This window comes from Macaca mulatta, chromosome 3, assembly GCF_049350105.2.
Source record: "Macaca mulatta isolate MMU2019108-1 chromosome 3, T2T-MMU8v2.0, whole genome shotgun sequence".
Lineage (NCBI taxonomy): Eukaryota > Metazoa > Chordata > Mammalia > Primates > Cercopithecidae > Macaca > Macaca mulatta.
Window position 1 is genome coordinate 2,810,920 of NC_133408.1, and position 264,073 is coordinate 3,074,992.

The following is a 264,073-nucleotide window of genomic DNA, read 5'->3' on the forward strand; positions in this document are numbered from 1 at the left end:
TACCACCTAAAGAGTCCCCAGCTGGAATTGAAATATAGAGTGTATATTAGCTTTTTTTTACGGGATCAGTGATATTTTTCTTAGATATGATAGTCTTATTGTAGAAATTTGGAGTGTCCTTATTTTGAGGTGACAATACAGAAATATCTAAGAGTGAAAATCATGTTAATAATTTACATCCAAATGATTCAACAGCAAAAAAGAGTTTACATGGGCACATGTAGACAGGAGAGAGAAAGCAAATGTGACAAAGTAGTAACTAGCAGTGCATTGGGGTGAAGCGTGTTTGTCAAATTTTCTGTAGGCTGGAAAAGTGTTTTAAATGTTGCAAGCTGAAGAAGGCTCAAAAGTTTTCACAAACGAGTTCCAGTTTATCTTCAGGAAACAAATTTTATGATAGCCAAAATATTCTAGACCATATAAAAGCATGAAAAGCACTCCAGTGAATTTTATAAAGTTAGCATAATCCTAGTATCAGCCCACAGTCAAGATAATGAGTTCATTCACTGATTGGTTACACATTTATTGAATGGCAGGCACTGAAGACACAAGGCTAAACCTAAACATGCATGGTCTGGGCCACCTGGGGCTTCTGTTCTGGGGAAAAACACACACAATGATCACTTAAACAAGGGATGGAAACCACCACCCTGAAGGAGGGGCAACACATCGTGCAGTGAGAGCTCCTAATGGTTGACTTTCCCCAGAGGAGTTAATTGGGACGGGGAAAGAAGAAGGGTGTTCAGGGAGAGGGCTCAGCCTGGGGTCAGCCTTGGTAGGTGGAAGCTCATCATGGATGCGTGCCTGGGAGACACCAGTGGCTGGAGCAGAAAAGGGAGGGCATGTGCAGGGCTGAAATTGCAGCTGACGACTCCAGGGCCCTATAGGTCACATCCTGGAATATTGTCTTTATTCTGGGAGCAACCAGAAGTCACTGAAGGGAGTTCTGGCCTAACCAGTTCTGGGTTTTGCAGAGATTGCTCTGAATAGATCCAGGAGACCTAAAGGGGATGTGGGAGACTATCAGGCAGTGAAGGCCATGGGCAACGGAAGTGGCTGGACCAGGAAGGTGGCGAGGGGGTGGAAGGAGAGCAGGAGTGCTTGAGGTTAAACTCAGTGGGACTTCCTGAGAGAGATGCCAAGGATGACTTTAGGATTTCTAGCCTGAACCCCTGGATGGGGGTCAGTTTTGAGATGGGAAACATTTCCCACCTCAGTGGAGAGGGGTGGGCTGTGTCACCCATTTCTTAATCTCTGCATTTAGGGAAGACCAAAGCCTGAGGGCACTTTCTGGAAAGAGCACTAAGAAGAGAAGAATGTGTACAAATGCAACATCAGACTGAACTCAGAAGTGTATGAAAAGAAAAATGCATCCTCACTCTGTGTAATCTATTCCAGGAATGTAAGGATGTTCAGCATTAGGAAAGCAATACTTGTAATTAATTCTATTAATAACTAAAATTGGAAATGTGAAACCATATCAACTGATGTGCAACAGCATTTAAGAAAATTCAGCAGCCGGCCGGGCGTGGTGGCTTACGCCTGTAATTCCAATACTTTGTGAGGCCGAGGCGCGGGGATCACGATGTCGGGAGATTGAGACCATCCTGGCTAACGTGGTGAAACCCCATCTTTACTAACAAAATACAAAAGATTAGCCAGGTGTGGTAGCGGGCGCCTGTAGTCCCAGCTACTCAAGAGGCTGAGACAGGAGAATGGCGTGAACCTGGGAGGCAGAGCTTGCAGCGAGCCGAGATCGCACCACTGCACTCCAGCCTGGGTGACAGACCGAGACTTCGTCTCAAAAAAAAAAAAAGTAAAGAAAATTCAGCAGCCATTCCTACTCTGAGAGGAAAAGAGGAAAAATTCTTTAATATGATAATGACTACCAAACCCCACAGCCATTACCACTGAAATTAGGAATGAAATAAGAAGTCTACTATTGCCACTATTTTCAACATTTGTTTTGAAGGCTCTAGTTCATGCTATAAAATAAGAAAACAAATCTATTGGTACACATAGTAAAACTGAAGAGGAAAATTATTTATCCTAGAAAAACAAGAGATTCTAAAATCACATAGTAAATTTAAGGTTGCTAGATATAAGATAACTGTACAAAATGAAACAATTTTCTTTATACAAGCAATAACCAATTACAAATAGAAATGGGGGAATATATTTACAATAATGATAAAATCACAAAGAAATGTATAGAAAGAACTTTACAGAGAAAATACAGGACTTCTACTGTCAAAATTATAATTAAAAAATGATTAAAGATTGGAATAAACAGAGAGATATCTTCAGTGTGAAGACTTCATATCATAAAAACGTTCATCATTCTCAAATTAATCTATAGATGTGTTGCCATTCTAATAAGTATTTCTATAGTGTTTTTTCCTTGTTTGTTTGATTTTGATTTGGGAGATGGAAACCAATAATTTTTAAAGTCCATGTGGAAGAGTAAGTATGTTAGAATTTCTAACACATTTTTGAAAAGGGAAACTAATGCATATATTATCAGTATGAACCCTTACTATAAATACTGTTATTAAAATAATATAATGCTGACAAAGGAAATTGACAGAGATAAATAGAGCCAAGATTAATGGAATAGATCCAAGTATATATAGAAGCCTAATTAATCATAAATGTGACATTTCAAGGTGGTGGGAAAGAAGTATGTAATAAATGGAGTGTGCATAATGACCTTCTGGAAACAGTTAGATTCACTGCATTCCATATGCAAAATCACATTCCAGATGGAAGAGCAATCTAAATAGACACATACAATGGCAAAAAAGTCTAAAAATTGTAATTCAAAAATTGTCTGCAAGTTTAGTGAGCATTAGAATAAAAATTGTATTTTAAGACACATAAAGTCTCGCAGAAAATATTGCTGATTAAATGAACATTTAAAATACCTGGCAAAATGACAAGGTAAAACAAAGCATCAAAAACAGGGAAGCAGGCTGGGTGTGGTGGCTCATGCCTGTAATCCCAGCACTTTGGGAGGCCACGGCAGCTGGATTACTTGAGCTCAGGCATTCAAGACCAGCCTGGGTAACATGGCAAAACCCCATCTTTAAACACACACATACACACACACACACACACACACACACACACACACACACACACACAGAAGCAATCAGGATAAAGCAGACAAAGGGTAACACCCTACTATTTAAAGATCTCTTTGAAAGAAAAAAAAATAGACCCTAATGTAATAGGTCAACGGTCAGATTCTAGTGTTAGATTTTAAGAACCAAAATTTCCTCTCTTTGGAGGTCAAGATTAATAATTATGTTGTTCTTAGTAATATAAAAGACCTACAGTATTTTTTGTTTTAAAAAAAGAACTCTTTATGTGAGAAAATAATCTGTTATTTTCTTATTAAATAACTAATGAGATCTAAATGACTTTCAAATTGGAATTCTAGCATGTATTTTCTGGAGACAATGGACCTCACATGTGCCTGGCCAGGTGACTCAATGACTGATGGACCCAGTTGCTCAGTGACAGGAGCCCAGCCTTGGAGGGCCTGGCCCAAGAGCATATAACCCCAGTGTATTAGTTCATTCTCACACTGCTATAAAGAACTCCCTGAGACTGGGTAATCTATGAAGAGGTTTATTTGACTCACAGTTCTGCAGGCTTAACAGGAAGCATGAATGGGAGGCCTCAGGAAACTTACAATCATGGTGGAAGGTGAAGGGGAAGAAAGCACATCTTACCATGGTGGAGCAGGAGAGAGAGAGAGTGAGGGAGGGAAGCACCACACACTTTTAAACCATCAGATCTCCGAGAACTCACTATCACGGGAGAAATCCGCCCTCATGATTCAATCACCTCCCACCAGGTCCTTCCTCCAACACTGGGAATTACAATTCAACATGAGATTTAGGAGGAGACTCAGAGCCAGGCCATATCACCCAGACAGCTGGCTAATGTTCATTATCCAGGCTTGCCAAGTACTCTCCAGTCTATCTAAACTCATTGTCAGACGTCATGTGCATGCCTTCTTTTTTTTTTCCAGATACCTTTTCAAACATCATACAACAGTGGTCATTATATACCAAGTGATGGTGTATCCTGGAAGAATTGTTGTGACTTTAAATTATTAAAAACCAGCCTGGGCAGCATAGTGAGACTCTATTTCTACAAAAAAATTAAAAACTAGCTGGGTATGGTGGTATGTGCCTCTCTGGTCCCAGCGACTTGGGAGGCTAAGGCAAGAGGATCACTTGAGGCCAGGAGTTCCAGGCTGCAGCGAGCCATGATCTTGCCACTACACCCCAGCATGGGTGACAGAGCAAGACATTATCTCTAAAAAGGAAACAACAAAAACCAAAATACAAAGTCCTTCTGGAGTTCATAGATCACAGAAGTGATGGTTTAGTTTAACAGAACCCAAAACTGGAGGAGTGAATGCAAGAGTGTTATTTTTGTAACATACGGTTATCATTTCCAGTTTCTCTTTGAACTCCGTTTCTTGTTTTCTTGGAGAATGCATTGTTCCCTGGTTGGGGTAGGTTGAACATTTAAAGACATGGACACACTTCACAGGCACCTTTGGCCAAACAATGACATGCTCAGGGTTACTTCTTCATCTTGATGAAGCCCATAATGACCTCCTGGGGTTTGCTTACTGATCTGACTTGATTAACAACCTGTGTCCTTAGAGAATAGATGGAGCCCTCCTCCTCTTCTATTGATCGTCTCTATTTCCCTTGAAGCAGACAAATTGAGTGACAGCCTGTACCAGGAAGTGTTTGGGGGAAGTTCTTGGGACATTTTCTCTTTTATTGTTTGGAGGCAGAGTTAGCAGACCTGGGATGGGCTGCTGTTCCTTCCTATGCTGTGAGGGCCTGGTGGGCCATGAATTCCCTCATTAACAATTGCAGTGCTTACCCAACCTGCTTCCCAGGAATGAAGCTCAGCTCTGATGTCTGATGTTATGGCAGGGACATGCTTTCTTCTTTACACATGCGTTTCTCTTAGTGGGTTCTGGGGATTCGTCTCCATGAGACTTTAATACATATCATGTGGGAGATTTCTGTCTTTTCTTTTCCTCTTTCTCGCTTAGTCTGTTTTCACACTGCTATGAAGAACTACCTGAGACTGGGTAATTTATGAAGAAAAGAGGTTTAATTGACTCAGTTCCACAGGCTTAACAGGAAACATGGCTAGGAGACCTCAGGAATCTTACAATCATGGCGGAAGGTGAAAGGGAAGCAAGCACATCTTACCATGGTGGAGCAGGAGACAGAGAGAGCAAAGGGGAATGCCCTATACCTTTAAAGAAAGAGATCTCACGAGAATTCCACCATGAGACAGCACGAAGGGGATAGTGCTAAACCACTAGAAACCACCCCCATGATCCAATCACCTCCCAACAGGCCCCTTCTTCAACATGTGGGAATTACAATTTGACACGAGCTTTGGGTGGGGACTCCTTCCCCTCCCCTCCCCTCCCCTCCCTTCCCTTCCCTTTCCTTCCCTTCTCTCCCCTCCCTTCCCTTCCCTTCCCTTCCCTCCCCTCCCCTCTCCTCTCCCTCTTTCCCTCCCTCCCTCCCTCCCTCCCTCCCTCCCTTCCTTCCTTCCTTCCTTCCTTCCTTCCTTCCTTCCTTCCTTCCTTCCTTCCTTCCTTTCCTTCCTCTCTCCCTCTCTTTCTCTCTCTCTCAACAGAGTCTTCCTCTGTCGCCCAGGCTGGAGTGCAGCGGTATGATCATGGCTCACTGTAACCTCCACCTCCTGGGCTCATGTGATCCTTCAATCTCAGCCTCCTGAGTAGCTGGCACTATAGGTGCACACCACCACATTCAGCTAATTTTTAAAATTTTTTGTAGACATAGGGTCTCACTATATTGCCAATGTTGGTCTTGAACTCAGTTCAAGCAATCCTCCCAGTTCAGCCTCACAAAGTGCTAGGCTTTCAGGTGGGTGCCACCTCGCCCAGCCTAGGCAGGCTTCTGATCACCAGTGTCTCAGAGCTCCGCGTGGGTGACCCAAGCTTGTGTTCCTGAGGAAGGGGCAGTGGAGTCCACCTACAAATGCACCTGCTTTTTCTCATTGAGCATTTTGGAGCTGGTGTTCCCTGGGTCACGGTTCAAGAAATGCTGCTTTAGGTACGTTGTACCTATCACTTAATTTATAGGACAGTCTACCACGCAGGTCCTCCTAGGCACATTTTACAGACGTGGAAGTTAAACCTTGGGGAATTTAAGTACTTGTCCAGGGTCACACAGGGAGCTGTAGAGGAGGGAACTCTGAGCTTTCCTCCTGCACTCAGCACATCTTTGTGAAGTTTTGTATATGAGCAGTATTTCCACTGGCTCACCCTTATTTATCTTTGAGACTATTACTAGTATGACTGCATCAAATGTAACATAAGGAAAATTTCCCAGAAGGGTTCAAGGCAACATAATTGTGATTCTTTAAATGAGCTCTGGAGTGCCACCTGCCCATCCTTTGCAGGGAGTCCCCACCCCCCAGGGGCATGGTTTCAGAGGCCACTGTGACCCGCAGCTGGCCCAGGATGAAGTTCCCATCCATTGGGAAACAAAAGAGGAAGACTCCATTTATTCCAAATTTACACAACGATCAGGCCTTTTGCTCCTTTAGGGAACCACGTCCTCCCTCATCAGGTTAGGGTTGTCATGAATGGTGCTGTGTGGAGCGTTTCCAGCTGCTGAGCCCCAGAAGGGTGGGGAGCCCACTGAGGAAGCCTCTGTCCCTGCACCGTGTGCCCGCCAGAGCTGGCAGAGGGTCCTGGGGCGGAAGGAGGCACACCCCACCCCAGGGCTCACTTGGGTGCTGGAAGAGGAGTCACATACAATGGAAGACCTTCAACCTCCTTTCATATGATGCCAGTTAACTCAAACCTCATAAATAGGATTACGAATTAATATCTGTAAATTAATATTAATTATGAATTAATATCCCTGGGGGTGGGGTCGGGTAAAAGAGGAAGAGGGAGGGAGAGAGCATGAGCCTCTCTGATCACAGGTGCTGTTTATGGGAAGAGCCTCCAGTGCCCCAGGAGCTCTCTGTGTCTCCCCACTTTCTCTTTCTCCCACTCCCTCTAGGTCTTTCCTCACTCTCTGTCCCTCTCTTCGGCCCCTTTCTCCTCCCCTCCCTCTGTCTCTGTCTCTGTCTCTCTCAACAAGCCCTAATGACAGGGTCTGTGCTCTTGGAAAACTCATTGTATCTGAGGTCCTGGAGCTGGGGCTTCCTTCTGAAACCAGCGGGAGTGTGCATTTTGGGGGCCTGTGAACCAGGGAAAGCCGTCGGCCTCAGACCAGTTTGCCAGGGCCTCCGCACCAGACACAGAAACCCATCACCCAGTTGCGTTGGCAATTTCTGCAAGAACGCTGCGTTCGGTGCTGTTTGGAGAGGGTAGGGGGGCAGGGCACTTTTGTAAAAAGAACACTCCTAGTTAATAGCTGCTCCCCTCGAGTGGCATTTCATGCCCATTGCAGTGTCGAGAGGTCAGACGCGAGGGTCCTCGGCACTGGATGAGTGACCATGGCCGCGCCCCTTCCCCGAGGGACACTTGCCTCTGCTCCTTCTCATTAGCTGTTCCCTTTAAGGACCGACTTCCCTCCAGAGGGAAATTCCTGAAACCCAACAGTTGACAAACCCACACACCCTCGGGAGGGCTGGGCACCAGATAAAAAGCCCTCCGAGGGAGCCCAGCCCCTCCTGGGGACGGCCGCTGCCGCTGGGGGACTCAGCAGAGCCTGGGACCTGCCGCCTAGACCCCCAGCAGAGCCTGGGACCTGCCTCCAGGACCACCCCCCCCCCACCAGCAGAGCCCAGGACCTGCCACCTGGACCCCCCACCCCCCGCAGAGCAGAGGACCTACCTCTGGGACCCCACCCCCACCCCCAGCAGAGCCCAGACCTGCCTTTAGGACTCCCTGGCAGAGCCTGGACCTGCCTCTAGGACCCTCCAGCAGACTGTGGGGACCTGCTGCCCAAACCCCAGCCAGAGTGCACCCACCCTGCCCACTCCCGGCCTGCCATGGTCGCCTGTGCCCCTGGTCCTAAAAGGCGGTGAGCCCAGGGAGCCTGCGCCCGAGGGAAACGGGTCTTCTAAGTTTCTCTGGCTTGTTCTCAGCTCTCCGCAGCACGACCTAGTTCTGTCTTTCCTTTTGGAAAGTGTGCTTTGCCAGCGACTAATCCCAGGCCGTGCCAAGATTGTTATCACCTGTCACCTGCACGCAGGACCCAAGCCCATCAGGGAAATGAGATAAACCAGCGGCTGCAGCCCCACTTGCCAGGGCCACTTGCCTCCCGCAGGCAGCAACCAGAAGCTTCCCCACTGCGACCGCCAGGGCCACCTCTGTCCCCACCGCCCGCCGCTGGCATGTGGCCGTCGCAGTGACCCCCGGGGGCCCCACGGCCGCCCCTGGAAAGGCTGACGCAGACGTCTGAGGAGCAGCCACCTCCCTGCCGGCTGAGCCGAGCCCTGGATGGAGCTTGGCACCCAAGCCCCTCATGTCTGCCCTGCTGAGGCTGTGTTTTGTGCTGCCCCTGGTGGCCCCCAGCCATGGCACCCAGCGTTGGGAGCCCTGCACAGGTAAGGCAGGGGCACAGGGACTTGGGCGGGGGGAACTTGCAGGGGAGCTGGGAGGGGTGTCGAGTTGCAAATGCCACTTTCAAACACTGATTCAAGCCGCGGTGCCCGAGGACGCTTTGGCAGGACTGGCAGGTAGCACCCTGGGGAGACGGGCAGAGGCGGGAGGAGCACAGGTGGGAAAGATGAAAGCGCAGGGCGGGCAGTTGCAATAGAAACGCGGCTCTTTAGAACGCACGCAGGGTGGGGACGAGCTTCAAGAGCTAACCAGCAGCCACCGGGGCCTCCACAAGTGCTTACCTGCTGGGCCTCCTGGGGAGAGGGGCGGGGGGGGGGAGAGGCTGACACCTGCTTTGGGAATGAAGAATGAAGTCGCAGCAGCCCAGCAGGCCGCTGTGCATGAGTCCTTTCCTTAGCTGCTGGAGATGCCCCCAGCCTGCACTCAGCAAAGCAAAAGGCCACAGCAGCCCTGCTCCTTCCCCACATGAGCGAAAAACTGGAGACACAGGCACAGCCCCAAACACAACCATCTCCGGAGTGAAGAGCTCGGTTCTTTGGGGCATAACCTGGTCTGAGTGGAGAGCACTGGGCTGGCTCACCCGGGGGATCCTGGCGAAGCCTGGGGGTTTCCTTCCCACCTTTTAGAAAGGCGATTTGGCTTGCTCTTGACCATGGCACACTAATACTTTTCTAGAGTTTCTACTGAGGGATTTTACTTATCAAACCAAAATTTAATAAAGGAATAGGACAACTAGACCTGGTTGCTAGAAACCAGGACAGTAAATTAGTGACTCGAGCACTCAGGCTCGGCAGCGCCTGTCGGGGTAGGTGAGGAGATGGCTTGCACTTCTGGTTTTGTTTGCAAATCATGCATCCTTGGTTCCCTGGAATAGATGAAGTCTACCCCAGGCACCAGGCCACAGCTCTCTGCTTGGATGGCGCTCAGATCCCAATGACATGACCAGGGGATGAGCACGATCACCCGAGTGTGGACCGTGCTGACTCGCGTGGGTGGTGGAGGTGGGGGTCATAAACGTCTCCACCCACCCAGGGACAGCCGACTGTGCCTCCAGGGCGGCCCTGGGGCTGTGCGGTGGGAGGCAGGCAGGTCTTCTGTGCTGGAACCATTGCTGCCTGCGTGTTGGGGACAGGACTGAAGCCCCTGCTCCCTGGGCTCCAGCACAGCTGCACCTGCCTGCAGGGACTGCCTTGGAACCGGGTGATTCTGCAAACAATACGAGAGCCAAGTCAGCTTGTCGCAGAGCAAAATCCCCTGGCTTCACGCGATCTGGGGCCCAGTGCCAGCCTTTCTCCCTCCCCGGCTTGGGGACCCCGGGGCAGCTGAGCGACTCCTCAGCACACCCTGGAGTTGGGGGGTGGGGGGCATGAGTCACAGACATGTATTTTCATGTTCCCTTTAGCTCGGGGAACAGAATCAACCTGCATAATAATAATACAGATTATTTATAAAACCCGCCCCCTCTCCCCTGAAGCTACGTTGCAAATAGTTAAAAGATGACCCAGTTATAAATACCACGAACCAGGGAGGAAAGATAAAAGTCAAGCAAGTAATATTGAGCTAAATTTGGAACACTCCCAAGAGAATTGCATAAGGGCCAGCCAGGGTTTCAGATCGTTTTGTAGAAGTCACCTTGGTTCCATTCCGTTTGGGGAAGCACAGGCGCTTGCTGGCGCTGTAGGGTTCTGTGGGATTCCGCCTTCGCGTGGGCCCCGCTGGCTGGGGCTGTGCCGTGTGTGCGTGAAGGCACCGGGCCCTGGCTGCGCCGTCTCAGCTTTCTAATCCTGCTCCCTGAGTCTGTGCCCGCGGCGTGGAGCCGCGGCTGGTGGTTGACCCGCAGGGTACAGGCGGTCGCGAGGCTGGGGGTTTGGGTCTGCCACGGGGCCCATGCCCCTTCTCTGGAGGAGTTGGGAGGGGAACCTGCTTTGATTTCCGGCACTCGTTCCCCTCTCCTCTCGCTTTGCCTTGTCCGGCAGCTTTCTAGGACTTAGTTTGCTAATCAAGTGACTGGCAGGCTTTGGGGAAGTTATGGGAATTTCAGACGGCCCCAGCCCGGTGGGCAGCAGTGGAGGACAAGCCTGTGCTTTCACACCCGCCGTAGGAAGCCTCAGCGCAAAGCCTCCCTGCCAAGCCTCAGTGGAAGGGCAGGGACCCTTCCGATTCTTCTAAGGAGCCTATGGTCCGGGCTGCGTGGTGCTGCGGAGCCAGGAGAGTGGGCTGCACCCTAGGCTCAGCACCCCTCACTCAGAGCAACCCACATCACCTCCACGTGGACAGGAGGTCAAGGCGGGAGATTCCGTGGGAACCCTCTGAGGAGGGCTGGACCCAGTGGCCGGGGTCACTGGTGGGCTCTGGGGGGCTGGGCAGAGGGAGGGCTGAGAGGCTGGGAGTGGAGGAACTGCAGGATGCGAGGGCTGCCAGGTCTCTTTCCGTTGCCTCTCCCTGTCCTGAGTGTTACCGCAGGAACGGTCAGCGGTACCGGTCTCGCAGGACCCTGCTCAGTGAGGCCTCAGCCCCTGAGCTACCTAGCTCTCCTCATCCACTCCCCTTCCCCCTACATTTGCTCAGCATCTATGCCAGGAAGGGCCGTGCCCCCGCCCGGGATGTGGCAGCCACAGGCCAGGGCCCTGCCCACACGGAGCTGGTAACTTGGCCAAACTGCCGCTCTGCCTGGAGCGAGTGCTGTGAGGTCCTGTGGGCTGTGCCGGCCCTGCAGGTGTCCTGGGGGGCCTCAGGGAGCAGCATTTGGGGAGGTGACTGCAGTTTGGAAGGCTGTCAGCAGGTGGAGAGACCCCAGGGTGGGCTGAGGGAGGAATGAGAGTGGTCAGGTCTCTGGGCCTGGGGACGGGCGGGGTGCATCCCAGGAACTGGAGATGGTACTGAGGAAATGATGGTGCAGATTTGCATCTTAAAAGATCACTGGGGCCTGGAGGCTGCTGGCTGGAGCCCCTTTGCAATAGGAGGTTGGGGGAGGTTTTCCAGCCCAGCCCTCCTACTTCCACTGGTGCTCCCAGGAGCTCTGCCCTCAGCCTCTGTCCTCTGGACTTCAGTGCCTAAAGGAGTGTGAGTGGTGGGAGTCCTGGTCCCTAGCGAGGTCCCCAAGGCCGCTCTGGAAGGCTCTGTGCCAGTGACACCTTCTCTTGGCTGCGTGTGCATGACCAAAGCTCTTTGAGTGTCCTGCAGTTAGGAAGCATACCCATTCCTGACCCGCAAGGGCAGCCCTGTCCTCTGTCCAGTGGGCCCAGCTCCCCACTCAGAGCAGGAGCCTGAAGTCCCCCCTGCTGGGGGCTGGAGGAAGGATCTGAGCTCCAGCCTGTTACCCCCAGTGCATGCATGCACAGGTTACCCCCAGCGCACACTTGCACTCCCTCTCTCTCCCGTCCTTGCTGGCTCTTTCTCTCTCATATCTCTATTGTCTTGTGCTGTGTGTGGTGTGTGTGTGCAGGGGGCGGTGGGAGGGGGGTATCAGGGGCCACAGGCCAGGCAGCCAGGAAGGATGTGTGTGAGCCCCAGGGCTCCGGGACAGGGTGGGGGAACGAGGCTGAGGGACCCACTGGGAACGGACTGTCCAGTCCACTCCAGTGGGCCTAGGGCTTGTGGCATTTTTCTATCATGTTTATTTATTGCATCCATTCATGTTCTGAAATGAATGACATCCACCTATAGAGGCTTAGCCGCCTCACCCATCACCTTTGTCTCTTGGAAAACAAATATCAGTGTTAAGGACCCCCTCATTCCCTGTCCGGAGCCAGTCAGTCACTCTGGGACTCCTGAAGAGCAAACTGTCAGTGGCCACGCCTTTCCTTTTATAAAATTCTAAACTATAAGGCCAGGGCGTTTCCCCCCATCCCCCACTGCGTCCCCACGGTCATCAGGAAACAAAGAATGTTTAGTTTTAGGGCTGAGCCCCATGCACTCTGTTGGACACTAGGGTTCTGCTCCAGACAAGCCAAGGATCTCCAGCCTCCCTGTTTCCAGGATAAGGAGCCGCACACGCAGGGCCCCGACGGGTCTGGACTCGGTTCACAGCTGAATGCCCCTCCTCTGCCCCTCCCTGGGCCCCGCAGCTGCGGAGCCTCGGCCTCCGCCATTACCCCTCACCCTCCCGACCCCCCGTCCTCTCTCCCCTCACCCTCTCCAGCCTGCGTCCTCTCCCCACCCCCATCTTCCTGGTGGAGACCTTGGTGTTGGGGTGGGGGCGGGGGTGGAGCAGCAGGAGTGGGGAGGGCAGGTGCAGTCCTCCTGGATGTTGCCCCTTCCTAATCCAAATCCGCCTCCAGTGAACTTCGCACCCTGATGGCCTGGGCTGGGGCTAGGGGTGCTCCCTGGTCCCACCCAACTGATAAATGGAGGCGACCCCGCCTTACTGTTCCCAGAACCCCCAACTGATGCGGGCACCAATTCCACTAGGAAAGTCGGGTGGGGACGGACGTGAAAGTGGGTGCTTCCCTGCCCGCCTCTGTCCTTGGAGGGGTTGGGGGTGGAGGGACCCCATCTCTTGATGGCTCACTTTTCATCGCCCCCACCAAGATGGGGCTTGGGGGTGGCTTTGGCCCTGGGTGGGATCTGCATAGGGGACTCTGGCGAATCCAATCCCATGGGCACCTTGGGCACTGTCAGGGGCTTGGGGGCGCCGAAGAGAAACAGAAGAGAAACTCGCCTCGCTTCTAGGGTGACCCAGTCGGGTTCAGCCTGGGGAGCCCCTCCCCGGCCCCTGACCCAGCAGCTGGGGCAGGATAGCGGTGGCGGGGCGACCCCTGAGTCCCGGGGCTGCTCAATACCCCCCACCGGCACTTCCGCCTCGGTTGCCTCCTCTGAGAAGTGGGTGAAGCGCAGCGCAGCAAAATGACTGCGTGGGAAGCGTTTAGAGTGTGCTGCATGCGGGTCGGAGCCGGGAACTCCGGGAGGGTCGTACTGCACGGCTGGGGACAGCGGTGTGCGCACGGGTGTGTACATGGGTACATGCGCGTGGGTGTGTGAGCGTGGGTGCGCGCATGGGTGTGTGCTCGTGGGTGTGTGCGCGTGGGTCAGTGCTTGCGGGTACACACACCTGCGCGGAAGAACCCGGGACGCAGCCGCCCTTCCTTGGTTTTGCCGGTGCATGTTTTCTGAGGTTTCTACCAGAGCCTGGTCTTGCAGCAGGGGAGGCGCTGCCAACTCTACCCGGCCTAGGCTGCCGGTGGGCACTGGGAAGGGTCTGGGGGAACCCGTGCTCACACCAGGCCTCGATCTGCAGCTGGGGGTTAGGGGCTGAGCTTGGGGCGCCAGGGAAGGGTCACCAGTCGTTGGGGACAGGCCATCGCCGGCCATGGAGAACAGGTCAGCGTATCTGGGCGGGGGGGGGCATCCAGAGCTCCTTTGTAGTTAAACTGCGCCCCCCGAGGCAGCTGGGCTCCATCCAGGGTCCATGGATGGCGTGCAGGGGCCGTGACTGGGTGGGAGCTGCTGCATCTTTCTCCTGAAAACATCTCCGCAGTGATGGGTGCGGAGGCAGCGCACCGCTGAGTGGGCAGCACCTGCCACTGTCACCCAACAAGGCTCTGCTTCTGGTCCCCATGGTAGATTTGTGGAAACTTCGTGTGGGCCCATCCTGGAGAGACCCCTGCTCCTCTTGTTCATCCAAGCCTTGGTGGAAAGATTCTCAAGCCGCTGCCCTTTGGTTCTGAACGATCTGGGTAACCAGCTCCATCCAGGTGTCCCCCTTGGAAGTCTGGTGTGTTCTGTCTCATGTGTTGAGAAACCTGTTCTGAGAAGGCCGTGGGTTTTACCTGCCGCTGGAGGCCAACAGCTCTGGCGGGTCAGGGCCACCCCCCACTGTTTGGGTTCCCTGGGGGTTGGGGGTGGACTTGGCTAGAGGGAGGCTGATGATGTCACAGACGGGGGAAAATCTGGACTGACAGGCCACAGAAAATTTCAGGCCCCAACAGCCAGGGAAGTGGGGAACTGGCTTCTCTCACCCCATGTTCCATGGTAGGGACCCCTGGAGAGTGGTGGTGGTGGTGGTGGGGTACCCCAGGGAAGCAGGGGGCAGGGTCCCAGCTACCTCCCCACCCCCAGGGGCTAGGAAGACGATGGTAGGACCCAATCCATCTGAACCTATTGTCACCAACCCTGTTCTAATTGCGGGAGGGCCTTCCTCTCACTGAGGGTCTCCTCTCACTGAGGGACCTTGCAGGGAGAGTGGCACTGGAAAAGCGGGCCCAGTCGAGGGCATCTGCCCACACTCTCCAGAGGAGGCAGAGGCCAGGTGATCCTAGACCTGCACTGAGGGTCCTGGGAACGTCTTGCTGGATTTCAGGGCCTCCTGGGATTGCAGCCCTGTGCACCCCTCTCAGTCCCACCCTGTTCCAGCTCCACTGCAGCTGGGGGGTCTCAGGAGCTGGGTGGTGGCATTGGTGTGGTGTGGAGGGGACAGCAGGTGAGGAGGCAGCTCTGGTGGGGAGTGAGCCTGGGTGTGGGACCCTTGGGGATCCTGAAAACACTGGCCCCAAAGGAAACCCCCAAAGAGTGGCCAGCTTGGGCCCCAGATCCCATTGTGGGATCCCTAGGTCATGTACCCTTTGGCCTCTTTCCCTCTGACCTCTGCCGCTCCTGGCTAGACCTGGGGCCAAAGAAGAGGTGTTGCATTACCCTTCACAAGCACAAACAGAAGGCGTTGGCCATTTAAATAAAATGCCAGGGCTCCAGGGGAGAGGGAGGCCCCACCCCACCCCACCCAGGAGCTGGTTGACCACAGTGACACTCAGCTTCAGCTGTGCCTGCTGAGGGCCCTGCACAGAGGCCAACCTGGGCCCTGTCCCCGGGGTTCCTCAAACTCACCAGGGACAGGGAGGCATGGGGGCACCAGGCCCCTCCTGCCAAGGAGTCCTCTGGTCAGATGTGCCACCAGAGACATCACCACCTGAATCCTGGATTTGCAGCAGGGTCACCCTGAGAGTTGCCTGGAGGTGCAGATCCAGGAGGCCTGGGCTGCAGGGATGGGAGCCTGGAACTCAGCACCACTAGAAATGCTCCCACGACATGGCTAGGGTTGCCAAAGCCAGGGCTGTGTTTGCACAGAGGGCCAGAGAAAGAGTGAAATAGAACACTAGGCCGGGAGATGAGCACGCAGAGGCAGGCAAGGCCAGTTTATTCATTGTGTGAGGCACGTGGTGGGCAAGGGCGGCTGATGGCTTGGAGGAGAAGGGCAGGGGGGCCCAGGGACCTCCTGTGGCTGTGGGTGACTATTCTGCCAGGGAACACGTGGGGCCCCTCAATAATAGGAGAGGGCTGTCTCGTGGTCACCTGGGCCTGGCTTGGAGGTAGTGGATGGGTAAGCCGTGGTTGTGGGGTGTGAGGTCAGCCAGCTTGCACACTGCGGTGTGTACCAGTGTGGTGTGTACTAGTGCGGCGTGTATTAGTGCGTGTGCTGAGAGGTCAGCAGTGGGAGAGGTTGGGGGGAACCTGAGCCTGGCTCGTCCTAGGGGACTTGCCTGTCAGTAGCTGGGCTTCTGGCCTGAGCAGAGGCCTCAGCAGGCCAGGCAGAGCACACAGGGCGGCAGAGGCGGGACATGCAGGAGGCCAGGCAGCAGTGGCTGGGCTGGCAGGAGAAGGCGGGCACACAACAGGAGGGGACGGGCACACAGCAGGTGGGCCTGCACACAGGGCGGCAGAGGAGGGACATGGAGGAGGAGGGTCTGCAGCAGGAGGAGGTGCAGCAAACCGGCTGGCAGCTAGACTGCTGGCAGCACAGAGAGGAAGCCCCAGAGCAGACAGGCACACAGCAGACGGGCTTGCAGCAGACAAGCTTGCAGCAGACGGGCACGCAGCAGCCCTGCTGGCAGGGGGAGGAGGTGCAGCAAGCCGGCTGGCAGCTAGACTGCTGGCAGCATGAAGTGGAAGCCCCAGAGCAGACGGGCACACAGCAGAGGGACTTGCAGCACACACGCTTGGAGCAGACGGGCACACAGGAGGACTGCTGACACGGGGAGGAGGTGCAGCAAGCTGTTTGGCAGCTAGACTGCTGGCAGCATGAAGAGGAATCCTCAGAGCAGGTGGGCGCAAAGCAGACGGGCTTGCAGCAGATGGGCATGCAGCAGGCCTGCTGGCAGGGGGAGGAGGTGCAGCAAGCCAACTGGCAGCTAGACTGCTGGCAGCACGAGGACGTGCAGGAGCTGGTGCAGCCTGATTGGCAGGGGCTGGGCTCACAGGCCGCCTGGCAGCGGGGGCTGGACACACAGCTCACTGGGGTGCAGACCAGGGTCAGGCAGGAGGCCGGGGCGCAGCAGCTGGGGGCACAGCAGGGGGGCTCGCAGCAGCTCTCTGGGCAGTCGTCCACCTGCCAGGAGTCAGAGCAAGAGTCACAGGAACCAGGAAGGCAGACGCGGCTGCTGTAGCTCAGGTCACTGGAGCAGATAGACATGGTGGACGTGGCCATGCTGGGAGTTGAGCTGGGGGAGATGGAAGAGAGTGGGTGAGGGTGTGGGGGGGAGTGGGGGAGGGAGTAGGTGAGGGAGTAGGGGGAAGTAGGGGAGGGATGGGGGAGGGAGTGACAGAGGGAGTTGGGGGAAGTGGGGGGAGAAGGGGAGGAAGTGGGGGAGGGGTGGGTGAGGGAGTGGGAGGTGGGGGGAGTGGAGGTAGTGGGTGAGGGAGTGGGGGTAGTGGGTGAGCAAGTGAGGGGGAGAAGGAGAGGGAGTTGGGGGGAGTGGAAGGGGGAGTGAGGGGAGCGGGGGAGGGAATGGGGGAAGTGGGGGGAAGTGGAGAGGGGAGTGGACGAGGGAGTGAGGGGAAGGGGAGGGAGTGAGAGGAAGGGGAGGGAGTGGGGGAGGGGTAAGTGGGGAGTGCAGGGGGGAGTGGGTGAGCGGGGAGCGGGGGAGGGAGTGGGGGAGGGAGTGCGAGGCGCTCGGGGCTGGGAGCTTTTATATCCCTATGTGTTGGGTGTTGTCTTAGTAAGAGGCTTCTCAGTGTTCCTCTTTCCTTGTTGGTGTTTGGAGCCGGCTCTTGGGAACCCCTCATCAGGGCTGGTTTATTTTCCCCGGAGAGGCTCCCCCGTCATAAAAGCCCTGGCTGCGCTGGGTCTGGGCTGGCAGGTCCTGACTGGGTCTTCTCAGTGGGTAGGACCTACTCCTCAGTGGGTAGGGAGGATCACGCTCCGGAGTGTGAACACTTGGGTGCCGGGCTCTCATCTTGGGGGACCCAATGACAGGGTGACTTGGACTCTGAGCTCACAGAATGGCTCATGCTTGAGCCCCGCTCTGGGGCCTGGAGCCCCTTTCCGTTTGTGTTTGTCGCCAGGTCTCTGCAGGTGAAGGGAGGGTGGTGATTCCAGGCCCGGCTCTGCCCGTGACTGCGGCCCACTGTTCCTGCCTCAGGCTGCGCCCTGGATGTCTGTGTCCTGCCTGGGGTGCCAGCAGCCCACGCGATTTTTCTGCCAGTTGAGACACGTGGGCTCCAGGTCGTGGGATTGTGTCTGTGGGCAGGGGACCAGGTGGCTGGCATCCGGCTCAGCAGCGGCCGCCACACGGAGGTGTGAGTCCCTTCCAGCCACACCTGCTCACAGCGCCTGTGGTGCGGGCCCAGCAGGGGCTCAGCCAGGTGTGTGGCCGCGCTGCACTTCGCAGGCTGGGGGCTCCGGAGGCCTCGTGGGCTTGGCTTTAGCCTCTGCTGCCCGCCAAGGAGGTGGTTGGCGCTGCTTCTGCATCTTCTCCTGCCACGTTGTGTGTGAGCACAGACCCTCATGCCCAGTGCACCTTTCCTGGGGGCCAAGCCGAGGCATCTGTCCACGGGCCCGTGGACAACCCCTGGGCTGCTCATTGGTGGTCAGAAGACAGTGACTGATGCTCTGCCAGGGATGAAAGTTGTGGTGTCCACTCTCAAGGAGGCAGTGGGCAGGCACCACTGCACTCAGGCTGCCCAGGCCCTGGGCTAGCAGGACAGAGACAGCCACCTGTGGGCAGGCAGGGAGCGAGGAGACTGCACTGCAGCAGGCAGCAGGTGCCTGTGGGGCACACAGGGGCAGCTGGAACACCACAGCCACTGGAGGGTGGGAGCCCGAGGCAGGGAGGCCCTGCAAGGAGGCGAGGCAGTCAGGTCCTTGAAGACTGAGAGCACCTTCGTCCGCCAGGGATTGAAGGGGCTAGACCTGACCCATTAGAAGGCTGGGGCTCTATTTCGCGATTGCTAGTTCATTATTACTGTCGTCTGAAAGATGTTTTAAACCAGAATACCCGGAAATTGTGCAAGTTACGTCGATCATACAATGCTTCACATACATTTGCAGAGTTTCTTGTGGCTGCTCTAATAAATCATCGCTAACTTGATGGTTTAAAAAACAGACATGTATTCTGTTATTCTGGAGGCCAGATGCCTGGGAGCAGTGTTACTGAGAGCGAGCGAGGAGTCCGCAGAGCTGTGCTCCCTGCCAGAGGCTCAGGGAGGCCCCTTTGTTCCTCTTCCAGCTTTTGCTCAGTGGGGTGGATGGTGGCCTCTGCCCGCATCGCTTCAGTCTCCACCCCTGTGCTCACACGGACGCTGCCTCTCCCGGGTGGTTTCTCTGCCTCCCTCTCATAGGAACATGTGTGACGGCACTAGGGTCTCCTGGCTAAGGCAGGATCATCTCATATCTCAGGGCTCTGAACTTGGCTCAGAGATAGAAGACAGGGAACATGGATCTCGCAGAAGGAAAACAGGGCAAGAGATGCTGGAGGCTGGAAGGGCAGGGCAGGGAGGATAGGCAGAGGCTTGTTGAAGGACACAGGATTGCAGCTGGTCAGGAGGGACATGTTCTAGTATTCTATAGCAGGGGGTCCCAACCCTGGTACTGGGGACCACTATGGCCATGGCCTGTTAGGAATTGGGCTGCACAGCCGGAGGCGAGTGGCAGGCGTGTGAGCGTTACTGCCTGAGCTCCGCCTCCTGCCAGATCGGTGGCAGCACTGGATTCTCAGAGGAGCATGAACCCTGCTGTGAACTGTGCATGTGACGGGTCTATGTCGCTCCTTATGAGAATCTAATGTCTGATGATCTGCCACTGTCTCCCCTCACCCCCTGATGGGACCATCTAATTGCAGGAAAACAAGCTCAGGCTCCCACTGATTCCACATGGTGGTGAGTTGTATAATTATTTCATTATATATTACAATGTGATAATGGAAATAAAGGGCACAATAAATGTAATGCACTTGAATCATCCCCAAACCATCCCTTCCCTGGTCTGTGGAAAAGTCGTCTTCCGCAAAACTGGTCCCTGGTGCCATAAAGGTTGGGGACCGCTCTTCTAGATAGCACTGTAGGATGACTGTAAATCAGCAAGAATATATGGTTTCAAGTCGCTGGAAGGAAGGTATCAAATGTTCCCCACAGAAACAGTCCATGTTTGAGGTGATGGGAGCTCTGGGCCTCCCGACCTGACCACTCCACGCTGTCCCAGTGGAAGCATCTCTGGGAACCACATGGATATGTACAACGATGATGTGTCTGTTTAAAAAATGTTCAAGGATCTTAATCAGCAACCTGTAGTCAATCTGCAAAGTGCTTTTTCTCACTATAAGGGCAGATTCACAGCTTCTAGGGATGAGGCTGGGGACATCGTCTGGGGGAGTGTCATTTCGCCACCACACCTTCTTTCCCGGTGTTCTGTTGGTTTCTGCCTCTGTCCACCTCTCACCCCTCACTTGGCTTGTGTGACCTTGGAAGATCACCCTGTGGGCTGCGGTTTCCTCTTCTGCAAGATGGGGTCATGGTCCGCCCACCCCACAGGGCCACGTGAGGATTATGTGGTTCAAAACAGGTCACGAAGGCTTCCTGAAGGTCAGCCACTGTTTTTATTGGCCACGAGGCAATATCGAGCTGAACAGTGACGCCTGAATTTCCTCTCAAGCCTGGAAAGCCTGGGATGCCCTGAGGTGGAAGGTTTCACTGCTGTAGGTGGGTTTGACCAGACACTGCTGTGGGGCTGAGGCTTCAGGGCCTCCGGGAGTTCCTTAACCATGAAGTTCCCACTGCCCGGCCCCAAGGCAGGTTCAAACCACTGACTTCATGGATATAGTGTAGTTCTAACAAAATAGAAAGCCTGAGGCGGCCCCCCCGGGGCTTCCAGGCCCTGCTCACCGTGTGCTGTTTGGCTGGCAAGGCGGGGCTCTGGGAAGTCCCTGCTCCCTCCGCCCTTCTCGTGTGGACTGGCCTCCTCTCTCTGGTCCTTCAACACTGAGGGACTGCAGGGATGGGCTGAGGGACTGCACGGGGGGGCGGCAGAGGAGGGGCCCCAGCAAGCACAGCGGAATGGCTCTCCCTGCCAAACACACGTGGCACCCAGCACGGCCCCCAGCCTTTCTGCCGCCGGCCCTTTGCTTCCCGCTCTCTAGCCGTCCGTCATGGTGGTGGAAGCCTGGACTGAAAGGCACAGTATCTTCTAAAGTCACCAACTTCTTCCTGTCTTTCTCCAAAATCAGCATCTTCTCCTGGACAAAGAACATGCTTTCTTCCAAAAATAAATTCTGTAGAGGAATCTCGGTTGTCACGGGGCGCTCTCAAAGCATGGGCGTCTCCCAGGATGCTCTCACCTGTGGACATGGCTGTTGACAGCCCTGCTGGCCCAGAGCTGTTGAGCAAATCGGGGCCAAAGTCACCCTAAGCTAAAGAAGTGGTGGTGGGGAGAGGCAGGGCAGACCCTGAAGATATCTGGCAGCTCAGTGAAGATGGCAGGGTTGGGGGTGGGGTGGAGTCCAGCTGCCACAGCTGGTCAGGGGAGAGGGCAGTTTGGAGGAAGATGCTAGCTCAGCTTCACATGTGCCCAGGTGCAGCTTCCCTTCGATCTTGGGGCACATCTGGAGGCTGCCGTAAGCGTGGCTGGGAGCCCAGGGGAGGCACCTGGATGGAGGCCTGGAGGTTGGGGGCAGGGAGAGAACACACATAGAGGAAAGTCAGAGGAATGGGCACAGGAACTGAGACAGACGCAGCCTGGAAGCCCAGGAAGACGGCGTTACAGGGCCAGGTGCAGCAGGGGCCAGCCGGCAGAGTGAGGGACAGAGGGACAGCGACCTCAGCACTGCAGTTCTTGGCCAGATGAAGAGGGAAGGGAAGAACGGTGTGTTGGAGGAGCTGGGAGTGCGATGGGGTCGCCAGGAGCCGCTTCCTCTGGGAGGTGCAAAGCAGCACTGCGATCAGGAGGCTGCAGTCAGAGGCTGCGATCAGGAGGCTGCAGTCAGAGGCTGCGATCAGGAGGCTGCAGTCAGAGGCTGCGATCAGGAGGCTGCAGTCAGAGGCTGCGATCAGGAGGCTGCAGTCAGAGGCTGCGATCAGGAGGGAGGGGCCTTCAGCTGCATCCTTTTGCTTTCTTCATTTTTTTTTTTTTTTTTTTTTTTTTTTTTTTTTTTTGAGACAGGGTCTCACTCTCACCCAGGCTAGAGTGCAGTGGCTCAATCATAGCTCACTGCAGCCTTGATATCCCAGGCTCAAGTGATCCTCCCACCTCAGCCTCCTGAGTAGCTGGGATGACAGGTTCATGCCACCATGCCCAGCTATGTATTTTTTATTTTAACTAATTAATTAATTTTTTGAGACAGGGTCTCACTCTGTGGCCCAGGCTGGAGTGCAGTGGTACAATCTCGGCTCACTGCAGCCTCTGCCTCCTGGCTCAAGTGATTCTTCTGCCTCAGCCTCCCGGGTAGCTGGGACCACAGGCGCGTGCCATGATGCCCTGCTAATTCTTGTATTTTTAGAGACAAGGTCTCACTATGTTGGCCAGGCTGGTCTCGAACTCCTGGGCTCAAGTGATCTTCCCACCTCGGTCTCCCAAAGTGCTGGGACTACAGGCCTGAGCCACATGCCTGGCCTTTTTATTTTTAACGGAGACAAGGTTTCACTCTGTTGCCCAGGCTGGAGCTTTATCTATTTTCTGTTAAAAAAGACTTCAGGATATTCATGATCTGGGCAGCAGGCTTCAGACACAGGAGTTGTAGGGGCAGTAGAAGGAAGCTGGGCTGCTTCAGACACGGGAGTTGTAGGGGCAGTAGAAGGAAGCTGGGCTGCTTCAGACACGGGAGTTGTAGGGGCAGTAGAAGGAAGCTGGGCTGCTTCAGACACGGGAGTTGTAGGGGCAGTAGAAGGAAGCTGGGCTGCTTCAGACACGGGAGTTGTAGGGGCAGTAGAAGGAAGCTGGGCTGCTTCCGGAGCTGGAGAGGCGGGGCAGGCTTGGACAGCTGAGCCTGGGCACTTGTCCCCGGGACTCTGAATCTCCCTGTGAGGACTGAGGGGCTGGGCTGCAGGTGGAGCAAACCGTCCTCTCTGTCTGGGGCCTGGACTCTGTATCCAGTAAGCCCCCACTCGGCAGGGAGTGGCAACTCCACGGGGAAATGCAGGACGGTGGGGGCGGCTGTGCCTGCGAGTGACCCCGCTGCTGCCACCTCTGACACTCACCCATCAGGGCCCTGAGAGATGGACTTGCCTGCTGGGCTGGGGTGGGGATGGCTGCTCCGTTGATCCTCCCTGGGACTGGTACATTCCTCTGGGGACGGCACCAGTGCCAGACTAATGCGTGTTGGGGCCTGGAGAAGGGCTGAAGCTGGGCATGAGGGCCCCAGGAGGCTGCACCTGTGTCCTGGCCTCTTGTTGGGCTGGCCAGCAGTTCAACCAGAAATGACCCAAAGAAGAGAGCAAAGCGAAGCCAGACCACGTGGAGGGCGTTTATTAGGACTTCCAAGCATGGTCCTAGAATGGCAGAGGAGGCACAGCAGCTTCCAAGGAAGCGAGACCACAGAGGCCTGGAATGTGGGAAGTGGTCCAGAAGAGCAGGGGCAGTGGGTGGAGGCAAGTTCACCTGGAGCTTAGCAGGAGCCCCCAGGGCTTAGGGGAGGAGAGGCTGTGCACACATATCCAAGGAAGATACACAACAGAGCAGCTGAGGGACCAGTAGTGGGAGAGGTGGGGACTCACAGTGGTCCCGGGGGACATGCCTGGCAGCAGCTGGACTTCTGGCCTGAGCAGAGGGAGGGAGGGAGTGTCTGGGTGCTGGATGGGAAGGAGGGAGGGAGTGAGTGAGTATCTGGGTGCTGGATGGGAAGGAGGGAGTGAATGTCTGGGTGCTGGATGGGAAGGAGGGAGGGAGGGAGTGAGTATCTGGGTGCTGGATGGGAAGGAGGGAGTGAATGTCTGGGTGCTGGATGGGAAGGAGGGAGGGAGTGAGTGAGTATCTGGGTGCTGGATGGGAAGGAGGGAGGGAGGGAGTGTCTGGGTGCTAGATGGGAAGGAGGGAGGGAGTGAGTGTCTGGGTGCTGGATGGGAAGGACGGAGGGAGTGAGTATCTGGGTGCTGGATGGGAAGGAGGGAGGGAGGGAGTGTCTGGGTGCTAGATGGGAAGGAGGGAGGGAGGGAGTGTCTGGGTGCTGGATGGGAAGGAGGGAGGGAGGGAGGGAGTGTCTGGGTGCTGGATGGGAAGGAGGGAGGGAGGGAGTGTCTGGGTGCTAGATGGGAAGGAGGGAGGGAGTGAGTGTCTGGGTGCTGGATGGGAAGGAGGGAGGGAGTGAGTGAGTGTCTGGGTGCTGGATGGGAAGGAGGGAGGGAGTGAGTGTCTGGGTGCTAGATGGGAAGGAGGGAGGGAGAGAGTGAGTATCTGGGTGCTGGATGGGAAGGATGGAGGGAGTGAGTATCTGGGTGCTGGATGGGAAGGAGGGAGGGAGTGAGTGAGTGTCTGGGTGCTGGATGGGAAGGAGGGACGGAGTGAGTGTCTGGGTGGGAAGTGAGTGCTGGATGGGAAGGAGAGAGGGAAGTCAACAAGCTGCAGCCTTGTGTGCGTTCTTTTCATTATAGGCAAGCAATAATTGTTGTATATTATTACTTTATCAATACATGTGTGCCAAAACTGCATATTCTTCCATTTGACTGCCTTTAAAAATGTTTTATCATGATAAAATATATATAACATAAAATAGTCATTTTAACTATTTTTATCTTTTAAACATTGTGGTAAAATATGCACAGCATAAAATTTACCATTTTAACCATTTTTAAGTGAACAATTCTGTGGGTTAAGTACATTCACAGTGCTGTGCAACCACCACCACCGTTCACCTCCAGGACTGTTTCTTCTTGCCGAACTGAAACTCTGTCCCCATTAAACACTCACTTCCCATTTCCTTCTCCCCACTGTCACTGGTCACTTCTATTCTACCTTCTGTTTCTGTGAAGTTGCCTGTTCTAGATATTTCATGTAAGAGAAATCAAACAATATTTGTTTTTTTGTGACTGACTTATTTCACTTGGCACAATGTTTCCAATGTTTATCTGTATTGTAGTATGTGTCAGGACTTCTTTCATTTTTATGGATAATTAATATTCCTTCATATGGATATACCACATGTTTCTTTTCATGTGGAAATCTAGTTTTCCCAGCACCATTTGGGGAAGAGATGATTCCTTCTCCATTGATTGGTCTTGGCACTCTTGTTGAAAATTGGTTGACCATGAATGAATAGCTTTATTTCTGGACTCTTAGATTCCATTGCTCTTTGTGTCTATCCTTATGCTACTACTGCACTGTTTTGATTAATGTAGCTTTGCAGTAGGTTTTAAAATTGGGAAGTGTGAATCCATTCATCCATTCATCTGTTGGTAGATACTTGGGTTATTCATACCTTTTGGCTATTATGAATAATGCTGCAAAGAATGTTGACATACAAGGATCTATTTGAGCCTCTCTCTTTTTATTTATTTACTCATTTTTAGTTCTTTTGGGTACTCCTTATTTCCTGAGCCATGTGGTAATTCTATGTTTAACTTTTGAGGAACCGTCAAAATGTTTCCATAGTGGTTGCATTATTCTACATTCCCACTGGTAATGTATGAGGGTTCCAGTTTCTCCACATCTTTGTCAACACTTGTTATTTTCCTTTTTTTAAAAAAGAATTACAGCCATCCTGGTAGGTGTGAAGTAGCATCTCATTGTGGTTTTGATTTCCATTTTCCTAATGAGTAATACTGTTGCTCATCTTTTCATGTACTTATTGGCCATTTGCATACCTTCACTGGAGAAGTGTCTACTCAGTCCTTTGCCTATTTTTTAGTTGGGTTGTCTTTTTGTTGTTGAGTCACAGTCAGATGTATGATTTGCAAATATTTTCTTTCATTCTGTAGATTGTCTTTTCACTTTCTTGGCAGTGTTCTCTGATTCAAAAAAGTTTCAAATTTCGGTGAAGTTCAGTTTATTTTTTATTTTGTTGCTGGTGCTTCTTGTGTAATATCTAAGAACCCAGTGTCAAATCCAAGGTCATAAAGCATTTCTCCCATCTTTTCTTCTAAGATTTTGATGGTCTCAGCTACTATATTTAGGGCATTGATCCATTTTGAGTTAATTTTTGTATATGATATTAGGTAAGGGCCCAACTTCATTCTTTCCCATCTGGAAATCTAGTTTTCCTAGCACCATTTGTTGAAGAGATTATTCTTTTCTCGTTGAATTATCTTGACACTGGTGTTGAAAATCGATTGACCATAAATGTGTGAGTTTATTTCTGAACTTTGAGTTCTATTCTATTGGTCTATATGTCTATTCTTAGGCCAGTACCACACTGTTTTGATTACTGTAGCTTTGTAGTAAGTTTTGAAATTAGGAAGTGTGAATCCTCCAACTTTGTCCCTCTTTTTCAAGATTGTTTTGGCTATTCTGAGCTCCTATAATCTGTATATGCTTGAGGATCAGCTTTTTCATTTCTGGAAAAAAAAAAAAGACTTGGAATTTTTATAAGGACTGCATTGAATCTGTAGATTTCTTTGGGTAGTAATGCCATTTTAACAACATGAAGTCTTCTAATCCATGAACATGGATATCTTTCCATTTATTTAGATCTTCTTTAATTCTTTCAGCAATATTTTATAGTTATTGTACAGGTCTCTTATCTCCTTGGTGTTATTTGTTATTAGGTATTTTATTCTTTAGGATGCCATTGAAATGGAATTGTTTTTCTTCATTTCCTTTTCAGATTGTTCATTGCTGGTGTATAGAAACATGTATGATTTTTGTATATTGATCTTGTACCCTGAAACTTTGGTGAATTCTTTAATAAAGCTCTAGTAGCTATCTTGTGGATTCTTTGGGATTTTCTATAGATAAAATCATGTCACCTGTGAAAAGAAATAATTTTACTTCTTCCTTTCCAATTTTGATGACATTTATTTATTTATTTTTCTTGTTTAATAGCTCTGGCTAGAACTTCCAGTACAATGTTGAATATTGGTGGTGAAAAGGGACATCCTGTCTTGTTCCTAATCTTAGGGGGAAAGCTTTCAGTCTTTCACTGTTGAGCATGTTGCAAGCTGTGGGTTTTTCATAAATGCTGTTTAGTATGTTGAGGAAATTCCCTTCTATTCCTAGTTTTCTGAGTGTTTTAAAATCATGAAATGGTGTTGGACTTTCTCAAAGCCTTTTCTTTGTTAATTGAGATCATGTGTTTTTTTTTTCCACTTTATTCTGTTCGTGTGGTATACTACATTGATTATTTTTAATCTGGAACTATCTTTGCATTCCTGGGATAAATCCAACTTGGTCATGGTATATAATCCTTTTAATATGCTGTTGGAATCACTTTGCTAGTATTTTGTTGAGAATTTTTGCATCTGTATTTAAAAGGCATGTTCGTCTGTGATTTTCTTTTCTTTTGATGTTTTATGTGGGTTTGGTATCAGCATAATGTTGGCTTCATAGGTGAGTTAGAAAGTGGTCCTTCTATTTTTTCTTTCACAAATTGAGGAGGTTTTTGTTAAATTTTTAAAAAATGTGTGGTGATATTCACCAGTAAAGCTGTTGTAGGGTGGAGTGTCCTATACATGTCTTTTGTGAGTAACTGGTTGATAGTGGGTTCAGTTCTCTATTTCCTATTGACCTTCTGACTAGATGTTCTGTTCATTATTGAAAATGAAATATTGAAGTCTCCAACTATTGTAGAACTGTCTATTTCTCACTTGAATTCTGTCAATGTTTGCTTCATGTATGTTGGGGACTCTTTGTATGGTGCATATATGTTTCTAATTCTCATACCTTTGATGAGTTGAGTCTTTTATCCATACATAATGTCCTCATGCATTTTTGCAGTTAGCACAATATGGAAAAATAGGTCCTTGATGTTCTGTCTCTCAGTTTTTAGGGTCTTTGTGTATAGATGGGGACATAAGGATTCTTGAAAAAATAAGCTTATTATAGAGAAAGTCAGACGTAAGTAATGGCTGATACATGGTACGGTGTTAACAGTTTTACTTGAGAGACATAGGGGTGAGTGCCATTGTTTGCTGTCAGCTCTGTTCCCTGGCACCTAATGAGGCACATGCTAATTCCATAATCTCTTGAAGCTTGGAGAGAGAGAGGGACTCAAAGCAACAACGTTGTAAAATCATGTTCTTAAGAGACATCTCAGATGCTACCTAGGTAAGGGGGTGAGCGGGGGAGAGAGAGAGAAGTGGGGAGAGAGGAGAGAAGGGGAGAGGAGGCGAGGGGAGATGAAGGGAAGGGAGGGGAGGAGGAAAAACTGGCAGGTGTCAGGATTCTCCATCCCACTTTAAATTAGAGAAGCTGTGTTTTAATCTGTTTGACAGACTTGACATCTAAGTCAAATATTGAAAAAATATTTCCACTACTTTAAAATATTTTGAAAAGAGCCTGGCGGCCGGGCGCGGTGGCTCAAGCCTGTAATCCCAGCACTTTGGGAGGCCGAGGCGGGCGGATCACAAGGTCAGGAGATCGAGACCACTGTGAAACCCCGTCTCTACTAAAAATACAAAAAATTAGCCGGGCGCGGTGGCGGGCGCCTGTAGTCCCAGCTACTCAGGAGGCTGAGGCAGGAGAGTGGCGGGAACCCGGGAGGCGGAGCTTGCAGTGAGCCGAGATCGCGCCACTGCACTCCAGCCTGGGCAACAGCGTGAGACTCCGTCTCAAAAAAAAAAAAAAAAAAGAAAGAAAAGAGCCTGGCATGGTGGTACATACCTGTAGGCCCAGCTCCTTGAGAGGCTGAGGTGGAAGGATCGCTTGAGCCCAGAAGCTTGATGCTAGACTGGCAACATGGCAAGACCACCCATCACTATAAACAAACAGACAAACAAAAATGTAGAAAGGCAAATGACCACACACCCAGAGGATAAAATACATGCTACTGAGTCTTAGAAAAACACATATGCCAAATTTCACATGAAAAATCTTCAAATTTATAAAAGGAAAGTAGGAAAATAGAAATTGGAGCTGCTTTGGCTGACACGGGTTCCAGGGGACCGTGCCTGTTTAGTCTTCTGCACCTTCCGTCCATGGCCCCTGAGACAGTTCCACAGACCCTCTAGGAACCTTCCAAACTCAGCGTGAAAACTGGAGTAATGAGCTCAAATCTGTATTTCCATGCTGCACCAGCCTAGACAAAAAGAATAAGGTCACAAATATTTTTCTCAAAGAGTACATTTCTTTGACTTAGAAAAGAAAATCATTTAAAAGTTATAATACTAGAACATTGGCAAGAAAATGGAGAAGAAATTTTTTAGGTTGTGGAAAATAAGATAAATTATACCCAGCAAGAGGACAGTCAAAAATTTTGAGCCCTAGAAGAATATCTTAAGATTATTTTGTGCTCAATAATATATAACTTATGACAAGAAAGAGAAAAGCATTATGTTCAGATAGGATAAGGAGAAACATTTATATGAATATATTTTTAAACTTCTAGTATGTAATTTCAGCGCCAAGTTAGAAGCTGTGCCTAGAATTTTGTTTTTGAGTATGGAATGAAATGGGAAGGTAGAAATTGGAAAAGACTAAATCTAAGAATCATTCCTGGAGAGGTATGGCGGAATAAGTTGGCAATATGCCATGAGTACATGGATTTGTGTATACCGCTCTGTATCCTGCCACTATGCTAAACTATCAATAAATCTGCTGTCCTTATCTGTAAAAAAAAAAAAAAAAAAAAAAAAAAAAGAAAAACACATATGCTTACTTAATAGTTTTATGGTTAATAAGTAGATGTCATGTTTATTGCTTATCTTAAGAACTGTTTATCTTCTGCTTAACCTGTTTCTTTAGAGCATGCTCATCTTTGGAAGTGTGGGCTGAATGTTGACCTCCTGGACATTGTGAGTGTTGTTCTGTGAGTCTATAGCATTCGGTGTTGCTGATGAGATGTCTGATGCTAATCTGATTTTTATTGCTTGTGGGTGACTTTGTTTGTTTGATTTTCTGGAAGCTCATGGGAACCACTTGTTATCTTTGATGTTATATAATTTCAACAGGACGTATCTAGGATTTTTCCATTCATTTTCTTGGCATCACTTGGTTCTTTTCGGCCTGAAGACTGTGTCTTTAACCTTGGGAAATGCTCCTCTTTAGGGGTTTATGTGCATCCTCTCCTCAATCTCACTGTCCCGCTTTTTGGGACTCCCACACATCAGGGATTGCATTCACTAGATCAGTCATTTATGGTATTTTTTCCTCATATTTTTTATCTCTTTGATGTTTTGTTCCAAATCGGAGAGATTTCTCAACCTCATGGTGATGGTTAATACTGAGTGTCAACTTGATTGGACTGAAGGATACAAAGCATTGATCCTGGGTGTGTCTGTGAGGGTGTTGCCAAAGGAGATTAGCATTTGAGTCAGTGGACTGGGGAAGGCGGACTCACCCTTAATGGGGTGGGCACCATCTAATCAGCTGCCAGCAAATATAAAGCAGACAGAAAAAAACGTGAAAAGGCGAGACTGGCCCAGCCTCCCAGCCTCCATCTTTCTCCCGTGCTGGATGCTTCCTGCCCTCGAACGCTGGACTCCAAGTTCTCCAGTTTTGGGACTCGGACTGGATCTCTGCTCCTCAGCTTGCAGACGGCCTGTGGTGGGACCTTGTGATCCTGTTAGTTAATACTTAGTAACCCACCCCCATATATATATGTGTGTGTGTGTGTGTGTGTGTGTGTGTGTGTATATATACTGCTTGTGGGTGACTTTGTTTGTTTGTTTGTTTGATTTTCTGGAAGCTCATGGGAACCACTTGTTATCTTTGATGTTATATAATTTCAACAGGACATATCTAGGATTTTTCCATTCATTTTATTCATATATATTCACACACACACACACACACACACACACACACACACACACACACACACATATATATTCTATTAGTTCTGTCCCTCTAAGGGAACCCTAATACAATCACCTTTAAGCCTCTCTGTTTAATTTAGATATGAATGAGATGTTTAATATCTATGACATTTTGGGGATCATTGTTCTAATTGTTCATTTTCAAAGCATCTTGTTCTTGTTTGATAGATGTAACATCTTCCTGAATGTCTAAGTGTATTTAGGATTTTTTAAGTTCCTTAAACCATTGGTTTCCCCTGGGTGCCGTGATATGTTAGTTTATCTTGGTCTTGCTTTTTGTGCTGCCGGCTTCTCTCCTGGTTGGGGTGAGGGGTGGTTCCGGCTCCCCTCCTGGCTGGAGAGAGGGGTGGTCCCAGCTTCCCTCCTGGCTGGGGCGAGGGTGGTCCCGGGCTGCCTGGGCTCCTCTCCTGCTGTATATGTGGTCTGTTTGCTGCTGGAGGAGCCCCCACTTAAGTGGGGAGGTTGGCCTGGTGCTCTATGCTTGGGGCGCAGGTCCATCCATTGCCAGCATCACTTTGGAGTAAAAGCGATGGAAGCCCAAGGCCAGCATGAGAGAATTGTGCCTGGTGACCCTCAGGGCCTTGGGGGGCCTGGCCAGAGGGTGCCGTGCTCACACCTTCAGTTCCCCTCTCCACTGCAGCCCTCCCCACTCTCCTTCTGCTGGGCTCGCTGGGAAGCAGAGCTGCATGGGGCTCCCGAGCAGGTGGGTCCCACCTCTGCCCTGGCCAGCAGTCCACACACCCCTCTCTTTCCTTTTCATTGCTGGAGTCCCTCATCCTTGGTAAACTCATTTCCCTTCCCCTGTGGTGGTCTTGAGAAGGTGGAAACGGGAACGGTGGGCTGCGTCTGCCATCCCGCCCTGGGGCAGCCATGCTGTTTGAGTGTTGGCTTCCTCATGACTGTCCTGCTGCTTCTGGGACATCTGGCTGACCCATGGTCCACCGTTATTCTCCTTGAATGCTGGGTACCCCAGTTCTCTGCATGTACCCCACTTCCCTCTGATCGTACCCCAGTTCTCCAAAGCAGAGATCCCGTGTGTGTCTTCTACTTTTTATGAAAACATTTACTATTTTCATCTTCTTAACTACTTTTTAAAAACGATCTTTATTTTCATTTGGTTATGAAAAACGGAAACATACAGAAAAGTTGTAAAAATTAAACAGTGGGCATCCACGCGCCTGTCCCTGGATCTGCACCTGGCAGGGCACTCACTCTGCTTGATCGGATAGTCACCTGCGAGCCGGCCTCTGTCCGTACATCTTATTTCACATGCACTGCAGGAGGCGCAGCAACCGCGCACTTTACTCTCACACACTTCAGCAACGTGCCATTAACTCGAGTTCAGCATTTGTTTTGCGTGTGAAATGAGACAAACCTCAAGGGTATCATTTGATGAAGTTTGCCAATCCATCAACACAGGTCACCCAGGCCCCCTCAAGGCCCAGGGGATGGTGGGCTTCTCACACCCCGTCAGGACCCTGGACTTGACCATCCTCCCCAGAACTCTTCTGCCTTCCCCAGTCAACTTCACCCAATCCCCCAGAGATGGCCGCTGCTGAGAATTTTTAAAAGCATAAACGAGTTCTCCTTGTTTTAGAACTCATTTAGATGGCATCATACAGCAAGTCCTCCTGTGCCAGCCTATCCCACCCCGCGGGTGTTTCTGCGACGCGTTCCTGTTGCCATTGTGCGTAAGAATGCCGCCCTCAGTGCTGGTGTGGATTGCACTGTACTGCTGCGTCAGGCTGTTTATCCATCCACTGGCTGACGGACACATGGGCCATTCCGGTTTTGTCTGGCATGACACAGTGGGAGAAGTGTGCCTGCCGTTCAGAGCCCTCAGCACCCAGTAGCTGAGTAATCACCAGGCTCCAAGTATGTCACTGGGAGCCCTGGCTTTTAGGGGACTCTTCCTCCTGTTGAGCTGAAATCTGCTTCCCTGTCACACTGGCTCAGTGGCCCCAATCCAGCCTCTGGGGAAATGCGTGCTAGGGAAAAGCCCTTCTGACACCCGAAGTCAGCCACCAGGTTCCCCAGGCTCAGCCTCCTCCTTCCCACAGTCCTTTGTCCTGAGGCTTGGTTTCCAGGCTCCAAAAGAGCCCTGGGTGAGAGTCCTCGTCTGAAACCACTGGGAAGGAAACACCCACTTTGGACTCAGCAGTTTCAGCCACAGCTTTTCCCAGAGCGGCTTCCTGACATCCCAGGGTCAAGCTCCACCTCTGAGCAGTGACCCACGACAGGACCCCGTGCTGACATCGTCTTGGTCAGGAAGGCAAAGGACAGTGAGAAACAGTTTCAGGGAAATTTTTAAAAAGACCCAGTGTTGAGGAGCAGAGAGACGTATTTTTGATAGGGAACTAAGCCTTCCTGGACAAGAACGTTCAGGGGAAATTCCAGCCACGGCGGGAGATGGATTCGTCACTGGGGACTGAGAAGTGCAGGGGGATTGTGATAATAGGATAAAGGGAAAGGCTTTTGGTAAATAATAGCAGAGAGCCGGTTATCAGGATAATCCGCCAGCAGCAGGCCGGTGTGGCAGGTCACAGGTCTGCAGGCCAGGGAAGGGGCAGGAGGGCCGGCAGCACCTGGAGGACCGGCAGGAGGCGGCCACTCACAGGCCTGACCTGAGCATGCGGCAGGCCAGCTGGCAGGAAGTGGAAGCCTCACACAGGGGCCGGCACAGCACAGCTGCGTGGTGGGGGCGGGGTGGTGGTGGCCAGGTGGCAGCAGGAGGTCCCACAGCCCTGGGTGGGCAGCAGGTGGTGGGGATGCAGCATGGAGCCAGGGCAGGCCATGGTTGTCCGGGCAGCAAGCGCCCTGGTGTCTTCTCCTCTGCCCTCTCCTGTTGATCTCTCTGGGTTTTCTTGTTGAGGTTACTCAGTTCAGGAAACTCTGAGCTGGGGACTCCTGCAACTCAGCAGACCATGTGTTTCCTGGAAACAGAGCCGGGGGTGGCTGGTGAAGGGCTGTCAGTGAGGCCAGGGGCCCACCTCATGGATGTTCAGGGTCCCCCTGTTGTAAATACTGTCTGGAACTCAACACAAGCACAGTCACAATCACTGCACCAGGGGCCCCGTTTTGACTGAGAAGCTCAGTCATCATCAGGGTCTTCCCGAGTAATGAGAGCCAAGCTACTGGGCTCCATATTGTGGAATAATAATGATGATTATTGGGGGAACAATAATGCACAGAGGTCTAGCACTGTGCCAGGCTGTGATTGGCATCTTACGGGGTTATCTCATTCATCTTTGCCAGCATTCGGGGTGGCCGATACCCCATTTTACAGATCATGCAAGTCCTAGATCATTTGCATGATGGGTGCGTGTCCGCGCCACTGCAGAGACGCAGGGATCTGGACTGCTTAGTTTCACTCTGGAATCCGTGGTCGTTCCCACTGTGCCAAATTGTACTGGGCTCAGGGTTCAATACATGACTCATCCTGAAGTCCTGAACCAGCTGGGACAGAGAAGATGGATGAAAACATCGGCCATGTCGGCCTCTGCAGAGCATGGCTCAGGCGTGTGACCACAGTGGGCTTCCTGACACCACACCTCAGAAAAGCCCACTTCACACGAGAAGCACTAGTGGCCACAGGCCGCCGCCTCTGCAGACGGAGCCCAGGAGGACCTATCATGGAGGGGGTCTGAGCTACTCTGGTTCCTCTCCCACGCTGGTTCCTCTCCCACGCTGAGGGTCTGATCAGTCTCACCTCTGCAGAGGCAGCGTGGGGGAGAGTGAGGAGCTGGCGTGAAATTCCAGGATGCTCCTGCACTTGGGAAGCAGCGGGCAGGAGTGTGGGTGGCACGTTCCTCCTCACACTCCAGCTCTGTTCTCTTGACGGATTGGCCACAGCGCTTTATTCTACGGTGGTGTCACACGGTAGGGGGATGAGCCGTCTCTCAGGGCAGAGCTACTCCCTCCACCCCAGGCAGCTCCCAGGGCACCCTCTGCTCCCGTGTGGGTCCTCCTGTGCCTGCTGGTGGTGGATACAGGTGATTCCTGCCACAGAGCCTTTGGACAACTCAGACACCACGTTAATGAAATCCCCTCCCAGGCTGAAGACCAAGTGGGGTCTCACAGCTGTGGACAGAACTTACAAGTCTATGGATCCAGAGCCGATCGGTGGCCATGTGGTGGGAGTGACCTTAAGGCCTAGGGACAAGCCGGGTGAGGCCACAAGTTCAATCCTGTCACAGGCAACTCCTTTCACTACTATAGCTCAGAATCACACTTAAAAACCAAGAGAATTGGTGCAGCCATGGTGACCATATGTTCTTTTTTTTTTTTTTTTAAGTGATTAAAGGCAATTTCATTACAGCAGCATGTACTTACTTTATTCTAAAAGAATAGAATTCATAAACAGAAACAGCTTTTATATTTGTTTGCAACCTGCAAAATTGAGTTATTTTGCTGATATAAAATGCTAAGAACTCACTAGAGGACCATGCCACCTTCTGAAAAGGCCACACACCTACTTCTTAAATGTGTTAAAGTTACAGCGTGTCCCAGACTCATCCAGAGCAAAATAAGCAAGCGACTGACTGCTCTTGACTGTCCCTTCCCCAGCAATAGCACTGATTGTGTTGGGAAAAGCCACAGAGCAAGGCTGCACAGCCAGATGGAGGAGACTTTATTTAAAGGCAAAATACCAAAATGGCTCTCTGGTGTAGGTTATTTCTACTTTCACACTCAGCTTGTACAGGATCCCCTAATCTTAATTTCTTTTTCCTTCAGGGGCTGATTTGGATTGACTTGTTGAGAATGGTATCCATTATTACTGAGTCAGGAGAGAAAGGGATTTCTGTGGTTACATGTAAACTTGTGATAGGTCTGCAGAAGTTACAGGTGAAGAGGGTAGTGAGGAAGTCAGCCACGATCCATCTACGTGAAGGTCACACCAGCTTCATTGTACACTTTGAAGACTTTCTCAATGGCATTGACATAGGCAGCTGTTCTCAGGTCCAATCCCAGGTTATACTTCATGGCTGTGCGCATAATTTGCCTGGCAGATCGCTCCATTGTGTACGCCAAGCCAGAATGCACGCAACATACACGGATGTGCTTTAGGTTGACTAGGATGAGGCCAGGTGGGCCCTGACCTGCAGGAAGGAGTAGAGGGCATGGGGGGAGGTAAAGGAGCAGGTAAATATCAAAGACGCGTCCTTGTTCTTCTGTAATCGACTCGTAAGACACCTAACCTTTAAAATGGGTTACTTGGTGACTAGGTCACGTAAGACCATATGTGACCATATGGGCGGGTCTCACTCTAGTCTGGTCCTTACTCATTTGGTGCCAGGCTGTAGGGGGTCTCGGCTGGATGTTGGTGTGGGGGCTGGAGTGGGGGCTTCACTCTTAATCCTCCAGCAGCTTCTCTCTGGTGAGCCTGTGGTGGCCTTGCCCTGGGAATACACAGCCCTGCCCATCCCACAGATTCACAGTCAACTCCCACACTGCGAGGGCTGCTCTCCACATGGACTCTTCTTTCCGCTTCTCTGCTCCTTGGACTCCAGGGCTTCAACTGCATGGGCACTGGCCCTTCCTCCTTGGCAGAGTTGGACCATTGTATTTTGCTCAGACTGCAGCTGGTGACACTGCATTTTGGAAGCCTGCCCCAGCAGAGAGCTGGGAAGTGGGAGTTTATCTCCTAAGTTTCTTCTCTCTCAGGAATCACAGTCTGTACTGCTGGTTAACCGCTGCCTGAAAACGAGCATCTCCTAAATCTCAACTGTATGGTTGATAGAGTAGCCAGTTTTGCATCACTCACTCCAGCAGGTTTCCCAGTGTGATTACATTGTCTATATTCAGTTCTGGTCTCTTCCCCAAAGTTTCTGGTTGATGCAACAGAAGTTGTGATTCGAGGAGGTTTTTTGGGTACCACTCATGTCTGCTTCAGTGTGGAACTAATGAAGGGAGGCAGATATCAGGCAGGTGGAGCTAAAACTGCCTGTGCATCACCAATAAATTTGGGCAGGTTCCAAATGTAACAAGAGCTTGAAGAAGGTGCAATTAGTCATGAAACAAAGGGCCAAATAAAAAACATGAGCATCTACAACAGAAAACTGGGTTCCAGAAAACAGCCTTGAGGAAGAAAAACAAGGAAGACAACAGGTGCATGCTTCTGTGCTGTGGGGACGCCTGGGTCCAGGTATAAAGGCTGCTCAGGGAAGCTGTCCCCAGACATCACTGCCCTCTGCCTCGACCTTATCCAGCCACACGCCACCATGTGCCATACCAGCTGCTCCTCAGGCTGCCAGCCAGCCTGCTGCGTGTCCAGTCCCTGCCAGGCATCCTGCTGCGTGCCTGTGGGCTGCCAGTCCTCCGTGTGTGTGCCCGTGAGCTTCAAGCCAGCCGTGTGTGTGCCTGTGAGCTGCCAGTCTTCTGTGTGTCTGCCTGTGAGCTGCAGGCCCATTGTGTATGCGGCCCCCTCCTGCCAGTCCTCCCTGTGCGTGCCTGTGAGCTGCAGGCCCGTTGTTTATGCGGCTCTCTCCTGTCAGTCCTCCGGGTGCTGCCAGCCCTCCTGCGCCAGCGTCCTCTGCAGACCCATCTCCTGCGGCATCCCTTCCTGCTGCTGACCATGAATCTCCAGACCCGCTGCTCCCAGTGCAGATGAGGCCACACCTGCACACTCCCCGGATGAGTCCTCAGTTGGTCTTCTGCACATGGGGCAGGTGAAAAGCATGCTCAGTGAACCCTCTGAATTCTGGATCAAGAATATGACAGAATGATCTGGAGCCCTTGCTGACCTTGCCCATTACCCCAGGGAAGTCTGGCATCCCAGAGTCATTCTCTGACCCCACGAGAGCCAAATAAACCAACTTTCCCTATGCAGCTCTGCGTTTATGGTCTTTCTTTTTTATTTCCATACTCCCTGCTGTTTATTCAGCTGATTACATAGAATTTGCTGCTAAACCCTCTTCAGTGGTCCCTTCACACAGTCCTCATTAGCAGGTGGTGTCCCAGGTGGAGGGTGCAGCTAAAGATGCCCATGTGGTCTCTCCCAAGACTCCCAGGGCCCAGGTGCAGTGGCCACAGCAGTGACTTACCCTCCTGTGGTGGAGTGAGTGGTCTTCCCCACTGGCTGTCCACTCCTGCTCCAGGCCAGCAAGCCCTGCACTGATGGCCAAAGCCTCAGAGCACCGAGGATCGGGTTTTGCCATGTGGTTGGTGGACGTCCTGTTCCCAGGTTGCGGAGGATCTCGGGTTTACAGAACTGGATTAGTTCTGCAGCACACACTCCCATCACTGGTCCACATATGGCACTTTTTAAAAATTGATACATAATATCTTTATGTATTTATGGGGTATATGTGATACTTTACACACAGAGGATATGTAATGATGAAATCAGGATATTCATCACCTTGTCTATCACTTCTCCGTGTTGAGAACATTTTACACTCTCTCTTCCAGCTGATGTGAGACATACAATACATGGTTAACTGTAGTCACCCTATGCTGATATCAAATACTAGAACTTATTCTTTCTGTGTAACTGCATGTTTGTACCCATTAACCAAACTCACTTCCCCTCTAACACACACCCCTCTTCAACTCTGGTAATATCATTCTACTCTACTTCCACGAGATCAACTTTGTAAACTCCCACATGTGAGTGAGAACATGTAATATTTGTCTTCAGTGACCTTTGGTTCCATCCATGTTGCTGCAAATGGCATGACTTCATTCTTTTTTATGGCCGAATAAGATTCCATTGTGAATATATGCCACAGTATCTTGATTCATTTATTTATTGATAGACACTTAGGTTGAATCTGTATCTTTGCTATTGTGAATAGTGCTGCAATAAACATGGGGGTGCAGGTATCTTTTTGATACGCCAATTCCCTATCCTTTGAATAAATAGTAGCAGGATTTCTGGATAGTATGGTAGTTTTATTTTAGTTTTCTGAGAAAGCTCTGTACTATTTTTGATAATGGCTGTACTAATTTACACTTCCACAAATGAAGTATGAGTTCTCTTTTCTCCACATCTTTACTGGCATCTGTTATTTTTTGTCTTTTTGATAATAGCCATTCTAATTGGGGTAAGATGATGCTATCTCATTCTAGTTTTGACTTCAGTTCCCTGATGATTAGTGATGTTGAGTTTTTTTTTTTTTTTTTTTTTTTTTTTTTTTTTTTTTTTTTTTTTTTTTTTGCATACCTGTTGGCCACTTGTATGTCTTCTTTTGGGAGATGCCTATTCAGGTGCTTTGCCCATTTATCAGTGGAATTATTTGTTTTGTTGTTGTTGTTGAGTTGTTTGAGTTCCTTACCTATTCTGGATATTGGTCAGTTTTCAGATGCATAGTTTACAAATATTTTCTCCCATTTAACAGGTTGTCTCTTCACTCTGTTGATTGTTCCCTTTGCTGTGCAGAGCTTTTCAGTTTAATATAATCTCATTTGTCTATTTTGGTTTTTGTCGCCTGTGTTTTTGTAGTCTGAGCTATAAACTGTTCGCCTAGACCGATGTCCTGGAGCACTTCATTTATGTTTTCTTCTGGTAGCTTTATGGTTTTCAGGCTTATGTTTAAGGCTTTGATCCATCTTGAGTTGATTTCTGTATATGATGTGAGGTAGGGATCCAGTTTCATTCTTCTGCATGTGGCTATGCAGTTTTCCCAGCACCATTTATTGAGGTTTTTTTTTCTGTATTGTACATTTTTGGCACCTTTGTTGAAAATCAATTGGCTGTAGATATATGGATTTATTTCTGGGTTCTCTATTATGTTCCATTGATCTATGTGTCTGGTTTTATACCAATACTATGCTGTTTAGCCTTGTAATATATTTTGAAGTCAAGTGGTGTGATGCCTACAGGGTTTTTTTGGTTCCATATGAGTTTTAGGACTGTTTTTTCTACTTCTGTGAAACATGTCATTGGCATTTTGATAGAGAATGCATTGAGTCTGTTGATTGCTTTGGGTAGTATGATCATTCTAACAATGTCATTTCTTCTGATCCATGAACATGGAATGTCTTTCCATTTGTTTGTGTCTTCTTCAATTTATTTTATCAGTGTTTTGTAGTTTTCCTTGCAGAGGTCTTTCACATCCTTGGTTATATTTATTGCCAGGTATTTTATTTTTAAAATAGCTATTGTGAATGAGATTGTGTTCCATGGTGGGCAGGTCTGTGTAAACCTACCCCCAAAGTTCAAGGAAGCTGAGAGGCCACAGAAAGAGGCTGACAGATCCAGTTTCTCAGAAAGAAACATTTAATAAGGACTTAAAACAGAAGCCATGTGTGACTTGGGTGGTGATAAGATAAGTTGGCGGATCCCTGTGCCATTACCCCATCCACACCCAAGGCTTATATACCATAAGGAAAGGGCATACGTGATTTAGAAGGGCTCTGTAATCAATTGAAGTACAATAACATCAAGGTTGTTTTGAAGCAAGATTTATAGTATGTGCTCTTATACAATGAACAGTAGATTAAACTGGAAATCTTAGAGGCCTTCCAAGAACAGGTTAACTAGAAGTCCATATAGCAGATTAGCATCCAAGATAGAGTTGTTTTAGCCTTCATGGATTGCCTTTTTGCTTACTTTGTCAACTAGTTTGTTATTGGTGTATCAAGACACTATTGATTTTTATATGTTGATTTTGTATCCTGCAACTTTACTAAATTTGTTTATCAGTTCTAAGAGATTTTTGGTGGAGTCTTTAGGTTTTCCTAAATATAAAATCATGTCATGTGCAAAGAGGGACCATTTGACTTCCTCTGTTCCAATTGGGATGGCTTTTATTTCTATGTCTTACCTGATTGCACTGGCTTGGGCTTCCAGTACTATGTTGAATAGGTGTATTAGTCCATTCTTACATTGCTATAAAGCTATACCTGAGACTGGGTAATTTATAAAGAAAAGAGGTTTAATTGGTTCATAGTTCTGCAGGCTATACAGGAACCATAGAGGCTTCTGCTTCTGGGGCAGCCTCAGGAAGCTTACAATCATGGCAGAAGGCAAGAGGGGCACCAATGCTTCACATGTCTGGAGCGGTGTGGGGTGGTACAGAGTGCCACACACTTTTAAACAACCAGATCTCACAAGAACTCACTATTATGACAACACCTCCAACAGGGACAGTGCTAAACCATTCATGAGAAATGGCCCTCATGATCAAATCACCTCCCACCCGGCCCCACCTCCAGCACTGGGGATTACAATTAAATATGAGATTTGGGTGGGGACACAGATCCAAACCATGTCAATAGGAGTGATTAAAATAGGCATCCTTGACATATGCACGCATGCCTCTACTTACTCATACCGCTATGGCAGCTCCCGTGTCCACCAGCAGCACTGTCTGCTCGACAGAGATTCTGTGGGCCTGTCAGTTATCAGGTGTGACCCCCGCTGCCCAGAGTTGTCTCTGTGGGAAGTTTGTCCTCCGCCCATTGTGACCATGCCACAGATACTCTATTTCAGGCAGCTCTGGGTTGACTACTGGCAAAATTGCTGGAGCTGGCCTCTTCTTTGTTGGTGGAGGTATTGGTGGCACTATCCTGTATGCCAAATGGGATTCCCATTTCCGGGAAAGTGTGGAGAAAACCATACCTTACTCAGACAAACTCTTCGAGATGGTTCTTGGTTCCACATCTTATAATGTTCCATTGCCAAAGAAATTGATTCAGTCTGGTCCACCAAAAATCTCTAGTGTATTGGAAGTAACAAAAGTCTAAATAGCCTGCCTCGCAACTCCAAAAGCCAAAGGGAGATACTCCAGCTTCAGCAACAGCAGGTGATACACTGTTGGTCCCTGGGGTTCAGCATGAGGAATCTTTAAAAACTGATCACCCTGAAATTGGTGAAGGAAAACCCACACCCCTCCACTTTCAGAAGAAGCATCCTCATCTTCTGTAAGGGAACGAGCACCTGAAGAAGTTGCAGCTTGCCTTGCACAACAGGAAAAACAAGAACAAGTTAAAATTGAGTCTCTAGCCAAGAGCTTAGAAGATGCTCTGAGGCAAACTCCAAGTGTCACTCTGCAGGCTATTTCAGCTCAGAACGCTGCGGTCCAGGCTGTCAATGCGCACTCCAACATATTGAAAGCTGCCACGGACAATTCTGAGATTGAGGGCAAGAAGAAGTCTGCTAAGTGGCGCACAGTGCAGGGTGCGTTGAAAGAAGGCGGAAAGGCAGTAGAGGAAGCTGCTGATGCCCTTCTCAAAGCCAAAGAAGAGTTAGAGAAGATGAAAAGTGTGACTGAAAATGCAAAGAAAGAGGAGGTTGCTGGGGCCAAGCCTCATATAAACTTCACAACACGATAGTTGATCTGGATAATGTGGTCAAAAAGGTCCAAGCAGCTCAATTTGAGGCTAAGGTGGTATCTCAGTATCATGAGCTGGTGGTCCAAGCTTGGGATGATTTCATTACTCCAGAAGTCCTTCCTGGGTGGAAAGGAACGAGTGTTTCTGACCTAGCGGACAAACTCTCTACTGATGATCTGAACTCCCTGATTGCTCATGCACATCGTCATATCGACCAGCTGAACAGAGAGCTAGCAGAACAGATGGCCACAGAAAAGCAGCACATCACATTAGCCTTGGAGAAACAAAAGCTGGAAGAAAAGCAGGCATTTGACTCTGCAGCAGCAAAAGCATTAGAACATCACAGAAGTAAAATGCAGTCTGAATAGGACAGAAAGATGGAGGAAGTCAGAGACGCCATGGAGAATGAAATGAGAACCCAGCTTCACTGACAGGCCGCTGCCCACACTGATCACTTGCGAGATGTCCTTAGGGTACAAGAACAGGAACTGAAGTGTGAATTTGAGTAGAACCTGTCTGAGAAACTCTCAGAACAAGAATTACAGTTTTGTCGTCTCAGTCAAGAGCAAGTTGACAACTTTACTCTGGATATAAACACTGACTATGCCAGACTCAGAGGAATTGAACAGGTTGTTCAGAGTCATGCAGTTGCTGAAGAGGAAGCCAGAAAAGCCTACCAACTCTGGCTTTCAGTGGAGGCATTAAAGTACGGCATGCAGACCTCATCTGCAGAAACGCCTACTGTCCCACTGGGTAGTGCAGTTGAGGCCATCAAAGCCAACTGTTCTGATAATGAATTTACCCAAACTTTAACCACAGCCATCCCTCCAGAGTCCCTGACCCGTAGAGTGTACAGTGAAGAGACCCTTAGAGCCTGCTTTTATACTGTTCAAAAACTGGCCCAAAGGGTAGCAATGATTGATGAAACCAGCAATAGCTTGTGTCAGTACTTCCTCTCCTACCTACAGTCCCTGCTTCTATTCCTGCCTCAGCAACTGAATCCGCCCCCGGAGCTCTGACCTGAGGATATAAACACATTTAAATTACTGTCATACGCCTCCTATTGCATTGAGCATGGTGATCTAGAGCTAGCAGCAAAGTTTGTCAATCAGCCGAAGTGGGAATCCAGACGAGTGGCACAGGACTGGCTGAAGGAAGCCCGAATGACCCTAGAAACAAAACAGTGGAAATCTTGACAGCATATGCCAGTGCCGTAGGCATAGGAACCACTCAAATGCAGCCAGAGTAAGGTCTAGGAAGATTTTCGTAAAGTCGTATTTCATGTCAAGGAAATCAGCAGTGATATATGATGGGTTTGCAACAAGGGTCCCAGCATTGTCTAGAAATGAGCAGGTTTACAAGTACTGTTCTAAATGTGAACACCTGTTGCATTTATATTCTTTCCACTTGCTATCACGCTAGTGAACTCCAGGAGTGCTTTCTTTGCAACTCAGGTAACATTTTCTGTTTTTCAGGTTTTACTGATCAGACTTGTGAGGCCAATCAAAATAATGTTTGTGATCTCTACTACTGTTGATTTTGCCCTCGGAGCAAACTGAATAAACAAGATGAAAACTGAAAAAAAAAAAAAATGCATCCTTGTCTCATTCAGTTCATAGAAGAAAGGCTTTCAGCTTTTTTCCATTTAATATGATGTTAGTTGTGGGTTTGTCATACATGGCCTTTATTATTTTGAGGTATGTTTCTTCTGTGCATAGTTTGTTGAGAATTTTTATCATGAAGGATATTGAATTTTGTCAAATGCTTTTTCTGCATCTATTGAGATGCTCATATACTTTCTGTCCTTCATTCTGTTGCTGTGATGTATCATGTTTATTGATTTGTGTATGTTGAGTCACCCTTGCATCTGTGTGATAATTTCCACTTGATCATGGTATATTATCTTTTTGATGGTCTGCTGGATTCAGTTTGCTAGTATTTTGTTGAGGAGTTTTGCATCTATGTTCATTAGGGATATTGGTCTGTACTTTTCTTTTTTTACTGTGCTTTTGTCTGGTTTTGGTATCAAGGTAATGTTGGCCTCATAGAATGAGTTAAGAAGAATTCCCTCCTCTTCAATTTTTTGGAACAATTTGAGGAGAATTAGTGTTGGTTCTTCATGTGTTTGGTATAATTTGGCAGTGAAGCCATTCAGGCCTGGGCTCTTCTTTGCTGGGAGACTTTTTATTACTGATTCAATCTTGTTACTCATTATTGGTGTGTTCAGGTTTTCTATTTCTTTTTGATTCAATCTTGGTAGGTTGTATATGTCCAGGAAAATATTCATTTCCTCTAGATTTTCCAGCTTTTTAGAATATAGTCTCTGATAATCTTTTATATATAAAATATAAGTATATATTATATATAAAAAATATATTTTATAATTATATATTTAAAATATATATTAAAATATATATATATATATTTTAAAGACAGGGTCTCCCTTTGTCACCCAGGCTGGAGTGCAGTGACCTAATCATGGCGTGGTCATGGCTCACCACAGCCTTGACCTCCTGGGCTCAGGTGATCCTCCCACCTCAGCCTTCTGAGTATCTGAGACTACAGGCATGTGCCACCATAACTAGCTAATTTTTGTTTTTTTTTTTGTTTTTGAGACAGAGTCTCGCTCTGTCGCCCAGGCTGGAGTGCAGTGGCCGGATCTCAGCTCACTGCAAGCTCCGCCTCCCGGGTTCACGCCATTCTCCTGCCTCAGCCTCCCGAGTAGCTGGGACTACAGACGCCCGCCACCTCGCCCGGCTAGTTTTTTGCATCTTTTAGTAGAGACGGGGTTTCACCATGTTAACCAGGATGGTCTCGATCTCCTGACCTTGTGATCCGCCCGTCTCGGCCTCCCAAAGTGCTGGGATTACAGGCTTGAGCCACCGCGCCCGGCCTAATTTTTGTATTTTTTATAGAGTTGGGCATTTGCCATATTGCCAAGGCTGGTCTCAAACTCTTGGGCTCAAGTGATCTACCTGCCTTGGCCTCCCAAAGTGCTAGGATTACAGGCATGAGTCACTGTGCCCAGCCAGATGATCTTTGGTATTTCCATGGTATCAGTTGTAATGTCTCCTTTTTCATTTCCGATTTTGTGTATTGGGGTCTTCTTTCTTTTTCACTTGGTTAGCCTAGCTAGCTGTTTATTGATTTTGTTTATCTTTTTAAAAGACCAACTTTTTGTTTTGTTAATTCTTTGTATTTTTTTAAAGTCTATTTTGTTTAGCTATATTCTTTATTGTCTCTTTCCTTCTACTAATTTTAGATTTGGTTTGTTCTTGCTCTTCTAGTTCCTTGAGGTGCATCATTAGATCGTTTATTTGAAATCTTTTTACTTTTCTTTTTGAGATGGAGTCTTACTGTGTTGCTCAGACTGGCCTTAAATTCCTGGGTTCAAGTGATCCTCTCACCTCAACCTCCCTAGTAGCTGGGACTATAGGCACCACCACATCTGCCTTTTTGATGTAGGCATTTATTACTACTAATATCCCTCTTAGCACTGTTTTTGTTGTAGCCTATAGATTTTGATATGTTGTGTTTCCCTTTTTTTTTTTTTTTGAGAAATTTTTTGATTTCCTTATTAATGTCTTCATTAACCCAATAGTCATTTAGGAGCATGTCGTTCAGTTTCCACATATTTGTACAGTTTCCAAAGCTCTTCTTGTTACTGATATCCAGTTTTAATTATTGTGGTCTGCGAAGATACTTGATATGATTTTGATTTTTTAAAGTTAGTTGAGACTTGTTTTGTGGTCAAACATAAGGTCTGTCCTGGATAATGTTCCATGTGCTTATGAGAAGAATGTGTATTCTGCAGCTGTTGGATGAAATGTTCTTTAAATGCCTATTAGGTCCATTTGTTTTAAAGTTCAGTTTAAATCCAATTTTTTGTTGTTGTTGTTGATTTTCTGTTTGGATGATATATCTACTGGTGAGAGTGGGGTGTTGAAGTCCTCAACTGTTATTGTATTGGAGTCTATCTCCTCCTTTAGATCTAATGATATTTGCTTGTATATCTGGCTCTTTTGGTGTTGGGGGCATATAGATTTAGAATTGTAATATTCTCTTAAGAATTTCCTATGTGGCCAGTCCAGTGGTGATGAATACCCTCAGCTTTTGATTGTCCACGAAAGACTTTATTTCTGTTTATTTATGAAGGATAATTTTGCTAAGTATAGTATCCTTGGCTATCAGTTTCTTTCTTTCAGCACTTTGAATATATCATCCCATTCTCTCCTGACCTGTAAGGTTTCTGCTGAGAAATCCACTGTTAGTCTGATGGGGGTTGCCTTATATACGACTAGTTGCTTTCTTCTTTCTATTTTTAGAATTCTCTCCTTGTCTTTGACTTTTGACAGTTTGACTATAATGTGCCATGGAAAAGAACTTTTTGAATTGTATCTATTTGTTGATCTGTGTTAGTACGTTCTTGCATTGCTATAAAGAACTACCTGAGACTGGGTAATTTATAAAGAAAAGAGGATTAATTGGCTCATGGTTCTGCAGGCTGTACAGGAAGTGTGGTTTGGGAAGCCTCAGGAAACTTATAATTATGGCAAAAGGTAAATGGGAAGCCGAAATGTCCTACATGGCTGGAGCAGGAGGAAGAGAGAAAATGGGGGGGGGGGTGTTACACATTTTTAAACAAACAGGCCTCATGAGAACTTACTATCATGAGAACTGCAAGGGGGAAATCTGCCCCCATGATCCAATCACCTCCCCCTCAGCCCCTTCTCCAACACTGAGGATAACAATTCAACATGGGATTTTGGCAGAGATAGAATTCCAAACCATATCAGGATCTCTGAGCTTTCTGCATCTGAATGTTTAAATCTCTTACTAGACTAGGGAAATTTTCACCTATCACTTTGCTAAATAGGTTTTCTATGCCTTTGGGCTGGGCTTCTCTTTGTTTTCTGGAACATCCAATATTAGAATATTTGCTCACTTTATAGTTTTCCATATGTCAGATAGGCTTTGTTTATTCTTTATTTCTTTTTGACTGAGTTGTTTAAAAAGACCAGTCTTCAACTTCTGAAATTTTTTCTTCTGCTTGATCTGCTGTATTGTTGAAGCTCTCAAATGGACTTTTTATTTCATTTATTGAATTATTCATTTCCAGGATTTCTGTTTGATTCTTCGGTTATGATGTCTGTCTCTTTGGTTATTCTCATTCATATCCTGAATTGTTTTTCAGTTTATTTGTATTGTTTATCTGTGTTCTCTTATATCTCACAGAATGTCTTTAATATCACTATTTTGAATTCTTTTTCTGCTAATTCACACATTTCTTTTTCATTTGAATCTGCTGCACAATTCTTGTGTCCCTTTGGAGGTGTGACATTCCCTTGTTTTTTCACGTTTCTTGAGTCCTCAGATGTTGATATCTGCACATCTGACGTAACAATCACTTCTTCCAATTTTGGGGACTGGTTTTTTTATGAGAAGACTTTTTCCTGAAGATATGTCTATGGTGGTGGCTGGGTGGGATACTTTAGCTATTATTCTGGGTGCATGCAGTAGTTTAGTCTGTGTATGATTTCTTTGGCTATGAACAGCATCAGTAGTGTTTGTGATTTGCTCAGCGGTTTGGCTGTGATTGTCAGTGGAGGCTGTGGTGAGGCTTTTCTGGGGTCAGAAATACCAGGTTAGCCAGATCCCAGGTCCCGGTGTTGGCAGCAGTGGGCCAAATGTGCCTGTCCTTAGGCCCCTGAGTAGCATATGCTGGCACTGGTGTTACCATGTCCAGGCAGGCTGATTCTTGGGCCTCCAGACAGCTTGCTTGTGTGCTAGCAGTGGCAGCAGTAGGATGGATGCATGGATGGGTCCTTGGGCCACTGGGCAGTGTGTCTGACATGGATGATGGTAGTAGCAATGGTGGGACAGCCTTTGGGCTCTCAGAAAGCACTTACTAATGTTAGCGGTGGTTGTGACAGGCTAGGCAAGCCAGTCCCCAAGCTCCCAGGTGGCACATGCAAGTGTGCACTGGTGATAGTGGCAGGCTGGGTGGGCCCATCCCTAGGTCCCTGGGAGGAGTGCATAGATGGCCGGCATTGGTAGACTGCATGGGGGGATCACCAGGCCCCCAGATGGTATGCTTGGGCACTGGGGGTGCAGTGCCAGGCCACACAGTATGCATGGACACAGGCTATGGTGAATAGTGTGGGGTAATTTATGATGGTGGGTGTGGAAAGCCTGTACTCAGGGTACATGCAAGTGCATGGTAACCCCTGCCTTATTGATGTGTCCAGCTGGTATTGCACTCCTGCAGCCCTTCTGGGTTGGTGGGGGTTGTGGGGTTCAGTAGGGCTGAAGGGATGTGGAGATACAGGATCTGTTGGGACCCAGGGCAGGATGCAGACTTTTAGGGGCTGGGCTCTCAAAATGGCACCATGCTACAGCTGGCTGCTCAGGACTTGGTGGGTGTGTGGGACCCAGCGTGGGCTCTTTCTCTGGAGCAATGCCATTATGTAGCATCCTGGCAAATCCCTATGCAAGTCTCAGGGCCTGTGAAGGACAAGAGGCTCTCCCATGGCTAGAGTTTCAGGTCCATGCTGAGTCCATGGTGGAAATGTAGACAGCTGGGAATCTCTCATTTACCATTTCCCTGCACTGGGGAGTCTCTGTGAGCTCCCGACTGATTCCAACTGGGCCAGCTGCCTCCCTTCCCTCTCCTTCTGTGCCTCACATATTTCCTGTCACTTCTCTGCTGAATTCCAGTGTCTCTCTTAGATGTCCCATTCAAAATGTTGTTACCTACTTACTCTTTTGGGTTCTTCTTTGTGGAAGAGGCAAGTGTCAGGTGCCTCTACTCAGCCATCTTGAGCCTGCCCACTTTTTATTGATCGATTATTAATGATTGTAACAACCCCCCCCCCAACCTATGAACCATGAACCCACTACCTGACAGAAACTAGAACATCATCAATAATTTACCATGGACTTCTTGGGGCAGCCACTGTTGGGATTGTGTGCCCCTTATTCTGTTACTTTCTAGAAAAAGTCGAGTTGAGTCATATCTCTTTGTATTCCTGAAATGTGTGTTTTCTAACTTAGTGGTTCTGAGTGATATTAAAAGGGCATTATTCTGAGTAATTTTCTGAGACTTATATCTCCCACTCTGTATAGAGTTGCCAAAGGTCCTCTGCATTTCTCATGGGTGTATTCTGTATCCAGCGTGGCTGCTTCCTGGGATTCTGATGTTTCTACTTCAGGTTAAATGCTCTCCAGTAGATGGGCAGGCCTGTTGTTCCCAAGAGTCTGCTATTACAGATGGCGCTGATAAAAACATTTGCAAACCCATCCCACAATCTGTTTGTTAGTGTTCTGGGGGTAGGACTTCTCGGGGTGGGACTGCTAGGGCAAAGTGCACCCGGATTTTCATCCCAACAAGGTGCGTCACCTCCTGCAGGTGATCCATAAGCCGAGGAGGAGGATGGTGGGAATACTGGGACGGCTGTTTCCAGTAGCAATGGAGTGTGCCAGAACCCGATGTCATGGTCTCAGGTTTTCAACCTGGCAGCCTCAGTCCAGGCTCCAGGCTCCAGGCTCCTTAGTCTATACTGCAGGCAAACAGCTAGCTTCTCTTTAACTGAAAGTACAGCCCTCCAAACCCTCACCCTTGTCCCCTTGTTGCTGAGGGGCAGAGGAGGCTCTGTGTTTGTAGCTTTGTGTTTTAGGGGAGAATGCCCAGTGCTTTATTTTTTTGAAAAAAATTTATTTTTATTTATTTATTTATTTTGAGATGGAGTCCCACTCTGTCACAGGCTGGAGTGTAGTGGTGCAATCTCTCCTTACTGCAAACTCTGCCTCCCAGGTTCAAGTGATTCTCCTGCCTCAGTCTCCCAAGTAACTGGGACTACAGGTGCGTGCCACCATACCCAGCTAATTTTTGTATTTTTAGTAGAGACAGGGTTTCACCCTGTTAGCCAAGGTCTCAATCTCTTGACCTTGTGATCCACCCGCCTTGGCCTCCCAAAGTGCTGGGATTATAGTTTGATATTACATATATGCAATGCTGTTTAATGATGTCTCAGAAGCTCTTTTCATTTTTCTTAATTATTTTTCTTCCTCTCCTTCATTTTGGATAATTTCTATTGATGTGCCTTCAAGATCATGGACTATTCTTCAATCTCATTCTACTTTTATGTCTATCATGTGGATTTTAAAATATCAGCTATTGTAGTTTTTAGTTCTAGCATTCCCATTTAAAAAATAGTTTTGATTTCTCTACTGAGATTCTCTATCTTTGATCCTGTTTGAGTTAATTTTGTATATGGTGTGAGGTAAGGGTTAAAAATAATCTTTTGTGTGTGGATATCCTGTTTTCCCATTGCCATTTGTTAAAAGTCTATCCTTCCCTCATTGAAAGGTCTTGACAGCCTTGTCAAAAATTATTTGACTGTAGTTGTGAGTTTATTTCTGGGCTCTCTATGCTATTCCATTGGTCTATATATTGGTCTTTATGCCAGTACCACAGCTTCGATTATTGTAGTGTTGTAGTAAGTTTTGAAATCAGAAAGTGTGACTCCTCCAGCTCTGTTCTTTTTTTATGATTGATTTGGCTATTTATGGTCCCTTGAGATGCCACATAAATTTTAGGATGGGTTTTTCTATTTCTGCAATAAACATCCTTGGGATTTTGACAGGAATTCCATTGAATCTGTAGATTGCTTTGGTTAGTATGGACATATTAACAATTTCCAATTCATGAACATGGAATGTGTTTCCATTTATTTATGTTGCCTTCAATTTCTTTCAACAATGTTTTGTAGTTTTTGTTACACAATTATTTTACTTCTTTGGTTAACTCCTATTTTATTCTTTTTAATGTATTGTAAATGGAATTGTTATTGTACTTTCCTTTTGAGATTATGCTTGTTAGTTTATGGAAATAGAACTGATTTTTGTGTTTTGCTTTTGTATCCTGCTACTTTGCTGAATTCATTTATTACTTCTTATAGTTTTTTTGTGGAATATTTAGAGTTTTCTACATATAAAAATCATATCACAGAGTTAACTTTACTTCTTGCTTTCCAATTTGGATGCTTTTTGTTTGTTTCTTTCTTTCTTTTACAAAAATTTGCCTAGTTGTTCTTAGTAAAATTTCCAGTACTACGCTGGCTTTGTTCCCAATATTAGAGAAGAAGCTTTCAGTCTCTCACCATTGGGTATGAGGCTTGCTGTGGGTCTTTCATGTATGGCTTGTATTGTGTTAAGGTAGTTTTCTTCTATTCTTAGTTTGTTGATTGTTGTCATCATGAAAGCATCTTGAATTTTGTGAAATGCCTTTTCTATATCAATTGAGATGATCACGTGGCTTTTTCCTTCTTTCTGTTATTATGGTGCCAAGTTCCAAGTGATCTGGTGTTGACATCTGTAGGCTCAGAGATTCTACTGTCCCTGCAGTACGGGGTGCACATGGCTTTCTGCTGAACATGCCCAGAAGTCATTCTGGCCCTTGGAACCTTCTATATTCAGCTCACACATATCCTGCTGTGGCTGTCCACGGGGCACTTCACTGGCCTGACATGCTTCCCTGGGAACACACTTGGACCAACTTGATTTCCTTAGAGCTGTGTCTCCATGCATGAGGGCCAGTGGTGTTGTTTCATCTTGGTTCTTAACTAGGAGGATTTCTCAAGACAAAGATCCATGGTCACCACTCACAAGAAGTTCTCTGTGACCCACACCCTTTGTCCCCACTCATCCTATGGACAAGTGATTTCCATGTTCTTTCTCCATCTGCTAACTCTCTCATCCAGCTCTAAGCTCTCAGGACATCCACAGAACAGCTGGAAACACTCTATTCTATCTCACATTGACTATGGAGCCTTCCTGAGCCATGGGAGGAGTGTAAACTTCTATCTTTTAAGGACCATCATCACACAGAGAGGAAAATCTGGAGATCTGAGTTTTTTGAATCTCACAAAAGTAACTCAGGTAAAAATTTTAAAGAACAAAGAAGAATCCAGATGCAGACAGTAAAACACTCTGGCTGGTTTCCAAGCATACCAAGAGCTCGAAGAAGGTACAATTAGTCATGAAACTAAGGGCCAAACAAAACCCAGAGACACCTACAACAGAAAATTAAGCTCCAGGAGACAGCACTGAGGAAGAAAAACAAGGAAGGCAGGCGTGCTTCTGTGTTGTGGGGATGCCTGGGTCCAGGTATAAAGGCTGCCCAGGGAGGCCATCCCCAGACATCACTGTCTTCTGCCTCGACCTTATCCAGCCACACACCACCATGTGCCATACCAGCTGCTCCTCAGGCTGCCAGCCAACCTGCTGCGTGTCCAGCCCCTGCCAGGCATCCTGCTGCGTGCCTGTGGGCTGCCAGTCCTCCGTGTGTGTGCCCGTGAGCTTCAAGCCAGCTGTGTGCGTGCCTGTGAGCTGCCAGTCTTCCGTGTGTGTGCCTGTGAGCTGCAGGCCCATCGTGTGTGTGGCCCCCTCCTGCCAGTCCTCCCTGTGCGTGCCTGTGAGCTGCAGGCCCGTTGTTTATGCGGCTCTCTCCTGTCAGTCCTCCGGGTGCTGCCAGCCCTCCTGCGCCAGCGTCCTCTGCAGACCCATCTCCTGCAGCATCCCTGCCTGCTGCTGACCATGAATCTCCAGACCCGCTGCTCCCAGTGCAGATGAGGCCACACCTGCACACTCCCTGGATGAGTCCTCAGTTGGTCTTCTGCACATGGGGCAGGTGAAAAGCATGCTCAGTGAACCCTGTGAATTCTGGATCGAGAATATGACAGAATGATCTGGAGCCCTTGCTGACCTTGCCCATCCCCCCAGGGAAGTCCGGGGTCCTAGAGTCATTCTCTGACCCCACGAGAGCCAAATAAACCAGCTTTCCCTATGCAGCTCTGCGTTTCTGGTCTTTGTTTTTTATTTCCATACTCCCTGCTGTTTATTCAGCTGATTACATAGAATTTGCTGCTAAACTCTCTTCAGTGGTCCCTTCACACAGTCTTCATCAGAAGGTGGTGTCCCGGGTGGAGGGCACGGCTAAAGATGCCCATATGGTCTCGCCCAAGACTCCCAGGGCCCAGATGCGGTGGCCACAGCTGTGACTTACCCGCCGGTGGTGGAGTGAGTGGTCTTCCCCACTGGCTGTCCACTCCTGCTCCAGGCCAGCAAGCCCTGCACTGATGGCCAAAGCCTCAGAGGACCGAGGATCAGGTTTTCCCATGTGGTTGGTGGACGTCCTGTTCCCAGGTCGAGGAGGATCTCGGGTTTACAGAACTGGATTAGTTCTGCAGCACACACTCCCATCACTGGTCCCCAGAGGCTCAGCTCTTACTGATTGACTGATGACCAATTACTGAGAATCCTAATACAATAAACCCCCATGAACCCACTGCCTGACATAGAAATGAGAACATCATCAATAATTTACCACGAACTTCTTGGGGCAGCCACTATTGGTATTGTGTGCTCCTTATTCTGTTACTTTCTAGAAAAAATAGAGTTGAGTCATATCTCTGTGTATTCCTGCAATGCGTGTTTTCTAATTTAGTAATTTCTGATGATATGAAAAAGGAATTATTCTGAATGTAATCTGGAACTTGCTTTTCCCAGTCTGTGTTGTGCTGGTGGCGTTCTTCCGCATTTCCCCTGTCTGGGCTGCATTCTCCTTCTGGGGGGCTCTGCTGTGGCTGTCTCAGGTTAAACGTTCCCCAGTAGATGGGCCAGCCCTCTTGCCCCAGGAGCCTACTATTCCAGATAGTATAGCCCAGAACTGTCCCCGAAGGGCATTCTCACTACTGGCTGTCTTAGATTCCAGGCTTTCTATTTGCCTTGGAGGCAGATGTTGAGTTTAGAGTTGAAAAACTTGTTTCATCATCTTTTAGGCAAGGTGATGAGGGACCTATTGTGTTGTTTAAATTGGGGGATTTTGGATAAAACTGAGCAAGAAATGGAACCAATCAATCCAGACATATAAATGCTTGCAGCTGAACACATTCAAACCCATGAACACATGCAATGTGTGCACTATACAACATGCACACACTTATGCACACATGTAAGCACTCTGGTCCCCCAGGCTGGGAGTTGGAGGTGAAACTGGAAATCAGAGCATGAGAGGAGGGAGGGCTGGTAACCAAAAAATGCTTCTGGAGGGAAGCATGGATGAGGCCTGGCTCAGCCCCCGCCCTCCAGAGCTGTGGGGCCCTCAGGGCCACTTGGAGCCCACGTTCTGTGCTGCTAGTGCTCCACATGGGGCATGTGTTAGTGAGTCCAGGTTTTTGCGTGGACATATTTGTTTCTCTCTCTTGGGTGAACGTCTAGGAGTGGAATAGCTGGGTCATATGCTAAGTGTCTTGTTGCCAACACCGTCCTGTCCTGATAAATGCAGCTTTATAGCAGGTCTTGAAATCAGCTAGTGTGAGTTCTCCAATTTTGTTCTTCTTTTAAGAAGTTGTTTAGGCTAGTCTAGTTTCTTTGTCTTTCCATACAGATATTTGAATGAGCTTATCAATATCTGCAGAATTTGTGTTGAGATTTTGATTGGGAGTGTATTGAAACTATAGATCAGTTTGGGGGAGAGTTGACATATCCAGCCATCCATAACATGGTCCATTTATTTAGGTTTTCTCTGATTTTTCTCATCAATATTTTGTAGTTTTCACTGTATATATTTTATTTCCTCATAATTTACCCCTAAGTATTTTATAATGTTTAATGCTATTATGGTCCTATTTTTAAGTTTCAATTTCTGATTGTTGATTGCTAGTATATTAAAATAAATTGATTTTTGTATATTGGCATTTTTTCTTTGACCTTGTTAAATTCACTTACTAGTTCTTGTAGCTTTATTGTAGAATTTGGGGGATTTTCTAGGTAGACGATAATATAATATGTTAATAGAGACTGTGTTATTTCTTCCTTTCCAGCCTGCATGCTTTTTACTTCACTGTTTGGGAAGTCCAGTATGGTAATAAACAGCAGAGGCAAAAGCGAATGTTCTTGCTTTATTCTTGATTTTAAGGGAAAGCATACAGTCTTTCATCATTAAGTATGATATTAGCTATAGGTTTTCACAGATGTTCTTTAAAAGAAGTTGCTTTTAATTTCTAGTTTGCTAACAGTTTTTGTTCTGAATGGATGTTGAATTTTATCCAAAGCCGTTTCTGAATCTATTGAGATAATAATATGGTGCTTCCTCTTTAGTCTGTTGATATGGTGAATTATATAAGTTGATTTTTTAACACTGAACCAACCTTGCATTCTTGGGATAAATCCCACATGATCACGACCTTTTATCTCTTTTACGTATTTCTGGTTTGAATTTGCTAGTATTTCGTTGATAATTTTGGCATCTATATCCATAAGAGATATTATTAGTAGTATATAGTTTTCTTGTAATACTTCTGTTCAAATTTGATATCAAGATTATGCTGGCCCTATAAATTTAATTGGGAATGATTCCTTTCCTTCTATTTTCTGTAAGAGATCATGTAGAATTGGTTATATTTCTTCTTTAAATGTTTGGTAGAATTTTCCAGGGAAGTCATTTGCCTCTAGTTTTGTTCGTTGAAAGGTTTTAACTGAAAATTCAACTTCTTTAATAGATATGATACTATTCAGGCTACCTACTTCTCTGGAATAAGCTTTCATACTTTAAAAAAAAGTGCCAATTTTATGTACATTATTAAATTTAGTGGTACGAAGTTGTTTACGTCGTTCCTCTATCATGCTTTTAATAACTGTAAGATTTGTAATGATGTCTCTTTTTCACTCCTAATATTGCTATTTTGTGTCTCTTCTTTCTTTTTATTATAATTTTCCTGATCGGTCTGGCTAGATGCTTATTCATTTCATTGTTCTTTTCAAAGAAGCAGCTTTTGGCTTCATTGAAATTTTTTCCGTTTTCTACTTCATTATTTTTTTGCAGATTTTTAATTATTTATTTTGCTAATTTTGAGTTTAATTTGCTTTCTTTTCTTTAAAGTGCAGACTTAGATAACTGATTTCAGGACTTTCTTCTTTGTGAATATAAGCACTTACTGATATAATTTTATCCCTCTAAACACCATTTTAGCCATGTTCCATATATTTTGACATGTTTTCTTTTAATTTGTATTTAATTCAAAATATTTTCTAATTTCTCTTGTGATTCTTCTTTGAACCATGGGTTATCTAGAAGTGTGTTGGCTAGTTTACAGTTCTGCAGGGTGTTTCTAGTTATCATTTTGTTGTTAATGTCTAATTTAATTTCTTTGTGGTCAGAGAACATACATTGTGTTAGTTCAACTTTTTTTATATGGGTTGAAGTTTATTTTACGGCCAGAATATAGTCTTTTTGGTGAATGTTTCATGTGTTTGAAAAGAATGTGTATCTGTTATTGTTGGGTGGAGTGTTCTATAAATATCCATTAGATCAAGTTGATTGATGGTGTTGTCCAGGCCTTCTGTATCCTTCCTGATTTTCTATCTACTTGTTCTCTTGAAGCTGAAGTCTAGTGACCAATCTGATTTATTTGTTTCTCCTTTACCTTCTGAGTTTTTTTGTTGAGTGTGTTTTGAAAGTTGGCTGTTTGGTGCTTACACATTTAGAGTTGTTATGTTTCCATGGTGAATTGATGCTTTATCATTATGTAATATTCCTTTTTATCCCTGGTAATATTTCTTTTGTGAAGCTGACTTTGTTTGATATTAATATAACCATTCCAATTTTATTTGATTAATGTTTGTGTGGTATATTTTTCCATCTGCTTACTTTTAACCTATCTATGTTTTTATATTTAATGTGAGGTTTCTGGTAGATAGAATATAGTTGGATCCTGAATTATTTAATCTAATTAAAAATCTCTGTTTTTTAGTTTTGGTGTTTAGATGATTTGCATTTAATTTAATTTAATTTTTGATCTACTTAATGTAAAATATCACTTTGCTATTTGTATTCTATTTGTTCCATCTGTTCCTTTTTATCTTCGCCCTCTTTCTATGCCACTTTTTGGATTAGCATTCTTAGTTTTTCCCTTTTATATCTACTTTTTGTATACATCTTGATAGAGTTTGGATTTGTGTCCCCGCCCAAATCTCATGTTGAATTGTAATTTCCATCGTTGGAGGTGGGATCTGGTGGGAGGTGATTGGATCATGGGAGTGGATTTCTCATGAATGGTTTAGCAGCATCCCCTTGGTGCTGTCCTTGAGACAGAGAGTGAGTTCTTGGGAGACCTCGTTGTTTAAAGGCGTGTGGCCCCTCCCCTGTCTTTCTCTCTTGCTCCTGCTCTGGCCACTGATGTGCCTGCTCCCCCTTCACCTTCCACCGTGCCTGTAAGTTTGCTCACAATTCTGCCTCCCCAGAAGCTGAGCAGATGCCAGGATTATGCTTCCTGTGCAGCTTGCAGAACTGTGAGCCAATTAAACCTCCTTCCTTTATAAATTACTCAGTCTCAGGTATTTCCTTATAGCAAGGCGATAATAGCCTAATACGTCTTTTCAAACTTAGTTGGCCTAAGATTTACAATATAAACCTTTACTGTAACAAAGTATACCTCCGGGTAATATGACGCCACCTCATCTGTAAGTGGCAGGACTTGACGGCGGTGTACCTCCATGTCCTCTTTTATATTCCTTGTGTGATTGTTGCCATGTTTTACTTTTACTTATGTTAAAAATCCCACAATGCATTGTCACTATTTTTGCTCTGGACAGTCAATTAGTTATAATGCTTTTTATATTTATCTTCTTTTAAAATAATTTCTAGAGCTCTTCTTTTCTTTCTCTCTCTCTTTTTTTTCCCCTCAAGACAGAGTCTTGCTCTGTCGTCCAGGCTGGAGTACAGTGGTGCAATCTTGGCTCACTGCAACCTCCGCCTCCTGGGTTCAAGCAATTCTCCTGCCTTAGCCTCCCGAGTAGCTGGGATTACAAGAGCACGCCACCATGCCTGGCTAATTTTTGTATTTTTAGTAGAGATGGCGTTTCACCATGTTGGCCAGGCTGGCCTCAAACTCTTGACCTCAGGTGATCCACCCACCTCGGCCTCCCAAAGTGCTGGGATTACAGACGTGAACCACTGCACCCAGCCAAGAGCTCTTCTTTTCTTTGTGTGAATCCAAGTTTCTATCTGCTGTCATATTCCTTGGCTCGAAGAAATTTTTTAAGAATTTCTTATAGTGCATGTGTGAGGTTAATGAAGTCTTTCAGTTTTTGTTCATCTTTTAGTGTCATGGGGTGGACAGATTTTCTTTCAGTATTTTAAAGATGTACTTTGGGTCGTGTGATTTCTGATTAGAAGTCTGATGTAAACCTTACCTTTGTCCTTATGCTCGTAGTCTGCTTTTAAAATATGGATGCTTTCAAGATTTCCCTTTTTACCTTTGGTTTTTGTCAGTCACAGATTTAATGTGACATGTCTAGTCATTTGTAGTGGGGATATAGTTACTCAATTTGGGGTTCTCTGAACTTTTTGGATATGGGGCTTTATGTATTTCATTATTTTTAGAATATTTCTCCGCTATTACTTCTTTGAATATTTCTTCTGCCCTGCCCTCTCTTTCTTCTCTTTCAGGGACTCCAATTACATTCATAAATTAGGATTTGATATTGTCCCAGAGCTTTTTGATGTTTTTCTCTTGTCTTCCTCCACCCTCCTCTTTCTCTTTGTGTTTTAATTTGGTCAATTTATATTTACATGTCTTCAAATTCTAAGCTTCCACACCTGGTTGTATCAAGTATACTGATGAGCCCACTGAAGGAAGCCATCTTTGATATTGTATTTTGATTTTTACCATATCCACTTGACCCTTTCTTATAGTTTCCATCTGTCTCATGAAATTACCCATCTCTTCATATATGGTTTTAATGCTTTATCCTTGACCCTTTAATCTATTCATTACAGTTAAAGTTACAGCCTGATAGCTGTAAACCTGTGTCATTTTACTTTTTATTTTTAGAGATAGTGTCTTGCTCTTTTACCCAGGCTGGTGCAATCTCAGCTCACTGCAGCCTTGAACTACGAGGCTTAAACAACTCTCCAGCCTCAGCCTCCCAATGTGCTGGGGTTATAGGTGTGAACTGTGCCCAGTTCTTGGGTCACTTTTGAATCCAGTTTTGTTGATTTCTTTGCCGACAATGGCTTGGTTTTTCCTTGCTTTTTTGCATGTCTTATAATTTTTTATTGAATATCAGACATCAACATTTCCTTCTGGAAATGCATGTGTCTCTTTTTCTGTCAGGTCATTCGTGTGTAGGGGGAGGTGGATGAATCAATCTGGTCAGACAGTGATGGTGGTTTGGGTTTTGTTGTTACCGTGGTTGCCTTCAGTGCACCAGTGGCTTGCGTTTAGGGTATATCAGTGCTTGCGCTTAAGATGAGGGGTGGGGAGGTCAGTGCATTTGCTCCACCCTCAGTTTTCACACGCCCCTGCATGCCTGACATTCAGAGGAGATCTCTACACACTTCTGCCTTTCCCCAGAGGCAGGCTGATGTTGCTTTTTGAGCTGTGCCTGCTAGGCTGGAGCTGGAGACAGGAGGGCTCTCTGTCCTGGTCCAGTGTCAGTCTTAGGCAGGCCCTTTGCATGTGGGACTTGGAGAATGAGACTTTCTTGGACTTCCTGCTGCCCCTCCCCGGGACAGACGAGCTCTGCGCTGTATTTGTGGTGGTTGTTGTTTGAAAGAGTTTCCTGCCCTCTTTGCCATAGTAATCCTTTGAGGTATTGCATGGGATCTGGGGCCCAGGACTATTTCCCATCCCTCCTTCTGGGTAGAGGATTGTTTTCTTCTACCCTCCCCCTAACACTTTCCATCTGGAAGCTTCTCTCTGGTGGTCTTTATACCCGGGTCCCAGGCATCCGGGTAACATAAAAACACAACAGTTGTCTTCCTCATGGTGGTTTCCACCGTGTTTCCCAACATCTTACTATCCCACAGTGCGAAGCTGGAGGACTGAGTGTGGGGACAGCACCTTCGGGCCACTCCCCCAACCAAGAACCCTCCACTTCAGCTCAGCCATCAGGAAGGCGGCTCTCTGAAGAGGTGCTGCTGCCGTTAAAGTTGGTAGGTACCTTCAAGGAAAGAACTTACAAAATACATGAGGATAAAAGAGAGAGACGAGGTGTAAAGGGACGGCTGATTTATTTGGCTCACATGGGTTTTAGTTTCCTGCCGGAGTGAGAGAAGGACTCTGGCAGCCAGGACTTCCTTGAGGGGGTTCCCGGGGTCACAGAAGGTCTGAATCATTTTTCCGTGTTCTCACCCCAAAGTTCAGAGGTTTCCTTGAGCATGCTTTTCATCTGCCCCATGTGTACAGTCTGGGGGTCCACCAGATGCTAGTTCATGGAGGGATACAGGTGTGTACCCCTGTGTACCAGGAGCAGCCGGTCAGCAGCAGGAAGGGGCGCTGCAGGAGATGGGTCTGCAGAGGACGGTGGTGCAGGGAGGCTGGCAACACCCAGAAGACTGGCAGGAGGGAGTCACATATATGATAGGCCTGCAGCTCAAAGGCACACACACAAAGGGCTGGCAGGAGGGGGCCACACACACAATGCGCGTGCAGCTCACGGGCACGCACACGGAGGACTGGCAGCTCACGGGCATGTAGCAGGATGCCTGGCAGGGGCTGGGTATGCAGCAGGTTGGCTGGCAGCCTGGGGAGCAGCTGGTTTGGCACATGATGGCGTGTGGCTGGGCTGGTACTGGGGAGGAGGGTGGTGATGTCTGGAAGCCGCTTCTCTAGTGGTCTTTATACCTGGATCCCGGGCATCTGGGTAACACAAAAACACGACTGTTGTCTTCCTCGTGGTTGCTGCCACTGTGTTTCCCAACATCTTATTTTCCCGCGTGCGCTTTCCCGCGTTATGCTCTACCATAAATATCTTTGGCCTCGAGGTTAGTTTCTTCTGTAAACAGGATGTTCTGGTTTGACATTATGCAGGTTTTTTGTCGATTTTTTTCAGGCTACTACTGTGCACATAGCACCACTGGCTCGACTCAAAGTACCAAATCCTGTTTGTTCACTTTTGTTTCATGCTATCAAGGAAGATGTTGAGATAGTAATGTGTTTTGAGCTTTTATTTTGTAGAGTAAAACTTTAAAGCATAGGTTGGCACACTATGGTCTGGGAGCCAAATTTGGCCTACTGCCTGTTTTTCAAATGAACTTTTATTGGATCACAGCATGCCATTAGTTTATGTGTTGTCTGTGGCTTCTTTTGCACTGCATTGGTACAACTGAGTAGTTATGGAAGAGACTGTAACATGCAAAGTCTAAAATATTTGCCATCTGCCCTTTACAGAAAGTTAGCCAACCCTGCCATAGAGTAATCTATACAAGAAGTTATTTGTTCATTCAACAAATATATATTGTGTAGTAGCAGCAAAGAGGTCTTGGCTTCAAGAGCCTTCTAGCGGTGGGCAGTGAATAAATGAGTAAAGGAAGAAATGAATGCATGAAACAATTCCATACAGGGCTGAGTGCCGGGGAAAAATGGGTTCAGGAGATAGTAATGGGGGTGCCAGTGGGTGGTCTGGGGGGGCCTCTGTGAGGAGACAGTGTGGCCATGGAGAGAGTGAGGATGCTGCTGCAGAAACCGGTATGTCCAGGGAAGGCAGGAATCCTGCACTCTGGGTATTGGGCCATGGGTGCAGGAAAACTGGTCAGATCATGAGGACTCAAGAACCAAGCATCAGAATCCCATGCTAGGGGGTCTGGGGTTTGGGGTTAGGAGTTGGATGGAAAAAGAATCAGTGAACCTGAAGACACACCAGTAGAAATTATCCTGTCTCAAAGAGGAGAAAGAATGAAGAAAAATGAAAAGACGTATGAGACAGTACTGAACTGTCTAACATACTAGCAATTTCAGCCTCAGAAAGAGAAGAGAGTGATGCTGAACCATAAATAAGTTTTGAAAAAAATAATGGCCCAAGGCACCAAATATAATTTAAAAAATAACAACTTACAGACCCAAGAATCTCAGAAACCTGTAGGAGGATCAATACAAAGAAAGCCATATCCAAGCGTCAAATAGTAAAAGTGATGAAAACCAAAAATCAAAAAAATATTGAAGACAGTGGGAAGAAAAGGCGCTTTTCATACAAGGTACAAGGTTCTTGAAAGGATGAGAAAATCCCTCACTTCTCAGCAAAAACAGTGGAGGCCAGAAGACAATGGAGCAACTTCTTTAAAATTCTGAGGGAAAATTTGCCAACCCAGAATTCTATACCTATGAAAAAAATCCTTCAAAACATGTTGAGGTAAAAACCTGTTCAGAAGAGCAAAAGCTGGGAGAAATCCTCCCCTGCAGATGCACGCTGCAGGCAACGTGCACGGATGTGCTTTAGGTGGACTAGGACGAGGCCAGGTGGACCCTGGCCTGCAGGAAGGAGTAGAGGGCATGGGGGAAGGTAAAGAAGCAGGTAAATATCAAAGATGCATCTTTGTTCTTCTGTAATCGACTCGTAAGACAACTAACCTTTAAAATGAGTTACTTGGTGACTAGGTCACATAGGAACATGTGATCACCGTGGCTGCCCCAATTCTCTTGTTTTTAAGTATGATAATGAACTATAGCAGTGAAAGGAGTTGCCTGTGACAGGATTGAACTTGTGGCCTCACCCGGCTTGTCCCTAGGCCTTAAGGTCACTCCCACCACATGGCCATCGATCAGCTCTGGATCTGTAGACTTGTAAGTTCTGTCCACAGCTGTGAGACCCCACTTGGTCTTCAGCCTGTGAGGGGATTTCATTAACGTGGTGTCTGAGTTGTCCAAAGGCTCTGTGGCAGGAATCACCTGTATCCACCACCAGCAGGCACAGGAGGACCCACACGGGAGCAGAGGGTGCCCCTGGGAGCTGCCTGGGGTGGAGGGAGTAGCTCTGCCCTGAGAGACGGCTCATCCCCTACCGTGTGACACCACCATAGAATAAAGCGCTGTGGCCAATCCGTCAAGAGAACAGAGCTGGAGTGTGAGGAGGAACGTGCCACCCACACTCCTGCCCGCTGCTTCCCAAGTGCGGGGTCATCCTGGAATTTCACGCCAGCTCCTCACTCTCCCCCACGCTGCCTCTGCAGAGGTGAGACTGATCAGACCCTCAGCGTGGGAGAGGAACCAGACAGGAGTAGCTCAGGCCCCCCTCCATGATGGGTCCTCCTGGGCTCCGTCTGCAGAGGAGGTGGCCTGTGGCCACTAGTGCTTCTCGTGTGAAGTGGGCTCTTCTGAGGTGTGGTGTCAGGAAGCCCACTGCGGTCACACGCCTGAGCCATGCTCTACAGAGGCCGACGTGGCTGGTTTTTTCATCCATCTTCTCTGTCCCAGCTGGTTCCGGACTTCAGGATGAGTCATGTATTGAACCCTGAGCCCAGTATAATTTGGCACAGTGGGAACGACCACGGATTCCAGAGTGAAACTAAGCAGTCCAGATCCCTGCGTCTCTGCAGTGGCGCGGACACGCACCCATCATGCAAATGATCTAGGACTTGCATGATCTGTAAAATGGGGTATCGGCCACCCCGAATGCTGGCAAAGATGAATGAGATAACCCCGTAAGATGCCAATCACAGCCTGGCACAGCGCTAGACCTCTGTGCATTATTGTTCCCCCAATAATCATCATTATTATTCCACAATATGGAGCCCAGTAGCTTGGCTCTCATTACTCGGGAAGACCCTGATGATGACTGAGCTTCTCAGTCAAAACGGGGCCCCTGGTGCAGTGATTGTGACTGTGCTTGTGTGAGTTCCAGACAGTATTTACAACGGGGGGACCCTGAACATCCATGAGGTGGGCCCCTGGCCTCACTGACAGCCCTTCACCAGCTACCCTTGGCTCTGTTTCCAGGAAACACACAGTCTGCTGAATGATAGGGCTCCCCCAGCTGAAAGAGTTTCCTAAGCTAAGTAACCTCAACAGGAAAACACAGAAAGATCAACCGGAGAGGGCAGAGGAGGAAAAACCACCCACGAGCAAGATGCCAGGGGGCTTGTTGCCAGGATGCCAGTGGCCTGGGTATAAAGGCCACCCAAGGAAGCAGGCTCCAGACCAGCCCTGTCCTCTGTGCCCCCACCTGTCCACACCCCATCATGTGCCACACCAGCTGCTCTTCAGGCTGCCCGATGGCCTGCCCTGGCTCCCCATGCTGCGTCCCCAGCACCTGCTACCCACCCCAGGGCTGTGGGACCTCCTGCTGCTGCTCAGCCCCCTGTGTGATTCTGCTGTGCCAGCCCCTGTGTGGGGTGTCCACCTGCTGCCAGCCGGCCTGCTGTGTGCCCAGCCCCTGTCAGGTGGCCTGCTGTGTGTCTGTGAGCTGCAAGCCTGTTTTGTGTGTGGCCTCCTTCTGCCCAACCTCTGGGTGCTGCCAGCCCTCCTGCCCCACCCTGGTCTATAGACCGGTCACCTGCAGCACCCCCACCTGCTGCTGAGTGAGTGGCCTCCTATGACCCTTGTAGGTGTGAGGTCAGAAGCCAGCAGGCTCTCTGAACTCCTGCCAGGCAGTCCCCACATCCTCCCACAGCAGACTTTCGTCGCCTGACCAGACCACCTGCCTCCTTTGCAGCATGGTCACTAGATCCTGACCAGTGAGCCCATGCGCCTTTCTACAGTTTACCCGGGTTCTCAGCCTGGGTCATCCACAGGGCCCTCTGCACTGTCTGACGCTGGGTCTCTTGCAAATATCTCATCAATACCAGACGCTGAGTGCTCACCTGAGTCTGTGTGATGCCTTCTCCTCAGCGTCTTTGCCACACTCCTTCCTCAGGAGGTTTCTTCCCCAGGATTCTGGAAAGTTCCTTCCCTGCAGAGAAGGCGCAGGTACCAGGTGACTGTTAGGCCTGGTGAGGAACCTCCCAACAGCACCCTCTCGGGCTAGAGGGCCGCGCTCCTGAGCTTGGCCTGATGCGAACCCCCAACCCCAGTCACATCAGGCTTCCTTTTGTCCCACTTTGTTCCTTAAATTTATGAGGTCAGTTCTTACTCTCTTCTGGGTGAGATTGAGGACAAATCACTAATTTTGTAGTTTGATCCATTTTAGGTAAAATAGGCCTTCTGCTTATTAGCTGGTATGTGCAACCCACTCTTGTCAAGAAATTAAAATATTAAACTGAATTTAAATCGATAGCTACTCCTTCATCCAACTGGATGGGAAAGAGGTTTGCGGTGTTGATAAACAAAAAATCAAGCTTTTAAGGAATTAAAGTGAGCTTTACTCAGAAGTTTTACCGAGGACTATAGAAGAGTGAGGTTTCTAGCCCCGGGGGCAGCTCTGTCAGAGGCTCGGCTCCCTGTTTCAGCTCACAGTTCATATGCAGGTGGTGGGAGGTCAGCATGTGCAGATCACATCAAACTGGCTCAGAAGCTGCATCGAAGCAGAATCCCATCCAGGTTTGGGGGCAGGAGCACATCTGGTTATGGACCGCGGAGGCGTCAACACTCGCCCTATAAGACATTATCTTGTGTGCAGGAAAAGGCAAGGACTAGCATCGTTTATCTTTTAAAGAATGTGGTGACTCAGGCAAGAGACATCAGGGGCCATGTGCTCTGTCTTGTTTTGTCTCAAAACCATCTCTGGAGAGCTGAGATGTGAGACACTGGGGCTTTGTGAAGTTTTGCTGGCAAGAAAAGCCAGCACACAGGGCTTCTTACGTTTGCTACTTGGTCTCACGAGTTCCCACTTTTGGTCATAAATCAACTGCCTGGTTGCATTTATAAGACCAGCGTTTATCATCCCATGTGGCTAGGAAGGTTCTTTCCTAGGAAGATCGATAGTCTACAGTTGTAGTTGTAAGGAATGAGTGCTGGGCCGAGCGTTTATTTTTGCATATTTATTGGAAAACACGCTTCAAATCGCATCTATTTTTAAATTAGCATGATCGGTGTTTTTTTCCTAATGCGATGTTTTCCTGCACCTAACACGACACCTTCATAGGACAATTACAAGGATACTACAATCATTCATAACAGCACATATTTAATTACGTCAAAGTGAGTTACAGGTAGGAAAAAAATATGATAACCATTTAACAAAACCAGAACATACGTTTGTATGTTTTTTTCATTAACTGTATTCTTTAATTTTATAAATTTTTGTATCCACACTTACTAGAGTCTTCTCCATGAAAAGAGCTGATCACAAATGTTTTTAGAGAAGAATTCAGAACTATATCTGATTCCAAGTTCCAAAAACTTGGAATAGCCATGGTGAAAAGTTGATGGAAGTTTCCAACTGACAAGGAAATTTAGCATTTTAAGATAATAATCAGAAACATACTGACAGTGTCACATCAGGACTATCAGACTTTTAAATTTCATATAATCTTTAGAATACTCACATTAATAACATTTCCATACAAACATAACTTTAGAAAAGATTTAACATAATTGAAATTATGACACTTTAGATTTTTTATGAATTTATATAATTTTTGAAACATTTATATCAACAACATTCTCATAAATGTAACTGAAAAAAGATCTAGTATAACTTATTATTTTACAATATTTTCCATACAATTTACCAAATAAGTCCTGGAGAAACCTGTCAAAGATGTAAAAAGTTTTAAAACATTTGATCAAAACAGAATTACAGGTCATTTAAAAATAATAGATATTCATTTAACCACAGTGATAATCAAAAGTCCTCAAAAGCAATATAGAAAGTGGCATGGAACAATTCAGATATATCAAGAAAAACCAAGTTACAGAATCAAGTAATACTGGAGGAAAAATGCTGCTTTTCTAAACTTTCAGGATAAATATTTCAGTGTCAGGCCACATAGCAGAGTTAGAATTGCAGGAAAAAGTTATAGGAGCTGATAAAAAGTTGAAGGAGAGAATTATCATCCCAGGTCTTCTCAAGAGAAGAAAAAGCTGAAGGTTAATGACGTATGACCTGAAAATCACAGGCAGCAAGGTACAGCAGAAGCTGGATTTCTGAGGCATACATCTAAGAAGTTTTAAAAAGAAACCGATTTCAGAATTAAAAACCAAAACTTCTTGCAATTTTATTAACAGCAAATCAATACTTTAAGAAAACCTTGTTGCTCTAACATAGGGGATCAAAATTTTTAGTTGTATATTAGTATATGTTTTAATGTCAATGCTCAATCTGTAGAAAGACTATTATAAATAATTTCATTTTAACTATAGCCAACCTAATCATATACAAAATTCCTTTCATAAATTATCTTTTCAAGAGCTTTATCGTGACTTACACAGACCAGTTAGAACATGCCTGGATTTTCTGCTTTGTCCTAGTCTTCCTTATTCTTTTTTTTTTTTTTTTTTTTTTTTGAGACGGAGTCTCGCTCTGCCGCCCGGGCTGGAGTGCAGTGGCCAGATCTCAGCTCACTGCAAGCTCCGCCTCCCGGGTTCCCGCCATTCTCCTGCCTCAGCCTCCCGAGTAGCTGGGACTACAGGCGCCACTACCTCGCCCGGCTAGTTTTTTGTATTTTTTAGTAGAGACGGGGTTTCACCGGGTTAGCCAGGATGGTCTCAATCTCCTGACCTCGTGATCCGCCCGTCTCGGCCTCCCAAAGTGCTGGGATTACAGGCTTGAGCCACCGCGCCCGGCCATCTTCCTTATTCTTAAATAACCAGTCATTTTACTTAAGGATAAAAATTCACTATATAAGATTTTTTCATACAAAATTATTCTCTTTTCTTGTTAATCTTCCTTACAAAAACACATCTTCATATCCATAACTTTCTTCACATTTCTTTCTCCTACTTACTGGTTACTTTCTATCTCGTTTCATGTTTCCTTCCTAAATCCATATTTTGAAACAACTTTTAAATAATCTTTGAATTTGGCAAATTATTCTTTTTCTCAATAAGGAACACCATTTTTATGCCTTTCTTACAATTTTTTCTTATTAAAGCTCATCTTATTTTTGGCAGTTTTTATACATATAATTATATATACTAATTAAAATTTTGAGTTCCTAGTAATCTTAAACTTTATTGAAAACCTAGGAAACAAATTTTAAATTTTCTGTCACATAGCAGTATTTAACATATAAGAACAACTTTATCATTTTTAGAAACATGTTTTCTTATAATGTAAATTTTAAAATTGAAAATGACTCAGGCATGTAATGCGTATCTATTATTTAATTTAACATAATTTTTAGATTTCAAATTACACAGTTTATAGATGTTTATCTCGTTTACATTTGCCTAATTTATTTTTAACAATTGTGAAAACTGACATATTAGACAACCTTAGTCATTGTTTCAAATTATTTCCTTGTTAATCATTTTTATAGCCTGTGAATATATGGTTTCACCTAAATAAGAAACTTAAATGTATGGGGATTTTGTTGATAACTCAGAAGATACAGTTGTTTTCATTAAACCAACAATATTAAATTAGTCTTAGTTATAAAACATGACACAAAAATCATTCTGTTTTTGGCTGGGTTTATAGTCTTCTAAACTTTATGTTAAACTCTGACATCTTAAAATATTTATTAGAGACAAATGTAAAACTGCCTGACAAGTAAATCCAGGGAAAAACGTATGCTGACAATTTTGAAGATATTTTAATTTTTACTTTAGTTACTTTAAAACCATCTTATTTATTAAAGATTTACTTAGGTCATGTGAACTTGGAAAATAGACTTGATAATTTATGAGTGCTCATTTATTGAAAAGTCAATTTGATATCATGTAGACACAACATGTAACATAATACATGTACATATACATAAACACATCCAAACAAACACACAATTAAAGATCTTACCCCTTTCATTTTAGAATTTTAGTCATGAACTAGTAATACTCATTGGTTTATAAAGAATGGTTGGATCCAAATTATATTTCTGACAAAACTGAGACCTATTTACATGGCTAAACTTTGTTTGCCCAATAGATAATCTAATTAAGTTTGTGGGTCAAAATTTTGGATAAAGCGGTTTCCCTGGCAGTTTGATTTTTTAAACTTCTTTTATTCTTTCCTTCTGTTTCAAACGAGTTTAGGGTTAACTTTTCAATATTTATATTTCAGCTAGAACTGGCTGAATTGTATAAGAAAAAGTCTACAGGCAGCCTTGAATTAGTGATACCATAAGAAGTGAATTTTTTCTCAACACCAGTAGAAAAGTCAACAGATTCAAAGTAGGCAGAAAAAAAAAATAGAGAACTCAGAGGAGTCTACCTGGGGGACCATCAGGGAGTGTCGCCCTGTCTTCCCCCCGAGCATCTGCACAGATTCTGGCCTCAAACTTGGGTGTGTCAGACCCAAGCCATGGTTATCTCCTCTTCAGAGAACTCCGTCCACCTCTGGGGATCTCTGTGGCTTGTCCCTTGGCCTGTAGGAGGTCACAGGCCCCAGGCACTTCCCTCAGAACTCCTCTCCCAGCTTCTAGCCCCATTTCCCTGGACTCTCCACCCTCGTTGGGGGCTGGAGCTGGAGGGTACGTTGACATCCGGGGGCTGCTGTGACAGAGCCCCACGCCGGCCACGTGACACGGCAGAAGCTCACGTCTCACGGTTCTGGAGGACTGAAGTCTGAGGCGAAGGCATTAGTGGGGCTGGTTCCTTCTGCGGTGGTGAAGGAGAGTCTGTCCCAGTCTGGGGGATGACTCTGTCCTGTTTTCTGGGCCTGTTGCCTTCTTTGGCGTCCTTGGCTTGCAGGGGCACCGCCCAGTCTCTGTTCATCATCACATGGCATTCTCCCTGTGCCCATTTGTGTGCAATTTTTGCCTTTTTATGAAAACAGAAGTGATGTTGGCTCAGGGTCCCCCCCAGTGACTTCACTTCAACTTGACTACATCTGCAAAGATCCTGTTTCCAAATAAGGTCATGTTTACAGTATGAGGGATTAGCATTAGCATCCAACATATACCTTTTCCCTTCCTTCCTTCCTTCCTTCCTTCCTCCCTCCCTCCCTCCCTCCCTCCCTTCCTTCCTTCCTCTTGCCTGGTCACCCAGGCTGGAATGCAGTGGTGTGACCACAGCTCACTGCAGCCTTGACCTCCCAGGCTCAAGCCGTCTTCCCACCAAAGTAGCTGGGACTATAAGTGCACACCACCATGTTCAGCTAAGTTTTAATTTTTTATTTTTTTGTAGAGATGGGGTCTCCCAGTGTTGCCTAGGCTGCTCTCAAACTCCCGGGCTCAAGTGATCCTCCCTCCTCAGCCTCCCACAGTGCTGGGATGACAGGTATACACCACTGTGTCTGGACCAACATGTCTTTTTTTAAGGGGACAAGGGGACACTATTCAGCCCGGGAGAGGGGTCGGCGCAAAGCCGTGAGAGCAGCCCGGGCTCCTCTGTGTGTCCGTGGGCTGTGGTTCCTTAGCAAGGAAGAGTTCACTGAGAATCCACGTGGCTGGGTCTCTTCAGGACACAGCCTGAGCCCGCTGCACACACAGCAAGGCCTGGCGCTGGGCCTGAGGGTGGCCCAGCTCCCATCCAGGCACTGAGGCTGTTGCAGAAGGAGGGAGGCCTGCGTGGGGGATGCCTGGGCTAATTCCAGGAATGGGAAGCCTGGCCCCAAAAACCAAGGGCTGCCCTGATAGAGCCAGCTTGGTCCCTGGGGCATGAGTGTGGGTCACACAGGAGAAAGGGTGTGGGCGTGTCCTGGGTGTGAGTGGGATTTGCCTGGAGGGGGTGCTGTCCTCCGTAGAAGGAGGCTGTTGGCACACGTGGGTACCGGGGGAGCCTTTTGGGAACCAAGAAATCAGCTAAGAGGAGCACTGGCCGGTGTACCCCTCCCGCTGAGAGGCCCATATCTAGAAACTTCTGTTACCAGGATGCCCTGTGTTGACAAGCATGTGAGGTCCAAGAGGACTCCTTAGAGGGCCCCCCTCCACAGACCGCTGCTCGTCCCTCCTCCCAGGCCAGCAGCCTCGCACAGGGGCTGTGCTCTCACCCTTACAACTGGGCGAGGGCGTCTGCAGGCTGGAGGGTACCTGATCACACCCTGATGAGCATGCGCTGGCCATGTCCTCGCCTTACAGACACCCTCCCCCTGTCCCCAGGGGCTGTCCGGCTCTGTCCAGCATGGCCATGTCCTCGCCTTACAGACACCTTCCCCCGTCCCCAGGGGCTGTCCGGCTCTGTCCAGCATGGCTATGTCCTCGCCTTACAGACACCCTCCCCCTGTCCCCAGGGGCTGTCCGGCTCTGTCCGGCAGGCGGTGGAGGGGCTTTTGTGGTTTCCTGTGGTTTCACGGGATGCCTTTGAAGGCAGCAACTGCCCCTGACTCAGTGGGTCCTGCATCTCGCTCACAGCCGGGAGGGGCACTCAGAGCTGTCGCTGCGCTGTGAATACCTTCACGCAGGTTCACAAGGGAGGGGGCCCGGCCGCTGCCATCCTACTCTGTCCTCTGCATCTGACACGGCAGCTTGACCGTGTGGGCTCAGACAGCTGCATGGACACACGGCCACCAGCAGACCTGCGTGTTAGCTGCCACACAGAGCACAGGGGCCCAGGTGTCACAAGCTGTGCCCCGCTGGGGCTGTCCCTGGCTTTCCCCTCAGGAGCCGTCGGGAGGCTCAGAGGCTCTCGTGCTCTGGAGGCCATGGCCCTGGGTGCGTCTGCCCGCTGGCTGCACAGCGGCTCAGCCTCAGCAATGTTGGTGCCCGCTGTGCCGACTCCCCTGTACCTTAGACTCCCCTGTACCTTTGGTTAATGGTGAGGTGGAAGTGTCTCCCCATCTTTTTTAACTCTTTCTGCTCTGAAGGGTCTATGAAGGCCTTTGTCCACTTATGTATGGGTATGACCATATTTTTCTTAATATTTGAATAGCAAGTAATGGACACGGGTGGAATAAACTTGCAAACTGAGAGATCTGTGAGTCATTGAAGGTTTAAATTCAGCTACTTTCTGGTTAAAGGTTCCCTTAGGGTTTTTGTTCTGTCGCCTCTTCCCTGGGCCCTCCCAGCCTCCTGAGGAGGTGCTGACCTGGCTGGTCTCACTGGCGCCCTCGTCACTCTCCAGTGCTAGGGGTCCACTGAGACTATAGCCTTATCCTCTTCCACTGTCCTAAGGGTTCGTAGATAAGGTGTCTTTTTGCTCTGTGTCTCCTCACTCAGGCCTTAAACCCTGAGTAGGATGAGTGATGTCCAAGTGACCCCAGAACCCCTCTTGGGGCCCACGGAATTGCTAGTGCTTCAGAGCACACAGGGTGGCCCTCAGGCTCTTGGGGCAGCCCTCTGTGTGGGCACCTTCTCCACGGCCCACACACCAGGAGGCCAGCATGGTGCCTGGGGCTCTCAGGTCCCAACTGAACAGGGTTTCTTCTTCTGCCTGACTCAGCTTTAGCTTGGACTGGCAGGGGACAGGTGTGGGCAGGTGGCACAAAGCTCACCAGAGGCTGAGCCTGCTCAGCTCTGCTCCCCTCCCTGGCTCAGTTGGAGGCTTGTCCCCTGTGGGCAGAGCGTGGCTTCCCCTGTGGGCAGGGCGTGGCTTTGGCTGCAGGAAGAGTGTGGAGATGATCACATCTGCTTTCAAATCCTGCTGTCTCTCTCGGGTGTTTGATCTCGGAATAAGAGACATTGTCCTGTCTGCCTTCAACAGGACAGTGGTCCCACACCCCAAATTTGGAGTAGGCAAAGGGGCTCAGGGGAAGAGCAGAAAGTGCACACCAGCCCGTATTTCCTGACTCAAGAATTTATTGATTAGAGCAATTCTTTGTCACATTGGGTGCAAACAGCACATTTGGAGAAGGGGGTTCCAGAAGGCCACAGTCCACCTGCTGAGGGATTTGTGGGTTGTCTCTTCCCAGAGAGGGAGGAGGGAAGTGTGATGTGCTCAAAATCCCCTTCAGGCAGCAACTATGTGGCTACTGATGGAGCTGGTGCATTCTGAGGACTCCAGGGGCTCCTGAGACTGGAGAATCCTGCTTGGCGGCAAAGACAGTCAGTAGATGAGTGAGGACTGAGCACTCAGCAGCTGGACTTCTCGCCTGAGCAGAGGACTCAGCAGGCCGGGCGGGAGCACACAGGGCGGCAGAGGAGGGACACGCAGGAGGCTGGGCGGCAGCAGCTAGGCTGGCAGGAGGAGGCGGGCGCACAGCAGGAGGAGACGGGCACGCAGCAGGCGGACCTGCACACGGGGCGGCAGATGAGGGACACGGAGGAGGAGGGTCTGCAGCAGGAGGTGGTACAGCAAGTTGGTTGGCAGCTAGACTGCTGGCAGCATGAAGTGGAAGCCCCAGAGCACACAGGCAGACAGTAGACGGACTTGCAGCAGACAGGCATGCAGCAGGCCTGCTGGTATGGGGAGGAGGTGCAGCAAGCTGGCTGGCAGCTAGACTGCTGGCAGCATGAAGAGGAATCCTTAGAGCAGGTGGGCACACAGCAGACAGGCTTGCAGCAGATGGGCACACAGCAGGCCTGCTGGCAGGAAGAAGAGGCACAGCAAGCTGGCTGGCAGCTAGATTGCTGGCAGCATGAAGAAGCAGCCCCATAGCAGACGGGCACACAGCAGATGGGTTTGCAGCAGACGGGTTTGCAGCAGACAGGCTTGCAGCAGATGGGCACACAGCAGGATTGCTGGCAGGGGGAGGAGGTGCAGCAAGCCGGCTGGCAGCTAGACTGCTGGCAGCACAAGGGTGTGCAGGAGCTGGTGCAGCCTGATTGGCAGGGGCTGGGCTCACAGGCCGCCTGGCAGCAGGGGCTGGACACACAGCTCACTGGGGTGCAGACCAGGGTCAGGCAGGAGGCCGGGGTGTAGCAGCTGGGGGCACAACAAGGGGGCTCGCAGCAGCTCTCTGGGCAGTCGTCCACCTGCCAGGAGTCGGTGCAGGTGCTGGAGCAGACGGACATGGTGGACGCGGCCATGCTGGGGTGGGAGGAGGTGAGCTGGGGGAGGTGTGAGGGAGTGAGTGTGGGAGTGAGTGAGTGAGTGAGTGAGCTGCTCAGGGCTGTGGGGCTTTTAAATCCCTCCCTGGCGTGTGTTGTCCTGACAGGAGGCTCCAGAAGCTTCTCTTCCTTGTTGGTGTTTAGAGCTGGTGGCTGGAGATGCGTCATTCGTGCTGGTTTATCTCTTTGTTTTTCCCTCATTAAACTTGTGTGTATGTTGCAGGGCTCTGTTTCTTCATCAGTTTTTATTTTGGCCCCAGAAATGTGGTAGAAAATATTTCAAGAAAGCTTTCGTTCAGTTGAGGTTTTAGAGATGAATGTTTCTCCAAAAGGAGCAATTCTGGTTCCACCTATCCTGTTTCTGGACTGATTAGATATATTTTATTACTTTTAGCATATTAAAACATAAACATGGAGAAAAATGTGCACTTCGTATGAAATAAAAATGGTACTGAGGATAAGAGGAAGCTGGCCAAGCATGGTGACTCATGCCTGTAATCCCAGCACTTTGGGAAGCTGAGGTGAGTGGATCGCAAGGTAGGAGTTTGAGACCAGCCTGGCCAGCATGGTGAAACCCCGTCTCTACTGAAAATACAAAAAATTAGCCAAGCATGGTGGAATGTGCCTGTAGTCCCAGTTACTCAGGAGGCTGAGGCAGGAGAATTGCTTGAACCCAGCAGGTGGAGGTTGCAGTGAGCTGAGATCGCACCATTGCACTCCAGCCTGGGTGACAGAGCCAGACTCTTTCTCAAAAAAAAAAAAAAAAAAAAAAAAAAGGAAGCTAAGTGGCCCTCCCTTCAGTCACTCACACCTTGTAAGGAGAATGCTCAGTGATTCAGAGATTCAGTATCTGGTGGATCCACACTTTATCTTTGTCTCTTTAGCTCTTCCATGCCATCCTCAGAGTCCTCTCTTTGTTTTATTTGAAGCTGCACTCTGTATTCTTTCAATTTTCATTTTGCCTTGGTGAAAGATCAAGTACTTTTTCATATATGGTGATTTTAGGACACACATTTTAAGATTCCTTGCTTGTCTGAAAATATGTCAACTTTATCCTCACATTTATAATGATAGTTTAGCTGGGTATAAAATTCTGGTTTTAAATTACTTTTCCTCAAAATGGTGAACAAATGTCACCATTTCTTTGTGATGTCCAGTGCTGCTAATGACAGTCTGATGCTGGTCATTTGTCATTTTTTCATTTGTCTCTCTCTTTCCTTAACTCTCTGGGAGCTTTTGGGTTTCTTTTTATTATTCTAAAATGTCACGTTTTTGTTTCTAGGCTTATGCATTATTTTACTTTCTGTGGTTAGACCTTATTGAGCCTTTCAATATAAAGACTCATCTCAGAAGTGTTTTTCCATTTTTAATAATAATTTCATCTTTCCTGGTCTCTCTTTTTATGACTTTTTATTTTCATCTAGTGATGAAAGAAATATGTTACCCATTCACTCTGATGATGTTATTTTGAGTTTTTAAATGTTTTTTCCTTGTTTCATTGGACATCAGATAAAGTCTACCCATTGGTGGCAGTTCATTCAGCTTTCTGAATAAAAGACTATTTTATTCCAGTGCATTAGTGTCCTGCTCCAATTTACTCTCGAACCTGTTTCTGTTTGTCTTTTCTACAAATATATGAAAGACCCTACTGAGCCTCTCTTTATTGTTAAATAATTTTGATTTCTTTTTCTTTAATAACTCGTTAAATATCCTTTCAGTGATTATTAGTACGGATGTGTGAGAACTGTGTGCTTAATCCACTTTCTGGGACTGAAGGACTTGGTGCTGCTTTCATGAGATGATAGGAAAGCCAGAAAGGGTGGCATCGTATTAGTGGGTGCACTACAGACACACACAGTGCACATGTGGTCTTTTTATGTCAGCCACAACATGAGGTGCAAGTTTGGAGCCCTGCACTCATTGGAGACATGACTTTTTGGATTATGGAACTTTCCACTGGGGGCCAGCAGGGCAGCTTCTGTGGACAGTCAAATGACCAAACCATTTCTTTTTTTTTTTTTTTTTTTGAGACAGAGTCTTGCTCTGTCACCCCAGCTGGAGTACAGTGGCGCTATCTCAGCTCACTGCCAGCTCTGCCTCCCGGGTTCAAGCCATTCTCCTGCCTCAGCCTCCCGAGTAGCTGGGACTATAGGCGCCCACCACCACGCCCGGCTAGTTTTTTGTATTTTTTAGTAGAGATGGGGTTTCACCATGTTAGCCAGGATGGTCTTCATCTCCTGACCTAGTGATCCGCCCATCTCGGCCTCCCAAAGTGCTGGGATTACAGGCTTGAGCCACCATGCCTGGCTTTTTGCATTTTTAGTAGAGACAGGGTTTCGCCATGTTAGCCAGGATGGTCTCCATCTCCTGACCTCGTGATCACGCCTGGGATTACAGGCGTGAGCCACCACGCCTGGCCCAAACCATTTCTTAAATCAAGCAGACACTCTGGGCGATCTGAGTGAGCTGAGTGGCAGGGATTAAATGGCCCTGGTTGGAGGAGGGAGGTGCCAGGAGGGTATGTGAGTTTGCAGGGCAGGGTGGCCCACAGCTGGGTCTTCTGCAAGTGACACACATTTGGATTCTTCTTTTCTAAAATGTAGTCTTTTGTTTTATTTGACTCCCTTTTGTCGTGGCTGGCTGCCCAGCACAACGCTGGAGACGCGATGACAGCAGCCCGCTGGTCTTGTTTCCAAAGTTAACAGAAGTGCCTCCCTCCGCACTAAGCCAGTGTTTGCTAGTTTGTAGCACAGCCTTGGTCTCGCGCATGCAGTGTTTTCCTACTTTAGTTTATTGTGAATTTTGCCTCGGGCTTTTAAGGAAGGAATGAGTTTGTTCGTGTGTGTGTGTGTGTGTGTGTGTGTGTGTATTAATCTACTGAGAGTTCCAGTGGCTTTTCTGCTTCTATTTTATGAGTATAATGATACCCTTTGTAACTTGAGCTATCTGAGATAAACATTGCTTGATAATGGCTTATTATCCCTTTTTCCCCAGCTTTATTGAGATATCATCGACAAACAAGAATTATATAAATTCAAGGTGTACAGCATGACATCTTGATCACACATTGTGTGATGATTACCAAGGTCAAGCTAATTAATATGTCCATCACCCCACATAGTTACCTTTATTTTGTGATGAGACATTTAAAATGGACTCTTAGAAGATTTCAGTGTTACTATGTTGCATTCTGTGTTACAGTCAACTGTCCTCGTGCTGCACACGAGGTTTCCGGAACTGACTCATCCTGCACAGCTGAAGCTGTATCCTGCCATCAACATGTCCCCACTCCCTGCACCCCCAGCCCCTCGAACCCCCACTCTACTCTCTGCTTTGGTGAACTTGGCTTTTTTAGATTCCACATATAAGTGAGGTCTGCAGTATTTGTCTTTCTGTGGCCTGGGTCACTTCACCTAGCATAGTGTCTGCAGGTTCATCCGTGTTGCCACAGATGACAGGATCTCCCTCCTTTCTGTGGCTGAGTCGTATTCCGTCGTGCATATTCACCACATTTTCTTTATCTACTCATCTGTTGATGGGCACTTAGGTTGCTTCCATATCTTGGCTGTTGTGAATAGTGCTGCAGTTAGCATGGCAGTGCAGGTATCTGAGATCTGGCTTTAATTTGTCTTGTATAAATACACAGAAGTGGGATTGCTCATCACATGGTAGTTCCATTTTTAATTTTTTGAGGAACTTCTGTACTACTTCCCATAATGGCTATACATAATGGCTTAGTTTGTTAATGTAGGCTCATAGAATCTCTTATATTATTTTTTTAAACGACATTGGTCTACAGTCCTATCTTTCTCACTGTTGCTCCTGATTTTGGCATCAGGGTGTCACCAGTCATACTATAGGAATCCAGAGGACCTCTGGCTTCTTCTGATCTCTGGAATATTTCAAGTATCACAGAAAAGTCTTTATATTGAAGACTAATGGTATACACCTTTGAAACATCTGAGTCTGCCTTCTGAAGAATGACCTTTTTCAATACCACTTCCATATTTTCCTGGATATCATTGTATTAAATTTTTTGTTTTGTTACTCAGTGTAGGTAATTTATATTTTTTAGAACACAGTACATTTCATTTATATTTCCAAATTTTAGGATAAATATACCCATACTATTTTCTTATACTGAAAAAGGAAAATCTGAATCTGTGAGCATACTTCTTTTTCCATCTTTCAGGTCTGCTTATTTTTATTAGACTATTTTATTTAGATTTTCGTTGATGGACGTCTGTGGATTTTTGTGGAAGTTTGGAAAGAGGGGGTCGTATTTCTTCTTGTTGGGGATTGCTTAGTAAAAGTTTCAGAAAGCATCGTGGGTGGTAAACTATCCAGATCCCTGTTGTTTAAGAACAGCCTTCCCGCTGACACCTGCCACAGCAGAGTCTACGTGCAGAATTTCTTCCCTCCATCTTGGTAGAGGCTGGGCTACCAATGGGTCTCATATTTGCATAACTTTGATCTTCTTGTGAAGCCTTTCCTTTGTCTAGAACCTGGCACTATTGTCTCCTTCTTGTACTTCATTCATTTCACCAGACCCCTCCCCCAACACTGTCATCAGCTGTGTTCATCCCCTCGGTCCCATCTTCCTTTAGTTCAAGGAACTTTTATTTCCATATGGGTTTGATGATTTTCTTCCATTCTTGGATTTTCTCCCCACTGTGATCCTGGTGAGGATCACAGACCCTGGGTCTCCTGGGTTCTTCCCACTCAGATCTCAGGCTCTTCTTGGCTTTATCTCTGTCCTTCTGCATTGGGTTTGGGTCAATCCTTGCCTGAAATGGGGTCACTGTATCAGCAATTCTGCTTTCAGGGTCTATTATGCAGACCATCATTGAGTTTCATGTGTGTTTAGAGTGTCGCACTTTCAATCTCCTGGAACTTGGGGTGTTTTCCTTCTTCCTCTTCCTCCTCCTTTTTGGTAGCGCCCTGTTCTTGTTTCATGTAGCGACAGCCTCTTTGTTTCCTTGCATCTGCATCATCGTTTGTTCCGACTTTGCTTCTCTGTCATACTGTGATTTCCTCACATGTCTGAGGACTCTTAGTTGTTGTTCACATTTTTAAGTGAGGGTCGAGATTGTTTGGCATTCATTGCTGAAAGGTTTTCTGCACATAGATACACATATTCTGCACCCAGAGCTGATGCTGGGGCTCTGATGAGGGGGGCCTTGTTCATCTCTGATTGGACATGGGGGCTCCAGTTTATCTTGGCATCCAGAGCTTCCTGGGGTGTGGCCTCTTCCTCTCCAGCTTGGGACCTAGGCTGGGAGTCTCCTGGGCCAGCCCCACCCTTCCTGGTTCTCCTGCTGGTTGCAGGGCAAGGAATGGCTCTTCTTCAGAACTCAACCTCTCAGTTAAAGACGACTGAGTGCCCACAGTCATCCTCATATATGGTCCCTTTGCTAGGGTCTCCGGGAAAACTCATTTGTCTTCAGAGTCCTTCTCCTGCCTTTCTTTCTGTTGGATTTAAAGTCAATAGATCCTGATCATTTTGTCTTGCCTTTCCCAGAAAATCTTTACTGACCTGGTCTGTGGATGGCATGCCTCCGTTTTCTATCACTGCTCTGGCACCATTCATTTTTATTTGGATGAACAGGAGGTGGAGGCATTGGCCAGTGGCCATCCCAAACGGAGGGCTGAGGCTATTTGTTTTTAACACATTGACCGAGAGAAAATTCACAAGCCATGGAGTTCACCCACTGCAGGTGCACGGTCCATTGGTTTTTAGTAAATTCCCAGGGTTTTTCAGCCATCACCAATATGTAATTTTATAACATTCCCACTCCAAAAACCACACCCATAAGCAGTCTCCTCTCATGAGCCCCTCCCCCAGCCTTGGTCACCCACTTATCTACTTTCTTTCTCTGTGGATTTGCCTGTTCTGAGTCTTTCATACAAATAGAATCCCACTACATGTGGCCTCTCGCTGAGCATCATGCTTTCAAGGCTCATGCATGTTGTAGCCTGTATCAGTATTTGATCCGTTTTCATGGCTGAATAATATTCCGCATGGGAATGGGCTGCGTTTTGCTTGTGTGGATAGGCTGTGTTTTGCTTGTCCATTCATCCTCTGATGGACATCTGGGCTCTTTCCACTTCTTGGCTACTGTCAGTGGTGCTGTGTACATGGGCACACAAATCTGTGTGTGAATGTTTGTTTCATTCCTCTGAGGTAGATGCCTAGAACTAGACTGACAGGGTCACAGGGTCACACAGTGAGTGACATTTTGAGGATCTGTTTTCCAAGGTGCTTTCACTAGGGGTTGAAGCTCTGATGAGGCAGGAGAACATCGAATGGAGACCCAGAGCAGGGGTCAGAGCTGAGACCCCCCACAGCTCTGGTCACCAGGAGGTGTCCTCCCTGGGGATGGCCAGACAGGCTGGGTCCTTTTGGTGCCTCGGACAAGGGCAGGTGGGGGACAATGACAAATGTGGAGGAGGTCAGAGAGCCAGCCCTGGGCCCTCCTCCTGGCTCTCTGTTCTCACCTGAGGCCATCAGTGGGCACAGTGAGGTGGGGCTCAGACACGTATGTGTGGGGAGCTCCTCCCCAGGATGGCCCTGGAGCCCTAGGATGAAGTCTTGGCCCCGCCAGCTACCTGGAGAACCAGGGCGGGAAGCAAACATCTCTGTCCCTGGAGGCCCTCATCTGTCCCTTCATGGGGACCTGGCTTTGCTTCCAAGGAGATGGACGAGGCTGTGTCAGTTTGGCCTCCGGCCCGGGGAATGGCTGCTGCTGGGTGGTCTGTCCTGGGTGGTCTGCCTCGAGGGGAGTGAGGGAGGTGGCTGTGCTGACCACGGTGAACTCTGTCAGGTGGGACTCCGGGAGGTCCCGGTGCTGGGGCTGGAGGCCTCTGGCATTGACATGCAAGGGTCATTTTCTGGAGCCGGACCTGGTCTCTCGAATGCACACAGCGACCCGGTGGAAAGAGTGTGGCGGCTCGTACCACTCGCCCAACGTGGCATCTGGGACGGAGGGTGGCAGGCAGAGCTGAGGGCTATTTGGGAGAGAGCTGGGAGGTTGGGGATGTGGGGACAGGGTCCTCGGGGTCAGAGTTCAGGACCACAGGATCAGGAGGGAGCCAGGACCCTGAATCTCTAGGCGAGGCTGCATGGGGCAGGGGGGCCGCAGGCTTGGTTAGTGGGTGCCATGGTCCCTGCCCATCTGTGCTCTCGCCAGCGATGCCTGAGCAATGGGTATTCAAGAACCCCATGAAGAACCCCAGGCTTCTGGGCTCAAGTCCTGGGGGAGGGGCTGTCCCACGTCTTACTGTGGAGGAGACGAGGGCTGCAGGGACGGGCACTGTGGTCCATAGCTGGTCTCCCCAGGGGTAACAGGACCGGTGAGGCTGCTGGGTGGAGCCAGGCCCCAGGTGGGCTACCCCAGTCCTGAGGGGCAGCCATGGAGCTGGGGAGGGTGAATGTGGCTCAGGGGCCCAGAGCTGCTGCCAGGGTCCACTTTGTCCCAAAACTCTGGCCTTGGTTCCAGAGGCAGCTTCCCTAAGATGGGCTGGGGCGTCACGTGCTGGGGCTGGGGGCCCACGGGGCTAAGAGGGAGCCTGGCCTTCAGGGTTCACAGAGGCCAGCACCAGGCGCATTGCTTCCTGCCTATCCCACGCCCCTCGGGGTCCACAGACAGGATCGAAGGTCGACAGAGACGGGCAGCTTTCCTAGGACTCAGAGGGGCGCTGCCCAGGGTGGAACCAGGCCTGCTGGGGGTCAGGACTGTCCCTGCAGTCAGGGGTGGCATCACTTCCCACCTCACCCTGTGCCCCCCGGGGGTCCACAGACAGGACAGAGGTTGGTGTGAGACAGAGGCGGCTTTATTAGAACTCAGAGGGGCACTGCCCAGGGTGGAACCAGGCCTGCTGGGGTCAGTTCTGCAGAACTTGGGTCTGGGGGAGCAGCTGGGGTCCCCCGTGCAGCCAGCATCTGGGAAGGACTGGGGGAGCATCCTGGTCCCTGAGACAAAGAGCCTGCCCCATATTCTCAGGGTGTCAATGCCAGAGAGGGAGGAGCTGGCTGAGCCCGCTGGGAGGTCAGCCTCAGGTGGGAAGGGACTCTGGATGACATTCAGCGCCGTCAGCAGCTGGACTTCTGGCCAGAGCAGAGGCTGTAGCAGGCCGGGCGGGAGCACGTGGGGCGGCAGAGGAGGGACACGCAGGAGGCCGGGTAGCAGCAGCTGGTCTGGCAGGAGGAGGTGGGGGCACAGCAGGAGGAGACGGGCACGCAGCAGGCAGACCTGCACACGGGGCGGCAGAGGAGGGACACGGAGGAGGAGGGTCTGCAGCAGGAGGTGGTGCAGCAAGCTGGCTGGCAGCTAAACTGCTGGCAGCATGATGTGGAAGCCCCACAGCAGACGGGCGCACAGCAGAGGGACTTGCAGCAGACAGGTTTGGAGCAGATGGGCACACAGGAGGACTGCTGACACGGGGAGGAGGTGCAGCAAGCCGGCTGGCAGCTAGACTGCTGGCAGCATGAGGAGGAATCCTCAGAGCAGGTGGGCACGCAGCAGACGGGCTTGCAGCAGACAGGCACACAGCAGGCCTGCTGGCAGGGGGAGGAGGTGCAGCAAGCCGGCTGGCAGCTAGACTGCTGGCAGCATGAAGAGGAAGGCTCAGAGCAGGTAGGCACGAAGCACACAGGCTTGTAGCAGACGGGTACGCAGGAGACCTGCTGGCAGGGGGAGGAGGTGCAGCAAGCCGGCTGGCAGCTAGACTGCTGGCAGCATGAGGGTGTGCAGGAGCTGGTGCACCCTGATTGGCAGGGGCTGGGCTCACAGGCCGCCTGGCAGCAGGGGCTGGACACACAGCTCACTGGGGTGCAGACCAGGGTCAGGCAGGAGGCAGGGGCGCAGCAGCTGGGGGCGCAGCAGCTGGGGGCGCAGCAGGTGGGGGCGCAGCAGGGGGGCTCGCAGCAGCTCTCTGGGCAGTCGTCCACCTGCCAGGAGTCGGTGCAGGCGCTGGAGCAGACGGACATGGTGGACGCGGCCATGCTGGGGTGGGGAGGAGGTGAGCTGGGGGAGGTGTGAGTGAGTGTGTGAGTGAGTGTGTGTCTGAGCCTGTCAGCTGCTGGGGCTTTTATATGCCCAGGACCTGTGTTTTCCTAGCAGGAGACTCAGCAACGCCCTCCCCTTCCGTGTTGGTGTTTGGAGCCGGGAGGACCCTCGTTATTTCTGCTTCCCTTGCCATGACTTGTCCTCACTCTGCTCCTAGCACTCAGCTGGTCCTGGGCAGGGCCTGCACCCTGGCTGAGCCTGTCCCCGGGAACACCAGGAGGGAGGGTGTGGCCTCTCTGGGGCTGACCTGGTGACTTCCACCTGGCAGGTCTCGTGACTGTGCCCGGCGTGGGGCCAGGAGGATGCCCAGCCTCTGTCTGCAGGGACTTCATGGGGTGGGCTGGTGTGGCTGCGACTGGGAGAGCCAGGACGAAGTGCCTGTGTTGGGAAAATGTGCTTGAGGACAGTGCTTCCTGGTGGGCTCTGGGATTTTCTGAGATCCTGATGTCTGCCAAGGGTAGGAGGAGAGGGAGGACCTCTCCTCCCCTGAGAAGGAAACAGAACATTCCAGCAAGGCCTCTGGATAGTCAAGTCATTAGGAGGACAAGGCTTAGGGACTGGCCTTTGGGTCTGGACTGCTGTCCCCTGGAGCCCTGGTCAGGTGTCCTGAGAGGGGCGGGTGCAGGTCAGGGCCTGAGGTTGGGGAGGCGCCTCCACCTTGGAGAGGCAGGTGTGGAGTGAGGGTTGTGTGGTGAGTGGAGGACATCGGGGTTGGCAAAGCTGTCCTATGCTCAGGAGGTCATCGGGCAGGGCTGGCCCTGACCCTGGGGCAGAGACCATCACAGGCAAGCTCCTCTGTCCCAGGGCCTGAGCCCAGCACAGCCTGAGGCTGGTTCTGACCAGGAACTACCAACATCTCCCAATGTCCTTCCAGCCTCTTCTGGATGAGAAAAGAGTCCAATGGGGACACAGTCAGCCACACTGCCCAGACGCCTGGGAGCTTTACTGAAGACAAGAGCCTTACTCTGTGTTTGCACCTTGGCCGAAGCCACATGCCAAGAAATTGAAACGTGGTGCGAATTTGTGGTATCTGTAGGTGACATGATTGTACACCTAGGATCAGAGTGACTGTCCCAGGCCACGCTCACCGAAGGGCTAGATGAGAGACAAAGTCACTGCACCCAGCAGCCCCTACCTGTACCCCTGCCATGACAGTGTGAAAATACAATGGGAAAGGAAGTCCATCAGCCTGGCAGACCCAAGTATAAAATGCCCAGTGGGAATGTTAGAGGGTCAGATGTGAACGAAAGCATAAACCTTGACCAGAGCACCTACAACGTATGTCCCCTGGAAACCCGGCATGGTTGGGCACTGGAGACTGGTCCACGTGCCTCAGCTTAGTTCAGCATCCATGACATTCCCATCACAGCCCCGAAGGAATCGTTGGGTATACTAATGAAGATATGAACGGCCAGAAAGTACTTGCAATCTCCATGACAGATGGAAGATTAATGTGAAAATTTTAAAGTCCTTACCACTAAAACAGGATAAGATACAAAAGAATTGAATACAAGATTAAAAATTTTAAATTTCCAATAAGCCTTAATGAGATGAACAGCTAGTTGATCTCATTAATAACTAAAGTTTCTCAGATTTAAACACACACCTCCCACCTGTAAGAGCAAACAAGATTTAAAATGCCGATAGTATCCAGTACTGCGGCGCTCAGGGCTTCATTCTTAGAAACCCTTGGCAGGTGTAATTTTATTTAAACTGTGATCAACCATAACAAAATTTACCATTTTACCCATTTTAAAGTGTGCGATTCAGTGACATTCAGTGCAGCCACAATGTTGTGCAACCATCCCCACTACCTAGTTCCAGAACTATCTTCGCTCCAGAAGGAAACCTGTAGTATTAAGCAGCCACACCCAGCCCCTGGCAACCACTGCTATTCTACTTGTCTCTATATGGGTTTGCCTGTTTTGCACATTTCATATAGATGGAGTCATAGAATATGTGCTCTCTGTGTCTAGCTTCGTTCACTGAGCATGTTTTCAAGGTACACCTGTGTTGGGGTATGTTTCAGAATGCCATTCCTTTTTATGGCTGAATCGTATTCCATCATAATGACACCACATTTCATTTATCCGTTCATCTGCTGATGGACTTTTGGGTTCTTTTCAACTTTTGGCTACTGTGAATAGTGCTTCTATAAACATTCTTTTTTTTTTTTTTTTTTTTTTTTTTTGAGACAGAGTCTCCCTCTGTCACCCAGGCTGGAGTGCAGTGGCACCATCTCAGCTCACTGCCACCTCCACCTCCTGGGTTCAAACGATTCTCCTGCCTCAGCCTCCCAAGTAGCTGGGATTACAGGTGTGTACCACCATACCTGGCTAATTTTTTATATTTTTGGTAGAGGTGGGGTTTCACCATGTTGGCCAGGCTGGTCTTGAACTCCTGACCTCAAGTGATCCTCCCACCTCTGCCTCCCGAAGTGCTGGGATTACAGGCGTGAGCCACTGTGCCTGGCCCTATAAGCATTCTTATAACGTTTTTGTTTGAACACCTCTTTTGGAGTGGGAACTGATGAGTTGTATGGAATTCCATGTTTACATTTTGAGGACCTGTCAGACTGTTTTTCACAGCATTTGTACCATTTTATATTCTCACTAGCAATATATAAGCATTCCAGTTTCTCTTTGTCCTTGTCAACATCTGCTACCTTCTATTTGTTGGTGCATGTGTGTGTTAAATTATAACCACCTTAGTGGGTGTGAAGTATCAATAGCATATCATTGTGCTGTTGATTTACATTTCCCTAATGACCAATAACATTGGGCTTATTTTCCTGCATGTATTGGCCATTTGCATATCTTCCTTGGAGAAATGTCTATTACAGGACTTTGCCTATTTTTAAATTGGGTTGACTTTTTGTTGTTGATTTGTAAGAGTTCTTTATATATTCTGGATGTTAGCTCCTCATCAGAATTATGATTTACAAGCATGGTTCTCCCCTTGTATGGGTTGTTTTGCTCTCTTCGTAGTGTCCTTTGATGCACAAAACTTTTAATTTTGATGACATCCAATTTATCTATTTTTCCTTTTGTTGCTTGTGCTTCTGGTGTCGTATCTAAAAAACTGTTGCCCAATATAAGGTCATGCATATTTACTCTTATGTTTCCTTCTAGGAGTTTTATGGTTTTATCTCATATATGTAGGGCTTTGATCCATTTTTAGTTAATTTGTTGGTGTGAGATATAGTGCAACTTTATGATTTCGTGTGTAGATATCCAGTTGTCCCAGCACCATTAAAACAATTAGAGACAGGGTGTTGCTCTTTTGCCCAGGCTGGAGTGCAGTGGCACAGTCATAACTCACTGCAGCCTCAAACTCCTGGACTCAACTGATCCTCCCACCTCAGTTTCCCAGGTAGCTGGGACTACAGGTGCACACCACCATACTTCGCTAATTAAAAAAAATTTTTTTTTAGGGACCAGGGTCTTGCTATGTTACCCAGGCTGGTCTTGAACTCTTGGCCTCAAACAATCCTCTCATCTCAACCTCCCGAGTAGTTGGGATTACAGGCATAAGCCATCATTTTATAACATTTATGTACCTAACATCAGTTATAAACATTTATGTACCTAACAATTATAAACATTTATGTACCTAACATCAGACCCCCAAAATATACCAAGCATAAATGGACAGAATTGAAGACAGAAATAGGCAATTGCAGCTCAACAATAATATTTGAAGATTTCAATAAGTCACTTCCAATGATTAAAAAAATTTTTTAAAAATAGAACTAGATCAAAGATCAATAACAAAATAGAGAACTTGAAGAACACTATAAACAAGCTAGATCTAATATGGCCATGTATAAAACACTCAACCCAACAACAGCAGAATACACATTCTTCCCGAATACACATTCTTCTCGAATACACATTCTTCTCAGTCCTCCAGATTAGACCATACGTTAGTCCAAAAAACAAGTCTCAATAAATTTAAAACTATTGAAATCATATAATGTATCTTCTCTGACCACAATGGAAATTAGAAATCAATAACAAAAGGAAAACTGGAAAATTCACAAATATGTGGCAATTAAATAACACACACTTAAACAACCCGTTGATCAAAGAAGAAATCAAAAGAGAAGTTAGAAAATACTATGGGATAAATGACAGTGATTATATAACAAACCAAAACTTATGGGATACGGCAAAACAGTTTATGGAGGGAAATTTATAGCTATAAATGCTTATGTTAAAAAACAAGAAAGATCTCAATTCAGTAATCTAACTTCACACCTTAAGGAACCAGGAAAAGGAAGAGCAAACTAAACCCAAACCTAGAAGAAGGAAGAAAATAAAGGTTATATGTAGAATAAAGGGAGCAAATAAAGAAATTGAGAATAGAAAAACAATAGAACCAATGAAGCCTAAAATTAGTTTTTTGAAAGCAACAATAAAATTTACAAACCTTTAACTAGACTAAGAAAAAGAGAAGGCTCTAATTATTAAAATCAGAAATGAAAACGGGAACATCACTACTGACCTATATAAATAAAGAAGACTATAAGAGAATATGTGAACAATTGTACACTAGCACATAATATCAATAAAATTTATTCCATTTAAGCATGCTTAGTGATATTACATACATTCGTAATGTAGATAACCTAGATGTAATGGATAAATTCCTATTAACATACAAATTACCAAAACTGATACCTTTATTAGTGTTTTTTATTTCTTTTCTTCTTTTTCTTTTTGAGATGGAGTCTCACACTGTTGCCCGGGCTGGAGTGCAGTGGCACCATCTCGGCTCACTGAGACATCTGCCTCCCAGGTTCAACTGATTCTCCTGCCTCAGCCTCCAAAGTAGCTGGGATTACAGGTGCCCACCACCACACTCGGCTACTTATTTTTGTATTTTTAGTAGAGATGGAGTTTCACTATGTTGGCCAGGCTGGTCTCGAACCCCTGACCTTGCAACCTGCCTACCTCAGCCTCCCAAAGTGCTGGGATTACAGGTGTGATCCACTGCACCCAGCCAGTTCTTTCTTTCTTTCTTTTTTTTTTTTTTTTTTTTTTTTGAGATGGAGTCTCGCTCTGTCGCCCAGGCTGGAGTGCAGTGGCCGGATCTCAGCTCACTGCAAGCTCTGCCTCCCGAGTTCACGCCATTCTCCTGCCTCAGCCTCCTGAGTAGCTGGGACTACAGGCGCCCGCCACCAAGCTCAGCTAATTTTTTGTATTTTTAGTAGAGACGAGGTTTCACCATGTTAGCCAGGATGGTGTCAATCTCCTGACCTCGTGATCCACCCATCTTGGCCTCCCAAAGTGCTGGGATTACAGGCTTGAGCCACCATGCCCGGCCGTCTCTTTATTTCTTAATATGGCTTCAAGTTACTGTCTAGTACCCTTTGATTTCATCCCGAGCTGTCATTTTTTGTAGGGCAGGCCTACTGGCAATGAACTCTCTCAATATTTATTTATTCAGAAGTGTCCTAATTTCTCCTTTAGTTTCAAAGAATCATTTCACTTGACATAGACTTCTTGGTGGACAGTGTTTTCTCTTTCAGTACTTTAAGTACAACATCCCATTGCCTTCTGTTCTTTATGGTTTTTGATGAGAAATTGGCTGTTAATCTTCTCTCTTCCTGCTCTCAAGATTCTCTTTTTGTCTTTGGCTTTCAGTAATTTAATTTTGTCTTTCTGTGTGGATCTTTTTGAATTTATTCTACTTGAAGCTCATGGAGCTTCTTGAATGTGTAGATTCATAAGTTTCATCATATTTGGAAAGTTTTTGGCCATTATTACTTCAAATATTTAAAAAAGTATTGTAGTAAAATACACACGAAATTTATCCCATTTTAAGTGTACCATTCAGTGATATTAAACACATTCATAATGCAGTGCAGTCAGCGCCACCATCTGGCCTCGTAACTTTCATCTTGGAAAACTGAAACTCTGTCCCCATCAAACACTTAACTCCACATTCCTCCTCCCCACAAGCCCCTGGCAACCACCATTTTACTTTCTGTCTCTACCATTTTTTTTCAAATATTTTTGAGTGCTCCATTCTCTCTCTGCTCTTCTTCTGACCCTGCTGTTAAGTGTGCTGTTGGTATGTTTGATGTTGTCCTACAGGCCAGTTAAATTCTGTTCATTTTAAAAATTCTTTTGTTTCTGTTTGTTTTGAGATGGAGTCTCACTCTGTCATTCAGGCTGGAGTGCAGTGGCATGATCTTGGCTCACTGTAACCTCCGCTTCCCTAATTCAAGTGATTCTCCTGCCTCAGGCTCCCGAGTAGCTGAGATTACAGGCACCACGCCCAGCTATTAATTAATTTATTTTATTTTTCTGTTTGCTGTTCTCAAACTCCCAACCTCAAACAATCTGCCTTCCTCAGCCTCCCAAAGTGCTGGGATTACAGGTGTGAGCCATCATGCTCGGCCTCTTTTGGCTTTTATGCCCTTCAGACTGGAGTATTTCACATGACCTATCCACCTGGTCTCTAATTTTTCCTTCTGTCTGCTCAAATCTGCTGTGGGGCTTCTCTAGCAAAATTTTCGTATCAGTTATACTTTTCAACTCCAGAAGTTCTATTGATTCCTCTTTATAATCTCTCTCTTTATTGATATTCTCTCTTGGTTGAGATGTTGTTTTCTTCTCTTTGTTCTTTTGCCATGGTTTCCTTTAGCTCTTTGAGTATATTTAAGAGAGTTAATGGAAAGACTTTGTCTAGTAAATTCAATCCTGGGCTGCTTCAAGGACATTTTTTACTAATTGGCCTTTTTTTTTTTTTTTTCTGTGAATGAACGGTACATTCTTGCTTCTTTGCATGCCTCATAATTTTTGCTGAAAACTTGACATTTAGAATATTATAATTTGATAATTCTGGATGGCAGATTCTCTCTCTTCCCTGTGGTTTGTTGTTGCTGGTTGCATGGCTAGTAGTTTTTTGTTTTGTTTTTAAGTGACTTTCCTAAACTATTTTAGTAATGACTATACTCTTTGTCATGAAGGGGGTCACTATTCCATTTGCTTAGTGCACAGATAGTAATTTGACAGAGTTTCTTAAACACCTGGAGTCAAAAGATGTTTTTTTCCCAGTCTTTGTAGCTGGGCTCTGTGTGTTGGTCCACACCCTGAGCACTCACCTGGGCGGTTTGTGACTCTGCCTTCCCCTTCACTTCCTGCCTTCCCCTTCACTTCCTGCCTCCCCCTTCACTTCCTGCCTCCTCCTTCACTTCCTGCCTCCCCCTTCACTTCCTGCCTTCCCCTTCACTTCCTGCCTTCCCCTTCACTTCCTGCTTACTCAGAGCCTGCAGTTCAGCCAGAGGTGAGCACTGAGAGCGTCTCAGGTCTTTTCTGTGCCCCATCATGGGCATGCGTGGGGGTCTTGTAGACTCCCAAGAATATGTGGAATCTTCCAACGCCCTTATTCCCCAAAGTGTCTAATTTCTCAGCTCTTCCTCCCAGGTTTTTTGGGGTGTCCATTGTTTTCCCAACAGATATCCTTTGCCCAGGTGGCAGTGACTGGTTCATTTACCTTTACATGTTCTGACCAAGCCTCTGGTAGCTGCTTCTCTGGCTGGAGGGAATCTGAGTTGGTAAAAGAAGGCAAGCCCTATGTGTTAGTCCTTCTGGAAGCCATCCCTACTGTGCTCCTCCCCTGCCTTGTTCTGTTAGATCTTTGGAGAAAAAATTATTTACCTTCACATTTAACTTCCCCAGGGCTTGTTCCCCCTCCGCCTACCACAGGATGCCCCTGCCCTCAGAACATGACTGGAAAGCCCCTCATCAAGGTCTCCAAGAACTCCCATTCCTAAATCCTGAGTTGGTTTCTATCACTGTGAGTGTGTGTACTCCGGACCCTGAAGCCCTAGGTCACTCTCCATACCACTCAGGAAGCCTGTGCAAGACGCTCCTGACCCCCTCGACAGCCCTGTGGCCCCCACTTTCCCTGCACCCATCCCTGTGTGGCCTGTCTCTTCCAGCACAGTTGCCTGGCCTGCGCTCCATCCCCACCTTCCCCGTCTGGACGTAAGCCATGCTTCCTGCGGCGGGACCAGTGAGAATTCCCATTAGGAGCCAGGCACTGGGGACAACAGGATGCCTAAACAGGAACCATTTGGTGGGTGTCTGAGGTCTCTGGACAGCATTGTTCAGTGGGTGAAGGGGTCCACGTGAGCAGAGGGCCGTGTCCCTGTCCAAATGTCCATCCTTGCAGTTTATGGACAGGGAGTGCCTGCTCCAGCCAGGTGCCACTGGGGTCTTCAAGGCACAGGTGGCCTCACTGCCACCCTCACTCCTGCCTCAAGGGCCAAAGCCAGAGCCCCCTATTATGGGCTGACTTGTGATTCCCCCGAATTCACATGTTGAAGTCCTAAGTTAAAATTAGGTCCTATGGATGGGCCCTAATCCAATGACTGGTGTCCTCGTGAGAAGAGGAGAGGAGAGCAGAGACACACACGGAGGGACAGCCCCATGAGGACACAGGGAGGAGACTGTGTCTTCAAGCCCAGGAGAGAGGCTTCAGGAACCAGCCCTGCCACACCTGGGCCTCGATTTCCAGCCCCAGGACTGTGAGGGACCCCTTGTGTGTGGCTCGAGCCCCCAGACCGTGGACTTTGTCACAGCAGCCTGAGCTGACACATGCAGCCCCTCAGGTGTGGGGGTCCTTTGTGTCCACAGAGTATGGCCGAGGCCTCAAAACCCGACTGTGTTCTCCTAAGGCAAGAAGAGTGGGCAGCATTGCACCCCCAGGTCATGGGGCAGGGGGCGTGGGTGAGGACTGGAGGGGACAGTGTGGCTCTGGCCGTCTGCCTGTCCCGTGGGAGGAGCTAAGAACCTGCCCCCAGGAGGCCTCCTTCTTGCTCTCTGGTCTGGACACATTCCCACACTGTCCTGGGACTCCTCTGTCATCGGCACCCTGAGACCTTTCTGTTCCCATGGGCCCTCCGCCCATCCAGCCCAGCACAGGGAGCTCTGGAGGCCATGTCTCTGTTCTCTGCTCTGCATCCCAGCGGCAATCCCAGGGTTGGAGCAGGGGGCGTCCTGAGTGTCTGTGAGTGTGCGTAGGAGGCCAGGATGGCCAAGCTGTCTCCGAGTGGAACTCCTGAGCACCGGGGCAGCTGGAGCCCAAGCCTCCATACCCGCCCCCCACTGCCCGTCTCCCACCTCCCAGCACAACTGGAGCCTGCCAGCCCCTGGGATAGCCCCAACCCTTGCCATGGGAAGGAGCTGCTTCTACCCACGGTGAGTGGGACATTGGCCCGAGCCATGTAGTGTCTGTGGGATTCAGTCAGTGAGCAAAGCTTTTGGGCTCCACAGGACCTGGGAGGGGAGCCAGACAGCAGAACGTGCCACAAGGTGGACAGGAGCTTCCAAGTGTCACCCAAGAGCCCCCCACATCCCCCTGGCTGGAGATGTAAAGAGATCCACAGGGCCCAGCCCCCCAGAGCCAGGCCAGGCCCCACTCTGCCCCATCCCGCCCTGGGTGCGGACAGTCAGCACTGAGTCAGCTGGGGCTGCAGAGGCTTTATTGGTGCCCAGAGGCAGAGGGTGACACTCCTGGATGCGAGACCTGGGTCAGGAGGGCCCATACCCGACCAGCAGAGGGTCGTGATCTGCAGCCAGGAAGCGCCATGAGGAGTAGTCAGGGCTCGCCCACCCTGGGGGAGGTCAGGGAGGAGCCAGTGAGCATCTCAGACCCCACCCCTGGGCTGGGCAGCTGTGGGTGGGGCTGCTCCTTCTCTGTGTTGAGCTGTGCTGAGGCTGGGTGGGGTGGGAGGTCAGGGGCTTCCAAGGGCTGGAAGAGAGGTGGGGCCTGAGCCTGGCTGGCCCTAGGGGACATGGCCATCAGCAGCTGGACTTCTGGCCTGAGGAGAGGCTTCAGCAGGCCGGGCGGGAGCACGCGGGGCGGCAGAGGAGGGACACACAGGAGGCTCGACGGCAACAGCTGGGCTGGCAGGAGGAGGTGGGGGCACAGCAGGAGGGCACAGGCACACAGCAGATGGGCCTGCACACAGGGCGGCAGAGGAGGGACACGGAGGAGGAGGGTCTGCAGCAGGAGGTGGTGCAGCGAGCCGGCTGGCAGCTAGACTGCTGGCAGCATGGAGAGGAAGTGCCAGAGCAGACAGGCACACAGCAGATGGGTTTGCAGCAGACAGACTTGCAGCAGACGGGCACACAGCAGGACTGCTGGCAGGGGGAGGAGGTGCAGCAGATCGGCTGGCAGCTAGACTGCTGGCAGCATGGAGAGGAAGTGCCAGAGCAGACAGGCACACAGCAGATGGGTTTGCAGCAGACAGACTTGCAGCAGACGGGCACACAGCAGGACTGCTGGCAGGGGGAGGAGGTGCAGCAGATCGGCTGGCAGCTAGACTGCTGGCAGCATGGAGAGGAAGTGCCAGAGCAGACAGGCACACAGCAGATGGGTTTGCAGCAGACAGACTTGCAGCAGACGGGCACACAGCAGGACTGCTGGCAGGGGGAGGAGGTGCAGCAGATCGGCTGGCAGCTAGACTGCTGGCAGCATGAAGAAGCCCCACAGCAGATGGGCACACAACACACAGGCTTGCAGCACACGGGCTTGCAGCAGACGGGCACACAGCAGGCCTGCTGACACGGGGAGGAGGTGCAGCAATCCGGCTGGCAGCTAGACTGCTGGCAGCACGAGGGTGTGCAGGAGCTGGTGCAGCCTGATTGGCAGGGATTGGGCTCACAGGCCGCCTGGCAGCAGGGGCTGGACACACAGCTCACTGGGGTACAGACCAGGGTCAGGCAGGAGGCTGGGGCGCAGCAGCTGGGGGCACAGCAGGGGGGCTCGCAGCAGCTCTCCGGGCAGTCGTCCACCTGCCAGGAGTCAGTGCAGGCGCTGGAGCAGACGGACATGGTGGACGCGGCCATGCTGGGGTGGGGAGGAGGTGAGCTGGGGGAGGTGTGAGTGTGGGAGTGTGTGAGGTTCTTGGGGCTCTCTGGCTTTTATATCCCTCCTGGCCTTGTTGTTCCAGGGCCCACAGCCTCCCCTTCCTTGTAGCTGAGAGGCGGCGTCTGTTATGATTAGGGGTGTTTGTTTGCTGGTGATATTGCCCAGCTCCCAAATCTCCTTTCACACATGGGCTATAGCCTGTCACATGTGGAACCTCAGGGGTGGGAGTAGGGGTGGGCCTGATCCCAACTGGCTTCTGGAGGCAAGGAGGGCTATGGGCATCCGGCGGGTGGGATGTGGGTGGGATGTGCCTGGGGCCATCCTTGGTTGCTGGGGCATCGTCCAGCACCTGCTGGGAGGTGCTGGGGCACCACCCGGCAACCTCAGGACATGGGCTCCCTCTGCAGGAAGCCAGCCCTTAGGAATTATTTCGCGTGGTGCAAAGTCTTCCTGTAGCATGGTCCTTCCCCTGCTGCACGACACAGGACTCGCCAATTTCTAATCCCCATGGCCTCTGTGCCTCCTGCCCTCTGTTCACTGCCCACCTTGTCCTTTGCTTGGGAGGCAGCAGGACTGTTCCAGGGCCAGGATCGTGGGCTCAGCCTGCTCCTTGTTCAGACACAATGACAGCATCCTGGGCTGTGGTTTTGGGTTCTGAACCTGTGAAGTGGCTGTGCTAGGCAGCAGGCGACCACCAGCCCTCACCACTGCTGGAGCCATCTCCTCTGTGTGCCCGGCACTGCAAGCATCTTTTTCTCACCAGCCCTGCCCACAGGTCCCATCACACACCCCCAGGTCAGCCACAGGCAACTCTCACAGCAGCACAATATTTGATGATGAATTGTTGTCACCACAGGGCATAATGAAGTCCCGAGCTTCTCGCCTTCTTAAATGGCCCTGATCACTTTCCAGGAACATTGCTACCCACCAGCTAATTATAATATTGATTGTGATTTCACATTTTTATTTAAAAATTCAAGTACACATATGTATATTTCATTGTAAAATAAGACATATTACACGATGTTGAGTAGAATGTCTTTGTTGCTCTGAATCTGGCAAAGTTGGAAACGACTTCTCATTCTAAAAATAATGCTAACCTTCTGGGTCAGACCTGTCCCTACAGGGCTTTCTAAAATAAGACAGAAGCTGACCAGCTATGGCCTGCTGCCACACCCCACCAGTGCTGCCCAGGTTGTAAGAAGCAGGCTGTGGAGGCAGGGGTGGCCTTTCAGCCTTACGCAAAGTGTGGTGTCCCAGGGAGAGAGTCCTCCAACTCTTGTCCCTGGGGGCATCTCCTCTTTGAAGTGGGTCCTCACTGAAGAGGCAGAAGCAGCCGGTAGAAGCACAGGATCACTGGAGCAGCCGGAGAGAAGGTGCAGCAGGGGCCAGTGAGCCCCACAGTGGTGGCCCTGCACATTCCTTCCCCCGTACCCATCCCTGGAGGAGATAGAGCCCAAAACAGGGATAAGAGGAGCAAGGAAGGAGAGGCCACGTCCCTCCCCACGGCCTTCCCCGAGGCCCCCACAGACGTGCGTGTGGGAACGCTGGGGATAGGACTGGGTTTCAGATGGGAAAGAAAAGTTTGAACTGGTCCATTTGGGGTTGTGGATTTGGTTCTGCTCTTAAAGGCTATAATAGCTTTATGATGCGCTTCAATCATCGATAGTTCAAGTCCCATTATCAACATTTCTTTTTGTAAAAAAAAATTTGTAGAGACCAGAGTCTTGCTATGTTGCCCAACTGGTCTTGAACTCCTGGGCTTAAGTGATCCTCTTGCCTCGGCCTCCCAAATTGCTGGGACTACAGATGCGAGCCACCATGCCTGGCCCATCATCAGTATTTCTGTGCCAAGTCTCCTAACTTTTCTTGCTCATTTTCTTTGCTGTCCTCAGCTCCCATTATTCAAAGATAAGTTTCATGTGGGCAGGAAGTGTGTTTATCATGTTCACCACTCAATCTCTGAGGGCCTAAAATAATGCCTGGAATAGGGAAGATCCTTCATAAAAATGGGCTGAAATAATAAATGTTTTTGGAGAAATTATTGAAGAGTAATTCTGAGCTCTGAGAACGATTCCACTGTGCCACCTTTTTCTTATGCTGTATAAAACTCTCTGTCAAGTTCTATTTTCGTGTGTGGGGAATTGGCTTACATCAGACTGGCCATCTAGCCGAGAAAAATTAGGAAACCTGGTTTAACAAACAAAATCTGTCTTTGAGGGCACCAGGAGGCACCAAGACAGCTGAGACTTGAGTGAGTGAATCACCATTAGAGAGAAAGTGTACCGAAGTCAGTCCAATATTTCTTGTGGATTTTCTTATTGAGGCATTTACTGATTCACAGACCACAGCCGTGAGGCTGAGGCTGAGCACAGCTTTGAGTGGGTCTCATGCAACTGGAAGACAAAAACAGAGAGTTCAGGACCTGACAAGGGGGAGGGATTCTGGTAAAACAACAACAACAACAACAACAAAAACAGACTTTCAGTTGGAAACAGTGACTATAAGTGAAAGATTACTCCCTAGGATGAAGGAAAAACCAGAAAGAAGAATGAAGCCCACCTTTAAATCAGCTCGTATTCAACTCATGTAATTTGTCCATAGCCTAACTGCCTCCCGGAAACTAAAGTGATCTCTTCTGGAGATAGCAGCATCAACAGAGGCTCAAATCATCTCAGAAATTTTCATGAAGTCCTGGATTCAGTCAAAAATTACTAGGGATACTAGAAGACAAACCAACTGACCAAAGGACCAAGAGGAAAAAACAAACAAGAGAAACAGATACACAGGGCCTTTAGATATTAGAAGTGTCAAACTGGAATTTAAAGTAGTGCTGATTAGCTTGCTCGGGAAAACAGATGACAAATGGAGAATTTCAGTGTCAAACTAGATTTATGAAATGGAATCAAACAGTAATTCTGGAAATGAACATAATAGCTGAAATTAAGAACTAAGTAGATTAGCTAGACAACATATTAGACAAACCCAAAGAGATTAGTGAAGAAAGGGAGATGAGGAAATGTCAAGCCTGAGTACAGAGATGGGAAAGAAAAGAGGGAAATAAAGAAAGTGGAGTAATAAGCATGCCCTTAGGTTGTAAATAATTTGAATATAAATGGTTGAAATCATAGAAGGAGATGAGTAAAATAAGGGTAATAAAATATATGAAGGTATAATAGACAAGAAGTTTAAAGTGATGAAAAACATTAACCCATAGATGCAAAAAGCATTTAAGAATCTTGAGCAAGGTGAATACAAAGGAAACTACACCTGTGCATATTGGGGCAGAAATCCAAAGACAGAGAAAAATTTTAAAACAACCAGAGGGGAACAAAAAGATACTACCTTTAAAGAAGCAACAATAACATTTACAGATGACTTCTCAGTAGGAATGATGGAAGCCAGAGGATGATGGAATGATATATTTACTGTCTGAGAGAAAAGAAGCACCCAACTAGAATTCTACATCTGGGAAGAAGATCCTCAAAAATGAGGACAGGAAAATGACATTCTCTGGATGCTGACAGGATGTGTCACCAGCAGGATCTGCACTAAGGAAAATAAAAAGATAATTAGGCAGAATGAAAATGATCACAGATGGAAGCAAGAAGTCAAAAAGGAAATGAAGTGTAACAAAAGGAGGACACATATGGGGAAATCTAAGTGAATATTTACTGTATAAGATGTCTTAGAAGTTGTAAAATATTGATAGAAATAAAATACATGGCAAGAAGATCACAAAATTCAGGAGGGGGCTACATGAAGTTAAAGTGATCTTAGTACACAATACTCTCTGGGAAATAATGTAAGATCTAATTTACATTACACTTTAAAAAGTCATAGAGTCATGTTGTAATCTCCACTAGAGTAATCAAAGAATATACAGCTCAGGAGGAAGGAGATGAGTGTAGTGGGTTGAATCTTGCCTCCCCAAAAATCATATCCACCCAGAACCTTGCTGTGTTAGGCTGGTCTTGCATTGCTATAAAGAAATATTTGAGACTGGGTTGTTTATAAAGAGAAAAGTTTAGTTGGCTCATGGTTCTGCAGGTTGCACAGGAAGCACGGTGCTGGCATCTGCTCCGCTTCTGTGGAGGCCTCAGGGAGCTTTACTCACGGTGGAAGGTGAAGGGGGAGTGGGCATGTCACATGGCAAAAGCAGCAGCAAGAGAAAGAGAGTGGAGGATGGGAGGTGCTACACACTTAAACAACCAGATCTTGCCAGAGCTCCTTCACTATCGCAAGGACAGCAGTAAGTCATGAGGGATCCACTCCCGTGACCCAGATAGCTCCCCCCAGGCCCCACCTCCAACAGTGGAGATCACATTTCACAATGAGATTTGGCAGGGCCATAGAACCAAACCATATCACTCACAGTGTGACCTTACATAGAAATAGGGTCTTTGCAGATGTAGTTAAAATGAGGTCATACCAGGTTATAGTGAATCTTAAATCCAATGACTAGTGTCTTTATAAGAGAATGGAGAAGGAAGTTCAAACACACACACAAAGGGAAGAAGGCATATGACAACCAAGGCAAAGATTGGCATGAGGCAGCTATAAGCCAAGGGACGCCAAGGTTTGCTGGGAGCACCAGAAACTAGAAGGGGCAAGGACAGATTCTCCCTTGGGGCTCAGAGAAAGCATGGCTCTGTGGATACCTTCATTTCAGGGTGCCTGGCCCTCAGAACTGCGAGATAATACATTTCCACTCTTATAAGTCACTTTTTTGGTGTCATTTGCTGTGGCAACCCTAGGAACTAATATGGTGAATGGAACATGGTGGAATAACAATCTCAAAACACTAGATCCACAAACAGTAAAGCAAGGAGATAAAAGGGAGTAGATTCCTTGCATAAGCAAAAACCAAAGTGAGATGGGAGGTTTAAGCTCAAACGTATCAGCAAAGCCCCACATTCTTGCCAGTCTGCACAGCAGATATGTTGTTACTTTAGTCAACACAGCTGTATAGAGAGAGTCACTGGGTTTAAGTTTGCATTGTCCTGATGACTCATGATGTGGAGCATGTTTTCATGTATTTATTTGCCATCTGTATCTGCTCTTTAGTGAAGGGTCTATTTAAGTCAATTATTATATGGCAAAATACTAAGCACCATGGGGTTCCATGCGTATAACATTTTGGAAAAGGTAATAGTAAAGGGACCAAAAAAATATCTGTGGCTGCCAGGGGCTAGGATCGGGATATGGAATGACTACAAAGGGCCATGAGGGAAATTTATGGGATGATGAGAGGAGTCTATGTATTGATTGCGTTGGTGGAGACACAACTATTTGTCAAGACACCAAATCCACACAACAGGAAAAAAAAATACAAATATCCTATATTGATTAAATAACTTGAATCTAAAATTAAAAGCTTTCCTACAGAGCCAACTACAGACCCAAGTACTTTCACTGCTGAATGTTCTCAAACACCTGGGAGAGAAATAATACCAGTCTTAAATTTGTCAGCTTATTTTATTAGGCCGCCATAATTTTCCAGACCTTAGGAAGTGAGGCCTGAAGTATTGGCCTCTAGTGAGAGCAACTGAGGAATGTTATGTGCTGCCCTGGGGGCCACATGGTGACCTGGGGACATGATGGCCCTACTGGGGAGGGGCAAGTCACAGGCCAGGAAAGGAGCCTGATGAGGAAGCCACTGTCATACAGACTGATCAGCAGGGGCTGGGCCCACAGGATATTATGTAGTGATTAAAGTCCATCCATCAATAAGATATACCAATTATAAATATATACACATTTAACATCAGATCACCAATGTATATGAAACAAAAATGGACAGACTTGAAGAAAGAAATAGACAGTTCCAGTTCTACAATAAGAGTTTGAGACTTCAATAAGCCATTCCTCTAATTTAAAAAGTATAAAATAACAACTAAATTTTTATTCAATAAGGAAATACAGAACTTGAAAAATGACATAAATCTACTAGGTCTAACAGATATATGCAAAAGCACACAACCCAACTACAGCAGAAAACTCACTCTCCTCAAGTTCACATGGGACATTCTTCAGATTAGACTATACCTTAGGCCACAAAATTAGCCTCAATAATCTAAATGGACTTAAATCATACAGAGTATCTTCTCTGATTACAATGGAAAGAAACTAGAAATCATTAACAAAAGAAAAGCTGGAATTCACAAATATGTGTAAACTAAATAGCACACTTTCAAACAACAAATTAGTCAATGGAGAATTCAAAGAGAAGATATAAAACTCTTGGAAAGGAAAGAAAAAGAAATCACAGTAAACCATAACTTATGAGATGCAATGAAGGCAGTACATAGAGGGAAATTGATAGCTATGAATGCTTACATTAAAAAAATAGAAACATCTCAAATCATTAATCTAACTTTACACCTTAAGGAACCAGAAAAAGAGCAAACTGAATCCAAATTTAGCAGAAGGTAGAAAATAAAGTCTAGAGCGCAGATAAATGGAATAGATATTTTAAAAATCAATAGAGAGAATCAATAAACCAAAAAGTTGGTTCTTTGAGAAGAGCAGCAGATTTAACAAACCTCTATCTAGACTGATTAAAGGAAGACAGATTCAAATAACTAAAATCGTAAATGAAAATGGGAACATCACTACTGACCTTACATTAATAAAAATAATTATAAAGGAATACTATGAATATTTGTATCCAACAAATTAGATAACCAAGATGTAATGGAGAAACTCCTATAAACACACAAACTACCAACATGGCTACCTTTGCTGTTGATCTTTCTTCATTCATATTGCTTCAGGTTACTATCTACTGCCCTTCTATTTCAGCCTGAATTAGCATTTCTTGTAAGGCACAGCTTTCAGCAATGAGCGCTCTCAGGTTTTATTTACCTCAAAATGTGTTACTTCTTCACTTTTGAAGGATCACTTTGCCAGATGCAGACGTCTTTTTGGTTATTGGGTGCTCCCTATCCCTGTGCCCAAACCCAGCATGTTAAATATGTCATCCCACTGCCTTCTGGCCTCCATGGTTTCTGATGAGAAATCCGCTGTTAGTCTTCTGTCCCACTGCTTTCTAGATTCCCTCTTTGTTTTGACTTCTGAGGGTTTGATTATACTGTGTTTCTATGTGAATCTCTTTGAGTTAGATTGATGTGTTTCCTCAGTTTTGGAAGTTTGGGCCATTATTTCTTCAACTATTTTTTTCTGCTCCCACTGTCTCCCCTCCAACTGGAAATCCTGCTAAGTGTGTTGGTATGCTTGATGGTGTCCCACAGGTCTTTTCAGATTTGTTTTTTTCTTCATTCTCTCATCTGCTACTCATTTTCTCATCTACTCTTCAGACTAGAATACTTTAATGGATCTATCTTCATGTTCACTATTTCTTTTTTTTTTATTTTATTTTTTTTTTTTGAGACGGAGTCTTGCTCTGTAGCCCGGGCTGGAGTGCAGTGGCCGGATCTCAGCTCACTGCAAGCTCCGCCTCCTGGGTTTACGCCATTCTCCTGCCTCAGCCTCCGGAGTAGCTGGGACTACAGGCGCCCGCCACCTCGCCCGGCTAGTTTTTTGTATTTTTAGTAGAGACGGGGTTTCACGGTGTTAGCCAGGATGGTCTCGATCTCCTGACCTCGTGATCCGCCCGTCTCGGCCTCCCAAAGTGCTGGGATTACAGGCTTGAGCCACCGCGCCCGGCCCACTATTTCTTATAGATGCTAAAATCAGCTGTTGAAACCATATCATGAGTTATTTATTTCAGTGATTGTACTTTCCAATTCCAGAATTTCTATTTAATTTCTTTTTCAAATTCCTCCTATCTCTTTATTGATATTCTCTATTTGGTAAGGCATTATTCTCCTGGTTTATCTTAATTCATTGTCTGTGATTTTATTTAGTATTTTGAACATGTTTAAGAGAGTTGATTGAAAGGCTTTGTCTAGTAAGTCCAATTCTGGGCTTCCTTAGGAAGATTTTCCATTAATTGCTTTTCCTCCTCATGAGTAGCTCATATTTTTTGCTGCTTTTGCATGGCACATGCCTCTGGTGAAAACTGGACAGTGACTATTACAGTGGGATATTTCTGGGTATCAGGTTCTCCTCCCTCTGAGCAGTTTTGCCGTTGCTGATTGTTGTGGATTGTGGTTGTTTTTGTTTGTTTCTGTCAATTTTAAAAATAGTTTCTTCATCATGTGTGCTCACTGTTCTGTTAGCTTAGTGCTGAGATAGTAATTTGACAGAGAGTTCCTTAAACCCCTGGAAACAAAAAATATTTTTGTTTAGGGTTTGTAGCTAGTCTCTGTGTGTTGTCCCACACCCTCAGCACTCAGCTGGGGAGTTTGCAACTCTGCCTTCCCCTTCACTTCCTGCTTGCACCTTCACTTCCTGCTTGCACCTTCACTTCCTGCTTGCTCAGCACCTGAAGTTCAGCCAGAGGTGAGCATTGAGAGCTTCTCAGCTCTTTTCTGAGCCATGTCATAGACATGCATGGGGGCTTTCTGGACTCTTAAAAATATGTGGAATCTTCTAACTCCCTTATTCCTCAAAGCATGTCATCTCCCAGCTTTTCCTCCCAGGCTTTTTGGGAGTTTTCAATGTTTTCCCAACTGATAATTTTTGACTTAGGCGTCAGTGACTTGTTCAGGTGTCAGTGACTTGTTCATTTACCTTTAAACGTTGTAACACACACCCTGCATATAGCTGTTCCTCTGCCTTGAGAAAGTCTGAGTTGGTGAAATAAGGCAAGCCCTGTGTGTTAGTCCTTCAGGGAGCCGCCAGACAGGTCGAAACAGACAACTGCACTGCCTTGCAAACAAGGTCCACTCTGCTTCCCTGGCAGCAGCACCCCACACCAGGAACTCCGGCTGCTGTCCTCCTGACTGCCACCCAGCTGGGGATGGGGGATGGGGCAAGGGGAAGTTAAAATCCACAAGCCTCTCCTATTGGGCTCTGTTGCTTTTATTTGATTATGTGTTCCCTTGCTTGCTGCAAACCTTCGACTGTTTTCCAGAGTTCAGATAAAGTTGATTTTACCAGGTAGTGTTTGTCTGTTTGTTTTTGTTTGTGTATTAGTCCTTTTTCATACTGCTATAAAGATACTATCCAAGATTGAGTAATTAATAAAAGAAAGAGCTTTGATTGACTCACAGTTCCACATGGCTGGGGAGGCCTCAGCAAATTTACAGTCATGGCGGAAGGCAATGGGGAAGCAAGGACCTTCTTTATATGGTGGCAGGAGAGAGAAGAAAGTGAGACCAGGAAAAACTGCTTTATAAAACTGTCAGATCTGGCGGATCACGAGGTCAGGAGACCGAGATCGTCCTGGCTAACATGGTGAAACCCTGTCTCTACTAAAAAATACAAAAAATTAGCCGGGCGTGGTGTTGGGCGCTTGTAGTCCCAGTTACTGGGGAGGCCGAGGCAGGAGAATGGCGTGAACCTGGGAAGCGGAGCTTGCAGTGAGCTGAGATTGCACCACTGCACTCCAGCCTGGGTGACAGAGCGAGACTCGTCTCAAAACAAAAACAAAAACAAAAAAAACTCAAAAAACAAAAAAACTACCAGATCTGGTGAGAACTCACTCACTATCCCGAGAACAGCATGGGGGAAGCCATCTCCACGATCCAATCACCAGGTCTCTCCATCAACACCTGGAGATGACAGTTCAAGATGAGATTTGGGTGGGGACACAAAGTCCAACCATATCTGTTTGTTTTGCCAGTTTCCGATGTTCCGTGGAGGGACAGGCCCTTACAGTTACCCACTGCACCATTCCCTCTGTCATCGGTCTTAGCAGGCAGTTTGGACACTCTTTTTGAGGGTATTTCTAAGTATCTTTGTGCATTCAAAATCTGCTAACACTCCAGCTTAGAAGTGCCACTTTTAGGAATTTAGGCAAACACGTACCTGAGTGTGGAAAGGTATATGGTGGAAACACCCGCAGAAGTGTCATTTGTAATAATTAACAACTGGAGAGACATTCAGGGCCATCCACCTGGCATTGCAGCCATCAAGTGCAGCGTGTCCACACTTTGGAACACTGCGCACCTAGCTGAAGAAAACCTTAAGATATTTTTCTTTATTAAATAGGCAAAGAATAATGTGTGCCCCTGACATTGTGATTGTATAGCTGTTAAGAAGTAAAGACTCAGGGCTTCTTGCAGGCAACCTGGTGACAGCCACACCTCGCCAGCGTCCCTTGCCTGCAGTTGCATTTCTAGGAGTCTGTTCTCAGATTGGCTCCATCCTGTTTGAAACCAAATCTGGCTACATCTGGACCTGTGTGTCCGTGTGTTTCTCTCGCCCTCTGGTCTGCATGTGTCCCCACGCTGTCCCGGGCTTCCCTGCCATTGGGGCCTTCCTGTTCCCACTGGCCCTCCGCCCACCCAGCCCAGCACAGGGAATTCCGGAGGCTGTGTCTCTGTTCTCTGTTCTGCATCCCAGCGGCAAGCCTGGGGCTGGAGCAGAGGGTGTCCCTGAGTGTCTGTGAGCATGCACAGGAGGCCAGGATGCCCAAGCTGTCCATGAGTGGAACTCCCTGAGCATTGGGATAGCTGGAGCCCAAGTCTCCCCCCATGTCTCACCTCCCAGCACAGCTGGGGCCTGCCACCTGCTAGGAGTCAGTGTGAGTGCTAGAGCAATGAACATGGTGGACGTGGCCATGCTGGGGGTGCGGAAGGGGTGAGCTGGGGGAGGCGTGAGTGAGTGAGTGGGTGAGTGAGTGAGGTGCGTGGGGCTTTTGGGGTTTTAGAGACCCCCCATGTGTGTTTTCTGCCAGGGCTCCCCACTGCACCTTCCTTTCCTGGTTGCTTTTCCTGGTGGGTGTCTAGGCTGTGGCACATGTTCCTCCTAGGAATTTTTAGCACAGCCTTGGGGCTGTGTTGAATTGGCTGGGCTGTTCGGCCCCAGGAGCAAAAGTCAGACAAAAAATACACCTGAGTGGGCAGGTATGGCTGGAGCAGAGGCTGAGGCTTGGGCGGACACCTGCTGCCATAGGGCTGCTTGGTGTGGTCACACCGCAGACTCTGCGCTGCCTGCGCTGAGCCAGGTGTCTGGTGCACAGCTGCATTGCCGTGGTGTCTCGTTCTCACTGCTGAGCAGAACTCTCGAAGTGGATGCTGACCAGGGTCTTGTTTCCAGGTACACAAAGCCAGGCTTGCCCCACTGATCTGAGAACAGGGACTGGAGGAGTTGTGGGAGGTGGAGGAGGAGGCTGTGAAGCTCTGGAAGGCACCTGGCAGGGAGGAGAAGGAGGCAGGGCCAGGCAGCATGGTGAGGGTCTGGGGACCCCGGGTCGGGGGTTGACGGGCTCTGAAAGGTAAGAGCCCCGTGGCTGCATGCCTGTGACATTTGGGCCAGTGTCCCAGCCTCGTGTCTGTGGCCGTGTAGAAGGTGGTGTGGAGTGGAGAAGGGAGAGGCCCACCCCCAAGGCAATGTCCTGGCAGAGAAAAAGAATTGTAAGATCTCTCCCCACTTTAGAGACAAAAGGGCACCGTGAGAGCATCCACCTCCCTTGCGGTTTGTTCCCTGCTGTTGTGTCGTTGGAGCAGAGGTGACCCCGGCAGGGATGTGGGGCAGCTGCCTTTGCTGGCATCAAACGGATGCAGCCTTGGGCTGGAGAGCCTAAACGTGCATGTACTGACACATAGGAAGCCCCGTCGGGAGGCCCGACTGACACACTGCACTCTGCCCAGGCGCTGCCAACCAGTATCTGTGGAGATGGGGTGGTCTCTCCGTGTGGCCTCCGCTGGGGGATGTGGCTCTGCAGGGACACCTTGTTGCTCAAGCACCTCCTGACAGTGGCTTTGGCGTCCCTGGTGGCCCCGCCTGAAGCACCTGTCTCATGGGAGTGTTTTCCTTGATGAAGACCTCGCAGCAGCGTCCAGAATGCTCAGGACCCGGTCCTGGGAGGGCGCTGCTGGGTTAAATGAGACGAGAACGTCAGGGTCACCAGGGCAGTGCACAGACCACTCTGATTCCAGTTTGGGGGCTTTTTGGGAAATGTGGATACGACTGTTGCATGACGCTCTGCTTCTTTTGGTAACTATATATGTAGAAGTTGGCCGTCCTCAGCTGCACTGGTGGCGGGCAGGCGGGAGAAGGCTTTGGTTCCCAGGAGGCACCTGCAGAGGCCCCGGGGGGAAGCGCCGCCATGTGGTACAACACTGAATTTCAAATGGTTCCACAGAAACCAGAATAAATGTTTTAAAAAACAAACCTTTTATCATGGAATTAATGACATCTGGTTAATCTGGGTGGTGGGATCCCCGCTGTCATTCATTCTACGATAAAAGTTTCTTTAATCCCCCAGCTATGTCTCTGGAAAATACGCTGAGAGGAAGGATCCCATCCACTTATTTAGACAAACTGCTGAGGCGTGTCCCCAGGCCAGAGAGTGTTGCCTCGCTTGGCACCTGCGCGGCCTGGGCTTTCGCCCGCAGCCTGCGCACTGGCGCTCCCGTGTGTGTGCGGCTCAGGGGAGCGCACGGCCCTCGTTCAGGGCCTCCCCGTGGTGCGGCGCTGGCTCCGTTCACCTCCATTCCCTCGTGGATGGATATTTAGGTGGTTTTTAATTTTTCATGGTAACAAACAGTGTCGCTTTCGTACATGCGCCGGAGACTTTTCAGCACTGCGGATGGCAGGGTCCAGGAGGGCTTCCCACATGGTAAGATACGGCCCCGCCTCTTCCCAAAGCAGTGGTGCCAATCCCCCAATTCCACAGCCTTTTCTTCCGGGACAGGTGGGGTGAGGTGCCTGGGGTTCCTGTCGGCAGGACCCTGCCTTCCAGGGGTGCCGATGTCTCAGGTTCCAGGGCCGTTTGGGCCACTGCGTGGGAGTAGCCTGTCCATGCCTATTTCCTCCTGGGAGTTTATGTCTTTGTCTCATTGAAATCTCAGTTCAGTGTCTTCTCTCACACCGTGGCTTCCTTTTTCACTGGTTTCCTGCTATGGTCTTGTGGCGTACAGAGGTTACTGTCTGTTTATGGAGTCAAGTACATCGGCGTTTTCTTGAACTCTTGCTCTCCGTGTCTCATTGGAGAAGTCTGTCATGCATTCAACTGTCTGCTGGTGATGGTCCCTGCAGCCCAACATCCCCGGGCAGGCCCGGTCAGAGGGTAGAGGGACCAGAGCAGGAACGTCCAGGAGCCCCGCCGCATGGCCCCACCAGGAACCAAGCCTGGAACCGGGAGGAGAGGAGGGCAGACCAGGGACTCTGTTCCACCATCACCCGGGCCCTGGGATTGGTCACTGACGAATAGCAGAGGTTTCTTGGACTCCCTGTCTGCGAGGGACCCACCCCGACAGCCCCCCCAGGGAGGGTGCCTGTTGTAGAGCCGGGCTCCCTCCAGCCACTATGACTACTGGTCATGTCTCTGGGTGCTGTCCCCCGGAGGTGATACAAAGTGCACGACGCAGGCCAACCTAGGGCTGCCTGACATCAGTGCGGACAGCCATCGCCAGCTCAGACCGTGCGCTGGGCTTGAATGCGTGGGGAGGGGGCAGTGACGCTGGCCGCACGGATGGTGAGTCAGTCAAAGCAGAGAGGTGGGGACTTGGTGCTGTGCACGGAGCAAGATGGGGGAGCTGAGGTCCCCAGAGACAGACACCAAACACCCCAGCAGACACCAGAGCAGGAGCTCATGGGGTCACCAGGTGAGGGACCTGCGGCGGGATGGGCAAGCCCAGCAGAGCAGGGGCCTTCCCTATGCCTCTGGGCAGGGTGAGAGGAGGAGAGGCCTGAGCTGGAGCTGTGTGGATCCCTGATCCAGGTTGGGGGAGCAGAGCCACCGGGCCTTGAAGAACCTGGCCAGGTCTGCCCTGGGAGAGATTAGGGACAAGCCTTGAAAATCACAAGTCACGCACCTAAACGGCATGCAGGATGTGCATTTCAGGGGCAAGGGGCGACAGGCCTTGGGGAATGTCCCAGTCAGCAGCAAGCATTCCACCCCCATCCCATCCCTCCACCCACTCCATGATGCTTTTGTCTCCATCAAGATCCTTGGGGAATGTTGCATGTCCCTCCACCCACCCCATGATGCTTTTGTCCCCATCGAGCCCCTTGTCTCCTGTGCAGGTGCAGCACCCCTCACTCTCCCCTTGCGTTGCTGCTAAACGGGCAGAACCCTCCAGTGGGCGGCACACAGGGATGGTGACCAGGTCCGGAGGCTATGGTGCCTGGACCCCAGACCAGCTTCCTGGCAGGTGACCCTGCAGGGTGAGCTCTCCCAGGTGGCACAGTGGGTAGGATGGTCCTGGGACCTGGAGAGCCCCACAGCCCAGGGCACGGCAGTGAATGACCAGGCTCAGGAAGACCTGGGCATGGGGGCTGAGCAAGGACTGAGCCTTCCTGGGCATGGCCGTGAGTCCTACCTGGTGACCTCCCTGGAGGAGTTAGGCCACTGTCCCCTGTGACTTCTAGGTTAAGTCACTCACTCCTAGAAACAGTCATGGCTGGAGGAGACCAATGTCAGCTCAAAACCATGTGTGCCCCCAGGAGCACAGCAGGAAAAGAGAATCAGGTGACCAAGGAGTTTATTGGGGAGCAGGAGGAGGTGCTGACAGGTTTAAGTCGAGGCCAAGTGACCCACGGCAGAAAAGCTGGGAGGGAGGACAGGCACCTGGGCACCTGCTGGGAGGCAAGAGCTGGGGAACAGCGACGATGGAGGCTCCTGGGAGTAAAGAGGGGGAGGTCACCTCAGCACAGGGGAGACACGGGGACCCCGTCTCAGGTAGGGGCAGCCACCTAACCCAGGTTGGGACCTGAGCCGGCTGGCCCTAGTGGATGTGCCCATCAGCAGCTAGACTCCTGGCCTGAGAAGAGGGCTCAGCAGGCTGGGCAGGAGCATGCAGGGTGGCAGAGGAGGGACACGTAGGAGGCCGGGCGGCAGCAGCGGGGCTGGCAGGAGGAGGCAGGGGCACAGCAGGAGGAGATGGGCATGCAGCAGGTGGACCTGCACACGGGGCAGCAGAGAAGGGACACGCAGGAGGAGGGTCTGCAGCAGGAGATGGTGCAGCAAGCCGGCTGGCAGCTAGACTTCTGGCAGCATAAAGAGGAAGACTCAGAGCAGATGGGCACGCAGTAGATGGGCTTGCAGCAGATGGGCACACAGCAGGCCTGTTGGCATGGGGAGGAGGTACAGTAAGCTGACTGGCAGCTAGATTGCTGGGAGCATGGGGAGGAAGCTCCAGAGCACATGGACACACAGCACACGGGCTTGCAGCAGATGGGCACACAGCACACAGGCTTGCAGCAGACGGACTTGCAGCAGACAGGCACGCAGCAGGCCTGTTGGCAGGGGGAGGAGGTGCAGCAAGCCAGCTGGCAGCTAGACTGCTGGCAGCATGAGGGTGTGCAGGAGCTGGTGCAGCCTGATTGGCAGGGGCTGGGCTCACAGCTCACTGGGGCACAGACCAGGGCCAGACAGGGGGGTGGGGCACAGCAGCTAGTGGTATAGCAGCTGGGGGCACAGCAGGGGGGCTCGCAGCAGCTCTCCTGGCAATTGTCCACCTGCCAGGAGGAGCCGGTACAGGTGCTGGGGGAGGAGACTCGGCTGACACAGCCCACGTCACTGGAGCAGACAGACATGGTGGATGCAGCAATCACATATGTCCTGGTGCAGCAGGTGTCAGCCATGGTGGGTGCTGGGATGGGTGGTGTGAGTGCTGGTGTGAGGTGTGTGTGTTTGCGTTCCCTGGCTGCTGAGGTTTTATACCCTCCCTGGGTATTTTCCTCACAGGAGTCTCACAAGCATTCCTTTTCCTTGTTGTGGCTGAGACTTTGCCTCCAGGCAACCCTAATTAGTTTACTTGCTGTGGGATGTTACTGTGGTCCCAGGACTGCTGCATGTGGTTGGGTGATGCTGGCCACTTGCAGGTGTCTGTGCCCAGCAAATACACACAATGATGCTGAATGTCTGCTGGTGGAGCTGGGAGTCGAATAGTTCATGAGTTGGCGAGTCTGGAAAACCCGGCCCCACTTTCCTCCTCTCTTTGCCTGTGTGTCTTTGCTATTGGGGTATTTGGTGCCGAGGTGGGGTGTGTTTTACCAGCAGATGCTCTTCACCTGTCCCAGAGTCCTGCTCCACTGAACAATGGGTGTCTTGGCTGGGAATGCACCCCTGGCTCCACACCCTGCCACCCCCACCTGCTCCATCTGCAAACTCTGGTGGGGATGCCCCTGTGTTAGTCCACTTTCACACTGCTGATAAAGACATACCCAAGACTGAGAAGAAAAAGGGTTTTAATTGGACTTACAGTTCCACATGGCTGGGGAGGCCTCAGAATCTTGGTGGGAGGTGAGAGGCACTTCTTACATGGTGGCAGCAAGAAAAAATAAGGAAGAAGCAAAAGCAGAAACCCCTGATAAACCCATCAGATCTCATGAGACTTATTCACTATCACTAGAATAGCACAGGAAAGAGCGGCCTCCATGCTTCAATTACCTCCCCCGGGTTCCTCCCACAACATGTGAGAATTCTGGGAGATGCAATTCAAGTTGAGATTTGGGCAAGGACACAGCCAAACCATATCGTTCTGTCCCTGGCCCCTCCAAATCTTATGTCTCACATTTCAAAACCAATCATGCCTTCCCAACAGTCCCCCAAAGTCTTAACTCATTTCAGCATTAACCCAAAAGTCCACAGTCCAAAGTTTCATCTGAGACAAGGCAAGTTCCTTCCACCTGTGAGCCTGCAAAATCAAAAACAAGCTAGTTTCTTCCTAGATAAAATAGGGATACAGGTATTTGGTAAATACAGCCATTCAAAATGGCAGAAATTGTCCAAAACAAAGGGGTTACAGGAACATGCAAGTCCAAAACCCAGCAGGGGAGTCAAATTTTAAAGCTCCAAAATGGTCTCGTTTGACTCCAGGTCTCATCCAGGTCATACTTATGGAAAAGGTGGGTTCCCATGGTCTCAGACAGCTCCACCCCTGTGGCTTTGCACCCCTGTGGCCTCCTTCCTGGCTGCTTTCACAGGCCGGCATTGAGTGTCAGCAGCTTTTCCAGGCACATGGTGCAAGGTGTCAGTAGATCTATCATTCTGGGGTCTGGAGGATGGTGGCCCTCTTATCACAGCTCCACTAGGCAGTGCCCCAGTAGGGACTCTGTGTGGGGGCCCTGGCCCCACATTTCCCTTCCACACTGCCCTAGCAGAAGTTCTCCATGAGGGCTCCACCCATGCAGCAAACTTCTGCCTTGGCATCCATGCATTTTCATACATCTTCTGAAATCTAACCTCAATTCTTGACTTCTGTGCACTTGCAGGCTCAACACAACATGGAAGCTGCCAAGGCTTGGGGCTTCCACCCTCTGAAGTCACAGCCTAAGCTGTACATTGGCCCCTTTCAGCCATGGCCGGAGTGGCTGGGATGCAGGGCACCAAGTACCCAGGCTGTACACAGCATGGGGACCCTGGACCTACAAAACCACTTTTTCCTCCTAGGCCTCTGGGCTTGTGATGGAAGGGGCTGCCATGAAGGTCTCTGACATGGCCTGGAGATATTTTCCCCAAGGTCTTGGGGATTAACATTAGGCTTCTTGTTACTTATGCAAATTTCTGCATCCAGCTTGAATTTCTCCCTAGAAAATGGGTTTTTCTTTTCTATTGCATAGTCAGACTGAAAATTTTTCAAACTTTTATGCTCTGCTTTCCTTATAAAACTGAACACCTTTAACAACCCCCTCTCCCTGGTGTACATCTCTCTCAAGGCCCATCCCAGATGCTCTTCTTAGTTCTGCTTATCTCAGAATTATTAAACAATGCATATGCTCTGTTATTTCTTGCATTTTCAGTTTCAGATATGATCTGATTTCCTATTGTGGAGGAAAGTACTTTCTCTTGTTTATCACCAGGCCCATGAAAAGTTCCCCTCTTCCCATCCTCAGAAGGCAAGGGCAGTAAAATATCAATATTTGGTTAAATCAGTGTTCAGAATGTATATTATAATAAAGTAAGTATTGTTCATAGCCAAGTCTGAATAGTGGAACCAGATTAAATTTCCTTATTTGTACATGTTTTGTTTTTGTTTATGTTTTCCCCCTCTTGGAGTTAAAAATTGCTCCTCCCCAAACTCTGACTCATTCATCCCCATGCTCCACTCAAGAGGTTCAAATATAACAATCTATTAGCTTCATTTATTTTTTGGAAACATCTCTCTTAGAACTCTCTTATTTGTGGACTGGTCTCTATTGACTGCTCCCTCAGCCTGGTACACAGGTTTCCTGGGATCTCCCTTCACTCTTGTCTTTGAATTTTCATTCATCTCTCTCCGATGTTGACTCCATTACTTCCTGGATGCCTTGTCTTTTTCTTTCTAGATTTATGCTGTTGTTTTGGTGGAGCACATCCTCCAGTAACTTTCTGAAAATGGGTGCAAGGAAGATATATTTCTGAGCCATAGCATGACTAAAAATGCCTTTATTCTGCTCTTCTATTTGATTGATAGCTTAGTTGGATATAATCTGGGTGGAATTGTTTCCCCTTAGAATATTTTGGGGAAGTTGTGGAACATTTCCAGAATCCTAAATGATCCCTTGTGCTGTCTCTCTGTTGACCCCTCCTCCCTAAGTATTAGTTGCTGTTCTACCTTCTCTCATCATTGGTTAGCTTTGCCTGTTCTATGGAGCTCTTTTGTTTTATGATTCCTTTTGTTCAGCACAATATCTGTGAGAAGCACCTTGTTGCTGCATGCATCAGTACATCACTCTTTTTTTTTTTTTTTTTTGCTACCCCATTGCATTAAATTCTACAATGTATTATTTGTCCATTCTCTTTCACAGTGTTAGAGATTTGGATTATTTGCAGATTTTGGCTGCTATTAATAGTGCTGCTAGAAAAATTCTTGTAAACTTTTTCATTGATACTTTTACTAATTTCTCTTCATTGTGCTCCCAAAAGTGGAATTGCTCAGTCATAGATAGGCATGTGTTGGTTTAGCATATACCAACAACTTTCTAAAGAAATTTACATCCCCACTAGTTGATTTTATAATTCCATTTATTCTGTATCTTTACAAAATGAGGTTTATCAGTCTTTTAAAATTGGTTTATTTTGGAAAGTGTGTAGGAATATTGCACTGTTGCACTAATGTGCATATCCCTGATGAGTAAAGCTGCTCATTGAACCTTGGATATCTTTTCTTGTGAAGTACCTGTTCAAGGCATTTGCTTGCTTTTTAAAATATGGCTACTTGTGTTTCTTATTGATTTGCAGAAATTTATTACGTATTCTGAATATGAGTGATTGTATATTTGCGATGTGTCAGTGAATGTTCAATAACTGGCTTTTGTTTTTGTAACAAAAATCAACACAGAAGTCCTGATTGACTGCATTTGCCAACGTCCACATGTGAATACTCCCAGCCCAGCTAAATCCAGGCTGCCAAGACAACGTCACTTAATACAGAGATGGGAAGAGAGGGGTGCACATTAGCTCTCATGAGCCAGGGCATGCTGACTGTAGTGCACCGCTGGATATGGGAATTGCAGATAACTCATCCAAGTCTGGGGTTTAAAAATAAAGTTTTTAAAAAGTCAGTTTTATTGAAGTATGATTCCATACTGTAAAATGTACCTATTTAAAGTTATCATTTGATAAGGTTTGAGAAAATATACACTCATGTAACCACTACCTGGATTTTCTATCATCCCCAAGTTTCCAGGTGTACTTTTCATGATCAATCCCCACCCCTCCTGACTCTGCCCCAGCAAACAACTGATTTCCTCTGTATCTCAAATAGGTTTGTCTTTCCTGGAATTTCATATAAATCAAATTCTATAGTACAATTGACCCATATGTCGATGGACACATGGCTTGTGTGGCAAAAGCTTCTTTAAACATTTGTGAGCAAGTCTTTGTGATATGATTTCACTTTTCTTGGGTAAACACATAGGAGGTGGAGTGTGTGGGGCATGTGAAGGGGGTGTGTGTCATGTTTATGACACCACCAAACTGTTTTTCAGAGGGATTGTTCCATTTCATGTTCCCACCCCAGCAAATGTAGGAGAGTTCCATTTCCTGCACACATTTGCTGACACTCGGTATTGGTCGTCTATTTCAATTTGAGTCATGGTTATGGATGTGTTGTGGTATTAATAGTATCATTTGATGAAGAGACGCTCTTAATTGTGGTAAAATCCGATTTACTAATTTACTCTCTTATGTGTAGCATTTTTATCTCCTGTTCCCAAAATCTTTGCCTACCACAACATCGTGAAGACATTCCCCTATATGTGCTTCTAGAGCTTCATTATTTTTATTTCATTTATTGTTTATTTACTAATTTTTAAATTGACAAATAATAATTGTGTGTATTTACTGGGTATAATGTGATGTTTTGATCTATAATGTGATGTTTTGATCTATGCATGCATTGTAGAAAGATTAAATCAAGCCCTGTAATACCAGCACTTTGGGAGGCCAAGGCAGGTGGATGATGAGGTCAGGAGATCAAGACCATCCTGGCCAACATGGTGAAACCTTGTCTCTACTAAAAATACAAAAATTAGCTGGGTGTGGTGGCGCACACCTGTAGTCCCAGCTACTCAAGAGACTGAGGCACAAGAATCGCTTGAACCCGTAAGGCAGAGGCTTCAGTGAGCCAAGATCGTGTCACTGCACTCCAGCCTCGTGAGAGAGCAAGACTCTGTCTAAAAAAAAAAAAAAAAAAGAGATTAAATCGAGCTACTTAACATAACCATCATCTTACCAACTTACCATTTTTTCTGGTAAATTAAAAATGTATTCTTTTACCAATTTTGAATTATGCAACACATTATTTTTATGTGTCACCATGCAATGCAATAGGTCACTAAAGCTTTTTCCTCCAGTGTGATGGAATTGTTGTTTCCTTTTATCAACATTCCCTTCCCCCATTCCTCCCCTCTGGCAGCCCCCAGCCTCTGGTAACCACCTTTCTGCTCTCTGTTTCTAAGTTTGACAGTTTTAGATTCTAGACACAAATCATGCCGTTTGTCTTTCTGTGCCTGGCTTATTTCACTTAGCATAATGTCCTCCAGGTCCATTCAAGTTGTCACAAATGACAGGATTTTTCTCCTTTTCATGGCTGAATAGTATTCCGTTGTGTATATATGCCACATTTTCTTTATCCATTTGTCTATTGATGGACTTAGATTGATTCCATACCTAGGCTATTGTGAACATAGGAATGCAGACCTCTCCCCAACAGAATCATTTCAGTTATTTTAGATATAAACCCAGAAGTGGGATTTGTGGATCATAGGGAAGTTCTATTTTTAGTTTTCTGAGGAACCACTATACTGTTTCCTGTAGTGGTTGTACTAATTTAGATTCCCACCAACAGTGTACAAGACTTCTCTCTTTTCTATGTCCTCCCTAACACTTGTTCGCTTTCATCTTTTTGATAAGAACCATTCTGACAAGTGTGAGGTGATGTTTCATTGCATCTTCAATGTGCGTTTTCCTGATGACCAGTGATGTTGAGCATTGTTAAATATACCTGCTGTCCATTTAAATGGCTTCTTTTGAGAAATGTCTGTTTAGGTCTTTTGCTCATTTTTATTTATTTATGTAGTTACAGTTTTTTGAGCCAGGGTCTTGCTCTGTTGCCAGGCTGTTTTGTCCATTTTTAAATTGGGTTATTTATTTTCTTGCTACTGGGTTGAGTTCCTTATTGTGAGCAGTAGCCCCTTGTCAAATATATGGTTTGCAGATTTTTTCTCCCAGTCCATGGATTGTTTCTTCACCCTGTTGATTGTCTCCTTGGCTGTACAGCTTTTCGTTTGATGCAATCCCATTTGTCTATGTTTTCTTTCGTTGGGTGTGCTTTTGGGGTCCTATTCAAGGAATAATTGCCTGGACCAATGTAATGGAGATTTTCCACTATGCTTTCTTCTAGCAGTCTCACATTTCAGGTCTTATGCTGAGGTCTTCAGTGCATTTTGAGTTGATTTTTGCATATGACGTAAGATGAGGGTCCAATTTTAGTTTTCTGCACATGGATATTGAGTTTTCCCAACACCGTTTATTGAAGAGTCTGTCCTTTCCCCATCGTTTGTTCTTGGCACCTTTGCCAGAAATCAATTGACAGCAAACACTTGGGTTTGTTTCTGGGATTTCTGTCCCATTCCATTGGTTGATATGTCTGTTTTTATGCCAGTCCCATGGTGTTTGGATTACAATAGCTTTAAAGTATTTTGAAATTAGGGAGTGTGATGCCTCCAGCTTTGTTCTTTCTACTCAAAACTGTGTTGACTATTCAAAGTCTTCCTACTCAAGACTGTTGGCTATTCAGAGTCTTTTATGGTTTCATATGAATTTTAGGATTGTTCTTTTCTATGTATTTGTAAAAATGATATTGAAATTGTTAGAGATTGCATTGAATCTGTAGATAGCTTTAGGTAGTATGGACATTTTAACAATATTAATTCTTGTAATCCATGAATATGGGACATTGTTCCATTTATTTGTGTCTTCTCCAATTTCTTCTCCAATTTCTTTCATCAATGTTTTATAGTTTTCAGTGTACAGATCTTTCACTTCCTTGCTTAAATATCTTTCTAAACTCTTTTTAATGCTATTGTTTCTTTATCTCTTTTTTGGATCCTTGTTCATTGTTAGTATATAGAAATGCTATTAATTTTTGTATGTTGGTTTTGTAACTCGCAACTTTATTAAATTTGTTTATCAGTCCTAACAGTTTGAAGACTAACAGGTAGAGTCTTTACAAGAAAAGAAAACTACAGGCCAATGTCCTTGATGAATATAGATGCAAAAATTCTCAAAAAAAAAGACTAGCAAACTGAATTCAACAGCACATTAAAAAGATCATTCGCTATGATCAAGTGAGATTTATCCCAGGGATGCAAGGATGGTTCAACATACATAAATCAATAAATGTGATACATCACACTAACATTAGGAACAAAAACCACACGATCATCTCAATAGATGCAAAAGAAACATTTGAAAAACTTCAGCGTTCATTCATGATTAAAACTCTCAAGAAAATAGATATAGAAGAGATGCACCTCATCGTGATAAAGGCCATACTCAGTGGTGAAAAGCTGAAAGCTCTTTCTCTAAGATCAAAAACAAGGCAAGGATGCCCACTCTTGTCCTGGAAGTTCTAGCCAGAGCAATTAGGCAAGAAAAAGAAATAAAAGATACTAACATAGGAAAGAAAGAAGTGAGACTGTCTCTGCTGGTGATGTGATCTTATATAGAGATCTCATTATTTTATCTTTGACATTTAAGTCTAGGGTTCACCCCTAGTTAATTTTTGTGCATGGTGTCTCGATCGTCAGTGAGATTGGCTATCTTATCCTATGATTTTTGGCCATTGGACATCTTATCCTATAATTGAGTATTTCCATCTCTTTTAGTAATTTCTTTTAATGTTTTCTTTATAAATTCTGAATTTGAATCCTTTGTTACATACTGTTGGTGAAGGTAATCAGTGCTGGTTCAGAAACCAACAGAATTCAGCACGTCAATGGCTTAAGCCCACAAAGCCTTCCCCACTCCTCACATCGCCATCCAAGCATGCCGTGCCCCTACCTTGTGGACCCACTCTGGCACGGGAGCCTCCAAGATAGCCTGGCAAGGAAGAGAGGCAGCAGGGCTCCCAGAACCTGTGGCCAGGAAGTGGCAAACATCTCCTCATGCACGTTTAACCAATAGAAACTCATCGTGTGGCCCTAACTAACTGCAAATGGCTGGAACCTGCCAGCCCATGTGCCCAGGAGGGAGACAGTGAGCCCGCAGACTACCCAAGATGCCCCACAGGTGGCTTCTCTGGATGGGATTGGTGGGAACTTTGGTTGCGTGCTTGTGCTTTTGTGTGCATTTTACTGCATTCAAGATTGTCAACATTTTCTCTAATGATTTGTGCCTTTTGCATTTTTTATGAGATATTGGTTCTTTCACCAAGGATGGCAGTAGGCATTGTTGACAAGGGGCAAATAGTGAATGTCCAGGTGACAAAGGGCAGTTTCAGCCACCGTCAGCTTCTGTGGTGCAGCTGAGAATGGCCCCTTGGAGGAGGCCTCCTCTCTCCGCCCAGCCCCCTGGTGTGCCCTTCCTCTGCGCGAGCCTCTGAAGTTCCACCTTGGAAAGGAACTTGATGTTTCTCCCCCACAGCACACCTCCCTTGAAGTTCACACCCGGGGCGTGGGGGTGTGTTTGCACAGAAGCTCACATGCCTGGATGCTTGCTGGGGCCATGCCCTGGGGGAAGAGCCAAGTCTGGGATGCTCAGAGGAGGACGTGCTTCTCTGAGCAAGGCCCCTCCGTCTTGCTGTCTGTGGGATTCAGGTGCCTGTAGTTGGGGGGCTCACCACATGGTCCTCTTGGTGCCTCCTGGACAGCCAGAGGGAAGCCAGTGAGGCAAAGCCTGGCTGCCGACTTAGGGTGCAGCCCTCATGCCAGGTGGGGTATGTGGGGGCTTATTCTTTGCTGGTGCTCCAGCCCCACGCCAGAGTTTCAGGTCACAGCCTCTGTGGCCACCACAGGGGAGGGATGGCTTGTTGCAGGCGCAGGATGGCTCTGCTCCTCGTGAAACCCACGATGGCCTGGCCTCACCCAGCCTCCTCCTCTGTCTCCACCCCATCTGGAGCAGGAGTCAAAGGAAGCACCACCAGAAATGTGCCCAGCACTGTCCTAGGACAGCATTGTTGTCACTTGGGAAGGGCACCCTGGGGCCCCAAGGCCACTCAGGGTGGCGATTCTCCAGGAGGACACAGGCCACAGAGGTCGTGGTATTCACGGCTGTGAGTTCCCACAGGAGAGGACACTGAGAAAGATCAGCCAAGAGAAGGATGCCTGGGACCAAGTCCAGGGGCACCAAGCTCAGCTTTGGAGGCCTCTCCCGGGGCAGGGGTCACGCAGGACCGCCCTTACTCCCCTTGCAAGTAGCTGGGACTCTGCGTGTGTGACGTTGGGGACGCCCTGCCTGGTGGTGTACCCAGGGATTGGTCACATGAGCAGCTTCTGCCTGGGCTGCGCCAGAATTCCAGAGACTCCCAGCGGGGACGGGAGTGTCTGCCTAAACGACGTGGTACAAACAGCTCAGGCCCAGTGAGTGGGGCGGGGTAAGCCCCTCGGAAATCCCAGTTGCCATATTCTAGCCAAAGGCCAGACCAGCCAGCAGGCCTCAGGACGGCCGTCCCTGCCCACTGTGTGGACCTTTTCTGCACACACGGCCATGGGGTTTCCTTTCTGGAGCCAGGGGCTGGACACAACCCAGTTTCCGGGGAGCCCCCAGGGCAGCTCCACCCAGGGCAGGCGCTGCTGTTGGATCACTCACCTCTCCCATCCCTCAGGCCTGCCTACCCCTCGGACATCCCTGTGGTGAGGGTGGGGCGGGGCTGCCAGGACACCTGGGAAGGACAGGGACCTCGTGGCGTGGGAGCAGCCCAGGACCACCCATGGGTAGGGGGCATCAGGCAGGGGTCTTTGGTTGTGAACAACAAGAATGAATTCCAGTTGTACTTTTTAGGAAAGGAATTTATTAGAAGGGTCTGACCTGTTCCCATGGTCAGGGAAGACAGAGAAAGAGGCCCAGGCCCACAGCAGGGGAGGAGCAGAGCTTGCCACTGGGCCAGGGCAGTGACGAGAAACCCACACCGGATACGTGTCTACCCTCGTTTCTCCCCACACCAGGTCATGGGCTGGGAGGACCCACTGACTTTGCTGGGTCACTGCCCACCTGTTGCTGGGGAGGCAGGGCTGGGTAACTGGGGGAAAGTCAAGACTTGGAGAAACAGCTGAGCTGCTGCTAGGAGGAGAAGTGCACACTGGGTGGCCAGCTGGCCACTGACGCCCACTGCAGGGCTCAGGAGCGGGATGTGGAGAGCCGTCAAGGGTAAAGAACCCAGGGGTGCAGGGGCAGTGAGCACTCGGCTTTGGATGATCTTAAGGAGATCACTCAGCAGCTGGACTTCTGGGTTGAGGTGGAGCCGCAGCATGCCGGGCGGGAGCACACAGGGCGGCAAAGGAGGGACACACAGGAGGCCGGGCGGCAGCAGCTGGACTGGCAGGAGGAGGTGGGGGCACAGCAGGAGGAGACAGGCATGCAGCAGGCGGGCCTGCACACGGGGCGGCAGAGGAGGGACACGGAGGAGGAGGGTCTGCAGCAGGAGGTGGTGCAGCAAGCTGGCTGGCAGCTAGACTGCTGGCAGCATGAAGTGGAAGCCCCAGAGCAAACAGGCACGCAGCTCACAGGCTTGCAGCAGACAGGCACGCAGCAGCCTTGCTGGCTTTGGGAGGAGGTGCAGCAAGCCGGCTGGCAGCAAGACTGCTGGCAGCACAGAGAGGAAGCCCCAGAGCAGATAGGCACACAGCAGATGGGCTTGCAGCAGACAGGCTTGCAGCAGACGGGCACACAGCAGCCCTGCTGGTTTTGGGAGGAGGTGCAACAGGCTGGCTGGCAGCTAGACTGCTGGCAGCATGAAGAGGGGTCCTCAGAGCAGGTGGGCACACAGCACACAGGCTTGCAGCAGACAGGCACACAACAGGACTGCTGGCAGGGGCAGGAGGTGCAGCAATCTGACTGGCAGCTAGACTGCTGGCAGCATGAGGGTGTGCAGGAGCTGGTGCAGCCTGATTGGCAGGGGCTGGGCTCACAGGCCGCCTGGCAGGAGGGGTTGGGCACAGAGCTCACACAGCTAGACTGCTGACAGCACAAAGAGGAAATCCCAGAGCAGATGGGCTTGCAGCAGACGGGCACACAGCAGGCCTGCTGGCAGGGGGAGGAGGTGCAGCAAGTTGGCTGGCAGCTAGACTGCTGGCAGCATGAAGAAGAAGCCCCACTGTAGACGGGCACACAGCACACAGGCTTGCAGCAGACAGGCACGCAGCAGGACTGCTGGCACAGGGAGGAGGTGCAGCAAGCCGGCTGGCAGCTAGACTGCTGGCAGCACGAGGACGTGCAGGAGCTGGTGCAGCCTGATTGGCAGGGGCTGGGCTCACAGGCCACCTGGCAGCAGGGGCTGGACACACAGCTCACTGGGGTGCAGACCAGGGTCAGGCAGGGGGCCGGGGCACAGCAGCTGGGGGCACAGCAGGGGGGTTCACAGCAGCTCTCTGGGCAGTCGTCCACCTGCCAGGAGTCAGAGCAAGAGTCACAGGAACCAGGAAGGCAGACGCGGCTGCCGTAGCTCATGTTGCTGGAGCAGACGGACATGGTGGACGCGGCCATGCTGGGGGTTGAGCTGGAGGAGACGGGAGTGAGTGGTTGAGTGAGTGGGTGAGTGGGTGGGTGAGTGGGTAAGTGGGTGGGTGAGTGGGTGGGTGAGTGGGTGAGTGAGTGGGTGAGTGGGTGACTGAGTGTGTGTGTTAGGTGCTCAAGGATGTTGGCTTTTATATCTGTCCCTGGCCTGTTGTCCCAGCTGGAGTGTCAACAACTCCCACCCCTTCCTTGTTTGTGTTTGAAACCTAGAGAACTCTTATTAGTGTGAGTTTCATGTTTAGTCCTATGAGATACCGTTCAGTTTGTGAAGTCCAGAGTCTATATTTGGGTCTGTTGACACACCATCACCTCCTTTGGCTCCAGAGCATAATATTGAAGTAGACAGGGTAGAATGTCTGGAAATAGAGTGTCACGGGGGCCTATGCTGGCTGCAGGAGAGATCCATCCATCCTAATCCCAGTGTCTGTGGGCCGTCGCCAGGGGACTCTGCTTGTCTGGATGGCTGTGGCTTCTGGAATGCCAGGCTCGAGAAACCCCAGTCAGTGATGGCGTGAGGGTGGAACGTTCCTAGAAGTGACTCCCCACACTCTCTCTGTTGTATGAAGTCCCCCCTCAAGGGCTTTAGAGCAAGTGGCAAATGGGAAAGGGTGGACAGTGGTGTGAGCCATTTGCCGTCAGGTTCACAGTAGTTCCTAGGGGGCTGTGCACCCCCTCTTCCATATGGGCACTTAGGGAGGTCCCAGATCCCCGTATGGGGCCTCCCATCTCCATTTGCTTTTATCCCGAACACTGCGACCCTGTGAGTCTAACCCAGAACACCTAATGCATCTCCTCCGCGAAAAGCACAGCCACCCGCGACAGCACTGCTGTGTGAGAAGCAGAGAGCACTGCTTTCGCTTCCAGTGTATTTTCTTGATTGCTCACTAAGTCCTTGGTCACCCCAGCTAGACATCTGATCTAAGTCTCCATTTCTTCTGCAAATAATATCCAATTGGCCATCACGTCTTTTTGGTTCTTTCTGCTAAATGTTTCCGATTTTATCTGATACTTTTACTTCTCAAGCATTCATTTATTCACGATGCAGTGAGTCCTCCCCTGTGCTGGAGATTGCACCAGGTGCTGAGAATGTGAAGGTGAAGGGTCAGTAGCCCTGACGGTGCGCCCCACCAGGGAGGAAGGTGGGCTGCTTGGTGGCTGGTGATGTCAGTGATGACTGGGCAGAGCCCAGCATGCATGGGGCCCAGAGGAGTGGCCCCTTTCCAGGTGAGAGGGCTCCAGGGGCCCTTCTGGTGGGGTTTGATGCCCAGGCAAACCTCAGAGGCTCAGGGCGTTCTGTGTCTCTATCTGTGTTTCCCAGTCCAGGCCTCTTAACTCCTAGGGGATTTAAGAAAAGTACAAAAGGCCTCAGAGGGCTAGAAAGTCAGTTACGTGGTGGGATGAATTGTCTTTCTGTATATTTTGAACTATAAAAATAATATAAATTTGAGCATGGCCTGGTTCCTCCAGAGGTATAGGATCTGGTCCTATAGGATGGAAGTACATTGAGAGAGAGAGAGAGAGAGAGAGAGAGAGAGAGAGAGAGAGAGAATGGGGGCCTCTGTTTCCATCTGGGACAAAGTAGCTGTGTCAGACATATACTCCTACTGAGAACAACCTGAAAAGCTGAACAAAATGTTTTAAAAATGATTCCTTGAAAGCTCTCATAAAAGAGCTGTTGAAAAAACTAAAGGTAATAGAATGACATCTTTAAAGGGCTGAAAGAAAATCACTGCAAGCCTAGAATTCTAGACCAGGAAGAACATTGTTCAAAGGTGAAAGTGAAACAAAACATTTCTGGATAATAACTGAGCAAATTGAACATGAGCAGACCCACATTACAGTAACTGTGAACGGGAATTTTTCAGGCAGGATGACTGAAAGATAAAAATGCAGGAAAGAACCAGGAGGATCTGAAAGGGTAATATTATTATATTTATAATGTCTTGTGGGGTCTAAACTACAAGCAGAGAAGTAATGCATGATGACATTAACAATAAAAGGTGAGAAGGATAAATGGAGTGAAAGTTTTCTAAGGTTTCAGGATTGCTTTGGAAGTGGTAGAAATGCTGATGTATGAATGCTGACACTTGAATAATCTAAGAATGTGTGCTATAATCTCTAAAGTGACCACTGAAGAGATAGCAAAAACTATGTACAAACAATAATGTTAGAAGTAAGGCTCAGAGTCGTAAGGAAAAATGGGCACTTAGACAAAGGATTTCTCAGCAAAGCAAATTTACTTCTGTGCAGAAGGGTGTTTCCCATATGGCTGGTTGCCACGAGAGCACACAGAACAAAAGACACTAGAAGTTTTTATTCCTAACAAGACTCCTGCCCCGTGTCCTTTCCCCATTGGCTGCGGTTGGACTGCACAATTGAAACTAGACCCGACTGGCTAAACATTTAAACTTTCTTAGATAAGGTGGATGCGTAATGGGAGACATGGGAGAGGAGGAAGGGGTCATCTATGGCAAACTGGAGAGCCAGTCTTTTCCTAAACACGGAATGGAATGTGAGCTGGTGCTGATAACACCACTGATGCTGCGGCATGCCTGGGCATGTAGTGAAGTCAGAAAGTAGAAAAAGAGAAGAAAGAGAGGGGGCGGGGTACTAGGAATTAAAGAATGAAAGGTTGAGCACACTGTTTGAAGAGAAGCCTTGCCATATCTTATGAATAATGAATAGAACAGAAGAAGGAAAATAAATAATAAAAAAAACTTGATTAATCCAAAATAGACAGGAAGTGATTTTTAAAAGAATCATTAAAATTTGGGACAAATAGAAATTGTACAATCAGATAGGTATAAACTAAATATCAGTCAATAAGTTAAAGTATCAGATATTCCAATTAAAATATATTGTTGATCTGAATAAAAAATAGAAAACCTAACAACTACATGCTGCTTACCAGATACAGAACCTGAATACAAGAGTACAGAGACCAGGTGCCGTGGCTCCTGCCTGTAATCCCAGCACTGTGAGAGCCTAGGGCAGTCGGATCACCTGAGGTCAGGAGTTCGAGACTAGCCTGGCCAACATGGTATAAAGCCCCATCTCTACTAAAAATACAAAATTAGCTGGGCATGGTGGTGGGCACCAGTAATCTCAGCTACTTGGGAGGCTGAGGCAGGAGAATCGCTTGAACCCATGAGGTGGAAGTTTCAGTGAGCTGAGATCGCACTACTGCCCTCCAGCCTGGGTGACAAGAGTGATACTCCATAAAAAAAAAAAAAAGAGAGAGAAAAAAAGAAAAAGAGCACAGAAAGCTTGAAAGTAACAAAATGGAAGAAAATACACCATGCAAACACTAACTAAAATGCTGGCGTGACTTATGAATATCAGAAAAAGTAGATTTTAGAGCAATAGAGATGAAGAAAGAAATGTATAAAGCTAAAAGAGTCAACCTACCAGGAAGATGTAACAATTCTAAATTTGGATGTATCTAATTACATAGCTTAAAACATAAAATTAAAAAATTAAAATAAAAACTTTTTTAATTTTTTAACTGACAGCTAAAAGTAGAAATAGAGAAAAGGGAAAATCATAGTGGGGGATGTTAATACACCTGTCGATAATGGTAGGAAAGGAAAGAAAAATCATCTCAGAGTAGAAAGGGCTATTCTAAGTTTTGAGTAAAACACGGAAGCCATCTAAAAAACCGATAAAACTAATTACATAAGAATTTTTAAATTGCAGGAGAGAAAACATCATAAACCAAGTCAAAAGACAAACAACAATATGGGAAACACATTTCCTATTCATATATCAGAGAAAGGGCTAATTTACTTAATATCCAAAGAGCTCCCACAAGTTAAGATCAATAACAGCAACATAACAGAAAATGAGCAAAGGATACAGAGGGACAACTGAAAGAAATATACATGGTTCTTAAATGTGAAAACATGCTCGGCCCCATTTAAAATGAGATAAAACAAATTTCATGGCCATATATCATTTTTTATATTGGAAAAAATGGAAACCATTGATGTTCCTGCTACGGGTTGGTGAGGGTGTGGGCAGACCACCCAGATGACTCGCTGCTGCTGGGCTGAGGATGGTTCCACAGCTTTGGCTGGCAGTTTGCTGCTATGCATTAAAATTCAAAATCTCATGCCTTTGAGCCTGAATCACTAGGCTGACATCCTGTAGATACTCCTGGGTGGATACACGGTATGTGCAAAGGTATCACAGCTATGAGATTGTCCAGACAGTGGGAAACAGACTCTAGGGTGGCCCCACATCCCTCACCTCCTGGTGGTCATTGGCTGTGTGCCCCAAACCCCTTGAGTGTGGGTGGGCCTGTGACATGTGTATAGACACAAGGAGCACAGAGACGTGATGGGACGTGCATGATCCCATTATGCAAGGTCGTAATGCTCATCTTGGGAGGAATCTGTCTCCCTGGCTGGCTGTGAAGAAGCCAGCACATTGTGAGCTGCCCATTGAGGCCACATGGAAAGAGATGGTGGCAGTCTCCGGTTGACAGCTGGTGAGAAACTGAGGCACTTAGTCCAAGAAGCTGCAAGTAACTGAGTTCTGCTAACAATCACATGAGCTTGGAAGTGGATCCTTCTCCAATTGAACCTTCAGATGAGACACTCTGATACGGCCCTACAGAGACCCCAATTTAACTGTGCCTGGACTCCTGACCCACAGAAACTGAGATGATAAATGTGTGTTATTTGAACCCACTAAGCTTGTGGTACTTCATTACATGCAATGGAAAATGAACACACAGACCAACATGGAATTCTATGCAGCTGTAAACAAGAGAGAGATCATGATGTATGCATAGGAAGGGAGCTCCATGTTTACAAAAACATAGTAGGTAGAGTATGACATAATTTGTATTTTAAAAATTTATGTATACAGAGGCATTATATGTATGTATGTGTATGTACATATCTGTTGACAATATGCATAACAGAATGAGGTGATGTTTTGCTTTCCTGTCTCAGCTTGCATATGGTAAACAGGTGTCCTTGTTACGTTCTCCTCAGTGCCGCGCGTTCCTCCCTGATGCTGCGATCTTGTTGTTTAAAGTGTCCCAATACGGTGCTGCTGTGCTGCTCGGTGTCCGGAGCTCAGAAGGCTCCAGCACGTCTTACAGAGAAAACACATGTGTTCAACCAACTTCATTCAGGCTCTACGGGGCCGTTGGCTGTGAGTTCAGTGTTGATAAATCAACTATATAGATGCAATAAGGTGTCTTTAGACGGAAGCACTCATAAGACATGTCTATGCATTGATTGGTTGATGAGAATGTTGTGATCAGAGGCTCATGAGACCATAATCCTGTGCTTCTTCCTGTAGGAGCACTGGTTCAGTATTTGGTTATTCGCTGCTGGTGGAGACTTTATAGAACAGAACCTCTGGGAATAATGAGAAGGAGTTGTGTGTGTGTGTGTGTGTGTGTGTGTGTGCATACACGGAAGAGGCAGACAGACAGAGACAGAGAGAGACAGAGAGAGACAGAGAGAAAGAGAATAAATGGGTGAAAGTAGCGAGTGACTGCTTGTGTTCACTTAAAAAAATCACAATCTGGCCAGGTGCAATGGCTTAGGCCTGTAATCCTAGCATGTTTGGGAGGCCAAGGTAGGTGGATCACTTGAGGTCAGGAGTTTGAGACCAGCCTGGTTTCACCAACATGGTGAAACCCTGTCTCTACTAAAAATACAAAAATTAGCCAGGCATGGTGGCTTATGCCTGTAATCCCAGCTACTCAGGAGACTGAGGCAGGAGAATTGCTGGAACCGGGTGGTGGAGGCTGCAGTGAGCTGAGATTGTACCACTGCACTCCAGCCTGGGCAACAGATTGAGACTCCATCTCAAAAAAATCACAGATCTGTAAGTTTGGAAAAAAAGAGGAGACTTTGTTTCTTCTACAGGGGCACAGCCTGCAAGAAGGCCGTCCTGCAGGCTGGGAAGCACAGCTCTGGCCAAGACCAGGGCCAGGAGGAGGCACTTCAGAACGGGAGGAGCTGGGGCAGGAGCTCCACGCTGACCAGGTTGGCTAAATACACATGTGCAATAGGTTATGGAGGAATAGTGAATATTCATGAAGGAGGAAACGAACAAACATGCATGTAACATACAACCTGTTTTCACTCTGGGGTTGTGAGAAACACGGTCACCCGTCCAAATCCAAAGAATGGAAGTAGAGGCGTGAGGAACAGTGAAAGTGAGACTCTAATGACGGTCTTACAAGACCAGGTGTCTGATGGGCAGGCACACCCAGCACAGTTTCAACAAGCAATTTATCCCCTAGCGTGCAGGTCCCTCCCCCGTTCCTCGCAGCCTGAGTCCTGTGGGGTCGCAGTCTTCCCGGACGTCACCTAGGTTTCATTATCCCCTTATAAGGTTACAGCTTGTCCCCTTCCCCACTTTACGTTTTGATTTCTCAATGGCAAAAGTTTCTTTCCTTTTATGGGTTAACCGTCCCCCACTTTTGCTTCCTCCCCTCTGACTTCTGTGAGTCTTATCACTCTTCCCAGATGTCTGTACCGTGTGGCTTGTCACATCTGCAAGGGAGCTGCCTGGACTTGCCAGGGCCTGTTTTCTGAATATGGACCACTTAAAATGTACTTCTTGGCCGGGCGCGGTGGCTCACGCCTGTAATCCCAGTGCTTTAGGAGGCCGAGGCGGGTGGATCACAAGGTCAGGAGATCGAGACCATCCTGGCTAACACGGTGAAACCCCATCTCTACTAAAAATACAAGAAAATTAGCCGGGCGAGGTGGCGGGCGCCTGTAGTCCCAGCTACTCGGGAGGCTGAGGCAGGAGAATGGCGTAAACCCGGGAGGCGGAGCTTGCAGTGAGCCCAGATTGCGCCACTGCACTCCAGCCTGGGAGACAGAGCGAGACTCCGTATTAAAAAAAAAAAAAAAAAAAAAAGGACTTCCTGTAGGGTGGAATCTTAACACGTCAGTGTGTCTCAGTGAGGCTGTAAACCTCGGAGGTCTTCTCAGGACACAAGGCTCTCAAGAGGCAGCTTCTGTAAATCAGCTGGAGCCGGTCCACGGTCTGGGTCCCTTATCAGGAGGAGGCTCCTGAAGTCAGTCTCCCGCCCAATCAGAGCTGTGGTCACGGCTGTGGGACGTGGTCAGTTGGCGTCTGCAGGTGGATGGGCCGTGGTCGTTTGAATCTTGCTCATCCTCATGGCGGGGCCAGTGCGTGTTTAGCCGCTGGAGAAAAGGCAGCAGCCGTGGTGTGAGAGCAGAGTCCGTCCTCTCAGTGTAGGGTACTCAGCTCGACCCTTGCCTGGTGTGGCCTGAGGTCCTGTTTGTAATTTGATATCTTGTTGTCACAGAGTCTGTTCTGTGGGTCTTACCGTCTCTATTTTAACTTTAATACGGGGCAGTGTTGGTGTCTAAACCCTAAAGGGAGGGGGTGTAACGCGGCATGTCTGACCTCCCTCCCTGTCATGGCCAGGAACACAGTGTTTCAGGGGTCCCCATGACCAAGATGGGGTCCATTTAGTCAGTTGAGGGGCTTCGGCTTTATGTTTGGTTTACACTGGCAATAAGGTTGCAGTGAGATCAATGTCCCTTGGACCCATTTTGTGTCTTCCGTGCGGGTTCTTTGGACAGATGTCCCTTAATTTTAAGGTGGTGACACTAAGAGGCCTGGCACAGGGCTTGGAAGACAGGGCTGGGAAATGGGCCCCGCAGGAGGCTGGGTGGGGACTGACGGGCTGCCTCGGAGAAGCAGAGCACACAGAGGAGCCACCCTAGGCGGGGACGAGGGCTGCTGACCGCCACCGCTCAGCCTGGTTACACTGCAGGTTCAGAACCCAAAACCACAGCCCAGGAGGATGTCATGCTGTCTAAGCAGGGAGGGGCCGAGCCCACCGTCCTTGCCTGGAACACACAGGTCCTGCTGCCTCCGAAACACAAGGACAAGGTGGGCACGAAACAGGGCAGGAGGTGCAGAGGCTGTGGGGATGAGAAGTCGTCCAGAGCTCAGAGGCAAGAGGTCTGGGCACAGGTACAGCTGCCCCCGCATGGCCCCGGGCAGGTCAATGAAGGCTGCTGGGAACCAGGTTGTCCCTCAGAAGACGGCCACAGTCCTGCGTCCCATGATGGGGGAAGGACCACGCTGGATGAGGAGTTTCCACCACAAGAACACTTCCTAAGGCCAGCTGCCTGCAGAGGGAGTCTGTGTCCCGGGACTGCTGGGGCCAGGACTGGACAATGCCCCTGCCTGCAGCTTTCCCAGCTGCCAGAACCCAGCTTGGACCAGGCCCACCCCAGCTCCTGCCCCCAGGGATCCACGTGGGATGGGACACAGCCCAGATGTGACGGGAGATTTATGAGCTGGGCCACATCATAGGCAAACAAACACCCCTAATCCCGGCAGACTCCAGCTTTCAGCAACACGGAAGGGGAAGCTGTGGGCCCGGCAACAACAAGGCCAGGGGGAATAAAAGCCCGAGAACCCCAGCACCTCACAGGCTCACTCCCTCATCCGCTCACTCCCTCACCCTCCGCCAGTTCACCCCCAGCATGGCCGCGTCCACCACGTCCGTCTGCTCCAGCAACATGAGCTATGGCAGCCGCGTCTGCCTTCCTGGTCCCTGTGACTCTTGCTCTGACTCCTGGCAGGTGGACGACTGCCCAGAGAGCTGCTGTGAGCCCCCCTGCTGCACCCCCAGCTGCTGCACCCTGGCCCCCTGCCTGACCCTGGTCTGCACCCCAGTGAGCTGTGTGTCCAGCCCCTGCTGCCAGGCGGTCTGTGAGGCCAGCCCCTGCCAATCAGGCTGCACCAGCTCCTGCACACCCTCGTGCTGCCAGCAGTCTAGCTGCCAGCCAGCCTGCTGCACCTCCTCCCCCTGCCAGCAGTCCTGCTGTGTGCCCGTCTGCTGCAAGCCTGTGTGCTGTGTGCCCACCTGTTCTGAGGATTCCTCTTCATGCTGCCAGCAATCTAGCTGCCAGCCAGCCTGCTGCACCTCCTCCTCCTGCCAGCAGTCCTGCTGTGTGCCCGTCTGCTGCAAGCCTGTGTGCTGTGTGCCCACCTGTTCTGAGGATTCCTCTTCATGCTGCCAGCAATCTAGCTGCCAGCCAGCCTGCTGCACCTCCTCCCCCTGCCAGCAGGCCTGCTGTGTGCCTGTCTGCTGCAAGTCTGTCTGCTGCAAGCCCGTCTGCTCTGGGGCTTCCACATCATGCTGCCAGCAGTTTAGCTGCCAGCCAGCTTGCTGCACCACCTCCTGCTGCAGACCCTCCTCCTCTGTGTCCCTCCTCTGCCGCCCCGTGTGCAGGTCCACCTGCTGCGTGCCCGTCTCCTCCTGCCAGACCAGCTGCTGCTACCCGGCCTCCTGCGTGTCCCTCCTCTGCCGCCCCACGTGCTCCCGCCCGGCCTGCTACAGCCTCTGCTCTGGCCAGAAGTCCAGCTGCTGACGGCGCTGAATGTCATCCAGAGTCCCTTCCCACCTGGGGCTGACCTCCCAGCGGGCTCAGCCAGCTCCTCCCTCTCTGGCATTGACACCCTCAGAATATGGGGCAGGCTCTTTGTCTCAGGGACCAGGATGCTCCCCCAGTCCTTCCCAGATGCTGGCTGCACGAGGGACCCCAGCTGCTCCCCCAGACCCAAGTTCTGCAGAACTGACCCCAGCAGGCCTGGTTCCACCCTGGGCAGTGCCCCTCTGAGTTCTAATAAAGCCGCCTCTGTCTCACACCAACCTCTGTCCTGTCTGTGGACCCCCGGGGGGCACAGGGTGAGGTGGGAAGTGATGCCACCCCTGACTGCAGGGACAGTCCTGACCCCCAGCAGGCCTGGTTCCACCCTGGGCAGCGCCCCTCTGAGTCCTAGGAAAGCTGCCCCTGTCTCTGTCGACCTTCGATCCTGTCTGTGGACCCCGAGGGGCATGGGATGAGGCAGGAAGCAATGCGCCTGGTGCTGGCCTCTGTGAACCCTGAAGGCCAGGCTCCCTCTTAGCCCCGTGGGCCCCCAGCCCCAGCACGTGACACTCCAGCCCATCTTAGGGAAGCTGCCTCTGGAACCAAGGCCAGAGTTTTGGGACAAAGTGGACCCTGGCAGCAGCTCTGGGCCCCTGAGCCACATTCACCCTCCCCAGCTCCATGGCTGCCCCCCAGGACTGGGGTAGCCCACCCGGGGCCTGGCTCCACCCAGCAGCCTCACCGGTCCTGTTACCCCTGGGGAGACCAGCTATGGACCACAGTGCCCGTCCCTGCAGCCCTCGTCTCCTCCACAGTAAGACGTGGGACAGCCCCTCCCCCAGGACTTGAGCCCAGAAGCCTGGGGTTCTTCATGGGGTTCTTGAATACCCATTGCTCAGGCATTGCTGGCGAGAGCACAGATGGGCAGGGACCATGGCACCCACTAACCAAGCCTGCGGCCCCCCTGCCCCATGCAGCCTCGCCTAGAGATTCAGGGTCCTGGCTCCCTCCTGGTCCCGTGGTCCTGAACTCTGACCCCGAGGACCCTGTCCCCACACCCCCAGCCTCCCAGGTCTCTCCCAAATAGCCCTTAGCTCTGCCTGCCACCTTCTGCTCTGGCACTCAGACGTGGTACCGGATGCCGCGGTGGGCGAGTGTTACGAGCCGCCACACTCTTTCTGCCTGGTTGCTGTGCGCATTTAAGAGCCCAGGTCTGGCTACTGCCCCAGCAAATGACCCTTGCATGTCAATGCCAGAGGCCTCCAGCCCCAGCACCAGGACCTCCCGGAGTCCCACCCGACAGAGTTCACTGTGGTCAGCACAGCCACCTCCCTCACTCCCCTGGAGGCAGACCACCCAGGACAGACCACCCAGCAGCAGCCGTTCCCCGGGCCGGAGGCCAAACTGACACAGCCTCGTCCACCTCTTTAGAAGCAAAGCCAGGTCCCCATGAAGGGACAGATGAGGGCCTCCAGGGACAGAGATGTTTGCTTCCCGCCCTGGTTCTCCGGGTAGCTGGCGGGGGCGCAGCCTTCATCCTAGGGCTCCAGGGCCATCCTGGGAAGGGGCTCCCCACATATGCATGTCTGAGTCCCACCCGCCTCACTGTGCCCACTGATGGCCACAGGGTCAGAACAGAGAGCCGGGAGGAGGGCCCGGGGCTGGCTCTCTGACCTCCTCCATGTTTGTCATTGTCCCCACCTGCCCTCGTCCGAGGCTCTGACAGGACCCAGCCTGTCTGGCCATCCCCAGGGAGGACACCTCCTGGTGTCCAGGTCTCACCTCTGACCCCTGCTCTGGGTCCTCATTCAATGTGTCTTCTGCTTCATCAGAGCTTCAACCCCAAGTGAAAGCACCTTGGAAAACCGTCCTTCAAAATGGTCACTCACGAAGTGACCCTGTGATCCTGCCACTCCAGTTCTAGGCGTCTACCCCAGAGGAATGAAACAAATGTCCACACACAGATTTGTGCACCCATGTATACAGCACCACTGACAGCAGCCAAAGACTGGTGTACCCATGTACACAGCATGACTAACAGTAGCCAAGAAGTGGAAAGAGCCTAAATGTCCATCAGAGGACAAAGCAAAACACAGCCCATCCGCACAAGCAAACTGTGGCCCATTCCCTTGGGGAATATTATTCAGCCATGAAAAGGAATCCAATACTGACGCAGGCTACAACATGCATGAGCCTTGAAAGCATGATGCTCAGTGAGAGCCCACATGTGGTGACATTCTATTTGGGTTTTTTTATTTTATATTTTTATTTTATATTTTATTTAGGTTATTGGGGAACAGGTGGTGTTTGGTTACATGGATTAGTAATTTAGTGGTGATTTGTGAGATTGTGGTGCACCCATCATTTGAGCAGTATACACTGCACCCTATTTGTAGTTTTTTATCCCTCACCCCCTTCCCACCCTTTCCCCCTGAGTCCTCAAAGTCCATTGTGTCATTCTTATGCCTTTATATCCTCATAGCTTAGCTCCCACTTATGAGTGAAAACATATGATGTTTGGTTTTCCATTCCTGAGTTACTTCACTTAGAATAATAATTTCCAATCTCATCCAGATTTCTGTGAATGCCATTAATTCATTTATTTTTATTACTGAGTAGTATTCTATTATATATATATATATCTCCGTTTCTTTATCCACTCGTTGATTGATGGGAATTTGGGTTGGTTCCACATTTTTACAATTGCGAATTGTGCTGCTGTAAACATGTGTGTGTAAGTATCTTTTTTGTATAATGACTTCTTTTCCTCTGGGTAGATACCCAGTAGTGGATTTGCTGGATCAAATGGTATTTTAGTTCTTTAAGGAATCTCCATACTGTTTTCCACAGTGGTTGTACTTGTTTAAATTCCCACCAGGAGTGTAGAAGTGTTCCCTTGTCACCACATCCTTGCCACCATCTATTCTTCTTTGATTTTTTGATTATGGCCATTCTTGCAAGAGTAAGGTGGTATCCCATTGTGGTTTTGATTTGCATTTCCTTCATCATTAGTGATGTTGAGCTTTTTTCATATGTTTGTTGGCCATTTGTATATCTTCTTTTGAGAATTGTCCGTTCACTTCCTTAGCCCACTTTTTGATGGGATTGTTTGTTTTTTTCTTGCTAATTTGTTTGAGTTTGTTGTAGGTTCTGGATATTAGTCCTTTGTCAGATGTATAGATTGTGAAGATTTTCTCCCACTCTGTGGGTTGTCTGTTTGCTCTGATGACTCTTTCTTTAGCCATGCAAAAGTGCTTTAGTTTAATTAAGTCTCAGCTATTTATCTTTGTTTTTATTGCATTTGCATTTGGGTTCTTGGTCATGAAATCCTTGCCTAAGCCAATGTCTAGAAAGGGTGTTTCAATGTTATCTTCTAGAATTTTTATAGTTTCAGGTCTTGGATTTAAGTCCTTGATCCATCTTGAGTTGATTTTTGTATAAGGTGAGAGACGAGGATCCGGTTTCATTCTCCTACATGTGGCTTGCCAATTATCCCAGCACCGTTTATTGAATAGAGTGTCCTTTCCCCACTTTACGTTTTTGTTTGCTTTGTCAAAGATCAGTTGGCTGTAAGTATTTGGGTTTATTTCTGGGTTCTCTATTCTGTTCCATTGGTCTATGTGACTATTTTTATACCAATGCTGTTTTGGTGACTGTGGCTTTATAGTATAGTTTGAAATCAGGTAATGTGATTCCTCCAGATTTGTTCTTTTTGCTTAGTCTTGCTTTGGCTATGTGGGCCCTTTTTTGGTTCCATATGAATTATAGAATTTTTTTTGTAATTCGGTGATGAATGATGGTGGCATTTTGATGGGAATTGCATTGAATTGCTTTTGGCACTATGGTCATTTTCACAATATTGATTCTACCCATCCATGAGCATGGGATGTGTTTCTGTTTGTTTGTTGTCTATGATTTCTTTTAGCAGTGCTTTGTAGTTTCCCTTGTGAGGTCTTTCACCTCCTTGGTTAGGTATATTCCTGAGTATTTTATTTTTTTGCAGCTATTGTTAAAGGGATTGAGTTCTTGATTTGATTCTCAGCTTAGGTGCTGTTGGTGTATAGGAGAGCTACTGATTTGTGTACATTAATTTTGTATCTGGAAACTTTGCTGAATTCTTTTATCAGTTCTAGGAGCTTTTTGTAGGAGTCTTTGGGGTTTTCTAGGTGTACAATCATATCATCAGCAAACAGTGACAGTTTGACTTCCTCTGAACTGATCTGGATGCCTTTTATTTCTTTCTCTTGTCTGATTGCTCTGGCTAGGACTTCCAGTACTATATTGAAGATAAGAGGTGAGAGTGGGCATCCCTATCTTTTTCCAGTTCTCAGAGGGAGTGCTTTCAACTTCTCCCCACTCAGTGTTATGTTGGCTGTGGGTTTGTCATAGACGGCTTTTATTGCATTGAGGTATATCCCTTGGATATTGATTTTGCTGAGAGTTTTAATCATAGAGATGCTGGATTTTGTCAAAAGCTTTTTCTGCCTCTATTAAGATGATCATGTGATTTTTGTTTTTAATTCTGTTTATGTGGTGTATCATATTTGTTGAATTGTGAATGTTAAACCATCCCTGCATCCCTGGTATAAAACCTGGTGGGATTCTGTTTGTATGAAAGGCTCAGAATGGGCAAATCTACAGAGATTCTATTTGTATGAGAGGCTCAGAATGGGCAAATCTACAGAGAAAGAAAGTAGATGAGTAGGTGCCTGAGGCTGGGGGAGGGGTACATGGGGAATGGTGCTGACTGGTATGATTTTTTGGAGGGGGGAATGTTTTAAAATTATATATTGATGATGGCTGAGAAACACTGGGAATATGCTAAAAACAAATGGAATATGTCCTTGCAGCAGGTGAGCTTCATGGTTTGTGAATTTTCTCTTGGTAAATTTTTTTTAAAAGCCTAAGCCCTATTTGGGCTGGCTACTCGCCAATGCCTCCATCTCCCCTTCATCCAAACAAAAATGAATGGTGCCAGAACAGTGATAGAAAACAGGCATGCCGTCTGCAGACCAGGTCACTAAGGATTTTCTGGGACAGGCAAGACAGAAAGATCAGGCTTTCTTGACTGTAAAATTCAACAGAAAGAGAGGCAGAAGCAGGACTGAAGACAAATGGTTTTTCCCGGAGACCCGACACAGGGACAGCACAGGAGGACGGCCATGGGCACTCAGGCGTCTTTAACTGAGGGTTGAGTTCTAAAGAAGAACCGCCTGGTGCCCTGAGTCCAGCAGAAGAGCTAGGCAGGGCAGGGGTGGCCCAGGAGGCTCCCAGACTGGGTCCTAGTATGGAGAGAAAGAGACCTCACCCCAGGAAGTTCTGGTTGCCAAAATGAACCAAAGCCCCTGTACTTAGCCAGCAGCAGACAAGGCCTCCTCCTGAGAGCCCCAGTGTCTGCTCTGTGAGAAGAATACACGTGTCTACACGCAGAGAACCTTTCAGCAATGAAAGCCAAACAATTTAGACCCTCACTTAAAAACGTGAACAACAACTAAGGGTCCTCAGATACATGAAGAAATCACAGCATGACAGAGAAGCAAAGTCTAAACAAACAATGATGCAGGAAACAAAGAGGTCGTTACTCCATGAAACAAGAAGAGAGTGCTAACAAAAAGGAGAAGGAGAAGAAAGGAAAACACCTTGGGTTTCTGGAGACTGATATCATGACACTCTGAACATACGAAACTCAATGACAGTCTGCATGACAGACCCTGAAGGCAGAAGAGCTGACACCATGACCCCCAGTTCAGAAAATGATTGACTGAGACCCGATGCAGAAGGACAAAGAGATGAAGCCAAGAAAAGCATGAGGTCTAAGGGAGATGAACCCAGGAGACTCAGGGTCTGTGATCCTAACCAGGATCACAGCGGGGAGAGAAGCCAAGAATGGAAGAAAATCATCAAACCTATATGGGAATAAAAGTTCCTTGAACTAAAAGAAGATGGGACCGAGGGCATGAACACAGCTGATGACAGTGACTGGGGAGGGGTCTGGTGAAATGAATGAAGTACAAGAAGGAGAGAAGAGTGCCAGGTTCTGGAAAAAGTAAAAGCTTCACAAGAAGATTAAAGCTGTGCAAATATGAAACACATTCGTGGCCCAACCTCTCCTAAGGCAGAGGGAAGTAATTCCGCACCTAGACTCTGCTGTGGCAGGTGTCAGTGGGAAGGCTGTTCTTAAACAACAGGGATCCAGAAAGTTTACCACCCACAACGCTTTCTGAAACTTTTATTCAACAATCTCCAACAAGAAGGAACACGACCCCCTCTTTTCAAATGTCCACAAAAATCCACAGATGCTCATCAAGGAAAATCTAAAGAAAATAAACATACAGTCTAATAAAAACAAGCAGACATTAAAGATAGAAAAATAAACATGCCCACAGATTCAGAGATTTTTGTTTTTATGTAAAAGAAAGTAGCATGGATATATATATCCTAAAATTTGAAAATATAAATGAAATGTACTGTGTTCTAAAAAGTATAAATTACCAATACTGAATAATAAAATGAAAATTTTAATACAATGATGTCCAGGAAAATATGGAAATGGTCTTGAAAGATATTCTTCAGAAGGCAGATTCAGATGTTTTAAAGGTGTATATCATCAGCCTTCAATATAAGACCTTCCTGTGATACATGAAATATTCCAGAGCTCAGAAGAAGCCAGAGATCTTCTGAATTCCTCTAGTAAGACTGGTGACATCCTGATGCCAAAACCAGGAACAATTGTGTGTGTGTATGTGAGAGAGAGAGGGAGAGAGGACTGTAAATCAATCCCATTTAAAAAGATAAAGTAAGAGATTCTATGTGCCTACGTTAAAGAAAAACTAAGCTGTTACATACAGCTATTATGGAAGACAGTATCAAAGCTCCTCAGCAAATTAAAAATAGAACTACCATGTGATGAGCAATCTTGTATATACAAGACAAATTAACGCCAGATCTCAGAGAGATACCTGACCTTCCATGTTAACTGCAGCACTATTCACAACAGCCGAGATACGGAAGCAACATAAGTGTCCATCAACAGATGAGTGGATAAAGAAAATGTGGTGTATAAGCATGATGGAATACGACTCAGCCATAGAAAGGAGGGAGAGGCCGGGCGCGGTGGCTCACGCCTGTAATCCCAGCACTTTGGGAGGATGAGACGGGCAGATCATGGGGTCAGGAGCTCGAGACCATCCTGGCTAACACGGTGAAACCCCATCTCTACTAAAAATACAAAAAACTAGCCGGGCGTGGTGGCGGCGCCTGTAGTCCCAGCTACTTGGGAGGCTGAGGCAGGAGAATGGCGTGAACCCGGGAGGCAGAGCTTGCATTGAGCCAAGATCGCGCCACCGCACTCCAGCCTGGGTGACAGAGTGAGACTCCATCTCAAAAAAAAAAAAAAAAAAAAAAAAAAGGAAGGAGGGAGATCCTCTCATTTTGTGGCAACATGGATGAACCTGCAGACACTATGCTAGGAGAAGTGACCCAGGCCACAGAAAGACAAATACTGCAGACCTCGTTTATATGTGGAATCTAAGAGCCAAGCTCAGCAGAGCAGAGAGTAGAGTCGGGGTTCACAGGGGCCGGGGGTGCAGGGAGTTTTCATTTTTCATAACTCTTTACATATCCTTTCAGCGATTATTAATACAGGTGTGCGAGAACTGTGTGCTTCATCCACTTTGGTGTTGATGACAGGATGCAGGTTCCGCTGTGCGGGATGAGTCAGTTCTGGAAACCTCGTGTGCAGCACGGGGACAGTTGGCCGTGACACAGAATGCAACGCAGTAACACTGAAATCTGCTAAGAGTCCACCTTAAATGTCTAATCACAAAATAAAGGTAACTGCGTGGGTGATGGACATATTAATTAGCTTGACCGTGGTAATCATCACACAATGTGTACATGTCTCAAGACGTCATGTTGTACACCTTGAATTTATATAATTCTTATTTGTCAGTTATATCTCAATAAGGCTGGGAAAAAGGGGATAATGAGCCATTATCAAGTAATGTATATCTTAGATCAAAAGTTACAAAGGGTATCATTAACTATACTCATAAAATAGAAGCAGAAAAGCCACTGGAGCTCTCAGTAGATTAATACACACACACACACAAAAAACACACATACACACACACACACACACATACACACACACACATTCACATACACACATACACACACATACACACATACACACACACATACACACACACATACACACATACACACACACATACACACACACACATACACACACATACACACATACACACACACATACACACACACACACACACATTCACACAATACACACACACTCACACACACACATACACACACACATACACACACACACACACATTCACACAATACACACACACACACATACACACACACACACACACATACACACACATACACACACATTCACACAATACACACACACACACACATACACACACACATACACACACACACACATACACACATACACATTCACACAATACACACACACACACACACACATACACACATACACACACACATACACACACATTCACACACACACGAACAAACACTCTTTCCTTAAAAGCCTGAGGCAAAGTTCCTGGTAACCTAGCGTGAAAAAACACTGCATGCTTGAGACCAAGGCTGTGTCAAACACTGGCTTAGTATGGAGCTGCGGGAGGTGCTCTTGTTAACTTTGGAAACAAGACGAGAGGCTGCTGTCATCGTGTCTCCAGCATTGTGCTGGGCAGCCAGCCATGGCGAAAGAGAGTCAAATAAAACAAAAGACTACGTTCCGGAAAAGAAGAATCCAAATGTGTGTCACTTGCAGAAGACCCAGCCGTGGGCCACCCTGCTCTCCAGACTCACATTCCCTCCCATCACCTCCCTCCCCCAGCCAGGGCCATTTAATCTCTGCAGCTCAGCTCACTCAGATCCCCAGAGTGTCCGCTTGAGTTAAGAAATGATGTGATCTGGCCGGGTGCAGTGGCTCACACCTGTAATCCCAGCGCTTTGGGAGACCAAAGCGGATGGATCGCTTGAGGCCACAAGTTCGAGACCAGCCTGGCCAACATGGCCAAACCCCATCTCTACTAAAAATACAAAAAAAGAAAGAAAGAGAGAGAGAGAAAGAAAGAGAAAAGGAGAGAGAGATGGAAAGGAAGGAAGGAAGGAAGAGAGGGAGGGAGGGAGGGAGGGAGGGAGGGAGGAAGGAAGGAAAGAAGGAAGGAAGGAGGGAAGGAAGGAAGCTGGATGTGGTGGCCCACACCTGTAATCACAGCTACTCGATAGGCTAAGGCAGGAGAATCGCTTGAACCTGGGAGGCGGGGACTGCACCATCACAGCACTCCAGCCTGGGTGACAGAGTGAGACTATGTATCAAAAAAAAAGAAAGAGAGAAAGAGAGAAAGAGAGAGAGAGAGAAAGAAAGAAAGAGAAAGAAAGAGAAAGAAGGAAGGAAGAAAGAAAAGAAAAGAGAAGAAAAGAAAAGAAAAGAAAAGAAAAGAAAAGAAAAGAAAAGAAAAGAAAAGAAAGGTTGGTGTGATCATTCGATTGTCTGTGGAAACTACTGTGGTGGCCCCATGAAAAGTTCCATGATCCAAAAAGACACGTCTCCACCAAGCGCAGGGTGTGGACTTAGATCGGGCACACTGAGAACCTGGAGGTGTTGTGGGCACAGCAATGACCGTGGAAAGACACTTTGGACAGTGATGGGTGGTTCAGACACCAGGAGAAGGGAGCGACAGAGGGCGTGGATCACAAATAGGAACAAAGAGATGAGGAATCACCATGCCCATTCGATTAAGGAGGCTGCCAGAGACAGCGGTGGGGAAAGTAAAGCAAATTATCATACAGGCCCCAGGGCTTGTCCCAGAAGCCACGTCAGCCTTACCACATCCCACTGGCTCAGGACCACCTCCCTCCCTGCCTGCCACTCAGGAAGCACACACTCTTCTGTGACGGAACGGAGCCATTTATGGCCATGAGGGAAAGGAGCGAGAGCTCCTGGTTGTTGGGTTCACTGCTGGCCAGCTATCCTCTTTCAAGGTGACTTATCTTCTCAGCATTTCTGCGTCTGTCAAAATGGGCTGCAGAGTCGCCCCTCACACTGTGGCTGGTGTGGAGACTGCACCTGCACTGTGAGTGTCTGTAGCACACCCGCTAATACAATGTCATCCTAGCCTTCCTGGCTTTCCTGTCATTTCCTGAAAGGAGCATCGAGTCCTTCAGTCCCAGAAAGTGGGTTAAGCCTACAGTTCTTCCACAACCTCTACTAATCACTGAAAGGATATTCAAAGAGTTATAAAAAAATAAAATCAAAATTGTCTAAGAGAAAGGGAGGCTCTTTAAAATCCTTTATATATTTGTAGAAAAGAGAAACAGATGGAAACAAATGAGGATGTAAACTGGATCAGGACCCCAGTGCCCTAGAATAAAATAGTCTTTTACTCAGAAAATCAAATGAACTGCCACCAATGAGCAGAGCTTAACTGATGTCCAGTGAAATGAGGGGAAAATGTTTAAATGCTCAACAGAACATCATTACAGTGAGCCAAAAATGTGTTTCATTCATCATGAGACAATCAAAGTCACAAAAGGAAAGACCTCGAGAGATAAGAGTTATTTTTAAGAGTGCAAGACACTTCCTGAGTCTCCACATTGAAAGGCTCAATGAATTCTAACCACAGAAAGTAAAATTATGCGTACTCAGAGAAACAAAACAAGAATAAAAAGAAAACCAAATGTTCCCAGAGAGTTAAAAAAAAAAAGGAGAGAGAGAGAGACAAACTATAAAAAATGACAAATGACCAGCGTCAGTCTTCCATCAGCAACACTGGACACCACAGAAAAATGGTGACACGGATTCATCATTTTGAGAAAACAGATTTTTTTTTATTATTATTTATAATAATAATAATTCTGATTTAAAACTAGAATTATATATCCAGCTAAACTATCATATAAGTGTGAGAGTAAAGTTGAATACATTTTTAGGCAAGAAAGAAATCTTTTTATTTTTTATTTTTTTGAGATGGAGTCTCACTCTGTCACCCAGGCTGGAGTGCAGTGGCACGATCTCGGCTCACTGTAAGCTCTCCCTCCCGGGTTCACACCATTCTCGTGCCTCAGCCTCCTGAGTAGCTGGGACTACAGGCACCCACCACCACACCCAGCTAATTTTTTTGTATTTTTAGTAGAGACGGGTTTTCACCGTGTTAGCCAGGATGGTCTCGATCTCCTGACCTCGTGATCTGCCCGCCTTGGCCTCTCAAAGTGTTGGAATTACAGGTAGGTGAGCCACCGTGCCCAGCCAGGCAAGACAGAAATTTTAAAATGCATGTCCTAAAATCACCATATGTGAAAAAGCACTTGATCTGTCACCATGATGAAATAAACATGGAGAAAACCCAGAGCACAGCTTCAAATAAAACAGAGAGGCCTCTGAGGGTGGCATGGAAGAGCTGAAGAGACAAAGGTAAAGCGTGGATCCACCAGATACCGACTCTCTTCCCCTTACGAGGCACGAGGGGTTGAAAGGAGGGCCACTTAGCTTCGTCTTACCCTCTGTGCCAGTTGTATTTTATAAGAAATGCATATTTTTCTACATATTTATGTTTTAATATGCTAAAAGTAATAAAATATATCCAATCAGTCCAAACACAGGGTAGGTGAAACTAGAATTCCTCCCTTTAGAGAAGTCTTCATCTCTAAAACTTCAACTCAACAAAAGCTTTCTTGAAATATTTTCCACCACATTTCTGGGGCCAAAATAAAAACTGATGAAGAAACAGAGCCCTGCAACATACACACAAGTTTAATGAGGGGAAAACAAAGAGATAAACCAGCACAAATGACACATCTCCAGCCACCAGCTCTAAACACCAACAAGGAAGAGAAGCTTCTGGAGCCTCCTGTCAGGACAACACACGCCAGGGAGGGATTTAAAAGCCCCACAGCCCTGAGCAGCTCACTCACTCGTTCATTCACTCCCACACTCACTCACACCTCCCCCAGCTCACCTCCTCCCACCCCAGCATGGCCGCGTCCACCATGTCCGTCTGCTCCAGCGCTTACTCCGACTCCTGGCAGGTGGACGACTGCCCAGAGAGCTGCTGTGAGCCTCCCTGCTGTGCCCCCAGCTGCTGCACCCCGGCCTCCTGCCTGACCCTGGTCTGCACCCCAGTGAGCTGTGTGTCCAGGCCCTGCTGCCAGGTGGCCTGTGAGTCCAGCCCCTGCCAATCAGGCTGCACCAGCTCCTGCACACCCTCGTGCTGCCAGCAGTCCAGCTGTCAGCCGGCTTGCTGCACCTCCTCCCCCTGCCAGCAGGCCTGCTGTGTGCCCGTCTGCTGCAAGCCTGTCTGCTGCAAGTCCGTCTGCTGTGTGCCCACCTGCTCTGGGGATTCCTCTTCATGCTGCCAGCAGTCTAGCTGCCAGCCGGCTTGCTGCACCTCCTCCCCGTGCCAGCAGTCCTGCTGTGTGCCCGTCTGCTGCAAGCCTGTCTGCTGCAAACCCGTCTCCTGTGTGCCCGTCTGCTCTGGGGGTTCCATTTCATGCTGCCAACAGTCCAGCTGCCAGCCGGCTTGCTGCACCTCTTCCCCGTGTCAGCAGTCCTCCTGTGTGCCCGTCTGCTGCAAGCCTGTCTGCTCCAAGTCCGTCTGCTGTGTGCCTATCTGCTCTGGGGGTTCCATTTCATGCTGCCAGCAGTCTAGCTGCCAGCCGGCTTGCTGCACCTCTTCCCCGTGCCAGCAGTCCTGCTGTGTGCCCGTCCGCTGCAAGCCTGTCTGCTGCAAACCTGTCTCCTCTCTGCCCATCTGCTCTGGGGCTTCCACTTCATGCTGCCAGCAGTCTAGCTGCCAACCGGCTTGCTGCACCACCTCCTGCTGCAGACCCTCCTCCTCCATGTCCCTCCTCTGCAGCCCCATGTGCAGGTCCACCTGCTGCGTGCCCATCTCCTCCTACTGTGCCCCTGCCTCCTCCTGCCAGCCCCGCTGCTGTCGCCCGGCCTCCTGTGTGTCCCTCCTCTGCCGCCCCGTGTGCTCCCGCCCGGCCTGCTGAGGGCTTGGCTCAGGCCAGGAGTCCAGTTGCTGATGGGCACATCCCCAGGACCAACTGGTCCTGACTCGGGTTAGAGGTTGCCCCCACCTGGGACGGGGCCCCTATATGCTGAGGTGACCTCCCCCTTGCTCCCAGGAGCCCCCATCCACGCAGCTTCCCAGCTCTTGCCTCCTAGCAGGTGCTCACCTGCCTGCTGGGTCCCCTGTCCTCCCTCCCAGCTTTTCTGCCTCGGGTCACTCGACCTTGACTTGAACCTGTCAGCACCTCTTCCTGCTCCCAAATAAACTCCCCTTGGTCACCTGATTCTCTTTTCCTGTTGTGCTCCTGGGGACACATGGTTTTGAGCTGACATTGGTCTCCTCCAGACATGACTGTTTCTAGGAATGAGTGACTTAACCGAGAAGTCACAGGGGACAGTGGCATAACTCCTCCAGGGAGGCCACCAGGTGGGACTCACGGTCACTCCCAGGAAGGCTCAGTCCCGGCTCAGTCTCCATGCCTGGGTTTTCCCGAGCCTGGTCATTCGCTGCCCTGCCCTGGGTTGTGGGGCTCTCCAGACCCCAGGACCGTGTCACCCACTGTCCCACCTGGGAGAGCTCACCCTGCAGGGTCACCTGCCGGGAAGCTGGTTTAGGGTCCAGGCACTGCGGCCTCTGGGCCTGGTCACTCTCTCTGTGTGCCACCTGCCCCAGGGTTCTGCTGGTTTAGCAGCAATGCGAGGGGAGAGTGAGGAGCTGCTGCACCTGCATAGGAGACAAGGGGCTCGATGGGGACAAAAGCATCGTGGAGTGGGTGGATGGATGCACGTGATTCCCCAAAACCGGCACTGCCCCAGGTCCTCCTCTGGGGACACCAGGTTCCACCTGGGCTTTCAGGACCCAGAGTTCGCACCTGCAGGGCTGTGCATCAGGCCCCTCTGAGGTGAGGTTGACATGGGCGACACTGGAGGGCACAGGTGGACAAGGCCCTGCTGAGACCTTGGGGATTTTCTGGGGGGATGGCCTTCCAGGGGCTGTGGTGGTAGCTGGAACGGTTTTAGTAAGTAGGCAACTGTCCCCAACAGGTAAATTTTCAGTTCCCCTCCCTGCAAGGCCGTCTCAGGGCCAAGGCGTGGCTGTTCCTCCGTGAGTCCCCCTCTCATCCCAGGGGCCTGTGTCTGTGGCAAGAGCCCACAAAGGGAGCCCCTGCCACCCGTGAGGCCTCAGCCTCCGTCCCCTAATCCCTAGCACCCTCGCCGACGCTGTGTCTACCCCACAGTTTTCTGGAAGAGTTTGGGTTAGATTGGTTTTATTTCTCCCCTAAATACTTGGTAGAATTCAATAGCAAAGCCATTTGGGATTGGCATTTTCTTTTTGGGAAGGGTTTTAATTATGAATCCAATCTCTTCAACTGATAAAGGACTATTCAGATTTTCTATTTCTTCTTGTATCCCTTTTCATAAATTATATATTTCCAGTCATTTGCCTATTTCATCTAAGCTGTTGAATGTATTGACAGAGTTGTTTGCATTATTTCTTTGGTTTCCTTTAAATATCTCCAGATTCTGTAGTGGCAACCTTTTATTCATTCCTGATGTATTAGTTCATTTTCAGGCTGCTCATAAAGACATACCCAAGACTGGGCAATTTACAAAAGAAGGAGGTTTAATGGACTCACAGTTCCACATGGCTGGGGAGGCCTCACAATCATGGTGGACGGCGAAAGGCACAATTCACATGGTGGCAGACAAGAGAAGAGAGCTTGTTAAGGGAAACTCCCGTGTATAAAACCATCAGCTCTCGTGAGACTTATTCACTATCATGAGAACAGCACAGGAAAGACCCACCCCCATGATTCAATTACCTCTCACCAGGTCCCTCCCACAACATGTGAGAATTTAAGACGAGATTTGGGTGAGGACACAGCCAAACCATAACACCTAATATTGGTAATTTATTTGTCCTCTTGTTTTATAATGATCAGTAAAGTTAGAAATTTGCCAGTTTTATTGGTCTATTAAAAAAACTAGGTTTGGTTTTATTTATTTCCCTGTTTGTCCACTTATTTGGTAGGTGATACGGTGGATGTGTGTCCCCTCCAAATCTCATGTTGAACCATGATCCCGTGTTGGAGGCAGGGCTTAGTGGGAGGTGACTGGATCATGGGGATGGCTCCCTCATGAGTGGCTTGGTGTCACCCCCACAATAATGAGTGACGTCTTGCTCTGTTACTTCATGGAGAGCTGGTTGTTCACAAGAGCCTGGCACTCCTCCTCTCTGTCTCTCTTGCTCCTGTCACACCATGTGATGCCTGCTCCCCGTCCACCTTCCACCATAAGTAAAGCATCCTGAGACCTCAGCAGAAGCTGAGCAGGTGCCATGCTTGTACAGCCTGTAGAACCAGGAGCCAGATAGCAACGGGCCTTTCCTTATAAAGTGCCCAGTCTCAGGTATTCCTTTAAAGCAGTGCAAAATGGACAAACACAGTGGAGTTTTTAAATTCTTGATTATTTTATTATTTTTAGTTATTTTGGGTTTCAACATATGCTTCTTTAGCTTCTGAAGCTGGAAGCTCAGATAATTGATTTTAGGCCTTCTTTTCTGATAAAGCAAATTATTATGCATTTTCCTCTACACGCTTTGTTAGCTGCATCCCACAAGTATTGATATGTGGTGATTTCATTTTGATTTTATTCCAGATATTTCATAATTTCCATTGTGATTTATATTTTTACTCATAGGTCTTAAAGTGTGTTATTTAATTTCCAAGTATGTGGCAGTTTTCTAAATGTCTTTCTGTTAATGATTTCCAATTCTGTGTGGTCAAGCAGCACACTCAGCCCTCCTGTCATTTCATCCCTCCTGAGGACACTCAGACTTGCACTCAGGTCTCTCCGGTGGTTTACGTTGGTGGATGTTCCATGTGCACTTTAAACAATGCACATCCCACTGTTGTTGGATGGGATTTTGTATAAATATCCCCTAAGTCAGCTTGTTTTATAGTGGTTTCTCAACTTTTCTATACACCTCCTAGAAAACTACTTTCTGAAGACAGAGTGAGGTTTGGTAAAGACACAAAGGACTGGCCGGGCGTGGTGGCTCACGCCTGTAATCCCAGCACTTTGGGAGGCCGAGGTGGGCGGATCACAAGGTCAGGAGATCGAGACCACGGTGAAACCCCGTCTCTACTAAAAATACAAAAAATTAGCCGGGCGCGGTTGTGGGCGCCTGTAGTCCCAGCTACTCGGGAGGCTGAGGCAGGAGAATGGCGTGAACCTGGGAGGCGGAGCTTGCAGTGAGCCGAGATTGCGCCACTGCACTCCAGCCTGGGCGACAGAGCGAGACTCCGTCTCAAAAAAAAAAAAAAAAAAAAAAAAAAAAAAAAAAAAAAAGACACAAAGGACCTCAACCAGCAGTGTTCTCAGCTCACGGGAAGGGAGATAGCACTGTAGTTTAATGAAGACTCTTCCACAGAATCCCCCTTCTCTGGAGTTATTTTTAACTCTCTGGTTCCATGGGTTGCAATCAACACATTGAGTTGTGTTGCTGAAAACCATGGGCACGTTCACCCATGAGGTTTGCACCCTCACCCACCCTGGGACATCCGTGTGTTTGTTCACCCGTGAGGTGCCCACTCTCACCCACCCTGGCACATCCTTGTGTCTGTTCACCCAGGAGGTTTGCACCCTCACCCACCCTGGAACACCTGTGTGTCTGTTAACCTGTGAGATGCCCACTCTCACTTGCCCTGGGATATCCGTGTGTCTGTTCACCTGTGAGTTGTGCCCACCCTCACCCACCCTGGCACATCTGTCTGTTCACCTGTGAGTTGTGCACTCCCTTCCACCCGGGACTGTGACTCCATGTGGCCAGTGCTCTGGGTCTGTCCTCACAACTCCACCTCCACTGCAACTGAGTTCCCAGGCCACTCTCTGACACCTGTGCATGGAAATTCTTTCTGATCTTATCATCATTGCTTTATGAGTATGTTTTATAATCATTGGAATAGTTGGCACTTCTTCCAGTGGTTACAACACATCATTATTCCAAATATAATTTTTAAAGACTTCTTAAAATGCCTAAAACTCCTCAGCCCATCCTGCTCTGGCCAGTCCACTGGCCCTGGGCTCACTGTGGTTACACGTGCTGTCTGTCATTCTTACCACTCCATTTGGAAACCTGAAAGAGGGAGTCCTATTTCTCTGACCTTAGAGAGGCTGGAGGGTCGAGGAGATGATTCTGCTCACACAGGGTGGAAGTGACAGAGACCCGATTCCAATCGCCAGCCTGTGTTCCTCCCACCACACCAGTGATGTCTGCACAGGGCACAAGAGGATTTTAGGCAATGTTGATGAAGACTACTGATTTTGAAGCTAGGGGGGCATTTGGATACACTCTAGGCAAGCATGGCGCTATAAGACACCGTTCTTATTTGACAGGTATTGTGCAGAAGAAGAATTTAAAAAGCAAATCAGCAAAAAGAACTATGACATGACAAACAACACAGGAGGGTTAGGGACAAACCCAAGGGCCTGAAATGGCCAAAGGGCTGCAAGGCTCCCCCCTGCCCATGTCCGTCTAGCCTGGACCCCTGGAAGCCACACACCCATGGGCACAGGATAACACTCAGGGGACTGAAGGACAGCAGAGGGTTGTGCATAAAGGAGAAAACCATGGCCATGAGTTCCAGCCAAGACATCGATCAACACACCTGGATGCCAGCACCATTGCAGTCTCAGGGCCTTTATTGGTCAGTGTGAGGGCCTCCAAAGAAGGCTCTGGGGCTCTGAGCCAGGAGGACAGAGACCTCACGGGTCAAGGCTGAGCTGACCCTCACGAGAAGTAGGAGATATGGAGGGGAGGCCACTGCCATGGGAACTTTCTAGAAGCAACCCCCACCCCGCAAAAGGGCTGCAGCATTGAGTATAGACATTCAGTTCTTCCACTGTCCAGCTCAATAGCAGACACCGGGAAATGGTCAAAGTGCAGGAGCAATTCAGGACGTGACTATCAGCTTCCAGGTGGGAGCTGAGCCTGGCTGGCACTGGGGGGCGTGTCCATCAGCAGCTGGGCTTCTGACCTGAGCACACAGGGCTGCAGAAGAGGGACATGCAGGAGGCCGGGCGGCAGCAGCTGGACTGGCAGGAGGAGGTGGGGGCACAGCAGGAGGGGACGGGCACGCAGCAGGCGGGCCTGCACACGGGGCGGCAGAGGAGGGACACGGAGGAGGAGGGTCTGCAGCAGGAGGTGGTGCAGCAAGCTGGCTGGCAGCTAGACTGCTGGCAGCATGAAGTGGAAGCCCCAGAGCAGACAGGCACGCAGCTCACAGGCTTGCAGCAGACAGGCACGCAGCAGCCCTGCTGGCTTTGGGAGGAGGTGCAGCAAGCCGGCTGGCAGCAAGACTGCTGGCAGCACAGAGAGGAAGCCCCAGAGCAGACAGGCACACAGCAGATGGGCTTGCAGCAGACAGGCTTGCAGCAGACGGGCACACAGCAGCCCTGCTGGCTTTGGGAGGAGGTGCAGCAAGCCGGCTGGCAGCTAGACTGCTGGCAGCACAGAGAGGAAGCCCCAGAGCAGACGGGCACACAGCAGACAGACTTGCAGCAGACAGGCTTGCAGCAGACAGGCATGCAGCAGGCCTGCTGGCAGGAGGAGGAGGTGCAACAGGCTGGCTGGCAGCTAGACTGCTGGCAGCATGAAGAGGAGTCCTCAGAGCAGGTGGGCACACAGCACACAGGCTTGTAGCAGACGGGTACGCAGCAGACCTGCTGGCAGGGGGAGGAGGTGCAGCAAGCTGGCTGGCAGCTAGACTGCTGGCAGCACGAGGGCGTGCAGGAGCTGGTGCAGCCTGATTGGCAGGGGCTGGACTCACAGGCCACCTGGCAGCAGGGGCTGGACACACAGCTCACTGGGGTGCAGACCAGGGTCAGGCAGGGGGCCGGGGCACAGCAGCTGGGGGCGCAGCAGCAGGGCTCGCAGCAGCTCTCTGGGCAGTCATCCACCTGCCAGGAGTCAGAGCAAGAGTCACAGGAACCAGGAAGGCAGACGCGGCTGCTGTAGCTCAGGTCGCTGGAGCAGACGGACATGGTGGACGCTGCAGTGCTGGGGGTTGGGCTGGGCGAGATGGGAGGGAGTGGGTGAGGGAGTGAGTGAGGTGATCGGGTTTCTGGGGCTTTTATACTCCTCCCAGGCGCGTGTTGTCCAGACAGGAGGCTCAGCAGGCCCTCCCTTCCTTGTTGGGGTGTACAGCCAGCTCCAGGAGAATAAACAGTAGCTGTGTTTTTGTTTCCCAAGAGCTGTTGCTCAGTTTACAAAACTTGGAATTGGCCTGGGGCACGTGTGTGTTTTAGACTCAGGAGGAAGAGCTGAGGTGCAGGTCAGGCTGTGCTGCTTTGCTCCCCAGGCTCACGTGGAGGGTGGCGTGGTCTGTGTGTGCCGGGCTATGGGGAGCGGGTGCCTGCGGGTGGCTCTGCTGGGCCTTGGGTTTCTAGGCTGCTGAAGAAGATCGTGTGCCCCTGTGATTCAAAGGTTAGGGAGAGGTTCGTTTGGGTTCTAAATAAAGATAACGTGAGTCGTGATTTGTATGCAGTAATGTGTTCCTTTCCTTGGGCTGCCGTGACAAACAGCACCACAAACTGGCTGGTCACACAACAGAAATTCCGTGTCTCATGGTTTTGGAGGCCAGAGGTCTGAGATCGAGGTGTGGACAGCGTGGGTTGCAGCCTTCCGAGGCTGCAGGGGGCACTGTCTCATCCCGCTCCCCTCACTCCTGTGGGCTGCTGCTATCTTTGGGGTCCTTGGCTTACAGTGGGCTCACCTGAGCTCCACCTTTATCTTCACACAGCTTCTCTCTGTGTGTGTGTGTGTGTGTGTGTGTGTGTGTGTCCAAATCTCCCCTTTTTATAAGGACACAAAGCATATTGCATATTGCAGTAGGGCCCATCCTAACAGCCTCCTCTTAACTTGGTCACCTACAAAGACCCTATTTCCATATAGGGTCACATTCACATGTGCCAGGGGTCAGGACTTTGGCACCTTTTGAGGGACACAATTCAATCCACAGCAAGCAGACACAATGGCAGAACCTGGGATGAGGAGGAGGGTGCGGGAGCAGAACCCGGGATGGGAAGGCAGGTACAGCAGGAGTCTTTCTCGCCGACTCGGGCCTGGGGCAGGTGGAGCATGGAGGGGTGGCGAGGGTAGCACAGGACAGCAGGTGCCCAGCACTGAGCACTCGGCAGCCTTTGCTTGTGAGGTGTGGCTTGACCTCGTGGAATGGTTTTAGGGAATAGTGGTTGAAAAGCGGAGTTCGCATCACCCTTCACCAGCTTCCTGACGCCACCGCAGGTCAGTTCCCAGCTCTGAGAAAGCGGCGCTGGTCTGTTTCTTCTCACCCAGGACAGGCTTTAAGCAGGTGCACCGGCTTCCCGCGGGCCCTGCTCAGGACCCCACATGGCGCTGGCGGAAAGGTCTCCTCGGCTGCTCTGGTTTGTGACTGTTGCCCAGTCTCACCTGGGCCTCAGTGACCTTGACTGGTTGGGTGTTTTGTAGAATGCCCCTCGGTGTGGACTTGCCTGAGGTTTCCTTGTGGTCACAGCGGGCATCGCGTTGGGGGAGGAATCCCACAGGAGCAGTGCCCGCGGGGCACGGAGGGGACGTGGCCCGTCCCATCCCTTGCGGTGCCGCTGTTTCCCTCTGTAATTGGTCATGTCTGAGACTTAGCAGCTGTCCTGCATCTGCCCAGGCATTTGCCCGGTAGTGTTGGCGCCCTCCGGGAGCCTGCCCCGTGCAGCCCCTGTGGGGCGCTGTTGAGGATTCTCTGCCCTGTTCCTTCCACACTTGCTAATTGAAATCTCCCGGGAGGAGGAGCTGTCCTGCTCTCCTGTGTGTCTGCTTCCTTATTTATTTACCTGGGTGTGGACTAAAGAATATTTATCTATTACTTGAGTTATAGTCCAATATCATCACTATGTATTTTGTGGTTGCAGTGGTTCCAACTTTGGCCCTCACGTTCTTTCATTTTGGCCCTGGTGCCCTTTCAACACGCTGTCCCTCCCTGACCTTTCTTTTTTTGGTTGTTTTTTGTTTTTGTTTTTGAGACGGAGTCTCGCTCTGTCACCCAGGCTGGAGTTCAGTGGTGCGATCTCGTCTCACTGCAAGCTCCGCCTCCCGGGTTCACGCCATTCTCCTGCCTCAGCCTCCCAAGTAGCTGGGACTACAGGCACCCGCCACCACGCCCGGCTAATTTTTTGTATTTTTAGTAGAGATGGGGTTTCACCGTGTTAGCCAGGATGGTCTCGATCTCCTGACCTTGTGATCCGCCCGTCTTGGCCTCCCAAAGCACTGGGATTACAGGCGTGAGCCACCACGCCTGGCCCTTCCCTGACCTTTCTTACTTTTGGGTTCAAGTTCATCTCAGATTTGCCCTGTTTCATCTGTGGAATCAGACGCTTCTCCAGGAAACCCTGCGGTGGACCAAGGCATTTAGAAGCCAAGATCGGGAGCAAGGTGTGCTCACACCACTCGGTGTCGTTTCCCAGCCCTCCCAGCAGACAGAGCAAGGAGGCCAGCACGTGCACAAACACCCCTGATCTTATGGAGCAAGGAGGCGGCACGTGCACTAACACCCCTGATCTTACAGAGCAAGGAGGCCAGCACGTGCACTAACACCCCGATCTTAGAGGGAGGGGGTTCCCCACCAAGAATAGTGTTGGTGCTGGTTTTTCCAGACTAGTGTTATCTGGTTTGAAAAGTTCCCTTCTAGGCTGGGTGTGGTGACTGATGCCTGTAATTCCAGCACTTTGGGAGGCCAAGGCAGGAGGATCATTTGAGGCCAGGAGTTTGAGATCAGCCTGGGCAACATAGCCAGGCCCCATCTCTACAACATATTGTCTTTTTTACATGTTGCTGGATTTTATTTGCTAACATTTTATTGAGGATTTTTGTGTCTACATTTATGGGGGTGGTTGGTCTCTAGTTTTCTCTTATTGCAATGCCTTTGCCTGGTTTGGTAACACTGCCTTCATGAAAAGAGTTGGAGAGTGTTTTTCCTCTTCTATCTTCTGAAAGAGATGATGTAGAATTGACATTTTTTTCTTCTTTAAAGGACTCGTAGTATTTTCCAGGAAATTGTAGTTTTTCTGTGTTGGAAGGTGTCCTTTATTAGATACCAGACCTCCGAGTTATCTTTTCTTCTTTAATGAGTTCTGGTATTTGTGCCTATCAAGGAATTGGTCCACAGTATCTGAGGTTTTGAAGAGACACACATGGTATTGTTTATGGAGTTCCCTTATCAGCCTTTTAATTTCCAACAATTGTTTAGCAATATCCCCTTTTGTTTTCCATATTGTTTATCAATTTGATTGATCTCAAAGAACCAGCTTGGGTTTAATCAATTTCCTCTATTTTCCTTTTGTTTTCAGTTGCACGGACTCCTGCCCCAACCTTCCTTTTGCTTGCTGTGCGTTCCATTTCCTTGTCTTTCTCTAGTTTCTCAAGGCAAAGCTCCTATGTTGGATTCAATACCTTCCTTCATTTCAAAGCAGCACTCGGCCCCCTCCTTCTCCATCCTCGGTGGCTGTACCCGGCCTGTGCCTGAGGCTGTGAATGAGCTAATCTCTGCAGTCCCTTCTGAAATTCCATAATTCCTGGCTTCTGGACCCATGTCTCATGGATGATAGAGTCAAGGAGGATGCCCCACAAGGTGGCTGTGAGGGCGGGTCAACCTCCAGAGGCCCCCACCCAGCGCTGCTGAGGCTGTGTCGCGGACTCATCTGCCCTTGGGTTTCCACTCCCAGGAGGCTGAGAGGCACACAAGAAAACTGGCTGGACTGCAAGCATGGGGTCCAGAGCCAGGGAGAGGCTGTTTTAATTAAACAGTGGAGGAAGAGGCTCTTGCTGGGATGGGCAGGATTCTGCTTCCTGATTGCCAAAGCCCAGCGAGCGATGGGCTGACTGTCTATACCGGGGCTCAGCAGAGCAGAGGCTCATCCTGAGTGCGGGGCAGGACACCTTCTGGATGGTGGCCCCCATGTTTCCTCAATGAGGAGGTGGCCCCTGGTTGTGCTCCAGCTAAACCCCCGGGGGTGAGCCCAGCACCAGGCAGTGCTATGCAGCAGGGTATCTCTGAGACTGGGGGGAGGGGGCGGTAGGGTGCATGGGGTTTAGTTAGAGACCCATTCACTCCAGGGGACCCAGCACACAACGCCACAGAATGTGGAGTCTCATCCCCCACCCCGGCCAGCCTGAGGTTTGGGCCAACATCAGAGCCCTGAGGCACAGAATCCCTCCACACCAAGATGCCAGAATCCTCCCAGAGTCAGCCTGGGACCCCCCAGACACACACAGCGGCCTCCCTCGGGGGTGGTCCCTGTACAAAGACCTCTCTACACACAGTGTCCACTGTTGCTGTCCCTATGTCGTGGCGTGTTTTATAGCACAAGGTCTTTCCAAGAAGCGGCAAAGCCTCCTCACACTCTTACCTTTTGTGTTTAATTGTGTAAATAGTAACAATAATAATACATTTTCCTGTCCTAAAGCAGGCCACCGTCTCTTCACAGTGCTCCCCCCATCTGCATGTCCCCACACTCTCTGGTGCTGTGGGTCACACACCCCCACCACAGGACCCTCTGCGTCCTTTCCATCCTTGGCCCATGGTGTGTCCTGTCACATCTTCCCACTCCCGGCCAGGATGCTCACGGCCGCTTTGCCGGCTGTTCCTGCACTGCACGTCTGGGTCACATCCGGTTCTTCTCACAAAGAAGTGCCCTTCACGCCCTGTGTGCAGACGGGGATGCTTTTCTAGGGTATGCTCTTCTGCAGACCTGCTCCATCCCAGGTGCTCACACTCTCTGGAGGACGTAGAGGACCCGAGTGTCACTGCAGCTGTGGCACTGTGAGCACATGGCGGTGCAAGGAAGGGCTGCCTTCTGCTGGCCTGGACTGGAGTCCTGCTCTCCAGCTGCTCACTGGGGCCCTGCCACACGCAGGCAGGTGCGGGAGGGAGGCCTCTGCTTGAGATCTTTGACCAAAGCCCTTCCAGGACCTTCACAGGAAAGCCATGACATTCCCTGAGCAATGCCAGCCAGGACGGGCACGTGGGGGAAGATGAACCTAGAGGGTTGAGTGCCAGAGTGGACTGACCCGACACCCCCATGCCAGGCTGAGGCAGAAGGCCCCTCAGCAAGACTGACAGACGAAGGGAGACAGCTCTGGGAACACCTGCTTCATTCAGCCACGCCCTGGCATTTACCCAGGCTGGGGCCAGCTGCAGTGGCTGGGTCGAGGAGGGTCCAGGCATCAGCCTCAGGCTCTGCTCCCAGCCACTCAGCCTGGGCCAGGGATCTGGTCTGCAGGTCTCTGCTAGCCCCGAATGCCCTCCGCGCTCCCCATTTTCCTCCCTGTCACCCGGCCTCAGAGGAGGCCAGGCCAGCCCATCAATTATGTTCCCACCGACTTTGAACTGTGAATCCGAGGTTCCCCAGGAGCTTATCCGCTCCCCCCGGCATGCCCAGAGGGGGATGAGGGGAAGGCACCGCCAGCTCCACAGCAGCTCCAGTCTCCCATAGCGCCCGAGGGCAGCACAGGGAACCAAGGGAGGCCAGCAGACAGGAGCCTGGGCCTGCCTGGTCTCATTCCCAGCCGCTTCCTGCGTTTCCTCTGGGGTCCCCATGGCTGCGGTGGGGCCATGCATTCCTTCCTTCGTCCTGCACAGCTCACCCTGCACAGGGCCTGGCTGCCAACTTGAAAACAGCAGCCATGGGTGGAGTGTCACCTGCAGCTCAGAGGCAGCCGTGCAAGATCCCCCAGGAGCAGGAGGAGGAGTGGGGGAGGCCACACGGGCACACCTCATGTGCCTCTGTTTCCTCGCCACTGAAACAGAGAGAACCGCCGTTCACAGCTCACAGGGGCTGCGGTGCTGTGTAAAGAGCCTGCCACGCTGATACATGTTGGCTGTCATGGTATCCACTTTTGGGGGTGTCCTGGCCTAATCTACCTGTGATTTCTTTGCCACAGACCTGCGCCCCCTGGACATCCTGGCGGAGGTGGTCCCTTCTGATGGCGCCACAAGCGGGATCAGGATAGTTCAGGTTCACGGTGCACGGGGACTGCAGCTCTCGGCAGCCGCCCCCCACGTCATGAGCTTCCCCGCATCCAGGATTTTCTCCCAGTGTGACCTCTTCCCTGAAGAATTTTCCATCGTTGTAACCTTGAGAGTTCCCCATCTTCCACCCAAGGTCAGTGACACTTTCTGCGCTTCGTGTTAGAATAGCGGGATTTTCCCTTGTGAGGTTCCCAGTTCCAACGCGTGCACAGGTTGAGGGGCGGCATTTGTCAAAGACTCTCTGGGTTTCTCTGGGATCAAGAGTGGCTTGCCTTGCTAGGTAATGAGGTCCCTGTCACTGGCAGTATGTGAGAGTCTGTGTGACCATTTGCTAGGGGGTTGCACAGCCAGTTCCTGCAATTGAGGGTCTAGTGCTCAGAGTTTTTATGTTGACATCCTTTAGCAGGAAGCGCTAACAATAAAATCACATCTAAAAAGGTACACTTTGTAGACCCATTTATCGAAGACTTGAAGTGCTATTAATCCCACATCTAACAGGTAAGCCCCATTCCATCCTCTGCCTACTAGTTTGGAAGGTGAAGACAATAATGTTTGTCTCTGTCCCCTCCCCATGGTTTCGGGGACAGTGCACATCATATCTGTGCAGCAGGTCCTTCTGAAGTAAATAAAAATGAATTTGCATTTCCAATTCAGCATCGTTGATTAAGAAAGGAAAAGCCCTTCTTCCAGCAATGGCTGCTCTGGCTGTGCGATATTCCATCGAGTGTGACTCCGTGCTGGTCTCTGCATACGCACCCATCCTCTCTCCTCTTCCTTCTAACCTGCTGTAAACCCCAACCACTGAGTTCTCAGTGTCAGTATTTTCCAGTTCCCTAACTTCCATTTTTTTATATAACTTCCAGTGTTCAGGTTAAAGTCTTCATCTTCTCAGCTATTTCTTGAGCGTGGCTCCAATGTTCATTATGTGGACAACTCCAATACGTGGACCACCTAAAAGACTGGTCTGTTTTCTGCTTTATCTTTCTACTTTCTGTCATGCACCATACTTTTAAAATTTTATTTATTTATTTTGAGACTGAGTCTTGCTCTGTAACCCAGGCTGGAGTTCAGTGGCACAATCATGGCTCACTGCAGCTACCTCAAGCTACCTTCCCACCTCAGCCTCTAAACAGCTGGAACCACAGGTGCATGCCACCACTCCCGGTGAATTAAAAAAAAAAAGTGTGTAGAGATGGGATCTCACTATATTGCCCAGGTTGGTCTCAATCCTCCTGCCTCAGTCCCCCAAAGTGCTGGGATTATAGGTGTGATTCCCCGCACCTGGCCATGCCTCGGACTCTTTAACAGCTCTATTGAGATGTAATTCGCGTGCCCTACAATTCACCCATTTAAAGTGTATAATTTGATGGGTTTTGGTAGATTCACAGATAATATACGAGCAATTTTAGGACACTTTCCTCACTTCAGAGGAGGCCCGTACATTAAATATCACCCTGGACCCTGCATCAACCCAGCGCTAAGCAGGGACTATGCTCCTTTCTGTCTCTAGGGATTTGCCTCTCCTGCATGTTCCTTGTAAAGGGTGTATTACAAGGAACATGTAGGGTGTATTTCTTTTGTGACTGGCTTCTTTTGCTTAGAATGTCTTCAAGGTTTATCCATGCTGCGGCTTGTGTCAGCACTTCATTCCTTCTTATGGTCCAATAATACTCCATGGTATGGGCCTGCCACAGTGAGATTATCCTTTTCTCAGCTGGTGGACGTGTGGATTGCTTCCACCATTTGGCTATTAAGAATAACGTTACTACAGGCATTCATGCATTCCTGTGTGCACTTTTGTGTGGACGTATGTTTTCATTTCTCCTGTGGATGCACTTAGGAGTGGATGCCTGCATCCTGTGGTTAACTTTTCGAGGAACTACCAGCCCGTTTACCAAACTTGCTGGCAGCATTTTACATTCCTGCCAGCAGTGTGCAATGGTTGTGATTTCTCCACAGTCTTGCCAACACTTGTCATCTGACTTTTTGGCTATAGCCATCCTCAAGGTCATGAAGCAGTGTCTGATTATGGTTTTGAGGTACAATTCCCTGATGAACAGTGGTGTTGAGCATTTCTCATGTGTGTACTGGCCATTTGTGCATCTTCCTTGGAGAAATGTTCATTTAAAATTTTTTGCCCAGCTTTTCATGGATTAATGGACTTCTTATTGTTCAGTTGTAAAGAATTCTTTATATATTTGATGAGCCCCTTATCAGATATATGATTTGCAAATATTTGCTCCCATTCTGTGGGTTTTTCTTTTACTTTCTTGGTAGAGCCCTTTGGAGCACAAAACTTTTAAACCATGTTGATGTTCAATTTATCTATTTTTTATTTTGTTGCTTGTACTTTTGGTATCATATCCAAGAATCCAATGCCAAATCCAAGGTCATGAAGATTTACCCTTATGTTTTCTTCTAAGAGTTTTATACTTTTGGTACTTACATGTAAGTCTTCAGTCCATTTAATTTTTGTATATGGTGTGAGGTAGGGGGTCAATTTTGCTCTTTTGTATGTAGATATTCAGTTGCCCCCACACCATTTGCTAAGGAGATAGTTTTTTCCTCATTGAATGGTCTTGACAACCTTGTGAGAAATAAATTGACCACAGATATGTGTGTTTATTTCTGGACTTTTAATTTTACTTTATTCATTCATCTATTTATATATCTGTACCACACAGTCTTGGTTACTGTAGCATTGTAGTAAATCTTTAAATTGGGAACTATGAGTCATTCAACTTTGCTCCTCTTTTTAAATTTTGTTTTGGCTATTCTGGGTCCCTTGTAATTACATATTTATTTTATAATCAACTCGTGAATGTCTACAGAGAAGTTAGCTTGAGAGTAGACAAATCTGTAGATTGACTTGGGGAGTATTGTCATGTTAACAATATTAACATGAGTGGATCATGGACTTCAGATTCATGAAGATGCTTTTCCATTGATTTACATCTTCCTTAACAAAAAACAAAAATAATGTTTTGTAGTTTTCAGAGTGTAAGTTTTATAATTCTTCTGTTAAATCTAGTCCTATGTATTTTTTTCCTTTTTGATGCTATTATAAATAATTTCATGTTTGGCTTGTTCATTGCAAATATATAGAAATACCATTATTTATTTATGAGACAGTGTCTCAGTCTGTCACCCAGGCTGGAATGCAGTGGTGCAATCTCGGCTCACTGCAACCTCTGTTTCCCAGGTTCAAGCGATTCTCCCACCTCAGCCTCCAGAGTAGCTGGAATTACAGGTGTACACCACCATGACCAGCTAATTTTTGTATTTTTAGTAGAGATGGGGTTTCGCTATGTTGGCCAGGCTGGTCTGGGCCTCCCAAAGTGCTGAGATCACAGACGTGAGCTACCACACCTGGCCTGAAATACCATTGATTCTTGTGTGTTGACCTTGTATCCTGCAACCTTGCTGAGCTGGCAGTTTTTTAGTGAATTTCTTAGGATTTTCTATATATAAGATCATGTCATCTGTGAATAGAGATAATTTGTTTCTTATTTTCCAATATGAATGCTTTTTATTTTTTCCCACTAAGTATGATGTTAACTGTGTATTCTTCATAGATGCCCTTAACAAATTGAGCAAATTTCCTGCTCTATCTTATTGAGTGTTTTTAACATGAAAGGATGGTGGATTTTATCAAGTGCTTTTTCTGCATCGATTGTTATAATCGTGCTATTTTTGTTTTTTATTCTATTAATATGTTGTGTTACATTAATTGATTTTTTGCATCCCAGGGATAAATCCCATTTAGCCATGGTGTATAACTCTTCTTTTATGTTGCTGGATTCAGTTTGCTAGTATCTTGTTGAGTATTTTGCATTCGTATCATGAGAGCTAGTGGTATTGTAGTTTTCTTTTCTTATGATGTCTTTATGTGATTATGGTATGAGAATAATACTAGCCTCATAGAATGAGTTAGGAAGTAATACTTCTTAGTTTTTGAAAGAGTTTGTAAAGAATTGGTTTAATTCTTTATTTATTTCCACTTTAATCTTCATTATTTCCTTCATTGTGCTTGCTTTGAGTTTGCTCTTCTTTCTCCAGAATCTTTAAGTAGGTTAGGTTATTGATTTGAGATCTTTCTTAATACAGATATTTACAACTATACATTTCTCTCTAAGCAATACTTTCACTGCATCTCATAAGTTCTGGTATTTTGGGTTTCATTTTCATTCATCTTGATGTATTTTATGATTTTCCTTTTGGTTTCTTTTTTGACTTGTTGGTTGGTTATATAAGAGGGTGCTGTTTAATTTTCACATATTTGTGTGTTTCTTCAGTTTTTTTCTATTATTGATTTCTAATTTTATTTTATTGTGGCCAGAATACATACTTTGCATTATTTCTGTCCTTTTAAATTTACTGGAGGTTTATTTTATGGCCTAACATATGTCCTATCCTAGACAATACTGCATATGCATTTCAAAAAAATGTATATTCTGCTGTCATCAGGTGGAATAGCCTAAAGATGTCTGCTAGACTTTATTGGTTTATTGTATTCAAGTTTTCCTTTTCCTTGTTGATCTTCTACCTAGTTATTCCTTCCATTGTTGAAATTACAGTGTTGAACTATTCAATTAATATTGTTGACTTGTCTATTTCTCTCTTCATTTCTGTCAGCTTTTGCTTCATGTATTTTGCTTTCTGTTATTATTTGCACACATGTTTCTATTTATTATACCTTCATGATAGGTTGACCTTTCATAATATAAAGTGTTCCTCTTCATCTCTAATAACAATATTTGTTTTAAAATTTATTTTATCTGAGAGCAGTTGGACTACTCCAATTTTCTTGTGGTTGTTTTTTGTATAATTTATCTCTTTCTGTTTACTTTCAATCTAGTTGTATATTGGAATATAAAGAATGCCTACTTTATAGAGCATCTGGTTACATCTTGTTTTCTGTTTAATCCAGTCTGACAGCCTCTGCCTTTTGATTGGGTTATTTAATCTATTTATATTTAATGTTATTATTGATATAAAGTTGACCTCATTTTTTATGAATTTTGTATTTGCACATTCAGCTACTCTCTAAAATTAATTTGTAATCTCAAAAGAAATACTGGTGGCATTTTTGTGGTCATTCATTGACATGCACAGAGTAGTGAGAAATTTGAGTCTCCCAAAATGCATGTTCCCAGATGAGGTTAAACAAGGCACACACTGCATTCTTGCTTCAGCTCTCATATTGTAAATAAGTATTTTTTTGTAATCTACTTAATGCCACATTTTCACATTTTTGTGATTTTTTGGGTGTCTTTACCATTTAAAATGGCCCTCAGGCATGGCGGTGAAAGGGCTGTTCAGTGTTCCCAAGTGCAAAAAGGCTGTGATGTGCCTTATAGAGAAAATAAGTATGTTAGAGAAGCTTTGTTAAGGCATAAGTTGTAGTACTGTTGGCCAAGTTCAATGTTAATGAATAAACAATAATTATTAAACACATATAACACAAGATTATATGTTGATAGTTGAAACTGTGACCAGAGGATTACAAGAACCAAACTCTGTATTTCCCCTAAGAACAATGGTATATTATTTCCTAATTCAGTATTTGCAATGACTTCGTGTAATTACTACTAACAATGAAAATCAACTGTAGTTGGATTTATGTCTACTAGTTTACTTTTTATTTCCCATATGTTTTATATGGTTCTGTGGTTTTATGTTTTTGTTTGTTTGTTTGTTTTTGTTTTTTTTTTTTTGTTACTGTCCTTATATTCTTTCTTCACTACTTTCTCTTACATTAAGTGAATATTTACTAAAGTAGCATTTTGATTTCTTTAATGTTTTCCCATGACACTGCTTTTGTTTTTCCTTAGTGGTTGCTCTGGGGTTTACAATATACTTATTTTGACTTATCAAGATCAACTTCAGATTTGTGCCAACTTAATACCAGTGAGATAGAAAAAGATTGCTCCTATACAAATCTTTTCCTTTTTGCCCTTTTTGTAGTCTTGTTGTTATACATATTACATCTACAGATATTAAAACCCAACAATATATTGTTACACTTATTACTTTCTATAATTTTATGGCTTTTAAAGATGCTTAGAGAAGAAAGAACAAGTATATATTTATATCATTTGTTATATTAGCCTTTTTTATCATTTCTGATTCTCTTCATTTTTTCCTGTGGATTCACATTACTATCTTCACTAACTTCCTTTGAACAATATAGCTTTGTTTCCATGTACCTCCTTTGTACTATTGTTGCCAAATATATTACATTTCTATATATCACATTTCTATATGTTTCTATGTGTTTACGTTTCTATTTTCTCTATAAGGCACATTACAGCCTTTTTGCACTTGGGAACACTGAACAGCCCTTTCACCGCCATGCCTGAGGGCCATTTTAAATGGTAAAGATTGTTGGTATTGTTGTTATAGGCCAAACAATACCAAATACACATTTTTATATTGCTTTTTAAAAAGCAGTTAAGAGAATAAAGGAGAAAAAATGCATTTGTACTACCTTTTATAATTACATAATTAGTTTTACTGTTGTTTTGTTTTTCTGTGTGGATTTGAATTTCTGTCTGGAGTTAACTTGCTTTTGGTCTGCAGAACTCTAGTATGACTCGTAAGATGCATCTGCAAGTAATAGATTCCCTCAGTTTTGATTTATCTGGGAATGCCTTTATTTTGCTTTCATTTCTGAAAGATAACTTTGTTGGATATAGAATTTCTGGCTGACTTTTTTTTCTTTGAGCACTTTGAATGTACTATCATACTACCTTCTGGTGTCCATTGTTTCTGATAAGAAGTCAACTGTTGCTCTTCTTATGGTTCTCTTATAAATAACTTGTTTTTCTCTTGCTGCTTTCAAGTTTTTCTCCTTGTTTTTGACTTTTATTTTTACTATGATATGTCTATTTGCATATCTTTTGTGTATCTCCACCTTAGAGTTTTCTGAGGTCCCAGATGTGTAGATTAATGTTTTTCAATAATTTTGGAAAGTTACTAATTCTGTGAAGAATGTCAGTGGTAGTTTGATGGGAATAGCACTGAATCTATAAATTACTTTGGGCAGTATGGCCATTTTCATGATACTGATTCTTCCTATCCATGAGGATGGAATGTTTTTCCATTTGTTTGTGTCCTCTCTTATTTCCTTGAGCAGTGGTTTGTAGTTCTCCTTGAAGAGGTCCTTCATGTCCCTTGTTAGCTGTGTTCCTAGGCATTTCATTCTCTTTGTAGCAATTGTGAATGGGAGTTCACTCATGATTTGGCTGTCTGCTTGTTTGTTGTTGGTGTGTAGGAAGGTTTGTGATTTTTGCACATTGATTTTGCATGCTGAGACTTTGCTGAAGTTGCTTATCGGCTTAAGGAGTTTTTGAGCTGAGACGATGGGGTTTTCTAAATATAGAATCATGTCACCTGCAAACAGAGACAATTTGACTTTCTCGTTTCCTATTTGAATACTCTATTTCTTTCTCTTGCCTGATTGCCCTGGCCAGAACTTCCAATACTATGTTGAATAGGAGTGGTGAGAGAGGGCATCCTTGTCTTGTGCTGGTTTTCTAAGGAATGCTTTCAGCTTTTACCCATTCAGTATGATATTGTCTATGGGTTTATCATAAATACCTCTTATTATTTTGAGATATGTTCTATTAACATCTAGTTTATTGAGAGTTTTTAACATGAAGGGATGTTGAATTTTATTGAAGGCCTTTTCCGCATCTCTTGAGATAATCATGTGGTTTTTGTCATTGGTTCTATTTATGTGATGGATTATGTTTATTGATTTGCATATGTTGAGCCAGCTTTGCATCCCAGGGATGAAGCTGACTTGATTGTGATGTATAAGCTTTTCGATGTGCTGCTGGATTCAGTTTGCCAGTATTTTATTGAGGATTTTTGCATCAATGTTCATCAGGGATATCGGCCTGAAGTTTTCTTTTTTTGTTGTGTCTCTGCCAGGTTTTGGAATAAGGATGATGCTGGCCTCATAAAATGAGTTAGGGAGGAGTCCCTCCTTTTCAGTTGTTTGGAATAGTTTCAGAAGGAATGGTACCACCTCCTTTTTGTATCTCTGGTAGAATTTGGCTGTGAATCCATCTGGTCCTGGGCTTTTTTTTGGTTGGTAGACTATTAATTACAGCCTCAATTTCAGAACTTCCTATAATCTATTCAGGGATTCGGCTTCTTCCTGGTTTAGTCTTGGGAGGGTGTATGTGTCCAGGAATTTACCCATTTCTTCTAGATTTTCTAGTTTATTTGTGTAGAGGTGTTTATAGTACTCTCTGATGGTAGTTTTTGTATCTGTGGGATCAGTGGTGATATCCCCTTTATCATTTTTTATTGCATCTATTTGATTCTTCCCTCTTTTCTTCTTTATTAGTCTAACTAGTGGTCTATGTATTTTGTTAATTTTTTCAAAAAAACCAGCTCCTGGATTCATTGAGTTTTTGAAGGGTTTTTCTTGTCTCTATCTCCTTTAGCTCTGTTCTGATCTTAGTTGATTTTTGTTTTCTGCTAGCTTTTGGATTTGTTTGCTCTTGCTTCTCTAGTTCTTTTAATTGTGATGTTAGGGTGTCGATTTGAGATCTTTCCAGCTTTCTGATGTGGACGCTTAGTGCTATAAATTTCCCTCTTAACACTGTTTTAGCTGTGTCCCAGAGATTCTGGGATGTTGTCTCTTTGTTCTCATTGGTTTCAAATAACTTCTTGATTTTTGCCTTAACTTCGTTACTTACCCAGGAGTCATTCGGGAGCAGGTTGTTCAATTTCTATGTAGTTGTGTGGTTTTGAGTGAGTTTCTTAATCTTGAGGTTCTAATTTGATTGCACTGTAGTCTGGGAGACTTTGTTACGATTTCAGTTCTTTTGCATTTGCTGAGGAGTGTTTTACTTTCAATTACATGGTCAATTTTAGAATAAGTGCCATGTGGCACTGAGAAGACTGTATCTTCTGTTGATTTGGGGTGGAGAGTTCTATAGATGTCTATTAGGTCCCTTTGACCCAGTGCTGAGTTCAAGTTCCGAATATCCTTGTTAATTTTCTGTCTCATTGATCTAATATTGACAGCAGGGTGTTAAAGTCTCCCACTATTATCGTGTGGGAGTCTAAGTCTCTTTGTAGGTCTCTAAGAACTTGTTTCATGAATCTGGGTGCTTTTGTATTGGGTGCATATATATTTAGGATAATTAGTTCTTCTCATTGAATTGATCCTTTTATCATTATGTAATGCCCTTCTTTGTCTTTTTTGATCTTTGTTGGCTTAAAGTCTGTTTTATCAGAGACTAGAATTGCAACCCCTGCTTATTTTGCTTTCCATTTGCTTGGTAAATTTTCCTCCATTCCTTTATTTTGAGCCTATGTGTGTCTTTGCAAGTGAGATGGGTCTCCTGAATACAGCACACTAGTGGGTCTTGACTCATCCAATTTGCCAGTCTGTGTCAAGCTATTGTTTCTACGAAATAATATATTTCCACTGTAGCCTGACTTTGCCGGGTAGTCCTCCAACAGAGCCCTTAGCCATACCCATCAAAGGTCAGAGGCTTCAAACCCTGCAGCCTGTGGGCCCCACCAAGCACTCAGTGGAGCCCTGGCCTAATTTTGGAGAGACCTGCAGCCTGGGGCATCATCAGAGCCTCTGCTCTGCCATTTCAAAGATTTAGTAAAAATAGTGATCATAGAGTGAGGAGATGAGGGATCCATGATCAGAACTTTGGGGGCTCACTAGGGCACAGGTATGTTCCCAAGCACAGGCATGGGCTGATACACACAGGTGTATAGGTATTTGTGAGACAAGGCTCTGCAATCAGACCCTTTTATTTGTACATTTACTATGACAATGTCCAGGAGACAACAGTAGAACTACTACATTCTGATGACTTTCTGGCCCATAAGGGAAGAGACCTTGGAGCTCCCAAGGACACCATTGCAGGTGATGTTGCCTGAGACGTGAGAGGTGTGAACGCTATTGTTCACACCACTGGGGGAAGGTCCCATAGCAGTTCAACATGAAATGAAACAAAGGTGCTTGCCCCTCATCTCCATCCCTACTGGGCTGGGCCTGCAGCTGCCTCCCTGCTCCTCTCTGTAAGCCCATCTCTGCCCAGGAAGACATTATTCCCTCACACCTGCCCCAGGGCTCACCCCCAGCAGAGATACGCCCCACGGTTCCCACTGACAACCAGCAGTGTCAACCCACAGGGTGGATCTCGCCTTGTGGCCAGGACGACGGAGCATCATCAAACCTGAACACATCTCCCTCTCCTCCAGGCCCAGAAACTGAGGTTCTCCTAACCTCATCCCTCCTTAGGTGCAGAAGTGTTTTATAAGCGCAAACTCCTCCTGGGATGGAGCAGAGGGCTGTCAATTCCAGAATATCGCCTCATTGCCACTGTCCCTGCTTCTGGAGTGCGCTTTGATGCAATCAATAGATTTCTACTGGTTTATCTATGGACAAACCCACATTAGGGAAGACCCAACTCCAGTCAGGAGCCTCACAAACCAGAACATCCACAAACAATGAACCAACACTACTAACACAACAGTGCCTACAACAACAAGGAAAACGAAGGCTTCTCAAAGCCAGCCAGGGGTAGCACAATCAACACAGAGGGGTATAAAGGTTCCAACCACTCAGAACACCTGGCACGACCACTCACTCACTCACTCACTCACTCACTCACATCTCCCCCAGCTCACCTCCTCCGCACCCCAGCATGGCCACATCCACCATGTCCGTCTGCTCCAGCACTTGCTCTGACTCCTGGCAGGTGGACGACTGCCCAGAGAGCTGCTGTGAGCCCCCCTGCTGTGCCCCCAGCTGCTGCGCCCCGGCCCCCTGCCTGACCCTGTTCTGCACCCCAGTGAGCTGTGTGTCCAGCCCCTGCTGCCAGGTGGCCTGTGAGCCCAGCCCCTGCCAATCAGGCTGCACCAGCTCCTGCACACCCTCGTGCTGCCAGCAGTCTAGCTGCCAGCCGGCTTGCTGCACCTCCTCCCCCTGCCAGCAGTCCTGCTGCGTGCCTGTCTGCTGCAAGCCCGTCTGCTGCAAGCCTGTGTGCTGTGTGCCCGTCTGCTGCAAGCCTGTGTGCTGTGTGCCTACCTGCTCTGAGGATTCCTCTTCATGCTGCCAGCAGTCTAGCTGCCAGCCAGCTTGCTGTGCCTCTTCCTCCTGCCAGCAGGCCTGCTGCGTGCCCGCCTGCTGCAAGCCCGTGTGCTGTGTGCCCACCTGCTCTGAGGATTCCTCTTCATGCTGCCAGCAGTCTAGCTGCCAGCCAGCTTGCTGCACCTCCTCCCCGTGTCAGCAGGCCTGCTGTGTGCCCGTCTGCTGCAAGCCTGTCTGCTGCAAGTCTGTCTGCTGTGTGCCCGTCTGCTCTGGGGCTTCTACTTCATGCTGCCAGCAGTCTAGCTGCCAGCCAGCTTGCTGCACCTCCTCTCCGTGTCAGCAGTCCTCCTGTGTGCCTATCTGCTGCAAGCCTGTCTGCTGCAAGTCCGTCTGCTGTGTGCCCGTCTGCTCTGGGGCTTCCACTTCATGCTGCCAGCAATCTAGCTGCCAGCCGGCTTGTTGCACCACCTCCTGCTGCAGACCCTCCTCCTCTGTGTCCCTCCTCTGCCGCCCTGTGTGCAGGCCCGCCTGCTGCGTGCCCATCTCCTCCTGCTGTGCCCCCACCTCCTCCTGCCAGACCAGTTGCTGCCGCCCAGCCTCCTGCGTGTCCCTCCTCTGCCGCCCCGTGTGCTCCCGCCTCTCTTCCGCGTGCTGCGGCCTCTCCTCAGGCCAGAAGTCCAGCTGCTGACGGGCAGGTCCTGTTTCTCCAGAGTTGTTCCAGGGCCATCTCTGACTTCCGAAAATCCTTGCAGCCCTGAGCCCTGTCTGAGTCTCCTCTGCCCAGAGCCACTGTACCTCCAACCGGCAACGCTGAGCCTTCATGCTGAGTTCCCTCCAGGCATGCATCTCTCCCACACCCTCATCTCCATCCTGGCCAGCCGGTGGTCGCTGCGTCCTGCCCCATGTGTGTGATCAGTCTGTCAACGAATAAAGTCACCACTGTGCCCTCTCAGAGGTCTTTTTTGCATGTCTGGCAAGCCCTGGGGGAAGAACTTCGATGTGCTGTGTGGGGCGGGAGCTTCGGGCCTCTGGCCTTGAGCTGCATCCAGGCTGACAGCACCAGGGGCAGAAGCAGTCCTGACTTCCCGCTGTGTGGGGTCTGCTGCTGTGGGGTCCCCTGCCAGCCTCAGCATCTCCAGGCCCCAGGGGTGCCCTTCTCTATGAATGCCCTGCACCCACTGGGCCTGGCCTCTCCCTCCCTCTCTCTCCTTTCTCTGCCTGTCTGACCCCCCACTCACCATCTTCTCACCAGCCCTCTCTTATTAAATGAAATAAATACTTCTCATTCCTGGAAGATAATTTAGAGCTGATACTTATTTCAAAGTATCTGTGTATGTTTGTTGGACAGTCTGTGTACGATTATCCCAATGCCTGAAGTCTCTGTGGGTCCATTTCAGCTTTCTGTCATTTCCGCCAGTTCTCACTCATGGTGTCTTGTTTCCTTGTGTGCTTTGCTGTTTGTGGCTGAGTAACCACCGTTGTGCTTGAAAAGTATTTGTGGGCATTTCTGAGGCCTCTAAGACAGGTGTGTTTGCTTTTTGTCTTATGTGAGGAACCCTCTGATTCCAGGATCACCTTCAACTAAATTCATGGCTTCGATTTGTGTGGGGCACCCAAAAGGTGCCAGTTCGGGCTGCAAAGCAGAATGAGGCCAGGCTTATTGGGGCAGGATGTTCTCCTCTGGGTGTGCTGAGTCCCCAGGCAGCCAGCAGCCTCCGGGATGGACATAAGCCCATGCTTACCTCTGACTCCCTCTTCTCTGAGAGTGCAGCCTGTGCAGTCTCTAGCTTCATGTAGGGATAGTCTCCTTTAGACCCCACCACGAGGGGGGCCCTTGGCTTTGCTTTCTGTCCTCTTCATCCTGCAAAACCATTCAATCCTAAATTTAAAATTGGCAGACCAGCGAATGCCCTCAAGAACAAAGTGAATTCTGGGTGTTTCTAAATGCTATGGGTTAGAGCAAGAGTTGTTCAGCTGGGGTCTGTGATCTTGGATGAGAAGGAAAAAAATGCATCTTTATTCTCCCAAACCTCTAACTGAAATGTAGTGTTTCAATCAATCATGAATGTAGATGACAAAACTTACAGCGGCACCTGCAGCTTTGTCACCAACAGGAATGAAATGCGTGGCATCACATTACGCTGGCTGCAAATGCTCAAAACCTCATTCTGGCCACGGCTGTTTCATAATTACGGTAGTACAAGATGCACCTGCTGGGTTCCACCAGGCACGTTCCCTAGGGAAGCACATGCTAGCGTGCTGTATCGCCAGTTCGCTTTTCACAGTGTAACAGCTGCGTTCTCACGTAGTTGCTTTCCTTTTACTCATCTGAAAACCTCCAAAGCTTTCATGAACTGGCCGGGAAGGTCCCAGGCGCACAAAGGGCGAAGACCCCTCCCTTCAATTTGGGCCTGTAATCCCGTAATTCTTTGTTCCTTTTCCAGTTTCCTGCTGCAACTAGGAAGATTCTTCCTAGTGTTTTCCATTGTTTTCGGCAAGATGACGGGTCAAACAATCTCACCAACAGGTTTCCAGAACTGGAATCCCTGGAGAAACGTCTACTTTTTCTTTTTTTCTTTTTTCTTTTGAGATGGAGTCTGGCCCAGACTGGAGTGCGGTGGTGCGATCTCGGCTCACTGCAACCTCCACTTCCCGAGTTCAAGGGATTCTCCTGCCTCTCCTCCTGAGTAACTGGGATTACAGGTGCCCGCCACGATGCCCAGTTAATTTTTTTTAATTTTTAGTAGAGACAGGGTTTCACCATCTTGGCCAGGCTGGTCTTGAACTCCTGACCTTGTGTTCCACCCGCCTCGGCATCCCCACAGTGCTGGGATTACAGGCGTGAGCCACCGCACCCGGCTTTTTTTGTTTTGTTTTGTTTTTTGAGAGTGGGTATCACTCTGTCGCCGGGCTGGAGTGCAGTGGCGCGATCTCAGCTCAGTGCAACCTCTGCCTCCCGGGTTCAAGCTATTCTTCTGCCTCAGCCTCCTGAATAGCTGGGATTACAGGCATGCACCACCACGCCTGGCTAATATTTGTATTTTTAGTAGAGATGGGGTTTTACCACATTGGCCAGTCTGGTCTTGAACTCCTGACATCGCGATCTGCCTGCGTTGGCCTCCCAAAGTGCTGGGATTACAGGTGTGAGCCACCATGCCCGACGCGACTTCTTAATTCTTAAGAATAACTGGAAATTTTCCATACCCTTCCCCTGTTGTTGGTAATGATTCCTTAATTCTTGAGTTGGTCTTTTCCTTTGAACCATTGTATCTATTAACTTGTCCCAGCAGTCATTTATTCCTTCGCAGTTTCCATGGCATGTCTGTGCAAATGCAATAGAGTTAGAAGTCCCTGTCCGAGTGTCACAGGCTCCCAGGACGGAAGGACACAGGCCCCTTGTCACTGTCATTTTCCTTTGCAAGCTCCCAGCCCGACCACCAGGACAAGGGGAGCGGGCAGGGCAGGAAGGGCTGTCCCCAGCCCTCTCTGTGTCCCGGGTCTGATCAGCAGCCCAGAGCAAGGCTGCCCTGCCCTGAGCCCCACGACTGTGTGTGTGCAGCCTCCGCCCTGCTTGTGAAGGGGGTGGGATGTGTTTGTGTTGGGGAGTGGGGGACTCACCACACAAGGACTGGGAGGGGACTTCTCACACTAGGGCTCCCAGATCCTGGTGCCCTTCACCACCCATCTCCCACAGCCCTTGACCAGCTGGCCTAGCCAAGTGCCCACGTCTCCCCACTGGGTGGGACTCTGTAAGGGAACGTGGTTTCTGCATCTTCAGGGAGTCCTGAGCCAGGCTGCCCTCCCTTTGGCTCATCCTGTGGGACATGGGGGCCCTGCTAGTGTGGGAGTCCCCATTTCTAGGCTGTGTGGGTCACCCCGTGGGGAGGATGGGAGGGGCAGCTCTGTGTGGCCCCCGCAGCCCTCGGACCTGGGAAACGTCTCTTTTCCCTCCCGTTACTGTTTAATTGTGACATTAGTTACCTTATCTCGGTTTTTATTTTATAAACCATTTTGAGAAATGTTTTCATCTAATTGGAAACATCTGGTGAAATTTCCTCTCCTTTCGAACTGGCCGCTTCGCTCCTCATCCTCACATTTTCAGGGTCTTCTCTGCTTTGGAGGTTTTCCTCTTGTTTCAGCTGCCTTTCCATCTTTAGAATATCCACCATGGTTTGTGTTTTTTCTCTTCTACTTTTATTTGCTGTTGTGAAAAACATACATTCTGTTTTTAATTGTACTAATAAATAACTTTTAAGTTTACCTTTATGTTTATTTTTTAATTATTAAAGTGAGGAATGGAACTGCAATTTGAGAATTTCTATTTAAAACAGAATTAATCTTGCTCTTCTTTTTTTTTTTTTTTTTTTTTTTTTTGAGACGGAGTCTCGCTCTGTAGCCCAGGCTGGAGTGCAGTGGCCGGATCTCAGCTCACTGCAAGCTCCGCCTCCCGGGTCCACGCCATTCTCCTGCCTCAGCCTCCCGAGTAGCTGGGACTACAGGCGCCCGCCACCGCGCCCGGCTAGTTTTTTTTTTTTTTTTTTTTTTTTTATATTTCTTAGTAGAGACGGGGTTTCACCGTGTTAGCCAGGATGGTCTCGATCGCCTGACCTCGTGATCCACCCGTCTCGGCCTCCCAAAGTGCTGGGATTACAGGCTTGAGCCACCGCGCCCGGCAATCTTGCTCTTCTTAACATCAGCCCACGTGTCCACCCCCACCCGCTTCTTAGTCTTTCTTGTTTAATTGGAAGCAACATACAGCATATTCCGGTAGAAACAGAACCACACATGCAATCCTAAATATTATAACAGCCACATTTAAAGATGGCAAAAGGAACAGGTGAAATTAAATTAATAATAGATCTTATTTGACCTGGTACATCCAGAATGCTACCATTTCAACATGTGGCAGGAGCCACATTTCAAGCACTCAAGAGCCGCATGTGGTTAGTGGCCTCTCACATTAGCATGCAGTAAAGTATTAGGGTCTTATCATTGCTATTCAATTAGGATGTTGAATATGCATCTGTTGTATGCATCTGTTATAACAGATGGGAAATTTGCATTTGCAGTTTTAACTGAGCACATTGGTTATCTGGACACAGGTCAGTGTCTTCCTCTCTTCGCATCTGGGCCAACCCTTTGATACCCCAGCCTCTACAATCTGGAGCCCTTGTCTTAGATTCTTCTCTGCCATAGTCAGCTGAGGCTGCCATAACAAATTACCGTGGACTGGAGGGTCTTGAGCAGCAGGCATTTCTTTCTCCCTGTTCTGGAGGCTGGAAGTCCAGGATCAGGCAGGGTGCCACATGCTGGGGTTCTGGAGAGGGCTCTCTTCCTGGTCTACAGACAGCCACCTTCTTGCTGTCTTCACATGGCCCAGATAATCTCTCCAGGGTTTCTTCTTTAAAGGGAACAAATCCCATTCTTGAGGGCTCCACCCTCCTGACCTAATTACCTCCCAAAGGCCCCGCATCTTAATACCCTCATATTGGAATTAGGGTCTCAACGTGTGAGTTTTGGGAGGACACAAACATTCCATCCATAACAATCACTTTGCCATTTGTCATACTTCCTTAAGTATTTTTTCCGAGAGGAATACCTGGGTGGAGTACTTTCTAAGCTCTTGCTTTTGTGAAAATGCGTCACTGTTATCTTTATTTGAGAAAGATGTAATAATTTGAATAAAGGAAAAGTAGAGCCTTAGTCCGCCAAAGATTCCCCTGGAAGCTCTAAGGATATGGCCATACCCTGGTTGGTGGGACGGGGGTCTGAGGTCAGCCTGATGCAGTTCATTTCCAGATCGTATATTACTCATCCTGCCCGCGAGAAGCCTGTTCTTAGGTCTTCTACATTGAAAAACTTGTCAATGCATGTCTAGGGTGGGCTCTGAAGGCCTGATTTTCTTGAAATTCATTAAGTTCTTCTACTCCAAATACACATACCTCTGTCCATTCAGCCCAGAATACCTGATCCTCAATTATTTCTTTGATTATTACTTTGATCCAATTTGTTTTTTTCTCCCTAGCAATTGAATTTTCATGTTTGGTCTCAGCTAAATATACCCTCTGTTTGTTATCTTTTCTCTCATTATATTTGTGGGTTTTATCCTTTACCTCGGTGTTTGGAAGAACTCATGTTTGGACTCAAAATTGAATTGATTCTCTGGGGTATTAGTTTTGTTCTTCTGCTTCTGATGTGAATTTTTAATCCAGCTGTTTGGTATTCAATTTGGTATTGAAGACTTGCTGTCTTTCATCTTCAACATTTTTTTTTTTTTTTTTTGTTAAGAATCAGAGACGCACTGGTTGAGAATATAGATCCTATGTACAGACCGGCTGGCTTCTAGTCCTGGTTCTGTTACTTTCTTCTGTGTGACTTTGAGCAGATTGCTCAACCTCTCTGCTGAGGCTTCCATGTCTGTCCATAGTAACTTTGACAAGGAGTTGATGCCAAAATTAAGCGAGTTAATAGATGCCAAGTGCTGGAATGCTGCCTGGCATAGCCACGTGCTTGTCAAATGCTCTCTGACCTCACCAGCTTCATCATCAGTGCTACTAGGGGGTCGTTTTCTAAGATCGCTGAAGCTGTCCCTACAGTCACATGCTAGACCTTGGGGTTCCAGGTCTGTGGGACCCACCCCCTCATACTCCATTAGGGAACGCAGCTGCCTCAGCTTCCCTTCGGCTCCCGCCCTGCCTCCCAGTGCCGACTGCCCTGTGCCTCCAGATGAGAGGCTCTTGTCAGGAGCTGAGTCTTCACAGATGTCACCCCTGCGAGGTCGGAGGGGCTTGTCTGACAACAGCCATGGAGGGCGGAGTGACTGGCACGTGCTGGAGGCCCCAGGTTCAGATGGAATTTCCATCACAATGGCAAGGCAGGTGTGCAGGGAGGGGCTGTGGGGGCTGTGAGTTTATCCCACATCCGGCCAGTGCGCATGGCCAGTGACAGTCACAATGGCAGTGACTCAGATCTTTAGTGGACAATTGTGTCACCCGCAAACAACAGACATCCACACCTCATTTCTATTTCTCGGCTTGCTGCTTTGACGCCCTGCAGGACAACAGAGAAAGGTTCTGTGACCAGGGGCCTGCTCACCTCCTGCCATGCTACGACAGGAGAGCTGCCAGTGAGCCTCCCTAGTGCTGTAGGCTTTCTGGGCCACCATGAAAGCCCGGCTCAGGCTGCCACGGCCTCATCCCCAGCTGGAAGAGGCTGGAAGGACATTGGGAGATGGTGGTGGTTCCTGGTGAGAACCAGCTTCAGGCTGTGCGGGCCTCAGGCCCTGAGAGAGAGGAGCTTGCCTGTGACCGTCCCTGCCCCGGGGTCAGGGCCCGTCCTGCCCGATGACCTCCCAAGCACAGGCTGGCTTTGCCCACCCCAGGTGTCCTTCACTGTCCACGTGACCCTCATTCCACATCCTCCTCCCCAAGGCAGAGGCCCCTCCCCACCTCCAGGCCCTAATCTGCACCCGCCCTTCTTAGGACACCTGACCAGGGATCCAGGGGACAGCAGTCCAGACCCAAAGGCCAGTCCCCAAGCCTTGTCCTCCTAATGAGCTGACTGTGCAGAGGCCTTGCCGGAACGTTCCGTTTCCATCTCAGGGGAGGGGAGGTCCTCCCTGCCCTCCTGCCCTTGGCAGACATCAGGATCTCAGAGGATCCCAGAGCCCGCCAGGAAGCGGTGTCCTCAAGCGCCTTTTCCCAACACAGGCACCTCTGTCCTGGCTCTCCCAGTCGCAGCCACATCAGCCCACCCCGTGAGGTCCCTGCAGACAGAGGCTGGGCATCCCCCGGGCCCCACGCCGGGCACAGTCACGAGACCTGCCAGGTGGAAGTCACCAGGTCAGCCCCAGAGAGGCCGCACCCTTCCTCCTGGTGTTCCCGGGGACAGGCTCAGCCAGGGGCACCAGCCTGGTCCAGGACCAGCGAGTGTTAGGAGCAGAGTGAGGACAAGTCATGGCAAGGGAAGCAGAAATAATGAGGGTCCTTCCGGCTCCAAACACCAACACGGAAGGGGAGGGTGTTGCTGAGTCTCCTGCTAGGAAAACACAGGCCCTGGGCATATAAAAGCCCCAGCAGCCGACAGGCTCAGACACACACTCACACACACACTCACTCATTCACACACCTCCCCCAGCTCACCTCCTCCCCACCCCAGCATGGCCGCGTCCACCATGTCCATCTGCTCCAGCGCCTGCACCGACTCCTGGCAGGTGGACGACTGCCCAGAGAGCTGCTGCGAGCCCCCCTGCTGCGCCCCCAGCTGCTGCGCCCCGGCCCCCTGCCTGACCCTGGTCTGCACCCCAGTGAGCTGTGTGTCCAGCCCCTGCTGCCAGGCAGCCTGTGAGCCCAGCCCCTGCCAATCAGGCTGCACCAGCTCCTGCACATCCTCATGCTGCCAGCAGTCCAGCTGCCAGCCGGCTTGCTGCACCTCCTCCCCCTGCCAGCAGGCCTGCTGTGTGCCCATCTGCTGCAAGCCTGTCTGCTGTGTGCCCACCTGCTCTGGGGATTCTTCTTCATGCTGCCAGCAGTCTAGCTGCCAGCCGGCTTGCTGCACCTCCTCCCCCTGCCAGCAGGCTTGCTGTGTGCCTGTCTGCTGCAAGCCCGTCTTCTGCAAACCTGTCTTCTCTGGGGCTTCCCCTCCGTGCTGCCAGCAGTCTAGCTGCCAGCCAGCTTGCTGCACCTCCTCCTGCTGCAGACCCTCCTCCTCTGTGTCCCTCCTCTGCCGCCCCGTGTGCAGCTCCACCTGCTGCGTGCCCGTCCCCTCCTGCTGTGCCCCCACCTCCTCCTGCCAGCCCAGCTGCTGCCGCCCGGCCTCCTGCGTGTCCCTCCTCTGCCGCCCTGTGTGCTCCCGCCCGGCCTGCTACAGTCTCTCCTCAGGCCAGAAGTCCAGCTGCTGATGGCCATGTCCCCCAGGGCCAGCCAGAGGAACTCCCTGCCAGTCCTTGGACCTCCCAGCCCACCCAGCCCCAACACAGCCCAACCACAGAGAAGCAGCAGCCCCACCCACAGCCGTCCAGCCCAGGGGTGGGGTCTGAGATGGTCACTGGCTCCTCCCAGACCTCCCCCAGGGTGGGCGAGCCCTGGCTGCTCCTTGTGGCGCCTCCTGGCTGCAGACCACGACCCTCTGCTGGTTGGGTACGGGCCTTCCTGACCCGGGTCTCACACCCAGGAGTGTCACCCTCTGCCTCTGGGCACCAATAAAGCCTCTGCAGCCCCAGCTGACTCTGTGCTGACTCTTCACACCCAGGGCGGGATGGGGCAGAGTGGGGCCTGGCCTGGCTCTGGGGGGCTGGGCCCCGTGGATCTCTTTACATCCCCAGCTGGGGGGCCGTGGGGGGCTCTTGTGTGACACCTGGAAGTTCCTGTCCACCTTGTGGCATGTTCTGCTGTCCAGCTCCCCTCCAGGTCCTGTGGGGCCCAAAAGCTTTGCTCACTGACTGAGTCCCACGGACACCACATGGCTCGGGCCAACGCTCCACTCACCGTGGGTAGAAGCAGCTCCTTCCCATGGCATGGGTTGGGGCTGTCCCAGCGGGTGGCAGGCCCCAGCTGTGCTGGGAGGTGGGACATGGGGGCAGACTTGGGCTCCAGCTGTCCCTGTGCTCAGGGAGTTTCACTCAGGGACAGCTTGGGCATCCTGGCCTCCTGCGCACTCACAGACGCTCAGGGACGCCCTCTGTTCCTGCGCCAGGCTTGCCGCTGGGATGCAGAGCAGAGAACAGGGACGCGGCCTCCAGAGCTCCCTGTGCTGGGCTGGGTGGGCGGAGGGCCGGTGGGAACAGGAAGGCCCCAATGGCAGAGGAAGCCCGGGACAGCGTGGGGACACATGCAGACCAGAGGTCGAGAGAAACACACGGACACACAGGTCCAGGTGTAGCCAGATGTGGTTTCAAACAGGATTGAGCCAATCTGAGAACAGACTCCTAGAAATGCAACTGTAGGCAAGGGACGCTGACAAGGCGACGGTCATCACGTTGTCCACAAGAGGCCCCGAGTCTTTACTTCTTAACAGCTACATGATCACAATGCCGGGCCACACATTGTTCTTTTTTTGCCAGGTTGATTAACAAAAATATTTTCTCATGGTTTTCTTCAGCAAGGAGTGCATCGTTCCAAAGTGTGGACACGCCACACTTGATGTCTGCAACGCCAGGTGGATGGCCTTGAACGTCTCTCCAGTTGTTAATTATTACAAACGATGCCTCTTGTGAGATATGGCAAGGTTTCTCTTCAAACAGCCTGATCAATCCTTTATTGTTTAATTCCCAGTACCCCTCCCTGTCTCTTTCTTCTTCTTTCCTTCTTTCTGCTTTTCCTGCATGCCCAGGCATGCCACAGCACCAGTGGCTGTATCAGCACCAGCTCACATTCCTTTCCTTATTTGAGAAAAGACTGACTCCCTAGCTCACCGCAGACGACCCCTTCCCCTAAACGTTTAGCCAATCGGGTTCAGCTTAGATTGCACGGTCTGACCCTGGCCAGTTAAAAAAGGGCACAGGGGCAGGATTTGCATCAAAAATAAAAACTTTCACTCTCCTTTGTTCTGTGTGCTCTCGTGGCAACCGGCCATACGAGAGGCACCTCTCTGTGCAAAGATAATTTTGCTTTGCTAAAAAATCCTTTGTCTAAGGGCTAGTTTTCCTTACGACTCTGGTTCTATTTCTAACACCTCTGTGGGTGTTTCTACCAGATACCTTTCCACACTCAGGTACATTTTTGTTTGAATTCCTAGAAGTGGCATTGCTAGCACTGAGTGTTCATGGATTTCGAATTCATAGAGATACTGAGAAATGCCCTCAAAGATGGTCCCTAATTGTGCCCGCGAATACCGATGTCAGAGGAAATGGCGCAGCAGGGAACTGTGAGGGCCTGTCCCTCCAGGGAACATCAGAAAGTGGCAAAACCCAAACAAACCAACCCGCTGTCCCTGGCCAGCATTCCCTGGCTGTGCAGTTATATTTCTAGGAGTCTACCCTCGGATTTGTTCATCCTGTTTGAAACTGTCTGGCTCCATCTGCACACGTGTTCGCGTGTTCACGTATTCTCCCACCCTCTGGTTTGGACGTGGTCCCACACTGTCCTAGTCTTCCTCCACCATCCCTTCCCCAAGACCTTCCCGTCCCCACCTGCCGTCCACCCACCCACCCCAGCAGAGGGGGCTGGAGTTCAATTTTATCTGAACTCTGGAAAATATTTGAAGGTTTGCAGCAGGCAAGGGAACATATAACTAAGAAAAAGCAACAGAATCAAATAGGAGAACCTTGTGGATTTAAACTTCCCCTTGCCCCATCCCCCATCTCCAGCTGAGTGACAGTCAGGAGGACAGCAGCCAGAGTTCCTGGTGTGGGGTGCTGCTGCCAGGGAAACAGAGGGGACCTTGTTTGCAAGGCAGTGAGGTTGTCCGTTTCCACCCGTCTGGTGGCTCCCTGAAGGACTAACACACAGGGCTTGCCTTATTTCACCAACTCAGACTCAAGGCAGAGAGCAGCTACACCAAGGCTTTGTCAGAACGTTAAACAGTCACTGCCACCTGGGGCCAAAGATATCAGCCAGAAAACACTGGGCACACCTGAAAAGCCTGGGAGGAAAAGCTGGGAGATGGCATGCTTTGAGGAATAAGGGAGTTGGGAGATCCCACTTATTCTTGGGAGTCCAGAAGGTCCCCACACATGCCCATGACGGGGCACAGCCTCAGAAAAGAACTGAGAAGCTCTCAGTGCTCACCTCTGGCTGAACTTCAGGCTCTGAGCAAGCAGGAAGTGAAGGTGCAAGCAGGAAGTGAAGGTGCAAGCAGGAAGTGTGAAGGTGCAAGCAGGAAGTGAAGGGGAAGGCAGAGTCGCAAACTCCCCAGCTGAGTGCTGAGGGTGTGGACCAACGTACATAGCCTAGCTACAAGCCCTGGAGAAAAACATTTTTTTTGATTCCAGGGGTTTAAGGAACTCTCTGTCAAATTACTGTCTCAGCACTAAGCTAATAGAACAGTGAGCACACATGACGAAGAAACTATTTTTTTTAAGGTGACATAAACAAGCAAAAACAACCACAATCCACAACAATCAGCAACAGCAAATTGCACAGAGGGGGAGAACCTGATACCCAGAAATATCCCATTGTAATAGTCACTGTCCAGTTTTCACCAGACAGAGCAGGAAGAAATATGAGCTACTTGTGGGGGGAAAACAGTTAATAGAAAATCTTCCTGAGGAAGACCAGAATTGGACTCACTAGATAAAGTCTTTCAATCAACTCTCTTAAACTGTTCGAAAAACTAAATAAAATCACAGACAAAGAATTAAGATAAACCAGGAGAATGATGCCTCACCAAATAGACAATATCAATAAAGAGATAGGAACTTTAAAAAGAAACCAAACAAAAATTCTGGAATTGAAAAGTACAACAACTGAAATAAATAATTCATGATAGGGTTTCAACAGCAGATTTTATCAGGTGGAAGAATTAATGAACATAAAGACAGATGAATTAACATACTTTAGTCTGAGGAGTAGATGAGACAAAGGGGAGTAGATGTGAGAATGGAGAAAAATGAACAAATCTTAGAAGACCTGTGGGACGCTATCAAGCATCCCAACACGCTTAACTCGATTTCCAGATGGAGGGGAGACGGGGGAACAGAAAAAATAATTGAAGAAATAATGGCCAAAACTCCCCAAATTGAGAAAACACATCAATCTACACGGTCAAGCCACTCAGTGAACCCCAAGTAGAATAAACTCAAAGAGAGTCACACAAAAACACAGTGTAATCAAATTCTCAAAAGTCAAAACAGAATCTAGAAAGCAGCTGCACAGAAGACTATCAGCGGATTTCTCATCAGAAACCATGGAGGCCAGAGGCATTGGGATGACATATTTCACGTGCTGGCTTGGGGTACAGGGGCGGGGGAAACCAACAACCAAAAAGACATCAGCATCTGACAAAATTATCCTTCAAAAATGAAAGAGGGGTCAGGTATGGTGACTTATGCCTGAAATCCAAGCACTTTGGGAGGCCGAGGCAGGTGGATCATGAGGTCAGGAGATCAAGGCCATCCTGGCTAAAACTAATATAGTGAAACCCTGTCTCTACTAAAGATACAAAAAACTAGCCGCGCATGGTGGTGGGAGCCTGTAGTCCCAGCTACTCTGGAGGCTGAGGCAGGAGAATGGTGGGAACCCAGGAGGCAGAGCTTGCAGTGAGCGGAGATCTCGCCACTGCACTCCAGCCTGGGCAACAGAGCGAGACTCCATCTCAAAAAAAAAAAGAAAAAGAAAAAAGAAAGAGAAAGTGGTTCATTTCAAGGTAAATAAAACCTGAAAGAGCTCATTGCCAATAGACTTGCCTTACAAGAAATGCTAATTCAGGCTGAAATACAAGGGCACTAGACAGTAACCTGGAGCCATATGAAGGAAAGGTAGCCATGTTGGTGGTTTGTGTGTTTATAAGAATTTTTCCATTACATATTGGTTATCTAATTTGTTGGTGTACAAATTTTCACAGTATTCCTTATAATCCTTTTTATTAATGTAAGGTCAGTAGTGATATTCCCATTTTCATTTATGATTTTAATTATTTGAATCTGTCATCTTTTAATCTAGATAAAGATTTGTCGGCCGGGCGCGGTGGCTCAAGCCTGTAATCCCAGCACTTTGGGAGGCCGAGACGGGTGGATCACGAGGTCAGGAGATCGAGACCATCCTGGCGAACACGGTGAAACCCCGTCTCTACTAAAAAATACAAAAAACTAGCCGGGCGAGATGGCAGGCGCCTGTAATCCCAGTTACTTGGGAGGCTGAGGCAGGAGAATGGCGTGAACCCGGGAGGCGGAGCTTGCAGTGAGCTGAGATCCGGCCACTGCACTCCAGCCCGGGCGACAGAGCGAGACTCCGTCTCAAAAAAAAAAAAAAAAAAAAAAAATTTGTCTAGATAAAGATCTAGACAGATAAAGATTTGTCAAATCTGTTACTCTTTTCAAAGAACCAACTTTGGGGTTTATTGATTCTATTGATTTTTTACTTTCTATTCCATTTTTCTGTGTTCTAGTCTTTATTTTCTACCTTCTGCTAAATTTGGATTCAGTTTGCTCTTCTTTTTCTGGTTCCTTAAGGTATCACGTTAGATTAATGATTTGAGATCTTTCTATTTTTTAAAAATGTAAGCATTCAGTTATCAATTTCCCTCTATATACTGCTTTCACTGCATGTCATAAGTTTTGGTTTGCTGTGTTTTCTTTTTTATTCGTCTCAAAGTATTTTCTACCTTCTCTTTTAGTTTTTCCTTTGACTCATTGGTTGTTTGACAGTGTGTAATTTAATATACAAATATTTGTGAATTCCAGTTTTTCTTCTGTTATTTTCTAGTTTCTTTCCATTATAATCAGAGAAGATAGTTTGTATGAGTTTGATCATTTTAAATTATTAAGACTAGTTTTGTGGCCTAAGGTACAGTCTAACTTGGCAACTGCTCCATGTGAACTTAAGAAGAGTGTGTTGTCTGCTGTTGCTGGGTTGGGTGTTTCTGCATCTATGTTAGACCTGTTTAGGGAGTTCTTCAAGTCCTCTATTTCTTTACTGAATGTCAATTTAATTCCATTTTTTTTTTTTTTAATTACAGAGAATGACTCATTGATGTCTCTAACTCTTTTTGTAGAACCAGAACTGTCTGTTTCTTTCTTCATGTCTGTCCATTTTTGTTTCACATACTTTGGTGATCTGATATTAGATATGTATATACTTACAATTGGTTTATCTTCCTGATGGATTCACTTTCATCAACGCATAATGTCCTGTGGGCCCAGCCCCTACTGATGAGTCTGCTCCAGCTTCTGCATGACAGTGGCTTCCTCATTAGCCTCCTTTCTGGGCCATTCTCCTGGCCTGTGGCTGGCCCCTCCCCAGCCAGGCCATCATGTCCCCAGGTAACATCCATGTGGCCCCCTGGGCAGCACACAGCATTCCTCAGTTGCTCTCACTAGAAGACAATACTTCAGGTCCCACTTCCTAAGGTCTGGAAAATTATGATGGCCTAATGAAACAAGCTGAGAAATTTAAGCCTAGCATTATTTCTCTCCCAATTATTTGACAGCATTCTGTGGTGAAAGTCTTTGGGTCCATAGTTTGCTTTGTAGAATGGCTTTTAATCTTAGATTCATTTAATCAATATGATATATTTGGGATTTTTCCTTTTGTTGGATTCTGTGTCTTGACAAATAGACAGTTGTGTCTCCACCAACACCAACAATATACAGAGGCCTCTCATCATCCCATAAATTTCCCTCTTGCCCCTTTGTAGTCATTCCACATCCCCACCCTAACCCCGAACAGGCACTGATTTTTTGGGTCTTATTATTATTACTATTGCCATAATATCACATCTATGGATTCCCACGGTGTTTAGTATTTTGCCATGTAATATATGACTTAAATAGACCCTTCACTAAAGAACAGATACGGATGGCAAATAAACACATAAAAACATGCTCCATATCATGAATCATCAGGACAATGCAAACTTAAACCCCAGTGACTCTCTCTATACAGCTGTGTTGACTAAAGTAACAACACATCTGCTGTGCAGGACTGGCAAGAATGTGGGGCTTTGCTGATACGTTTGAGTTTAAACCTCCCATCTCACTTTGGTTTTTGCTTATGCAAGGAATCTACTCCCTTTTATCTCCTTGCTTTACTGCTTTTGGATTGAGTGGTTTAAGTTTTGTTTTATTCCTTCATTGTATTGGTTCCTAGTGCTACCATAGCTAATTACATCAAAGGAGTGGCTGAAAACAATGGGAAATTATTCTCTCACAGTTCTGAGGGCCAGGCACCCGAAACGAAGCACACAGCATTCCTCAGTTGGGCAGGGCCAGGCTTTCTCTGAGCTCCAAGGGAGAATCTGTCCCTGCCACTTCTAGCTTCTGGTGGCACCCAGCAAACCTTGGTGTCCCTTGGCCTCTATCTTCACTCCAATCTTCGCCTCTGTTGTCATATCATCTTCTTCCCTTTGTGTGTACGTCTGGACTTCCTTCTCCTTTCTCTGGTAAAGACACTAGACATTGGATTTAAGGTTCACTATGATCCCATATGACTTAACTAATTATATCTGCAAATACCTTATTTCCATGTAAAGTCATATTGTGCAGTTCTGGGTGGAGATGACTTTTGGGGAGGCATGAGTCAACCGAGTACATGCATCTACTTCCTAGTGAGTTGTATATTCCTCTATTATTATAGTGGAGATTATAACACAAATCCATGACTTTTTAAAGTCTAATGTAAATTAGACCTTATATTATTTTTCAGATGGTGCACTGTGCTTAAGCCACTTGAACTCCATGTAGCCCCCTGAATTTTGTGTTCTTGCTATGTATTTTATTTCTATGAATATTTTACAACGTATAAGACATTTTATACAGTGAACATTCACTTAGATTTTCCCCATGTGTTCTTCTTTTGCTACATTTCATTTCCTTATCAACTTCTTGCTTTCATCTGTGATTGTTTTTGTTCTGCCTAATGCTCTCATTAGTATTTTCTGTAGCGCAGATCCTGCTGGTGACACATCCTCTCAGTGTCCAGAGAATGTCTTTATTCTGTTCTCATTTGGGGGAATCTTCTTCCCAGGTATAGAATTCTAGCTTTGTGCTTCTCTTCTTTCAGACAGTAAATATATCATTCCATTGTCCTCTACCTTCCATCATTTCACTGAGAAGTCATCTGTTAATGTTATTGTTGCTTCTTTGAAGGTAATATGTCTTTATGTCTTGTTTTCCTCTGGCTGTTTTTAAATTTTTCTCAGTCTTTGGATTTCAACCCCAATGTGCCCAGGTGTAGTTTGCTTTGTATTCACTTGCTAAAGATTCTTGGTTTGGGAGGTTCCTTTTTTCTTTTTGTTTTTTCTTTTCTTTTCTTTCTTCTTTTTTTTTTTTTTTTTTCTTTTTCAACAGGTCTCCTTCTGTTGCCCAGGTTAGAGTGCAGCGGTGCAATCTTGGCTCACTGCAGCCTCTACCTCCCAGGCTCAAGTGATCCTCCTCCTTAGCCTCTTGAGTAGCTGGGACTACAGATGTACCTCCAAGCTGGGCCAATTTTTTATATTTTTTGTAGAGTTTTTTTTTTTTTTTGAGACAGAGTCTTGCTCTGTCACCCAGGCTGGAGTGCAGTGGTGTGATCTCGGCTCACTGCACACTCTGCCTCCCACATTCACACCATTCTCCTCCTCAGCCTTCCGAGTTGCTGGGACTACAGGCACCTGCCACCACGCCTAGCTTTTTTTTTTTTTTTTTTTTTTTTTTTGTATTTTTAGTAGAGATGGTGTTTCACCATGTTAGCCAGGATGGTCTTGATCTCCTGACCTTGTGATCCGCCCACCTCTGCCTCCCAAAGTGCTGGGATTACAGGTGTGAGTCACAGCACCCGACCAAGATTGGATTTTGCTATGTTGTCCTGGCTGGTCTTCAACTCCTGAGCTCAAGCAATTTGCCCACCTTGGCCTCCCAAAGTGCTGGTATTACAGGTGTGAGCCATCACACCTGGCCTAAAGATTCTTAAATGTTTTTTGCATCTACACATTTCATCAGGTTAAAGTTCTTGTCCATTATATCTTCAAATATTTTACTACCCCTATTTTACTCCTCTCCTTGTAGGATTCAATCATTTTTCCCATAGATTTTCACAAAATACAGGCATATTTATTGCTCCACTTTCTTTATTTCCCTCTTTTCTTTCCCATCTCAGTATTCAGGCTTGAAATTTCCTCATCTCCCTTCCTTTACTAATCTTCTCTTTGGTTTTGTCTATAGGTTGTAAAGCTAAGCTACTTAGTTCTTAATTTCAGCTATTGTGTTCTTCGTTTCCAGAATTTCTGTTTGATTCCATTTAATAAATCCAGTTTGACAATGAAATTCTCCATTTGTTCTCTTTTTTCTTGAGCAAAGTTGATCAGCATTACTTTAAATTCCAGTTTCACAATTCTAATATGTAGATCTCCTGCACATCTGTTTCTCTTGTTTGTTTTTTCCTCTTGGTCTTTTGGTCAGTTGGTCTTGTCTTCTAGTATCCCTAGTAATTTTTTGACTGAATGAAGGACTTTATGAAAATTTATAAGATTATTTGAGCTTCTGTTGATGCTGCTGTCTCCAGAAGAGATCACTTTTGTTTCTGGGAGGGAGTTAGGCTACAGGCAGATCATATGAGTTCAATACGAGCTGATTTAAAGATAGGCTTCGTTCTTCTTTCTGGTTTTTCCTTCCTCCTAGGGGTAGCCCTTCACTTATATTCAGCATTTCCAACTGAAAGACTAGGTTTTTTTTTTTTTTTTTTTTTTTGAGACGGAGTCTCGCTCTGTCACCCAGGCTGGAGTGCAGTGGTCGGATCTCAGCTCACTGCAAGCTCCGCCTCCCGGGTTCACGCCATTCTCCTGCCTCAGCCTCCCGAGTAGCTGGGACTACAGGCGCCTGCCACCTCGCCCGGCTAAGTTTTTGTATTTTTTAGTAGAGACGGGGTTTCACTGTGTTACCCAGGATGGTCTCGATCTCCTGACCTCGTGATCCGCCCGTTTCGGCCTCCCAAAGTGCTGGGATTACAGGCTTGAGCCACCGCGCCCGGCCTTTTTTTTTCTTTTTACTAGACTCCCTCCACCTTGTCAGGTCCTGAACTCTGTGTTTTCTTCTAATTCCGTGAGACTACTAAAAGCTCTGCTTAGCTGATCAGCCTCTCGGCCTTTTGGCTATGGTCTGTGAATTGGTAAATGCCTCAATAAGAAAATCCACAAGGAATATTGGAGTCACTTCTGTGCACTTTCTCTCTAATGGGGATTCACTCAAGTCTCAGCTGTCTTGATACCTCCTGGCCCTTACGAACAGAGATTTTGTTTGTAAACCAGATTTCCTCATTTTTCTCAGCTAGATGTCAGTCTGATGTAAGCCACTTCCCCACACACGAAAGGAGAACTTGACAGAGCATTTTATACAGCATAAGAAAAAGGTGGCACAATGGAATCATTTTCAGAGCTCAGAATTACTCTTCAATAATTTCTCTAAAAAAGTATAACTTGAGCCCATTTTTATAAAGGCTCTTCCTTGGGCCAGGCACTATTTTAGGCCTTTGAGGACTGAGTGGTGAACAAGACAAACACACTTCCTGCCCACATGCAGCTTACGTTTGAGGAACGGAAGCTGAGGACAGAAAGGACAATGAGCAGGAACGGGGAAGACACATGGTGCAGAAACACTGATGATGGCCAGGCACAGGGCTCACGCCTGCAACCCCAGCACTTTGGCCAAGGCAGGAGGATCACTTGAGACCCCATCTGTACAAAAAAAAATGCACAAATAAGAAATATTGATCATGGGACTTGAGTTATCTATGATTGAAGCACATCATAAAGCTATGACCTTTAAAAGCAGAACCAAATCCATGGGCCAGTCCAAAACGTTTCTTTCCTGTCCAAAACCCAGTCCTATCCCCAGTGTTCCAACACGCACGTCTGACGGGGCCTCGGGGAAGGCCGTGGGGAGGGGCATGGCCTCTCCTTCCTTGCTCCTCTTCTCCCTGTTTTGGGCTCTAGCTCCTCCAGTGATGGGGACGGGGGAAGGAATGTGCAGGGCCACCACTGCAGGGCTCACTGGCCCCTGCTGCACCTTCTTGCCGGCTGCTCCAGTGATCCTGTGCTTCTACTGGCTGCTTCTGCCTCTTCAGTGAGGACCTACTTTAGGGAGGAGACGCCCCCAAAATCATGAGTGGGACAGCTCTTGCCTTGGCATGCCACACTTTGCATAAGGGTGAAGGGCCACCCCTGCCTTTACAGCCCCCTTCTTACAACCTGGGCAGCACTGGAGGGGTGCAGACCAGGCCCACCTCCACTCTTGCCCCCAGGGATCCACATGGGACAGGCTACAGCCCAGACATGACAGGAGATTTATGAGCTGGGCCACATCACAGGCAAAAAAACATCTCTAGTCACGACACACGCTGCCTCTCAGCAACCAGGAAGGAGAGGATGTGGGCCCTGGAACAACAAGACCAGGAGGGGTATAAAAGCCGGAGAGCCCCACGAAGCTCACACACTCACACACTCACTCACTCCCACACTCACTCCCTCACACCTCCTCCAGCTCACCTCCCCAACCCCAGCATGGCCGCATCTACCATGTCCGTCTGCTCCAGCACTTACTCTGACTCCTGGCAGGTGGACGACTGCCCAGAGAGCTGCTGTGAGCCCCCCTGCTGTGCCCCCAGCTGCTGTGCCCCGGCCCCATGCCTGACCTTGGTCTGCACCCCAGTGAGCTGTGTGTCCAGCCCCTGCTGCCAGGCGGCCTGTGAGCCCAGCCCCTGCCAATCAGGCTGCACCAGCTCCTGCACACCCTCATGCTGCCAGCAGTCCAGCTGCCAGCCGGCTTGCTGCACCTCCTCCCCCTGCCAGCAGGTGTGCTGCGTGCCCATCTGCTGCAAGCCTGTGTGCTGCAAGCCTGTGTGCTGTGTGCCCACCTGCTCTGAGTCTTCCTCTTCATGCTGCCAACAGTCTAGCTGCCAGCCAGCTTGCTGCACCTCCTTGCCCTGCCAGCAGGCCTGCTGTGTGCCTGTCTGCTGCAAGCCCGTCTGCTGTGTGCCTGTGTGCTCTGGGGCTTCCTCTCTGTGCTGCCAGCAGTCTAGCTGCCAGCCGGCTTGCTGCACTACCTCCTGCTGCAGACCCTCCTCCTCTGTGTCCCTCCTCTGCCGCCCCGTTTGCAGGTCCACCTGCTGCGTGCCCGTCTCCTCCTGCTGTACCCCCACCTCCTCCTGCCAGCCCAGCTGCTGCCGCCCGGCCTCCTGCGTGTCCCTCTTCTGCTGCCCCACGTGCTCCCGCCCGGCCTGCTGAGCCCTCTGCTCAGGCCAGGAGTCTAGCTGCTGATGTGCACACCCCCCTGGGCCAGCTGGGTTCAATTCCTGACCTGGTTTAGGTGGTTGCCCCCACCTAGGATGGGTCCCTGTGTCTCCCCTGTGCTGAGGTGACCTCCCCCTCCTTGCTCCCAGGAGCCCCCATTCTTGCAGCTCCCCACCTCTTGCCTCCCAGCAGGTGCCCAGCTGCCTGCTGGGTCCCCTGTCCTCCCTCCCAGCTTTTCTGCCGTGGGTCACTTGGCCTCGACTTGAACCTGTCAGCACCTCCTCCTGCTCCCGAATAAACTCTCCTTGGTCACCTGATTCTCTTTTCCTGTTGTGCTCCTGGGGGGACACACAGTTTTGAGCTGACATTGGTCTCCTCCAGCCATGACTGTTTCTAGGAGTGAGTGACTTAACCTAGAAGTCACAGGGGACAGTGGCCTAACTCCTTCAGGGAGGTCACCAGGTGGGACTCCCGGCCACTCCCAGGAAGGCTCAGTCCTGGCTCAGCCTCCATGCCCGGGTCTTCCTGAGCCTGGTCATTCACTGTGGTGCCCTGGGCTGTGGGGCTCTCCAGGTCCCAGGGCCGTCCCACTGTCCCACCTGGGAGAGCCCACCCTGCAGGGTCACCTGCCAGGAAGCTGATCTGGCATCCGGGCACTGCAGCCTCCAGGTCTGGTCACTCGCTCTGTGCCACCCCCTGAGGGTTCTGCCCATTTAGCAGCAATGCGAGGGGAGAGTGAGGGGTGCTGCACCTGCACAGGAAACAAGGGACTTGATGGGGACAAAAGCATCATGGGGTGGGCGGACGGATGCACAGGATTCCCCGAAACCTGGGCACTGCCCGGGTTCTTCTCTGGGGGCAGCAGGTTCCACGGAGGTATAGGGATGAGGAGCCTGGGTCCCACAGATGACGCCGGTGTGGGCACACAGTCAGCGACACTCCCATCTCTCTAAGGCTTGGTCCACGCAGGGGGCATGAGCTGCCTGTGGTGTCCTGTGGGAAAGGCCGTCAGTGGGGACAGTGGTAAGATCAGGCAGCACATGGGGCTCTGAGCAGAGCAGTCTGTCCTCAGACTGAGACAAGCTCCTCCAGGCCAGCTGCAGAGACCAAAACCCTGATGAGAATGCCCGCCCGGGATGCTGCAGTCGCCCCGCAGCCAGACCGGCCACAGCCTGATGGATGTGGTGCTGCCGTGGCTGTGGTCACAGCAGGCGCAGAAACGCCACAGAAAGTGAGGTGGAACCCAGGCGGGGGGCTGAGGGGGGGGCGTGTGATTGCTGCCCAGTGCCCTCAGTGACTGGGGGACCCTGCGTGACCCCGGCTCGGCCTGCTCTGCTCTCAGCTCCCTGCCCTCTGCACTGACGGCTACTGGGAACCCACTATGGCCTAAGTGCACGGCCGCCCACAGTTTCCTGTTCACATTCTTAGCCCATTTTCCATCATGCTGTGTGTTTGTCTTATGGATTTAGGGCTGGGGGACCCTCTGTCCATCACATGCACTCCAAATATTTCCAAACCCGTCACTGCTTCTGTACGGCACACTCCCTGAGACTGGAAACAGGCCTACATTTGCTGATGCTGGTTTCATTGTCATTGCCTAGATTCAACTTTTTGCCCCATTTGCTGATAGGACTTGTGTGAGGTATGACGTATTAATCTTTCTCTTCCACCAATAGCCAACTGTCCCTTTTTAAAGTTAGTTTGTTCTCTCCAACTCCCATTTGAAACATCTCTTTCACCTGATAAAAATGTTTGAATAGTCTGCTTCTGAAATCTATATTTTGTATTTTGTTCTATGAATCTCTTGATCTACCCTTGCATCCATTCCAGATGTTTTACCTATGTTATTCAGCTTCATAATACATCCTAACAGCTCATAAGGAAAGTGCCACTATCTTATTTTCTAAAAACGTTGATTCTAGCTTGTTCTCGATTAATTTTAGAAAGCTTTTCAAGTAGTTTTTAAACTGCTATAATTTTTATTGGGATTGCATTGAGCTTTTAAATATGTAGGAGGAAACTATAATTGTTCATATTGTCTTGCCTTGCAGTTACATAGTACAATAGGCCCATTTAGAATTCTATCATTTTCTTCTATAGGTCTAAAATATTCCTCTTTGGGTTAATTCCTAGGTATTTCATAGGGATGTTTTACTAGTGTGAATGGGGAACAGTTTTCTGTTATGTTGTCTTCGTACATAAATCTTACATATATATCTATATAAACTACTCGTATATATATTGTCTTCATATCAAACCATATGTTTAGCTCCTTTCCTTTGCAAGTTCTCTTATTAGTTCTTACAGTTTGTCATTGATTTTCTTGGATTTTTCTGTGTAGATGAGCTTATCATTTGAAAATAAGGAGAATTTAGCTTCTCATTTCCAATCTTTAAAACTCCCATTTCTATTGTTTTTCCTGTAGCAACATTACTTTGAACACCCAGGATAATGCTGAATAAAATTAAAAGAATCCTTGATTGTTCCTGACTTTCATGAGAAAGTGCCAAAGGTTCACCACTGCACACGGTGTTTGCTGTGGGGTTTAAGTAGAAACCTTTTATTTTTAAACCAAGTCTTTCTATTTCCTTTTTGCTATGAATTTTCATTTACTAGAATCAAGAAGGAATGTTCAGAGGGGGAAAAGTGGATTCTAAAGACATGGTGTTCCCTGAGGCATAGTTTCTAAATCTCCTTAAATCCCAAATAGAAACAGAATTATCAGATAGAAAAAGAAAAATCCATGGTTCCATTTAGGACAGAACTTAATGGCAAGATATCACCCAAGGGCCCAAAATTCGAGTGGGTAGGAACCAGGCCCAGAAGCCAGTGTTGCTGAGGTCTGTGCAGGAGGACGCCCAGGGGAGCACTGACAGGAGCAGCAGCCTGAGGATGGGAGAAGCCCAGCACCGCCTGGAAAGGGGGCCAGAGTGCGAGCAGCCCCTGCAGCTGGGCAGGTCGCTCCTCTCCATCAGCCATGGAGCACCAGTGGCCGCAGGGAGAAGCCTGACAGGGCTGGACTCGGCCACTGTGAACTCTTGAGCCTGAGTCACCAGGGCTTCCTTCCATGGAAGGGTCCCTCTGTCTCCCAACCTGAGGGTAAGGAGCTTGGAGTGGAAACAAAGTTGGGCAGAACAGAAAGTTCACTTCCGGTGGAAAAAGACCTAATAGCCCCATAGGTAGTTTTTTTGTCTGTTTTTGCTTTTGTTTTGTTTTGATAAACATAGAAACTGATCCTTCTGGTCTTAAAGCTCAAAACTTTGCTTTATCTGTAATCCCAGCACTTTGGGAGGCCGAAGCAGGCAGATCACCTGAGGTCAGGAGTTCAAGACCAGCCTGGCTAACATGGTGAAACCCCGTCTCTACTAAAAATACAAAATTAGCTGGGTGTGGTGGCGGGCGCCTGTAATCCCAGCTACTTGTGAGGCTGAGGCAGGAAAACTGCTTGAACCTGGGAGGCGGAGGTTCCAGTGAGCAGGGATCCTGCCACTGCACTCCAGCCTGGGCAACAGAGTGAGACTCTGTCTCAAAAAAACAAAAAACAAAAATGAAAACAAACAAAACCTTAGCTTTATCTGGGCAAGGAAGCAATGATGATGAACAAGGGGCCCCATGCCTCATTGTCAGGATGTGGTGATCTGGTGATTGATTGATTGATTGAATGAGCAAAAAAGCTCATTGATACTTTTTTGAGAGGCCTTTGTTTTACACATTGCTACATTTCTTCCCTGCTACATAAATCCCTGGTTTTAGTCAGGAAGATGGATTTGAGACTGAACTTGCATCTCCTCCGATGCAGCACCCGACTAAAGCCTTCTTCCTGGGCAACTGATTGTCTCAGTGACTGGCTTTTTGTGTGTGAACAGCAGGACCCAGACTGAACCCCGGGTGTTGCAGTAACACACCAGGATGGAGTAAGAAGGACTAGATGGACTTTCCCACCCGGGCCAGCTGAAACAATTATCAAAATCATGCAACAGTGGTTGGGGATATTGGACTTGAGGCAGCACAGCACAGGCACCCCTGAGAGCAGGAGGCAAACACAGAAGTCTCATGACCATCCCTCCCAACACCCTGCTTAGAGAGTTTCCAGGAGACAGTGCAGACAGGGGAACCTGGGTTTCAGAGATGGATCTGGGAGGCAAGGAAGACCAAGGCAGTTCATGTTCCTAGGACAGAGTGCCAGAGGGGAAAGGGCTGCACCAAGAGAGCTGCCAGCTTCCACAGAGGTCCCCTCAAATCTTCAGCTTAGTAATGACCAGCAAATGTGTGTGAGACTGAGACTGGGGAGAACTGATAAAATTAGGTGCCATAACCCTCAGAGACCAAACAGAGCCAGAAATAGTGCCCACTCCCACCTGCTGGGGTGGAAAAGCCTCGTAGTTTTCAAGGCACTGGGTAGATGACTCAGAAGTGGGAGCATAACTAGCCCTAGAGTAACCACTGGTCCAGTCCTGCCTAACCCAGCTTATAGGCAAGCTGCAAGATAATGAGCTTTCCAGTAACTTAACTGCACCCTAGAACACAGCTCAAGAGCATTCGTAGGAATCAAAATATCCAGCACCCAATAACATAAAATTCACAATGCTGGGCATCCATTCAAAAACTACCAGGCATGCAGAGAGGCAGGAAAATGTCACACCTATTAAGGATCAGATCAGGTGAAACTAACTCAGAAATGTCACAGATCATAGAGTTAGTAAGCAAGGACATTAAAGAGTCATAACTATATTCCATACATTCAAGAAGTTAGAGAAAAGGTAGGCATATCAAGGAAAGACGAGGAGGATCTTTTTAAAGAAGACACAAACAGAACATCTAGAGAGGAAAACAATACCTGAGGTGAAAATTACACTGGATGAGATTAACAGCCGAATAAACACTGCAGAAGAAAAATCAAGTGAATATGAAGACACAGCAATAGAAACAATCTAAAAGGAAACACAGAGACAAAGAAACAAAGCACTAGTGAGTTGTAGGAAACATCCAGTAACCTCACATACATGTAATTGGGGTTCTCACGAAGAGAGAGAAGGAGGCATGGAAAAGAGACTGTCAGATTAGATAAAAAGGCAAATCTCAACTATGCTTCTTGCAAGAAGTACACTTTACATAAAATGACATAAAGAGGTTAAAGTTTTTAAATGAAAAATGGACTAAATTAATCCAGAAGCAAGCATAAAGTATGAAACAGTAAAGATAAAAGCAGAAATTGATTAAGTGAAAAATAATAAAACAATGTGATAATCAATGAAACCAAAGCTTGTTCTTTGAAAAGATAAATTTAATCAACATCTAGTTAAACTTACTGGGAAAAGATAACAAAGACACAAATTGTCAATATCAGGAAGGGAAGAAGAGGCATTACTACATATCCCACAAGCATTAAAAGAATAAAAAGGGGCCAGAGCAGTGGATCACACCTGTAACCCCAGCATTTTGAGAGGCTGAATTGGGAGGATTGCTTGAGGTCAGGAGTTCAAGACCAGCCTGGGCAATCTAGTGAGACTCCATCCCTACAAAAACTTTAAAATTACCTGGGCAGGTGGCATGTTCATATTGTTCCAGCTACTCGGGAGGCTGAGGCAGGAGGATCACTTGAGCCTAGGAGTTCAAGGCTGCCAAAAACTGTACACAAACAATGTTTACAGAAGCTTTGTCCATAATCATCAAAACAGGAGACAAAACATCCCTCAGTCATTGAATGGGTAAACAACCTGTGGTATATCCATACAATGGAATACTACTGAGCAATTAAAAGCAATAAACTATTGACATACAGCACAACTTGGATGAATCCCAAGCACATTTTGCTCAGTGAAACAAGTGAGACCTGCCGGGTGGCATATTGCATGATTCCATTCATTATTCTACACACTGAATGTCCAAGTTACATGACATTCTAGAAGAGACAGTGAGTCAACACAAGGGGATTTTTGAGGATGCTGGAATTCCTCTGTCTGGCACTGTGGTGGTAGATACAGGACTTGAAATACTTGTCAAAATTCATGGAACTATGCACCACAAAGGGTGAATTAAATGAAAAAGGAGAAAGAGGGGGAGAGGGCAGGAGGATGATGAGGAGGAGGAGGACAAGGAGGAGGAGGAGGAGGACAAGGAGGAGGAGGAGGAGGACAAGGAGGAGGAGGACAAGGAGGAGGAGGACGAGGAGGAGAAGCAAGAGGAGGAGGAGGAGGAGGATGAGGAGGAGAAGGATGAGGAGGAGAAGGATGAGGATAAGGAGGAAGAGGATTAATCATTGCTATTTGGTTCTATAAGGTTAAGGGAAGCAGGTGTACTTCCTCTCCCTAAAGAAGTTAAGAACCTAATTTTTGATTTTTTTTTTTTTTGCTCCTTATTCTTTTATGTATTATACTTCTCTTTGAAGTTGCTTTTTGTTTTGTGGGACTATATGCTCTGAAGACATTTCATAGTTGCATTGTGTGAAACGCTCTGATTTCCGTTAGACCAGATGATTTAGTAGAGTTCGATATTCCCAGTAACTTTCCCGCAGACTGAAGACTTGGTTCGATTGTCGTTGGACATGCAGATTTTCTTTTTTTTTTTTTTTTTTTTTTGAGACGGAGTCTCACTCTGTCGCCCAGGCTGGAGTGCAGTGGCACGATCTCGGCTCACTGCAAGCTCCGCCTCCCGGGTTCACGCCATTCTCCTGCCTCAGCCTCCCGAGTAGCTGGGACTACAGGCGCCCACAACCGCGCCCGGCTAATTTTTTGTATTTTTAGTAGAGACGGGGTTTCACCGTGGTCTCGATCTCCTGACCTTGTGATCCGCCCGCCTTGGCCTCCCAAAGTGCTGGGATTACAGGCGTGAGCCACCGCGCCCGGCCTGGACATGCAGATTTTCTAAGCTGCAGTAGGATGCCAGTCTCTCTAGAGGTTGTTAGGGTTTTTCTTTATATTTGGTGTCAGAAGTGTCACCAGCCTGTCCAGATGTGCAGCATTCTCCATTCAGTTTGTCCCATATTTGGTAAAATTTCAAATCTGAAGACCCTTGTTTTCATTCCATCCTGGGAAGTTTTCTCCGATTTTGATTTCTCCCTTTTGCCGCTCTTTCTGGAAAATCCTATTTGATGAACATTGGATATTCTGGAAGAATCATGTTTCTCTTAAGTTTTCTCCTATATATGCCATCTGTGTCATTTTGCATTGTGTGTGAGACACTTCTTTCTCTCTTCCCGTTAACTCCTTCTCGCCGCAGCGGCTCCAGCCTGCTGTTCAGCCCTTCTCTGCGTGCAGGGCGTCTTCAGCTCATGAGCAGCACTCATCAGAGGGGCCCTCACTCTGTCCTGACTTTCAGCGCCCTGTTGCCCAGGCACAGAGTCTGGGATTTCAGGTCCCCTGCAACATAACAGAGTGCACAGCTCAAAAGACAGCCTGCATGCTGAGGATACATGTTCTGTGAAATGTCTGCTTAGAGCACCAGGCACAGAACAGGGCATCAACCCAGCCCTCAACCCTAATCAGGGATTTTACAGGCTGGGCAAATAGTGTTGTGTAAATAAACTAGAATGAATGAGGACTCCAAGGACCCAGCTCAAAACACCAACAAGGAAAGGGAAGACTTGTGGAGCCTCCAGCTAGAACAACACACACCCTAGCCAGATATAAAAGCCCAGCTGCCCACAGCACCTCAGGCACTCACTCACACACACACACACACACTCACGCACACACACCCCCGGCTCAACCCCCAGTATGGCCGCATCCACCATGTCCCTCTGCTCCAGTGATCTGAGCTATAGCAGCCGGGTCTGCCTGCCCAGATCCGGTGACTCTTGCACTGATTCCTCCTGGCAGGTGGACGACTGCCCAGAGAGCTGCTGTGAGCCCCCCTGCTGCACCCCCAGCTGCTGCGCCCCAGCCCCCTGCCTGACCCTGGTCTGCACCCCAGTGAGCTGTGTGTCCAGCCCCTGCTGCCAGGTGGTCTGTGAGCCCAGCCCCTGCCAATCAGGCTGCACCAGCTCCTGCACGTCCTCGTGCTGCCAGCAGTCTAGCTGCCAGCCAGCTTGCTGCACCTCCTCCCCCTGCCAGCAGGCCTGCTGTGTGCCCGTCTGCTGCAAGCCTGTGTGCTGCAAGCCTGTGTGCTGTGTGCCCACCTGCTCTGGGGATTCCTCTTCATGCTGCCAGCGGTCTACCTGCCAGCCGGCTTGCTGCACCTCCTCCCCCTGCCAGCAGGCCTGCTGTGTGCCCGTCTGCTGCAAGCCTGTGTGCTGTGTGCCTGTCTGCTGTGGGGCTTCCTCATGCTGCCAGCAGTCTAGCTGCCAGCCAGTTTGCTGTGCCTCTTCCTCCTGCCAGCAGGCCTGCTGTGTGCCTGTCTGCTGCAAGCCCGTCTGCAGCAAGTCCTTCTGCTGTGTGCCTGTGTGCTCTGGGGCTTCCTCACTGTGCTGCCAGCAGTCTAGCTGCCAGCCGGCTTGCTGCACCACCTCCTGCTGCAGACCCTCCTCCTCTGTGTCCCTCCTCTGCCGCCCCGTGTGCAGCTCCACCGGCTGCGTGCCCGTCCCCTCCTGCTGTGCCCCCACCTCCTCCTGCCAGCCCAGCTGCTGCCACCCGGCCTCCTGCGTGTCCCTCCTCTGCCGCCCCACGTGCTCCCGCCCGGCCTGCTGAGGCCTCTTCTCAGGCCAGGAGTCCAGCTGCTGACAGGCATGTCCCCCAGGGCCAGCCAGGTTCAGGTCCTGACCTGGGTTAGGTGGCTGCCCCCACCTGGGATGGGGTCCCCGTGTCTCCCCTGTGCTGAGGTGACCTCCCCCTCCTTGCTCCCAGGAGTCCCATCCTTGCTGCTCCCCAGCTCCTGCCTCCCACCATGTGCTCACATGCCTGCTGGGTCCCCTGTCCTCCCTCCCAGCTTCTCTGCACTGGGTCACCTGGCCTCAACTTGAGCCTCTCAGCACCTCCTCCTGCTCCCCAATAAACTGTCCTTGGTCACCATTCTCTTTTCCTGTTGTGCTCCTGGGGGGAAAACATGGTGTGAGCTGACATTGGTCTCCTCCAGCCATGACTGTTTTTAGGAATGAGGGCAGTGGCCTACCTCCTCTGGACGGGTTACCAAGTGGGACTCCGGCCACATCCAGGAAGGCTCAGTCCTGCTCAGCCCCCTTATGCCCTGGGTGTGAGCAGGGCTGGGGTGGAGACTCCCTGCCACAATTCTCCTGGCTGTGGGCTCAGCTCTCCCTTCCCAGCCAGCTCCCTGCCCCACCTCAAGGCTCCCTAACGTTCCCACCATCACTGGAAGGATTTTGTCTTTCCTTTGTCTCTTACTGGCATCCACACATCACACCCATGCTCTGAAAACCTCCAGCTGGGAGTGTTCCCTCTCATGGGGAGCGGGGTGAGTTCAGGTGGCCGCCTCCCACCATAGCATCAAAGGGGCTGGGTTGTCCTCTCCACTCCGAGGACAACCAGGGGCATGGGACCCAAACTAGGACAAGTGGGTTTTGCTGAATTGAACATTAAATTAAATATGCAGACTGTGGCCAGGCACAGTGGCTTATGCCTGTAATCCCAGCACTTTGGGAGGCCGAGGTGGGCGGATCACAAGGCCAGGAGTTCGAGACCAGCCTGACCAACATGGTGAAACCCTGTCTCTACTAAAAAGTACAAAACTTAGCCAGGCATGGTGGTGCACACCTGTAATCCCAGCTACTCAGGAGGATGAGGCAGGAGAATCGCTTGAACCCAGGAGGGGGAGCTTGCAGTGAGCTGAGATTGCGCCACTGCACTCCAGCCTGGGTGACACAGCAAGACTCTGTCTCAAAAAAAAAAAAAAAAAAAAAGCAGACCATAGGCGGTGATTGGCTTCTTTAGAAAAGTGGCTGCCTAGAATATGGCTTCCAATTTTACATGGACAAAGACTTGCTAAAAATATATATGCAGTCATGTGTTGCTTAATGACGGGATTACGTTTTGAGGAATGCATTTTTTAGGCGATTTTGTCATCGTGTGAACATCACCGAGTGTATTTACATAAACCTAGACGGTGCAGCCCACTACACACCTAGGCTGTATGGTGCACACATATGGTGCACATGCTGCACACCAAGGTTCTACGGCTCCTAGCTGCAAACCTTACAGCACGCTACAGTGTGAATACTGCAGGCAGTCGCAGTGTACAAACAGTGTATTTGTGTTTCTAAACACAGACAAGATACAGTAAGAAGTCAGTGTTATAATCTTACAGGACCACCATCCCCTGTGCTGTGCACGGTCGGTGAAACATGGTCTGGCCTCACATGACTGTATACTCTCTGTTTTCACACCTGCTTTACCTTTCAGGCTTAATCACTTTCAATTCTTTAATTGTGTTAGGCTAGGAGTTAATGGAATCTAAATTGCAAATAAGTATAATCAAGTACTTCATTTCACATAACCCAAATTGGAAAGGAAGCCAAAAAGCTCTGAGGTCTTGGTGGACACTGCATTTGTATTCATTCTTGTTTTTCAACTGTGGTAAAATACACATAACATAAAATTTACCATCGAAACTATTTTTAGGGATACAGTCAGTGGCATTCAGGACATTCATGTTGTTGTGCAGCCATCACCACCATTCATCTCCAGAACTTCTTTGTCTCTCAACACTGAAACTCCACACCCATTAAACACTCACTCCCCATCACCCCCCAGCCCCAGCACCCACCATTCTACCTTTTGTCTCTGTGAATCTGACCAGTCTAGTGACCTCATATAAGCGGAACATCCCCAGGGTTCATCCATGTTGTAGTGTGTGTCAGCATTTCCTTCCCTCTTTATGGCTGACTGATACTCCACTGTGTGGATGGACCTCATTGTGTTTACCCATGCATCTGTTCATGGACACTTGTGTTGCTTCTACCTTTTGGCAATTGTGAGTAAAGCTGCTATGAACATGGGTGTACAAGCATCTCTTTCAATTCTTTTGAGAATGGACCCAGAAGTGGAATTGCTGAATCATTTGGTCATTCTGTTTATAACTTTTTGAGCCACTGTTTTCCACAGTGGCTGTACAATTTTAGTTTCCCACCAACAGTGCACAATAGTTCCCGTTTCTCCACATTGTCGCCAGCATAACACATTCTGTTCTTTGGGAATTAGCCATCCTAGTGTGTGGGGGTGCCTTTGGTTCTACCATGGACCCGTGCTCCTGACTAAGCCAGTCCCTACTCCCTGGAGCCAGCCTTGCCCCTGGCCCAGCAGCCCCACCTCTCACACATCAGCCCTGTCACATACCACCCCCACCCCTCACACACCAGTCCCGCCCCCTCACACCAGCCCCACCCCCTCACACCAGCCCCACCCCCCTCACACCAGCCCCACCCCCTCACACCAGCTCCACCCCTCACACACCAGCTCCACCCTCTCACATACCAGCCTCACAGCTCACACACCAGCCCCACCCCCTCACACCAGCCCCACCCCCTCACACCAGCTCCACCCATCCCACACCAGCTCCACCCATCCCACACCAGCTCCACCTCCTCACACCAGCCCCACCCCCTCACACCAGCCCCACCCCCTCACACCAGCTCCACCCATCCCAAACCAGCTCCACCTCCTCACACCAGCTCTACCCATCCCACACCAGCTCCACCCTCTCACATACCAGCCTCACGGCTCACACACGAGTCCCGCCCCCTCACACCAGCTCTACCCATCCCACACCAGCTCCACCCTCTCACATACCAGCCTCACGGCTCACACACCAGTCCCGCCCCCTCACACCAGCTCTACCCATCCCACACCAGCTCCACCCTCTCACATACCAGCCTCATGGCTCACACACCAGTCCCGCCCCCTCACACCAACCCCACCCCCTCACACCAGCTCCACCTATCCCACACCAGCTCCACCTCCTCACACCAGCCTCACGGCTCACACACCAGCCCCAACCCCTCATACCAGCTCTACCCATCCCACACCAGCTCCACCTCCTCACACCAGTCCCACCCACTCACACCAGCCCCACCCCCTCACACCAGCTCCACCCATCCCACACCAGCTCCACCCTCTCACATACCAGCCTCATGGCTCACACACAAGCCCCACCCTCTCACATATCAGCCAAACCCCCCTCACACACCAGCCCCACCCCCTCACACCATCTCCACCCTCTCACACACCAGCCACGTCCCTCACGCACACCCAACCCCCCACACCTACCCCACCCCCTCACAACAGCCCTGCCCCTCACACACGCACCCTTTCACACCCACCCCACCCCTCACACTAGCCCCGCCCCTCACACACCAGCTCCACCCCCTCATACACCAGCCCCACCCCCTCACACCAGTCCCACCCCCTCACAGCAGTCCCACCCCTCACACCAGCTCCACCCTCTCACATACCAGCCCCACCCCTCACACACCAGCCCCACCCTCTCACATATCAGCTACACCCCCTCACACACCCACCCACCCCGTCACACCTACCCCACCCCTTCATACCAGCCCCACCCCCTCACACTAGCCCCACCCCCTCACACTAGCCACAACCCCTCACACCAGCCACAACCCCTCACACCAGCCCCACCCCACACTAGCCCTACTCCTCGCACCAGCCCCACCCCTCGCACCAGCCCTAGCCCTCCATCAACCCCATCCGTCCCTATTAGAGGGCCAATTAGAGGGCCCCTATCTGCCCTGCCCTTCCCATCCACCGTACCCCTTCGCCTCGCCCCGCCCCTCCAGTCAGCCCCTTCTCCTTTCACCACCTGTGCTCATCACCTCTGCCCTTCCCATCTGCCCCGCCCCCGTGCCCGACCCCTACCCCCGTCCCGTCCTGAGTCTGGCCCTGTCTCCGCAGAGGAACGAGTACCTGCTGACGGTGGTGGCGGAGGAGAGCGACCTGCTGCTGCTGGGCCTGCGGTTCTCGCCTGCCCAGCTGCACTTCCTGTTCCTTCGCGAGGACACGGCCGGCGCCTGGCAGACCCGAGTGTCCTTCCGCAGCCCGGCCCTGGTGGACAGTCGCTGGCACACGCTGGTCCTGGCTGTGTCTGCAGGCATCTTCTCCCTCACCACGGACTGCGGCCTCCCAGTGGACATGTAGGTACCCACCCGGGGAGGGTGCACCTGCGGCCCACAGAGTCCTGCCAGGCCGGGCGTCCTTCAGCCATGCTCACCGGGCAATGCCTGCAGGAGCCGACCAGGGCCAGGAGTCACAGGGCGGAGGGGCAGGAGCCATCCACGGGGCAGGAGCCGCCCACGGGGCAGGAGCCATCCACGGGGCAGGAGCCGCCCACGGGGCAGGAGCCATCCACGGGGCAGGAGCCGCCCAGGGAGCAGGAGCCTTTCATGAGGCAGGGGCTGACCATGGGAGGTCAGGTCATGCTCCCTGCCAACCTCTGAAGGGCTGCATGGGGCGAGGCAGGCTCACCATCTGTGGGCAGAGTGGGCATTGGCGAGAGCAGGTGGTGAGTGATGCCCTGGATTCGGGCTGGAAAGGGAATCCAGGGAGAGTTTATGAAGCACACTGCTGTCAAAACCCAGATTTTAATGTTTCTCCATGTCTTAAACACAAAACCCGCTGCACATCAGACTCAGCGGCTTAGAACCAGGTAAGGACGATCACACCAAGCACACTCCTTTTCTACAAGTAGCTCAGGGGACTTGGCAGGGGACCAGCACTGTGGGGAGGGCGTTAACATCACAACAGGCAGCCGCAGGAAGTCGGAGTAACTCCTTCCCCAACCACCAGGCTGGAGGCCCAGGCCTGGCTTCGACTCCACATGGCAGGTTCCTCGCTGACGAGGGAGCAAATATTGACAAAAACTCCAAATGAGTACAAGATTATCCTTTGAAGCCTTGGACACAATGGGGGCTTTTGGAAGCCTAGTTTGTTTCTCGTTTTTGACGTCACCTGGTTTCTGTGGCCTGACAGTAGGTCCCCTGGACAGGAGCCCTCAGTCCCCATAGCTCAGCCAGTTGGTTACCAATGTCAGGATCTACCACTGTGGAGTAGGACTGCGCTTCTGTCTTTTTAATTGCAAATGATCCAGTTTATATTAAATCTATTAAATAGTAAAGTATTATTTCATATATTACTTTTTTTTTTTTTTTTTGAGATGGAGTCTCGCTCTGTCGCCCAGGCTGGAGTGCAGTGGCCGGATCTCAGCTCACTGCAAGCTCTGCCTCCTGGGTTTACGCCATTCTCCTGCCTCAGCCTCCCGAGTAGCTGGGACTACAGGCGCCCGCCACCTCGCCTGGCTAGATTTTTTTTTTTTTTTTTTTTTTTTTTTTTTAAGTAGAGACGGGGTTTCACTGGGTTAGCCAGGATGGTCTCGATCTCCTGACCTTGTGATCCGCCCATCTCGGCCTCCCAAAGTGCTGGGATTACAGGCTTGAGCCACCGCGCCCAGCCTTCAAATATTACTTTCAAAGGTAGGATCTTCTGTTTTGTTACGAAACTTGTAAGTATTTTTATTATGCAGCTAGTTTAAACACACTTTTATCATAGCCTCTCTCCCACCCTACCCCAAATTCATTTGGGCCCTCAGGAGGGTGATGAGTTCTCAGGTCCCGAGAGCTGAGAGTCTCCCAGGGAGGTGCCATGCGGGCGGAAGACAACCTGGCCTGGCAGCGGCTTCCCACCCCGTAAAGAAAGGCCTTCTGGCTGGACATCAACGCCGCCTGACTGGCTTTGCCACAGCAGCTAGGAATGATGCAGCGGCAGCGCCTGAGGCCTGCACAGACATTCACCTGCCTCCTCAGGAGAAAGGAAGAAATTAGGGTGGAAAGCATAATGATTAGGAATGTTCCCCGAATGTTTTAAAAGTGGACTTCCTGGGGGAGATGGTGGGACATGAGGAGTCACAGGCCTGGAGCCGATTGTGGCCACGGAAGAACTTAAGCCCTTGGCAGGTTGCCATGGAGGGTACAGGCCAGGGCTTCAGGGGCCAGAAGCCTGGACCCTAGCAGAGGCCAAGCTGTGTGCAGAGGACGGGGCCTTCTGGGACAGCAGGGCAGGAGCTGAGTTCACCATGGCCAGCTGCAGCCAGATGGCAAAGACTGGAAGGAGCAGACGTTTTACAAGAGACAGTGGCAGCGTGGGCTGGGGAGGCAAGCCCGAAGGCACCCCTGCTCCTCTGCCCAGGAGCTCTAGCCACACCGTCCCCCAGTGGCCACCCACCTTGCTCCATCTCCGGTGTTCAGCCTCCACTCACTCATCAAGACCGCCTGCTCCTGACACCCTCGTGGGTCACCAGCCTCCTCCTGCCCTGAAGCCATGTGTCCCAGCACCCCAGGCCGGGTGATGGTGCAGGAGCTCAGTGGAGGGAGGGTGAGTGGGCCGGAGGACCCTGTACAGGTTGAAGCCATGGCACATTCACCGTGAGATGGAGAAGAACCACTAAGCATGTCACCACACACTTCTGCAGAAGGCCCTGGCCCTGGGGTGAAGTGCCCCCCAGAATTCATGTCCACGCAGCACCCATGAACGTGACCTTACCTGGAAACAGGGTCTTTGCAGTCATCAAGTCAAGCTGAGGTCATCCTGGAGTGAGGCAGGCCCTGCTTCAGTGCGACTAGGACCCTTACCAGGAGACAGATAAGGGGAGAGGTAGAGACCAGAGTGACATGGCCACAGGTCACGGGGAGCACCTGGAGCCACCGGAAGCTGATGAGTCGAGGAAGCGTCCTCCTCTGGAGCCTTCGGAGAAACCCTGCCCCAGCTTGATCCAGGCTACTGGCCTCCAGAGCTGTGCAGGCGATCGGCCGTGTGCCGTCCTTTGTGTGGCAGCCACGGCACGGTGCACGCTGCTTAGTGAGGGGCTCATTCCCGCTCCTTCTGTGAGTAAACTGGTGCGACCACTCTCCTGTGGCCCTAACACTGTCCTCTGATATTTTCAGAATGGCCGATGTGCCCTTCCCGGCCACCCTGTCGGTGAGAGGAGCCCGATTCTTCGTCGGCAGCCGGAGGAGAGCCAAAGGCCTGTTCACGGTGAGTATGGAGGGGCTGCCCTCCCAACACCCGTGCTGTGGGATGGAACTGCCCCAGGCCGGTTGTCTTACTGCTCTAAACAGATCCTTGAATGTGCTAACTGGGAAAAGAAGGCACAGCGTGTGTGGAGTCTCTGCCACAGCGCCTTCGCACCGCTGTTTCCTCCTGGCACCCTCTTCCCTCATGGTCTTGGGTCCCTGCCCAACGGTCCTCTTCAGGCTGCCCCCACCACACTGAGCCAATGCCCACACTCTGCCCTGCAGCCCGTTCCCTGGAGCTGTCTTTCCTCAGTAGTGCTGACTGCTCTCAGGCCAGCTGTGTGTCTGCTCAGTGCCTGTGTCTCCACTCACGTGTGAGCAGGGACCTCACTCGATGAGGCTAGAGGTCTTTGTTCCCTGCTGAGTCCGGTGGCTAGAGCCATGCCTGGCACATAGCAGATGCTCTGAATATTTATTGATGCATGTTTGGACAGATGGATGAGTGGATGGGCAGATGGAGGGATGGACGATGGATGGATGGATGGATGGATGGATGGATGGATGGATAGATGGATGGATGGGTGGATGAATGGGTGGAGAGATGAACAGATGGAGAGAAAGATGAATGGATGGGTGAATGGAGGGATGAATGAATGAGTGATGGATGAATGGGTTGGATGGATGGATGGCTAAATGGACGGATGAATGGATGGGTGAATGGATGGGTGGATGGAGGGGTGGATGGATGAGTGGTGGGTGAATGGGTGGATGGATGGATGGATGGATGGATGGATGGATGGATGGACGGATGGATGAATGGATGGGTGGATGGAGGGGTGGATGGATGAGTGGTGGGTGAATGGGTGGATGGATGGATGGATGGATGGACAGATGGATGGATGAATGGATGGGTGGATGGAGGAATGGATGGATGAGTGGTGGGTGAATGGGTGGATGGATGGATGGATGGATGGATGGATGGATGGACGGATGGATGAATGGATGGGTGGATGGAGGGGTGGATGGATGAGTGGTGGGTGAATGGGTGGATGGATGGATGAATGGACAGATGGATGGATGAATGCATGAATGAACAGATGGGTGGATGGAGGAATGGATGGATGAGTGGTGGGTGAATGGGTTGGATGGATGGATGGATGAATGGATGGGTGGATGGAGGAATGGATGGATGAGTGGTGGGTGAATGAGTGGATGGATGGATGGATGGACAGATGGATGGATGAATGCATGGATGAACAGATGGGTGGATGGGCTATTGGATGAGCAGAGTAGCCAGTCACTCCAGGTTCACACAAACCCTTCTGTGAGTTCCCTCGGAAGGGGGGGCAATTCTTCACCATTGCTCCCACGGCCTCGTCAGTAACCATCATGTAAATTCTTCCCACTTACCTCTGCAAAAGGTTAGATTCCATCCACCCCACCCTCCTCCGGGGTCTGGATGGGCCAAGCCCAGTGGTCCCCTCCTCAGCGGGTCCCTCCCCAGCAGCGTGGGCCTGAAGGAACTGTCCCTCTCTCCGCAGGGCCTGGTAAGGCAGCTGGTCCTGCTGCCCGGCTCAGACGCCACCCCAAGGCTGTGTCCCAGCAGGAATGCCCCGCTGGCAGTGCTGTCCATCCCACGGGTCCTGCAGGCTCTCACGGGGAAGCCAGAAGATAACGAGGTGCTAAAATATCCCTACGGTTAGTAGGGGGGCCGCCGGCCCCCGCACCAAAGGCAGACGCGAGAGCCCTGGTCTCACACCAGGCAGGAACTCAGGGCTCAGCTCTCAGCACCCCCCACCATGTGCTTGCCCCTCTCGTCACTGCCACCGGGGGCAGCGGTCACAATGGCCAGGGAGATGCTTGGGGCCCACCCCCAGGAAGGCAGGCGGCACCATCAGACAGGCCAGTGTCATCCTGCCCTCCCCTCCAAGCACTCCCATGACAGCCATCCAGCCCCTTCCTGGGGAACCCAGGCAGACAGCAGGCCTAACTTACTTTAGAAAGTCTTTGTCCAGAGCTATCTGACATCCCTCATCCCCTTTTACCCCCCAAGGACAGCGTTTGGGCCATTTCTCCCTACCCCACCTCTGTCCCACCATTATCTAGACCAGCACGCCCCAGTCGGGCCCACTCTGGCCCTACACTCACGTCTTCCACAATCCCCCTGGCCCAGAGGGCCTCCCCACTTGGCTTTCTCTTGTGTGAAGTTACAAGGGTGACTGTATTTATTTAAACCACACTACCGCCATGGAGAATCTGAAATGCCCCTCCCCGCCACATCCCCACTGCTCAGCGGCCACCCCAAGGGACAGCGAGGTGGAGAACAGCCGGGCCCCCGAGCCTCAGGGTTAGTTGTTACCAGGTAGGGGAGCCCCCACCTCCAACACATCCGGGCTGCATGGTATACTGTGTCACACCACAGGCCAGCACCGGCTGGCAGGTGCACAGATGTCCCACGTAGAGTCAAGAGGTGGCAGAATTAGGACCCACAGTGGGGTGTGACTACTGGAAGTGATGGGATCAAACTGTCACAGATCCAAGCCAAGCCGTAGTTAAGATACACCAGTGTCAACAGGGACTCCCTCCCGAGAGGAGACCGCACCATGTGCAATCGCTGAGGACTCCCAGAGGAACAGGGCTTTTCCGTCTCAATGGGATGGAAAGCTATGCCTTCCAGAGTGGACAGAGGGTGGGCTGACCATATAGGGGGCATCACGATGTCCTTCATCACCAGTAGGCCAGGTTCTCACTTCCCCACCTGCGATGTGGCAGGCTTGTGCCAAGGTGCCTGCAGGGACCCTTCCAGGCCCGCTTGCAGAGGCTGAGGCAGGGCAGCCTGGTTTGGGGCCTCCTCCTGCGTTGTCTTCCTTGGGGGGCACTGGCTTGCTAGATACTCATCTTCCTGGTCTTCCCCTCAGAAACCAACATTCGAGTGACGCTGGGACCCCGGCCACCGTGTACCGAGATGGAAGACGCCCAGTTCTGGTTTGATGCTAGCCGGAAGGGGCTGTACCTGTGTGTTGGCAACGAGTGGGTCTCCGTGTTAGCAGGTGAGGCAGCCCTGCACCCGGGGCATCGGCATGCAGGGCCACTCTGGCACAGCATGACTGGGAGTGGAGGCTAGGAAAGGGGGCACCTCAGCCACCTCTGAATGGCCTCAGGCTTGGCCGTCAGGCTGGGGCACTTCTGAGAGTGACAGGCAGCGTCAGTACTGACCCCCAAAGCAAGGGGCGGCCAGGATGGCCAGCAAGCCAGGACACTGCCCTCCCTAGAGCCGCAGGACTCCCAGCCACGGGCCCTCCTCAGGGCAGGCATCACTCAGGACAGGAAACCGCCCCACCAGGAGCCTTGAGCCTGTGCATCTCATTTGGAAATGTGAACCTCCAGGGCATGGCACATGGGCTGACAGGGCTGGGCATCACTTGGTACCTCTTCCCAATCTATGGGAAGACGATGCCTGCCTCCCTGCAGCCTCCCTGGTAGGGTGGCCTGGCCGCCGCCTCTGCCCACACCCTCCCTGTCCGCTAGATCAGAGATGAAATCCAAGGAGATGAAGAGCCTGAAAGGTTATTTTTACAGCGAGCCTTCTCAGCAGTCTGTTCCCGCTGCTGGGGAGGTGAGTGGAGGTGACGATAGATGCTCCAGACGGGTTACCCGTGAGAAACGGGCACGGGTTCCGCCTAGCGCATGTGTGAGCTGCTAACTCTCTTTCACATTATCAAGGGCACAACTTGCCACAGAAGCAGTGAGCCTTTTAACAAGGCCACGATGTGTAAGCGTCATCCTGTCGGTATCACTGGGGGCTGCACAGATCACAAGCCCCTGGCAGCAGTGAGCGGCCTCCCTTTGACAGGCCTTTCCTGTGTGAGTGAAATGTGAAAACTGATGCCCGAGGCCGAGGCGCAGGAGTCGTGGCTTGTGGCTTGGGGCTTGGGGATCGTGCTCCCGCGAGGATTACTCTCGCTTTCCGTTCTCAGAAGTCTTAACCGAGTCACAATGTTTCTATCACAAGCCAAAGAAAGACTGGACTACGTGGAGGAGCATCAGAACTTGTTCACCAACTCAGAGACCCTGGGCATCGAGGTGTTCCGCATCCCCCAGGTGGGGCTTTTCGTGGCCACAGCCAACCGCAAAGCCACATCCGCAGTCTACAAGTGGACGGAAGGGAAGTTCGTCTCCTATCAGAACATCCCCACGCACCAAGCACAGGCCTGGAGGCATTTCACCATCGGGAAAAAGGCAAGTCTGTGTTCGGTGACTTCCTCCATCCCCTTTCACTTGGAAAGCCCCGAGTCACGGGCGGGGCCCCTACACTGATTCTGCAGGTAAAGGAGTTTCTCATGGTGTCAACACCTCGTTCAGGTGGTAAAAGGCTCACAGAGTCACACACATTAGCCCACCACCCTAAATCCAGGATGTGACTTTGAGACAGTCTGCTCAGCTCCCACAAAATGGAAGACCAGACCATTTCCCAGATGCCATCCGGTTCTACATAGACCCCTTATCACTACATTTAAAACCTGTTGAGAGTGTTTACATGAGCTGGTCAAGAACCCACAAATCATTTCAGAAAGACATTAGAAGATGGACATTCCTGATCCTTCCTTTCCTCAAATGTCGAGGACACGTGATGTCCACACGCAAGGCTGAGGCCAGGCTCAGGGGAACCACGGGTGGGACCTCGCAGGCTGGCAGCCACCTTCCTGTCAGGGCTGCTCTGGGCAGAGGGTCGAGGTGGTGTGTCTGGGAGATGGTTGACATCACAATGGGAAGGACGGGGTTTCCTCTTCCCAGCTCCGTCCACTCCCTGGACTCCACGCAGCCATGTCCTGGAGACAGCACCTCCTGACTGCCCCCAAATAGTCACTCGCTGGACTACAATGTGCCAAGCACACCCACTAGGCCCTGTCTGGACACACAGCTAAAGCAGTGAGCACAGCAGATAGAAACTGCTCTCTTGTGGCTTATAGTCACCCTCATGCAGGCTGCGTTTGCATCCAGTATGGCGGGTGAATAACTTTTTTTTTTTGATTGATGACATCATAAGGTTTTAATTTTTTATTATAAAGAAAAACTTTGCATCAAAGAAAAATTGGAAAATTCCAAAAAGCAAAGGGGAAAATATTTCGTTCCATCATCCAAGCGAGTATGTAGGTTCATGTCGTGTCCTTGCCTCCAAGCACATTGTCCATGAACCATGCACCTTGCCCTTCATTCTGTATGTTCACGCAGCTGCACTATGAGCCCTGGGCACACTGCGCCATGTTCATGTTTTACACACATTGCCCTGACACAGCTTTGCGTGGTGATCACACCTGTAACACGGGAGAACAGGTTGTGACAAGTTTTTTCTGGTCATCTGGGTTATGAAGAACATTTTTGTGCATGAAGCTTTTCCTGAATTTGGGAATTTTGGCTTTTGTGTTTTTTGCCTTCAGATAGCAATAGAAGTGGAAATATTGGGTAAAGAATATGGACATTTTCAAGGGTCTTGATGAATGTAATGACCAGCTCTGCGCCCATCCCACCATGATGACCTGTAATGCGGGGGCCTCGGTCCTCTGTCCCTGCACCACGTAGCAGCCGTGGATCTGGAGAGAGATGCTGATGTTCAGAAGCCTTCAGCACCAGGCCCCTGGCACCGACCCAAGCAGAACCACGTGGTCCTGGTTTACTCTCTTTCAGATCTTCCTGGCAGTGGCTAATTTTGAACCAGATGAAAAGGGTCAGGAGTTCTCTGTCATTTACAAATGGAGCCACAGAAAGCTGAAGTTTACCCCATATCAGAGCATTGCCACACACAGCGCCCGAGACTGGGAGGCCTTCGAGGTGGATGGGGAGCACTTCCTGGCGGTGGCCAACCACCGGGAAGGTAGGGCAGGTGTGGCCTTTATACTCAGAGGCAACCATTCCAGGGGCAGAGCAAGATTTGCATGCAGGGTGAATATGTATCTTATTAAAAATCAATAAGCCGCACACAGCACAGGATGAACATGCATTCTGGACTATTCCTCACTGTCTGAGGGACGGATATCTACTGGTTGTCCCTGGGGCACCTGCCCACAGCAGAGCCACCCTAGAAACATGGACTGCCAGACTGACTCCCAGCACAGAATGCCTGCCATCCTCCCTCCTTGTCTGAAAACAACTAACTGATTGACTGACTACCTGACTGACTAGCTAACTACCTGACTCACTGACTGACTACCTGACTACCTAATTACCTAACTGATGACTGATTGACTAATTACCTGACTGCTTGACTACTTGACTAACTACATGACTAACTACCTGACTGACTGATTGACTACCTGAATGACTGACTACATCACAGACTGACTGACTGACTACCTTACTGACTGACTACCTGACTCTCTGACTGACTGACTACCTGACTGATACCTGATTGGCTGACTGACTGACAACCTGAATGACTAACTAGCTGACGAGCTAACTGCCTGACTGACTGATTATCTGACTAACTACCTGACTGGCTGACTGACTGACCACCTGAATGACTGACTGTCTCACTGACTGACTGACTGACTGACTGCCTCAAAGAGTGACTGACTGACTGACCGACTGACTACCTGAATGACTATCTGACTGACTATCTAACTACCAGACTGGCTGGCTGACTAACTACTGGCTGACTACCTCACTGACTGATTGACTGACTGACTACCTGTCTGATTGACTATCTGAATGACTACCTGACTCTCTGACTACTAATTACCTGACTACCTTACTGACTGACTGACTGACTGTCTCACTGACTGATTACCTAACTACCTGACTGACTGACTAGCTGACTGACTGACTAGCTAATTACCTAACTGACTAACTGATGACTAACTACCTAACTGATGACTGACTACATGACTAATTACATGACTAACTGGCTAACTACCTGACTGACTGATTGACTGACTACCTGACTACATCACTGACTAATTACCTTACTGACTACTTGTCTGACTGATTGACTGCCTAACTACCTGGCTGACTACCTAACTACCTGACTGTATGACTGACAGATTACCTAACTACCTGATTGGCTAACTGACTCACTGAGTGACTACCTCACTGACTGACTGACTGACTGACTACCTGACTAATTACTTGACTCTCCGACTAACTGATTACCTAACTCCCTGACTGGCTGACTCATTAACTGACTTACTATCTGACTGACTGACTACCTGTCTGACTGACTGAATGATTAGTTGACTACCTGACTGGCTGGCCGCCTGGCTGACTGATGGACTACCTCACTGACTGACTGACTGACTGACAGTGACTACCTGCCTAACTACCTGACTGTCTGACTGACTGACTACCTAACTACTTGACTAGCTGACTGACTACCTCACCAACTACCTGACTGACCAACTACCTGACTACCTGACTACCTTACTTACTGACTGCCTAACTACCTGACTGACTGATGACTGACTGACTACCTGACAACTGACAGACTGACTACCTGACTGATAATTAACTACCTGACTGATTAACTACCTGACTGATGACTGGCTGACTACCTAACTACCGAACTGACTGACTACCTCACTGACTAACTGACTGACTGACGGACTGACTGACCAACTACCTGATTAACAACCTGACTGATGACTGACCGACTGCCTGACTAACCACTGAACTGACTGGCTGACTACCTAATTACTTGACTGACTAACAAACTAACTGACTGACTACCTCACTGACTAACTACCTACCTCACTGACTGGCTGACTGACTGAGTGACTGACTACCTGACTATCTGACTGACTGACTAACTACCTGACTATCTGATTGGCTGACTAATGACTACCTGACAACTGACTACCTCACTCACTGACTGACTGATGACTGACTACCTGACTGATTAACTACCTGATGACTGACTACCTAACTGACTGACTTACTGACTGACCATCTCACTGACTTAACTGACTACCTCACTGACTGACTGACTGATGACTGACTGCCTACCTGACTGACTGACTACCGAACTAACTGCCTGGCTGACTGATTACCTTACTAACTACCTGACTGACTGACTACCTGACTACCTGACTTATTAACTACCTAACTGACTGACCAACTACCTGACTGACTGATACAACTGACCGACCACCTCACTGACTAACTACCTGACTGACTGACTGACTGGCTAAATACCTCACTGACTAATTGGCTGGCTGGCTGGCTGACTGACTACCCAACTGACTGACCAACTACCCATCTGACTGACAAATTAACTGACTGGCTGACTGACTACCTCACTGACTAACTGGCTGGCTGGCTGGCTGGCTGGCTGGCTGACTGACTGACTGACCGACTGACTACCCGACTGACTGACCAACTACCTGACTACTTGACTACCTATCTCAGTGACTGACTGACTGATGACTATCTGACTGACCAACTGTAATAACTGACTGACTGACAAGTGACTGACTGACTACCTCAATGACTGACTGATTAAGCAATCTCCCCGCAGGAAAGGTCTGACCAGCACAGGGAGGGCAGATGTTGGGTATGGGCCCAGGCCCATGGCAGCGATGCTGGCCTGGTAGCTGGCCTGGCCAGGTGTGCAATGGAGGACAGCTGCCGAGGACATGGGATCTGGATGGCCTCCATGGCCTTGTTTCCTGAGGACAGGCAGCTGTCCTCCCTTGTGCCAGCAGAGACAGTGAGGAGCACCGGCCTGGGAGGCACTGGGACACCTGCTTTCCAGGCCAGGGCAATGCCCTGAGTGGCCACCACAAGTACCTGCCATCCTGTAGCTCCAGGAGCCGGCCCAGGTCTGAGGGCATCTCCCCACCTGCAGGACCCCCAGACCCAACCCTGCCCAGGCTCCACAGCTCTGCACTCCCCTGAGCCCACAACCCACCCAATGGGGGAGCTCCACAGTGGAGAGGGAGGAGCCTCCAGGCAGAGGTGGCAGTGTGTGGGAAGGCCTGGCCTGTGGGGACGCTGAGGAGCCATGGGCGGTGGGGCCAGGACACAGTGGGCCCCACCTCCAGGACACAGGAAGGTCCTGGGGATGTACACCTGTCCCAAGGGCGATGGGGGCCACCAAGCATTTCCACATGGGAATGGCACCTGTGAAGGCCCAGAGGTGGAGTCAGAAAGGGGCTGAGGGTGAGAGGCTAAAGGTAAGAAGGGATGTCCCCAACAGCTGGCCTTGCCCTCGTGGGCCTGTGGTCCTCAGGGCAGGGACTTGGACTGGGCTCTGGCTATGTCAGGGCTACCATGGGGCTGTGGAATCTGCCTCCCTGCCCCCAGCACAGTCCTTTGGTTCCAGGCGACAACCACAACATCGACAGCGTCATCTACAAGTGGAACCCGGCAACCCGGCTCTTCGAGGCCAACCAGACCATTGCCACCTCTGGCGCCTACGACTGGGAGTTCTTCAGTGTGGGGCCCTACTCGTTCCTGGTGGTGGCCAACACCTTCAACGGCACCTCCACAAAGGTGCACTCGCACCTCTACATCCGGCTCCTGGGCTCCTTCCAGCTCTTCCAGTCCTTCCCGGTAAGGCCCCCGGCATGAGCCCCGCCTCTCCATCGCTGGCCACTGCGTCTGCCACGTGCACCTGCAGGATAGGTGATGTGCGCTGGGGGTCCACCGAGAGCCAAACCTAGTGCTGTTCTGCACCCGTGACCCCAAAACCCAGGCAGGGCCTGCCCCTCTGGATGGCACAGGCTTTTTGCCTGGCGTCTGAGCCCTTCTTGCCTGGCAGCCTCTGTGTGCCCAGGGACAGTCCAGGCGCCCGGAAATGAGGCAGGAGGTGCACCCTGGCTCTGCCCCACCCTGGTGTGGTGTTCTCCATAAAGCAGTCCCCAGGCTCAGAACAGGCCCTTCGTCCCCTCGGAAGCTCCCGCGGTCTAATCTGAGTCTGTATGGGTGTCAGGGCCCTGGCCTGGGGGCAGCTGGGCAGCTTGGCTCTGACCCAGGCCAGTGTGGGGGCCTGGTCGGGGCAGCATGTGGCGTTCCCCTCCAAGCCTCAAGAGTCCCTCAGCTGGTTCCACCTCCAGGGGCGGGGACAGCGTGCTGCCTGCTCCCAGCAAGTGTGCATAGGACTGTGACCGGAGCAGAGGTGTGGGGTATGGGACAAGTGGGGGCACATCTCCCACCTCGGGCTTAGCCTCTATGTGAGTTGCAGTTCTCCGAGGGGGCAGCTTGGGGGCTTTGTAGTGCCGGTGACAGCACTCCCACTGTTTGCTAGAAGCGTGCCTCTCATAAGACAACACCTCCCTCGTGTCCTTCCGGAATCTTCTGTGCCCCCTGACCTGGCGACTCATTCCACTGCAGAAATGTTCTCAGGGCCTTCTGCACCCGAGGCAGTGAGACTAACCCAGGCCACTCTTGCCACATGAGCTGCCCTCATGCCACATCCCAGTGAGGCTGGTACAGGGGCAGAGCCATAGCGGATGCTGATGCCCGGACCCCTTGCCCCCATCAGGGAGTCTGGAAACACAGCGACAGCAGTCAGGCCTTGCCAAGCTACCCCTGCATTAGACAAGAGGTTGTGCATGTGGTGGGTGGGGCTTTACGGCTGAAATGATTGAAGGCATTCTGGAACATTCCATACATTCCATACATAACATTCCATACATACATCTCATTAGGGCAAGCCTGCAGGTAGTACATGGGAATGAGCTTCCAAACAGAAGGGAGGAAAATGGAGTTCAGCGATCACAGGTTCCTGGAGCCCCTCCACCCGGCAGGAGTGAGAGCAGCTTAGGAAACCGGGAGTGTGACCACCTTGAGAAGCCCGCAGGGGCCGGACCATGAGCCGCGGCTCACAGGGACCAGCCACCCACACGTGTTAATGTGCAGAGAATTGCACTGGGGCTGCCCCGTGCTCAGCCAACCGGCAGGCTGCAGCACAGCGTCATCCAGGTGGCCACAGCCCCACCCTTCGGGCACTCATGGTCCAGTGGGGAAGGGCAGTTTTACGTGGATGTTCAAGGCACGAGGAGAGCAGACATCAGCGAGCACACCCCCCACTTTCCCAGGCCTCACCAGGAGGAAGTGAGGGCTGGGAAAGTGGGAAAGGACCTGCAGGGCAGCGGGGCTGGGAGTAGGCAGCAGGGTCACCATCCAGAGCCACAGGCTGCAAGTGAAACATGAAGCCTGCCCTCATGGGGTTGACAGGGCTGCACGATAATGACTGGTCGGTGGCTGGGAGGGAGTGAGCCATTGGGAGGCTGCTGTGGCCGCCCAGATGAGCTGCAGGTACCCAGGTGAGGAGCCAGCAGTGCCAGAAGGAACACACCTCGAGCTCGCTAGTGCTGTGGATGGAACAGATGAGCGTGCCTGGGATCCAGGAAGAGGCGGGATGAGCCTCCTGGCACGGGGGCAGAGTGAGGCTCAGTGCACTAGGGTTGGGGGTGAGCCAGATTCCTTCCAGCCACTGGCCTTAGTAACAGCCTCAGGAGGTAGACGGTGGCAGCGGCTCACACTGGCTTAGCCTCGACTTTGTAGAGCGCCTGTGCCAAGAGCTCTGCCCGCATCCTCCCACGTCACCCTTACAGGACCTTGAGAGGGCTTGCTGCCACTGGTCTCTGTTACCCACAAGGACACAGAGGCTCAGAGCAGTGGAGGGCTCTGCCCGTGGCAGAACTGGGATCAAGCCAAGCAATGTGGCCTGTTGCTTGGTTTGATGTGGCACAGGACAGAGCTGAGCACAAGTTCCTTGTCTTACTGCTCCCTGCGCAGTGCTCTCACCGCAACGTGCATGCTGCTAAGACTCTGGGAAACTACAAGGGTGTCCTGGGCTGGTGGCCACATGCTGGTGTGCAGACAGCTGACCTGAAGAAGGGTTCAGGAGCCTTCAGTCATGGGTTAGTGTGGCCACAGGGCTCAGCAGGGACGCCCCCTCTGACCAGTAGTCATTGACCTGGAGTCGGACTAGGCTGGTGAGGTTTGAGATGTGAAAGCAGCTGCAAGCCGGGGCCAAGACCATGATATGGGCTGGAAATTGGGATTCCCAAGGAGGCCTCGACACGCGGGTACAGTGGCTAAAAAGGCAAATGGTGGGCTGGGCGCAGCGGTTCACGCCTGTAATCCCAACACTTCGGGAGCCCAAGGAGGGCGGATCATGAGGTCAGGAGATCAAGACGATCCTGACTAACACGGTGAAACCCCGTCTCTACTAAAAATACAAAAAAATTAGCTGGGCGAGGTGGCGGGCGCCTGTAGTCCCAGCTACTCGGGAGGCTGAGGCAGGAGAATGGCGTGAACCTGGGAGGCGGAGCTTGCAGTGAGCCGCGATCACACCACTGCACTCCAGCCTGGGCGACAGAGTGAGACTCCATCTCAAAAAAAAAAAAAAAAAAAAAAGGCAAATGGTGACATCGAGCAGTAAAGAAAGGGTGGCTTGTGGACCTGGGCGCAGCTGCAGAGCACAGGTGATCCGGCCGACAGCAGTTCCCGTGGAAATACCCGGGGCTCCACACCAGTCACGTGTCATCGGAATCACACTGGTGCCATAACATGAACGTGTGCCCTGCTGGCTCCAGGCTCACACATGCAGAGCCCCAGCACATTGGAGCATGTTCGAGGAGCATGTTCGTGCCAGAACCACGAAGGGATTTGAAACGTTATCACACAAGGAACAATTGCAGGGCTTGAGGCTTTATCCTGAAAGGAGGCATAGGCAGTCACTTCCAAGCATCTAACGGATGAGCTGGGGAAGGGGGAGCAGGCCTCCAGGGGGTCTTGAGAGCAGAGTCGCGCACCCTGGATGGAAAGGCACCACAAGTGACTTTCTCGTCAACTAGGCAAGGTCTCCTAACAGCTGTTGAGCCACGGAGAGGCTGCTGTCCTGGGGGCCCTGCATTCTAAATCACAAAGTGAGGTGACAAAAGAAAGGATCCCTGCAGTGGGTTGGAGAGTGCATTTTGGAGATTATCATCCTAGATCTACCAACACCATAATCCTAAAGCTCCTGTGATAACACCAAGTCCAATTTACAGCGTCTTCTTCATGATACTTCACCAAGGTGCTTAAGTGCCCCAGAGCGTACCTGGCCAGCTGCGCATGTCACCCATGCCATCCTCTCCAGCTAAGGGTCTCTGGATGTTTGACAAAAATCCTAAAAACTGCAGGAGTCAGGCTAAAGAAAATAAAGATAGGCTGAAAGAAACTGAGCTAGCTCTAGAAACAGAAAGGAATTTTTTAAAGTTACAATTGTCTTCAGAAGTATTCAAGAAGATACTGCACTTATGAAATAAAAAGAATGCTACTAATGAGACAGAGAGCTTGGACATTAAAAATGCAATTGCTGGCATTAAAAGAAGACATTCATTAACATGACTGAAATAAAGTTAAGACGATCTTCTAGAATGTAGAATGAAAAGAGACAGAATCAACCCCGGAGAGTCTATATCTGGCTAACCAAAAAGGCTTTCAGAGAAAGCCTTGAAGAAAACCTCCCAGATCTCATCAGACTGAAGGGGCGCTGAGACCAAGGAGGGCGAGAGCAAAGGAAAGTTACCTTCGAAGCACACAGGAGCCGCGCAGCCTGGGATTTCCCACCGGCAGCCCTGGATATCAGGAGGCAGGAGGGCTCAGTGTTCTGAAGGCGAGTGATGGACGCAGCGCCCCCGCAGAACAAGGCCGCTGGCCGCTGCCATGCACAGGTCCCACATGTCCGTGGCTTCCTGCCACATTGGGTTAGTTCTCATATCAAGTCAGACAAGGTTTCCTGTCCTGTGTCGGCTACCCCTTGAAGCACACACAGTGGGAAGCAGCAGGAAGCGGCCGACCTGATTCTGTGCTCACAACCCATTGGCTAGGGCCAGTCACATGACCCAGCTTAGCTGGACCTGTGCTCATGTGTCCTCACAGCTCATTGGCTAGTGCTGGTCATATGACCCAGCCTAGGTGGGCCTGTGCTCACATGTCCTCACAGCTCATTGGCTAGTGCTGGTCATATGACCCAGCCTAGGTGGGCCTGGGCTCCCGTGTGCTCACAGCTTATTGGCTAGTGCTGGTCATATGACCCAGTCTGGCCGTCAGTCTGAGACATGTGGGAGCCCTGGACGAGGCGGTGTCCCTGGGGTGCACTGACAAGCCCGGGTACTCAACCAGATGCAGGAAATCAGAACTAAAGTGGTGGCTCCACCCAAAGATGACCATAAGGAAAGTTCTGGAATGAGAACTGGTGCCTGTCCTAGAGAGAAGCCAGCCCAGATGGTCTGGGGTCAGCGAGGGCATAAGAGGGGCTTTGGGGGCTGTGGAGCCCACGGAGCACAAAGTGTGTCCAGGGATGGCGCGCTGAAAGAGTGACAGATACACAGACTGCAGGAGATGAGGAAGGCAGAGACACGGGGCCGGGCCAGGACGATCTTCCTGTGCAGCAGCCACTGAGGTGGGACGGGACTGACAGCCCCAGGGAGCAGGATCGAGGGGCTCCTGGGATGGGAAGATGGGAGAGCTGGGAGCGTTGTCGCCTGCAGAGCTGGTGTGTTTTCTTCCTCTGGGAAGGAGGGAAGGAGTGTAGGGCCAGACCCAGGAGGGGACAACTAGAAACTTGTTGAAAAGAAGCATACACAGATCACAGGTCCAAGTACGAAGCAGGTGAACCCGTGCTGTGATTTTAAGCATGAAAGGAGAATGTTTACCTGGCACCCAGGGATGGCACGGCAGTCAATCATCTTGACAGAAATCGCCTGGGTGGGTGGTGCCATAGCCCGGCCCCTGGCTCTGGGGGCTAACATTACCATAAGGTCAGGACCACACAAAGCTGATGATGATGTGTCACTCAGAGAATCGCCCCATGGCCGAACCCAGGGGAATCTGTCTGGGTCCAACACTGGGCACGGATGTTGGTGTTTATTAGTGGAGGTACAACCCAGGCTGCTTGGGGGAGCGGGGAGAGGGGAAGGAGGGCAGAGGCCCTGCATCTCCATCCCACACCCTACACCGTGGGTGAAGAGGCGAGGCCAGAAGCCGCCCACCAGGAATCAGAAGAGCCCCCAGCAGCACCCACTGAGGGGGACAGTTGCCACAGACCCTAAGCAGGAGCAGCTCTGCCTTCGGGTGCCCAGACCAGGTGCAGGCAGGCAGCCTGGTGCTCCCAGATAAACAAGACCTGGCAGCCCTGGCCCCTGCCCTGTGTGTGGAGCACGGCTCCCTTCACTCCTGACAGCCTCATTCTGGAAGCCCTGGAATTCCTGCTGATGGCAGCCTTCCTCGTCTTCCTGTTTTGGAAAGCCTTTTGGAGATTTCTGGAAGGTGGTCTGTGACTGCACATCCTCAGCTGGTTGGCAATTCCACCTCACACCCATCTCACAGGTGTGGAAACTGAGGCTCAGGTTCGGGGACCTGGCCACAAACACGCAGCAGTAAGTGGCTGAGCCAGGGCGTCCACAGGTGTCCCTGCGTCCACATGAATCCCCTCCTCCGTGCCTGCCCCGTGGGGATGGAGCCTGCAGCCTGGTTCGGGCCGTGACGGGAGTGCCTGGAACGCCTCACACCATGGTGGGGTCTCAACCCTTCACTCATGGGGCCCATCCCTTTGATGGACTACCTGCTCTTCATGACATGACGTCGGGACTGGATTCTGAGCTTTGTTGATCTTTGTGTGTTCTGGAAGGCAGTCGGGAGGTGTTTGTGGAACGTGGTTACTGAAAAACTCAGGGCTTCTGTCGCGGGTGAGGCGGTGGAGGTGGCAGCCCAGCCCGGAAGACGGCCGGTCTACATTTTCAGGCCGCATGTGAAGGGCAGCTTTGATCTACACCAAGGACTGGAGCAGTGGTCCTGGAGACACACGGGCATCCTCAGAAGGGGGCCAGCAGCGAAGGGGCAGAAATGGAACCACCTGAGCCAAGGGGAGGGTCTGGGCTAGCGACCCGGGGAGAAGTCCCAAGGGGTGGGTGACATCTGCCTGAAAGAAACATCAGAGAAGAGCAGGGGCTGGAGCAGGACCACAGCGGACAGAAGGAAGCACAGCTGCAGCTCCCCCAAGCAGACCAGAACTCCAGGAATGGGGACCTGGTTGCTGGGGGCACCGCCATGGCCCAGGTCCTGCTCGCGCCACAGGAGGGCCCTGGGCAGGCACTGGGACCACGCACACATAGATGGGCTTCCTCTCCACCCGGCCTGAGCCTCATTTTCACAGCTCAGTAATTCCTCAAAACTCACAAAGCCCACTTTCATGTTTTGCCAACATTTTTCACATTGTGTTGAAATCCTTTTAGGTCCTAGAGATGTCTTAATTTGTTTACTGTTTGGTTTGAGTTTTGCAATGTCTTTCATGAACGTGAGCTTTGAAGCGGGTGAAGCCGACATGCTTTGAAAGTACGTGTGTGCCGTAGAGAGGCGCCCTTCTGGAGGGTCTGCGGGGGTGTGGGGTGCAGGTGGGGTTAGAGGAGCTGTGCACACAGAGCTCACTTTCTCCCAGAAACACAGGGTGGGCATTCCCAGGGCACTGCAGGTTAAGTGCAGTGCTCCAAAGGAATGGTTGGTGGGCATGGCAGGACTTTGCAACCCAAAGGCAGGTATGAGTGAGGAGCTGGCTGCCCACACTGGGGAAGGCAGTTTGATGTCCCATTGTTCCACCTGCCCTCAAAGTCTTTCTGCCCATCCCACCAGGAATTCTAGAACTTTCTTTCAGGTGGGAGAGACCAAGCCTCCAATGACTGGGCCTTCCCAGCTTGGACCAAAGGAGGAGTGAGTTCTGTCCCTAGAAGTCTAGGCACAGGGTCCTGCTCCCTGAGCTGATGGAGTGGGGCCTGCGGTCATGGTCACCAAATGTGGCCTCCAAAATAGGTTTGGCTTCTGAGTGAGTTTGCTGCAAACCTCGGAAGGTGTTGCAGCTTCCAAAGCTTGGTGGTTCTGTGATCGTAGCTGTCGGCTTGTGGGGTCCTCACAAGGACAGCAGCAGCCACCATGTTAGCAGGGACCCCTCGTCACAGCTGGGCCCCCGACTTGGTGCCACACACTTCCCGAGGGTCCCGCCCATGGCTCCTCAACACACATGTACATGCACACTCAGGCACACGTGTGTGTACTCGCCTCCATGGTGATCGAAGGGCAAGAGGTGCTGTGGGGCAAGGACGCAGTGGGAGCCACCCTGGGAACAGGCACCTGGAAGGCAGCCGTGGGGTGGTTAGAAAAACAGGCAGGAGCCCCTAAGCACCCTCATGAGACCTGGCTGTGTCTCTCTGAGCCTCCATCTGCACATCTGTCAAGGGAGCAGCATGAAGGGGCCCCTCCCAGTGGTCAGCACTGCCCAGGACAGCCTGACGGGGCTGGGCAGAGCCTGGGCGGGAGGGCTCTGGGAAGGTGGCAACTGTGCCCTATGACTTCTGTCTTCTCTGTGACACAGGAGCTGGCAGTGGCCTAGGCAGCTTGGAGAAGGTGCCAGGTTTGCGGGTTCTGCAGGGCTGGGAAGAGCACAGAGGGGCACCCAAGAGTTGGCTGGGGAGTGTGTTGAGCCCAGTTCCCTCAGGGGAGTGACCTGTCATCCAGTAGCGTTGCCCCACCATGGCCGCCCAGAATGCTTGTCCAGCCTTAGCCAGCTACCCTTGGAAAGGCTGCCAGTACGCCCCCCACCAGCGCCTGTTGGGGAACTGCCTTCTCCTGGCGGCTGGGGAGGGAGCCCCAGGGGTGCATCTTGCCTCCCTCCCCTCCCCTGGCACTCCCAGACCACAGAGGCATCCTCTTTCTTTGCCCCATCAAAGCCGGAACCCAAGAGACTCTTTGCCCAGCAACTAATCCACTGATTACCGGGTGCCCACCCGCCCTTGAGGGAGCTGTTGGGGGCTCCAGGTGCTCCTGGCTGCCAAGTCCCGGAAGCACTATCATCCCAGCAAGATGCACCTGAGCTGCCAGGCACCATGCCAGGGCAGCAGGGCCAGGCTCTGGGGAATTCCATTGGAGGGAGGGCGGGAAGGGCCTGCCCAGCCCAGCAGGTGCCCGGCCGCTTGGCTCCCGTGCCAGCCGGGGTTTGGCAGGGCCTTTGATGTGAAGATTCTTTTTCTGTCTTCTATGAGTCCCTAACGTGCTTAGAATCTGGGAGTGGCCTGACAGCGGGTCCCACGCTGCACGCCCTCTGCCTGGGTTGGCACAGCCCCTGGGGGGCACCTCTTCACTTCTGAATGAGAGAAGGCCCCAGCTTCAGCAGAGGGACAGGTTCACTCCAACCTGCGAGGGGCTTCTGACTGCCTGGCGTAGGGAGGAGGAGCTGTGGACAGCCAATGACAATGACTGCCCTGCTGTGGACTCAGCCAGCTAAATGCTGGGAGCAGGAGCCGGTGACACCCCGAGCCAGTTTCAGATAAACTAATTTTTCTTTTTGCCAGAGTATGTCTCAAGTATTACATAGGATACATGCAGACTAAAGAATTATTCGTTGTCTGAAACTTAGATTGAACAGGGACCCTGGATTTGCTAAATCAGATGCACAGACCCTGGCTGGGTGCAGGGAGCAGAAGGGTGACTTGAGCAGCCTCCGAGCCTCCCCTGGCTGCCCCCGCCCCCAGCCTGTCTGGCCCTGCACTCCAGCAAGGGCTCTGCTTTGTAGCGGCAGCCAGGCAGGTGGCCACACAGCGCCGACTCCCGCCACTGCCATGTCCTGGATAGCCCTCCACACCCACCCCCACAGCTGACACGTGCTTGTCCTAGAACAAATACACACCCCACCTTGGGCTCCAACCAAGATTCAACTCAAGGTTTGCTTCCTACCACCCCATGAAACGTGGGCACAGTCCCTGCCCTGGAGGCTGCAGTGCTGCAGGTCCCACCAGACCAGACTGCCCGTCTTGGGCATTCCCAACCGAGTCTCCACCAGCCTCGGGGCTGTGGCCAGAGCACTGCCACCTCCACCCCACGCTCCTGCCACCTGCCCCTCCCCAGGGCTCACACAGCAGCCCGTGTGCCACCCATCCCTAGGGATGTACCGAGTCCTCTGACGGGTCTCCCGGAGCCCCTGTCTCCATCCCTAGGGATGTACCGAGTTCTCTGAGGGGTCTCCAGAAGCCCCTGTCTCCAAGGACCCCACCCTTCTTTCCCCTCTTGGGAGTGGGACCCACCCCACCCCCCCCCAACAGCACTTGGCTCACCTCTGTCCTGACACCTTCCTACCTCCTGTGGGTCTCAGAGCTGTCCACATACATCTGACCTCCTCGCTCTGCTCAAAAGCCGCCTCTGGCTCCCCAGTGACCTTTGGCTGGGGGCCCGACTGCTTTCCACAGCACCCAGGCCCTGTAGGCCTGCCCCAGCCCCTGCTCCGCACTCTGTGTGCACCCAGCCCTCCTGGCTCCCTCAGTCCTGTGTCTGTCCTGCAGTTCCTTCTGCCTGGATACCCTTCCCTGCTTCCTGCCGCCAACTCCCCGTCCTTCCTCCATGCCTTTGGGCCCTCGTCCTCTGTGCCCCCAAGGCCCCAGGCAGCCCCTCCATGGTTCCCCATCTGCAGCAGCCCCTGTTCCAGGGCTCCTTTGGGCAGGGAGGGCACGTGACTCATCCCTGAGATGCAATGCCCGGCTCAGCCCCAGCTTGCAGTAAGTTCTCTCTATACAGTGCGCAGAGAGCCAGCTCGGGGTCTTCCCGCACCCTGGGCTGCTACAGGGCAGGCCCTCCGGGGCTTTCCCTGAGAGGGAGTTTCAGGCTCTTCTGGCCCCAGCAGTCCATCAGGATCTGCCTCAACACAGGTGAGCATCAGCAAGTAGCTGAGAAGTGGGGGGGGCTCCACTGGAAGGACGCCCAGGGCTGGAAGCATGTCTCTTCAGCCTTCCCCAGCAATGTGGGGAGAGCTGTGCCGTGCGGGTGCACGTGTGTGCAGATGAGGACATGCGGGCGGGTGCACGTGTGTGCAGATGAGGACATGCGGGCGGGTGCACGTGTGTGCAGATGAGGACATGCGGGCGGGTGCACGTGTGTGCAGATGAGGACATGCGGGCGGGTGCACGTGTGTGCAGATGAGGACATGCGGGCGGGTGCACGTGTGTGCAGATGAGGACATGCGGGCGGGTGCACGTGTGTGCAGATGAGGACATGCGGGCGGGTGCACGTGTGTGCAGATGAGGACATGCGGGCGGGTGCACGTGTGTGCAGATGAGGACATGCGGGCGGGTGCACGTGTGTGCAGATGAGGACATGCGGGCGGGTGCACGTGTGTGTAGATGAGGACATGCGGGCGGGTGCACGTGTGTGTAGATGAGGACATGCGGGCGGGTGCACGTGTGTGTAGATGAGGACATGCGGGCGGGTGCACGTGTGTGTAGATGAGGACATGCGGGCGGGTGCACGTGTGTGTAGATGAGGACATGCGGGCGGGTGCACGTGTGTGTAGATGAGGACATGCGGGCGGGTGCACGTGTGTGTAGATGAGGACATGCGGGCGGGTGCACGTGTGTGTAGATGAGGACATGCGGGCGGGTGCACGTGTGTGTAGATGAGGACATGCGGGCGGGTGCATGTGTGTGCCTGCAGGGATATGCCTATGTACAGGCATGTGTGCAAGTATACACATATGCACATGTGCACACACTGTACACATGTACACACACTCTACACATGTACACACATGCATGTGCATGGTTGCGTGTGTATATACATGTGTGTATGTGTATATGTGTATACATGAGCAGGCCTGTGTATCTGCATGTGTATCCACATGTGCACGGGCGTGCATGTAAAAATGTAAGCATATGTGCCTGTGTGTGTGCCTGTGTGTGTGCATACACAGTGCATATCCATGTTTGTGTGTATGTATGTGTACATGCAGGTGTGCAGGTATGGGCCTGTGTGTGCCGGTGTGTGCGTGTGTGTGTGCGTGCAGGTGTGTGCAGACATGCGTATAGATGAGTACACACATGAGGATTGCCCACTCAGTTGGTTTCCTCAGCACAGGTGTGGGAGGAGCCCAGGGTTTAACATTCTGATTACTGTTTCCCTTCTGCTAAGTCAGAGAACTGGCCTGTGTGTAACACTCCCACCCGCCCACCTGTGAGGCAAAGTCCAGATGACGCAGAAGGTCCCACCGGCCCAGAGTGTCTCTGAGTCCCCTTGAAGGACATGGGGTGGCCTTGGACAGCTGTTCTCCAGCAGATAGAATAGTCACATCTCGTGGAGCCGCAGGAGGGGAGGGGGCGCTGACCCAGGAAAGCCTCAGGCAGACCCTGGCCCCGCGCCCCCACCCCCCGGGGTTCAGCGCTGCCAGGTGTCCTAGTCCCACGTCCTTGCCTGGTGAGTCTTGGTCTCTTAGCTTAAGCTCACCCATGTGCGCTCCTCTGACCGGCTGTGGATCGGCCTTGGGACCTTGCCTGGTGCCCACGGAGCTGCGTCCTCACCTGTGGCGCCCTCCCCTGCAGCACCGCGTCCTCCGGCACCGCGCCCTCCCCTGCAGCACCGCACCCTCCTCTGCAGCACCGCGCCCTCCCGCACCGCGCCCTCCCCTGCAGCCCAGGCTCTCCGGGGTCGGGCGGGCAACGGCGCCCCCTGCTGGGCGTGGAGAACGCACGTTGACGTTGGGCCCAGAGTTTTCTCTTTCCTGCAGCACCTGAGCCGGCCGGGCAGGCGCCGGACAGTCAGGGGGACCGGAAGGCGCCTGGGCAGCCCTGTCCTGAACATACAAACAAGGGAGGGTGCCTGACCTACTGCGGAGGGCAGGTCGCATCAGACCCGGGAGCGTCTGAGCCGGGCCCTTGCCAGTTGATTTGGGCAAATAGAAAACGTCCCAGTGGTTGCTGTCACGGGAGGCTCTTAGAGCTGCCTCGCACCTGGCCCAGGTGGCGCACGATGTCCCTCAGGCAGAAGGCTCTCTGGACGGGGGTGAGTCAGGAAGAGACGCAGCCCCGCAGCAAGACCAGCTCTGTCCTCAGCCATGACTGCCTGGGACCGTGTGCAGGGATGCCCGGCCTGGGGGGACACTGTCCCCAGGGAAGCAGCCGCCCGTTCCCCGTGCAGCCCCGCCACCTTTATCCCCAGTGTGCTGGCATAAGCTTCCGCCTTGCGGGCCCCACGTGCAGACAGGCTCCTGCAGCTCAAGGATGGTGGCAGAGGTGCCTGCAGTTGGGCCTCCATGTGCAGCCCCAGACCTGTTGCCTCTTGAGGGTGGTAAGTGATTTGTGGAGGAATGGCAAGCACAGGAACCCAGAGATGGCTTCTGTCTACAGAGCCAGAGGGAAGCCTCGGCCAAACTGCAAGGCCAGGGAGAGCGTGTAAGAGAAAACTCGAGAGTTACTTCAGTGTCTGAGGCTAGGACTAGAGGGATCAGGGTGGGCTTCCTGGAAGAGGTGAAACAGCAGGTGGTGCTCATAGGACACACAGCACTGGGGCCTGGAGTAGGTGGAGGCATGGATTGCTGAGAAGCAAGTCACACAGATGGTTGCTGTGGGTGGGTGGGGGTGGGCACAACTGGCACTAATATTCAGGAAGAGAGTGGTGGCCAAGGAGGCTGCCAGCAGGAGTGCCGCATCTGGCACCTGCAGCTCAGCAGGCACTGGGCTGTGCCAAGATCCCATGTCCTGCCAAGTGGCAGCCTGAGGACAGCCAGGGAGAGTGCTGCTCATCCACACCTCTGCGCCCGCTCACCCACACCTCTGCACCCGCTCACCCACAACTCTGCGCCCGCTCACCCACACCTCTGTGCCCACTCACCCACAACCTCTGCGCCCGCTCACCCACACCTCTGTGCCCACTCACCCACAACTCTGCGCCCACTCACCCACACCTCTGTGCCCACTCACCCACAACTCTGCGCCCGCTCAACCACACCTCTGTGCCCACTCACCCACACCTCTGCGCCCACTCACCTACAACTCTGCGCCTGCTCACCCACACCTCTGTGCCCACTTGCCCACAACTCTGTGCCTGCTCACCCACACTTCTGCGCCCGCTCTCCTACACTTCTGCACCGCTCACCAACACCTCTGCACCCGCTCACCCACACATCTGCATCCACTCACCTACAACTCTGTGCCTGCTCACCCACACTTCTGCACCGCTCACCCACACCTCTGCACCGCTCACCCACACCTCTATACCCACTCTCCCACACATCTGCACCGCTCACCCACACCTCTGCACCTGCTCTCCTTTGGTCCTAGACATTCGGTGCTGCGGACTGGGAGGTCTTCCACATTGGGGAGAGGATCTTCCTCGCTGTGGCGAACAGTCACAGCTACGATGTGGAGATGCAAGTCCAGAATGATTCCTACGTCATCAACTCAGTCATCTACGAGCTGAACGTGACCGCGCAGGCCTTTGTCAAGTTCCAGGACATCCTCACCTGCAGGTATGTGTCACCGCAGGCCGGTGGGAGGGTGGGCTGACCTCTGGGAGGCCCACCATGTCGGAATCCCCGTTAGGCTCATCCTCACCACCCTTCCTGCGGAAAGACTGGCCTGGGGAAGTCAGTGCTGCCCTGAGCCACAGGTTTGGTTCCCAGAGCCGGGCGCTGTGTGCAGAGTTCTGCCCCTTCACACCCGTCACCTCCTTTCAACCGGGCAGTGGAGGCAGGAGGGGGCTTCCTGCCCGTCGTGTGGAGGGACAGCCAAGGCCCCACGGGGACAGGTGCGAGGTGCAGGCTTCGAGCGCCCACAGCCTGCTGGTGCCAGCTGCCACCAGACACGATTACTCCCTTTCCCTGATGTTGCATCCTCCCGGACAACACCAGGACACGGAGACTGGCGTGTTGAGACAGACGTGCGATCCAGGGAACATGGAGGGTGGGTGTGTGTGCACAAGAAAGTCATGGTTCCAGGCTGACACGCTCTGCGGGGCCACAGGAGGTTGCGTGGCCACCACAGTTTGGACAGCAGGCACTGAGAATCCATAACCGTCCCGACCAGCATGGGGCTTCCTCTGGGGTGGGATTCAGAAATCTGTGAATAAACCTGCAATCGAATCTGTATTACTCAGATCCCAGAGCCAAGGGCCATGGGTCAAGCTTGGAGCTGGAATCCGGCCCGTGCCCACCCTGGGATGGAGCTGGCGGCTTTTCCAGGTTTCCTCAGGTTTCATGGACTCCTATTTCATTGGGTAACGATTCACCTACCCCTCCTGGGCACTGGGCTCTAATCTCAGCTTGAGAGACACAACAATGCATACCTTTAGACCCTTCAAGGAGAAAAGTCTCCAAGATGAACTGCTCTGTGGAAAGGGCTGGGTGAGGTGCAGCGAAATCTTACGACCCGAGTACGGAGGAGCGAGCCCAGCTGCTGTGTGCTGCTTAGCTGTGCGCACCCATGGAAGTGCAGAGAAGACTCTGGAAGAGAGTGCCTCACCGTCAGCAGTCACCCCAGGACCAGGCGGGCTGCAGGGGTGTGCAGGCAGGCCAGGAAGGAGTTTCCCTATTTGCACTGTTACTTCTGAACTGCTGATTTTACACAGGACGACAATGTTAACTTACTTGTATCTTACTTATTTGATTTTTAAAAATTGAAAAAAAAAAGAACTCTCAGAATAAAGAAAAAGAGCCAGCAGCGGTGCCTGCCGGGGGCACTGGGGATTCTGGGGTGAGTGGGCTCTGTGGCCCCTGCGTGGCCTGGCAGCCGTGGCAGGAGAAACAGGCACTGAGCGGCAGCGGCGTGACCCCTGCGTGGCCTGGCGGCCGTGGCAGGAGAAACAGGCACTGGGCGGCTGCGGCAATTGTGTGTCCCCAGCATGAATCCACCCCATCCAGTGTCAACGCCGAGAACAAAACATAGATGAGGCTTTTTAGAACAGCGTTTAGAATAAGACAAGTTGGAGAATGAACTGGGATTAAAAATTAGTTGTGGAGACGATGCCAGTCTAGAAACGGATGAGGCAGACACCTCAGTATTTGAAAGCTGCGAGAGCTGACGGGACGCAGCTACACACTTGTGACTTACGGCCGTGTCACCACTGGACAGTGGTGTGGACAGTTTATGAACTAAATTATGAAACACAGAAGGTATTTATTAATTAATTGAGGTAATGTTTAATAATTACCATCAAAACAGCACACGAAAGTCACACTCCTAGCCCTTCTACTCAGAATGGGGAGTTCCCTGCACTTCTGGGAGATGTGCTGTGGCCTCACCGAGTCCAAAACCCTTTCCAGGGTGCTGAGGGGTTTCGCGGCTTCTGTGTGTAACCTTGGCTCTGACTGCCTTCAAACGGTCTGCTGTGTTTGCTTTCTACAATTCAGTGGTTCTGTTAAATCCACAAATATGTGCAGCCATGGCTGCAGTCAATTCTGGAACATTCTCCTCCCCTCAGAAGGAGCCCCCACACCCTTTGCCAGCCCCTCCCTCCCCACCGGGCACCCCCGGGCTCACTTCCTGTCTCTGTGATTTCCCGTTCTGGACACGCACAGAAATGGAATTGCAGAGCTGTGGCCTCTGTGCCTGGCTTTTTCTCGCAGCACCGTGTCTTCCGGGTTGGTGGTGTGGCCGCGTGGGTCCGAGCGTCCCCCTTCTCATGGCTGAGTCACGCTCCATCCGCCCATCTGTCCGATGACGGGCATTTGCCAGAGGGCATGATTCTGAAGAATAACATCTGTCCTACAGCGAGTGTGACCCAGGGCTGCTTTGGAGGCAGAATTGGTCACTAGATGCCTTATTTTGTGGTGAAACTGAAGCCGGCTTCTGATGTGAGCCTTGGAGCAGCCAGACAGGATCTTCCACCACTGGTACATCCAGCATGGCCGCTTGTCTTCCTCGGGTCTGGGTTTTAGAGCTCAGATCCGATTGAGGAGTAACCCCGCGGATTCACACTGACTCGGAGCCCACGGCCGTGCTTCCAGACCAGAGTATGTGATCACAGGCATCCTCGTCCTCCTCCCAGCGACGAGGGAGGAGGACGAGCTGGCACGGGCTCCATGGGAACCAAATCATAACCCGCCATTAATGGAGGTGGCTCCAGATGTCACCCTGACTGACCAAAGGAGTGAGGAGCCCAAGGCCCCATGGACTCTGCCCGCCCTTCCTGTCGCTGGACACCTGCATGATCCCTCCCTCTCCCAGGGTCCTGTCTGAGCTCCTGCTGCAGGCCGGCCCCTCAACTGCCTGCAGGGAAGCACTGGGATGAGGCCCCTCTGCTGTCTGAACTGGCCACAGCCCTGAGGCTGCTGCACCCAGAAGCACCGGCCTGGCCTGCATGTCCGTAAGATGCTTGCGTGTGCATGGCTCCAACCTCCATTTCCTCATCTCGAGATGTGGGGCTAATGCTGACACTTCAGCAGGTGGGTTCCCGGTGGGGAAAGGTTCCAGGGGAGCCGCTTATCAGACCCCACAAACTGAGCTGTCCCCAAGCACAGATGCACCCTTTGCAAATTCAGGCGAGACTCCTGTTTAAGACAGGACACAGCAAATTTGTTTGCAACAAGAAACAACTTCCGCTTGTAGGAGAATATCTGTGAACCAGCAGGTCCTGCAGGCCCCTCCTGGAGTGACCTCACGGCTGCTGCCCTCCCAGCTGAGGACACAGTGCTGAGAGAAGAAGCCAGGCGCAGAGGCCACGGCACTGTGATTCCATCTCTGCGCAGCGTCCAGAGTGGGAAACCAAGCTCCTGCCTCCTGCAGGTGCCAGGAGCCTGAGACTTCTTCTCTGATTGATTCAACCTCTTAAAAGTGTGCTTTTGTACCCCAGTGTGCACAGCACCATTATTCACAGTAGCCACATGGAGGAAATTCCCCAGGTGTCCGTCAGCGCATGGATAAACACGACGTGTGCATTCACACAGAGGAGTGAGAAAGGAAGGAGACTCGGCCTTAAAAAGGAAGGAGATTCTGACACGCACTACAACACGGATGAACCTTGAGTCACTGGAGTCTCAGCTAAGGCACAAAAGGACAAATACCGTGTGATTCCATTTATATGAGGTCCCTAGAGTGGTCAAATTCATAAAGACAGAAAGTGGCGTGGTGGGTGCCGGGGCTGGGGAGGGGGTGGGGGGCGACGTTTACTGGGTGCAGAGCCTCAGTTTTGCAGGATGAAAGCGTTCTGGAGGTGGATGGTGCTGGCGGCCACACAGCAATGTGAACGTGCTTAATGCCTGTGATCTGTGCACTTAAAGATGGTTGAGGTGGGAAATGTTATGTTATATATATTTTACCACAATTTAAAACTTGAGGCTAGACATGGTGACTCATACCTGTAATCCCAGCACTTTGGGAGGCCGAGGTGGGTCTGACTTGAGGTCAGGAGTTCAAGACCGGCCTGGCCAACATGGTGAAACCCCATCTCTACTAAAAATACAAAACTTAGCCAGGTGTGGTGCCGCACACTTGTAATCCCAGCTACTGGGGAGGCTGAGGCAGGAGAATTGCTTGAATCTGGGAGGTGGAGGTTGCCGTGAGCTGAGATCTCGCCACTGCACTCCAGCCTGGGTGACAGAGTGAGGCTCCATCTCAAAAATAAATAAAATAATAAAATAAAATAAAATTTGAAATGTTTTTTAAGCAAACAACTAATTTACATTTTCCTGGAATACACCAACACATATGTGACTGTGAGAAAGTCATTCCCCACCTTGGCCCCGGCTCCTCCTCCGTGAATTTTGGAGGTGGCTTCGGGCCAACCCCCCAGTTCCGGCGATGTCTGTTGTGTCCTAATATCCGCTCACTTGTTCCCGCAGCGCTCTGGACTGGGAGTTTTTCTCGGTGGGAGAAGATTACTTCCTGGTCGTCGCTAACTCCTTTGATGGGCGCAGCTTCTCGGTGAACAGTATTATTTACAGGTAATGAGCAGCCGAGGCCGGCTTCCCCCCAGCGCCTTGCTTCCCCTTGTGGGCTCACCGAGGCCGGCTTCCCCCCAGCGCCTTTCTTCCCCTTGTGGGCTCACTGAGGCTGGCTTCCCCCCAGCGCCTTGCTTCCCCTTGGGGGCTCACCTCTTCTCGCAGGTGCCATTGGCTCACAGCGAGTCCCAAGTCAGGTGTCATTTCCCGAGACTGGCTGGGCCCAGTGGACAGCCCGTTGCTGGCTGCACCTGTGTGGGGTCTGAGCGGCCCCTGCTCCAGGTGTAGCCACGACCCACGCGTGCTGGCGCTTCTGCCTTTGGATCCCGGCAGGGATGCGGCGTGTGGACATCCTAACGTGGGAGTCGTTGATATTTAATTTTTAGCTCATAGACACTGTGGTGTTCTCAACATATTTATTTCTAGGAGTTTTCCAAGTATTGTACATTTAACGAATGGGGTTGGCTTTTTTTTTTTTAATTTTCATTTGCAGCTGCTCATAACAATCATTTTTTCTGTCTAGCCACCAAACCAAACTATCAGTTCTAATAGCTTCTCTTAAAAAGATTCTCAGGGGACCTAGGAATATAATTACCTCTGAGAATAAAGAACATTTCCCCTTGATTTCTAGTGTTCTAATTGATTATTTAGCTTGCTTCCCTAGATAAAGCTTCCAGAACAATTTTGGATGGCGGCAGAAGCGGCAGCTGTCCTGCCTTACTCTAATTTAACGAGCACGTCGGAGCATGGCCGTTCGATGGGCTGTGGGCCATCCGGGTCAGGGCTGGGGTCTCCTTTGGCATCTGTGAGTGCGTGATGCAGTCCGCCACATTTACTGCTGATGTCATGATTTATAGTGAGAGATCTCCTCGCATTCTTAGACCCGATGCCACTTGGTGATGATGCAGAATTATTTAATAAGTCACTGGCTTCCAATTGCCTGTCTTTAAGCTTTTAGCATCTATAATAGGAAGTGAGATTGCTCAGTGGTTTTCTTTCAGGGACTTAGCTGTATCCAGTTTAAAATGAAGCCTAACGGTAAATACACACTGCAGGGCTTTCTAATTGCACCTGTGGACACTGCAGGGCTTTCTGACTGCACCTGTGGACTGGGATAGTCTGAAGAATAGGATTTTTCTCTCATTTCTGACAGCTGGGTTAAATTCGGTTATAAAACCATCTGGGCCTGGTAACTTTTTAATAATATCTCCTTTTTATTTATTTATTTTTAGGGGGGGAACAGGGTCTCACTCTGTGGCCCAGGCTGAAGTTCAGTGGCATAATCTCGGCTCATTGCAGGCTGAAATTCCCAGGCTCCAGCAATCGTCACACCTCAGCCTCCCTAGTAGCTGGGACCACAGGCATGGGCCACCATGCCTGGCTAATTTTTTTTCTTTTTTTGAGATGGAGTCTTGCTTTGTCACCCAGGCTGGAGTGCAGTGGTGCAGTCTTGGCTCACTGCAACTCCGCCTCCTGGGTTCACGCCATTCTCCTGCCTCAGCCTCCTGAGTAGCTGGGACTACAGGCACCCGCCACCATGCCTAGCTACATTTTTGTATTTTTAGTAGAGATGGGGTTTCACCGTGTTAGCCAAGATGGTCTCAATCTCCTGACCTTGTGATCTGCCCGTCTCAGCCTCCCAAAGTGCTGGGATTACAGGCGTGAGCCACTGCGCCTGGCCCATGCCTGGCTAATTTTTGTATTTTTAGTAGAGATGGGGTTTCTCTATGTTGGCCAGGCTGTTCTCGAACTCCTGACCTCAAGTGATCTGCCCGTCTCAGCCTCCCAAAGTACTGAGATTACAGGTGTGAGCCACCCCACCTGGCCATAAATACTGTATTTGAAAGCAATGAGAAAAGGATGGGCTTTACTTGATAATTCCATATGATTTGGGAGATTAGCTTCATGTAATCTGGAAGAAAACAAAGCTTACTCCACTTCACATTGTACATAAAAATAAATGTTAAATGGATTAAAAGTCCAAATGTGAAAAAGAAGAAAAGCTAAGGGAAGTTGCATAACCTCAGGGTTCTATGAAGAAGACAAGCCTGGAAGGAAAGGCACTGGGTCTGACCACCTGCATTAAAAGCTTTCTGTGGAAACAGACATCCTATTCAAAAGCAAAAGACAAACTCTTTGCCACACATATGACAGAAAACGAACCTTACAAACTAATAAGAGATGTGTTTTTAAATTTGGAAAAATGGACAAACAATATGAATAGGAATTGGCTGGGCGTGGTGGCTCACACCTGTAATCCCAGCATTTTGGGAAGTCAAGGCAGATGGATCATGAGGTCAGGAGATCGAGACCATCCTGGCTAACACAGTGAAACCCCGTCTCTACTAAAAATACAAAAAATTAGCCGGGCATGGTGGCGGGCGCCTGTAGTCCCAGCTACTCGGGGAGGCTGAAGCAGGAGAATGGCGTGAACCCGGGAGGCGGAGCTTGCAGTGAGCCGAGATAGCTCCGCTGCACTCCAGCCTGGGAGACACAGCGAGACTCTGTCTCAAAAAAAAGAAAAAGAAAAGATATGAATAGGAATTTTTAGAAGAATAAACATTGTAAGTGATTTGTCCTCAAAGCAAAACCCTGACAGGTTCTCCCCCATTTGTTTGGAGGCATTTTAAAGATGGGTAGTGGAGTGGGTGGGGGATCCTGGGGGATCCCACCCTGCTCTTTCCCATGAGAACAGGAGCCACCACGGCTTCTCCAGAAAGCAGTATGGAAGAATTTATTTTCATACTTTGATATTTAATATTTAATTAAATTTAAACAACTCGTGCCCTTTGATGTCAGCACCCTGCCTTGGGGACTCCATGCCTCGGAAATGGAAGCCCCTGGGATAAACGAGTCCTTTTGAAGGCAAACCTTGGCGACCAGCGGCTGCCCAGAGCGAGAATGAGGGCCTGGGGCAGCCCCTGACGTGGGGCTGCAGAGCAGCGGGCAGAGAGCTGGGCTCCTGTGTCTGAGGACAGAGGGGCTCCCGCCTGCACGGTGGCCTGCGTGTGTTTGAGGGGGCCCTGGGGAAAGTCACGTACCTCACGATTGAGGCCGACCCTCAGAACTACATGTGTGGGAGTCCCTGGGGGCAGGATCTTGGGTGGATAGGAGGTAGCGCTGGGATCTTGGTGAGATCTGGAATCTTTCCTCTTCTGGGCCTCAGCCTCCTGCTTTGCAAGATGAGAAGGCCCTCATGGCCCAGAATCAATCTCTCTCTCCTCGTGGCCCAGAATCAATCTCTCCACGCCGTGCCAGTGGGGGATGGAAGAGGCCTGGATGTGACCCAGAGCTGCTGGGTCCCCGACAGCGCGGGTGGGAGCCCGGGAAGAAGAGCCACCCCGCAGAGCCCAGGCTGACCTGGCTGCCGCTGTCTGTCCTGCAGGTGGCAGGGCTACGAGGGCTTCGTGGCGGTGCACAGCCTCCCCACCGTCGGCTGCAGGGACTGGGAGGCCTTCAGCACCACGGCCGGCGCCTACCTCATCTACTCCAGCGCCAAGGAGCCCCTCTCCAGGGTCCTGCGGCTGAGGACGCGCTGAGGCCGCGGCTGTCCAGGAGCAACTGGGGTGGCCAGGCGGGGCGGGACCCCAGCACCTCCCCCCAAGTGGCCCTGGACATCCAGGTGGGCCGAGCCTAGGGCAGCCCAGGCCTGGGCATCAGGCAGGGTGCAGGTGGGGCCATCTGCAGCCCTAGTTCGGGCAGGGACGTCCATCCACCTCTGGGTCCTTCTGAGCCACAGCCCCAGTGACAGTCCGGGTCTTACAGGTGGAGGCCCAGAGCCCCTGCCAGCACTCGCCCATCTGAATGTCAAGCAGGGATTTCACTGTCAAGGAACCGTTTCTATAAATTTTTACCTCAAACAACAGGACCTCGGCTTGTGTCCCCACTCCTGCAGAGTGCGCCCGGCCGCCTGAGCCAGTGTGGTGCCGTCCCACCATTGCCACCACCTATTTATTGTGTTTTATCTGAAGGGAACTGTATTTATATTGCTGTTCACAAAAGCACAGGTGCTACTCTCTCGGCAGTGGGTGGGCACAGCCCCTCACCACGGACACCTCCCTGTACAGGGAGAGGCGTCCCTCCCAGCCTCAGTTTACCCATAAATGCACTGGGGCGAGGTCAGAAATCACAAGCCTGGGCATGGCCTGTGTCACACCCTCCCCACGGCCCCACCGACAGGGACCTCAGCTCCTGGGCCTGGGATGTTTTCCCCATTCAGCAGCATTTTAACCACATGTCCTCCAGCTGACTGGGACTCAGGCTGCGTGCCTCCGTCTCTCTGTGTGCTGGCTGTCCTAGCGCCCTGGTAACAGCATCCTCTGCCGACTCTCCTGTGGTCATCTCGTCTCTGCAGCCAGGAGAGCTGCTTGTCCATCTGTCACAGGCAGCGAGGATGAGGGGTTGATGGGCGCAAGGCCCCGGGGCTCCTCCCTCTTAACCTATGTGGAGGCCAGAGAAACCCCTCCCCCATGAGAAGAGGCTCAGATTGCAGCCCCCGGGGCCATGCAGCCCAGACCAGACCTGCCAGGGTCTTGCAGGAACTGTACTCCTGCTTCTGCGACACAAATCGGAACAGCAGCGGTCCTGAGAGGGTTTACAATTTGCTTTTTCCGCCAATCAGAACTGTGGACAAAACTTCCTGTTTTCTACACCGCAGCTGTCTGTTCACCTTCAGCTCAGAGAGCACTCCTGACCTTTCATAATGAAATGGAAGCCTCCCCTTGTCTGGCAAATAATAAACTCAGTGTCTACTTTACCCGGCTTTGGGACCTTCGTGTTTTCCCGGGGCTCGCTGTTTTCCAGCCATCGCTGTGGCCAGTGGAGAGCCACTCCCCTCTGGGGCAGTCTCCGAGAGCCTCCTTCCCCTCCGTCCGGCCAGCAAGGCTTTCCCAAGTGTCCTGGGCAGGGGTTCGGACTCTGCTTTCCACCAAGTCATTCAGGGGCTCCTGATCACACACGATTGGCCTCACTGGGTCAGCACTTGTGAAAGGAAGATAAAAACTCGAGACCACAATTCACTCAACCAAGAAGAAAAAGTTAAGCTGCAAGCTGAGTCCTGCAAGAAGCTGCCTTTCCCTTTGCCCCTAAGCAGACAGCGACAGACGAGAGGGTCAGCATCTCCACCAGTGACTGCTCTGTGTGCACCTTACCTCATGGAAAGTAACGATTTACTGAGCACGAGATAAACAGGTAACTGACCGTTCCCACCTGCTCCTTTTCTCCTGCAGCGTGGGGCAATCAGTCATGTGACCATACCCTCCTCCCTCTGTCCCCTCCAGCCAGCTTTTGCCCTTGACTGAAGGCCTCAACATCATCTTGGGAGAGAGGCACAGACCTGTCTCCTGGGTGCGTCCTTAGCCTTGACAAATAAACTTCTCCATTGATTGAGGCCTGTCTCCGGTACGTTTTTGGTTTGCAGACTCATCCATGTGCTTTTCCAGCTGGGCCTTGCTCTTCTCTTGTTTGGCTGAGTAATTCGTTTCTGTTTATGTGAGGCTGATGGTGCCACAGCTGTTCCAACTCCCATCCCTCAGCCAGATCCCCTCATTCCCCAAACTGTTCTAGATTTGGCATTATTTTGGAAATCAGAGCCTGGCTTGAGTAGCTGGAAATCTGAGAACTTCTGGGTAAGTTACCAGACGCTCAGTATTTGGAGCGCAAAACTGAAAGTGGGTGAGCCGGGTCTCAGTCAGCTTCGAGGGGTGTGATGCCGAGGCTGAGGATCTGCCCGGGAGAAAGCAACACCAGTCACAGCAGGACCTGTGCCCGGGCCTTTTCCACAGAGCGTTTTGAGGTGCTGAGTATTTAAAAGAGGAAGAGAGGAGAGGGCAGGAGGGGAAGGGGAGAGAGAAAAGCGTGGGTAGGCGATGAGGCGAGTGGTCAGGTTCCTGCGAGGCTTTTATTAGCGCGCACTGAGTGCACATTACAAGTGAACGGGTGTGGGGGAAGAGCCCTTTATGCACTCACCTGGCCCTCAGCAAACCTGCATCTTCCATCAGGTAGAGTGGACACAGAGCAGAAGGAAAAGCCAAGCCTGAGTTTGTCTCGAGCATTTAACCAGAAGTCATGGCTGGAGACACAAAAGCCCCTCCTTGCCTATGTAATTTTGTTCTTTCACTGCTTTAAACAAGCAAGAGGTGGTTTATATTCCTTTAGCGGCTGGTGGTGTTGACTTTGTGTTCCTGAACAAAAATAAAAGCAAGTCCTAGTCTTGCTTTTGTCCCACACTCGCGAGGATCAGCTGTTCATCGACACTGCCAGGGTGCGGGAGGCCCCTGGGGAGACACACGGCCGGCCGTCTTGCAGGCTGTCTGTTCAGAAACAGACCGGTTCTCCTGAAAGGCAGGTTTTTGCGTGGCGCCATTTCCAAGTTTTCCCTTTCCCTTTGGAATAGTGAGCTTGGCATCTCAGGATTCTGTTTTCCTTTCCCGGGAGGGAGCAGCTCCAGGCGTGGGCTGGCCACTGGCCTTCCATGCCCCCTCTTGGATGGAATCAGTGGGCCTTGTGCGCCTGCCCACCTCCCCAGTCTTCCCCTGGGGTTGGGAAGAGCGCTTTTCTGTCTATTAGCCGTGATTTCAAGCCAACGCTGGAAAAGCTCTGATTCCCTGGATCGTGGGGAAGGCCCTCTCTGGGCACCCCAGCCGCACCTAGTTCGACCACCTCTCCCAGCCCTGGGAAGCGACTCCGGCGTGCTCTCCTGAAAACCTTCTTCCACTGCAAGTGCAGTCAGTGTGTTTTGTCTTGTGTAACTGGAATCAGAACCTTTTGAATCCTACCTGCAAATTTATGCAAGCGATATGCAAAACCTTGTGACAAACATTGGCAAAGGAAGACCTTTTGCAGGTGAAGCACAGCTGCCACCTAATGGCTCTCAGGGGTGGTTTGGGGCAGCGGCGCAGGTGAGAACTGAAGCTTGGTAGGAGTCTGCAGTGGTGGTAGGAGGTGTTGTGGTCTTCCTCCTCCCCTGCCCCCCAGTGTGGGAGTAGCCAGTGAAAGTGCAGAGTCAGGGGCTCCCTGTCTCTTCTTCACTGTGGAGGCATCGTCAGAGCTGGGGAGAGGGCAGGATCCCTTAGCCTCCCTTCAGGCCGTTCCTGATGCCACATCTGGTGTGAGAATGAGTTTGAGAAGCCCCCAGGCCCTCGACCTCCCTGTGCTGTCACACTCACGTCAAACTATGCTGTGTTAGCATTAACTTGACATTACAGCATTGCGATTGTCCTCCGGGAGGTTAAGCTTTGTGGATCTTAGTTTTCTGTGATCCTTCTCTATCATGGAACCATCGAAACTCTACATCTTAACATCGGAAGGTTCTTTCACGATCATCTGGTCCAATCCCTTTGGCGGCCAACACACGAAGAAGTGGCTGACCCTGGTTCAGCCCCAAACCGGGGCCCTAAATCAGTCACCTCCTCTCCAGGTGACACTACTCACCGGATGGAAGGCCTCACAATCTGGGTACCACTTGAGATATGGTGGGAGCAAAAAATAGTTGTGTTATTTTAAAGGGTGAAGAGTGACTTTGTAAATCCATGCCCCTGTCATTCCTAGAAAGCGACGTGGCTTATGGGCACCACCAGCTTCTCTGTGCTTTACAAACAGCTGGGCAGTTGGGCAGGCCGCATTGGTTGCTCTTAGGCTTGTAAATAACCTCTGGGCTGGCCAGAGCTGTCACGAACTGTCCCGAGTTCTATCCTGTGGCTGTTCGTAGGCAATGATGAAGTTGGGTTGTGGGGAGGAAGAGAAAGAAGGGAATGGTGGAATGGGCTGTGGGGCCAATGAGAGCAGCATTTACTGAGCACTAACTCTATTCCTGCCATTATGCTGAGTGTCACCCAACATTAGCCCCATTTTACAGTTTGAGGAAATTGAGGTTCAGAGAGGTTAAGTAATTTCCCCAACGTGTCACAGCTAATAAGGAAGAAGACTGAGGTTTCACACTTGAGGCTTTCTGATTTCTGAGCTCAAGCTCGTCCCTACTGTGCTCGCGGGGCGACGGTGGGGAGAGAGCCAGGTTTCCAGGAAACTTCTAAATGGCTATGCAAACGTTGACCTTCTTACTTCCTGCTGCTTGGATGACCGGCTTCGATGGGATTTTTAGCATCACAGTGGAAGAGGGGCCAGCAGAAGAGCAGGGCCAATTCCTGCATTGGTCAGGATGTGCCTCATCTTGCCCACGTCTTCCCAGAGCTGACACACAGGAATTTTTCCAGCAGGCCTAGCCTGAGGGTGCTGGGGCTTTAATTTTGTGCTGGTGCAGGCAGTTTTCAGGCTCAGATAAAATTTCCTTTAGCTGTTTATTTATCCTCCCAGCAAGCATTCTGTAGACACCTCTTCTGTCAGTTCTTTTTTTTTTTTTTTTTTTTTTTTTTTTTTTTTTTTTTTTTTTTTTTTGAGACGGAGTCTCGCTCTGTCGGCAGGCTGGAGTGCAGTGGCCAGATCTCAGCTCACTGCAAGCTCCGCCTCCCGGGTTTACGCCATTCTCCTGCCTCAGCCTCCCGAGTAGCTGGGACTACAGGCGCCCGCCACCTCGCCCGGCTAGTTTTTTGTATTTTTTAGTAGAGACGGGGTTTCACCATGTTAGCCAGGATGGTCTCGATCTCCTGACCTTGCGATCCGCCCGTCTCGGCCTCCCAAAGTGCTGGGATTACAGGCTTGAGCCACCGTGCCCGGCCTTCTGTCAGTTCTTGAACCAATAGGCATGGTCCCTGACCCAACAAATGGAGCTCCGATTCGGGGATGCAAAACCTGATTCCAGCAAAGCCTCCTGCAGCTTCTCTGGGGCAGTTTTCACAGCTCTTTTATCTTCTCCACTTCTCCATTGTTGCTTTACCAACGGGGCCTCTGCCACCAGGGAGCGGGGAGGACATGGAAAAGGGGCTGTGCGGTACTTGGTTTTGGGAAGGATGTGGAAGCCAGGGGCTAACCAGAGGTTTCGGCATGATCTGCGAATCTTCCCCTCTCTCCCATCCCTGTGGTGCCGTTTCGTTAGACACTGAAGCTGGGCTCATGATCTAAGGGCCACGGTTCACTTAAAATTCCATCCCAGGCCTGGTGCGGTGGCTCACGCCTGTAATCCCCACAATTTGGGAGGCCGAAGCAGAGAATCACCTGAGGTCAGAGTTCGAGACCAGCCTGACCAACATGGTGAAACCCTCTCTCTACTAAAAATACAAAAATCAGCCAGGCGTGGTGGTGCATGTCTGTAATCCCAGCTACTTGGGAGGATGAGGCAGGAGAGTTGCTTGAACCTGGGAGGTTGAGGCTGCAGTGAGTTGAGATCCTGCCATTGCACTCCAGCCTGGGTGACAGAGTAAGTCCCTGTCTCAAAAAACAAAAAAACAAAAAAACAAAAAAAACACAAAAAAACAAAACTCCATCCCAGCATCCTCAGCTGGAATAACTGCCACTGGCTGCCCCAACGGAATTAACAGATGCTGCCACCAGCCCTCCTGACCTCATTGGACAGAACCGCATCCTCAGCAGACACGAGCTCCTCCATCCTGAGACAGCCGTGCCCCTGTCTTGGAGTGAGAAGTCCTCTCATGCGGAGTCTGAGCTTCAGACAGGGAAGGACAGGGGCCCTTCCTGTATTCCCATCAGTATCCACCTAAAAGGAAGAGGCTGAGGCATGAAGTCTAACTTCAAAAGTTGACTTGAGCCAGGGTGAGGACAGCAGCCCAGAGGACTCACACCCACGTACGCCTGGCCGTGAGCTTCCTGGCCGTGAGCTTCCTGGCCGTGAGCTTTCTTTCTTTGGCCTTCGTTACAGGCAGGTTTTTAAAGGCAAAAGAGGGGAACATGGAGCAGGCCGACACAAAGCTGCTTGTTGGGAATCTCGCTGGCTCACAGAAATAACACTGCTGAGCTGTGTGGTGCAGGTTGCAGCATCCGGTGGGCATGATTTGTTGGTTAGCGGCTCCTGGTGGTCATGACACACAGCTCCTGAAGATGAACACACAGCTCAGAGGGCGTAGGACGGGACTCCTGTCCCCTCTCCACGTCTCTCTGTGCCCAATCATGTAAAAGGACTTGTGTTCCTCACAGAACAGTTCTTTTCTCATCAGGAACCCCATTTTCTGCTTTCTTTGAGTGTCAGGATGGGGGTCCCCTGGAGAGCTGCTTGGAGAGGCAGGAGAGTCTCAGGAGGGGAACCTAAAGTACTTAGGCAGGTGCAGCAGCTCGCATCTACAACCAGCCTTACAGAGCACGTCACTGGGGCTGAGAGTGGGAGGAACCAGTTCCAGTCCCACACGTGTATTCCCCAGACAGACCTGGCGGGTCCCATCCCCAGAGATCCCCAGAGACTGCATAACTGCAGGCAGAAGGAAAAGCCATGGAAAGCATTCATCCCTGCACAAGCTCAGGGCTCACCCTTGGGAGATGCTGAGCGGCAGAAGTGCCTGGAAAATGTGTGCAGAAAGAGTGAAAGGAGCAGAGGGTTCCAGGTTTGGCGCTGGTAGAATCAGAGGATGATCTGGGGGGATGGAGACATAGACCCAAATGGTAACGGGTTCAAAAAGTGAGACTTGAAGACGGAAACAATGACGTGACCCTGAGAGTTTCTTTCTAGTTCCTGGCTTCAGGCGTAGGGTTGTGGTTGATGGGTGGGTGTGTACACACAGGCAGACACATGTCCTGTTGGGAACGGGTGCTTGGTGTTGCAAAAATCAACACTGAGACAAAGGATCTCTCAGCAAGGCTAGTTTACTTTCTGCAGAAAGGGTGCCGCTCGCTAGCAGTCTTGCCATGAGAGCACACACAAACAAAAGAGACAGAGTCATTTATAACCTGACGCGTCCACCCTCCTGCTGTGTCTGGTTTCCATCGGCTGGAATGGGACCTCACATCTGTACTAGACCCTATTGGCTAGCAACTTAGAACTTCCCAAAAGAGGCAAAGGCAGAGGAGAACAAAGGAAGAGAGGAAGTAACTTGTGGAATGCTGAGAGAAGCAAAAACACTTCCAAATAAGGAAGAGGCTATGACCTAATGCTTGCTTGGACCGGTTCAGGCATGCCAGGGCAAATACCTAGGCTAAAATGTGGGAGCTAAGAACAGAGTATATTGATTTCTTTATTACAGCTAGTAGAATTTAAGATTAGCACAGGTCTTTGAGTAAATTTTGCTTCTAAGAGAGGTTACTCTCTATTCTGAATTAGACTGGGAGAAAAATCCCTTTGAAGAGGAACCTCTATTTCATTTCCTACATGTACCTTCTGTCTTGGACTTTGGGAAGCTGTCCTCTGGGCTGAGGACTGTCCGCTAGGTGAAAATATCAGGGAAGGTAATTGTTGCTTTTTCTGCCTATCACCAGGAAGTTGGACTTTCATAAAACTCTAGTGCAGGTTCACTACAGCCTGGAGGGACAAGCACTGGGTTTCACTTTACTCAGCCCTGCCAAACTGTGTGCTCTAGGACAAGCCATTCAACCCTTTCAGTTGTGCTATAAGAAGAATCAATACCCATCATGCAGGACTCGTTTAGGGATTAAGAGGGAGAATCACCAGGAAAAGGATGTATGATCTGTAAAGGGCTGTCACCCCCTTGTGATGGTGACAATGATGTGGTTAAACCCTGGACGGTGGGTGCGCATCCTTGCCTAGAGCAATGGTGTCCACAGGGTCATCCTTCACAGGGAGGAGAGGTACTGACATCGTCCGATGCTTGACACAACCAGACCCACACATATTATGCACAGATAGCAACACTGAGGGTCTCAGTGACAAATGAGTGGAACATATGGGGGTGGGGCTTTCACAACCTTGACAGCAAAAGTAAGGCAAGTTATTTCTGTTCAGAAACACAAAGCCAACAGCACCAACAGCGAAAGGAATGCAAACTGCATCTTCTTGTTTAAAGCAGTAAAGGAACAAAATTACATAGGCAAGGAGGTGCTTGTGTGTCCTCAGCCATGACTTCTGGTTAAAAAGCGTACACAAACCTCAAAGACATTCAACACCCTCACTTCAATGCCTGATGGGATGCGTTTCCTTAAGAAAAAAATCCTGGGAGGCGAACAACACTCACTGGGGCCTGCTGAGAGAGGGCTGGGTCAGGGGGGCGTGGAGAACATTAGCACAAAGAGCTAATGCATGCTGGTCCTCATGCCTAGGTGACAGGTTGATTGGCGCAGCAAACCACCATGGCACACGTTTACCTATATAACCAACCTGCACATCCTGCACATGTACCCTGGAACTTAAAAATATATATATAATAATTAAAATTTTCAAAAAGAAAAAAGAAAAAAAAAATCCTAGGGGCCAGGTGCAGAGGCTCATGCCAGTGATCCCAGCCCTTGGGAGGCTGAGGTGGGAGGATGGCTTGAGCTCAGGAGTTCAAGGTCAGTCTGGGCAACAAAGTAAGACCCTGTCTCTCAACACACGTATTTCTTTAAAAACAGAAAAAAAAAATCCTAAAAATAAAGTAGTGTCACATTTTCTTCTGTCTCATCTGAGCTTTCTGTTTCTATCCTGTGGAGAAAATCTCTAGACATTACCTATTACCTTTCAGTACCCGTTGGTACTTCCCAGGCATGGGGTGGGACAGGGTAACTAATTTTTCTGAGTGCATAATCATTCATTCACTCAGTGTTTATTAAGACCTACTGAAACGGGAAAGGTTCCCTTGTCCCCCTCACAGGGTGTGCGATGGGGGTGTGGCTCGCTTCCTCAGTGCCTGGCTGCCCAAACCTCTAGGCGAGCACAGACAGGTGCCCTGCTGCCCAGACCAGTAGGGGAGCACACAGACAGGCAGGCTCCAACCCCACTGCCGTGTCTAGGGGTGAATGTTTACAGCTGAAGCCCCCGTGGGTGTGTATTCCAGCGCGCTCTTCTAGTTTTGCCGTCTGTAGGCAGCTTGTGTTAACCAGGTCAATGAGGCCCTCTACTTGTGGAAAGGACAGAGGGGTGTCTGTATCCCGGGGTCCTTGCCTTCGTGTACCAGAAGAATTGGATCACACCTGGGCTTGGAGAATGAGTGCAAAGTGTTATTGAGTGGAAGTAGCTCTCAGCCGATGGGGGAGCCGAAGGGAAATGCTTTTCCCCTGGAGTTGGGCCGCTTAGTGGCCCCGGCTCTCCTCCGACTGCCCTAACCAAACTCTGCCTCGTCCTGTCGGTCCATGGCCTGACAGCGTGCCAGCGTCTGTGGGTGTGCTCTTCTGCTGGCATGCTCCCTTGACATCCTCTCCGTGTCCAGCTGCTTTTCTTCTTCCCTTCCGCTGATGTGTTCCTCTCAGCCTCCAGCAGCTTCTCTCTCTGTCTTGCTAGGGTCTCGGGTTTTTATAGGCCCAGGATGGCGGCATGGCAGGCCAGGGTGATGATCTTGAAAAATGCAACATTTGGGTGAGAAGGCAGAAGTGCCTGTCTTCACCTAGGTCCGTAGGGGTGGAGCCCTCGCCAGGGACCACACCCTCCTCTCCCCAGCACCTCCCTTCTGTATCACTTAAAGAGACCACACTCTTCCCTTCCCCACACTCCCGTATCATTTCCCCTCTCTGAAGATGTACATCTAACTGCTGTTAGAATATGGACGATGACCAGTCGTAGCTGCTTCCTGCTGACAGGGGACGTTGTTTGGGGGAAAACGGCAGTCAGATTCCTCCCAGAGGTTTGTCTGAGGGTTCCTAGCAAAGGGGAGTCATTATCTGAGGCTCTGGTTGCCTGATCACATGGAGTTTGATGGCTTCTAGGCATGAGAGAGAAAAAAAGCCAGGTTTTATAAGGTTAAGTATGCATGGGTTAAACATGTGTGTTATACAAAGAAAGAATTTACTGCCAAAGATCACAAAGATAAGAAGTGAAATATACTAACACCAAAGTTGTAGCCCGAGCTGTTTCACCCTGGTGCCAGAAATTGAACCTCGTTCAAGAGCAGATAAACTTTAGAATGAGGTAACTATTCTTGCCATATCTTTAGCAGTTAACAGGTGCATCCTGGGAATTCTGGGGTTTGTGGGCTTACACGGTGGTCACTGAAGCTTTTGTCCCTTTCCTGTGTCTCCTCTCACTTTCCTGGGCCTCCATCTCTATTATAAAAGACTGAGGTGGCCATTTTTAGGAGGTCCTCTAATGTACTATCTGGTCCCAGGCCCAGTTTTTGCAACTTCCTCCTGATGTCAGGAGCCACCTGAGTAATAAAGTTATGCTTTGGGATTCGCTGTCCCTCAACTGAACCAGCAGAGAGAGAGCTGAGCTTTACCAAGGCCTCTCTTAGCCTTTCCTAGAAGGTGCCTGGATTTTCATCAAATTCCTGGTCAATCATGGACAACTTGGTCTTAGTGTTACGTAAGCCTTCCGTTACGCACACCTGAAAGTGTCTCCTCCTCCAGGCTTCCGTCTCATGACTGGGGTCCTATTTATGGTCATTCACTGGTACTGCTTCTCTTCCGGTTGGATAATATTTGCCCCCTTTCCTGATGCTACATGTGAGGCAAAGCTCATCCCCAAATCTCTCTGCTGCTTGTGGAGCGGCCTGTTTTTCAGTATCCATCACAGTCTGATTCAAAAGTAACATGACGTCTCTCCAGGAGAGTTCAGATGTTTGGGTGAAATTCTGGAAAGCCTCTATGTGCCTGTCAGGGTCATCTGAAAACTTGCCCAGATCCCCCTTAATTTGCTTTAAGTCCTGTAAGAAGAAGGGGACTTGGACCTTACTGGGCCCAGATTCACCAGGCATCTGTTGGAGGAGCAAGAGTGAGACTGCGGCTTGTTTAGAGTGAGAAGTTCTAGGACGGGCCAAGTGGGAGGCTGAAGCTGGACAGGGAGGTCAGGGTAGACCCAGAGGAGCAGGGCTTGAGGGAGCTGGCTTCTCTTCCAGGGGTGCCTCTAGGACTCGTATTTTTAATTCCCTGGGCTTACCCCTTGCAGCCTTCTCTGAGATGGCAAACAGGAGGGCTGGATGAATCCCACACTGTCAGCAAGGTCTGGATTGCCTTGCAAGGTATAGAAAGGCCCCTGTACATGTGGGGCCTCAGGCCATCTGTCCTCACATCTGCAGAAAAGTCTCGACTGCCCCGAATGGTATCGAAATGAATGGTTCCTTCCTAGGGCCAACCCAGTCCTTCGTAATTTGGCCAAACCTTTGTGCAGAGGGCTCCGAGGTGTTTTTGCTCCAGATTCTGAGGGTCAAAGCAGTCCCAGTGGTTCAGGGTACACTGCAGAGGAGTATAAACTGGGGGTGGTGAAGAGAACCGGAAACAGTGAATAGAGGCGCCCCTCATTCCCTTCCTTCTTTCAGCGAAAACTCAGGGTGTGATGGAGAGAGAAAGCCAGCGTGATCCGTTCACTCTCCACTCCTTATCCCTGAGCCCTGGCGACCTTGGCAGGTGCCAGCCATGGGTACTAATGCGGTATGTACCCACGAAGCAGGGAAAACCTGGAGACTAGGAATGAGCCGCCCTTGCCTATGCCTCCCTTTCTCCCTGCTGTCGGCAAACCTTGAGTTCCCTGGGTCTGTTTATGCCACGAAGCATGGCCTTCTTCCGTGGGGTGGGGAATTTAGTCAGCAGGAATTGGTGCTACCCATTTACGTTGTGCCTGTTGCCTGGCTTTGGATCCCTCAGATCTGTTTTTTTGTTTGTTTGTTTTTGTTTTTGTTTTTTTTTGGTAAGGCCTCAGCCTGAAGCTTGCAATCGAGTTTGGGACTGAAAAGATGTTTTAGGGGCTGTTTGTATCTGTTGAGTCTCAAATGTGCCCTGCCGAACTTGCAGCTCTCAGCCAGCAGGGGTCGCTCCTCTGCTAACGTCCCCGTCAGAAACAGAGTTGGGAGGGGAGCCCTCTCACCTAGAAAAGGAAAAAAGAGAAAACCAGTTTAAGGGGCACAAAGGGGGAGATTGTGGGGAACAACCCCTTGCTTAGTGCAACCGGGTCCCTCACATTCTTCGAACTTTCCCATCCTTTCCCCAGTTGAGACCAGACTGAATTCCTTGGCCAGAGGGGGAAGGTTCCCTTGGCACACTTGACCAAGTTGCTCCCTGTAGGGTCCTGGCTACGGCCTCGGCTTCCTCCCGCCCCCTTCGTGGCTGTTGGGCTCGGCCTTTGCCTGCTGTGGGCACACCCAGGTGCCTGAGCCGGGAAGGGAAAGAATAAGGAGCGGTGCCCAGAGCCATGTGTGCCTGTGGCTGTCGAGGTGGAGGCATACATGTCACCTCCAGGAAAAACCGGTCTGATGTGCACCTTCGGCGGCTGAGTCAAATGCTCATTCTACTTAGTGACATTGCCCAAGCCTGTGGCAAAACTCTTAACATTATAAAGAAGGAGATAAGAGCCATTGTTAAACCACCTGAGAGACAAAAAAAGAGATGAAAGGAAAGAGCCTCTTACCCACAGGAAAGAGAGGTGGTAGGGTTTTGGAAGAAAGGCGTTCACCTTCCGAGATCCCAGACGAGGCCCCAGTTAAAAGAGGGAAAGTTCCTTTGTCCCCCCGCAGAGTGTGCGATGGGAGTGTGGCTCACTTCTCAGTGCCCCGCAGCTCAAACCTGAGGGGAGCGTACAGACAGGCAGGCTCCGGCCCCACGCAGTGCCTAGCGGCGAATGTTCACAGCCCAAGCCGCAGTGGGCGTGCGTTCCAGGGTGCTCTTTTAGTTTGGCCTCTGTAGGCGGCTTGTGTTAACCGGGTCAACGAGTACTTGTCAAAAGGACAGAGGCCCTTCTGTATCCCGGGTTCTTGCCTGGGTGTACTGGAAGAATCAGATCACTCGGGGGTTTGGAGAATGAGTGCAAAGTGTTACTGAGTGGAAGCAGCTCTCAGCCGATGCGGAAGCCAGAAGGGAGATGGTTTTCCCCTGAGTTGGGTCGCTTGGTGGTCCCAGCTCTCCTCCGACTGCCCTGGCCAAATTCCGCCTCGGCCTGCCCCTCGGTGGCCTGCCCCTGGGTGGCCTGCCCCTCGGTGGCCTGCCGGCATGCCAGCGTCTGTGGGTGTGCTCTTCCGCCGGCATGCTCCCTTCACGTCCTCTCCGTGTCCAGCCGCTTGTCTTCTTCCACTGATGTGTTCCTCCCACCATCCAGCAGCTTCTGTCTCTGCCTTGCTAGGGTCTCGGGTTTTTATAGGCCCAGGACGGGGGCATGGCGGGCCAGGGTGGTCTTGGAAAATGCAACATTTGGGCGAGAAGGCAGAAGTGCCTGTCCTCACCTAGGTCCATGGGGGTGGAGCCCTCCCCAGGGACCAGGCGCCCCTCTACCCAGCACCTCCCTTCTGTGTCATTTAAAGGGACCACACTCTTCCCTTCCCCACACTCCCTTATCATTGCCTTGTGCAGCGCCCTTGGGTAGGTGGAGATGACGAAAATGAACCAGAGGCCCTGCCTTTAAGGGAGGAAGACACACACCCCAGGATCTGTATTTGGGTAGAAAGTGATTTGTTAAGAGAGAGATTACAGGCTTGGGATTGGTAAACTATGCCCTGGCTTGACAAACAAAAGGGGCGCCCCATGGCTCACTGAGGTGCTCAAATTTAAAACATAACCTGGTGTCCAGGGCTGGGTGAGGGAGTAGCCACGAACTCTGTGTTCTCAGACATCGTAAACGCACCTCAGGGCCCCCCTTTTCACAATGAAGCCCAATCAGTCCCCGTTGTCAGTGCCAAGATAAACCGTAGCCAGATCTGCCCCCACCCCCCTCCCCGCCCGGCACGGCTCCCCATGCCCCCCACCACTGTTTGAAAGAAACAGCTAACAAAGACTTCCGACTTGCAGCTTGGAAACCAACCCATCAGGGCGCAGCTGTGTCAACCAATCAGAACTAAGCACGTTTCAATCCTTCATTTGCCTGCATGGACCTAATGGAGGCCCCAGGGAAGGAACGTTTTGCTCTAAAACCTGAACTCCCTCTTTGCTCTTTGAACATACCTTCATTTTACACCAAAGGCCGCATCTCCCAGGCTTGTACACTGTTCACTGGAGTAGTCCCTTTCCTCCAGATTCCTTTTCAGAGACCTTTTTGTTGAGAGTTCAGAAGTAGGAGCAGTTATTTCTAGGAAATCTGTCTGCGGGCGGTAGGCTGAGCTGAGTGCCTGAAAAGGAAACAATGGGGGGTAGTACTAGTAGAGGTGGATTTACTAGCGCTAGTAGAGGTGGATTTACTAGTACTAGTAGAGGTAGATTTACTAGTACTAGTAGAGGTAAATTTACTAGCGCTGGTAGAGGTAGATTTACTACCCTTTGCAGAGGTAGATTTACTAGCACTAGTAGAGGTGGATTTACTAGCACTAGTAGAGGTGGATTTACTAGCGCTAGTAGAGGTAGATTTACTAGCCTTCGCAGTGGTAGATTTACTAGCACTAGTAGAGGTGGATTTACTAGCACTAGTAGAGGTAGATTTACTAGTACTAGTAGAGGTGGATTTACTAGCGCTAGTAGAGGTAGATTTATTAGCCTTCGCAGTGGTAGATTTACTAGCACTAGTAGAAGTGGATTTACTAGTACTAGTAGAGATGGATTTACTAGCGCTAGTAGAGGTAGGTTTACTAGCCTTCACAGTGGTAGATTTACTAGCACTAGTAGAAGTGGATTTACTAGTGCTAGTAGAGGTAGTTTTACTAGCACTAGTAGAGGTGGATTTACTAGCACTAGTAGAGGTGGATTTACTAGCACTAGTAGAGGTAGATTTACTAGCCTTCGCAGTGGTAGATTTACTAGCACTAGTAGAGGTGGATTTACTAGTACTAGTAGAGGTGGATTTACTAGCACTGGCAGAGGTAGATTTACTAGCCTTCACAGAGGTAGATTTACTAACACTAGTAGAGGTGGATTTACTAGTACTAGTAGAGGTGGATTTACTAGTGCTAGTAGAGGTAGATTTACTAGCCTTCGCAGAGGTAGATTTACTAGCGCTAGTAGAGGTGGACTTACTAGCACTAGTAGAGGTGGATTTACTAGTACTAGTAGAGGTGGATTTACTAGCACTGGCAGAGGTAGATTTACTAGCCTTCACAGAGGTAGATTTACTAACACTAGTAGAGGTGGATTTACTAGTACTAGTAGAGGTGGATTTACTAGTGCTAGTAGAGGTAGATTTACTAGCCTTCGCAGAGGTAGATTTACTAGCGCTAGTAGAGGTGGACTTACTAGCGCTAGTAGAGGTGGATTTACTAGCGCTAGTAAAAAGGTAGATTACTAGCGCTAGTAAAAAGGTGGATTTACTAGCACTAGTAGAGGTGGACTTACTAGCGCTAGTAGAGGTGGATTTACTAGTACTAGTAGAGATGGATTTACTAGCGCTAGTAGAGGTAGATTTATTAGCCTTCGCAGAGGTAGTTTTACTAGCAGTAGTAGAGGTGGATTTACTAGCGCTAGTAGAGGTAGATTTACTAGCCTTCGCAGTGGTAGATTTACTAGCACTAGTAGAAGCGGATTTACTAGCGCTGGCAGAGGTAGATTTACTACCCTTCGCAGAGGTAGATTTACTAGTACTAGTAGAGATGGATTTACTAGCACTAGCAGAGGTAGATTTATTAGCCTTCACAGAGGTAGATTTACTAGCACTAGTAGAGGTGGACTTACTAGCGCTAGTAGAGGTGGATTTACTATCACTCACAGAGGTAGATTTAACCACATCACAAGTGGTCTTGGATGATGGGCCAGGGATTTGTGACTTTATTTTGAAGGCACAGGAATAATCAAAGCTTTTGAGCAGGGGGGCACTGAAATCGTCTGGCTGTAAATAGATCCTGAAATCTGGAATCTCATTTTTGAGAATGAACTTAGAATGTGGGTGGATTCAAGGATGGTCTGAGGACGTGTGAAAGGACACAACTGTGTTGGCCACCCTCCTGATGACGTGTTTGCTGCTTCTCACTCTGACTTTAGTGAGCACGGAGAGCTTCACACATGCACATGGGAAACGGTAATTTTTCCTAAATCATCCAGGGCAGGGCAGCCTCAGATACTTAAGAAATCTAGACAACACTTCTAACCACAATGCCAAGAGAAATTCTACATGGCTGAAAGCGGGGAGCTAGCCATCCCAGCCCAGAGATGTTTCTTCCTAAGAGGAAGCATACTGACGCAGAAATCTGTAACATGCTGTAGTGACCAGAAGGACGGAGCCCCCCACCCGCACCTGCTGTGGGGGACGGTGGTTTGTGGCAGAGCCCCAAGCTCTGCCAATCTTGGTTCAAGTCTGGGCATTGCCTCTAATTTGCCATGTGACTTTGAACAAGTCACTTGTCTTCTCTGGGCCTAAGTCTCTGGGTCTGTCAACTGGGAAGGCTGGATGGTCTCCAAAGTCCCTTTGAGTGTGGGCACTCTGTGGACTCGTGGGACTGAGATGGCTGGGAGCACTGGCGTGACCAGGCTGAGGAACCCCAGGGTCCTCTCCCCTCCCACTGATGCAGAGGGAGGCACCGCAATGAGCTGCACTTTTGCTCACAACCCTGGCCCAGTCTCATGGCCTGATTTCAAGTCCTGGCCCTTGTGAGAAACACACTCACCTGTCCAAACCCAGAGAATGGACTCACAGACCCGGAGAACAGCGAGAGTGAGACTTTTAATGACAGTCTTGCGAGATCGGGTGTCTGATGGGAAGGCATGCCCAGCCCAGTTCTGTTGTCGTTGCTGTTGTTTTGAGATGGGGTCTCGCTCTGTCGCCCAGGCTGGAGTGAGGTGGCAGGATCTCAGCTCACTGTAACTCTGCCTCCTGGGTTCAAGTGATCCTCCTGCCTCAGCCTCCTGAGTAGCTGGGATCACAGGCACTCACCACCACTCCCGGTTAATTTTTGTGTTTTCTTTTTTTTTTTTTTTTTTGAGACGGAGTCTCGCTCTGTCACCCAGGCTGGAGTGCAGTGGCCGAATCTCAGCTCACTGCAAGCTCCGCTTCCTGGGTTTACGCCATTCTCCTACCTCAGCCTACCGAATAGCTGGGACTACAGGCGCCCGCCACCTCGCCCGGCTAGTTTTTTGTATTTTTTAGTAGAGACGGGGTTTCACCGTGTTAGCCAGGATGGTCTCAATCTCCTGACCTCGTGATCCGGCCGTCTCGGCCTCCCAAAGTGCTGGGATTACAGGCGTGAGCCACCGCCCCTGGCCAATTTTTGTGTTTTCAATGGAGACGGGGTTTTACGATGTTGGCCAGGCTGGTGTCAAACTCCTTACCCCAAGTGATCCGCCCGCCTCACCTCGGCCTCCTAAAGTGCTGGGATTATAGGCGTGAGCCACCGCTCCCGGCCTCCAGCGTGGTTTTAACAAGCAATTTACCCCCAGTGTGCAGGTCCCTCCCCCGGTTCCTCATAGGCTGAGCACTGTGGGGGTCACAGTCCTCCCGGACGTCACCTGGTGGTTGTGGGGCAGGGGCTTTAGGTGTCTTTTTAGGGTTGTCTTGCTGCATTTTGTTGCAGCCCACAGTGCATTGCAATCCTAGTTAGCCTTGGGGCTCTTTAAGTGTTTGACTTACGACCTAAGTCGCTGGCAGACTGATGAGAACAGACAAAGGGAGCTATTTCGCTGGTAAACTTTTATCTTAGACCAAACTTCTTTGGTTCAGGTGAGGGCAACTAAGGGGGGTCCCAACAAGCAGGCATCGGCTATCCGAGCAGGGGCCTGGGATATCGTGTTTCTTGTGTAGTTTGCAGACCTAAGCTGAGTCAAGGCACTTTGTCTTGGAAATGGACCACCATAGACATGAGCTCCTTCAGCCCTGTTTTAGGTTAGCAGTGTGAACTTGGGCAAGTCATTAGCCTCCCTGAGCCTCTGTTTCCTTTTCCGAGAAATAAACAAATGTGTCAATGCCCTCCAACCTGAGAAACATAGAGGGATAGAAATGAAAAAGCCGAGGGAGCTGGCTTCCCGTAAGTATGACATGAAGTATCATATACTTCCCATAAGTACCACTATCAGGCTAAGCAGGTTCCTTTTACAAAAGGAAGTAAAGAAAGTTAGATGCAGAAAAACATATTGACAAACACACTCAAAAGCTAGTGGCATTATACTGTTTTTGACAGTAGCTTAGGCCTTTGACTGTTTTATCAAGCTATACAACAAAACACAGCGCTTATTAACCCCAGAAGTGTGGAAAGGAAGAACAAAGGAAGAAGAAGCTGTGTCTCATCTTGAGTTGTAAGCCCCGTAATCCCCATAATCCTCAAGTGTCACGGGAGAGACCAGATGGACGTGACTGGATGATGGGTGGTCCCCCCACGCTGTTCTCGTGCCCGGGAGAGACCAGGTGGAGGTGACTGGATGATGGGTGGTTCCCCCACGCTGTTCTCGTGCACAGGAGAGACCAGGTGGAGGTGACTGGATGATGGGTGGTCCCCCCATGCTGTTCTTGTGACAGTGAGCTCTCAGGAGACCTGGTGGTTTCCTACATGCTCGGTAGCTCTGCCTGCGTTGCTTCTCTTTCCTGACACCTTCTGAAGAGGGTGCCTTGCTTCCCCTTCCACCGGGATTGTGAGTGTCCTGGGGCCCTTCCAACCATGCTGAGCTGTGAGTCAATTAAAGCTCTTTCCTTTCTAAATTACCCAGTCTCAGGCCGTTCTTCACAGCAGTGTGAAAACAACTAATGCAGCCACCACGCCCAGGCTGTTTCTTCTCGGTCCAGGTCCATATCTGGGATTTTAAGACTAACCACACCCTCCTAGTTTCCAAAAGCTTTGACTTTTCCAGAGATTCCTTCAGGCCAGTAGGTAACCAGGAGCCCTGAGAGGGCTGGTGGGGGCGGACCTGTCACAGCCTCCTCAGGGAGCCAGAAGAGCAGGGCCAAGGGGCCAGGCCAGAGGACCTGTGGGCATGAGGAGCCCCAGAGGCTAGGAGAGCCCAGGGAATTCCATGACCTCAGAGGGCCGCCTCTCAGGGCTGGGGTGCTCCGATCTCACTGGGGCTGCAGGTGGTGCCTGCGGGGCCAGGAAGGATAGGGGCGACTGGAGGAAGTGCAGAGAGCATCAGGGGCCTGGCCGGCCTGTGGGAGGCAGCTTCAGGAAGGGCAGGCTGGTCATCCCGGGGCTCACCTGTGGGCAGAGCCCCCAGAAGTGCTCTCAGAGGTAGGGTGGCCACACGGGGAGAAGGGGAGAGACCACCCAGGCCAGGCGCGCTGTGGGGGCCTCTGAGAGCCCCACCCCACAGCTGTGAGGGTTAATTTCATGGGTCAATTTGGAATGTGTTTTTAGATAAGATTAATGTTTAAATCTGTGAACTTTGGGTAAAGCAGGTGGGTGGGCCTCATCCAATCAGTTGAAGGCCGAAATAGTATAAGAAGGCTGGGACCCCTGGGCCAGAAGGCCTTCTCCTGCAGGCTGCCTTTGGGCTTGGCCTGCACCACAGACTCTCCTGGGTCCCAAGCCTGCCCGCCCACACCGCACAGGAGCCGATGCCTCGTGCAAACTCTCTGCTCCTCTCCACACATCCTAGTGGCTCTGTTTCTTTGGTGAGCCCTGATGAATGCAAGGCCCAAAGAGGCAACAGCCCCACTCAGGAGTCAGGACATCCTGTGTTTAGTCCCACCGGCCACTTCCCCATCCCTGAGCCTCAGTTTAAAGGGGTGAACGGGGCATCCTCCCTGAGCACCTGAAGCTACACAGCTGTCCTCTGTGGAGGGACCTGGACATCCACGTGCTTCTTCCCCATGCTGTGGGTGTCACTGGGCCTCTGATTGCATCAGGAGCTGGCGCTAGGGAGGAAGGAGGCAGACAAGGTGCTGCCAGCACCTGGGCATACACAGCAAGCCACGTGCACTCCCGCCCGGTGCACTCTGCTCTGTTTACGATCAAAGGGCACCAGCACTGCTTGGTGGAAACAAAACTAAAAACACCAGAACTTGTCAATCAAGATTTTAAAAATTCAGAATGCAAACCAGAGGGGGAAATGCCAGGAACGTCGGAATGTTTAGCTCTTTCCACAGTTGCTCTTCTGGTCTTTGTCTCTGCTGATAAACATTTACACACTGGCAAGCTGTGCCGTGCGAATTGCGTGTGAGCCACTGTGGCCACGTGCTCCAAGTTTCTGAAAACTGCAAGAAACCCTCGTGACAGCACTCTGGAGTGTCCTTGGCCAGGCGCCTTTTGTTCATTCATGGGAATTCTATTCAACAGTCTCTAATGAACAACACTTTAACATCATTGTTGTCTAAATTAGTTTCCCACTTGGAGTTCCTTCTTTGGGTTCCTGTTTTCCCATAGGATCTTGGCAGCAGTTTTTGCCTCCACTCCTTTCTCTTCAGTCTCCTCCTGCAAACCTGCTGGAGTCTCCAACCAGCTGGGCAGAGCCCCACCTGTCCCCTCAGCTGACAAGACTGCCCTTTACCTGTTGCTGGTCATGCCAGGACAGGAAGCGGACGACTGCTAACAAAATGTTTTCACTGTGATCACTGCTACCCGTGTTGGGTGCAGGTGCCCAAGTGTCACCCAAGCCTCTCCCCGGGTGCAGGGGCTCAGGTGGTTCCCAGGCCTCCCTGTGGTATAGGTGTCCACATGCTACCCAAGCCTCTCCCCGGGTGGAGGGGCTCAGCTCACACCCAAACCTCCTGCGAGATACAGGTGCTCAGGTGTCACTCAAGCCTCCCCTCTGGTGCAGGTGACTTAAGAGCACCTGTTATTAGAGTCCTACACTGATTATAAAACCATCTTTTTAAAGAGAATTAAAATGAAGCAACAATTGTCTGTATATGACAAGTCTTAGGGCAGCCGCAGTTAGACCAGGACAATTGACAAGGAAATTTGTTAATTTATACAATGTCTGACTTGGAGGCCAGCTGAGCAGACAGTTCCTTCAGCTCAAAGTCATCAGGGGTTGAGAATCTGTCCCAGGGCCTTCAGTCCTCAGAGCAATCCTGTTCCACTGGCTGAGTATGGCAGAGGTGGCCAGCTGTGTGGAGCTTCCTCCCATTTGTCCGACTGACGCAGTTTGCCTTCCAGTGAGTGGCCTGGCTTCCCGCAGCGATGGCAGTTACCTGGGAGGGTGTTCTGAGGGCAACCTGGAGGGGCAGGAGGGCTTGTAAAACAGCCAGTAGCTGAGCCTGCCTCTTGTGCCTGCGTTTCTCCTTCTCCTTAGCCCTGTCCTCCTTGTTCTACTCTGTTATAAACAACTGAGGAGGCTAATTTGAGGATTTTTCTGCATAGGGGCACTGGGTTCTAAGGTTGACTCGTAATTTTTTCCCAGTTCCTTTTTATTACAAAGGAAAATGAGTTTTTTGTTTTAAGGTTTGGAGGATCAAACTTTTCCCGGTTCTTGCAGATGCATTTAAGGGGTGTGTCCTGTGGTATAGAGATGTGATTATCCAGAGAGAACAGAGGAGGGAAAAAAGGAAAAAGAAGGAGTCTCCTCTTATTTCCTTACTATCCTTTCCTGAACAGGGCACCCCCCATTCATCCTTAGGGTTCCAGAATGAACCCATTTTTACCATGTACCCTTAACCTGGGTTCCATCTTGTCACAATTACCCACAAGAACAGGGAAGATGCCAGAATGAACAGAGGGCCCGTGTTCATCCTTGGGGTTGTGGAATGAAGTGGTCTGTGTAGCCCTCACCTTGCCTTCATCTCTGTTCTAGTGGTACTCTGATAGCCCGGGAAAAACCTTCATCTTTGTCCTATGGGTCTCTTGCACCTGCGGCCTTGGGCCAACCTATATCCTCATCTCCATGACCTTATAGTGACTCACTTGTAGCATTCTAGCAACAAGGTGGTATTTCTTCTCAGATTCCCATTTCCCTTGTTCTTGAAGTAGATGAGGAGCTGTATTAGTCTATTTTCACACTGCTGTAAAGAATGCCTGAGACTGGGTCATTTCTTTAAAAAGGAGGTTTAATTGACTCACAGTTCTTCATCACTGGGGAGTCCTCAGGAAACTTACAATCACGGCAGAAGGTGAAGGGGAAGCAAGGCACATCTTGCATGGTGGCAGGAGAGAGAGGGAGCAAGGGAGGAACTGCTAATCACTTTTAAACCATTAGATCTCATGAGAATTCACTCACTATCACAAGAACAGCCTGGGGAAACCGCTTCATGTTCCAATCGCCTCCCACCAGGTCTCTTTCTTAACATGTAGGCATTACAATTTAAGATGAGATTAAACCATATCAGAAGGATTTTTTTTTTTTTTTTAGCTAACTGCCACAGGAGGCTGGACTCCCCTTCCTTCAAATATGACCTTGGAGGTCTTGGTGCACATTGAGAAGAGCATGGAAGTGATTAGAGAAACGGAGGAAGATTTGTATCTGGGGTTCCTCATCCTCCCGGGGTAACATGAAGAACAAATTCTTAAGCAGATGGGACAATCCCTTGGCTACGGGAGGAAGTGGGAGGAAGCAAGAGGAATATTCATGAAGGCAAAGCGTAGAGATCTCTTACCTCTAGGGAATGTATCCGAATCATGGCACCAAAGTACGTCAGCAGTGGTGGATCCATCTGGGCCTGCAGTAACTCAGTTCCTCCCTCCTCAAAGGAAAGAACTCGTCTGAGGGGCATAAGGCAGAGTGAGGGGCTGAGGCAAGTTCTAGAGCAGGAGTGGAAGTTGGTTACACAGTTTTAGAGCAGGAACAAAAGGAAGTAAAGTACACTTGGAAGAGGGTCAAGGAGGCAACTTGAGAGATTCAAGTGCACAGTTTGACATTTGACTTGGGTTTTTGTACACTGGCGTGGTTCCGGGGTCTGCGTCTCTTTTGTGATTCTTCCCTTGGGGTGGGCTGTCACGCGCGCCGTGGCCTGCCAGCACGTGGGAGGGGCTGTGTGCACAGTGTGTGCCCTAAAATTGTACACATGCTCACTTGAGGTGCTCTTCCCTCACCAGTTGGCATTTCTAGCGGAAGGTCATATACCAGTTAAACTTCACCACTTTGCTTCTTAACGTGCTCGAGCCCACTCGCCCAACTCCTGAGGTCTTACTGGGAGGCTGCCAATCACCAGCTTCGGGTGCTTTCTGTCTATTGGAAGACTGCCTTTTCCTGGTGCCGGCTGTGACCAACTCTGAACTAGTTTTTGTTTGTTGGCTTGTTTGTTTGTTTTGCTCTCTCAGCTTTTAAAGGATAGAAGTAATCCATTGGCCTTAGGAATCAAAAAATTGGTGCAACTCCAAATAAAAGTAATAAATGTATTCTCCTCTTTCATTCTAATTTCATGAATCTTACTGACTTTACCAACTGTTATAACTCAGCCAGCACCTGTCGAGATAACGCCTACCCAATTCAGTAAAGACGTCCATGGCATGCAAACTTCATTACCAGAATTACCCCAGCTCTCATGTTTATTCACTCGGGCCAAGCAACTATTATCTCAAACTGACTCTGAATAACTATGCAAACCCGAAAGCTCTCACTTAGTTTTAAACTTGATTATTGCCAATAGCACTTTTTGTCACATGCTGATTTATAGTTTTCAACATAACATATGCACTCGGATCCTAATTCCAATCAATTCTTTAAATATCTACCCATACTTCTCACCATGCTACTAATCCTAGTCACCACCAACCATCCAGTTCAACTTTTATCAGATGGGAAGGAGTAGGTATTATATCATTTCCACCAACTGGCTGATGGTATGGCCCAGCAGAGGCTAACGCAGCAGCCCTGCAAGCAGCTTCATGGGAGACACTGGTTTTATTGTAGCAATAACATGATTTCCACTGTGCTCCAACCTGGGAGAATTTCAACACATATTCATTCTCAACCCTAACGCTGATATTCTCCCATGAATCGCGCCCATGACTACCATCAGCCATGGAAGACATTTGAAAAAATGAGTGACTATTCAAAGCCTTACCTTTCACCTCATCCTCGCATGTCACCAGCAGCCTCGCACTCATGTGCGCGCCTTTCCTTGGGGGCACCTACTCCAAAGGCCTGATCATCAACACAGCTGACACACGTATACCCACGCCTGCCCCTCCTGATTCTGCCCCTCGCCTCCTCCCTCACAGCTGCCTGGGCACTCGAATTCTGTCTTCATGCTCTTAGAGCAACCTGGCTTCACAATGGGACTGTGTCATCAAGAAAAGCGACCCCCTTCTAATCAACTCATATTGTGGGGTTGTTAGAAGGAACATTTGTTGTATAGAATGATTGGTGATGGCCTGGATGCGGTTTTGTATGAATTGAAAAACTAAACGGAAGACACAAGGTCTGAATAAGAGAAGGAGAAAAACAGGTATTAAAGAACTAAGAATTGGGAGGACCTAGGACATCTAATTAGAGAGTGCCCAAGGAGATTCAGCACAGCCCTGCCACAAAGATTATTTGTTTACTTTAAGAGGGAGTTAAGAGTGGTGGTTTGGGGATAGCACCAGGAGATATCAGCTGTGATGGCTTGGAGAAACAGTGTAAACTGGCAGTATAAACAAGAGCAGGGCATTTATGAGTAGTTGAGAATGGTGAATATGAGTATGACTAGACAGAAAATAGTAGGGATGACAAGTTTTTTGGGGTGCAGTCCAAGTTGGTCTGGTATCTGGAATGAGACTGGGGCTTAATAAAAAGGAGCGTCTATACAGGAGCTTAAATCTGCTATACCTTGTAGCACTCTGAGGACAGGCCTGAATTCTGAGAAGGGCAGGTGGTAAAAGTATTGTCCAGTCCTTTTTAAGTTGGTGGCTGAGCTTGGTGAGTTGTGTTTTTAAAAGACTATTAGTCTGTTCTACCTTTCTTGAAGATTGAGGACCGTAAAAAGTATGAAGGTTTCACTTAATACCGAGAGCCTGAGAAACTACTTGGGTGATTTGACTAGTAAAGGCCGGTCCACTATCAGACTGTATAGAGGTTGGAAGGCCGAACCGAGGAATTATGTCTGACAGAAGGGAAGAAATTACCACAGTGGCCTGCTCAGACCTTGTGAGAAAGGCCTCTACCTATCCAGTGAAAGTGTCTACCTAGGCTAAGAGGTATTTGAGTTTTCTGACTGGGGCATGTGAGTAAAGTCAATTAGTCAGTCCTGGGCAGGGGCAAATCTTTGAGCTTGATGTGTAGGGAAGGGATGGGATCTGAACAGTCCCTGAGGGGTAGTAGAATAGCAGATGGAACACTGAGAAGTGATTTCCTTGAGGATGGATTTCCATGATGGAAAGGAAATGAGAGATTCTAAGAGGCGGGCTAGCGGCTTGTAACTTAGATGAAAGAGGTTATGAAATGACGACAGAATAGAATAGGCCTGTGAGGCTGGAAGGAGATATTTTCCTTGGTCTAAGAACTATTTGCCTTGTGTGGGAAGAGATTGATAGGTGGAAGTTTCAATGGGGAAGTAGGTGGGAGTGACGATGTGAGGGAGAAAAACTGGCCGTGAGGAACAGAAGTTGGAAGGCTAGCTGCTTGTCTAGCCACCTTATCAGCATAAGCATTGCCCAGAGCAATGGGATCTGATGCCTTTTGATGGCCCTTGCAGTGAATGACTCCAGCTTCCTTTGGAAGTAAAGCAGCCTTGAGCAGAGTTCTTATTAAAGAGGCATTAATGATGGAGGACCCTTGGGTAGTGAGGAAACCTCTTTCAGCCCATGTAACAGCACGGCGGTGCAGAATATGGAAGGTATATTTAGAGTCAGTATAAATATTAACGCGTAGTCCTTTAGCAAGAGTGAGGGCCTGAGTTAAGGCAACTAGTTCGGCTTAATGAGAGGTAGTGGAGGGTGGCAGTGGTAGCCTCAATGGTAGGTGTGGAAGATGCTATCTTTGGGATGTGGAAGATACTATAGCATAGCCTGCCTTTGCTGGTGAGTGGCAATTAGGTCTGGTGGAACTGCCATCAATAAACTAAGTGTGTTCAGGGTGAGGAACACGAAAGAATATGGGGAAATGGAGTGAATTTCAGGTGACCAGAGATACAGTCATGGGGGTCAGGTGTGGTATCAGGAATAATGTGGGAGGCTGGATTGAAGTCTGGGCCAGGAACAATGGTAATTGTAGGAGACTCAACGAAGAGTGAGTACAGCTGAAGGAGCCGGGGAGCAGAAAGTATATGCGTCAGGTGGGAGGAAGAAAACAGATTTTGGAAGTTATGAGGGCTGTAGAGCGTCAGTTGAGCATAGTTTGTAATTCTGAGGGCCTCTAGAACTATTAGGGCGGTGGCAGCCGTTGCACGGAGACATGATGGCCAGCCTAAAACAGTAAGGTCAAGTTGTTTGGACAAAAAGGCTATAGGACGTGATCCTGGTCCTTGTTAAGGATTCCGACTGCCCTAACCATGCCTAGGAAGGAAGGGAGTTGTTTTGTAGAAGGGATCAGGGTTTGGGAGATTAGCCAGTCACGATCAGCAGGGAGAGCATGTGTGTTTTTATCAGAATTATGCCGAGATAGGTAACAGATGAGGAAGAAATTTGGGCTTGACTGAAGTAATGGGGGCCGTCCGTGAGGCCTTGCAGCAGTACAGCCCAGGTAATTTGCTGAACCTGACGGGTGTCAGGGTCTGTCCAAGTGAAAGCGAAGAGAGGCTGGGATGAAGGGTGCAAAGGAATCGTAAAGAAGCTTGTTTGAGATCCAGAACAGAATAATGGGTTGTGGAGGGAGGTATTGAGGATAGGAGAGTATATGAGTTTGGCACCACGAGGTGGATAGGCAAAACAATTTGGTTGATAAGACGCAGATCCTGAACTAACCTGTAAGATTTGTCCAGTTTTTGGACAGGTAAAAAGGGGGAATTGTAAGGAGAGTTTATAGGTTTTAGAAGCCCATGCTGTAGCAGGTGAGTGATAACAGGCTTTAATCCTTTTGAAGCGTGCTGTGGGATGGGATATTGGCGTTGAGCGAGGTAAGGATGATTAGGTTTTAGTGGGATGGTAAGGGGTGCATGATCAGTCGCCAAGGAGGGAGTGAAGGTATCCTATACTTGTGGGTTAAGGTGGGGAGATACAAGGGGAGGATGCGAAGGAGGCTTTGCACTGGGGGAAAAAAGTTGGCAATGAGGTGTGGCTGTAGACTAGGAATAGTCAGGGAAGCAGATAATTTAGTTAAAATTTATCTGCCTAATAAGGGAGCTGGGTAGGTGGGGATAACTAAAAAAGAGTGCATAAAAGAGTGTTGTCCAAGTTGGCACCAGAATTGGGGAGTTTTCAGAGGTTTAGAAGCCTGGCCGTGCATACCCACAACAGTTATGGGGGCAAGGGAAACAGGCCCTTGCAAAGAAGGTAATGTGGAGTGGGTAGCCTCCGTATTGATTAAGAAGGGGACAGACTTCCCCTCCACTGTGAGAGTTACCTGAAGCTCGGCGTCCGTGATGGTCCAGGGGGCTTCTGAGGCGATGGGGCAGCGTCCGTCTTCAGCCATGAAGTCAAGAAGATCTGGGAAGGAGTCAGAGAGCCTTGGGCCAGAGTTCCAGGGGCTCCGGGAGTGGCTGCCAGGTGAGTTGGACAGTCTGATATCCAGTGGGGTCCCGCACAGATGGGACACGGCTTAGGAGGAATCTCGGGCTGTGGGCATTCCTTGGCCCAGTGTGGCCAGATTTCTGGCACTTGAAGCAAGCTCCAGGGGAGGAGGTTCTGCAGGAACCCCTGGCAGCTGCAGTTCAGGCGTTTGGAGTTCTTGTGTGCTGGAGATTTGGCTGGGGTTTGTCTCACAGTGAAGGCAAGGAATTGCAACTCAGAAATACATTGCTACTTGGCTGCCTCTATTCTATTATTGCACACCTTGAAGGCGAGGTTAATTAAGTCCTGTTGTGGGGTTTGAGGGCCAGAATTTAATTTTTGGAGTTTTATTTAATGTCGGGAGCGGATTGGGTAATAAAGTGCATATTGAGAATAAGACGGCCTTTTGACCTTTTAGGGTCTAGGGCTGTAAAGCATCTAAGGGTTGCTGCTAAGCGGGCCATGAACTCGGCTGGGTTTTTCTATTTGATAAAAAAGAGCCTAAATGCTAACTGATTTGGGAGAGGTCGGATAAAGAAAAAAGGAGCATTAACTTTGACTATGCTTTTAGCTCCAGCCACCTCTTTAAGAGGAAATTGTTGGGCCGGTGGGGGAGGGCTAGTCACGGAATGAAACTTTAAACCAGACCCGGTGTGAGGAGAGGAGGTGATAGAAAGATTATGGGGTGGGGGAGCAGAGGCTGAGGAAGAATTGGGGCCTGGCTCGGCCTGGCGAGGAGCAGCCTGGGGAGAAGGGAGAGGTCAGATGGGTCTGTAGAAAAGGAAGACTAGAAAGACTCAGCAACGCTTGGGGTTGGGACAGAGGGGACAGGCGTGCGGGAAAGAAGGAGGACTTGGGACGAGTAGCGTTGGGAACAGAGACTAGGGAGGGACCGATGTGTAAAAGAATCCCTGGACCTCAGGCACGTCAGACCGTTTGCCTATTGTACGACAAGAATTATCTAGGTCTTGTAGGATGGAAAAATCGAAAGTGCCGTTTTCTGGCTATTTGGAACCCCTGTCGAGTTTGTACTGGGGCCAAGCGGCGTTGCAGAAGAAAATAAGACACCTAGATTTTAGGGCAGGTGAGAGTTGAAGAGGTTTTAAGTTCTTGAGAACACAGGCTAAGGGAGAAGAGGGAGGAATGGAGGGTGGAAGGTTGCCCACAGCGAAGGAGGCAAGTTTAAAGAGAAGGGTAGAGGCACGGAGAAGGGGGTGGGGAGCAGCCCTGGGCTGCAACGTGGGTGAGCAGCCAAAGCAGGCGTCCCTGCAATTGACTTGCCACCAAGGGAGCGTGGGTGAATGACCAAAGCAGGCGTCCCCGCAAGTGACTTGCCACCAAGGGAGTGTAGGTGAATGACCAAAGCAGGCGTCCCCGCAATTGACTTGCCACCAAGGGAGTGTGGGTGAATGACCAAAGCAGGCGTCCCCGCAATTGACTTGCCACCAAGGGAGTGTGGGTGAATGACCAAAGCAGGCGTCCCACGGAGATCAGACACCAATGGAACGTGGGTGAATAATCAGAGAGGCGTCCCCGCAATGATTAAACACAGAGGGAAGGCTGCTTTCCCGAGTCTGTGACCGGCGCCGTAGTTTTGGGGCCACGGATAAAATGTCTCTCCTTTGTCTCTATCAGGAAATGAAAGGAATTGAAATTAAGAGAAGGGAGAAATTGAAGTGTGGCGCCGAGACTGAAAGGAGAAAGAGGAGAAATGAGGTTGGAGAAGAGAGTAAAAAGAGGCCGCTTATTGGGTTTAAAATTGGTGAGATGTTCCTTGGGCTGGTCGGTCTAAGGACCCGAGGTCGTGAGTGGATCTTTCTCATGGAGCAAAGAGCAGGAGGACAGGGGACTGATCTCCTAAGGGAGGTCCCCTGATCTGAGTCACGGCACCAAATTTCATGTGTGTCCACGTGCAGAAACCACCAAACAG

The 264,073-nt window shown here is 49.6% G+C and overlaps 18 protein-coding genes, 1 long non-coding RNA gene and 1 pseudogene across 55 annotated transcripts; 11 read left to right on the plus strand and 9 right to left on the minus strand.

The window, feature by feature from the left end:
* The first annotated feature begins 7,704 nt into the window (after nucleotides 1-7,704).
* TSPEAR (thrombospondin type laminin G domain and EAR repeats) lies at nucleotides 7,705-236,287 on the plus strand. 8 transcript variants are annotated; one of them, XM_077995544.1, is made up of 13 exons: nucleotides 8,447-8,586; nucleotides 29,630-29,691; nucleotides 155,308-155,528; nucleotides 200,123-200,361; nucleotides 203,164-203,254; nucleotides 204,774-204,930; nucleotides 206,151-206,282; nucleotides 207,245-207,471; nucleotides 208,918-209,104; nucleotides 212,546-212,775; nucleotides 226,305-226,492; nucleotides 230,801-230,902; nucleotides 234,285-236,287. In XM_077995544.1, the coding sequence occupies exons 3-13, from the start codon at nucleotides 155,430-155,432 to the stop codon at nucleotides 234,436-234,438; spliced, it is 1,806 nt and encodes a 601-aa protein (XP_077851670.1). In that variant the 5' UTR covers nucleotides 8,447-8,586; nucleotides 29,630-29,691; nucleotides 155,308-155,429; the 3' UTR covers nucleotides 234,439-236,287. The 8 variants fall into 8 exon arrangements, with proteins under 8 accessions (XP_077851663.1, XP_077851664.1, XP_077851662.1 ...); XM_077995543.1 differs by lacking the exons at nucleotides 8,447-8,586; nucleotides 29,630-29,691 and adding exons at nucleotides 81,945-82,171; nucleotides 82,298-82,357; XM_077995539.1 differs by lacking the exons at nucleotides 8,447-8,586; nucleotides 29,630-29,691 and adding exons at nucleotides 81,949-82,171; nucleotides 82,298-82,357 and having other exon boundaries at nucleotides 208,918-209,113.
* On the minus strand, nucleotides 15,940-17,021 carry LOC144339595 (uncharacterized). Of its 2 annotated transcripts, XM_077995653.1 has the most exons (2): nucleotides 16,653-17,021; nucleotides 15,940-16,529 (listed from the first exon to the last, which is right to left on the minus strand). In XM_077995653.1, exons 1-2 carry the CDS (start codon nucleotides 17,016-17,018, stop codon nucleotides 16,062-16,064), a joined length of 834 nt encoding a protein of 277 aa, XP_077851779.1. In that variant the 5' UTR covers nucleotides 17,019-17,021; the 3' UTR covers nucleotides 15,940-16,061. The 2 variants fall into 2 exon arrangements, with proteins under 2 accessions (XP_077851779.1, XP_077851778.1); XM_077995652.1 differs by having other exon boundaries at nucleotides 15,940-17,021.
* On the plus strand, nucleotides 36,722-37,326 carry LOC722102 (uncharacterized). The gene has a single exon (XM_077997852.1). The coding sequence runs from the start codon at nucleotides 36,922-36,924 to the stop codon at nucleotides 37,270-37,272; it is 351 nt and encodes a 116-aa protein (XP_077853978.1). The 5' UTR covers nucleotides 36,722-36,921; the 3' UTR covers nucleotides 37,273-37,326.
* On the plus strand, nucleotides 41,288-43,226 carry LOC722106 (MICOS complex subunit MIC60 pseudogene; annotated as a pseudogene).
* On the plus strand, nucleotides 52,181-52,862 carry LOC722111 (uncharacterized). 2 transcript variants are annotated; one of them, XM_001118304.5, is made up of 2 exons: nucleotides 52,181-52,402; nucleotides 52,463-52,862. In XM_001118304.5, the coding sequence occupies exons 1-2, from the start codon at nucleotides 52,221-52,223 to the stop codon at nucleotides 52,569-52,571; spliced, it is 291 nt and encodes a 96-aa protein (XP_001118304.4). In that variant the 5' UTR covers nucleotides 52,181-52,220; the 3' UTR covers nucleotides 52,572-52,862. The 2 variants fall into 2 exon arrangements, with proteins under 2 accessions (XP_001118304.4, XP_014988253.3); XM_015132767.3 differs by having other exon boundaries at nucleotides 52,221-52,295; nucleotides 52,344-52,571.
* LOC722116 (uncharacterized) lies at nucleotides 60,192-60,697 on the minus strand. Its single transcript, XM_001118309.5, has one exon. The coding sequence runs from the start codon at nucleotides 60,588-60,590 to the stop codon at nucleotides 60,300-60,302; it is 291 nt and encodes a 96-aa protein (XP_001118309.4). The 5' UTR covers nucleotides 60,591-60,697; the 3' UTR covers nucleotides 60,192-60,299.
* Nucleotides 63,996-64,334, plus strand: KRTAP12-4 (keratin associated protein 12-4). The gene has a single exon (NM_001194238.1). The coding sequence runs from the start codon at nucleotides 63,996-63,998 to the stop codon at nucleotides 64,332-64,334; it is 339 nt and encodes a 112-aa protein (NP_001181167.1).
* On the minus strand, nucleotides 72,837-73,773 carry LOC711828 (uncharacterized). Of its 3 annotated transcripts, none has more exons than XM_077995676.1 (2): nucleotides 73,380-73,773; nucleotides 72,837-73,253 (listed from the first exon to the last, which is right to left on the minus strand). In XM_077995676.1, exons 1-2 carry the CDS (start codon nucleotides 73,698-73,700, stop codon nucleotides 72,837-72,839), a joined length of 738 nt encoding a protein of 245 aa, XP_077851802.1. In that variant the 5' UTR covers nucleotides 73,701-73,773. The 3 variants fall into 3 exon arrangements, with proteins under 3 accessions (XP_077851802.1, XP_077851803.1, XP_077851801.1); XM_077995677.1 differs by having other exon boundaries at nucleotides 72,837-73,092; nucleotides 73,330-73,773; XM_077995675.1 differs by having other exon boundaries at nucleotides 72,837-73,100; nucleotides 73,215-73,773.
* On the minus strand, nucleotides 81,814-82,844 carry LOC144339597 (uncharacterized). Of its 2 annotated transcripts, XM_077995660.1 has the most exons (3): nucleotides 82,405-82,844; nucleotides 82,240-82,278; nucleotides 81,814-82,152 (listed from the first exon to the last, which is right to left on the minus strand). In XM_077995660.1, exons 1-3 carry the CDS (start codon nucleotides 82,723-82,725, stop codon nucleotides 81,814-81,816), a joined length of 699 nt encoding a protein of 232 aa, XP_077851786.1. In that variant the 5' UTR covers nucleotides 82,726-82,844. The 2 variants fall into 2 exon arrangements, with proteins under 2 accessions (XP_077851786.1, XP_077851785.1); XM_077995659.1 differs by having other exon boundaries at nucleotides 81,814-82,278; nucleotides 82,375-82,844.
* Nucleotides 92,641-93,657, minus strand: LOC144329464 (uncharacterized). 5 transcript variants are annotated; one of them, XM_077995682.1, is made up of 2 exons: nucleotides 93,352-93,657; nucleotides 92,641-93,087 (listed from the first exon to the last, which is right to left on the minus strand). In XM_077995682.1, the coding sequence occupies exons 1-2, from the start codon at nucleotides 93,655-93,657 to the stop codon at nucleotides 92,641-92,643; spliced, it is 753 nt and encodes a 250-aa protein (XP_077851808.1). The 5 variants fall into 5 exon arrangements, with proteins under 5 accessions (XP_077851808.1, XP_077851805.1, XP_077851809.1 ...); XM_077995679.1 differs by having other exon boundaries at nucleotides 92,641-93,201; XM_077995683.1 differs by having other exon boundaries at nucleotides 92,641-92,946; nucleotides 93,337-93,657.
* Nucleotides 108,473-109,282, minus strand: LOC711101 (uncharacterized). The gene has a single exon (XM_077995684.1). The coding sequence runs from the start codon at nucleotides 109,280-109,282 to the stop codon at nucleotides 108,473-108,475; it is 810 nt and encodes a 269-aa protein (XP_077851810.1).
* On the minus strand, nucleotides 119,556-120,949 carry LOC711261 (uncharacterized). 9 transcript variants are annotated; one of them, XM_077995616.1, is made up of 3 exons: nucleotides 120,636-120,949; nucleotides 120,462-120,605; nucleotides 119,556-119,993 (listed from the first exon to the last, which is right to left on the minus strand). In XM_077995616.1, exons 1-3 carry the CDS (start codon nucleotides 120,825-120,827, stop codon nucleotides 119,556-119,558), a joined length of 774 nt encoding a protein of 257 aa, XP_077851742.1. In that variant the 5' UTR covers nucleotides 120,828-120,949. The 9 variants fall into 9 exon arrangements, with proteins under 9 accessions (XP_077851742.1, XP_077851737.1, XP_077851738.1 ...); XM_077995611.1 differs by having other exon boundaries at nucleotides 119,556-119,852; nucleotides 119,967-120,146; nucleotides 120,366-120,949; XM_077995612.1 differs by having other exon boundaries at nucleotides 119,556-119,793; nucleotides 119,914-120,146; nucleotides 120,366-120,949.
* On the plus strand, nucleotides 129,280-130,252 carry LOC106996125 (uncharacterized). 2 transcript variants are annotated; one of them, XM_077995663.1, is made up of 2 exons: nucleotides 129,280-129,741; nucleotides 129,949-130,252. In XM_077995663.1, the coding sequence occupies exons 1-2, from the start codon at nucleotides 129,362-129,364 to the stop codon at nucleotides 130,250-130,252; spliced, it is 684 nt and encodes a 227-aa protein (XP_077851789.1). In that variant the 5' UTR covers nucleotides 129,280-129,361. The 2 variants fall into 2 exon arrangements, with proteins under 2 accessions (XP_077851789.1, XP_077851788.1); XM_077995662.1 differs by having other exon boundaries at nucleotides 129,280-129,727; nucleotides 129,824-130,252.
* On the plus strand, nucleotides 142,295-143,314 carry LOC711745 (uncharacterized). Of its 4 annotated transcripts, none has more exons than XM_077995678.1 (2): nucleotides 142,295-143,017; nucleotides 143,243-143,314. In XM_077995678.1, the coding sequence occupies exons 1-2, from the start codon at nucleotides 142,295-142,297 to the stop codon at nucleotides 143,312-143,314; spliced, it is 795 nt and encodes a 264-aa protein (XP_077851804.1). The 4 variants fall into 4 exon arrangements, with proteins under 4 accessions (XP_077851804.1, XP_001102966.3, XP_014988246.2 ...); XM_001102966.4 differs by having other exon boundaries at nucleotides 142,295-142,756; nucleotides 142,910-143,314; XM_015132760.3 differs by having other exon boundaries at nucleotides 142,295-142,615; nucleotides 142,868-143,314.
* On the minus strand, nucleotides 148,353-149,599 carry LOC100427887 (uncharacterized). Of its 2 annotated transcripts, XM_077995661.1 has the most exons (2): nucleotides 148,737-149,496; nucleotides 148,353-148,622 (listed from the first exon to the last, which is right to left on the minus strand). In XM_077995661.1, the coding sequence occupies exons 1-2, from the start codon at nucleotides 149,376-149,378 to the stop codon at nucleotides 148,353-148,355; spliced, it is 912 nt and encodes a 303-aa protein (XP_077851787.1). In that variant the 5' UTR covers nucleotides 149,379-149,496. The 2 variants fall into 2 exon arrangements, with proteins under 2 accessions (XP_077851787.1, XP_028701092.2); XM_028845259.2 differs by having other exon boundaries at nucleotides 148,353-149,599.
* LOC711182 (keratin-associated protein 10-3) lies at nucleotides 165,953-167,164 on the plus strand. 7 transcript variants are annotated; one of them, XM_077995640.1, is made up of 3 exons: nucleotides 165,953-166,452; nucleotides 166,606-166,704; nucleotides 166,858-167,164. In XM_077995640.1, the coding sequence occupies exons 1-3, from the start codon at nucleotides 166,087-166,089 to the stop codon at nucleotides 167,158-167,160; spliced, it is 768 nt and encodes a 255-aa protein (XP_077851766.1). In that variant the 5' UTR covers nucleotides 165,953-166,086; the 3' UTR covers nucleotides 167,161-167,164. The 7 variants fall into 7 exon arrangements, with proteins under 7 accessions (XP_077851766.1, XP_077851763.1, XP_077851764.1 ...); XM_077995637.1 differs by having other exon boundaries at nucleotides 165,953-166,431; nucleotides 166,480-166,674; nucleotides 166,816-167,164; XM_077995638.1 differs by having other exon boundaries at nucleotides 165,953-166,407; nucleotides 166,549-166,689; nucleotides 166,843-167,164.
* LOC144339619 (uncharacterized) lies at nucleotides 170,454-178,276 on the minus strand. The gene is made up of 3 exons (XR_013414865.1): nucleotides 178,199-178,276; nucleotides 171,696-173,522; nucleotides 170,454-170,673 (listed from the first exon to the last, which is right to left on the minus strand). It is a non-coding gene; the product is annotated as an uncharacterized LOC144339619 (long non-coding RNA).
* Nucleotides 174,620-178,206, plus strand: LOC144329366 (uncharacterized). Of its 2 annotated transcripts, none has more exons than XM_077995686.1 (2): nucleotides 174,620-175,772; nucleotides 178,073-178,206. In XM_077995686.1, the coding sequence occupies exon 1, from the start codon at nucleotides 174,631-174,633 to the stop codon at nucleotides 175,369-175,371; it is 741 nt and encodes a 246-aa protein (XP_077851812.1). In that variant the 5' UTR covers nucleotides 174,620-174,630; the 3' UTR covers nucleotides 175,372-175,772; nucleotides 178,073-178,206. The 2 variants fall into 2 exon arrangements, with proteins under 2 accessions (XP_077851812.1, XP_001102780.4); XM_001102780.4 differs by lacking the exon at nucleotides 178,073-178,206 and having other exon boundaries at nucleotides 174,631-174,965; nucleotides 175,047-175,387.
* LOC711986 (uncharacterized) lies at nucleotides 186,412-187,322 on the plus strand. The gene is made up of 2 exons (XM_015132750.3): nucleotides 186,412-186,935; nucleotides 187,032-187,322. Exons 1-2 carry the CDS (start codon nucleotides 186,465-186,467, stop codon nucleotides 187,320-187,322), a joined length of 762 nt encoding a protein of 253 aa, XP_014988236.3. The 5' UTR covers nucleotides 186,412-186,464.
* On the plus strand, nucleotides 195,044-195,952 carry LOC114669803 (uncharacterized). The gene is made up of 2 exons (XM_077997853.1): nucleotides 195,044-195,555; nucleotides 195,685-195,952. The coding sequence occupies exons 1-2, from the start codon at nucleotides 195,044-195,046 to the stop codon at nucleotides 195,950-195,952; spliced, it is 780 nt and encodes a 259-aa protein (XP_077853979.1).
* Nucleotides 236,288-264,073: the final 27,786 nt, after the last annotated feature.

Bases quoted from the DNA above. Each gene is read 5' to 3' on its own strand.
- LOC711828 (XM_077995675.1), bottom strand. From the start codon at position 73,700: ATGGCCGCGTCCACCATGTCCGTCTGCTCCAGCACCTGCACCGACTCC. The intron at 73,101-73,214 runs GTGCCCACCTGC...GTCTGCTGCAAG, and splicing joins GCTGCAAGCCTGTCTGCTGT to TCCGTCTACTGTCTGCCTGT.
- LOC114669803 (XM_077997853.1), top strand. From the start codon at position 195,044: ATGGCCGCATCCACCATGTCCCTCTGCTCCAGTGATCTGAGCTATAGC. The intron at 195,556-195,684 runs GTGCTGTGTGCC...GCCCGTCTGCAG, and splicing joins CCCGTCTGCTGCAAGCCTGT to CAAGTCCTTCTGCTGTGTGC.
- LOC100427887 (XM_028845259.2), bottom strand. From the start codon at position 149,378: ATGTCCGTCTGCTCCAGCGACCTGAGCTACAGCAGCCGCGTCTGCCTT.
- LOC711986 (XM_015132750.3), top strand. From the start codon at position 186,465: ATGTGGGCCCTGGAACAACAAGACCAGGAGGGGTATAAAAGCCGGAGA. The intron at 186,936-187,031 runs GTGTGCTGTGTG...CCCTGCCAGCAG, and splicing joins AGCCTGTGTGCTGCAAGCCT to GCCTGCTGTGTGCCTGTCTG.
- LOC144339597 (XM_077995659.1), bottom strand. From the start codon at position 82,725: ATGGCCGCGTCCACCATGTCCGTCTGCTCCAGCGCCTGCACCGACTCC. The intron at 82,279-82,374 runs GTGTGCTTCGTG...CCCTGCCAGCAG, and splicing joins TACCCGTCTGCTACAAGCCT to GCCTGCTGTGTGCCTGTCTG.
- KRTAP12-4 (NM_001194238.1), top strand. From the start codon at position 63,996: ATGTGCCACACCAGCTGCTCTTCAGGCTGCCCGATGGCCTGCCCTGGC.
- LOC711101 (XM_077995684.1), bottom strand. From the start codon at position 109,282: ATGGCTGACACCTGCTGCACCAGGACATATGTGATTGCTGCATCCACC.
- LOC711261 (XM_077995609.1), bottom strand. From the start codon at position 120,827: ATGGCCGCGTCCACCATGTCCGTCTGCTCCAGCAACATGAGCTACGGC. The intron at 119,926-120,081 runs TTCATGCTGCCA...GTGCTGCCAGCA, and splicing joins ACCTGCTCTGAGGACCCCTC to GTCTTGCTGCCAGCCGGCTT.
- LOC144329366 (XM_077995686.1), top strand. From the start codon at position 174,631: ATGGCCGCGTCCACCATGTCCATCTGCTCCAGCGCCTGCACCGACTCC.
- LOC144329464 (XM_077995679.1), bottom strand. From the start codon at position 93,657: ATGGCCGCGTCCACCATGTCCGTCTGCTCCAGCGCCTGCACTGACTCC. The intron at 93,202-93,351 runs GTCTGCTGCAAG...GTCTGCTGCAAG, and splicing joins AGCAGGCCTGCTGTGTGCCC to TCTGTCTGCTGCAAACCCAT.
- LOC722111 (XM_015132767.3), top strand. From the start codon at position 52,221: ATGTGCCATACCAGCTGCTCCTCAGGCTGCCAGCCAACCTGCTGCGTG. The intron at 52,296-52,343 runs GTGCCTGTGGGC...GTGAGCTTCAAG, and splicing joins CCTGCCAGGCATCCTGCTGC to CCAGCTGTGTGCGTGCCTGT.
- LOC722116 (XM_001118309.5), bottom strand. From the start codon at position 60,590: ATGTGCCAAACCAGCTGCTCCCCAGGCTGCCAGCCAACCTGCTGCATA.
- LOC711745 (XM_001102966.4), top strand. From the start codon at position 142,295: ATGGCCGCGTCCACCATGTCCGTCTGCTCCAGCGCTTACTCCGACTCC. The intron at 142,757-142,909 runs GTCTGCTGCAAA...GTCTGCTCCAAG, and splicing joins TGCCCGTCTGCTGCAAGCCT to TCCGTCTGCTGTGTGCCTAT.
- LOC722102 (XM_077997852.1), top strand. From the start codon at position 36,922: ATGTGCCATACCAGCTGCTCCTCAGGCTGCCAGCCAGCCTGCTGCGTG.
- LOC106996125 (XM_077995662.1), top strand. From the start codon at position 129,362: ATGGCCGCGTCCACCACGTCCGTCTGCTCCAGCAACATGAGCTATGGC. The intron at 129,728-129,823 runs GTGTGCTGTGTG...TCCTGCCAGCAG, and splicing joins TGCCCGTCTGCTGCAAGCCT to TCCTGCTGTGTGCCCGTCTG.
- LOC711182 (XM_077995635.1), top strand. From the start codon at position 166,087: ATGGCCACATCCACCATGTCCGTCTGCTCCAGCACTTGCTCTGACTCC. The intron at 166,705-166,842 runs GTCTGCTGCAAG...ATCTGCTGCAAG, and splicing joins TGCCCGTCTGCTGCAAGCCT to CCTGTCTGCTGCAAGTCCGT.
- TSPEAR (XM_077995536.1), top strand. From the start codon at position 8,505: ATGTCTGCCCTGCTGAGGCTGTGTTTTGTGCTGCCCCTGGTGGCCCCC. The intron at 155,529-200,122 runs GTCAGTGACACT...CTGTCTCCGCAG, and splicing joins TTCCCCATCTTCCACCCAAG to AGGAACGAGTACCTGCTGAC. The intron at 212,776-226,304 runs GTAAGGCCCCCG...CTTTGGTCCTAG, and splicing joins AGCTCTTCCAGTCCTTCCCG to ACATTCGGTGCTGCGGACTG.
- LOC144339595 (XM_077995652.1), bottom strand. From the start codon at position 17,018: ATGGCCACGTCCACCATGTCTATCTGCTCCAGTGACCTGAGCTACAGC.